Source organism: Bos taurus, chromosome 3 (genome assembly GCF_002263795.3).
Source record: "Bos taurus isolate L1 Dominette 01449 registration number 42190680 breed Hereford chromosome 3, ARS-UCD2.0, whole genome shotgun sequence".
Classification (NCBI taxonomy): domain Eukaryota; kingdom Metazoa; phylum Chordata; class Mammalia; order Artiodactyla; family Bovidae; genus Bos; species Bos taurus.
Window position 1 is genome coordinate 28,812,221 of NC_037330.1, and position 288,358 is coordinate 29,100,578.

At 40.2% G+C, this 288,358-nt stretch overlaps 1 protein-coding gene, 1 long non-coding RNA gene and 1 pseudogene across 4 annotated transcripts; 1 reads left to right on the forward strand and 2 right to left on the reverse strand.

Moving 5' to 3' along the window:
- Positions 1 to 25,517: 25,517 nt before the first annotated feature.
- On the forward strand, positions 25,518 to 169,578 carry TRIM33 (tripartite motif containing 33). 3 transcript variants are annotated; one of them, NM_001206018.1, is made up of 20 exons: positions 25,632 to 26,157; positions 87,476 to 87,594; positions 88,014 to 88,158; positions 88,322 to 88,454; positions 126,324 to 126,440; positions 129,176 to 129,290; positions 131,308 to 131,454; positions 131,920 to 132,037; positions 133,430 to 133,701; positions 134,435 to 134,599; positions 141,155 to 141,355; positions 150,204 to 150,336; positions 152,941 to 153,004; positions 155,250 to 155,409; positions 156,777 to 157,126; positions 159,708 to 159,831; positions 160,921 to 160,995; positions 162,970 to 163,122; positions 164,505 to 164,555; positions 164,635 to 165,172. In NM_001206018.1, the coding sequence occupies exons 1-20, from the start codon at positions 25,632 to 25,634 to the stop codon at positions 164,845 to 164,847; spliced, it is 3,381 nt and encodes a 1,126-aa protein (NP_001192947.1). In that variant the 3' UTR covers positions 164,848 to 165,172. The 3 variants fall into 3 exon arrangements, with proteins under 3 accessions (XP_005204097.1, XP_059740653.1, NP_001192947.1); XM_005204040.5 differs by lacking the exon at positions 164,505 to 164,555 and having other exon boundaries at positions 25,518 to 26,157; positions 164,635 to 169,578; XM_059884670.1 differs by lacking the exon at positions 160,921 to 160,995 and having other exon boundaries at positions 25,518 to 26,157; positions 164,635 to 169,578.
- LOC132344855 (small nuclear ribonucleoprotein G-like) lies at positions 55,575 to 56,038 on the reverse strand (annotated as a pseudogene).
- LOC112445969 (uncharacterized) lies at positions 88,287 to 100,710 on the reverse strand. Its single transcript, XR_003033986.2, has 3 exons — positions 100,567 to 100,710; positions 92,314 to 92,481; positions 88,287 to 88,360 (listed from the first exon to the last, which is right to left on the reverse strand). It is a non-coding gene; the product is annotated as an uncharacterized lncRNA (long non-coding RNA).
- Positions 169,579 to 288,358: the final 118,780 nt, after the last annotated feature.

Below are 288,358 nucleotides of genomic sequence, written 5' to 3' on the forward strand. Positions count from 1 at the left end.
GAGGCAGGAGGAAGAGGGGATGACAGAGGATGAGATGGCTGGATGGCATCTCCGACTCGATGGCCATGAGTTTGAGTGAATTCCGGGAGATGGTGATGGACAGGGAGGCCTGGCGTGCTGCAATTCATGGGGTCACAAAGAATCGGACATGACTGAGGGACTGAACTGAACTGAACTGAACTAATAACAACTTGTACCTCTTGACTTATACATGGGAATACATATATTTTTTCACATCTACAACACTGAATAATATCTTCTTGAACTATCTGATCTGTGACAAATAATGTCACTTTTTATTTGTATAGTTGTTTTCTTTTTTTTGATTACCAGTGCATCTTAAACATTTTTCATGTACTTAATATACATTTATTTTTGTTTTTAAATAATTGGTTACTCATGCTTTTTGTCTATTCTACATTGAATGCTTATTCCTTCTTGATTTTTTTCTTGAGGGGGGAGTCTCAGTAGCTTTTTAAAAAAAATTTTAGACTTCTTTTTTTCTGTTCATACTCTTTTTCTTTATGATTTATCACAGGATATTGAATATAGTTCCCTGTGATATACAGTAGTGTTAAAGGAAGGGGGAGCCCCGCCAGGGCCCAAGAGTGGGCTCTTCTCTAACACTCAGAAATGAACCGTCCAAGCAGACACATGTGCTGACAAAACAAGAAACTTAGTAGTGTAGGGGCATCTGAGTGGAGAGCAGCAGGGTAAAGGAACCCAGGAGAACAGCTCTGCCACATGGCTCATGGACTCGGGATTTACGATGGTGGAGTTAGTTCCTGGGTGGTCTCTGGCCAATCAGTCTGACTCAGGGTCCTTCCTGGTGGTGTGTGCATCACTCAGCCTAGATGGAATCAGCAAGAAGGATTCTGGGAGGTTGATAGGACATACGGACTAGCGTCTCCTCTCGCCTTTAGACCTTTCCCGAGTTCCTCTGGTTGGTAGTAGCTTGTTTGTTCTGCTTTCCTTCCCAGTACCTTCTGTTGTAAAGATAACTCATGCAAGTGGTTTCTATCTTGCCTGGCCAGGACAGGTGGTTTCAGTCAGTGTTTCCCTAACAATAGGACCTTTCGTCTTGATTTTTAAGAGTTCTTTCTATATTAGTGTAAATAGTATGATCTGCTCCACAAACTCAAGATACAAGTGTGGTCACTTACATGCATAAAATTTCTCTGTTGTTGTTAAGGTCTTCCACACGCTCTATTAGGGCTTCCCTGGTGACTCAGCAGTAAAGAATCTGCCATCAATTGAGGAGCTGCAGGAGACATGGATTCAATCTCTGGGTTGAGAAGATCTAATGGAGAAGGGAATGGCTACTCACTCCAGTATTCCTGCCTGGGAAATCCCATGGACAGAGAAGCCCAGCAGGCTACAGTACATGTGTTGGGGCCAGTGTGAGAGAAGCAAGAGAGACTCCATCTTGAAGCCTGTCATCCATCTTAAAGACAAGGTGTGAACTGGGCATGAACTCTGCCCAAGAGTTAGGAAACTGTTGCTAATGAAAACCAGGTCACCTGGAGACTTCCCTCCCTGCAGATGACAAACGGAGATTGTATTGAGGTCAGGCTGCCCCTGTTAGATCAACCATGGAGACATCTCCCCTTGATGAATAATCGTTGTTCCCCCCACTTTAACCTTAATTGTTTGTTCTCCTAGCACCTATTTGTTGTAAAACTCAGTCATATACAACAAAGGGCTTGCTAACATGTAACCAGTCACATAGCTGCTGCTGCTAAGTCGCTTCAGTCATGTCCGACTCCGTGCAACCCCACAGATGGCAGCCCATCTGGCTCTGCCATCCCTGGGATTCTCCAGGCAAGAACACTGGAGTTGGTTGCCATGTCCTTCTCCAAGACATGAAAGTGAAAAGTGAAAATGAAAGTGAAGTTGCTCAGTCGTGTCCTACTCTTCGAGACCCCATGGACTGGAGCCTACCAGGCTCCTCCGTCCATGGGATTTTCCAGGTAAGAGTGCTGGAGTGGGTTGCCATATTGGCTTCTCTGAGAAAGACATCTGTTTCTGCTTTATTGACTATGTCAAAGCCTTTGACTGTGTGGACCACAACAAACTGTGGAAAATTCTGAAAGAGATGGGAATACCAGACCACCTAACCAGCCTCCTGAGAAATCTGTATGGAGGTCAAGAAGCAACAGTTAAAACTGGACATGAAACAACAGACTGGTTCCAAATCAGGAAAGGTGTACTTAAAGGCTGTATATTGTCACCCTGTTTATTTAACTTCTATGCAGAGTACATCATGAGAAATGCTAGAATGGATGAAGCACAAGCTGGAATCAAGATTGTAGGGAGAAATATCAACAACCTCAGATATGCAGATGACACCACCCTTATGGCAGAAAGTGAAGAACTAAAGAGCTTCTTGATAAAAATGAAAGAAGAGAGTGAAAAAGTTGGCTTAAAGCTTAAATTTCAGAAAACTAAGATCATGGCATCTGGTCCCATCACTTTATGGCAAACAGATGGGTAAACAGTGGAAACTTTGACAGACTTTATTTTGGGGGGCTCCAAAATCACTACAGATGGGATTGAAGCCATAAAATTAAAAGATGCTTGCTCTGTAGAAGAAAAGCTATGACCTACCTAGACACTTATCAAAAAGCAGAGACATTAGTTTGCCAACAAAGGTCCACATGTCAAAGCTATGGTTTTCCCAGTGGTCATATATGGATGCGAGATTTGGACTATAAAGAAAGCTGAGCGCTAAAGAATTGATGCCTTGACTGTGGTGTTGGAGAAGACTCTTGAGAGTTCCTTGGACAGCAAGGAGATCCAACCAGTCCATCCAAAGGAAATCAGTCCTGAATATTCATTGGAAGGACTGATGCTGAGGCTGAAACTCCAATACTTTGGCCACCTGATGCGAAGAACTGACTCATTGGAAAAGACCCTGATGCTGGGAAAGATTGAAGGTGGGAGGAGAAGGGGACGACAGAGGATGAGATGGTTGGGTGGCATCACTGACTCAATGGACATGAGTTTGAGTAAACTCCACAAGTTGGTGACAGACAGGGAGGCCTGGCATGCTACGGTCAATGGTGTAGCAAAGAGTCAAACATGACTGAGCGACTGAACTGAACTGAATGCGGGGTTTTATATAAAAAGTTTAACTTTTTTTTTTTTTAGGAGTAACATTTTCCTTAATTGAGGGCTCAGATCAGTTCATCCATTAAATATTCACCCATTAAAATTATTTTTACCTTCTGGGAACATGCAAAAACAGGCTAGATTTGGTCCTGACCTTTGATATCTTACCTCTGCACATTAAAGAGCTGCCTCAGAATATTTACCCACCAGGGCCATTTCAGGATCTCAGTTCTTCCCTGCTTCTTCCATGACATTATGCATCAATCTACGTAACAACTCTATTTCAATCCCAAGTGAACTTCCTGGACCATTCCTTTCAGTGATTAATTTGTTTGTTTACATAATAAAAGACAGTCATTGAGTGTTTTTAAGGCCAAATAAAATGTGAAAGTAATTTAAAATAGGTAGGTTGCACTTTCTGTTTGAAGACAGCATATTTACAACTAAGGAAAGTTATTTGTAACCAACTTCCTGTAGTAAATTCACACATTTCAATGACAAATATAACGCAAAATAACAAAAAAGTTAAAAATCACTGGTAATTAGATTTAGAATGCAGACAGAATTTTTGGTACATCAGCCTTGCTTTCCTATTTCCATTGTCTTTTCCTTATTATTAACTTATGACTATCTAGAATAAAGGACAGAAATGGTGTGGACCTAACAGAAGCAGAAGATATTAGGAAGAGGTGGCAAGAATACACAGAAGAACTGTACAAAAAAGATCTTCACGACCCAGATAATCACGATGGTGTGGTCACTCATCTAGAGCCAGACATCCTGGAATGTGAAGTCAAGGGGGCCTTAGAAAGCGTCACTATGAACAAAGCTAGTGGAGGTGATGGAATTCCAGTTGAGCTATTTCAAATCCTGAAAGATGATGCTGTGAAAGTGTTGCACTCAATATGCAGCAAATTTGGAAAACTCAGCAGTGGCCACAGAACTGGAAAAGGTCAGTTTTCATTCCAATTCCTAAGAAAGGCAATGCCAAAGAATGCTCAAACTACTGCACAATTGCACTCATCTCACACGCTAGTAAAGTAATGCTCAAAATTCTCCAAGCCAGGCTTCAGCAATACGTGAACGGTGAACTTCCAGATGTTCAAGCTGGTTTTAGAAAAGGCAGAGGAATCAGAGATCAAATTGCCAACATCTGCTGGATCATGGAAAAAGCAAGAGAGTTCCAGAAAAACATCTATTTCTGGTTTATTGACTATGCTAAAGCCTTTGACTGTGTGGATCACAATGAACTGTGGAAAATTCTGAAAAAGATAGGAATGCCAGACCACCTGACCTGCCTCTTGAGAAACCTATATGCAGGTCAGGAAGCATCAGTTAAAACTGAACATGGAACGACAGACTGGTTCCATGTAGGAAAAGGAGTATGTCAAGGCTGTATATTGTCACCCTGCTTATTTAACTTCTATGCAGAGTACATCATGAGAAACGCTGGGGTGGAAGAAGCACAAGCTAGAATCAAGATTGCTGGGAGAAATGTTAATAACCTCAGATATGCAGATGACATCATCCTTATGGCAGAAAGTGAAGAGGAACTCAACAGCCTCTTGATGAAAGTGAAAGAGGAGAGTGAAAAAGTTTAAAGCTCAACATTCAGAAAACTAAGATCATGGCATCTGGTCCCATCACTTTGTTAGGGGAAGCACACTGATTGAAACCGCCCACCTTGGCCAGGCACCATAGTAACCATTTGCATGAGTTGTTTTATGACAGGAGATCCTGATAAGGAACACAGAACTAATAAGCCACCACCACCGGACGAATTTGGGAAAGGTCGAAAGGAGACACCGCATGTCCGTCCACTTTCCATAATCCCTCTCACCAGCATCCATCTTGGCTGAGTGATGCCTGCGCCACCAGGAAAGACTCTGAATTAGAATGATTGGCCAGTGACCACGTGAAAACTAATCCCATCACCATAAAACCCGAGACTGTGAGCCACGCGGCAGAGCGTTCTGGGTTCCCTTACCCTACTGTTCTCCACCCGGGTGCCCTTTCCCAATAAAATCTCTGGCTTTGTCAGCAGATGTGCCTCCTCGGACAATTCATTTCCGAGTGTTAGACAAGAGCCCAGTTGCAGGCCCTGGATGGGGTCTCCCTTCCTGCAACAACTTCATGGGTTATAGATGGGGAAACAGTGGAAACTTTGACAGACTTTATTTTGGGGGGCTCCAAAATCACTGCAGATGGGATTGAAGCCATAAAGTTAAAAGATGCTTGCACTGTGGAAGAAAAGCTATGACCTACCTAGACACTTATCAAAAAGCAGAGACATTAGTTTGCCAACAAAGGTCCACATGTCAAAGCTATGGTTTTCCCAGTGGTCATATATGGATGCGAGATTTGGACTATAAAGAAAGCTGAGCGCTAAAGAATTGATGCCTTGACTGTGGTGTTGGAGAAGACTCTTGAGAGTTCCTTGGACAGCAAGGAGATCCAACCAGTCCATCCAAAGGAAATCAGTCCTGAATATTCATTGGAAGGACTGATGCTGAGGCTGAAACTCCAATACTTTGGCCACCTGATGCGAAGAACTGACTCATTGGAAAAGACCCTGATGCTGGGAAAGATTGAAGGTGGGAGGAGAAGGGGACGACAGAGGATGAGATGGTTGGGTGGCATCACTGACTCAATGGACATGAGGTTGAATAAACTCCACAAGTTGGTGACAGACAGGGAGGCCTGGCATGCTACGGTCAATGGTGTAGCAAAGAGTCAAACATGACTGAGCGACTGAACTGAACTGAATGCGGGGTTTTATATAAAAAGTTTAACTTTTTTTTTTTTTTAGGAGTAACATTTTCCTTAATTGAGGGCTCAGATCAGTTCATCCATTAAATATTCACCCATTAAAATTATTTTTACCTTCTGGGAACATGCAAAAACAGGCTAGATTTGGTCCTGACCTTTGATATCTTACCTCTGCACATTAAAGAGCTGCCTCAGAATATTTACCCACCAGGGCCATTTCAGGATCTCAGTTCTTCCCTGCTTCTTCCATGACATTATGCATCAATCTACGTAACAACTCTATTTCAATCCCAAGTGAACTTCCTGGACCATTCCTTTCAGTGATTAATTTGTTTGTTTACATAATAAAAGACAGTCATTGAGTGTTTTTAAGGCCAAATAAAATGTGAAAGTAATTTAAAATAGGTAGGTTGCACTTTCTGTTTGAAGACAGCATATTTACAACTAAGGAAAGTTATTTGTAACCAACTTCCTGTAGTAAATTCACACATTTCAATGACAAATATAACGCAAAATAACAAAAAAGTTAAAAATCACTGGTAATTAGATTTAGAATGTAGACAGAATTTTTGGTACATCAGCCTTGCTTTCCTATTTCCATTGTCTTTTCCTTATTATTAACTTATGACTATCTAAAATAAAGGACAGAAATGGTGTGGACCTAACAGAAGCAGAAGATATTAGGAAGAGGTGGCAAGAATACACAGAAGAACTGTACAAAAAAGATCTTCACGACCCAGATAATCACGATGGTGTGGTCACTGACCTAGAGCCAGACATCCTGGAATGTGAAGTCAAGTGGGCCTTAGAAAGCGTCACTATGAACAAAGCTAGTGGAGGTGATGGAATTCCAGTTGAGCTATTTCAAATCCTGAAAGATGATGCTGTGAAAGTGTTGCACTCAATATGCAGCAAATTTGGAAAACTCAGCAGTGGCCACAGAACTGGAAAAGGTCAGTTTTCATTCCGATTCCTAAGAAAGGCAATGCCAAAGAATGCTCAAACTACTGCACAATTGCACTCATCTCACACGCTAGTAAAGTAATGCTCAAAATTCTCCAAGCCAGGCTTCAGCAATACGTGAACGGTGAACTTCCAGATGTTCAAGCTGGTTTTAGAAAAGGCAGAGGAATCAGAGATCAAATTGCCAACATCCGCTGGATCATGGAAAAAGCAAGAGAGTTCCAGAAAAACATCTATTTCTGGTTTACTGACTATGCCAAAGCCTTTGACTGTGTGGATCACAATAAACTGTGGAAAATCCTGAAAGAGATAGGAATGCCAGACCACCTGATCTGCCTCTTGAGAAACTTACATGCAGGTCAGGAAGCAACAGTTAGAACTGGACATGGAATGACAGACTGGTTCCATTTAGGAAAAGGAGTTCGTCAAGGCTGTATATTGTCACCCTGCTTATTTAACTTCTATGCAGAGTACATCATGAGAAACGCTGGGGTGGAAGAAGCACAAGCTAGAATCAAGATTGCTGGGAAAAATGTTAATAACCTCAGATATGCAGATGACATCACCCTTATGGCAGAAAGTGAAGAGGAACTCAAGAGCCTCTTGATGAAAGTGAAAGAGGAGAGTGAAAAAGTTGGCTTAAAGCTCAACATTCAGAAAACGAAGATCATGGCATCTGGTCCCATCACTTCATGGGAAACAGATGGTGAAACAGTGGAAACAGTGCCAAACTTTATTTTTTTAGGCTCCAAAATCACTGCAGATGGTGACTGCAGCCATGAAATTAAAAGACGCTTACTCCTTGGAAGGAAAGTTATGACCAACCTAGATAGCATATTCAAAAGCAGAGACATTACTTTGCCAACAAAGGTTCGTCTAGTCAAGGCTATGGTTTTTCCAGTGGTCACATATGGATGTGAGCGTTGGACTGTGAAGAAGGCTGAGCGCGGAAGCATTGATGCTTTTGAACTGTGGTGTTGGAGAAGAGTCTTGAGAGTCCCTTGGACTGCAAGGAGATCCAACCAGTTCATCCTAAAGGAGATCAGTCCTGGGTGTTCATTGGTAGGACTGATGCTGAAGCTGAAACTCCAATACTTTGGCCACCTCATGTGACGGGTTGACTCAATGGAAAAGACTCTGATGCTGGGAGGGATTGTGGGCAGGAGGAGAAGGGGATGACAGGATGAGATGGCTGGATGGCATCACCGACTCTATGGATGTGAGTTTGGGTAAACTCTGGGCGTTGGTGATGGACAGGGAGGCCTGGCGTGCTGCGATTCATGGGGTCGCAAAGAGTCGAACAGGACTGAGGGACTGAACTGAACTGAACTGAGTTGATCTTTCCTAAAGATATATTGTCTGGAGGATGGTGACTCATAAACCAATAAGGTGCCAAGTAGTTAGAAAAAGTGAACCTTTAACAAATAAAGCCCTGTATATATAAAAATACATACTTGAAGTCTTTATTATATTAACACTGTATTGACTATGTGCGAAAGTGCTCCAAGACTATAATCCAGGAGACCTGTGCTTAAATCCTGAAGTGAAAACTAACCCAGGATTCACTTTTCTCAACCGTATCACAGATCACTGCTCCATTTATATTTTACCTTTACATTTTTTAGAGAAATAATCTTTAATTTGTTGAAGAGTTCACAACACAAAAATGTTTTTTCCCTGGATCATTGAGAGCAAACAGAGATGCGTCTTCATTCTGAAACATTTTCATGTATTTCCTACAAAGAAGGATATTTTCATAAGTAGCCTTAGGACAACTGTCAAGACCTGGAAATTAATATTCGTGTATCACTGCTACCTCAGACCCATTCAAGTTTTACTGATCAGTAAACTTCCTCATAAAGTTCCCGAAATGTCTTTTGTATGAAAACAAATTTATCATTTTAACCATTTAAAAATATTTACATTTAGCCATTTTAAATATATGCAGTGGCATGAGTACCTTTACATTGTCATGCAGCCGTTGTTACCATCAGTCTCTAGAATTCCTTCATCTTTCCAAAATGAAGCTCCTTACCCATGAAGCAATAACTTCCCACGTTTTTCCTTCCCACACCATGACAACCACCATTCTTTCTGTCTCTATGAATTTGATTACTCTAGGTACTTCATATAAGTAGAATCATAGAGTATTTGTCTTTTTCTGTCTGGTTTTTTTCCACTTAGTATTATGTCTTCAAGGTCCATCTATGTTTTTGCATGTGTCAGTTTCCTTTCTTCTAAAGGCTAAATAATATTCCCTGATATGTATATACCACATTTTACTTATAATTCATTCATCAGTGGAGTTCTTTCCACCTTTTAGGTATTGTGAACAATGCTGCTGTGAAAATTAGTGCACAAATATCTATTAGTGTTCCTGCTTTCAGTTCTTTTGGATATACACCCAGAAGTGGTACTGCTGGATCACATGGTAATTCAAAGTACAATTTTTTGAGGAACTGCCATATTGTTTTCCAGAGCAGTTGCATCGTTTTACATCAGCAATGTACAAGGGTTCCAATTTCTCTACATAATAGCCAACACTTGTTCTTTTCTTTTCCTTTCTTTTGATAATAGATGTCCTAATGTAAGGGCCTTCTCTGGTGGCTCAAAAGGCAAAGAGTCTGCTGGCAGACTTTTAGCCTGGGAGACCGAGGTTAAATCCCTGGGTCCAGAAGATCCCCTGGAGAAGGACATGGCAACCTGTATGTGAAGTGACATCTCACTGCAGTTTTGATTTGCATTTTGTCACATCTAAGTCTCCTTCAATCTGGAATGGTTTTCAGTCTCTTCTTGATGTTCATGACCTTGATGCTTTTTCTTTTGTTCCTCCAAACGGATATTGGCTCAGGCAGAAATTTAATTATCACTCCCATAAATTCCAAAAACAATCTTCATAATCAGTAGATAGTGATTCAAAATCCCGGGTTTCTTCCATCTCGCAGTTTGCCATCTTCTTAATGTGGTTCCAAATGACTGTGAACATTTTGAAGACTGGAGACATACTATTTTGTAGACTGTCTGTCAGTTTGGGTTTATCTGATGTTTCCTCATGACTGGAGGCAGGTTATTCAATTTTAGCAGGAATGTGAAAGAATTGTTTTCTGTTTTCTCTTGCCTTCCTAATACAGTTTTGATTTGTCTCATTATTGGTGGCTTACGTTCAATTCCTGATTAGACACTACTCTCCTCTGCTAAAAAGTTATTCCTTTTTTCTTTGTAAAGAACAAATACTTTGTGAGTAATATTTTGGTACTTTGGAATTATATAAAAGAAAAATTATGCAAATATGTAAACTTGGAGGCTAGGTTAATAACATTTCCTCAACAAACTTTTGATCCATTTACTTATTTTCATCAGTTTGGATTCATGGTTTCCTATTTTATTGTTGCTACGGAGCCTCTCAGTGGACAGGTCTAAGGAATATATGTCCTACATACACACATATATTAACAAACACATGAATATATATAAAGGGCAGCAGAATGTGTCACCGCAAAGTGTGCTACTAAGGCCTAAGGATTACTTTGAACAAAGTATTTTTAAAAAACAGTAGGTGCAGGAAGGATTCTGACTTCCCCTTTTCTACCTGAAAGCAGATGAAATCCCCATGTGAAAGATGTCTTCTTCACACAAAGAGGAAGGAAACATTTTCATCACCAGAGATGGGGAGTTGAGGCTGAGAGAATTTTATACAAATAGATCTTGCTAAAATAACTCTTATCTGGGATTCCATGGCCGTCCAGTGGTTAGGACTCTGTTCTTCCAATGCAGGTGGCACAGGTCAATCCCTGGTAAGGGAACATAAATTCCACATGCCATGTGATACGGCCAGAAAAACAAACAAAAGACTCTTATCTTCCTTTAGTCTCCCTCATATTTTGTAGTTACTTTTTCATAATTGCCTCTCTTTGTTGTACCTAATATATAAGCCCTTTCATTGCTATGGGTCTTCATTTGTTCATTAGGGCTCCCATTTCATGTAAAACTTACATTAGATAAATCTGTATGCTTTTCTCCTCTTAATCTGTTTTACATCAATTTAATTCTCAGGCCCAGTCAGAGATCTTAAGAGGGTGAAAGTAAATTTTTTTATTTCCTTGTAGATACATGGGCTTCCCTGATAGCTCAGTTGGTAAAGAATCCACCTGCAATGCAGGAGACCCTGGTTTGATTCCTGGGTCGGGAAGATCCCCTGGAGGAGGGATAGGCTACCCACTCCAGTATTCTGGCCTGGAGAATTCCATGGACTGCAGAGTCCACGGGGTCGCAAAGAGTCGGACACGACTGAGCGGCTTTCACTTTCACTTACAGATACATACATATACATTTAAGTCTGCATTTATTTCTGCAAGTGTATTTATTATTCTCTATCCATTGACACCCACTGGGACACATAGATACCACAATTCCAACCCAGCACAGCAAAATTCAGTCTAATTTTCTCTTTCCATATTTGCAACTGAGAAGAATGCCCTCACCCCACCAAGGCTCTGACACATTATGACAGGCTCCTTTCCTGCACCGATGCCCTCCGTAACCCTCCTAGGCTACCCCATGTTGGGCTAACCCCTGCCCATGCAAGGTGGTTCTCCCATTAGACGTCTTCCTTCCCCCACTCAGGTTCAGAGTTCAGTACCCTGCACTGGGTCTTCTTTCTACACAGATGCCTTCCTCATCCATCTTGAGCTCTGATACCAGAGACAGGCCATCCCTCTGTGCTGGCCACCCTCCTCACACTGTGGGCTCTGAGTCCATGCCAGCTGCCCCCATTCTGGCTTTGACTGTCTGTGGCTGGTAATTCCCTGCATGGACACCCTTGTCATGCTGCTTGTTCTCCAAACTCCTGATTCCCACCCCCGACTCCACCATGTAGAAGCCTTTCTCTCCATCCTGCAGAGGCTGACCCCTCTCCCCATGCGGAAACCCTGCTCAGTCTTGACTCTGCTCTGGAGCACAGCTGTTCTCTGTCTCAGGCACAGAACTGTGGTTTTGATCCCACTTAATGGCTTCTGGGCACAATTGCTAGGGAAGGGAAAGGGGAAAGCTAAGAAGAGCCCCGTGACTGTTTTTAATATTTATCATTTGTAACACACAATGCTGATTGCCTTCTCAATAACCATTCTTTCCATCATCTTTTGTTACTTACAGCCAAAAGAATTCTAACTGCCCAGCTAAACTTACTGATGCCCCTCTCTCAGCACGCAGCTTTGCTTCTTCCTCAGAGGATACATAGGCTTTTCCAACCCTTGTATCCACACCCCCAAAGGGACAAAATTACCTACATCTCCACAGTTCTCTATATTCTTTCCCATAATTTCCAGGCAATGATATTCTTTCTGTTGCGTGTGTGCGTGCTTGCTAAGTTGCTTTAGTTGTGTCCAACTCTATGACCCACTGTAGCCCGCCAGGCTCCTCTGTCCATGGGATTTTCCAGGTAAGAATACTGGAGTGGGTTGCCGTGCCCTCCTCCAGGGAATCTTCTGAACCCAGGGATTGAACTTGCATCTCTTATGTTTGCTGCTCAGCTGTGTTCTACATCCTATTTTCTCCCAGATTCTTAGGGAGTCAGCTTCATTAAAAGTTTTCATTCTACCCTTTTTTTTGAAAATTCTGAACGCTTATTAGTTGTTTCCTTTAAGCAGAAACATGGTCAAGTCTCTCTTATCAGATCACATCAGTCGCTCAGTTGTGTCCGACTCTTTGCGACCCCATGAATCGCAGCACGCCAGGCCTCCCTGTCCATCACCAACTCCCGGAGTTCACACAGACTCACGTCCATCGAGTCAGTGATGCCATCCAGCCATCTCGTCCTCTGTCGTCCCCTTCTCCTCCTGCCCCCAATCCCTCCCAGCATCAGAGTCTTTTCCAATGATTCAACTCTTCACATGAGGTGGCCAAAGTACTGGAGTTTCAGCTTTAGCATCATTCCTTCCAAAGAAATCCCAGGGCTGATCTCCTTCAGAATGGACTGGTTGGATCTCCTTGCAGTCCAAGGGACTCTCAAGACTCTTCTCCAACACCACAGTTCAAAAGCATCAATTCTTCGGCGCTCAGCCTTCTTTACAGTCCAACTTTCACATCCACATGTGACCACTGGAAAAACCATAGCCTTGACTAGACGAACCTTTGTTGGCAAAGTAATGTCTCTGCTTTTGAATATGCTATCTAGGTTGGTCATAACTTTCCTTCCAAGGAGTAAGCGTCTTTTAATTTCATGGCTGTGGTCACCATCTGCAGTGATTTTGGAGCCCAGAAAAATAAAGTCTGACACTGTTTCCACTGTTTCCCCATCTATTTCCCATGAAGTGATGGGACCAGATGCCATGATCTTCGTTTTCTGAATGTTGAGCTTTAAGCCAACTTTTTCACTCTCCTCTTTCACCTTCATCAAGAGGCTTTTGAGTTCCTCTTCACTTTCTGCCATAAGGGTTGTGTCATCTGCATATCTGAGGTTATTGATATTTCTCCTGGCAATCTTGATTCCAGCTTGTGTTTCTTCCAGTCCAGCGTTTCTCATGATGTACTCTGCATAGAAGTTAAATAAACAGGGTGACAATATACAGCCTTGACATACTCCTTTTCCTGTTTGGAACCAGTCTGTTGTTCCATGTCCAGTTCTAACTGTTGCTTCCTGACCTGCATACAAATTTCTCAAGAGGCAGATCAGGTGGTCTGGTATTCCTATCTCTTTCAGAATTTTCCACAGTTTATTGTGATCCACACAGTCAAAGGCTTTGGTATAGTCAATAAACCAGAAATAGATGTTTTTCTGGAACTCTCTTGCTTTTTCCATGATCCAGCGGATGTTGGCAATTTGATCTCTGGTTCCTCTGCCTTTTCTAAAACCAGCTTGAACATCAGGAAGTTCACGGTTCACATATTGCTGAAGCCTGGCTTGGAGAATTTTGAGCATTACTTTACTAGCGTGTGAGATGAGTGCAATTGTGCAGTAGTTTGAGCATTCTTTGGCATTGCCTTTCTTTGGGATTGGAATGAAAACTGACCTTTTCCAGTCCTGTGGCCACTGCTGAGTTTTCCAAATTTGCTGGCATATTGAGTGCAGTACTTTCACAGCATCATCTTTCAGGATTTGGAATAGCTCAACTGGAATTCTATCACCTCCACTAGCTTTGTTCGTAGTGATGCTTTCTAAGGCCCACTTGGCTTCACATTCCAGGATGTCTGGCTTTAGGTCAGTGATCACACCATCGTGATTATCTGGGTCGTGAAGATCTTTTTTGTACAGTTCTTCTGTGTATTCTTGCCATCTCTTCTTAATATCTTCTGCTTCTTTAGGTCCATACCATTTCTGTCCTTTATCAAGCCCATCTTTGCATGAAATGTTCCTTTGATATCTCTGATTTTCTTGAAGAGATCTCTAGTCTTTCCCATTGTGTTGTTTTCCTCTATTTCTTTACATTGATGGCTGAAGAAGGCTTTCTTATCTCTTCTTGCTATTCTTTGAAACTCTGCATTCAGATGTTTATATCTTTCCTTTTCTCCTTTGCTTTTTGCTTCTCTTCTTTTCACAGCTATTTATAAGGCCTCCCCAGACAGCCATTTTGCTTTTTTGCATTTCTTTTCTGTGGGAATGGTCTTGATCCCTGTCTCCTGTAGAGTGTCACGAACCTCGTTCCATAGTGCATCAGGCACTCTATCTATCAGATCTAGGCCCTTAAATCTATTTCTCACTTCCACTGTATAATCATAAGGGATTTGATTTAGGTCATACCTGAATGGTCTAGTGGTTTTCCCTACTTTCTTCAATTTAAGTCTGAATTTGGCAATAAGGAGTTCATGGTCTGAGCCACAGTCAGCTCCTGGTCTTGTTGTTGCTGACTGTATAGAGCTTCTCCATCTTTGGCTGCAAAGAATATAATCAATCTGATTTCAGTGTTGACCATCCGGTGATGTCCATATATAGAGTCTTCTCTTGTGTTGTTGGAAGAGGGTGTTTGCTATGACCAGTGCATTTTCTTGGCAAAACTCTATTAGTCTTTGCCCTGCTTCATCCCATATTCCAAGGCCAAATTTGCCTGTTACTCCAGGTGTTTCTTGACTTCCTACTTTTGCATTCCAGTCCCCTAAACAAAGGTAAATCTTCCTCTATCAGAAAACATTTACTATATACAATTTTTTGGATCCAATATAATTCTACTTCTTGGAATCACTTATTAATTTATCAAATATTTATGAGTACCTATGTGCCAGGCACGATGAATAAAATAAGCAGAAATAGCTATCATCCCTTCTTTCACGGAGCTTAATGAGAGAGACAAGTATCAATCAGATAATCACACAAATGAATGCATCATTGCAAATTGAAACCTTAATGATAAAATGAAAACTTATGTACTTATGTTCACTGGAACCCATTCTAAACTCTTTCCGTGCTTTAATTTATGCTACTACACACATACATGCTACACATGTGCCATCATACCCAACTCTTTGCAGCCCTTTGGGCCCACTAGGTTCCTCTGTCCATGAAATTTCCCAGGCAAGAATACTAGAGTGGGTTATCATTTCCTCCTCCAGGAGATCTTCTTGACCCAGGGATCAAACCCACATCATCTGTGTCTCTTTGCAGGCAGCTTCTTTACCTCCTGAGCCATCAGGGAAGCCCAAAATGTACTTATATATATATATATATATATATATATATATATATATATATATATATAAAATATATATATACATGAAAGTTGCTCAGTCATGTCTGACTCCTGGCTGGCTCCTCTGTCCATGGGGATTCTCCAGGCAAGAATACTGGAGTAGCTTGCCATGCCCTCCTCCAGGGAATCTTTCCAACCCAGGGATCAAACCCAGGTATCCTGCATTGCAGGCAGATTCTTTACCGCCTAAGCCACCATAGAGGCTCAAGAATACTGGAATGGGTAGCCTATCCCTTCTCTAGGGTATCTTCCTAACCCAGGAATCAAACTGGGGTCTCCTGCATTGAAGGTGGATTCTTTACCAGATGAGTTACCAGGGAAGCATATGTATATGTATATATATATATATGTAATTTTATTATCCCCACCACTATTATACACATTTGCAGACAATGAAAGTGAGTCAGAGAGAGGTTAAGTGACTTGTCCAATGTTGCACAGTCAATAAGTGATAGAGCTGGAATTCAAACCTGGATAACCTGGGCCCTGCTTTTAACCATTATGCTATACTGGTTCTCACAAGTAGCTGTGAAGGAAAGAAAGAGAGATCAATGAGAATATCCAGCAAAGAAAACTGATCTAGACAGGAGCTCTCTGAGAAAGCAATACATTCACAAAACAATCATTTCACCTAGAGAGCAGTATGTGCAAAGGCCCTGAGGCGAGAGGGGGCACAGAACAGTGAACAAAGTGAAAGGCCAGTGTAGCTAGAACGCAGAAAGCAAGGGGGAAGTGGGGTATTATGTAGTTGGTGAAGTAGTCCAGGCCATATTAGACATATGAAACAAGCATTCTTTTACCTTAAGGATTTTGTTTTTAATCCTAAGAGCAAGAAAAAGTCATGAAGATAAGGATTGGGGAAGAAAGGATCAGTTTCCTTTGGAAAGATTAACTGCAGTTTAAATATTTATTTTATTTTTATTTATTTACTTACTTGGCTGCACCGGGTTGTAGTTGCAGCATGTGAACTCTTAAGTTGCAGCACGTGGAATCTAGTTCCCCAAGCAGGGATCAAATCTGGGCCACTTCATTGGGAGCTTAGAGTCTTAGCCTCTAAGCCAATGGACCAGCAGGGCAGTCCCTAACTGCAGTTTGGACAGTGGATTACGGGGGAGTCACAGTGCATGCAGAAAGGAGGATTGTGGTGACAATGGAAATGGAGAACAGTGGAGTGATTTGGGGAAATACTTAGAGTCAAATTGACAGGACTGGCTAACAGAATGAATATGAATGTAAGAAGTTGTGTTTTAAGGATGATCCTCTTCTGTATCTAATCTGTCAGTATCTACTAAATATCTTCCTTTCTAGTGCAAAACACCATTTATTGAGATAGGGAATGTGGAAGAAGAAAAGGAGGTTTGGAGAAAAGAGGACTGAGTCTTGGACAGGCTGACATTGAGGTGCCTTTGAGACATTCTTCTGGAGATGTTAATTGATCTGGGCTATGGTTTTAGAAAAGGTAAACGAACCGGAGATCAAATTACCAACATCCGCTGGATCATCAAAAAAGCAAGAGAGTTCCAGAAAAACATCTATTTCTGGTTTATTGACTATGCCAAAGCCTTTGACTGTGTGGATCACAATAAACTGTGGAAAATTCTGAAAGAGATGGGAATACCAGACCACCTGACCTGCCTCTTGAGAAACCTGTATGCAGGTCAGGAAGCAATAGTTAGAACTGGACATGGAACAACAGACTGGTTCCAAACAGGAAAAGGATTGCGTGAAGGCTGTATATTGTCACCCTGCTTATTTAACTTATATGCAGAGTACATCATGAGAAACGCTGGGCTGGACGAAGCACAAGCTGGAATCAAGATTGCCAGGAGAAATATCAATAACCTCAGATATGCAGATGACACCACCCTATGGCAGAAAGTGAAGACGAACTAAAGAGCCTCTTGATGAAAGTGAAAGAGGAGAGTGAAAAAGTTGGCTTAAAGCTCAACATTCAGAAAACGAAGATCATGGCATCTGGTCCCATCACTTCATGGGAAATAGATGGGGAAACAGTGTCAGACTTTATTTTTCTGGGCTCCAAAATCACTGCAGATGGTGACTGCAGCCATGAAATTAAAAGACGCTTACTCCTTGGAAGGAAAGTTATGACCAACCTAGATAGCATATTCAAAAGCAGAGACATTACTTTGCCAACAAAGGTTCGTCTAGTCAAGGCTATGGTTTTTCCAGTGGTCATGTATGGATGTGAGAGTTGGACTGTGAAGAAAGCTGAGTGCCGAAGAATTGATGCTTTTGAGCTGTGGTATTGGAGAAGACTCTTGAGAGTCCCTTGGACTGCAAGGAGATCCAACCAGTCCATCCTAAAGGAGATCAGTCCTGGGTGTTCATTGGTAGGACTGATGCTGAAGTTGAAACACCAATATTTTGGCCACCTCATGTGAAGAGTTGACTCATTGGAAAAGACTCTGATGCTGGGAGGGATTGGCACCAGGAGAAGAAGGGGACGAGAGAGGATGAGATGGCTCTATGGCATCACCGACTTGATGAACATGAGTTTGAGTGAACTCGGGGAGTTGGTGATGGACAGGGAGGCCTGGCGTGCTGTGATTCATGGGGTCGCAAAGAGTTGGATACAACTGAGTGACTGAAATGAACTGAATTGAAAGTCTCACACGCTAGTAAAGTAATGCTCAAAATTCTCCAAGCCAGGCTTCAGCAGTACGTGAATAGTGAACTTCCAGATGTTGAAGCTGGTTTTAGAAAAGGCAGAGGAACGAGAGATCAAATTGCCAACATCCACTGGATCATCGAAAAAGCAAGAGAGTTCCAGAAAAACATCTATTTCTGCTTTATTGACTATGCCAAAGCCTTTGACTGTGTGGATCACAATAAACTGTGGAAAATTCTGAAAGAGATGGGAATACCAGACCACCTGACCTGCCTCCTGAGAAACCTATATGCAGGTCAGGAAGCAACAGTTAGAACTGGACATGGAACAACAGACTGGTTCCAAACAGGAAAAGGAGTGCGTGAAGGCTGTATATTGTCACCCTGCTTATTTAAATTATATGCAGAGTACATCATGAGAAACTCTGGGCTGGACGAAGCACAGGCTGGGATCAAGATTGCAGGGAGAAATATCAATAACCTCAGATATGCAGATGACACCACCCTTATGGCAGAAAGTGAAGAACTAAAAAGCCTCTTGTTGAAAGTGAAAGAGGAGAGTGAAAAAGTTGGCTTAAAGCTCAACATTCAGAAAACGAAGATCATGGCATCTGGTCCCATCACTTCATGGGAAATAGATGGGGAAACAGTGGAAACAGTGTCAGACTTTATTTTTGGGGGCTCCAAAATCACTGCAGATGGTGATTGCAGCCATAAAATTAAAAGACGCTTACTCCTTGGAAGGAAAGTTATGACCAACCTAGATAGCATATTCAAAAGCAGAGACATTACTTTGCCAACAAAGGTTCGTCTAGTCAAGGCTATGGTTTTTCCCGTGGTCATGTATGGATGTGCGAGTTGGACTGTGAAGAAAGCTGAGCACCGAAGAATTGATGCTTTTGAGCTGTGGTGTTGGAGAAGACTCTTGAGAGTCCCCTGGACTGCAAGGAGATCCAACCAGTCCATTCTAAAGGAGATCAGTCCTGGGTGTTCATTGGTAGGACTGATGCTGAAGCTGAAAGTCCAATACTTTGGCCACCTCATGTGAAGAATTGACTCGTTGGAAAAGACCCTGATGCTGGGAGGGATTGGGGGCAGGAGGAGAAGGGGACGACAGAGGATGACATGGCTGGATGGCATCACTGACTCTATGGACATGAGTTTGAGTGAACTCGGGGAGTTGGTGATGGACAGGGAGGCCTGGTGTGCTGTGATTTATGGGGTTGCAAAGAATCGGACATGACTGAGCAACTGAACTGAACTGAAAGTCATATACTTGGGAGTTATCATTGTGTGGATGGCACATGAAGGTGCACATGATGAGTTTGCCCAGGGGAACAAAACCTTATTGAGAAGGGGGTCTAGAGCATATTTCAGAAAGCCCAACTTTGAGTAAGTCTGAGTGCAGCAAAGGGCTAACTTAGTAGACGTGTATTACTCAAACCCTGCTCAGTCAAAAGAAGGGCTTGTTTTTAGAACTAGTCCTTGATTGATTCCTGGGAGATAACCTCTGAGCCCTTGGACTACTCTGCCTAGCAAGAGTCCTAGGTATACATGAGGCCTTGGGCCACACTCTATTACTTTGGCTGAATCAGTGTGATTTATGCTGAATGCCTGTTTTAGCATGCTTGAGGCCTTGGGCTATGATGTATCAGTTTGACCTCTGCCGGTTGGAATTCAAACAGCTGAGGTCAGTTATGTGGGTGATCCCATACCTTATGGGACAAACTCTCCCCCACAGTAAAAACCCTGTATACCAAGGCTTGGGTGAACTTGTCTGTTTGGTAACACTTCACAAAATGTCACAAATCATTGCTGGGAGAATTAGTGCATGCAACTTCATTGGGAGGAGACACCTGGAATTTGTGCTTGTTTTCTTGTGGACTTTTCTCCATGCACCTTTTACCTTTGCTGATTTTAATTTGTTCATTTCACTGTAATATACCATAACCATGAGTATACCAGCTTTTTTGAGTCCTGTGAGTTCTTCTAGTCTGTTCTTAGGGACCCCAACACAGTTTGTAAAAGAAAAACAGCAGTAGAAGAGGTAGAAGAGTGTGGTATCATGAAAACTACGGGAGAAAGTGATTCTAGAAGACAGAATGGTTGAAGATATGAAATCCCACTGAGAAGACAAATAAGGTTAGGAAAAAATACATCTACTGGATTTAAAAAAACATGGAGGTCCTTGATGACCTTAGCAAGAGCTGTTGGAAATGGAAGCCATGCCAGAGATTGAGGAGTAAGTGGGATGTGAGGAAACAGAACTTTAGAAACAAATCTGAAAAACAGATTGCACATTAACTTATCTTCATTTGTAGTGGCAAAAACATCAAGCACAATCTAGTTATTTAATAACCTAATAACTTTTATTTACATCTTAATTTTTTTACAATGGCTATACTTGTTGAATCAGCAATTCTATCTTTAGGAATATTCAGAAAAAATAACTATAGACATGCAAAGTATTATTCATTGCAATGCTTATCACAATATTATTTATAATAGCAAAAATGGAAAATAACCTTATTGTGTGACAGCAGACAGCTAATACGCTACAGTACACTCACATTATGAAGTCTGTTTATTATCTAAATTGGAATGTATCTTACTGGTTGCAAGAAATAATGTGTGTGAAATCACTTTACAAATTGTAAATTGCTGTTTAGATGTTATTTTTATTATTGGGATTAACCATGTGCCTTGAAAGGCTTTAGAAATATAGAAAAGCCAAACAGCTAGAACTTAGAATTCTGTCATTTGTCCCTCTTTTCTTGGTACTCTGTGCACGAGGGCTAAGTCACTTGTCGTATCAGAGTTTTTGCGACCATATGGACTACAGCCAACCTCTGTCCTTGGAATTCTCCAGGTAAGAATACTGGAATGGAATGCTATGCTGCTCTCCAGGGGATCTTCCAAACCCAGGAATCAAATTTACGTCTCTTATGTCTCCTGCATTGGCAGGCAGGTACTTTACCACTAGCACCGCCTGGGAAGACTTTTCTTGGTACTAGCGGTTTTCAAACTCAGAAAACAGAGCACCAGGAAATCAAAGTGCACTTTGCCCAACATCATGAAATGCTGAGAAATAAATTTTATTTTTTCTAAGATTTTTTTTTTTTTTAAGATTTTGTTTTTAATTAAGTCTTATGATGACATAAGTTACAAATGTGTGCTGATGGCATACCTCCTGTACTTTGATCCTTCTAATGAGTTTGCAAAAATATTACAAATCACAATGTACAGGAGTTTCACAGTTTCATGTGTTTTTGAATAGTCGTTTAAAGACCACCCTGAATTATAATTCAGTCTAAGACTGAAAGGATTTACAAGCAAAGTTTAACTTGCTCATATCCTGTCACATCGACTTTTAAAAGCATTTGCTATTATAGGTCATCAATAAAATGTGAAGTGTTAAATATTCTTTGATATCTTACATAAACCACACTAAAATGCCTTTCATTAAGTAAAAGGCAACATTTTATTTTCTTTTTGACTGTACTGCATGGCTTGTGGGATCTTATTAACAGTTCCCTGACCAGGGATTGAATCCAGGCTCTCATCAGTGAGACTGCACAATCCTAGTCACTGGACCACCAGGGAATTCCCAAAAGGCAAAATTTTAGATACAGGGAATTTTGGATTGGCATAGTTAAGACCAAAATGATAAAGAGGACATTGCTACCTATCTCCAGCCCTTTACAGTCTAATGAACAAAAATTGAAATGCAGGTGAATCTTGCTCAATTCTATGAGACACTAAAGGGATTTCCCAGTATTTAAATATTGATTTTATGTTCATATAATCAGTTCTATAAATCTAAATTAAAACCAGTCTCCTATAGGTTTTGAAATGGCATTCAGCATTTCTTTGAAAAGCTGGACATTACCAGTCAAACCTTTAGAAGAGGGAAACAGTGATAGTACTTGTTGAATTGGAATTACTATCAAAATTCAAATTATTATCAAAATTCAGCTGAATATATTAATTTAACCACAGCCAGTCTTATTTAAATCAGGACTGTCCAACAGAAATATTCTAACAGCCATTCACAATCTGAATTCTGGTATATGCGATCGATTTAAATGTTACATGTAAGAGTTGAGATTTGGGTTTTGAAGAAATAAGGCAGTGGGGCAACTACTACTCATTAGAAGCTCTGAGATAGGCTATCAAGTCTGCCCTTTCTGATTTCTTAACTAGCCAAGATTATGTTTGTTCCAGGGATGTACTTCTTGGGATCCTCCAAATACCCTTCTCCGAGGTGATGCCTTTGTTCTTGTTGGCATCAGTGTAAGAGAATCCAGGGGCCTGACCTGTCTTCCATCCAGACCATTCCTGTACTTCCTTTGCTTTTCCATGGTGGAGCACTGGGCATTATTTCTGGACAAAAATTGCCCTTCTCAGCATCACCCATTTAAATTTTGGTCTTTTGACACGTGCATTAGGAAGGTCCTTGTTATGAAACTGAACTTTCTGATAAGTCCAAAGACGTGCTAAACCAAGGTACCTGTGCTTATGCCCCTGTGTTTAGAGAAGTGAACTTTAAATCACAAAATGTCACCTTTATATCCTCTAGTCTCACCCACTCATGATTGTAAGCATGGTGCATTAACAGAAATGCCCCAAATCTTAACTGCAGTTCAGCATTCCTCTGCTGGTCTTTGTGAATTGCTTCCAATCCTGCTGACAACCAAGGCTGCTCTGTCCAAGAGTGGTAGAACCGGCCATTGCAAACCTTCATGGTACTCTTGGGCTACTCTGTCTCATTGCTGCCAACCTCTTGTACCCAGCTCATGAATTATGCCCTCACCATGGCTCACTCCCAGTGCTCTTTCTCTTTTCTGGATAGCTGGAAAGTTCTTTGCTCTTCTGGTTACCAGCAACATCGCAGTTTCCTCCACAGCCAGAGCTACTAGGCACTGATTGAATCTCTCATTTCAGAACTGTGTTTTTCTTACAATGTTCTTGCAAGGCAGTTGGAGTAAAAGATAGCCAAAGTCAGGGAAATGGTAGGATCCTTATACCCACTGCTCAGTTCAGTCCACGTATGGTTTCTTTTGAGATTTTTCTCTCTGGTACCTTTGTTTCTACCTCCAGTTGCGTTCCCTTCATGAACCTTTGGGTCTACTTTTACATTAATGTTTACCATGTACCAGGTACTGTTGTTCGTTGTTCAGTCACTAAATTGTGTCCCATCTCTTTGCTACCCTATAAACTGCAGCACGCCAGGCTTCCTTGTCCTCCACTATCTCTCGGAGTTTGCTCAAACTGTCCATTGAGTCGGTGATGTCACCCAACCATCTTATCGTCTGTCACCCATTTTTCCTCCTGCCCTCAATCTTGGAGCTTCAGCGTCAGTCCTTGCAGTGAATATTCAGGACTGATTTCCTTTAGGATTGACTGGTTTGGTCTCCTTGCAGTTCAAGGGACTCTCAAGAGTCTTCTCCACTACCACAGTTTGAAAGCATCAATTCTTCAGCACTCAGCCCTCTTTATGATCTGACTCTCATTTATATATGTATATATGTATACATACACATATACACACTTTTTTTTTAATGTAGTGACTTAAGTCAATAAAATGTGATACAGGACTATATCTCTTCCTAGTAATGTTATATACATCTATGTCTATACAAACTAAAAAAAAACCCACTACCAGTCATCTCATTAAGAGACATTCCCAATTAACATTTTACTTTTCATGTTTATTATTATTTAATGAAGTGGAACACTTTTGATTATGTACTTTTTAAATGGATGATGCTTGTTAAACCACCTGTTTACCTTTCCACTGGGTAGATTTAAAATTAATGTGACAACTGAAAAACGTTAGTAATGCAAAATGTCAGAAATGGCAGTCTCTGCAACTACTTACACTCTTGATGAAAATTTAAGGATCATCTTAAATTGTTTGAGGTGAGAAAGCAGTTTTTCCAAGTTCTTTTCCAAGACACAAAAGTTTAGCATGTTGAAAGCCATCATCTCTGTATGTGACCGGCTCCTTTAATTTTTTAATCTCTTCAACTTCTCTTTGTCTCTGTCAAGTCACTCCAGTCACACAGACTGTAACAAGCCAAGAATCTGTCTATCTCAGGCCCTTTGTACTTACTGCTTTTCCTGATTAGAACACTCTTCTGCAAGAGAACCAAAGCTTGATCAACAGAGGACTTCCCCAATCATCTCTAATCTGAAATCTTTTTTCCCCTTCATAGCTTTTATCATTCCCTGTATATATTTACGTCACTCTTCCCACAGACTGCAAACTCCTTGAAAGTCAAGGGTCTCCTTTGTTTCCTGCTGCAATCCTAGCATCTCTAAAACATTACCTGTCACACAGTAAGAGGTCACTGTTTTGAACAAATAAATGAAAAATGTTTCGAGGTGGCTTATTTTAAGAACTTAAACCAGCTCAAGAATAACATTTCTTGGGAACACTGTCTGAAGAGGAAAGTACTTCATGATCTGAACATTAAAACAGCCATAGTACTTGTTTCCCAAATAAAGACAACCCTTCCTGAAAGCTGCTATTACCTACACTTGTTAGGGCATTTGCGACTCAACTCACGCCCGGACACTAAGTGGGACTCTGGAGACATAATATTGGTTAGAGCGTGACTTCTCAAACTGACGCCCATCAGTCAGTCAAAGCGCTTTCAACATTCATCAGCTCTCCCCCACTTCCTGATGCAGGTCTGGGGTGTGGTCCTGGCACATCTCCGCTCTGAAAAAGCCTCAGTTGATTGGTTTCCTGATGCGTAGCAACGGCAGAGAAACAATCACCTTAAAAAGCTAAAAATAGCGGTTAAAGAGTTTTTTTTTTTCTTCACCGAGTTTTTTCAGCCTATTTCTGGTGCGCCGCCAGTTAAAAACAAAAATCCTCCCTTTACTGCTCCCGAGAGATACAATCATCCAAAGGAACGCGGCCAATTAAAGCACAGAGACCCAGGAGGCCTGGGAGTCTAACCCCGCGCGGAGGGGGGTTTCCGCGGAGATGCGCCCACCCTGGGAACCGCGCCACCCGAGAGTCGCTCGCTCCGCGGGAAACAGTCCCGGCCTTCCACCCTTTCCCACTTTTCCCCGTATAGTGGCCGCGTCCGAGCTCTTAACCACCCGCGACTAAAGGTAGTTCAACGTCAACAGTCTCTGGCTTTAAAAGCTCACTGTGAACGGAACTGCAGCGGGGCGGAATCTTACGTGCGGGCCCCAGAGGTCGGGAGGGGCAACCTGGACGGCTGCGCGCCCGCGCCCGGAGTTCCCGCCTCCCTCCGGAGGACGTCCGTGCGTACGTGCGCGCGCCGTGCCCGCCCTCCAGCAACCGCGCGACGCGAGGCTGGGGTGCCGCGTGCGCGCGCGCTCTCGTTCGTTCTCTAGCCTGCTCGTTCTCGGCGGCCGCTCTCGCTGCGGCTGCGGCTGGGGCTGGGGGCGGCGGCGGCGGCGGGCGGCGCGGGGCGGTCCGGCGGGTTCAAAGAGGAAAACATGGCGGAAAACAAAGGCGGCGGCGAGGCTGAGAGCGGCGGCGGGGGCAGCAGTAGCGCGCCGGTAACTGCCGGAGCCGCCGGGCTCGCGGCGCAGGAGGCGGAGCCGCCTCTCGCGGCGGTGCTGGTGGAGGAGGAGGAGGAGGAAGGCGGCAGGGCCGGCGCGGAGAGCGGCGCGGCCGGGCCCGACGACGGGGGGGTGGCCGCGGCCTCCTCGGGCTCGGCCCCGGCTGCCTCAGCCCCTGCAGCCTCAATGGGCCCTGGAGTTCCCGGGGGGGCGGTATCGACGCCAGCCCCAGCTCCGGCCTCGGCTCCTGCTCCGGGTCCCTCGGCGGGGCCGCCTCCTGGACCGCCAGCCTCGCTCCTGGACACCTGCGCCGTGTGTCAGCAGAGCCTGCAGAGCCGGCGTGAGGCGGAGCCCAAGCTGTTGCCCTGTCTTCACTCCTTCTGCCTGCGCTGCCTGCCTGAGCCCGAGCGCCAACTCAACGTGCCCATCCCGGGGGGCAGCAACGGCGACATCCAGCAAGGTGAGCGGGAGGCCCGGCCCGAGGTCTGGGCCGAAGGGGTTTGCTGTGCTGAGGGGGATCTGGGGTCCTCTGAGAGTACTTGGGCGCGGGGCTGCTCGGACCGGCGTGATCCTGAGGAGTCTCAGAGGTGAAAGACACGGCTCCTGGGACAGTTTTCAGAGAAGCTGAACCTCCAGAGAGACGCGGAGGGTGAAGGGAGGGGTGCCGGCTGCGAGAGGCTGGGGGAGGGGACGCCGGCTGCAGGGGAGGTTCGTGGTGTGCAGATACGGGCCAGGAAGGCGTGGACTCAAGCCGAGCGCAGGTTCGGGAGCTGATGGAACGGATTGTGAACGAAGAGGGTGTCTGGGAATCCGCCTGTGAGAAGCGTTTTCAAGGGAGGGCCCAGCCCCGAGAGGTGTTGAGGAGGGAGTAGGTAAGAGAGAAGGGCAGTGGGGATGAATTGCCTTGAGGGGAGACCTGTTCTAAGCTAGGGGAAAGAAGAACTGGGAAGGTTAAAGGGCATTGGAGAATTTGGGGCTAAGAAAAGGCGTCTGGTAGAAAGTAACTTTAGGATGACATTGAGAAGAAGGAACTCTAGAGACAAAGTCGTTGTGTGGGGCCTGTATGGCTAGGGAAAAGACCTTAGGTTTAGGGGTAAAGGAGAACTGACCTTTGAAGGGAATTGGGTGTTAGGGAGAGTTGGGATGAATTTTAATTCTTGGACATTAATGGACCTTTACTGTTTCGGATACCGTGCTACGATTGGATAAAATACTCAGTGAGGAGCCGGTTCACTGACCACCATAGGGGAAACAGACGTATGAGATACAGCAGTGGAGGTGGATACAGTGGTTGTGGCATAGTCAAGAGAAGGTCAGGAAAACTTCACTGAAGAGCAGTCCTTGAGTAGGTTTCTTGAAGGGTGAGTAGGTCACTGAGTTGTAGAGTTTTCAGAACACAGGGCACCTTATACATTCCTGGGACGGATCAGGTCATCCCTGGAGATTAAGTTGGTTTGATGGGCTGAGTAGGTAAGAGGTCACAATCCCTTACCTGAAGCTCTTGGGACCAGGTGTATTTTAGAGGTCAGAATACTTTGAAAAATTTTTTTTTCCTGCTGAGGTCTTCAATACTCCAGCGGGGTCTGGGTTAACAATTCATTATTAAGTATTAATGTTTCTGTAGTGAGGCATATGAATATCACTAATGGGATAGAGAAATAACCCCCTACAGTTCAGGGTGGGTTTTGTTGCAGACTCATGGAAAAAACTTTAAAATTTCAAAGCTTTTGAAGTTTGGGGCTGAAGGTAAGGGATTGTCGACCTGTACTAAAGGGTTTTGGATTCATCCTGTAGACTGTATCCTGGTACATTGTAGATAGACTAAAGGGAGTCCCTCACAGACTTTTATTTTTTAATATTTATTTATCCTGCAGGGGTCTTCCTTGCAGCATGCGGGGTCTTTTAGTTGTGGCATGTGGGATCTAGTTCCCTGACCAGGGATCAAACCTGGGCCTCCTGCATTGGGAGTGCCTTGTCTTAGCCACTGGACCACCAGGGAAGTCTCCTCACAGATGTTTGTATTAGGATAAAAGGATGACATTTGTGATCTAGAAAGATTGCTTGGGGGCACATTGAAAGGTAAGGGAAGAAAAAACCTGAGGCTGGACTAGTTAGGAAAATTCTGGCAGTAATCTAGGAGAGAAACTAGCCCGTAAAGGACTGTTGTCAGGTATTGAAGAAGAAAGTGTTTTGTTATGGGGGAAAGGTATGGACTTCTGGAGAAAACGTTTTTCTTGGATGCCTACTTGGTCACTTCTTGCTTGTGAGTTGGACAGATTAATTTTACAAGGACAAAAATGATCTACCTGATAAAGTTATTGATAGAATGAAGTGACTTAACAAAATGACTAGTACATAGTGCTAGTACATATAACAAAGTGACTAGTACATGGTAGTTATTAGTGAAGTGGCAGCTAGTTTATCATTGATGGTAACTAATTGTAAGTAGCACTGAGAATGGAGATGAGGGGCCAATTGAGATTGATGTGAGAGAGACACAGGTGTCTAGGCCATGTTCCAGGTTTCTTGTTTGGTGGGTGGCAGTGCTGTTAATGCAAAATCAGATAATTCAGGCACAGAAACAGGTGTGTGTATGTGTGTGTGTGTTGTGTGTTTTGGAGGGAGGAAGTAATGATCGCAGTTTTGGATTTGAAGTATTATTGAGACCTGCAGGTAAGAATGTTAAAAGTGAGGGTTTAATTGATGGAGAAGATACTAAATGATACTGGGTATAGGGAGGGTGGATAATGGGTGTGTAACTAACTGCTGAGGGCCTCATGAGTATAGTTAAGACTTGTGAGATTCAGTGTTCTTGTGGGAACCTGGATTAGGTGAGAGATTTAGAGGGGATACAAGATGAAAATTGTGTGTGATTGATGTGGCTGAGGGACTGAGGTTATGAAATTAGTTCTGTTTTATTTATGCAGGACAGAGACTCATTGTGTGTAAATATCCTCTTCACTTCGTCATCCTTTGTTTTTGAACTAGGAGAAGTAAGTAGACGAGACTAAATACTGTCAGTCTTTAGATAGTGTTGCTTTCTAACCAGTATCTGGAACAAATTAAGTCTGGAAGCCACCATGTTTTTAGGCAGCAGAGTCTAGAAAATAACTTAATATTACCTCCTGTGTGTATCTTTTTGTGTGTGTGTGTGTGTGTGTAATAAAGTTTTATTAAAGTATAAATAGAGATAGAGATAGAGAAAGCTTCTGACATAGGCATCAGAAGGGGGCAGAAAGAGTACCCCCCTGCTAGTCTTCAGCTGGATGTTATATAGTCACTGCTGCTGCTAAGTCGCTTCAGTCGTGTCCGACTCTCTGCGACCCCAGAGACGGCAGCCCACCAGGCTCCCCCATCCCTGGGATTCTCCAAGCAAGAACACTGGAGTGGGTTGCCATTTCCTTCTCCACTGTGTGTATCTTTTGCTTTGCCTTTTTAAAAAAATCAAACTTGCTGTCTGGAAGGAACACTGGATTGAAGTTGGGGAACATAGTTCTGCCCTTTGTTTTCTGGTTCCCTCAGGTTCATCATGTTTCTGTCCTTCAGTTTCTCTATCTCTAAAATTTAGCTTATAGTTCTTCACTTATATCTCATTAAATCAAATTAAGTAATGAAAGTGAAAATACTTTCTTAATCTGTGAAATGCTTTGCAATTGTATTATTGAACAGCCTGTGATTCTGTCTCTGGTCTGGATAGGCATGGTTGGTAGTTTGATTTACTGTCTTAAGTGGTTCCGAAGCAATGACATTACCCTCCCTTCTAATGGCCTTGTTTTCCTCCTTTTCTAACACACCAAAGTTATTCAAACCCTTTAGCTGTTCCTTTTTAGATCCATCATTCTCCAAGTGTGGTTTCTGGACTAGCAGCATCAACATTATTTGCACTCTTGTTAGGAATGGGCCCCTCTCAAGACCATCTAACCAGAAATAATTTTCAGTAAGTCCACTGTTCTTAGGTGAAGGGCTACTCACTTCAAATTTTGCCTGTGCAGAAAGACCTCCTGACTTTTATTTTTTTTAAGGCTTTATTTTTAAAGAGCAATTTTAGGTTTACAGCAATATTAAGTGAGATACAGAAAGATAAGGAAATTTCCCATATAACTCTACCCTCCCAGACCTAAATAGTATCTCCCATTATCAACATCCTCCACTAGAGTGGTACATTTTTGAGAGTTGACTGCCCTACATTGTAATCACTCAGAGTCCACAGTTTGTGGTAGGGTTTCACTCTTGTTGTACATTCTGAGGGTTTGAGCAAATGTAGTATAATAACATGGATTTGTCATAATATCATACATAGTATTTTCAGTGCCCTGAAAACTCTGTGTCTGGTTGCTCTTTAAAGTACTGTTAATTGGCTGTCCCATATCTGATGGGGGTTTTGGAACCAATCCCTTGAGATTACTAAGGGAAAATTGTAGTCTTCCAGGTCGCTCTTTGACATATTACCTTTATTTCTTCATTGCACAGATAAAATCCAAAATGTTTTCTTGTTTTTGTTTACTTGTTTGTTCCTTGTTTCCCACTGGAATGTTGTAGAGTGAATGCTCAATAAGTAGATTTTGGATGAATAAGAATCATATGGAGAGCTTTTTAAAATACCATTTTGGGAGTTTAAGAGATTGTTTCAGTTTAATTGGGGATGACACTGGGAATGTGAATTTTTAATAAGTATCTTATTAATTCTGATTCTGGAACCTTTCACACTTTGAGAGGCATGGATTTAAATATTTTGAGGAGAAAAACTGATTTATGTGCTTTTGGAGTATTTGGAAAATCAAAATAGATAATATTTGTTGAATCTCAATAGTGAGCTTTTTAAAGTGCTTTTGTGTTTATTTTTTTTAGGTTTCTTTCAGGTTGAGTCAGAATAGGTATCAATAGTGGGTATGTCAGTAGTGGGAGAAATATCAATAACCTCAGATATGCAGATGACACCACCCTTATGGCAGAAAGTGAGGAGGAACTAAAAAGTCTCTTGATGAAAGTGAAAGAGGAGAGTGAAAAAGTTGACTTAAAGCTCAACATTCAGAAAACTAAGATCATGGCATCTGGTCCCATCACTTTATGGGAAATAGATGGGGAAACAGTGGAAACAGTGTCAGATTTTTTTGGGCTCCAAAATCACTGCAGATGGTGACTGCAGCCATGAAATTAAAAGACGCTTACTCCTTGGAAGGAAAGTTATGACCAACCTAGATAGCATATTCAAAAGCAGAGACATTACTTTGCCAATGAAGGTCTATCTAGTCAAGGCTATGGTTTTTCCAGTGGTCATGTATGGATGTGAGAGTTGGACTGTGAAGAAAGCTGAGCGCCGAAGAATTGATGCTGTGGTGTTGGAGAAGACTCTTGAGAGTCCCTTGGACTGCAAGGAGATCCAACCAGTCCATTCTAAAGGAGATCAGTCCTGAGTGTTCTTTGGAAGGAAAGATGCTAAAGCTGAAACTCCAGTACTTTGGCCACATCATGTGAGGAGTTGACTCGTTGGAAAAGACTCTGATGCTGGGAGGGATTGGGGGCAGGAGGAGAAAGGGACGACAGAGGATGAGATGGCTGGATAGCGTCACCAACTCGATGGACATGAGTATGAGTGAACTTGGGGAGTTGGTGATGGACAGGGAGGCCTGGCGTACTGCAATTCATGGGGTCGCAAAGAGTCAGACACGACTGAGTGACTGAACTGAACTATGTGCAAATCTAATAATGTATCAATAAAAGTACAAATATGTATTGATGCATCTGAATAGCCTCTCAGATGAACTCTTGAAGGAGTTGAGACTTTTGTAGTAGGGCATAGACAGCATGGTGATGTGGATGAAGATCTGATTTGGGAGTAACCTGGATTAGGTGCTGCTATTAGTTTACTGTGTAGCTTTGGGCGGGTCAGCTAGACAGCCTCTCCAGGTCTGCAATATGAAGTTGAGTTCTTATCCAGTAAAATTCTGATTCTGTTATTGTTTTTAATGCTAACTTTTCACGTCTACATAAGTTTAATATACTTACCTTTTGTGGGGAATAATGGAAGAATCAACATGGGAAAATGATTCTGTTTACGAATCTTCAACTTTTTGTGAAGTCTGAGATGGCAACATCCATGTTGTAAGTGAGAGAGAATACCTCTGGATATAGTGTGAAGAGCTCTTCCTGAAAATGGTTTTATCACTGAGCATGGGCTTCCCAGGGGGTTCTAGTGGTAAAGAACCCTCCTGCCAATGCAGGAGACATAAGAGACATGGATTTGATCCCTGGGTCAGTAACATCCCCTGGAGGAGGAAATGGCAACCCACTCCAGTATTCGTTCTTGCCTGGAGAATCCCATGAACACAGGAGCCTGGCGGGCTGTAGTCCATAGGGTCGCAGAGTTGGACACCACTGGAGTGACCTAGCACAGCAGGTGGTGGACCACTAGGGGAGCCTTCCATTAGAGCTCTTGGAAGTTCTTTCCCCAGCAGTATGTGTAATAAATGACAGTTGGCTAGTTATGGGTGTGGCTTATCTGGGAATTTTTTTTAGGCCCTACTTGAGTTTTTGAATGATAATATAGTCATCAGCAATCAGTCATTAAAGATGTACCAAACAAAAGCACTTTAACAACTTCTAGCATTGTGGTTGGTTAAATGTACACAATTCAGGAGTCAGAATGCAGTCAGAATGCCGGCATTTATTTTTGAGCTCTATTATTTACTACTTGAATGACTGTGGGTTTGTTACTTAGCATCTGTAAATTGAGAAGAATAATAATACCTGTTTCATAGTATTATTGTGAGGCTTAAATGGATTAATACACTGTAAATTGCTTCATATAGTGCCCAGCACCTGGTAAGCCCCCAATTAATTGTACTGCTCTTATTTCTGTTGACTTCCAGTTGTCCCCCATTGCTTTTGTGATTACTTCTGTCTCACGATAAGCAGAAAGAAGAGGCAGGAAGGCAAATTGTTGGTGTTTTTCTGACATTTGATGAAATAGACCACGCCTGACAGTGATTTGCATTCCAGATTTCTCCAGCTGCCTAAAACTTGGGTAAATTGATATTCTAAATCCGGAGTCTTTACCATGTCTAATATCTCTACACCAAAAGTTTTAGTTAGGAAAGTCTAATTGCTTTTCATTTCCTTATATATACTCCTCAAAACAGACACTAAATAAGAATAATAACTTAAAAAGTTTCTCAGAGTTGGTCTACGAAACTGAGTTGGGGGGAGGTGACAGTGGGGAGAGGATTGTCTCTGACACACTTTTAGCTGTTGGCAAAGTTGAAACTGTTTTCCTTATAACACTGATTCATTATTTGCCTTATTCACTGTTCTGATGTTTGTATTAATAATAGGATATCAGTGATGGATAAAATTGCTTGGCACCTTAGCAGGAATTAAGATAGTACCTCCATACCCCTCTTAAAAGTTATTCTATCTCTACCATCACATACTTAGAGTAAAACTACCGCCACCAACAAAAAAAAATCACGTTAGTTTTATGTCCTTGAAGTAGTAAAAATTTAAAAATCTTGATCCTTAATATTGTGTGTGATAAAATGTGATAATGTAGAGTGCTTCTGCAGACTGAAGTGCGGTAAGACAAATATTCATGCAGTTGTTTGAATTCCAAGCTGGATTAGCTGCTTTTTTCCTTGGAAAATAATTTTTACTTGAAAGAATGATTAACAAACTATGGTGTGGATATTTGGCAGCCATTTTCTTAAAAATGAATGAACTGAGCTCTGTCACTTTCAGGAAAACAACTGTTGTTTTATGTTCCCAGTGATAAAAATTGAGCTTTTAAATGAAAATTAGGATTTTGGGAAACTTGTATATTATCAATATTTAAAGGCTTTTCTGATAAGGCTGGTAGTGATACTAACTTTTTTTTTTTCGATACTGTACAATGAAATGTCAACATTTGGAAGATCTACATAGTGAGCCAACATTTTCCAAATGACCAATGCATGATATTACAAAATCATACATAGAAGAAAGTTTCAAAAGTGCAAAATAGACCAATAGATTTTAACTTAAGGGAGCAGTAAAAGTTCGTCACTGTGGTAAATTTCACATTGCAACTGATGTTTAAGAAATAAATAAAAACTCTGCGATTTTCGAATATATTAAAGAAGAGTATCCACAGATTGTCTGAAAAGACTATTAAAATATTCTTCCCTTTTCTTAAAATGGTTGTATGAGGCCAACTTTTCCTTATATTCTTCAAACAAAACAACCTCTCACAACAGGTTAAATGCAAAAACTGTATTCAGACATCTATTAAACTGGATATTCAAGAGATTTTAAAAAATATGAATCAGTGTCACTCTTTACTAAACTTTTTGTTTTGTTTTGGAAATTATTTCTGATAAATATTTTACTTCAGCATTCTGTATGTTTATTTTTAAATGAATTAATAAAATATTTTAATGAAACATTATTATTAACAATCATTTATTGTTAGTCAGCTATACCCTGATACAAAATGTTTTTGGTGTTAAAAATAAATGAAGATTTTAACTGGAAATAGAACTGCCATATGACCCAGTGCATGCCACTGCTGGGCATACCACACTGAGAAAACCAGAATTAAAAGAGACACGTGTACCCCAATGTTCATTGCAGCACTGTTTACAATAGCTAGGACATGGAAGCAAGCTAGATGTCCAGTGGCAGATGAATGGATGATAAAGCTGTAGTACATAAACACAATGCAGTGTTACTCAGCTAGTAAAAAGAACGGATTTGAGTCCGTTCTAATGAGGTGGATGAAACTGGAGCCTATTATACAGAGTGAAGTAAGTCAGAAAGAAAAACACCAATACAGTAGATTAATGCATATATATGGAATTTAGAAAGATGGTAACGACTGCCCTATATGCAAGACAGCAAAAGAGACACATATAAAGAACAGACTTTTGGACTCTGTGGGAGAAGATGAGGGTGGAATGATTTGAGAGAATAGCATTGAAACATGTGTATTACCATATGTGAAATAGAGGACTAGTCCAAGTTTAATGTATGAAACAGGGCACTCAAAGCCAGTGTACTGGGAAAACCCAGAGGGATGGGATGGGGAGGAAGGTGGGAGGGAGGTTGGGGGCGGGTGGGGAAACATGTGCAACTGTGGCTGATTCATGTCAATGTATGGCAAAAACCACCAGAATATTGTAATTAGCCACCTATTTAAAAAAATTAAAAAATAAATAAAAATTAAAAAATGATATTAAATAAGATATTTAAAAATCCCCAGTTTTTCTAACAATACAGTACATATTGATGGATAAAACCCATCTAAACATTTTTAATTTCTCAATGATTTGAGCGTAAGAGGGATTCTGAGAACAAAAAGTTTGAGACTTGCTTCTTTAAAGGCACTATAACAAAGTGATAATGTAGCGTCATTAGAAAGAGTGTCAGACCGTGGAATAGTGGAAGACAGCAGATTCATATGTTTATAGGCCTTCATTTTGGGGTACCCATCACAGTTCATAAAGAGCTTCTCCCCAAAAGAATATAAAGAGGAAAAGAGTAATGAGTTATTAAGTAAATAGCTTTTGTAAATAGCTTGCTATGGATCTATTAATTTTGTTTTTTCCTATTTATGACTGGTCAACTGAGTTCTATCATTTTATTTTTCAGAGGACAAGTTCTGAGGTTGGGCTCATGGTGTTGAATACATTAATTTTGTCTTCTCTGTGGTCACAGATTATATCACCTTCTTCCCTACCCTGCTTCTATAATGAACATCAGTCCCAAGGGGGAGTGGGAAAAAACAAGGATGAATGAACATAAATGCACCATTTTTAGAAAAATATTTAAAATCTATATCTTAATGATGTGTAAATAGCATAAATTATGTGGTACCAGGGAAAAATACTTTTTGAATGCTTGTTACGTGCAGTTTGTTATTGCTTCTGTGAATAACATGTCCATATGTCTATTTCTCTTTAGTTTGCTAACATTTTAGAAAAATTTTTGATTCATAAGAATTCTTGGTGAGTTCTATATACTGATACTTTGTTGGTTATGTAAATTGAAGGTTTATGGCTTGGTGTGATAGGCAACCTCTAAGATGGCCCCAGTGTTCTCTTTAGTATCTATACCCTTCTTTAGTCTTTGCTCACAGTGCTTGTTTGGGTGACCAACAGAATATAGCAGAATTAACAGTGACTTCTGAGGCTTCATTAAAGGTATACAGCTTTTCCCTTATCCTTTGGATTCCTTGTTCTCAGTGAAAACAAGCTGTCACTCTAACAGTTCTGAAAAGAACTGGGGTCTGCTAGCATCCAGGACCAACTTGCCAGCCATGTAAATGAGCCACTTTGGAGGTGGATCTTCCAACGTGATCAGGCTTTAGATAACTGCATCCCGGCTGACATCTGACTGCAGTCTCATTAGAGCATAGAGAGAACCACTTGCCATATCACTCCCAGATTCCTGACTCAAAGAAAGTGAAAGATAATGAAATTGTTTTACTCCGCTAAGTTTTGGGATAATTTGTTACACAACAATAAACTAGTATACCAGACTTTTTCTTTTTAGAAAGCTGTGGAGAGGGAAATGGCAACCCACTCCAGTATTCTTGCCTGGAGATTTCCATGGACAGAGAAGCCTGGCGAGCTACAGTCCAGAGGGTCACAAAGAGTCGAACTCGACTGAGCGACTAACACTTAGAAAGCTGTCTTTGGATAGATGAGAGGTTTTTGAAAAGTCAGTTTCCCCCCTTTTTTCTACCTTTAGTGCTTTTCATAAAGCTACAGTAAACCTTGCTATACATTAATTTCATCCCCTCCATATATACCTTGTTCATCTTAAAGATTATCTTGACTGATCTAGACTTTCAGCTCTTACGTTAGAATCATCTTATGAAAGTTCATTTTAAAAACTTGTCTGTATTTATGTTGGAATTGCTTTGAATATATAGATTAATTTGGGAAAAAATGCTATCTTTACAGTATGGTGTCTGCCTGTTCAGAAATATTATATGCTTTTCAATTTGCTTAAATCTTTTGTTTTTGAATATTAATATAGTTTTTTCCCCTAGAAAAGTCTTAAACATCCTTTATGAGTTGTTCTTATATACTTACTTTGTTTTTACTATAAATGTTTCCCTTGAATTATATTTAACTGTGTTTGCTTTGTTTTTCTTGTTTTTCATTTTACTTTTTAAATATCTGAAGTGTACTGATTTCATGTTTATATTGAAATAATTCCATCTGATAATTCCATTATCTGAAGTTCCTGAAGTCCTGTTTTACTATTACTTGCTTCTGCTTGTTGGAGATTATGGTAGAGGGTGTCTTCCAGTGTTTCATAGTTTTGGATTTTGAGCATAGATATACTAGGGTTTTAATTATGAATCCTGCCAGACCTGGTTTTTGGTAGAAAGTCTCCAAACAGTAAAAAAGAGCCTTTGCTTCTGTCTGGTGCCACCATTGAAAAGTCACTGAAGTGAATTTTTAGTTTGGTGTTTATTAGAACCTGCAAATGTTGATTTAGAGTTTTTATAGGCTGACTTGTATTTGGAACTTCTCAGAAGAAAACGTATTCCGTCACTCTGAAGTCAGAGAGTGGCAGTTTTTCCCTGTGCCGTTGGTCTGATTTGAAGTTTGACTCTTGATTATTTGTTAGGTGCTCTTCTGAGGATGTGATGCTTCAGGCCTCCCTTATGCAGAGGCTTGGTTCTCATTACGTAGGCTTCCCTATTCTTTGTTTACTCCCTTGTTTGTACATCCCAAGAAAGAATAAGAATAAAGTTTCTGAGCCTTTGCATTTTTCAAGTTCTCTTTATTCTTCTATTTCAATGATAGCTTTGATATAGAATTCTAGGTTAAATTTTTTTCCTCAGAATTTTAAGTTGTCTCTTCCAGTATTTTCAAGTAGACAGTGTTGCTGATGCTAGTTTGATTTTGCTCCTTTGTATGACCCCTATTAGATTTCGTTTTATTTATTTCCTCTTGGCACTTTTCAGTATTTCTTCATCTTTTTCTGAAATACAGTGATGTGTCTCTTTTTTTCCTTTCATTGATTTTAAAAGTTCACTGTGCTTTCCCTGTTTTGTACTATTCATTTATAGTGAAAATAGGTTTAAACTCAAAAAAAGTTTTTTTGTAAGGACTCTCTCCATGCATTTCCCCTTAAAGCTCCCCTCCCCTCACTTTTTTTGGAGCTGTTACTATTTGAATGTTTGCATTACTGGGTTCAGGCCGTCACCTACCGCTTTCCTTCTCCTTTTTTTTTTGGCCACTCTCCATAGGTTGTGGAATCTTAGTTTTCCAACCAGGAATTGAACCCAGGCTCTGCACAGTAAAAGCATTGAGTCTTAACCACTGGTTACTCAGTTGACATTTTGAAAGCTTTCCTTGACTTTATTTTTAATCTTCTTTTTTCCTTTTTATATTGATCTCTTTTTGTCTCAGAGGGGCTTCCTCATACAGTGAATAGTCCTTGGTTCTCTTCTACTGGATTGGCCAAAAAGTTCCTTTAGTTTTTTAAAGTAAAAATTTAAGACATATTTTTCATTTTTACCAAGAACTTCATTGAACAGCATATTGCCCGTTTTGCTCCAGTACATTGTATTTTTCAGGCAACTTCATAATTCCATCTTCCCAAAACTTTTATCTTTCTGAGCAAAGAACTGTTCCAGGTACCTTTTACAGTCTTCCAGAGAATTGAAATTTTTTCCATTAAGAGAATTTTGTAAAGACCAAAATAAATGGACATCTGATGGTGGAGTGTCTGGTAAATACAGCAGATGAATCAGAACTTCCCAGTCAAGCTGTAACAGTTTTTGCCTGGTCATCAAAGAAGCATGTGGTCTTGCATTATTCTGATGAAAGAGTATGTGTTTTCTGTTAACTAATTCTGGATGGATGCCTTTTGTTACGTGCTGCCTTGAGTTGGTCTAAATAGGAGCAGTACCAGTTGGAATTAATTGTTTGGCTTTTCAGAAGGAGTTCATCATAGAGAACTGTTTTCCAATTCCACCATATACACATAATCACCTTCTTTGGATGAAGAGCAGCTTTGTTGTGGTTGGTGGTAGCTTGTTTCATTTGTCCCACAGTCTCTTCCATTGCACATTGTCGTACAGTATCCACTTGTCATCACCTATCACAATTGGTTTTAAAAATGGAACATTTTTATTACCTTTAAGCAGACAATTGCATGTGGAAATACGGTCAAGAAGGTTTTTTTTTTTCACTTAACTTACGTGGAATCCTAGCATCAAAACAATTTAACATAACCAAGCTGGTACAGATGATTTTTCAGTGCTTGATTTGGCTATTTTGAGTATGTTGGTTAGCTCCTGTGTGGTATAATGTTGATTGTTCTCAGTTAATGTCTTGATTTAATCTCTGTCAACTTCAACTGGTCTACCTGACCATGGAGCGTGGTCCAGCAAGAAATCTCCAGCACAAAACTTTATAAACTACTTTGACACATTCAATTCTCATAGTACCTTCTCCATACACTGCACAAATCTTTTCTTACACTTCAGTTGTGTTTTTACTTTTCTTGAAATAGTAAAGCATTATATGCTGAAAATGTTGCTTTTATCTTCCGTTTTCAATATTAAAATGGCTACACAAAAATTCACCATTTTAATAAGCTTTTTTTAATGCACATTAATAAGACAGCTGTCGCGACACAATCTGACAAAATTATTTTAAATGAAATTAAAGACAACTAAGCATGCTCCCAGAACCATCTTACAGAAAAAAAACAAACGGACTTTTTGGGCCACTCAATATTTGAGTGAGGCAATAAAATTCTGATTGGAAGTTCAGTGCTTATTAATTATTTGGTCTCACTGTAGATAAAGGATTGACAAAACACTACCCATGGACCACATCTAGACTGCTGGCTGGTATTTAACGACTTGTGATTTTTTATATTTTTAAATCATTGAACAAAAATCAAAAGAATATTTTGTGATGTGAAAATTTTATGTCTTTGTGAGTTACACTTTTGGAGTACAGTTATGCCCATTTGTTAATGCGTATGACTGCTTTCATGCTGCAGTGGCAGAATGAGTAGTTGTGACAGGTTGGTGTGGTTTTCATTACTTTGTGCTGCTTTTTGGTGTACTACAAATTGCAGTGATGCAGTTATAACTTGATAGGCACATGTGTAAGTGTAGCATGATATTTGCAAAAGTTTCAGTTATCCATGCATACCTGTCTTTTCAAACAAGAAAAAAGTGGATTTCAAATGTCACACTTTTAAGGGACACACTTTAAGGGACTTTCAAGGGAATGTGGGTTATTTTGTTTTGAATTAGATGGCAAGGTATTTATTATGCATTTTTACTATAGCTCTGCTAAAAGAGTACAACATATGTGTATAATACCAAACTTAAGTACTGGACACGATATTCCCAATTCCTAGGAAAGCAATGGGCAGAGAATTAGAAACTTTAGAATGAAATATTTCATCATGGCAGAATTTCTTAAAATAACGAAACCAAAATTTTTAAACTTTCAAATATAGTTCAGAAGTAGACATTAATCATGGCTAAAATTCACAGCTTTCACTTTTGTTGGTTGGGGGTGATGATCTCCCTTCTCATGTGTATGAGATGACTGACTTTGGCTCTTAATGCTTTTGACTGTAATCCAGGCTGTCTTAATATTGATCCAGTTTTCTCTTTCTCTGTTTTCTAGCCCCTATTTTGTCATATGGTTTGAAGGTAGGATATCTGAATTAGTAACAGCAGGATAGAATTAGATATGGGTAAGTTTATTTGAATCTGACTAAACTTCATGTACCTTATCTGTAAAATAACATCAGCTTCAGGTTAAATTTTTTCATGTTATTTGCTTATAAGAAATCTCTCAAATACTATTCTCAATTTTTTTTTAAAATAAACAAACCCACTGAGGTAGAAAGATAAAATTTTACCTAACTGTGGCTCTCCCAAAAGGAGGTTAATAGACCAGCTTCGAATAGGTGCCTTTAGAGGCCAGGCAGGTAACAAGTGTAAGACTTATGGAGTATCAAAGGTTGCCTTACCTAAAAGCAGTAAAATTTAGACTTAAAAAATACTCCTTCCTGGCCAGATAATATCTGATTATCAGTTTTCTCCCTTTGCCCTTATTCAGAATCTGATTAGTCACTTTTATTTGAGTTGGGCATATTAACAATTTATAAGTAGTTTGATATCATAGTTTTAAAAGCTTAACCACTTATGTAAACTTTTTCTTTTAGAGTGTCTCAGTAAGTGATATTGTAATATTTTAATAAGAATTAAGCATTATTAGAATGATTAGTATTATTTTTACTGTTTAGTTAGATAAGAAAATGCGAGAAAAATTTCAAAGTATGAATAGTCAAATTGGTAGATTGATTGAAATGCAAGTTCAGTTGATTAGCAAGTTCACAGAAGTCTAACTGGTGGTATAGATGCCTTCAGAACTTCACTAATTCTGTACCAAGCCATGTTGTAATATACATCTGAAATTTACCTACCTGTTCTTCCTACTTCTGAAAACACTCAAGATTTTACATGTTAAAAAGGGAGTTAAATGAATGGGTTCTCAGCTGATGTGTAATAGCAGTATATTACACTCGAGCAATTCACAGGTCTACTGCCAAATTCTGAACAGCATGAAATTAATTTTAATTACAGTGGCACATTTGATGTCTGTTTGATCTACTGTTGAGTCCAATGGGTCATTTAATGTGGCATGATGAAACTTGGGAAAAAGGCAATCTCATGTTGAAAAGTTGTTTGAAAACTTTGTCTTTTAGTAGAGAGCATTGTCAAGTAGTAATCAGTTTTGCTTATAGAGTAGTTTGTGATGGGGACTAAAATAATTGGTTTATTTTTAATGATATGTAGTTTTTAAGTAAATGTTCTATTGAAATATATATAAAGGTGTAAAGATCTAAAGCATGTAGTTTAGTCAGTATGCATAAAGTAAACACACTTGTAAATTCAACAACCAGAATGAGAAAGTACGTTATTACCCTATAGGCCTGTACTCTTTGAGTCTCCTTCCAGTTATTATATACAACCTGTGAACCTGACTTCTGACAACATAGGTTAATATGCCTGTTTTAAATTTTTATTTATTTATTTATTTGGCTGTGCTGGGTCTTCATTGCTGGAGGGGCTGTTTTCTACTTGTAGTGCAAGGGCTTGTCTTGTTACAGAGCGTGGACTGCAGGGCTTCAGCAGTTATGGCACATGAGCTCAGCAGTTGCAGCTCCTGGTTTCCAGAGTACAGACTCAGTAGTTGTGGAGTAGTAGTAGTAGTAGGCCTAGTTGCTCCTCAGCCTGTGGGATCCTCCTGCGCCAGGGATCGAACCTGTCTTTCCTGCATTGGCAGACAGATTCTTTACCACTGAGTCACCAGGGGAACCCCCAAGTTTTATTTAAACGGAACCGTACAATATGTACTGGTCTGTGACTGACTGCTTTTGTTCAGCATTATGAGATTATTCACATTGCTTTTGATTGTAGTTTGTTCATTGTCTCCACAGCATTCATTGTATTAATGTACTAAAATTTATCCATTCATGTATTGGTGGACATTTGAGTTGTTTATAGTGTGTTTTACTATTATGAATATGTTTATTTAACATGTCTCTTGGGGAAAATATGCACACATTCTGTTGTTTACATCCTTATTTTAGAGTGGACTTGCCGATAAGTTGCGCGTGAGTTCAGCTTTGCTGGATAATGCCAAATAGTTTTCTTAAATGGTTATATCAAGTTATACTTCTACCAGTAGTGTTTGAGATTTTTAATTGCTTTGTATTCTTACTAATACTTGATATTATCTGTCTTTGACATTTTAGCCGGTAACCACATCTTGGGGTTTCACATCTGTGGATTCAACCAACTACAGACAGAAAATACTCAGAAAAAAATTTTCAGAGTTATAAAGAGCAGAGCCACCCTGGCAACTATTTACATAGCATTTACGTCGTGTTAGGTATTATATGTAATCTAAAGATGATTTTAAAGTGTATAGAAGAAAAAAGTTATAGAAGGTTGTATGTAAGTTATATATAAATATTATTTCATTTTATGTAAGGATTTTGCTATCTACAGGGATCCTGGAACCATTCCCCCATGAATACTGGGCAGTGACTGTTTATGTGCATCCTTATGCCTGTACCAAATTGTCTTGCTTATTATAGTTTTGTAGTAAGATTTAAAGTTGGTAGTAAGTCTCCATCTTTGTTCTTTTTTGAGATTATTTTAGTTATTCTATTATAGGTCCCTTGATTTTCTATGTGAGTTTTAGTGTTGGCCTGTTGATGTCTACAAAAAAGCCAGCTGGGAATTTGATAGAAATTATGTTGAATTTGTAAGCCAGTTCTCAGGAGTATTGCCATCTTAACATGATTCATGAACTTAGGATATCTTTATATTTATAGGCATACCTTGCTTTGTTGTGCTTTGCAGGTGCTGTGTTTTTCACAAATGCAAGTTTTATGGTAACTGCATCAAGCAAATCAGCGCCATTTTTCGAACAGCATTTGCTCACTACATGTATCTGTCACATTTTGGTAACTCTTGCAATATTTCAAACCCTCCATCAGCAAAAAGATTACATCTTGTTGAAGGCTCAGATGATGATTAACATTTTTTAATTGTAAAGTAGTTTTAAGTTAAGGTATGTGTATATATATTGGAGAAGGCAATGGCAACCGACTCCAGAACTCTTACCTGGAAAATCCCATGGGTGGAGGAGCCTGGTAGGCTGCAGTCCTTGGGGTCGCTAAGAGTCGGACACGACTGAGCAACTTCACTTTCATGCATTGGAGAAGGAAATGACAGCCCACTCCAGTGTTCTTGCCTGGAGAATCCCAGGGACGGGGGAGCCTGGTGGGCTGCCGTCTGTGGGGTCGCACAGAGTTGGACACGACTGAAGCGACTTAACAGCAGCATATATATCTTTTTGTACACAATGCTGTTGCACACTTACCAGATTACAGTATTGTATAAGTGTAACTTACATGCACTGGGAAACCAAAAAATTTGTGTGACTTGCTTTATTGTGAAACTCAATTTATTGTGATGGTCTGGAACCAAACCCACAGTATCTCCAAGGTATGCCTGTATTTAGGAATTCTCTAATTTCTTTCAACAGTATTTTACGGGTTTCGGAATATAGGTTTTACATGTTAAGAAATTTATTTCTAAGTAGTTTGCCCTTGAACATTGTCGTGGTTGGAATGCCAACCTTCTGAGCAGGCAAAGCAAAAATCTGTGTATAATTTACAGTCATTTCTCTGTATATACAGTTTGGTTCTTCCATACCTATGATTCTGCATCCACAGATAAAACCAGCCATGAATTGTGTGATACTATAATATTAAAAAGTGAAGTTGCTCAGTTGTGTCCTACTCTTTGCAACCCTATGGACTGTAGGCTGCCAGGCTCCTCCATCCGTGGGATTTTCCGGCAAGAATACTGGAGTGGGTTGCCATTTCCTTCTCCAGGGGATCTTCCCAACCTAGGGATTGAATCTGGGACTCCCGCACTTCAGGTAGACTCTCTACCGTCTGAACCACCAGGGAAGCCCACTGTAGTATGTACTATTGGAAACTATCGATGTATAGGTATACCTGTGCCGTTCAAACCCATGCTGTTCAGGGTCAACTGTATTGTATTCTTTCTAATGCTATTATAAATGAAAATATCTTCTTAATTTCATTTTTTTGAGTTGTCTATTACTTCATATTCATTATTTACTGCATAAAAATACAATTGAGTTTTATACATTAGTCTTTCATTCTTCATTATATTCTGGGGACTAGGAAGTACTTTAATTAGTATAGCCATTATCTTACTGTTGCTGTTTGTATGATATCTTTTCTTACCTTCCATTGTTGTTCCATTGCTTAGTCCTGTCTGACTCTTTGAATCTATTTGTGTATTTGAATATAAATTGTATCTTTTGTAGACAGTATGTAGTTGGGTCTTATTTTTGGTTTTATTTTTAATCCAGCCTAACAATTGCTGTCTTTTGGTTGGCTTGTTTATACTATTTACACTTAATGTTACTGTTGATATAGTTGGACTTGTGTCTGCCATTTTGCTTTTTCTTTTCTTTATATATCACATAACCTTTGTTCTTTCATTTTTTCATTTCTGCCTTCTTTTGTAATGCTTATCGCCCCAACCCCCAGGACTGCCAATTGTTTGTTTGTTTAGTGACTTGACTGGATCATTTTAACGAAGTCAAGTTTATATTCCACTTCAAAAGAGCTGGACTTATCACGGGAACATTTCATGGAAGGATGGGCACAATAAAGGACAGAAACAGTAAGGACCTAACAGAAGCAAAAGAGTTTAAGAAGAGGTGGCAAGAAAACACAGAACTATACAAAAAAGGTCTTAGTGACTTGGATAACCAAGATGGTGTCCTCTTTCACCTAGAGCTAGATATCCTGGAGTGTGAAATCAAGTGGGTTATAGGAAGCATTACTTTGAACAAAACTAGTAGAGGTGACCAAGGCTAGTGGAGGTGACAGAATTCCAGTTGAGCTATTTAAAATTGTACAAGATGATGCTGTTAAAGTGCTGCACTCAGTGTGTCAGCAAATTTGGAAAACTCAGCAGTGGCTACAGGACTGGAAAAGGTCAGTTTTCATTCCAATCCCAAAGAAGGGCAATGCCAAAGAAAGTTTAAACTACTCTACAGTTGCACTCGTTTCACAAAGCAAGGTTATGCCAAAAATCCTTCAAGTTAGGCTTCAGCAGTATGTGAACTGAGAACTTTCAGATGTACAAGTTGGGTTTTGAAGAGGCAGAGGAACCAGAGATCAAATTGCCAACATTTGTTGGATCATAGAGAAAGCAAGGGAATTCCAGAAAAACATCTACTTCTGTTTCATTAACTCTGCTAAAGCCTTTGACTGTGTGGATCACAACAAACTGGAAAATTCTTAAAAGAGATGAGAATACCAGACCACCTTACTTGTCTCCTGAGAAACCTGTATGTGGGTCAAGAAGCAACAGTTAGAACCAGACTTGAAACAACTGACTAGTTGTAAATTGGGAAAGGAGTACGTCAAGGCTGTAGATTGTTAACCTATTTAACTTTTATACATGGTACCTCATGCAAAATACCATGCTGGATGAAAGATAAACTGAAATTAAGATTGCCAGGAGAAATATCAACAACCTCACATGTGCAGATGATATTACTCTAATGGCAGAAAGTGAAGAGGAACTATTGAGCCTCTTGATGAGGGTGAAGGAGGAAAGTGAAAAAGCTGACTTGAAACTTGCTGCTGCTAAGTTGCTTCAGTCGTGTCTGACTCTGTGCGACCCCATAGATGGCAGCCCACCAGGCTTCTCCGTCCTTGGGATTCTCCAGGCAAGAACACTGGAGTGGGTTGCCATTTCCTTCTCCAACGCATGCAAGTGAAAAGTGAAGTCACTCAGTCATGTCCGACTCTTAGTGACCCCGTGGACTGCAGCCTGCCAGGCTCCTCTGTCCATGGGATTTTCCAGGCAAGAGTACTGGATTAGGTTGCCATTGCCTTCTCCATGAAACTCGTTAGAAAAACTAAGACCATGGCATCTGGTCCCATCACTTCATGGCAAATAGATGGGGAAAAAGTGGAAACAGTGACAGATTTTATTTTCATGGGCTCCTAAATCACTGTGGACAGTGACTGCAGCCATGAAATTAAAGACACTTGCTCCTTGGAAGGAAAGCTATGACAAACCTACACAGCATATTAAAAAGCAGAAACATCACTTTGCTGACAAAGATCCATATAGTAGAAGCTGTATGGTTTTTTCCATTAGTCATGTATGTTTGTGATAGTTGGGCCACAAAGAGGAATGAGTGCCCAAGAATTGATGCTTTTGAATTGTGATGCTGGAGAAGACTCTTGAGAGTCCCTTGGACTGCTGTGAGATCAAACTAGTCAATCCTAAAGGAAATCAGCTCTGAATATTCTTTGGAAGACTGTTGCTGAAGCTCTAATTCCACAGCCACCTGAAGAGCTAACTCGTTAGAAAAGACCCTGATGCTGGGAAGGATTGAGGGCAAGGGGAGAAGGGGCAACAGAGGATAAGATGGTTAGATAGCATCTCCAACTCAGTGGGCAAGAATTTGAACAAACCCTGGGAGCTAGAAGACGGAGGAGCCTGGCATGCTGCAGTCCATGAGGTTGCAGAGTTGGATACAACTTAGTGACTGAACAATATGAAGCCTCTGATATTTCTTTAACAGAGGGCTTAATCTTGGACATATGTAGTCATCCTGGCATATCATGATTTTATGTGGGTTCTGTTTATATTTTTGATCTGTTATGATATCTACCTCTTTTGATGACTTCCCTGGTGGCTCAGATGATAAAGCGTCTGTCTGCAATGTGGGAGACCCGGGTTCGATCTCTGGGTTGGGAAGATCCCCTGGAGAAGGAAATGGCAGTCCACTCCAGAACTATTGCCTGGAAAATCCCTTGGACAGAGGAGCCTGGTAGGCTACAGCCCATGGGGTCGCAGAGTTGGACACGACTTCACTTTCACTTTCACCTCTTTTGATATATCAGGCTATGCCTTGGGATATAACTTTTTCCACAGTCTTTTGTAATGTAATTCAGACCTTGTTCCAAGGTAGTTTTTGAGATTGTCTTTGAGATTTGTCATGATCCCAGGTGGGTTCCTTTTTAGGTTCCTTGGGTCTCTGATAAACAGTTGACTTGTAGTTTAGCTTATTGTTCTTGCCAAGGTATCAACTTCCTCTTGTTTACCATGAAAATTTCTGTTTCAGGTAGTGCTCTTAGTTTTGAACTTTTGCATATTCTGTTCCATGTAAAGTCAGTTGTTTTGGAAAGTACTTCAGAGCTCTCTGTTCTTACAGTCTACCTCTTCCCTTGGGTAAATTCTCTGAGCCACTGCTCTGGAGCTGTCAGTCAGTTCAGTCCCTCAGTCGTTTCTTACTCATTTCAACGCCATGGACTGCAGCACGCCAGGCCTCCCTGTCCATCACCAACTCCCGGAGTTTACTCATTCATGTCCATCGAGTTGGTGATGCCATCCAACCATCTCATCCTCTGTCGTCCCCTTCTCCTCCTGCCTTCAATCTTTTCCAGCATCAGGGTCTTTTCCAGTGAATTGGCTCTTTGTATCAGGTGGCCAAAGTATTGGAGTTACAGCTTCAGATTCAGTCCTTCCAATGACTGTTCAGGACTGATTTCCTTTAGGATTGACTGTTGTGATCTCCTTGCAGTCCAAGGGGCTCTCAAGAGTCTTCTCCAACACCACAGTTCAAAAGCATCAATTCTTCGGTGCTCAGCTTTCTTTCTGGTCCAACTCTCACATCCATATGGAAAAACCATAGCTTTGACTAGACTGACCTTTGTCAGCAAAGTAATGTCTCTGCCTTTTAATATGCTGTCTAGGTTAATCATAGCATTCTTCCAAGGAGCAAGCGTCTTTTAATTTCATGGCTGCAGTCACCATCTCCAGTGATTTCTGGAGTCCAAGAAAATAAAGTCTGTTATTATTTCCATTGTTTCCCCATCTATTTGCTTTGAAGTTATGGGACTGGATGCCTTGATCTTTGTTTTTTGAATGTTGAGTTTTAAGCCAGCCTTTTCACTCTCCTTTTTCACTTTCAAGAGGCTCTTCAGTTCCTCTTTGCTTTCTGCCATAAGGGTGGTGTTATTTGCATATCTGAGGTTATTGATATTTCTCCCAGCAATTTTGATTCCAGCTTGTGCTTCATGCAGCCCAGCATTTCATGTGATGTACTCCACATATAAGTTAAATAAGTAGGGTGACAATAAGCAGGATGTCTGGATCTAGGTGGGTGATCACACCATCGTGGTTATATGGGTCATTAAGATCTTTTTGGTATAGTTCTTCTCTGTATTCTTGCCACCTCTAAATATCTTCTGATTCTGTTAGGTCCATACTGTTTCTGTCTTTCATTGTGCCTGTCTTTGCATGAAATGTTCCCTTGGTATCTCTAATTTTCTTGACGAGTTCTCTAATCTTTCCCATTCTATTGTTTTCCTCTATTTTTTTGCATTGATCATTAGGAAGGCTTTCTTATCTCTCCTTGCTAGTCTTTGGAACTCTGCATTCAGATGGGTATTGCTTTCTTTTTCTCCTCTGCCTTTCGCTTCTCTTCTTTTCTCAGCTATTTGTAAGGCCTCCTCAGACAACCGTTTTGCCTTTTTGCATTTTTTTTTCTTGGGGATGGTCTTGATCACTGCCTCCTGTACAATGTTAAAATCCTCCATCCATAGCTCTTCAGGCACTCTGTCAGATCTAATCCCTTGAATCTGTTTGTTACTTCCACTGTATAATCATTAGGGATTTGATTTAGGTCATACCTGAATGGTCTAGTGGTTTTCCCCACTTTCTTCAACTTAAGTCTGAATTTGGCAATAAGGAGTTCATGATCTGAGCCACAGTCAGCTCCCGGTCTTGATTTTCCTGACTGTATAGAGTTTCTCCATCTTCGGCTACAAAGCATATAATCAATTTCAATTCAGTATTGACCATCTGGTGATGTCCATGTGTAGAGTGTCTCTTGTGTTGTTGGGAGAGCTGTAGGTGGGGCTAATGGCTCACTTCTTGGGGTGACTTCCCTCTTGTATGAGCAGGATACTAGATGGAGTACAGTTGTCTTACTGGCTTTCCTCCTCTTAGGTATGCAACCTGTGCATTACAAGCAAATGATCCAGTTGGCCCGAGAATTTTTGTCCTACTGTGTCTAGGATAGAGTTGTGTCTTATATTTTGGGGCTGTGTGGAGGAAGGGAATTCCTGATCTCTTGGTTGCGCTTCCTTGAATTTAGCATCTGCAGTCCAGAGCTGTGCAGGATGAGAAATGCTGATGGCCTGCCCCTTGACTTGGAGCCTGTGGGAAAGGTCTTTTTCGTCCTCTCTTCCTGGAGTTGGGGGAGGTGGAGAGTGGGTTGTAGCTTCAGTGCCACAGACTTGCTGTTTTTTCCACCAAGATTTAGTAACTTTCCTTAAATGTTTGTTTCTTTTTTTTTTAAAAAACTGTATGGTCTGAGGACAATTGCCAGAAATTTCAAGTGGTTATTAAAATAAAAAATCCCCCAGTTATGGTTATTTCCCCATGAAGGCATCTGCAGAGCTCTTTCCACTACATTTTCAAAAATTGTTCCTGTTCTGTTTTTTTAAGAAAATCAGTATCTTCATGATGTATCTTCTTTTCCTGTCTTTTTGCCTTAAACAAAAGGCACTTCTGTTTGAAGTGGGTTTCTTTTAGAGAATGTATTGTTGGAGCATGTTTTAATTTTATCCATTCTGCCAACTTTTGTCTTTTAGTATGTGTATTTAGACCATTTATATTTTAAGGCAGTTATTAATATGCTAGGTATTAAATCTCTTACTGTTTGATTCCTCTGTTTTTATCTTCTTGCCTTCATGTATGTTATGTAAATATTAAAAAAATTCTATCTTTTCTTAATATTTACTTTTATTTATTATTTGGCTGCACTGGGTCTTACTTGTGACATGTAGCATCTTTAGTTGCAGCATGTGCGATCTAGTTCCCACACCAGGGATGGACCTGGGCCCCTTGCATTGGGACAGCGAGTCTTAGCTGCTGGACTATCAGCAAGTTCTAAGATTCCATCTTTATAGTGTTTTTATATAGTTATATATATAATATATATGTAAAATAAATAAATATATGTAAATATATATAAATTGTATATAAATATATAAGATATATAAATTTATATATAACCTAGAGCCAGACATCCTGGAATGTGAAGTCAAGTGGGCCTTAGAAAGCATCACTACGAACAAAGCTAGTGGAGGTGATGGAATTCTAGTTGAGCTATTTCAAATCCTGAAAGATGATGCTGTGAAAGTGCTGCACTCAATATGCCAGCAAATTTGGAAAACTCAGCAGTGGCCACAGGACTGGAAAAGGTCGGTTTTCATTCCAATCCCAAAGAACGGCAATGCCAAAGAATGCTCAAACTACCACACAATTGCACTCATCTCACACGCTAGTAAAGTAATGCTCAAAATTCTCCAAGCCAGGCTTCAGCAATATGTGAACGGTGAACTTCCAGATGTTCAAGCTGGTTTTAGAAAAGGCAGAGGAACCAGAGATCAAATTGCCAACATCCGCTGGATCATGGAAAAAGCAAGAGAGTTCCAGAAAAACATCTATTTCTGGTTTATTACTATGCCAAAGCCTTTGACTGTGTGGATCACAATAAACTGTGGGAAATTCTGAAAGAGATGGGAATACCAGCCCACCTGACCTGCCTCTTGACAAATTTGTATGCAGGTCAGGAAGCAACAGTTAGAACTGGACATGGAACAACAGACTGGTTCCAAATAGGAAAAGGAGTACGTCAAGGCTGTATATTTCACCCTGCTTATTTAACTTCTATGCAGAGTACATCATGAGAAACACTGGGCTGGAGGAAGCACAAGCTGGAATCAAGATTGCCAGGAGAAATATCAATAACCTCAGATATGCTGATGACACCAGCTTTATGGCAGAAAATGAAGAGGAGCTAAAGAGCCTCTTGATGAAGGTGAAAGAGGAGAGTGAAAAAGTTGGCTTAAAACTCAACATTCAGAAAATGAAGATCATGGCAACTGGTCCCATCACTTCATGGGAAATAGATGGGGAAACAGTGGAAACAGTGTTAGACTTTATTCTTTTGGGGCTCCAAAATCACTGCAGATGGTGACTGCAGCCATGAAATTAAAAGACGCTTACTCCTTGGAAGGAAAGTTATGACCAACCTAGATAGCATATTCAAAAGTGGAGACATTACTTTGACAACAAAGGTCCGTCTAGTCAAGGCTATGGTTTTTCCAGTGGTCATGTATGGATGTGAGAGTTGGACTGTGAAGTAAGCTGAGCACTGAAGAATTGATGCTTTTGAACTGTGGTGTTGGAGAAGACTCTTGAGAGTCCCTTGGACTGCAAGGAGATCCAACCAGTCCATTCTGAAGATCAGCCCTGGAATTTCTTTGGAAGGAATGATGCTAAAGCTGAAACTCCAGTACTTTGGCCACCTCATGTGAAGAGTTGACTCATTGGAAAAGACTCTGATGCTGGGAGGGATTGGGGGCAGGAGGAGAAGGGGACGACAGAGGATGAGATGACTGGATGGCATCACCAACTTGATGGACGTGAGTTTGAGTGAACCCCGGGAGTTGGTGATGGACAGGGAGGCCTGGCGTGCTGTGATTCACGGGGTCGCAAAGAGTCAGACATGACTGAGCGACTGAACTGAACTGAATAGTTTCTTAGTGATTGTTTTAGATCTTGTATTATTCATTTTTAACTTATAGTCTATACTGATTTTTTATTTGGAGTTGAGTATAGAAACTTCTATTCAGATCCTTTTACCCTTTCCTGTTGTAAACTAGGATTATCTTTAAGTATTTCCTCTATATATAGCACCTTATGAGATATTGTTATAATTTTTACATCAGCCATCACGTAAGATTTAAGGTGCCCATGAAGAAACGAATTGTTTACCCTCATTCTTAGCCATTAGTGTTCTTTTCTGAAGATTGAAGTTCATTCTATTAACACATCTTCTCTGTTTAGCAAACTTCCTTTAATCATTCATTTAAGGGTAGATTTGCCAGTGACAAATTTTTGTTTGCTTTGTGAGAATATCTTTTTGATTGGCTTTCATGCCTGAAGGATATTTCTTTTTGAGTACAGGGCTTGTTGATTTTTTTCTTTTTCTTCTTTGAATAACTTTGTTCCACTTCCTTATGTCCCTCATTGAGAAATCCACTGTTGTTGGAATTGATGTTCCTTGTAACACAATTACATGGGCTCCTTTCAAGGTTTTTCTGTGTCTGTAAGCTTTCAGAACTCAATGATGGGTCTTGGTGTGGATTTCTTTGGATTCATTCTGTAAGTCCTTTAGATTTATCCCTCTAATTCCATTCTTAAGGGTTTTGAATCTGTATGTTTATATCTTGGCAAGTTTGGGAGATTTTTTAGTCATTATTTGTTGAAATGCTTTTTGAGTTCCACTGTTCCTCCTAGGATGGTAGTGGTATGAATGTTAGCCATTTTCTTATTGTCCCACAGATTCTTGTGACTATTAAATATTTTTTCATCTATTTTGGGTATATTATATTGATTTGGTCTGAAGTTCAATGATTCTCTTCTCTGTCATTTTCACTTTATTATTGAGGTAATTTATCAAGTTTTTTAGTTATTTTAGTTTGGCTGTTGTATAGGCTTCCAGAGAGCTGTGTGGTAAAGAATCCACCTGCCAGTGCAGGAGATGCAAGAAATTCGGGTTCAATCTATGGGGTCAGAAAGATCCCCTGGAGTAGGAAATGGCAACCCACTCCATGTTCTTGCCTGGGAAATTCCCTGGACAGAGGAACCTGGTGGGCCACAGTCTATGAGGTCACAAAGAGTCAGACACGACTGTGTACCCATGTATGTATGTTAATTTCTTTAAATTTTTTGTCACATCCTTCTAAGATCTGATTCTCTTGAACATATGTCAGTTGTTTTTTCTCATTTAATTAGAATGATCCTGGTTGTTAGTTTGACTGATTTTTGAGTGTTTTGTGATATTGTGGGTATTATATTCTGATACTCAGGGTTGTATTTAATCCTTTTTAGCAAGCAGTTTTCCTGTGGAACGACGTGACAGCTAAATGGGTTTTGGCTTGTCCTTGGGCCCTAATGTCACCATTTCAGCAGAAGCTGACTCTTAACTGCCTTGTAAATGCTGCTGCTGCTGCTGCTGCTAAGTCGCTTCAGTTGTGTCCGACTCTGTGCGACCCCATAGACGGCAGCCCACCAGGCTTCTCCGTCCCTGGGATTCTCCAGGCAAGAATATTGGAGTGGGTTGCCATTTCCTTCTTCAATGCATGGAAGTGAAAAGTGAAAGTGAAGTAGCCCAGTTGTGTCTGACTCTTCGAGACCCCATGGACTATAGTCGACCAGGCTCCTTCGTCCATGGGATGTTCCAGTCAAGAGTACTGGAGTGGGTTGCCACCTCCTTCTCCATGTTGCAAATGAATGAGCTGAAATTTCAGTTCCCACTTGCTCTTTCCATACAAAAGTGGGATATACTAACTCATAAATTTGTTGCCGACTCATTGGAAAAGATCCTGGTGCTGGGAAAGATTGAGGGCAGGAGGAGAAGGGGTCAACAGAGGGTTAGATGGTTGGATGACATCACCAACTCAGTGGACATAAGTTTGAGCAACCTCTGGGAGATAGTGAAGGACAGGGAATCCTGCCATGCTGCAGTCCATATGGTCACAGAGTCAGACACGACTTAGCGACTGGACAACAACAGCATGTACTGGTGGCTCAGTGGTAAAGAATGTGCCTACAATGCAGGAGACAGGCGTTGGGCTCGGATGATCCCTTGGAGAAAGAAATGACAACCCATTTCAGTATTCTTGCCTGGGAAAAGCAAGAGTCAGGCTGGACTTAGCAACTAAACAACAATGCTCAGTTCCACTGAGTGTCACTGACACAAGGGGAGAGAAAGCGTAGGGCTGACTCCCTCTACTTTTTTGTTGTAGGGTAAGGGTGGAATCTCAGCTTCCCCTGAACTTCAGCATACCAGAGACTGGAAGTAGAGTGATGACTTGCCTCACTTTCCCCCATGTTATTCTGTCTTGTTATTATCTAGTGGGGGTAGAAGTTCAGCTCCCTGTTACTACCCTCTGACATGGAGGGCAAGATTTACTTTTAGTGGTTTAAATAAGAAAGAATATTGGCTTCAATTAAAATGTCCTTTATTTAAGATCACAACAGTGGAGATACTGAGGATTTTTTCCTTTTTTTTCAGCTTTGTTGAGATATCCTCGTGAATTCGCTCAGTTGTGTCTGACTTTTTGCAATTCCATGGACTGGAGCCTGCCAGGCTTCTCTGTCATGGAATTCTCCAAGCCAGAATACTGAGGCGGGTAGCCGTCCCCAGGTCTCCTGCATTGCAGGTGAATTCTTTACCATCTGAGCCACCAGGGAAGCCCTGGTGAAGTATAGTTGACAAAATTGTAAGGTATTTGAAATGTACATCATAATGATTTGGCACATAGTGTGAAAGGATTCCTCCATGTCTATTCAGTTAACCCATCTATCACTTTGTGTTTTTGTATGTATGGGTGAGAATATTTAAGTTCTAATCCCTAAGGAAATTTCAACTGTATAATACAATGTTATCAACTATGGTCACCATGTTGTACATCAGATTTTTCAGTCCTTATTCATCTTAAGAGCAGAGAATTTTTATCCTTTTATTAGCTTCTCTCTATTCTTCTATTCTTCCTGCTCCCCCAAACCCCTTGGCATCCACATCTACTGTTTCTTTGAGTTTTTGACTTTTAAGGTTTTTTTTTCCCCCCAGCTTCCACATGTGACACCATGCAGTATTTGTCTTTGTCTGGCTTATTTCCTTTAGGTCCATCTGTGTTGTCACAAATGGCAGGGTTTCCTTCTTCCTCGTGGGTGAATACTGTCCCATTTTTGGTCTGTGTGAGTGCTTGTATGCATGTGTGCATTACGCATACACACTGCATCTTCTTTAAGCACGTATCTGTTGATGGACACTTAGGTTGTTTCCCTGTCTGGTTATTGTGAATAATCCTGACATGAACACAGGAGTGCAGGTATCTCTTTGACATCTTGTTTGCTTTTCTTTTTTTGGATATATACCCAGAAGTGGAATTGCTGGGTCATATGGCAGTTCTCATTTTTTTAGAAACCTTTGTACTGTTTTTCATAATGGCTATACCAGTTTACATCCTCACCATCAGGACACAACTGTTTGCTTTTTCCACATCCTCACTACTTGTTATCTTTTTTTTGTTTTTTTCCGACCAGGGACAGGTCATGATAGAAAAAAATCAGAATAAGAGCAAATATTCTATTTTGAGAACAGCTGAGAAAGCATTTTTGACTATTACAATTATTTAACAAAAAAGTTCAGTAAGAAAATGTACACAACCCAATTTTTCTCGTAAAATGTGGAAAGGGGATGCATGGAAGCAGTTGATTTCTTCGGTGAGCACAGCCGTTGTTCATACTCGTTCCAAGGCTTCTAACATGATGAAGCTATTTCCTTGTATTACCACCATTCCAGTATTGTTCTGTTGCCACTAGTTGCCATCTCCACACATTCATCTACCACAAGATTTGTAAAGGGATCAAATCCCCACAATATTCCTTGGACATATCTGCCACCATTTAATTTCAATAACTTCTTGTCCATAAATATCTTCAACTCAGGACAGTGAGCTTTGCTCATGATGTCTCCTCAGCTGATATGTGTCTTTTTGATGAAAGCCTTTCTTACAGATTTCAGACAATATCTCATTGTGGTTTTGGTTTCTGTTTCCTGATGGGTAGTGATGTTGAGCACCTTTGCATGTACCTGTTGGCCAGTTGTATTTCTTCTTTGCAAAAATGTCTGTTCCATTTCTTTGTCCATTTTTAAATTGGATTATTTATATTTTATTAAGTTACATGAGTTCTTTGTGTATTTTGGTTGTTAACTTCTTACCAGATAACGACTTGCAAATATTTTCTTCCATTCTGTAGATTGCCTTTTCATTTTGTTGATATTTTCCTTTACTGTGCAAAAGCTTTTTAGTTTGATGTTTCCCATTTGTTTATTTTTGTTACTTTTGCTCATGGCATCAAACTAAAAAAAACTGTTGTCAAGACTGATGTCCAAGCGCGTATCCCCTTTGTATCCTTCTAGGAGTTTTATAGTTTCTGGTCTTTGATTTTTGTGTATGGTGTAAGACAGGGGTTCGGTTTCATTCTTTCATTCCACATTGCATGTGGCAATCCAGTTTTCCCAACATTATTTGTTGAAGTGGATATAGTGAGGATTTCTTTAAGTCCTGACATTTGACACTTCATAAGTGTGAAATTATAGAATCATGGTTCATTGAATCCTTGCTTCAATTCCTGTTCTATGGAAGGCAGTATTAGGATGATTTCTGCTCTCAGGATATCATGTGGTGGTTTGAAAGACCTAAAAAGCACTTTAACAATTGAAGGGATGATCAGTATAATTTATTATTTAGTTATCTGTATATTTGTATTTTTTTTTTTTTGGTCATTCCGTGCACCTTGTGGGATTTTAGTTCCTTGATGAGGCATTGAACTTGTGGCTCTCGGCAGGAGAGCCCAGAGTCCTAACCCTGGATACACAGGGAATTTCCAATATGATTTATTTTTTGCAGATTAGAAAATTTACGGGCCAGAGGGTCTTGGTCAAGGTTATTTAGCTCTGTTTTCCCACTATTTCATGTTTTATAGTTATTCGTGTTTTATAGTTATTTTGAAAAAGTAAAACATGGAGATGGTTAAAATTTTGAACAAGATAAATGATTATATAATAACTCATTGAAACCCAGAAATCACTAACATGTAAAATGCTACTTATATAATTTTTACCAGAAAATGTAAAACAACTAAGAAGCTATTAAGAGTAAAGTCTTACCTGGTAGGACATTACCTCAGAGTAAAACATATTATCATTATGCAGTCTCACTCAAGTACAGTTTTAACACAACTGCCTCTTTAATATTTCTTCTTGAATGACCCAGATGCATCTCAAACTTACCATGTCTAAAATTGAACTTGTCTCAAAAATTTCAAAATGTCCTCTTTGTAAGCTCTTATTCTTCTTATTCCTAAGCAAGAAACTTGGGAATGATCCTTGTCTCTCTATTCCCCAATATAATTTTCTTAGAATATTTCGTCTGTGATGCCTTTGGCGTCTTATGTCTTTGGTAATATTGGCCTCTTAAAATGAGTTGTTAATTGTTCTCTTTTCCTTTTTAATTTTTTAAAAGACGTTATTTTTTATGTTTTGATTGCATTGGGTCTTCCTTGCTGCACATGGGGTTTCTCCAGTTGTGGCGAGCAGCATCTGTTCTCCGTTGTGGTGCGTGGGCTTCTTACCGCAGTGGCTTCTCTTGGTGCAGAGCATGGGCTTTAGGTGCTCGGGCTTCAGTGGTTACTGCCCCTGGGGTCAGGAGTTGTGGCCCCTGGGCCCAGTTGCTCCGAGGCATGTGGAATTCTCCCGATAAACTCTGATCCAGTCACTGTACCATTGGGCAAGTTCTTCCTCCTCTGTTTTTTAAAGTTTGTGTGAGGTTTGTATTATTTTTTTCCTTGAGAGAATTTATCATTGAAAAAACCCAGCAGGCCTGGACTTCCTTTTGTAGAAGAATTTAATTACAAATTTAGTTGCTTTACTTCATATTAGTGTGTTCAGTTTCTCTTGTTTCCTTGAGCCAGTATTTGGTAGTTTGTATTTTCTAGGAACTTTCTAGGAGTTTGTATTTTCTAGGAATTTGACTTATTTGTTTGTTTGCTTATGACTGCACCACTTGGCTTGTGGGAAGTTAGTTTCCCAACCAGGGATCAAATCTGTGCCCCCTGCAGTGGGAGCATGAAGTCTAAACTACTGGACGGCTGAGGAAGTTCCTTTGACTCATTTAAATTGTCTGTCTTGTTGGTATAAAACTTTTATAAGTCCCTTTGCTGTTCATCTGAAATTATCACAACATTGTTAATCAGCTATACCCCCAATACAAAATAAAAGGGTTAAAAAAAAAAAAGATGAACATTTTAAATTAAGATCTTTGTTATCAGGAAAAAAGCCTTTCATAATATTCCCTTAATTCTTTCGATTTCTGTAGGGTTTGTTGTTAAGTCTTCTGTTTCTTATATTACTGATTTTCGTATTCTTTGTTTTCTTTTTTAACCTCTAAATCAATCTCAGTGTATGTTTCCGCATACCCCTAGCCCCATCTCTTCCCTTCCACCTGCACCTTATCTCCCATCCTGCTAATTATCAATTCTGTTGATCTTTTCAAAGAATCATCTTTGAGTTTTATTCCCCTTCCCTCCATTGATACCTACTCTGATCTTTATATTATTCTATTTAATTTGGGTTTGATTTGCAGAATCTGAATTACATGATCAGATTATTGGTTAAAAATTTTTTTGTTGTGGTTTTCTAGTATATTTTTAAAGCTACAAATTTCTAAGCCTGTGCTGTCAGATGTGTTAGGTAACTCCCATATGTGGCAGTTAATGCTAAAGTGAAATAGTAGATTGAGTTCCTCAGTCATCCTAGTCACATTTCACGTGTTCACTGGTCTCATGTGCCTAATGGCTACCCCATTTGACTTTGCAGATATAGAACATTTTATGGCAGAATTTCTTTTGGACTCTTAGGTATTGCTTTAACTGTATCTGGTGAATTTGTATATATTAACTTTAACTTATATTCAGTTCAAGGTATTTTCTGTTTGTCCTCAAGGTTTCTTCTTTTACCCATTGGTTAATTAGAATTTGGTTTTTAAACTTTCCAAAATTTGGGCTTTTCAGATTTCTTTCTGTTATTACCTTCTAATTTAATTGTGGTAGGAGAACATACCATGAGTGGTCTAAACCCTTTCAAATTATTGAGATTTGTTTTATTAACTAGCACTGCTGCTGCTGTTTACTCACTAAGTCGTGTCCGACTCTGCGACCCCAGGGACTGTAGCCCGCCAGACCTCCTCTGTCCATGGGATTTCCCAGGCAAGTGGGTTGCCATCTCCTTCTCCAGGAGATCTTCCTGACCCAGGGATTGAACCAACATCTCCTGCTTGGTAGGCAGATCCTTTACCACTGAGCCACCTGGGAAGCCCATTAATTAGCAAAGGGATTGGCAAACTACTTCTTTAAAGGGCCAGGTAATACTATTGGAAAAGACTCTGATGCTGGGAGGGATTGGGGGCAGGAGGAAAAGGGGATGACAGAGGATGAGATGGCTGGATGGCATCACTGACTCTATGGTGAACTCCAGGAGTTGGTGATGGACAGGGAGGCCTGGCTTGCTGCAATTCATGGGGTCACAAAGTGTCAGACACGACTGAGCAACTGAACTGAACTGGATACTATTTTAGGCTCTGTACATGGCACAAGGTCTCTGAAATGGCTTATTTCCTCTTCCTCACAGACACTGTAAATTATGTATTTTATCCTTGTCCCTGGTTCTGGACAGAACTTGTAAGACTGAGAGATAGGGATGATAAGTGCATCTTTTCATTATTAATAAGAGATCCCTTTTAATCACACCTGGGTTCGATCCCTGGGTTGGGAAGAGCCACTGGAGAAGGGTGTGGCAACCCATTCCAGTATTCTTGCCTGGAGAATTCCATGGACAGAGAAGCCTGGCAGGCTACAGTCCATGGGGTTGCAAAGAGTCGAACACAGCTGAGCAACTGAACTGAACTGATCTTTGTATGGAACGTTCTGTATAGATCAGTTACATCAAGTTGGTTACTATGTTGTTTAAGGCTTTTATATTTTATAAAGACTGTTTTTATCAACTTTTGCAAAATGAGTATTGAAATCTCCATCTGCAGTTGTTTAATTATCCTTTTCTTCATTCTGTTAGTTTTGCTTCACGTATTTTTTTAGGTACATATGCATTTATAGTAAAGTAAAAGTAAAAAGTCGCTCAGTCGTGTCCAACTCTTTGCAACCTCGTGGACTATAGCCTATCAGGCTCCTCCGTCCATGGGATTCTCCAGGCAAGGATACTGGAGTGGGTTGCCATTTCCTTCTCCAGGGGAGAAGTTACTGCTGCTGCTAAGTCACTTCAGTCGTGTCCGACTCTGTGCCAACCCATAGACGGCAGCCCACCAGGCTCCCCCGTCCCTAGGATTCTCCAGGCAAGAACACTGGTGTGGGTTGCCGTTTCCTTCTCCAATGCGTGAAAGTGAAGTTGCTCAGTCGTGTCTGACTCTTATCGACCCCCAGCCTACTAGGCTCCTCCATCCATGGGATTTTCCAGGCAAGAGTACTGGAGTGGGGTGCCATTGCCTTCTCCTACGCATTTATAATTGTTAGCTATTTTTGATGTATTGGTTCTTTAGCATATAAAATGTTTACCTTTATGTCTAGTAAGTAATCTGTTTCATCTAAGAGTCTTTTCCCTCCACCTTTCATGATTATTTTCATGGTATATCTTTTTCCTTTTTTTTTTTTCACTTTCAGTCTGTTGTGTTTTTAGAAATGTTTCATTTAGACCCCATATAGTTGGATTTTGTCTTTTATCCAGGTTGACAATCTCTGCCTTTTCACTGGAGTACATTTCCATTTTTTCCCCATCACTTCATGGCAAATTGATAGGGAAAAGTGGAAACAGTGACAGATTTTATTTTCTTGAGCTCCAAAATCACTGCAGATAGTGACTGCAGCCATGAAATTAAAAGATATTTGCTCCTTGGAAGGAAAGCTATGACAAATCTAGACAGCATATTGAAAAGCAGAGATCAATTTTCTGACAAAGGTCCATATAGTCAAAGCTATGGTTTTTCCAGCAGTCATATATGGATGTGAGAGTTGGACCATAAAGAATGCTGAGCACCGAAGCTTTCAAACTGGTGTAAGAGAATACTCTTGAAAGTCCTTTGGACAGGAAGGAGATCAAAGCAGTCAATCCTAAAGGAAATCAGTCCTGAATATTTATTGGAAGGATTGATGCTGAAGCTGAAACTCTTAATACTTTGGCCACCTGATGCAAAGAGTCGACTCATTTGAAAAGACCCTGATGTTGGGAAAGATAGAATGTGGGAGGAGAAGGGGACAACAGAGGATGAGATGGTTGGATAGCATCACTGACTCAATGGACATGAGTTTGAGCAAGCTCTGGGAGATGGTGAAGGACAGGGAAGCCTGGGGTGCTGCAGTCCATGGTGTCTCAAAGAGTTGGACACGACTTAGGGACTGAACAACAGCAGCAATCATGTGGTTGGATTTAGGATGTTTGTTTTCTCTTTGTCATGTCAGGTTTTGGTTCCTTTCTTTTACTAAGCCTTTTGTGTCCAGTATTTTTAATGTTCTTTAAAATTTTCTCTCTTTTTGTTTTTACTTTGTTTTTGTCTTAGTTTTTCCTCTAGCAATTATATGTCTAATTTAATACAAGCCATGTCAAGGTAATATTGTATTGATTTTGTTAAAATCTAGCAACTTCGCTATAGATCCATTTTTCTCCTTTGTAACTGGGGCTTCCCTGATGGCTCAGATGGTAAAGAATACGCCTGCAATGTGGGAGACCTGGGTTGGGAAAATCCCCTGGAGAAGGGAATACCTACTCCAATATTCTGGCCTGGACAATTCCATGGACAGAGGAGCCTGGCATTCTACAGTCCATGGAGTTGCAAAGAGTTGGACACAACTGAACGACTTTCCCTCCTCTTCTCACTTCTTCTCCTTTGTAACTATTGTATTATTCTGTTTCTATGTTTAAAACACTTGATTCTGATTATCACTTTAAACCATCTTATGTTTTGTTTTGTTTTAAAGAAATCAAGAGGAAAACAGTCTTTTTTATGTCTTCCATATGTTTACCCTTTCTAATGCTTCTCTTTTTCCATTCAGTGGATCCAGGGTATTGTCTGATTGCAGTTTTTTTCAGCCTGAATGAACTTCATTTAGTATTTCTTTTGTGGTACAAATATGCTCATGACATTCTATTAATTTTTGTTTATCTGGGGATTGCCTTACTTTGCTTTCAGATTGAAGAATATTTTTGTTTTATAAAGAATTCTTGGTTTTACAGTCTTTCAATTACTTTAAATACGTCACTTGATTGCTTTCTGACCTCCATGGTCTCTGATGAAAAGTCAGATGTTAATGTTGTTCCCCTGTGGATGATGAATTGTTTTTCTGTTGCTGTTTTCAGGATTTTCTTTGAAAAATCTTTGTCTTGCAGTAGTTTGAGTATGATAAATCAAGGTTTGATTCTCTTTGTTTTATTATAGTTGAATTTTTCCAGCTTTTTGACTTTTCAGATTATTTATTTCATTGAGTTTGGGACATTTTTGGCTATTATTTTCTCAAAATATTTTTCCTGCTCCTTGCTCTCATCTTCTGAGACTTCCACTGCATTCGTTTTGAGATCTTGATGTCTCTCTGGCTGTTCCTCCTCCTCCCCCTGTTGTTTTGATCTTTCTGCCTTTTAAGGATTGAATACTTAGACTTATCTACAGATCCACTAAGTCTGCTATTGAGCCTAGATGTATGATTAAATTTTTAATTTTGGATGTTCTACTTTTCATCTTACAGGTTGTTACTATAATTCCTAGTTCTCTCTTCAGACTTCCTATATGTTGAGTCCTGCCATCGTATTTTACTTTATTCTTAGGAGTATTTTATAATAGCTGCTTTGAAATCTGTTTATTAACTTCAGTGTTTGGACTCCGTTGATTAGTTGACTGATTCCCCCCCAACCCCAGGTTAAGGCACACTTGTCTGTTTCTTTATCATTTCCTATATTATAGCAACTCTGACTTCTGGTTTATTTTTCTGCAGGTTGTTGCTATTTTGTAGTAACTTGCTTAGTCTTAAAGTATGAAATTTGTACAGCTTACAGTCATTGATACCTCTTTTCAGTTATTTTTATTTTTATTGCTTAGCCTGGCTTTCTAGGGTTCGCTTCTGTTAGTATGTCTGCATAGCTTTGTGGTCAACCAGTGCTTTAGGGTGGAAGTTTCGATCAAATATCTTGAGTTTATCAGCCTCACACCATTAGTAATCTGTCTTTGTTTAGGAAACACACTAAAAGTTGCAGCCAGGTTTTAGTCTCATTTGGCCTTTTATTTTTGCTGGGCTTTCTTGAGTATCCCTTTTAGTTAGCCAGGTGTGTGTAGAGTTTTATCTTAATTGTGTGACTCTCATTTTAAGTGTCTTATGTTTTTCCAGTGGCCTGCTACCTGCATTAGCTGTGACCCAAACTTAAGTGTGTACAAGGTGTTCTTTCCAAACTGGAATACCTACTTGTAGCTGGCAGATGTGTTCACATTTGCTCTCCTGACCTAACTGATCCTGCTTCATATGGTGCCAAAGCTGCTTTTTTGTTTTTTACATTGAAATATAAGATTGTCAAGGCTGTATATTGTCACCCTGTTTATTTAACTTTTATGCAGAGTACATCATGACAAACGCTGGACTCAAGAAACACAAGCTGGAATCAAGATTGCCGGGAGAAATATCAATAACCTCAGATATGCAGAATACACCACCCTTATGGCAGAAAGTGAAGAGGAATTCAAAAGCCTCTTGATGAAAGTGAAAGTGGAGAGTGAAAAAGTTGGCTTAAAGCTCAACATTCAGAAAACGAAGATCATGGCATCCGGTCCCACCACTTCATGGGAAATAGATGGGGAAACAGTGGAAACAGTATCAGACTTTATTTTTCTGGGTCCAAAATCACTGCAGATGGTGACTGCAGCCATGAAATTAAAAGACGCTTACTCCTTGGAAGAAAAGTTATGACCAACCTAGATAGCATATTCAAAAGCAGAGACATTACTTTGCCAACAAAGGTTCATCTAGTCAAGGCTATGGTTTTTCCTGTGGTCATGTATGGATGTGAGGATGGACTGTGAAGAAGGCTGAGCGCTGAAGAATTGATGCTTTTGAACTGTGGTGTTGGAGGAGACTCTTGAGAGTCCCTTGGACTGCAAGGAGATCCAACCAGTCCATTCTGAAGGAGATCAGCCCTGGGATTTCTTTGGAAGGAATGATGCTAAAGCTGAAACTCCAGTACTTTGGCCACCTCATGCGAAGAGTTGACTCATTGGAAAAGACTCTGATGCTGGGAGGGATTGGGGGCAGGAGGAGAAGGGGAAGACAGAGGATGAGATGGCTGGATGGCATCACTGACTCGATGGATGTGAGTCTGAGTGAACTCAGGGGGTTTGTGATGGACAGGGAGGCCTGGCATGCTATGATTCATGGGGTCGCAAAGAGTCGGACACGACTGAGCGACTGATCTGATCTGATCTGATAGTTGATTTAGAGTGTTACATTAGTTTCAGGTGTACATCAGAGTGAGCCAATATTTTTATATATTATACTCCATTTAAAGTTATTATATGAAGAAAACCAAGGAACAAAAAATAAACACAAAAAATTATTATGTAACATTGGCTATATTCTCTGTGCTGTAACGCTATCCTTGTAGCTTATTTATCTTATGCTTATGAGTTTGTGCCTCATAATCACCTACCTTTTTATTGTGCCTTCTCTTTCCCTCGGCCTGTTGATGTTTCTGTATTTGTATTGGTTTCTGTTTTGTTATATTCATTCACTTGTTTTAGTTTTTAGATTCTGCATGAAAATTTACGATATAGTATTTGTCTTTCTCTGTTTGACTTATTTCATTAAGCATAATACCCTCCAGGTCCGTCCGTATTGTTTTAAATGGCAGAATTTCATTCTTTTTTTTTTAATGGCTTAATAATAATCTCTATGTATATATACACTTCTTTATCCATCTGTTGATGGTCACTTAGGTTGCTTCCATATCCTGGCCATTGTAAATAATGCTGCTATGAACATTGGGGTGCATATATCTTTTTGAGTCAGCGTTTTCACTTTCTTTGATTTTATTCCCAGAAGTAGAATTGCTGGATGATGATATGGCAGTTCTATTTTTAGTTGTTTTTTTTAAGGAACCTCCATATTGTTCTCCAAAGTGGCTGCAGTGGTTTGCGTTCCCACTAGCAGTGTAGGAGTGTTCCCTTTTCTCCACATCCTCCCCAGCATTTGGCATTTGTGGTCTTTTGGTAGTAGCCATTCGGGTGGATGTGAGGTGATAATCTCAGGGTTTTTTAAAAATAATATTTATTTATCTGACTTTGTCAGGTCTTAGTTGGGACACTCGGAATCTTTGTTGTGTCCTACAGAATCCTTTGTCGCAGTGCACAGACGCTAGCCGAGGCACATGGACTCTCTAGTTGTGGTGCACGACCTTAGTTGCTCCACAGCATGTGGGATATTAGTTCCTTGACCGGGGATTGAACCTGAGTGCCTCAAATTTCAAGGCAGATTTTTAACCACTGGACCACCAGGAAAGTCCTTCAGTGTGGTTTTGATATGGGTTTCTCTTATGATTAGCAGTGATGAGCACTGTCAGTCATCTGTATATCCTGTTTGGGAACATGTCTGTTCAGGTCCTCTGCCTAGTTTTCATTTGTTTTTTTTCTTTAATATTGAGTTACATGAGCTTTATGGGACTTCCCTGGTGGCTCAGTGGTAAAGAATCCGCCTGCCATACAGGAGACTCAGGTTCAGTCCCTGGGTTGGGAAGATCCCCTGGAGAAGGAAATGGCTACCCACTCCAGTATTCTTAACTGGGAAATCCCGTGGACAGAGGAGCCTGGCAGGCTATAGTCCATGGAGTCACAAAAGAGTTGGACACAACGACTTAGTGACTAAACAACAATATATATTTTGGGTATTATTGGTCATATCATGCAAATATTTTCTCCCACTCAGTAGGTTGTCTTTTTGTTTGTTGCTGGTTTCCTTAGTGGTGCAGAAGCTTTTGAGTTAAATTAGATCCCATTTTTTAATTAAAATTTCTATTTGTTTAGTTTTGGCCGCACTGGATCTTCACTGCTGTGTGTGGCCTTTCTCTGTTGCGATGAGCAGGGGCTACTTTCTGGCTGCAGTGCATGGACTTCTCATTGAAGTGGCTTCTCTTATTACGGAGCATGGACTCGAGGCACTCGGGCTTCAGTAGTTGCAGCCTAGAGGCTCATTTGCAGCTCTTGGGTTCGATAGCGCAGGCTCAGCAGTTGTAGCTTAGTTGTCGTATCTTCCTGGACCAGGGATAAGTGGTGTCTCCTGCACTGATCACCAGAGAAGCCCAACATTTGTTTATTTTTGGTTTTGTTTCATTTACCTTAGGAGATAGATCCAGAAATATTGCTACCATTTATGTCAAGAGGGTTCTGTCTACGTTTTTTTTGTTTTAGGAGTTTTATGGTTTCTGGTCTTATATTCAGGTCTTTAATCCATCTTGAGTTTACTTTTGTATATGGCATGAGAACAGAACTGCTGTTTTTTATGGTCACCCTCTAGTAAAACTACTGATGGTGCATACTAGAATTTTCGAGTGGGAGTAGGGATTGTAGAATCATGCTCAGGCAAGAAGGCCAATGCCTTCCACTGTTTTTACCATAGCAGATTTTTGGAGAATAAGCATTTCTCATTTTGTCTGATAATGATTGTTTCCCAGTGCTTTGAAATGAATGGGTTCTTTTGTTTGTGACAATTTTGTCAAGTTTTATATCTGCACTTTGAGGGGATGGTTCACTTTTCATTCTTCCATTCAGTTCTGTTCAGTTGCTCAGTCGTCTCCGACTCTTTGCGACCCCATGAATCGCAGCACACCAGGCCTCCCTGTCCATCACAAACTCCTGGAGTTCACTCAAACTCACGTCCATCGAGTCGGTGAGGCCATCCAGCCATCTCATCCTCTGTCGTCCCCTTCTCCTCCTGCCCCCAGTCCCTCCCAGCGTCAGAGTCTTTTCCAATGAGTCAACTCTTCGCATGAGGTGGCCAAAGTATTGGAGTTTCAGCTTTAGCATCATTCCCTCGAAAGATATCCCAGGGTTAATCTCCTTTAGAATGGACTCGTTGGATCTCCTTGCAGTCCAAGGGACTCTCAAGAGTCTCCTCCAACACCACAGTTCAAAAGCATCAATTCTTCAGCGCTCAGCTTTCTTCGCAGTCCAACTCTCACATCCATACATGACCACTGGAAAAACCATAGCCTTGACTAGATGGACCTTTGTTGGCAAAGTAATGTCTCTGCTTTTGAATATGCTATCTAGGTTGGTCATAACTTTTCTTCCAAGGAGTAAGCGTCTTTTAATTTCATGGCTGCAGTCACCATCTGCAGTGATTTTGGAGCCCCCCAAAATAAACACTGTTCCCACTGTTTCCCCATCTATTTCCCATGAAGTGACGGGACCAGATGCCATGATCTTTGTTTTCTGAATGTTGAGCTTTAAGCCAGCTTTTTCACTCTGCACTTTCACTTTCATCAAGAGGCTTTTGAGTTCCTCTTCACTTTCTGCCATAAGGGTGGTGTCATCTGCATATCTGAGGTGATTGATATTTCTCCCAGCAATCTTGATTCCAGCTTGTGCTTCTTCCAGTCCAGCATTTGTCATGATGTACTCTGCATAGAAGTTAAATAAGCAGGGTGACAATATACAACCTTGACGTACTCCTTTTCCTATTTGGAACCAGTCTGTTGTTCCATGTCCAGTTCTAACTGTTGCTTCCTGGCCTGCATACAGGTTTCTCAAGAGGCAGGTCAGGTGGTCTGGTATTCCCATGTCTTCCAGGATTTTCCACAGTTTATTGTGATCCACACAGTCAAAGGCTTTGGCATAATCGATAAAACAGAAATAGATGTTTTTCTGGAACTCTGTTGCTTTTTCGATGATCCAGCGGATGTTGGCAATTTGATCTCTGGTTCCTCTGCCTTTTCTAAAACCAACTTGAACATCTGAAAGTTCGTTTCCAAGGCAAACCATTCAATATCACAGTAATCTAAGTCTGTGCCCCAGCTAGTAACACTGAAGAAGCTAAAGTTGAACAGTTCTATGAAGACCTACAAGACCTTTTAGAACTAACACCCAAGAAAGATGTCCTTTTCATTATAGGGGACTGGAATGCAAAAGTAGGAAGTCAAAAAACACCTGGAGTAACAGGCAAATTTGTCCTTGGAATACGGAACGAAGCAGGGCAAAGGCTAATAGAGTTTTGCCAAGAGAACGCACTGGTCATAGCAAACAACCTCTTCGAACAGTACAGTAGAAGACTCTATATATGGACTTCACCAGATGGTCAACACCAAAATCAGATTGATTATATTCTTTGCAGCCAAAGATGGAGAAGCTCTATACAGTCAGCAAAAACAAGACCAGGAGCTGACTGTGGCTCAGATCATGAACTCCTTATTCTTCTATTAGTGGAAGTTAGCTAGCTGTTGATTTTTTTGTTGTGTGTAATTCCATTTTCCCAAAAAATTAAAAACTTAATGTATTTTCTTAAAGTACTGTCTCAAATATTTTCCGAGGTCTGAAGTTCTGGGAACTTCGTAGGTCTTGTACCATTGCACTAGTTAGTTGTGGCTATCTAAATTTTAGTTAACTAAAATTCCCTGGGTATCCATTTGTTCAGACTCCCTGCTTCTACTGCAGGGGTCACAGGTTTGACCCCTGGTCAGGGAACTAAGATCCCCCATGCTGTGTGGCAGGGGCCAGAAAATAAATCTCCCTCAAAAAATTTCTTGAAGCTCTTTTTTTTTGTTCCATTCAGAAGTGTACTGAAAAGTTACATTATACTTTTGTCTTTGTTATGGTCTCCATTTATTTTAAATTTATTACTTAGCTGTTTTTGTTTCTAGGTTTTTGTTCTTTTTAAAATCTGTTCTTGTATTTTCCTTTGGTCATAGTTAATGCTATTCTATTTTGATTACATTAAACATTCATTTTATATTTATGCACTAATTCTGCATCGGTAATCTCTGCTGTTCGTTTTCTCCCCTGTAGTTTGTCATTTCATTTAGTTTGTTAATTCATGTGTCTGTTTTTGCTTTTACTGCTTTAACGATGGCATTCCATTAACAACTTCTGGCTTTAAAAATTATATATTTTGGCTGCACTGTGTCTTAGTTGTAGCATGCAGAATATTTCAGTTGTGGCATGTAGGATCTAGTTCCCTGGTCAGGGATAGAACCTGGCATTGGGAACATGGAATCTTAGCCACTGGACCACAGGGGAAGTCCCCTGGATTTATAGTTTCTGATGAAAAGTCTGCTGTCATTGTTATCTTTGTATGTAATGTGTTCATACCTGCCTCTCCCACTGCTGTTAAGGTTTACTCTTTATTATTAGTTTAAGCAGTTGATTTTATGATGTGCTTTCGTATGGTTTTATTTAGAGGTGTAATCCTCAGAGATTATTGAGATTCTTGAATTTTGGATTATTGTTGTTCAAGTTGGAGAAGATTTGGCCATTTTCTCTTAAAATATTTTTCTCATTTTTTAGAATATCCTTTCTGAAATACCAATTACACATATATTTAGCCACTTGATAATGTCTCACATTTAGTGAGCCTGTGTATTTTATTCCCCTACTCATTCATTCATCTTCATGCTTCAATTTGTCTACTTTGAGTTTTACCAGGTTTTTCTTTTATATTTTGAAGCAGTCTTGTTAGGTGCACAGTTCAGTTCAGTCGCTCAGTTGTGTCTGACTCTGCGACCCCATGAATCGCAGCACGCCAGGCCTCCCTGTCCATCACCAACTCCTGGAGTTTACCCAAACTCATGTCCATCAAGTCGGTGATGCCAGCCAGCCATCTCATCCTCTGTCTTCCCCTTCTCCTCCTGCCCCCAATCCCTCCCAGCATCAGGGTCTTTTCCAGTGAAGTCAACTCTTCACATGAGGTGGCCAAAGTACTGGAGTTTCAGCTTCAGCATCATTCCTTCCAAAGAAATCCCAGGGCTGATCTCCTTCAGAATGGACTGGTTGGATCTCCTTGCAGTCCAAGGGACTCTCAAGAGTCTTCTCCAAGAAGACTAGGGCTGTAGGTTCGTACATTTTAGTTTCAGACCTTGGTCTCCTCTCCCCTCCACTTACATTGTCCCATGACTTGAGAACATTATCTAATCTCTCTGAACCTGTTTCCTCACTTTTGAAATGGATATAGAAATTGATCCTACTTTACAGAGCTGTTACAAGGAAAGCTTTTACTTTAATTGACATAATTTTAATCATATCTTAATTTTCCTTTCATATTAGAATAATTTTTAAAGTTTAATTATAATAGAACAGATCATTATATTTTAGTAGTTTATGTTTTTTAATCTCTTTCATAGTTATATTTACTTTTAGCCCATGCATGTTTAGGTATCAATGTTTTATTGATGCCTTTGCTAATTACTTCTTGCATCTCACTTCTAAATATTTTTCCATGTTCTCAGATATCAGATTGAACTATATAAAATTCTAAGTGGTTGGTCCTAAGTGGTTGAATACTTACAGTTTTATATGGTTCAGCCCAATGCTTTATTAGTTCTTATAGCAATGAATAGTACTGTTTTATGTCTGGTAATTTGATTTGCTCTTATTGTAGAATAATAGCTTTATCAGGGTATAGATTGCCAGTTGACTTTTATTTTCTCCAGCAGCTTTGAAGATAATTATTCCTGTTATTGTTTGGCAGTTGTTTTTTTTTTTAACTGACGAGATAAGCTCTAAGTCTGATTTTCTTCTACTACTAGTAGTTATTAAGAGTTTTTTGAGGGGTTTCCTAGTGGCCTAGTGGTTAGGATTGTGGGCTTTCACTGAGGTGGCCTGGGTTTAATCCCTGGTGAGAGAACTGAGATCCCACAAGCCACATGACGTAGCCAAAAAAACCAAAAATTTTTTCTTCATGTTTGCTGATGTTTAGGTGCAGAGGTATTTTTATCTTGCTTAAGAGTTGGATTGCAATCTGAGGGCTCATTTCTTTAGGTCTGAAATTTCCAGCCTTTATCTCTTTAGCATCTCTACTTCATTTCCTTAATGAACTTCTTTTTGACATATGCTGGAATTTCTCATTTAGTTCCTTTGGTTTTTTTTAGATGTCCAGAATGTGTTTATTGGGACGGGTTCCCACTCATCTTGATTCAGGGTGCTTTTAATGCTGCTTCTGTCTAAGGAACATTCTCTGTAAGGCTTGCTTTTCCTCTTGTAGGTTGACAGAGGATAGTAGAGCAGCCAGCTCACAAAACTATTTGTGCATGGCCAAAGATGGTGGTGATTTTTAGCATCTTGAGCATTTCACATCCATGAAAATTGGGGAATTTAAGGCTCCGCACCAGGCACTTCTTATGTTTCCTCTTCTTTTATGGAGAGGGATGAAGGAGATCCTTTGTGAGAGGCTTGTTCTTGTGGGGAGGTTGTCACTGCCAGAAAGGCTCACTGAGTTCTTTAGCTTGCTTCTTCTCTTTTGTATTCTATCTCTCCTTATCTCTATGTTGAATTCTATATAATTCCTTCATATCTGTTCTATCTTAATAGTTTTCTTAACAGTTACCACTTGCTTATTAATTAGTGTTTTAAGTTTATTCAGTTTCATTTTCTTTTTTATATCTACCCATTTTCACAGATTCCGTTTGTCCTCTATCTCTGTGAACATTTTATACATATTTGAAGTCTATCCAACTGTTTTTTTTTCTGTGGTTTTAGGTTTTTACTTCTTGGTTTATTGTGTTTTTCTACTCATTCCAGCAGTATTGGGTTTCTTCATGTGCGTTGTAGTTTTATTTATGAGCTTATCTTCACTGGGAGTTCCATTTGTGCCTTGGGTTGGAAGGAGTTCTAATGAGATGTTTTTGTGTTTATAAGGGTTCAGAAAAGTTTCTTTTGGTTGTTGTTGAATGAATATGTGAATTTACCTAAGTAGGAATTCCAGGAAAAGAAGTAGCTATTGGGCAAAAAGAATGACTTCAACTTTGTGAACATTTTGCTTGGGGTTATGAGTTGATTAAAGATAAGATTTTAAATAAGAACTTGAGCTTAGGATAGAGGACAGAAGAGGAATGTTGACTTCACCCTTGGAGAAGATGACTAGTGTGATGGACTGGGTTCCTTCTGGTTCATAATAGATTTACTTCTAATTTTCCATTCAGTGTTTCTGACATTGCGGAAAAACTGGTGCCAGGACATGAAGCTTCAGTACTAGAGGTCGCATCACTACGTGGTCTTCCCTTAAGTCATCCAGCATTACCTCCCAGTTTATTATAAAAGGCCATAGCTCAGGGATAGTCAGATAGAAGCGATGCACAGGGCGAGGTTTGTGGGAAGAGGTATGGAGCGTCCATGCTCGCCCGTGTCACTCTTCGCGAATCTCTACCAGTTCACCAACCCGGAAGCTACTAGTCTACTAGGCAAGCTTCTTAGGTTCTTGACTTGGCCTGTCTGTGTACTGTGCAAAATAGAACATACTTTGTTTACACATCTATGCATCAAGCTTATTTAGTGTTGAGATTGCTTGTGGGTGACTCCAGGACTGGTGAGGGTTTTTGTCTGTGGAGTGCTTAAAAGATTGCCCCATGGCTTTATTGAGGCAGTTCAGTTTGACCTTTTGACCTTTATCTTCCTATTCCCAACAGTGGTAAGGTAACCTCTGTGGCTCACTTATATCACTGCCTCACTACTTAGGCTTTGAGTGCTGTTTTGTTTCTGGCACTTCAAAATTTTGCGTTCTTGGGTGTAGACTTAGGTATTTTGGGGTTTACACTTTAATTTGTTGTATGTTAGCTATTTCTGTATTTGAGTTGGGGTTCATGTGGTCTTTTCACATCTGCTTAATGATCCATCTTGAAGTCCATCAGTCAGTTTACTGAAACTAAATTCCACTTAACAACACTGTGGAGATAAACTAGTTTGTAGAGTTGTCTATTTTAGCCTTTAACCCCCTCCCATCCTCCACCCCAGTGATCATACATTTTAGTAAATTAACACTTAAAGGAAATTAGTGAGTATGAACGAGTGTCTCAGAACTTGAGCTTTGAAGTAATGAAATCAGTTCTAGGAACATTATGTGTAAAACTGGTCACTAGCTTTGGCTTTGAAGTTTGGGTTTCAGTTTTGTGTAATACTGAAAACAACATGGCAACTGGTACTGAGTGATAGAGTCAGGAGCACACTCATTTGATCACTAGTTACAGGGGCATACTTACAAACTCAAAAGATTCTCATTTTCAACAAAAATGTTTATATAATCTAAACATTTATTTATAAATATAGAATACCAAAAAGATCCCTAAAGAAACTTCAGCTCTTTTTGTTTTGGTGATAAGATACTTTGCTGGGTAATCTGACAGGAATAAGTAGTCAGAATAGGAATGGGGTTTGTTGATGTCTGCCAACTTAAATTTTCTTGTGTCTCTTTGGGAGTTCTTTCATGCTTCAAATTCTGAATTTCAAGCTTCTCTGAAAATCTTTATGACAGAAGTCTTCCTCAAATGTATCCCTCTATGCTTTGTGTACTTTGGGTTGTGTTTCTTCTGCAGTATTCAGTATCCTTTTGCTGTCTACATTTTTTGAAAAGATGAAAAGTCATGAATTGTGATGTCAGCTTGCTAGGTAGAAGTAGAAATTTTACGAATCTGAGCTTATTCAGAAATCAAAAGCTAGTATGATTTGCATCAAATCATTCTTTTACACAGATATAATGGATACTTTTATAATATTTAGTGTTTCTTGATCAGAACAGTATGGCTTTTGAAAGATACTCCTTTAGATATCACAAATTTCTTAACTTTCTCAATATTTTAGTTATATGACTATATATATACTCATACAGATAGTTTTCTCTCTGTAGGCTCCTATTCTTTTTTTGTTTGTGAACTTTGCATCTGCTGTTCTTGATTTGCACGCTGTTTCTTTCTTTCCTAGTTTTTTATGGGGTCCCCAAGACCACACTCAGATTCGTGATTTGCTGGAAGGACTTAGAATTAAGAAAAATCTTTATACTCATGGTGCATGGTGTGAAATCCAGGAGGAAGCAGGTGCACACTTTCAAGTGTCTTCCTTCAGTAGAGTTAAACAGGGAGATGCTTTATGCTCCCAGTTAGTGTGTAATAGTATGCAGAAAGAGTGTTACCAACCAGGGAAGCTCACCTGAGCCTCTGTCTGTGGTTTTTATTGGGGAATCAGTCATACAGGTGTAGAACCTCTGCAGAACTGATACCACCTACTTGACCTCCAGTCAGATCCAGAGGTCAAACTGAATGCAGATGGCCTCAGGCAAACAGAAACTTTTTTTTTTTTTGAGGGGGAGGCACTTTTATCAGGCATAATTAATATTACAAGAGTTCAGAAGTCATCTCCCATATGCCCATCAAGGGCTAGTATTGAAGGCTTTCCTTAGAAATGTGCAGGGTTTGATGAACCCAGACCAACCAAGTATACAATTTCTTGCACATTAGTGAGTGCAATTGATTCTTCAAGATCATGTGTAACTGTCACCTTCTCAGTGAAGACTTACTGTAAGAAATTATTGCTCCCTACTTACACTTTTCTCCTTTGTAGTTACGCTATATGTTTCTTGAATGACTTTTAACTCATGCCATCTTCGATGTAAAAATATTTATATTCATTTTTCCCTTTCTTCTAACCATACTGTTTCTTCCTTTGCTTTCATGAATTGTTTTATGCCTTTCTGTTGAGGGGGATGTCTGTATGCATTTTGTAGTATAAACACAATATTTTGTTTCATATATATAATTGTAAAATTATGTGTAGCAAAGTATATATGTTTGCTGAGAGACTGATATTCCTACTTTGATTTATTTTTTAACTTGAAGTGTAGCATGGTTGCTTTACAATGTTGTGTTAGTTTCTACTGTATAGCAAGATGAGTCAGCTGTATGTATATACACATGGCCCCTGCTTATTGCACTTTTTCCCCATTCACATTACTGCAATGCTGATATTCCTTTTAGCATGACATCCCATTACAATTACTATATAGGCTTCTGTAGTTTGTATATGTACAACTCTTTGCAGTCAAATGTTCTACCATTGAGCTATACTTCTTGTATGTACAGCTCTTTGTTTATATCCTTGTCTTTGTAAGTTGTGCATGGTATAAACAATAACAATTAAATACTAGTCTTAAACCCATTTTAAAATACATACTGCAGTTTTATTTTAGTCGCACATATGAAGTTAGTGTGTAGGAAATTTAAATGAAACAGTATGGTAAAAATAGAGAACCAAAAAACCTAAAGAGGAAGTATACCTAAAGCCTGAGAACTCAGCATTTGTTAGTGTTTCATCTTCAGTTTTGATTGACACTCGATGCTTACAAATGTGGAAACAAACCTGGATATCATGGTGACTGTTCTGAAGAGATTTCAGCACCAGCACTAAGATTTGTACATTCAGTTGGTTTATAATAGACTTGTTAACAATGTGCATACACATTTGTTACAGGTCAGATCACAGTGTTGAAAGAAGTAATTAGGATCCTCTAAATTGCACTCAGCTTAAGACATTCCGTGTTCAAGAGCACGAAAGCCATCGTAATAATGTGGCTCCAAGGAACATAGTTTTGAGAAGGAAAATAACCTAAGCTTCTGTTTCCCACTTTAATCACTGAATCTCTAACAGTGACAAAAGTGTCACGTAGGACAGTAAATGAACACAATAATAAGTCAGATTTCTTGGAAAGCACACGTTTAGCAACGTGGGATAATGCTGAATGTCAGGAAATATAACATGATTCAACACTGGTTATTTTTGTCATTCTACACAGACATCATTTTTCAATGACAGGACTTTTGTTTTTTAAGTTTTTGACAACGTGGGGGAGCTTGAGTGATCTCAGTTCTCCCACCAGGGATCAAACTGTGCCCCCTTCTGTGGAAGTGTGGACTCTGAACCACTGGACTGCCAGGGAATTTGTGACATCATGTTAATGTTTGACCAAGGCACAAAACTTTAAATTCATAAACCAGTTTCTTTTTTTTTTTTAATTATTGGAGGATAATTACTTTACAATATTGTGATGGTTTTTGGCATACACTGACATAAATCAGCTACGGGTGCACATGTGTCCCCCACCCTGAACTCATCACCCACCTCCTTCCCACCCCCAGTTTCTTTTTTAAGATCTAGCATTCTTACTGTAGGCTTCTGTCTTACTTTGGACCACTTGTACGCAGTACTCCGTCTGCCTATAGTCTGTTTAACTTAACAAAATAAAAATTGATTTCTGACCAGATTTATGGGGGACATAAACATTTCTGTTATCAAAGTGTTTGCATAACCAAAAGTACAATATTAAGATAAAGATGCCTCCTATTTCTTTCAGAAAATAGTACTTTATAAGCTTGCTATATCTTTAATGTCTTTATTGTTGAATGACAATGAGTAGTTGATAGGAAAAAAAAACAACTATATACTTGCATTATGATAGCGCATCTATCACAGATTTAAAAATGAAATTTCTACAGAAATAGGAACTAATTTAACAAGGGAAAATTTTTTCCTCATTCAGACTTCTTTGAAGTGGTAATAGCTGCAACCTGCAGCATTTAAAAAATTGCGATAAAAGAGCTCTGTCTTAATGAATTTACATTCAGTAACGTAAAAAGCTATTAAGATATTAAGAAGAGGTGGCAAGAATACACAGAAGAACTGTACAAAAAGAGCTTCACGACCCAGATAATCACGATGGTGTGATCACTGACCTAGAGCCAGATATCCTGGAATGTGAAGTCAAGTGGGCCTTAGAAAGCATCACTACGAACAAAGCTAGTGGAGGTGATGGAATTCCAGTTGAGATATTTGAAATCCTGAAAGATGATGCTGTGAAAGTGCTGCGCTCAACATGCCAGCAAATTTGGAAAACTCAGCAGTGGCCACAGGACTGGAAAAGGTCAGTTTTCATTCCCATTCCAAAGAAAGGCAATGCCAAAGAATGCTCCAACTACCACACAATTGCACTCATCTCACATGCTAGTAAAGTGATGCTCAAAATTCTCCAGGCCAGGCTTCAGTAATATGTGAACGGTGAACTTCCAGATGTTCAAGCTGGTTTTAGAAAAGGCAGAAGAACCAGAGATCAAATTGCCAACATCCTCTCGATCATCAAAAAAGCAAGAAAGCTCCAGAAAAACATCTATTTCTTTTTTTTTTATTTATTTTTTCGCTTTTAATTGAAGTATAACTAATTTCTTTTTGTACAGCAAAGCGACACAGTTATATACATATACACATTGTTTTTAATATTATTTTCCATTATGGTTTATCCCAGGAGACTGAATGTAGTTCCCTGTGCTATACAGTAGGATTTTACTCTGTCCATTCAATTGCATTTATCAACTCCAAACTCCCAATCATTCCTTCTCTAGCCCCACTCGCCCTTGGCAACCTCAAGTCTGATCTCTATGTCTGTGAGTCTGTTTTCTAGATAAGTTAATTGGTGCCATATTGTGGATTCCATATATAAGTACAGTACTTGCCTTTCTTTTTCTGACTTACTTCACTTAATATGAGGATCTCCAGTTGTATCTATGCTGCTGCAAATGACATTATTTCATTCTTTTTATGGCTGAGTAGTATTCCATTGTGGGACTTCCTTGACAGCAGCTTTTTTTTTTGTTGTTGTTCATTATTTCTTTTTTTTTTTTTTCCATTACATAGTAGCAGACTCATTCACTTAAATATAAACTTTTTTGATTTCACAGTCATAAGTCAAGTATATCACACCACTGGCACAATTAATATACTATAGGAAATAGTTATACAGAAATATATACGTTGTCAATGCTCTTTGGAAAACTACATAGTACAATACATATGGTCTTTTTTTTTTTTTTTTTTCCTCCCAAATCTTCCCACCCTCTCCCTCTCCCACAGAGTCCATAAGCCTGTTCTATACATCAGTGTCTCTTTTGCTGTCTCGTATACAGGGTTATCGTTACCATCTTTCTAAATTCCATATATATGCGTTAGTATACTGTATTGGTGTTTTTCCTTCTGGCTTACTTCACTCTGTATAATAGGCTCAAGTTTCATCCACCTCATTAGAACTGTCAAATGTATTCTTTTTAATGGCTGAGTAATACTCCATTGTGTATATGTACCACAGCTTTCTTATCCATTCATCTGCTGATGGACATCTAGGTTGCTTCCATGTCCTGGCTATTATAAACAGTGCTGCGATGAACATTGGGGTACACGTGTCTCTTTCCCTTCTGGTTTCCTCAGTGTGTATGCCCAGCAGTGGGATTGCTGGATCATAAGGCAGTTCTATTTCCAGTTTTTTAAGGAATCTCCACACTGTTCTCCATAGTGGCTGTACTAGTTTGCATTCCCACCAACAGTGTAAGAGGGTTCCCTTTTCTCCACACCCTCTCCAGTATTTATTATTTGTAGACTTTTGGATTGCAGCCATTCTGACTGGTGTGAAATGGTATCTCATAGTGGTTTTGATTTGCATTTCTCTGATAATGAGTGATGTTGAGCATCTTTTCATGTGTTTGTTAGCCATCTGTATGTCTTCTTTGGAGAAATGTCTATTTAGATCTTTGGCCCATTTTTTGATTGGGTCATTTATTTTTCTGGAGTTGAGCTGTAGGGGTTGCTTGTATATTTTTGAGATTAGTTGTTTGTCGGTTGCTTCATTTGCTATTATTTTCTCCCATTCTGAAGGCTGTCTTTTCACCTTGCTAATAGTTTCCTTTGATGTGCAGAAGCTTTTAAGTTTAATTAGGTCCCATTTGTTTATTTTTGCTTTTATTTCCAATATTCTGGGAGGTGGGTCATAGAGGATCCTGCTGTGATGTATGTCAGAGAGTGTTTTGCCTATGTTCTCCTCTAGGAGTTTTATAGTTTCTGGTCTTACGTTGAGATCTTTAATCCATTTTGAGTTTATTTTTGTATATGGTGTTAGAAAGTGTTCTAGTTTCATTCTTTTACAAGTGGTTGACCAGATTTCCCAGCACCACTTGTTAAAGAGATTGTCTTTAATCCATTGTATATTCTTGCCTCCTTTGTCAAAGATAAGGTGTCCATATGTGCGTGGATTTATCTCTGGGCTTTCTATTTTGTTCCATTGATCTATATTTCTGTCTTTGTGCCAGTACCATACTGTCTTGATAACTGTGGCTTTGTAGTAGAGCCTGAAGTCAGGTAGGTTGATTCCTCCAGTTCCATTTTTCTTTCTCAAGATCGCTTTGGCTATTCGAGGTTTTTTGTATTTCCATACAAATTGTGAAATTATTTGTTCTAGCTCTGTGAAGAATACGGTTGGTAGCTTGATAGGGATTGCGTTGAATCTATAAATTGCTTTGGGTAGTATACTCATTTTCGCTATATTGATTCTTCCAATCCATGAACATGGTATATTTCTCCATCTATTAGTGTCCTCTTTGATTTCTTTCACCAGTGTTTTATAGTTTTCTATATATAGGTCTTTAGTTTCTTTAGGTAGATACATTCCTAAGTATTTTATTCTTTTCGTTGCAATGGTGAATGGAATTGTTTCCTTAATTTCTCTTTCTGTTTTCTCATTATTAGTGTATAGGAATGCAAGGGATTTCTGTGTGTTGATTTTATATCCTGCAGCTTTACTATAATCATTGATTAAACTGCTCAAACTCTTCCAGAAAATTGCAGAGGAAGGTAAACTTCCAAACTCATTCTATGAGGCCACCATCACCCTAATACCAAAACCTGACAAAGATCCCACAAAAAAAGAAAACTACAGGCCAATATCACTGATGAATATAGATGCAAAAATCCTAAACAAAATTCTAGCAATCAGAATCCAACAACATATTAAAAAGATCATACACCATGACCAAGTGGGCTTTATCCCAGGGATGCAAGGATTCTTCAATATCCGCAAATCAATCAATGTAATACACCATTAACAAATTGAAAAACATCTATTTCTGCTTTATTGACTAGACCAAAACCTTTGACTGTGTGGATCACAATAAACTGTGGAAAATCCTGAAAGACATGGGAATACCAGACCACCTGACCTGCCTCTTGAGAAACCTGTATGCAGGCCAGGAAGCAACAGTTAGAACTGGACATGGAACGACAGACTGGTTCCAAATAGGAAAAGGAGTATGTGAAGGCTGTATATTGTCACCCTGCTTATTTAACTTCTATGCAGAGTACATCATGAGAAACGTTGGGCTGGAAGAAACACAAGCTGGAATCGAGATTGCTGGGAGAAATATCAGTAACCTCAGATATGCAGATGACACCACCCTAATGGCAGAAAGTGAAGAGGAACTAAAAAGCCTCTTGATGAAGATGAAAGAGGAGAGTGAAAAGGTTGGCTTAAAGCTCACATTCAGAAAACTAAGATCATGGCATCAGATCCCATCACTTCATGGCAGATAGATGGGGAAACAGTGGAAACAGTGTCAGACTTTATTTTTGGGAGCTCCAAAATCACTACAGATATTGATTGCAGCCATGAAATTAAAGGACAGTTACTCCTTGGAAGGAAAGTTATGACCAACCTAGATAGCATATTCAAAAGCAGAGACATTACTTTGCCAACAAAGGTCCATCTAGTCGAGGCTATGGTTTTTCCAGTGGTCATGTATGGATGTGAGAGTTGGACTGTGAAGAAAGCTGAGCGCCAAAGAATTGATGCTTTTGAACTGTGGTGTTGGAGAAGACTCTTGAGAGTCCCTTGGACTACAAGGAGATCCAACCAGTCCATCCTAAAGGAGGTCAGTCCTGGGTGTTCACTGGAAGGACTGATGCTAAAGCTGAAACTCCAATACTTTGGCCACCTCATGCGAAGAGTTGACTCATTGGAAAAGCCCCTGATGCTGGGAGGGATTGGGGGCAGGATAAGAAGGGGATGACAGAGGATGAGATGACTGGATGGCCTCACAGACTCGATGGACATGAGTTTGAGTAAACTCCGGGAGTTGGTGATGGACAGGGAGGCCTGTGATTCATGAGGTGATTCATTGGGTGATTAGTGCTGTGATTCATGGAGTCGCAAAGAGTGGGACGTGACTGAGCAACTGAACTGAACTGAACATAAAAAGCAGATGAAAAGTGGATTATTAAACAAATTAGGAAAACTACTGATAATCAAAGATTTTAAAGCAACTGTGGCACATAACTGAAGCATAAATCAAGATGGAGGGCTCAAAGACTTTTTAATTTCCTAAAAAAAAAAAAAAAAAGTTATTGTTGCAACATACAGGATTTCTTCCCTTATTTTAATCTTAGGAATTTTAAAGAATAGGCAGTGGATTACATACACACATTTGAGTCCACGCACAAACATGCAAACATGGACAGACATAGTGGTAAGTAGAGTGTCTAGTTCCTTCTTCCTACCTCCTAACCCTCACTACCACTGAGCTATACCTCCTATACGTACCACCCTTTGGACTCTTTATATCCTTGTCTTTGTGTGGTGCTTCCTACAATTGTACATGGTATAAACTGTAAGATACTAGTCTTCAGCCCTTTCTTAAAAGCAAGGATTGTGTCATTCTATGTTTTTCAGTTTTGTGGCTGATATATAGTAGTCACTCTGTTGTGTTGACTATGCTGCTGTTTTCTAATTTTTAACTAACTTTAACTTCCATTTTACCTTGGCAGGTTTGTTTCTTCTGATAGATGCTAGAACACTGGCATGTTAAGTCTCAATATATTTCTTCCCACATTTTACATTAGGATGAATTCAGGTCGCTCTTAATCAACTCAGAATTTATAAGATGAAGATTGTGTATTTCTATTTCTACTATAACAGAATTGCCATAAACTTGTCTTTAGAACAACATACATTTTATTCTCTTACTGTTCTTAAAGGCTAAAGTTTGCAGTTAGTTTTACTGGACTAGAGTCAAAGTGTCGGCATGTCTTGATCCTTGTGGAGGCTCTGAGGAGAGAATCCATTTTCTTTTTTCAGCTTATATAAGCATCCTATATTCCTTGGCTTATGTCTGTGTCTCCAAAGCACATTAATCTCTGTTTTTATTATCAGTTGCCTTCTCCTCTTCTTGTAGTCTAATCTTCCCTGCCTGCTTCTTGTTAGACCACTTGTGATTATAAGACCTTTTAGAACTAACACCCAAGAAAGATGTACTTTCCATTATACGGGACTGGAATGCAAAAGTGGGAAGTCAAGAAACACCTGAAGTAACAGGCAAATTTGGCCTTGGAGTACAGAATGAAGCAGGGCAAAGGCTAACAAGAATTTTGCCAAGCGAATGCACTGGTCATAGCAAACACCCTCTTCCAACAACACAAGAGAAGACTACACATGGACATCACCAGATGGCCATGAAATCAGATTGATTATATTCTCTGCAGCCAAATATGAAGAGCTCTATACAGTCAGCAAAAAGAAGACCAGGAGCTGACTGTGGCTCAGATTATGAACTCCTTATTGCCAAATTCAGACTTAAATTGAAGAAAGTGGGGAAAACCAATAGACCATTCAGGTATGACCTAAATCAATTTCCTTACGATTATACAGTGGAAGTGACAAATAGATTCAAGGGATTAAATCTGATAGAGTGCCTGATGAACTGTAGACGGAGGTTCGTGACATTGTACAGGAGACAGGGCTGAAGACCATCCCCAAGAAAAAGAAATGCAAAAAAGCAAAATGGCTGTCTGAGGAGGCCTTAAAAATAGCTGTGAAGAGAAGAGAAAAGCAAAGGAGAAAAGGAAAGATATACCCATCTGAATGCATAGTTCCCAAGAATAGCAAGGAGAGAGAAAAAAGCCTTCCTCAGTGATCAGTGCAAAGAAATAGAGGAAAACAATAGAGGGGGAAAAGACTAGAGATCTCTTCAAGAATAGTAGAGATATAAAGGGACCATTTCATGCAAAGATGGACTCAATAAAGGACAGAAATGGTATGGACCTAAAGAAGCCTAAGATACTAAGAAGAGGTGGCAAGAATACACAGAAGAACAGTATAAAAAAGATCTTTACGACCCAGATAATCATGATGGCGTGATCACTCACCTAGAGCCAGACATCCTGGAATGTGAAGCCAAGTGGGCCTTAGGAAGCATCACTACGAAAAAAGCTAGTGGAGGTGATGGAATTCCAGTTGAGCTATTTCAAATCCTAAAAGAAGATACTGTGAAAGTGCTGCACTCAATATGCCAGCAAATCTGGAAACTCAGCAGTGGTCAAAGGACTGGAAAAGATCAGTTTTCATTCCAATTCCAAAGGAAGGCAATGCCAAAGAATGCTCAAACCACCACACAAGTGCACTCATCTCAATGCTAGCAAAGTATTGCTGAAATTTCTTCAAGCAGGCTTCAGTAATACGTGAACCGTGAACTTCCAGATGTTCAAGCTGGTTTTAGAAAAGGCAGAGGAACCAGAGATCAAATTGCCAACATCTGCTGGATCATGGAAAAAGCAAGAGAGTTCCAGAAAAACATCTATTTCTGCTTTATTGACTGTGCCAAACCTTTGACTGTGTGGATCACAATAAACTGTGGAAAATTCTGAAAGAGATGGGAATACCAGACCACCTGACCTTCCTCTTGAGAAACCTGTACGCAGGTGAGGAAGCAACAGTTAGAACTGGACGTGGAACAACAGACTGGTTCTAAATAGGAAAAGGAGTACGCCAAGGCTGTATACTGTCACCCTGCTTATTTAACTTCTATGCAGAGTACATCATGAGAAACGTTGGGCTGGAAGAAGAACAAGCTGGAATCAAGATTGCCAGGAGAAATATCAGTAACCTCAGATATGCAGATGACACCACACTTATGGCAGAAAGTGAAGAAGAACTAAAAAGCCTCTTGATGAAGGTGAAAGAGGAGACTGAAAAAATTGGCTTAAAGCTCAGCATTCAGAAAGCAAAGATCATGGCCTCTAGTCCCATCACTTCATGACAAATAGATGGGGAAAGAGTGGAAACAGTGGCTGACTTTATTTTTGGGGCTCCAAAATCACTGCAGATGGTGACTTCAGCCATGAAATTAAAAGACGCTTACTCCTTGGAAGGAAAGTTATGACCAACCTAGATAGCATATTCAAAAGCAGAGACATTACTTTGCCAACAAAGTTCTATCTAGTCAAGGCTATGGTTTTTGCAGTAGTCATGTATGGATGTGAGAGTTGGACTATAAAGAAAGCCTAGTGCCAAAGAATTGATGCTTTTGAACTGTGGTGTTGGAGAAGATTCTTGAGAGTCCCTTAGACTGCAAGGAGAGCCAAGCAGTCCATCTTCAGTTCAGTTGAGTTCAGTCACTCATTCGTGTCCGACTCTTTGCGACCCCATGAACCGCAGCACCCCAGGCCTCCATGTCTATCACCAACTCCTGGATTTCACCCAAACTCATGTCCATCGATTTGGTGATGCCATCCAGCCATCTCATCCTCTGTCGTCCCCTTTTTCTCCTGCCCCCAGTCCCTCCCAGCATCAGGGTCTTTTCCAATGAGTCAACTCTTCGCATGAGATGGCCAAAGTATTGGAGTTTCAACTTTAGTCCTTCCAATGAACACCCAGGCAGGACTGATCTCCTTCAGAATGGACTGGTTGGATCTCCTTGCAGACCAAGGGACTCTCAAGAATCTTCTCTAACACCACAGTTCAAAAGCATCAATTCTTCGGCGCTCAGCCTTCTTCACAGTCCAACTCTCACATCCATACATGACCACTGGAAAAACCATAGCCTTGACTAGACGGACCTTTGTTGGCAAAGTAACATCTCTACTTTTGAATATGCTGTCTAGGTTGGTCATAACTTTCCTTCCAAGGAGTTAGCGTCTTTTAATTTCATGGCTGCAGTCACCGTCTGTAGTGATTTTGGAGCCCCCCAAAATAAAGTCTAACACTGTTTCCATTGTTTCCCCATCTATTTCCCATGAAGTGTGATGGGACCAGATGCCATGATCTTAGTTTTCTGAATGTTGAGTTTTAAGCCAACTTTTTCACTCTCCTCTTTCACCTTCATCAAGAGGCTTTTTAGTTCCTCTTCACTTTCTGCCATAAGGGTGGTGTCATCTGCATATCTGAGGTTATTGATATTTCTCCCGGCAATCTTGATTCCAGCTTGTGCTTCTTCCAGCCCAACGTTTCTTCTGCATAGAAGTTAAATAAGCAGGGTGACAATATACAGCCTTCACATACTCCTTTTCCTATTTGGAACCAGTCTGTCGTTCCATGTCCAGTTCTAATTGTTGCTTCCTCACCTGCATATAGGTTTCTCAAGAGGTAGGTCAGGTGGTCTGGTATTCCCATCTCTTTCAGAATTTTCCACAGTTTATTGTGATCCACGCAGTCAAAAGTTTGGCATAGTCAATAAAGCAGAAATAGGTGTTTTTCTGGAACTGTCTTCCTTTTTCGATGATCCAGCAAATGTTGGCAGTTTGATCTCTGGTTCCTCTGCCTTTTCTAAAACCGGCTTGAACATTTGGAAATTCACTGTTCATGTATTGGCTGAAGCCTGGTTTGGAGAATTTTGAGCATTACTTTGCTAGCATTGAGATGAGTGCCATCGTGCGGTATTTTGATCATTGTTTGGCATTGCTTTTCTTTGGGATTGGAATGAAAACTGATCTTTTGCAGTCCTGGGACCACTGCTGAATTGACTGCTGAATTTTCCAAATTTGGGGACATATTAAGTGCAGCACTCACAGCCTCATCTTCTTTTAGGATTTCAAATAGCTCAATTGGAATTCCATCACCTTCAGTAGCTTTGTTTATAGTGATGCTTTCTAAGGCCCACTTGACTTCACATTCCAGGATGTCTGGCTCTAGGTCAGTGATCACACCATCGTGATTATCTGGGTCATGAAGATCTTTTTTGTACAGTTCTTCTGTGTATTCTTGCCACCTCTACTTAATATCGTCTGCTTCTGTTAGGTCCATACCACTTCTGTCCTTTATCGAGCCCATCTTTGCATGAAATGTTCCCTTGGTATCTCTAATTTTCTTGAAGAGATCTCTAGTCTTTCCCATTCTGTTGTTTTCCTCTATTTCCTTGCATTGATCGCTGAGGAAGGCTTTCTTATCTCCTTGCTATTCTTTGGAACTCTGCATTCAGATGCTTATTTCTTTCCTTTTTTCCTTTGCTTTTTGCTTTTTTTTTTTTTACAGCAATTTGTAAGGCCTCCTTAAACAGCCATCTTGCTTTTTTTGCATTTATTTTCCATGGGGATGGTCTTGATCCCTGTCTCCTGTACAGTGTCACGAACCTCCGTCCATAGTTCATCAAGCACTCTATCAGATGTAGTCACTTAAATCTATTTTCACTTCCACTGTATAATCATAGGGATTTGATTTAGGTCATACCTGAATGGTCTAGTGGTTTTCCCTACTTTCTCCAATTTAAGTCTGAATTTGGTAATAAGCAGTTCATGATCTGAGCCACAGTCAGTTCCCTGTCTTGTTTTTGCTGACTGTATAGAGCTTCTCCATCTTTGGCTGCAAAGAATATAATCAGTCTGATTTCGGTGTTGACCATCTGGTGATGTCCATGTGTAGAGTCTTCTCTTGTGTTGTTGGAAGAGGGTGTTTGCTATGACCAGTGTGTTTTCTTGGCAAAACTCTATTAGCCTTTGCTGTGCTTTATTCCGTATTCCAAGGCCAAATTTGCTTGTTACTCCAGGTGTTTCTTGACTTCCTACTTTTGCATTCCAGTCCCCTATAATGAAAAAGACATCTTTTTTGGGTGTTAGTTCCAAAAGATCTTGTAGGTCTTCATAGAACTGTTCAAGTTAACCTTTTTCAGCGTTACTGGTACAGTCCATCTTAAAGGAGATCAATCCTGAGTCTTCAGTGGAAGGACTGATGTTGAAGCTGAAACTCCAGTACTTTGGCCACGTGATGCAAAGAGCTGACTGACTGGAAAAGACCATGATGCTGGGAAAGACTGAAGGCAGGAGCAGAAGGGGCGATGGAGGATGAGATGGTTGGATGATATCACCTACTCAATAGACATGAATTGGGTAAACCTCAGGAGTTGGTGATGGACAGGAGGCCTGGCCTGCTGTGGTCCAAGGGGTTGCAAAGAGTCAGACATGACTGAACGATTGAACTGAAACTGATGACATTTTAGAGCCTATCAGAGAATCCAGGACAGTGTTGCCATCGCAGGAGCTTTAATTTAGTTACACTCGCAAAATCTCCTTTGCCATATAAAGGCATACAGTTTTCCAGTGATTAGGATCTGGATATCTTTCGGTGCCATTAGTACCAACCACATGTTGTAATGAAGAAGCAGCTTAAAGCTTTTTTATTTGCATATTAATGCTTATTTTATCCTCCCTAATGGGTGTTATTTTCCCCCAATGAAATAACTCAGTGGAATAACATTTTACCCAGCTCTTTTTCTTTTTTCTTATCTATGACATATGAATGAGTAGTTCACATATAGGCATTGTGTATAATTTCCTTATTTTTTCCTGAAAATATTTCTTAATGTTGTTGTTTTGTGTTGTAGTTGGTGTAATACGGTGCCCAGTATGCCGCCAAGAATGCAGACAAATAGACCTTGTGGATAATTATTTTGTGAAAGATACATCTGAAACCCCTAGCAGTTCTGATGAGAAGTCAGAACAGGTATGCTTCTCAATTTTTCTTTATATTACTTTCTTCATTATCAGAATGTACATTGTAAGAAAACATGCCTGAATTGTTACATAAATTAGGATAGTTATGCCCTAGTTTCGTCTTTAAATTTGAAAATGAAGAGTATCTTTATTCTGCACCCTCAGACCTGGCTAAAAGAGATTAAAAGTTATCACTTAAAAATTCAAAGCTTGTGTCGATTTTATGTTCTGAGACTTAGATTTTTACCCACTTGAATGTTTGATCTGGAAGGGAAGGATTTTGTTAAAGAGAAATGGATAGCAAGATGATTTTATTCTAGGTACAGTGAATTAGTATATTTGAGAGTAAGGTAGAAAAGTTTACTTGTTTATTTTGTGGATCTATTGTTTGTAAATTTAATGTAGGTTAGCATTTCTTTCCTCTTTTAGGTATGTACTAGTTGTGAAGACAATGCGAGTGCAGTTGGCTTTTGTGTCGAGTGTGGAGAATGGCTATGTAAGACATGCATTGAAGCACATCAAAGAGTAAAATTCACTAAGGATCACTTGATCAGGAAGAAAGAAGATGTCTCAGGTAAGAGAGAAGCGGTTTTAATGATTACTATTCATCTCTCTCTTTTGCCCCTGTAGCATTTGTACTTAACTTTACAAGCTTTTGATACCATTATCGGTAAGAATTTATGAAGTCAGACAAAAATGGTGTTTAGTTTTAAAATATATGTTTTATTTTACTGCAGAGTCTGTTGGAGCATCTGGTCAGCGCCCTGTTTTCTGCCCTGTTCACAAACAAGAACAGTTGAAACTTTTCTGTGAAACGTGTGATAGACTGACATGTAGAGACTGTCAGCTATTGGAACACAAAGAACATAGGTACAGAAGTCATTATTGCTTATCAAGAAATATTATTAAAAGTTCTTATAGAATTATTTTTCCTAAAACAGATATTTTTTGTGTGTTTTATGTCTTAGAGCAAGATACATTTTTTGGTAAAATATTTAATGGTTTCTATATTCATATCTAATTGTCTTATGGATATTTATTGAAAATGTATTAATTAGTACGTGGATTTGGGTTGCAATAGTAAGAGTTATATTATTTCTTCATATACAATCCCTCTGGTTCAAACTCACTTTTTTTTTTCAAGTGTTCTGTGGTATTTATCACAGGGTTATGGGCTTTGGCCTGTCATGTTAAAAGGTAGTATTTTCATGTGTATGACTGATAGCCATTTTAGCATCAAAGCATGTAAATATACTGATTTCATGTCAGATTTAGTTTGTAGAAAAACTGGGGATTTATAAACATCCAAGTAGCATAGTTACTAATTCATTAAAATATAGCTTTGTATTTCAACCCTTTTACCCTCAGAATGCAATAATGTTCACTTATCACCAGCCTGTCACATCAGAACTGTTCTGGAAACTACTGAAATTTCTAGTTAGTTGTTAAGTTCAATTAACCACACTTAAATGTTTAACTCTAGGATGTTTTAGAGCTTTTAATTTGTTAGAGCCATTGGAATTTTTAAAGTTCTCTTAAAGAGAGGATACATGAATCCTATTCGCTAACAAGTATTGCATCCATAGTTTGTGCTGGGCACTTTTCTGAATGCCACATGTTTAATTCATACCAACCGCCCATGAAGTGTTGGTACTGACATCTCGGCTATTTCAAAGTGAGCAAGTCTACTCACAGAAAGCTTTAATAATGTATACAGCGTGTCCCTGTAAGTGGTAGAGCTAAGACTTGAACATAGTCAGTTGGAGTCCAGATCTGTTTTAGCTCATTTGCTCACTTTCTCCCATGTGATATTCAGAATATAGAATACAGTGTGTGGAATCTTTCAAACTTGATCTCATACAGGTAATGCTCTGTGTCCTTTTTCAAGACACCTTTCACTGTTCTACAGCCCATTTGGGTAGAAATGCTACTTTAAACTTTCATATCCTTTGTTACAAAGTGTTTCATCTTACCTACAAATTAGCTATTGTTTTATTGGAGGTGACTAATTTTGTAGATGCCTTCACTTTGGGTCCAGATCTAATCCTTGTTTTGTAATAAATCTAAGTAAGACATTAAATTACTTTCTCATAGCTGCTGTCAGGTTTTTGAGCTTTTAGACTTCTTTTGACTTTTTAAATTGATGGTGTAAAGCAAAAATAATAGGAACACAGCATTCTTTTTCCTGTGAAAGAATAGCTTCATCGACACCTCAAAGTTTCACGGTAATTCATCCTTCCTTTTCCGTCACCACTTTCCTTTACCATTATATCGAAGTCCCAGTTGCCTCTTGAATGTTCCTGCCTTTTCTTTAGTTCTTTCACACTTTGGATTTCCTGGGTGAACTGTGGCAGAGCCAATGGCATTGGGCTTGAAGCCTTGGCTCCTGTCGCAGCTCGTTCACAGCCAGCGTCCTTGCTTTGAGTTTTCCCGTCAGATTCGCTCTGTCTGTACTGCTGCCAGTACCATTTGGCTGACATGTGCCTCACCTACCCCAGCCACTTTAAAAACACCCTTCCGTGTACCTCACAGAGCCTAAAGTGTTCAGGATACAGCACTTATCAATGGCACCCCACTCCAGTACTCTTGCTTGGAAAATCCCATGGACGGAGGAGCCTGGTGAGCTGCAGTCCATGGGGTCGCTAAGAGTCGGATACGACTGAGCGACTTCACTTTCACTTTTCACTTTCATGCATTGGAGAAGGAAATGGCAACCCACTCCAGTGTTCTTGCCTGGAGAATCCCAGGGATGGGGGAGCCTGGTGGGCTGCCGTCTATGGGGTCGCACAGAGTCGGACATGACTGAAGTGACTTAGCAGCAGCGAGTCTTACCAGACTGTTTCCTTATCATCTGCACAAAGTTCAGAAACAGTCCTCAAGACCACCTCTTTTGTCATACCAACTTCAGGGTTCAGTAAAAACGCATACACAGGGGATAACAGCATGCAGGCCAGCTCATTGATATGATTCATTATTACATTCTTCAGTTAAAGTGGTACCCTTCTAAACAGATTGCTTTCTGTACACTTTGGAACCACCATCCATAAACCACACAGCTCTTTGTTAGCTAATAGCTGTTTTTAGAGTACCACCTATGTGATCATAGCATTCAGCAGTTCCTTTGGTAGTTCCAAAGTCATGTTTAGAGGGAAAGAGAGTATAGTGACTCAGACAATAAATAATCTGCCTAAAATGCAGGAGACCTTGGTTCGATCCCTGGGTCAGGAAGCTCCCCTGGAGAAAGAAATGGCAATCCACTCCAGTATTATTGCCTGGAGAATCCCATGGACAGAGGAGCCTGGCAGGCTACAGTTCCATGGGGTATCAAGAGAGTCGAACACAACTGAGTGACTTAACACTTTCACTTTCACCTGCTCATAAATATGATAGAATATTTCTTTGCATCCTCTTGGTTGCATGTTCCTGCACAAACCATCTCTGTTTTTGTGGAACACTTCTGGACTCTGCCTTCCTTATTCGTTTTCTCCTGTCACTCAAGACATAAGGGGTATTTCAGGTTTCATGGTTATGTTATGCCCTTCAGTCACAGTGTCAACCTCAGTGCCCAGTGGCAAACTAGTTATTTTCTCTTAAATAGCATGTGTTTTACCATGGCATCCAGAAATTTTCTGGTCCAAAATCCTGGATCTCTGCTGAGTGGCACTCAGAGGTTTTTGCCGTGTGTTTCGATCTTCGTATGTGTTGCTAACACTTCCAAAATCACGTCTAGTTGTGGATCACAGGGTCCGTAAGCATCAAGAGAAAGACTGCTTTTTGCTGTTCACACATGGTTCAGGCCCTCATTCAAATATAATTTTCTTTTGGGTGGTTGTATTGGTAAAATTCCCAGATGTGGAGTATATATTCTTTAAAATTCAAATATACCAACCAAATATTGGCGCTACTTGTTTAGTTCTAGGAATGTAGGTGGCAGAAGCTATTTATTTATTTTTTTGCCTGTGGAATGATAAAGGTGGCTCTTACCTAGCTTATCCCTAAGAATAAACATAAATTAGGGTCTTTCCACATGAAAAACTGCATTTGGCTTTTCTTCAGAGTTAGAGGGAAAATTTTTTTTGCATGTTCAGTCCCTGAATGCCACTTATTATTAAGTCTGCTGTGTATATTTTTTCTGTTGTTCAAACCATATCAAGGACTGCTGATGCTGTGGTGGCATTATTGAGTTCAAGCTTTAAATAGTCTACTGTTAACTGGATGAACCATTTATTTTTTCACAGGGTGCACATGGTTATTGTACAAAGAATTCATTGGTACAAATGAGAGCATAGCAGCTTCTCATTTGTCATTAAAGTCATAAATTCTTTTTATCCATTAGGTATCCTCTACTGTCACAAGTCGACAACTTCTGTGGACTTGGACAGTTTTAATTGTTCCCATTTAGCATGTCTAATCAAGACTTGCCTTAAGGTGAAAATGTATGTCTTGTGTTTTACTATATTAGACAGTATCAGTAATACCCATTCTACTAATCATATAAAGGAGAGATAAAACTATTTCACATAGTTTGTTCATATCAGTATGTTCCAGCTTTCACACAGACTTTCACTTTAATGCTGTCAACCATCCCTCTCTTTCCAGTCTAACCTTAACATCCATTATGACTTCAGCAGGTTTTAGAATCATAGCACATTAGGCTCCTATGTCAGGGAGTCCCAGAAATGTCTTTTATCCAACGCCAGGCTATTTTACCCACACAAATGCATATTACCTTGTGTTTTCCAGCTGGACTTTGAGCCAGAAGACCCTGGCCTCTCCTTCAGTTCTCAATTTGATTAGTCCATGGAATAGTTGCTCCAGGGAGTACAAGGTCAGGTTCTCATTGTCATCTTTTCCAGCTTTTAACATTTCTTCCTCCAGCTTTTAACATTTCTTCATACTAGGGTGAATATAACAGAGTTGTTTAATGCCTTTTAACATTGAGGACCAGCAGTAGCTCCCATTGGTCCTCCTAACCCCCTAGAGTGCTGCATTTAAGTCCTTTGTTTCAACCCCGTCATTGTTTGCTTTATTCATATCTTCCCCCCTCCCCATTTTTAAACAGCCATCTAAAATTTTTCATCCTTTTGGGATAAATCCCTTGACTCTCTTGTTTGTCTTTTCCTGTGTTCTTGTGAATCACCCGTTTTCTCAGCATCTGTAAGGCCCATAAAGCTGAGACAATAAATCTGATAAGGCATCTCAGATTATTGCTAGGTTTTGCAGCAGAAAAATTACATGGGGGTACCCATGTATAAGGGTCCCCCTCAACTGTATTATTTACCTTGACTTTAGTAAGAGGCATACTCAGTAGACGAATATCCTGATCTTCATAATGCTAATCTCACATGGCTTGAATAAGAGGCATGTCAATCAGTTCTGAGAAGTTCTAGTTGGCATTTATAGGAGAAGGACAATGACCTGTCTGAGGGTAAAAATACTTGACAGTCCACTAAGCTAGCTGTCCCCTTGGGAATGACCTGCTGTGTAATAGAGATTTTGGATAACCATCTGTGGTGGTTCAGCAATGAGTGGTGGGTCCCACATCAGCTCAGACATTGCTCTTCTATTCTGCAGCATTCAAAATCAACAATACTGCCTCTAAGTGTTGTCACTCTCACAGTATTTTCATAAAGGTATTTTCAGGAAGCATACAATGTCTACCCACAAAATGAAATAATTCCTTAGCATTTTACACTCTGATTTCATTAGTTTCTTGATTTTGTCTTTCCTCAACCTGGACTACATTGTTATTGGAAGTCGTAGAGGTGCTGCCTGTTTTCCCAGTGTAATTTTTCCATTTGGAATGGCCCTTAGGCTAGTGGCTGTAGCTCAGCCTGGCTGCAATCTAAGCTTTGCCCAGTGAGTGTCAGAATCTGTCCCAACACACTCTTCATTTTAGCTAGTACAGATGACAATATCCAAGGAATTGTTTAATTACCTTATTTCTTATTAGTTTGCATTTCCTTGTTTATCCAGTGAGTTAGCTCCTAGGGAGTTGGATCTAGTTTCTAAGTTCTGTTGGTAACTTTTACCTCTGATAACCACAGCTGCAGTTACATAGTATCATTGAGTAGATAGTCATCCAAGAATCAAAGGTTCATAACCCTTGTCATCTTTTCCTCCTTCTTCCCTACCACAAGTTTCAGTGAGTCAGTGTCATTCTAGTGAATCCCACTTTTGATGTTAACTATGAAGTTAGATGACAATTAACAGATCCTCTCTTACTTCTGATACCAACTGTAGAATTTGGGGTGATCCCCCCAAACCATTTACAGTTCTAAATAAAATTTATCTTATTCATTCTCACTCTGGCACCAGTTCCAAGTTCAGAATTTCCCAAGACTACCCTCAGATTTAATAATTTGTTACAACTCACTGAAAGCTATATATTTACAGCTAACATTTATTACAGTGAAAGGATATAGATTAAAATCATCCAAGGAAAAGGCATGGGGCAGAGTCTAGGAGAGTTCTAAATGTAGGATTTCCATTGTCTTTTCTCAGTGAAATTCTTAATGTAATTAACTCCTAGCAATGATGTGTGACAGCATGAAGGGAATATTGCCAACCAAGGAGGCTTGCATGAGTCTTGGCGTCCAGGATTTTTATTGGAATTCTGTCATGTAGATACAGATGGAGTTTACTGTCCATGTAATTGACCTGTCTCCAGCCCTTCCTGGGGTTGAGCTGAAGACCCTACAATAAATCATATCATTAGCATGTGGCCTTAAGGCCCCAAATTGAAACAAAAGTACTTTTGTCAGGCAGTACATTTCAAGGGCTTAGAGATGCCCTTCCAGCTGCTGAGGGCAAAGGCCAGACCTCTCTTTGGGCAAAGTTAAATTCTTAGAATCTGTTATCTCCTATTTATACTCTTAATGGTTTGCTTTTCTTAACGTACAGAACACTGTCAGTAGAACTATTTCTTTTATTGATGTTTCTTTTTATTTCTTTAAATTATGAAAGTATATGATAACACATTTGCAAAAGACTTGGAAAATACAGAACAAAGTTACATGTGAAAGTGAAAGTGAAGTTGCTCAGTCGTGTCTGACTCTTTGCGGCCCTATGGACTGTAGCCTACTAGTCTCTACCATCCATGGGATTTTTCCAGGCAGGAATACTGGAGTGGGTTGCCATTTCCTCCTCCAGGGGATCTTCCTGACCCAGGGATCGACCTTGGGTCTCCCGCATTGCAGGCAGACTCTTTACCATCTGAGCCACAAGGGAAAAACTGTATGTAAAAAGTTACATATAGTTCCACTATATATAATTATTTTTTCAGGTAGATAAATTAAGATTTTTAGTTGGAGTTTTAATATCAAACTCTCAAAAATTAGAATGAATAGACAGAAAAGTAGAAGGGTGTAGTAGACCTGAAAAGCACCATGAACCAATTCAACATAATTAAAATTTATACAGTTTTCACACAACAGCAGGATACAAATTCTATTCAAGTTCCCATAGACTGTAAACCAGAAGACACTGAAACATATCTAGGGATGTAAAGCATGGTGCAGAAATTCCATAGTCTAAAGGTATTGAAATCATACAGAGTCTGTTTCAAGAACTATTTCTTAAAGCCAGTTCACTTTGGTATCTTGCCTTTTTTAACACTTTCATTCCAACTTATCTACTCCGTTTCCATGTCTGGACTTAAGGCCTTTGGGCTAGTTCAAGGGGCTCAGTTTCTCAGATGCTTATTAATCAAATTGGGTTTCCCATCTCTTCTTGATTCACTGATGTAATTGTGATGGTACATATTTTCTTAGAAAATCCCACCATCTAGTAGAGATTTAAAAATGTATTTCCTTAGAAATAGACCATAAAAGATTTTATTAGCATAGCCATAGATTTGAGTCATTGGTCATTTTAGCGATCTAATTTTTTAAATAATTTATTATATTTTAAAAGAAATACTCTAATTCTTACAGTTCTCTTTTGTTTTTGTTCTTTACTAAGCTTGAGTCGGACATGACTGAAGTGACTTAGCATGATGAATCTTGATTTTATAAGAAAGATGTGAATTTTTTCTTGATCAAACTTGAGCCTCATTCCAAGAATCATGACTGACTTACATATGTACTCAGTCACGTCCAATTGTTTCTGGCCTTATGGACTGTAGCCTGCAAGGCTCCTCTGTCCCTGGAATTCTCCAAGCAAGAACACTGGTGTGGGTTGCCATTTTCTCCTCCAGGGAATCTTCCTGACTCAGGGATTGAACCCGTGTCACTTACATCTCCTGCATTGACAGGCAGATTCTTTACCACACTGACTTACATATTCTATATTTATATTTTTTAGTCCCCTCTTACCCGCCCATTCTTTTAAAGGTGACTGCTACATAGTATAGTGATACAGATGGTGAACTCTGGTATGTATGTGCACGAGTGTGAATCTTTCACATGGAGAAAATTTAGTAGTACCACCCTAAAGTGGGTGTGAGGTTTGAATTGAGAATTGTACCCATGAAGTGCTTAACACAGTAAGGGCTCAGTAGCAGTCTGACCATTGTTATATTTTGTTTTTGGTCATGCTGCCAGGCTTTTTGGAGTTCCCTAACCAGAGGTTGAACCTGGGCCCTCGGCAGTGAAAGCACAGAGTTCTAACCACCAGACCAGCATGGAATTCCTTATTTTTTCTAAAAGCACTTTCTTGAGATTTTTGGTTTTCTTAACAGTCTCATTGTTTCAAAAAAGGAAAGCATCTATAGAATTTTTTTAAATTATTGTTTATATTTATTTGTTTTTGACTGTGCTGGGTTTTTGTTGCTGCAGTGGCTTTTCTCTAGTTGTGGCAAATGGGGACTACTCTGTAGGTACAGGGCACGGGTTTCTCATTGTGTTGGCTTCTCGTTTCAGAGTAAGATGCAAAGGTGTCACTAGTTGTGATTCCCAGACAGCACAGGCTCAATAGTTGTGGCTCATGGGCTTAGTTGTTCTGTGGCATGTAGGATCTTCCTGGATCAGGGATCAAACCCATGTCTCCTGCATTGGCAGGTGGATTTTTTTTTTTTTAATCACTGAGCCACAAGGGAAACCCTGCATCTATAGAATTTTATGAAATTTTTTTTATTTCAAAGTACTGCATAGTTTCTAGCTAAACCGTGGGGTTATTTCTCCTCTCTCTAGTAATTCTGTTCACAGTATACGAGTATGAAAAATGTCTAGGGCTTCCCTGGCGGTTCACTGTTTAAGAATTCACCTTGCAATGCAGGAAACACTGGTTTGATCCCTGATGTGGGAAGATTCCACATGCCGGAGCAACTGGGCCCATGTGCCATAAATACTGAGCCAATGCACTCTACATCCTGTGGTCTGCAACAAGAGAAGCCTGAGCACTGCAACCAGAGAAAACCCAAGTGCAGCAACAAAAATCCTGCACAGCTAAAAGTTTAAAACAAGAAAAAAAGATTCTAATTCATTAAAAAAAAGTATAGACTTATATAAAAGACAAGAATGAAATAAGAGACACCATTGAACATTTCAGTTAATTTTTCAAAACAAGGGAAATGGATTGAATATTTTTGGATCTGATAATTGACCTAGTAGAGTTGAGTGAAATACAACCCAGGATCATGCAAATAAGGTATAAAGGAAGCCGCTTGATTTATTTCCCAGAAGTCTATGGTGGCTCAGAATCTGGAGGTGATAGGCATCACAAAAGTTAGGCTTATTCTCTGGATAAGTAAAATCAGAGGCTCTGGACTTGGGGATGATAGGTGTAGATGGAGGGTCTGGATGACGTACTTGGCTATAATTGAGGAAATTAAAGTGTAAATCTGCATACTAAACTATGGGATGTTCACGTACCCAACTTGATTCCAGATTGCCAGTAGTGAACTTTTACATTTCACTATTCTTCACTACGCTTCCCAGGTGGCTCAGTGGTAAAGAATTTGCGTGCAAAGCAGGAGACACGGGTTCGATCCCTGGGATGGGAAAATTCCCTGGAGAAAGAAATGGCAATCCACTCCAGTATTCTTGCCTGGGAAATCGCATGGACAGAGGAGCCTGACAGGCTGCAGTCCATGGGATCACAAAAGAGTCAGATGCAACTTAGCAACTGAGCAATGACATGACAATAGACTAAGAAACTGAACATGGAACAGCGATGGGTTCAAAATTGGGAAAGGAGTACAGCAAGGCTGTACGTTGTTACCTTGCTTATTTAACTTACATGCAGAGTTCATCATTTCAAATGCTGGACTGTATCACAAGCTGAAATCAAGTTTGATGGGAGAAATATCAACAATCTCAGATATGCAGGTGATACCACTCTAATGGCAGAAAGTGAAGAGGAACTATTGAGCCTCTTGATGAGGGTGAAAGAGGAGAGTGAAAAAGCTGGCTTAAACCTCAACATTCAAAAAAAACTAAGATCATAGCATCCAGTCCCATTCAGATCAGATCAGATCAGATTAGTCACTCAGTCGTGTCCTACTCTTTGTGACCCCACGAATCGCAGCATGCCAGGACTCCCTGCCCATCACCAACTCCCAGAGTTCACTCAGACTCACGTCCATCGAGTCAGTGATGCCATCCAGCCATCTCATCCTCTGTCGTCCCCTTCTCCTCTTGCCCCCAATCCCTCCCAGCATCAGAGTCTTTTCCAATGAGTCAACCCTTCGCATGAGGTGGCCAAAGTACTGGAGTTTCAGCTTTAGCATCATTCCTTCCAAAGAAATCCCAGGGCTGATCTCCTTCAGAATGGACTGGTTGGATCTCCTTGCAGTCCAAGGGACTCTCAAGACTCTTCTCCAACACCACATTTCAAAAGCATCAATTCTTCGGCGCTCAGCCTTCTTCACAGTCTAACTCCCACATCCATACGTGACCACAGGAAAAACCATAGCCTTGACTAGACGAACCTTTGTTGGCAAAGTAATGTCTCTGCTTTTGAATATGCTATCTAGGTTGGTCATAACTTTCCTTCCAAGGAGTAAGCGTCTTTTAATTTCATGGCTGCAGTCACCATCTGCAGTGATTTTGGAGCCCAGAAAAATAAAGTCTGACACTGTTTCCACTGTTTCCGCATCTATTTCCCATGAAGTGATGGGACCAGATGCCATGATCTTCGTTTTCTTAATGTTGAGCTTTAAGCCAACTTTTTCACTCTCCTCTTTCACTTTCATCAAGAGGCTTTTGAGTTCCTCTTCACTTTCTGCCATAAGTGTGGTGTCATCTGCATATCTGAAGTTATTGATATTTCTCCCGGCAATCTTGATTCCAGCTTGTGTTTCTTCCAGTCCAGCGTTTCTCATGATGTACTCTGCATATAAGTTAAATAAACAGGGTGACAATATACAGCCTTGATGTACTCCTTTTCCTATTTGGAACCAGTTTGTTGTTCCCTGTCCAGTTCTAACTGTTGCTTCCTGACCTGCATACAAATTTCTCAAGAGGCAGATCAGACAGTCTGGTATTCCCATCTCTTTCAGAATTTTCCACAGTTTATTGTGATCCACACAGTCAAAGGCTTTGGCATAGTCAATAAAGCAGAAATGGATGTTTTTCTGGAACTCTCTTGCTTTTTCCATGATCCTGCGGATCCCATTACTTCCTGGCAAATAGAAGGGGAAAAAGTGAAGCAGTGACAGATTTTATTTTCTTGGGCTCCAAAATCACTGTGGACGGTGACTCCAGCCATGAAATTCAAAGACACTTGCCCCTTGGAAGAAAAGCGGTGACAACCCTAGACAGCGTATTTAAAAGCAGAGATGTCTTTGCTGACAAAGGTCCATCTAGTCAAAGCTTTGGTTTTTCCAGTAGTCATGTATGGATGTGAGAGTTGGACCATAAGGAAGGCTGAGTGCTGAAGAATTAATGCTTTTAAACTGTGGTGCTGGAGAAGACTCTTGAGAGTCCTTGGACTACAAGGAGATCAAACCAGTCGATACTAAATGAATTCAACAATGAATATTCACTGGAAGGACTGTTGCTGAAGCTCCAATTCTTTGACTACCTGTTGCAAAGAGCTGACTCATTGGAAAAGACCCCAATGGTGGGAAAGATTGAAGGCAAAAGGAGAAGAGGGTGACAGAGGACAAGATAGTTAAATAGCATCATCAACTCAGTGACGTGAATTTGAGCAAACTCCAAGAGATAGTGGAGGACAGAGGAGCCTGATGTACTATATATAGTTTGTGGGGTGGCAAAGAGTAGGACTGGATTCAGCTCAGCGACTGAACAACAATAAAAGCAACAAAAGACTTCACTCTGCTTGCTGTAATTAGAGGTTTTTTCACTCTCTGGAGAAAGTAGATATTTAGAAGAGGCCTTCTAATGTTGCTATTTGGTGTTCATTTCTTATTAAAAAGATTGCCTTGCAGTGAAGCCCATCAGTTCATAGATTCTACTGTCTCTCACAGATGATTATAAACATTTTTATTTTTATTTATTTATTTTTTATATTGTTCTTTCAACTTTATTGTAGGTTTAAAAACTTCAAAACAAAAAAGAAAAACTTCAAAAAAGAATCTTTCAAAACTTCAAAAAACTTCCCTGGCAGTCCAGTGGTTAAAATTCCCTGCTCCCAATGAAGGGCGCACAGCTTTGATCCCTGGTCAGTGAACTAGGATCCTGCATGCCATGCTGCTGCTGCTAAGTCACTTTAGTCGTATCCTACTCTGTGCAACCCCATAGATGGTAGCCCACTAGGCTCCCCTGTCCATGGGATTTTCCAGGCAAGAGTACTGGAGTGGGGTGCCATTGCCTTCTCCATTATAAGCAGTTTTAAAGTATATTTAAATATAAATGGGTCATCTGACTTCTGATGAGAGCCAGTGTCATATGCCATGCATTTTGACATAGTTAAGAATTCTCAACTTGTATCTCTCGTCTGACTTCAAATATAGGGACTAGAAAAGCTAAGTATTCCCTTTCTCAACATTTCTGGCATTAAGGTAGTTCTCATTTACAGTTTATGCCCCTAAAATACAAGCAGAAATCTGTTTAGAGCATGATTTTCAGAAAGTATTTACCTTCTTGATAAAAGGGACAGAAGTTGCTGGTGTCACCCATCTTCCTCCTTTTTCCTTCCTTAAATTTGGATGATTCTTAGAACTCTGACATCATTATATGTTCATGAGGGTAAAGGCAAGAGCATCTCAGAGGTTCTATCTTTGATGTTGTTAAACTAACACCGTCAGCTGCCCGAGTTTGTTCTTGTTTTATGACCCACTGTTAGTCACCACAGCTGTACATGTCTCTGATTGATACAGGTATCCACATGAAAGAGCATGAAAGGACATAACATAGGAACAAAAGGAAATGTAAAATAAAACTTATGACGTTCTGAATTAATGACAAGCTATTGGTTACAAATTAATGACAGAGTCTCTACAAAAGAAGCAGTTTAAAGGCAGTCTGGCAGTTAAGACTCCGCACTTTGATTTCTACTGCTTTGTACTGTAGGGGGTGCAAGTTCCTCCATCCCTGGTAGAGGAAATAAGATCTTAGCACATGCTAGTGACACAGGCCCCACCCCACCCCCCACCCCCCAAGTGATTAAAATACAAAAGAACTCTTGGAAGTATGATAGGTAAAAAGAAAACTCAATTGGTCTTTTCTTTTTTAAAAATCATATATTTATTTATGGCTGCGCTGAGTCTTCACTGCTGCATCCGGGCTTTCTCTAGTTGTGGTGAGCAGAGGGTGCTTTGCTTGTGGTGCACAAACTTCTTGTTGCCATGGCTTGTCTTGTGGAGCTTGGGCTGTAGGCATGCTCCCTTCAGTAGTTGTGGCAGGTGGGCTCAGTAGTTGTGACCTACTGGCTTAGTTGCTCCATGGCATGTGGGATCTTCCCACACGGGATCTAACCTGGGTCTCCTGCAATGGCAGATGGATTCTTAACCACTGGATCACCAGGGAAATCCTATCGATAGGTTCGATAAATTCTATTTAGCCTCCTAGAAAACAAAACAAAAAGATTTTTAAAAAGATTTAAAAGGTATAAGAGGTCCTTTGCTTACCAGTATGAATTATAGAAAAATAAATGAAATTATCAAGTAATATAAGAAATTCTTCTATAAACCCAGAATTGCCAATCTGAAATGACCCATTTAATGCCCATTACACTAACAGTAAAGGATTCCTATCAGAGTTGTATATCATCATAAAGGGATGATACTTGATGGGTTAGAGTGGAGATAAGCAGAGTTGCCAAAGAATCGAGTAGGTAACCTACAGAGAAATGGGAATCTAAATATGATCTTTAAAAGTAGCAGTACTAGGAGGTAGAAGACACTGAAACTAACTGCAACAGTTGGGAGATTGACAGGGAAAGATTTTCAACCTAGAAGTCTATATCCAAACTGTTAATCGATGTGAGAGTAAGATGTAGACATTTTGCAGCATGCAAGGATTCAGAAACTGCCTCCCATACACCACTTTCTGGAGAGCTGTTAAAGAATGTGACCCATAGAAATGTTAGTAAACCAAGAAAGTGAATGGGAATGCCTAGAATGACAGGTGTATCCTAGCTAGTTTAGACTGAAACATCAGGACTGAGGACCACATGAAGGATGCCTCAAGAAAAAAAATTGAACTACTTCTACTGAATTTGTTATCTTAGGTCTTTTCAGTTCAGTTCAGTTCAGTCGCTGAGTCGTGTCCGACTCTTTGCGACCCCATGAATTGCAGCATGCCAGGCCTCCCTGTCCATCGCCAACTCCCAGAGTTCACCCAAACTCATGTCCATCGAGTCGGTGATGCCATCCAGCCGTCTCATCCTCTGTCATCCCCTTCTCCTCCTGCCCCCAATCCCTCCCAGCATCAGAGTCTTTTCTAATGAGTCAGCTCTTCACATGAGGTGGCCAAAGTGTTGGAGTTTCAGCCTCAGGATCAGTCCTTCCAATGAACACCCAGGATTGATCTCCTTCAGAATGGACTGGTTGGATCTCCTTGCAGTCCAAGGGACTCTCAAGAGTCTTCTCCAACACCACAGTTCAAAAGCATCAATTCTTCGGCGCTCAGCTTTCTTCACAGTCCAACTCTCACATCCATACATGACCACTAGAAAAACCATAGCCTTGACTAGATGGACCTTTGTTGTCAAAGTAATGTCTCTGCTTTTGAATATGCTATCTAGGTTGGTCATAACTTTCCTTCCAAGGAGTAAGCGTCTTTTAATTTCATGGCTGCATTCACCATCTGCAGTGATTTTGGAGCCCCCCAAAATAAAGTCTGACACTGTTTCCCCATCTGTTTCCCATGAAGTGATGGGACCAGATGCCATGATCTTAAAAAATATTATTGACAAGTGTTTGACATATCTGATGGAACATTAGAAATGTTTGGGATCAGTACATTGATAGTTAAGCAAATGAGAACAAAGGATATTTATCAATTCCAAAAGAAAAAATGTTCAAGAAAGTATTACACTCCTTGGCTCAATATTGGACAGTGTTTACAATCACTTAGTAATTCAACAAGCAGTTGTATGCTTATTGAGTGCTTGGTATGGTATATTTCTGTGAACAAAGTAAAGTCACTGTCCCCGTGACTTAATTTTTCATGGTAGAGTAAAACAAATAGTAAATAAATCGTATGGTGATCATCATAGAGAAAAATGCTCTGAAGTTGGGACAGAGCACGTGAGCGTACAGGTTTGCGGGGTTTTATTTTAAATAGGGTGGTTTTTAAAAGGCTTTCATGATGAAGTGGCATTTGAGTAGAGACTGAAGGAAGAAAGGGATCAGGCGTTGCTTAAATTTGGCAAGGAGCATGTTTCAGATAAAGCAAGTGCAACAGGCCGAGATAGTAGCATATTTAACATCTCTAAGTAACTGTATGGTCTGAGTGCAGATACCAAGGGGTAGATGGTTACCAGATGAGGTAAGGACAGAAAGGGCCAAATTATTTAGTGCTTTGTAGGTTTTTTTAAGAATGTTGCCTTCTACTGAGTCAGATGCTCAAGCTTTTGAGCAGTGGAATGGTTTGACTGATGATTGTTTTAAAAATATCACAGTAGCTCTAGTGAAGAGAGATTAAAGACTGAGCAAGGACAGAATCATGAGATTAGCTTGGAGATTGTTATCAATAATTTTGGCAAGACATAATGGTGGTTTAGACTAACATTGGAGATAGTAAGATAGAGTCAAGTTCTGTATATGTTTTGAACTTGGATTTGATGCATGAAACTTATATGTGGATTTGTTGATATATGGTTTATATGAGATACCAGTGACACCAAGATTTTTCGCTTTCATTCTTAACCAAAAGTAGCAGAATTAGGCTTGAATTTACTAAGGTGTGGAAGACTGTGTGAAGACATACTTTGTTAGGTGTATGTCGGGAGTTGATAGTTAAGTTTTGGCCATGTTAAATAAATTTGATATCTTAAACATTTTATGATAAAATTAGATTGAGCAGGATAGAAGTAGGGAGGATGGTGATGTAAATGTTGAATTCTTAACTGTGAAATTGATAAAGCTATTTAATAGAGGCCTCTCATTTTGGAAGGCATCTCATAGACCTTCTGTCCCCATTATCATAGGTGGAGAGGTCCTCACACTCACTGTGCCTTCTCAGAACCTCTCAGCTCCCTTCACTCTGTCATTCTGAGGCAAGATGTCACATGCACATTTGGAGTGAGTTTGCTTCTCTCGAAATAAGGGTCGCAACTAAACCTTCATGTTCTAAGATCACGCAGTTCTGACTCTTCTATCCTCATCTGGAGTGAAGATGCTGTTGACTCGCTGGAGCTAGGATTTCTTCTCCACAGATTAAAAGAGAAAGCCCCAGGCCCCATTCTTCTTTACCACCAGTATTTACACCCTCTCTACCATTATCTGCTTTAAATCTGCTAGGACTAATACTATAGTCTTTACCCCTGTTTGTCATCTAAGAAACGCCCCACACTCCCAGGTCTCCCCTCATTTGCTCTGCTTTAATTCCCATAAAGCTTTCCATGCGACAGTATCTGATACTTGTTCTCTGTAAATCATGGTTTGTCATCAGCAGGGTCTCTGTATTCTCAGGCTCATTTTTGACCCCTTTCTGTACCTCCTTTGCTCTATGGAAACAGAGCTCCTGGACGCTGCTTCCACCGCGTCTTCTTAACTGGTGCTGTTTTCCTTTGATATCTCATGTGTTACTGGGCCTAGAGATACCAAGTAGGTCTTGTACTTGCTATTTTTTGGACCATTCTTCCTCTTACCTTCCTGAAAAATCTCCAGATGTTAATCTCAAATGCCACTGTTTGTATTGCTCATTGATACTTTCACATACAACCCTTGGGTCACTCCACTTTCTCTCTTACAGATTTTAGTTCCTAACTCAGTGGTAATCTGTGAAATTCTACAGTTCTTAGAAATTCTAAGAATTTCTGGCAGTTGTAATACGCACAGATCTGGTCCTTCTGACACTCTGGTCTTTATGTTTTTGAACTCTTCTGTAAGGTTTACGTCTTCTGTGTTTGCCACTCACATCTGTGATCATGTGCTAGACCTTGGCATTTTCAATAATTATGTTCCATTTTAAGCATTCCTCTTTGTAAACACTTACCCATCATTCTAGCTCATTCTGCTTAGTACCAGACTTCCACAGTTACTCACCATACAGTGACTTATTTTAATCCATTGATTGTACGACTCTTTCACTTTACCTCATTTCTTTATGTTCTCACTTAACCCATTTTCTCTTTAATTTTATGGCTAATCATTTTCATTCCCTGGCATTTAGCCTTGACTCCCATATCCCACTTGGTTGAACTTCCTTGGCAGAACCACCATCCTGATGCTTTGCTTATGTAGTTACATACATATCACAGGAGAAAAAATACTGACACCAAATAGTTGCTTTCCCAGTCCATGACCACTTAACCTCAGAGACACCCTAGTGTTGCCTGCAATTGTACTGTGCAGTCACACCTTCTCTGTCTTAAATGTCCAACATGTCACCCTCTATCCTCACTCCCAGATACTGGTTTTGCTTCCTACTTCATTGAGAAAAATGAAGCAATCAAAAGAGTACTTCTGCAGGCTCCCTCTACCACATTTACATATCTACAAACACTTGCACCCACAGCTCTCCATTTCTGTTATCTTATTTAAACCCTCTTCCTCTATAGTGCCAGTTGCTCCAATTAATATACACTTAGATTCCATCTTATTTTACGTAGCTGGGGACATTGGTAGTTTGGCCATCTCTGCCAATTTCAGTTTTTTCAGTCTCTAGCAGTTATTTCTATCCGTATTTCAGTATTCTGAAACTTTTCTTCTATCTTTAAAAATGAAAGAAAACACCAGACTCTCTCTCTTTAACCTGCTTTTTCTACCAACAACTGTCTCTGTTCTTTTTTTATTTCTTGCAACAGAAGTTTTGAAAGAATTGCTTATAAGAATGATCTCCATTTTATCCTGTCATAGCCTTCTTTTCAAAGTTACCGGTAACCTTTGCATTATTAAGACTAGAAGTCATTTCTCAGTCATTGTCTTAATACCTTATATATCAGCAGCATTTGACAGTTGTTCATTTTCTCAGTACATTTTATCTGTTGAATACTTGGCTTCTTTTTAGTTTTCCTTTTACCACACTGATTGCTTCTCTAACGTTGGATGTGCCAGGCCTTACTCCATGATCTACAATTACAGTTTATGACTTTAAATACCATCCATATGCCTGCAATGTCCAAATTCATATCTCTGGCTCAGTACACTCCTGAAATTTCAGTTTTGTCTGTTCTACAGACTGTAGCATCTCTGCTTGAGTGCTTTCTCATATAGTACAGTGAACCCTTTAACAGCATGGGTTTGAACTGTGTCAGTCCACTTATATGTGGATTTTTTTTGTTTTTTCACTAAATACATACTGCAGTGCTACACAATCCAAGATTGGTTGAATCTGCAGATGTGGAATCAAGTATTTCAAGATCAGCTATAAAGTCATACTGGGATTTTTGACTGATTGATCAGTTGGAGTCCCTAACTTCTGCGTTATTCAAGAGTCAACTGTATATCCAAAATTGAGTTGATACCTACCTACTCCAAGCTGTTTCCCCTGGAAGCCTTCCCCATCTCAGTTTGTTGCAATTTTTCTGTTGCATAGGCCAGAAATCTTGGGATCATCTTTGACTTCACTGTTTTTTCATACCCAAAGCCAAACTTATCAGAACATCTTTTTGGTTCCACTTTTAAAATATATCCCCCAGTCCCACAACTTCTACCTCATTATTGTTAGTTCCATGATACTAACATGGAACTAACCATGTTAGTCTCAACCACCATCATTTCTTGTGTGATTTGCTGCAGTAGTCTCATAAATCTTCCTCATGCTTCTAATAGTGTCATTCAGTTTATTCTTAGCACAACTGCTAGAGTGAATCTCAAAGTGTGTCACTTCCCTGCTCAAAATGTGCTGTGTTCAGAGTAAAAGATTTCTGTAGAGTCATATAAATACGCATTTCATCTATTACTATTCTTACTTCTGACTCTGCTACAGCTATACTTACTGTTTCTAAAACATGCTAGGGATGCTGCTGCCTGCCTGTTTTCTCTAACTAGAACTTTCTTGCTCTACTCGTTTGCATAGCTGACTTTCATATATCCATCAAGTCTCTGATTAAATGTAGCTTTGCCAATGAGATCTACTCTGATCACTGTGTTTAAAATTGCAATTTGAATACAACATTGTAAAGCAGCTGTATTCCAATAAAGATTAATTTAAAAATTGCAGTTAACCGTTTTACTCCTTATGGTGCTGTTTTTTAAATATATAAATATATTTTTTAATATATAAAACATCACTTTCCAAACATATTCTGTAATTTATAGCTTGTTTTTTGTGTTCTTCCCATTGCAATGTAAGTTTTATGAGGATAAGTGTTTTATTCATTAAATCCCAATATTTTACACAAATTTAGACCTTTCATCTGTTGAATAAATATTTGTTAATTTAGGTATAGGGGAAGAAAGAAAGAGTAGAGCTGCCTGAATATAGGAATTATCCTTTTTTTCCCTTTTTTTTTTAATTGGTGAAAAATTGCTTTACAGTGTTATGTTGGTTTCTGTACAACAATGCAAATCATATGTATATATACATTATATACACACACACACACGGAGGCTCTTTACATGTACCCTCCCTCTAGAGCCTTCCTCTCCCATTCCCACACCTCTGTGTCATCACAGAGCTCCAGGCTGGGCTCTCCATGTTAAATAGTAGCTTCCCACTACGTACCTATTTTATACATGGTAATATATATATATATATATGGGCTTCCCAGGTGGCGATAGTGGTAAAGAACCTGCCTTCCAGTTCAGGAGACTTGAGAGATGGGGGTTTGATCCCTGGGTCAAGAAGAACCCCTGGAAGAGGGCATGGCAACCCACTTCAGTATTCTTGCCTGGAGAATCCAATGGACAAAAGAGCCTGGTGGGCTATGGTCCATAGGGTTGCACAGAGCTGGACACAAGTGAAGCGACAGCATGCGTGGGTGCAAGCCATTAAACTGTGCTAGAGTTGTCTAGTCTAGCCCCATACTATTAATAGGGGCTTCCCTGGTGGCTCAGATAGTAAAGAATCTGCCTGCCAAGTGGGAGATCTGGGTTCGATCCCTGGGTCGGGAAGATCCCCTGGAGGAGGGCATGGTAATCCACTCCAGTATTCTTGCCTGGACAATCCCATGGACAGAGGAGCCTGGCGGACCACGGGGTGGCAAAGAGTCGGACCCGACTGAGCAACTAGGTGACATGATACGTGTATGTAGTGTCAGTTCTGCTTTCTCAGTCTGTTCCGTCCTTACCTTCTCCCACTGTGTCAACAGGTCCGTTCTCTACTAGGTGATCAATACCATTTTCTAGATTCCATATATGTGTGTGTGTGTTACTGATAATATATGATACTTTTCTCTTTCTGACTTTACCCTGTAAGAGGCTCTAGGTTCATCCACCTCACTACAGTTGACTCAGATTTGTTCCTTTTTATGGCTGAGCAACATTCCACTGTATATATGTACCGTATCTTGTTTATCCATTCATTTGTTAGTGAACACTTAGGTTGCTTCCATGTCCTGATTATTGTGAATGTTTCTGCAGTGAGCATTGGAGTACATGTGTCTTTGGATTTGTGGTTTTCTCAGGATATATCCCCAGTAGTGGGATTGTCAGGTCATATGGAAGACTTATTACTAGTTTTTTTTTTTTTTTTAAGGAATCTCCGTATTGTATTCTGTAATGTCTGTATCAGTTCACATTGTCAACAGTGCAGAAGGGTTCCTGGAATTATCAATTAAATGTTGAAGGCTTCTTACCTTCTCTTTTAATTGGAGGCTCTTGCTCTTTTAATTGGAATATTTAAAGCTATTCCCTACACATGAACCTTCAACTTGAAAACTTTCAAAGATGCGAACGTGTGTTCTATCTGTGTCAGGCATGAGTGAAGTTGCACCTTGCCGTGTCTCCTGTTGCTGACAGTCCTTCAGCTCTACCATCTCCTCCCTCCTCTCCTTCTTCCCCTTCCTCTCCTGTTCACTTGATGCCAGCACCTGTATGCCAGCTTTTGTACTGTACGGTGACGTAGTGGTAAGGAATCCACCTGCCAATGCAGGAGACTGGGGTTCAGTTCCTGGGTTGGGAAGATTCCTTGGAGAAGGTAGTAGCAGCCCAGTCCAGTATTCTTATCTGGAAAATCCCATGGCCAGAGGAGCCTGGTGGGCTACAGTCTACAGGGTTGCAAAAGAGTTGGACATAACTTAGTGACTAAACAGCAGCTGTTCTTTTCAAGGTACTGTACTGTAAGATTACAAATGTTTTCTTAATTTTTTTGTGTTTGTTTTTTATGTATTACTTGTGTGAAAAGTATTATAAACCTGTTACAGTACTATATCACAGATTGTTTTAGTTGGATACCTATGCTAACTTTGTTGGACTTATGAAAAAATTGGACTTACAAATGTTCTCTTGGAATGGAACTTGTTTGTGTGTAGGAGGCTTATTGGATTTAGTGATGAGGTTAGGTTTAACTTTCTATTTTGTGCTTTAAAAATTAATTTTATTTTTGGCTGTTATTTATGGCTGTGCTGGGTCTTTGTTGCTACATGGGCTTTCTCTAGTTGTGGCGGGGCGGGGTGTTGGAGGCGCTTCTCTAGTTGTGGTGCGCCAGCTTCTCATTGCAGTGGCTTCTCTTGTTTTGGAGCACGGGCTTCAGTAGTTGTGGCACATGGATTTAGTTGCTCCGCAGCATATGGGATCTTTGAGGATCAGGGATGGAATCCATATCTCCTGCACTAATAGGTGAATTCTTTTTCACTGACCCACCAGGAAAGCCCCTCTTGTGCTTTATTATTTTGTTTCTTTCCTGCCATCTTTTAAGTTAAACTTTTTGGTAATTTATTTTATATCCACTTTTGGCTTTTTAAGGTATTGCTATTTAGTTGCTAAGTCGTGTCTTACTCTCTTGCGACTCTGTCCATGGGATTTTCCTGGCAAGAAGACTGGAGTGGATTGCCATTTCCTTCTCCAGGGGATCTTCCTGACCCAGGGATTGAACCTGCATCTCCTGCATTGGCAGGCGGATTTTTTACCACTGAGCCACCAGGGAAGCCCAGTCTTAACATATTACAGGTTTTATAAAAGGTAGATCATGTTGTTCTAAACTACAAATGTCTAGTTACAACTGAGCTTCTCTCCAGTTGTGGCACAGGGACTCTACAACTACTGTGGGCTCAGTACTTGGAACACAAGGGCTCTCTAGTTGTAAGCCCAGTCTTCATATTAACCCATTTATTACTGTTACTGTTTCTCTACATCTCTTATGTTCCTTTGCCCTGAAAGCTGTTCTTCAGCATTTCTTGTTTTGCAGGTCTGCTGGCAATGAATATTGTCAGTTTCTTTGGAATAGATGTTTGGAAATGTGTTTCCACTATTTATAAAATTTTGGACTGCCAGTTTCTTCTTTCCACATTTAAAGTAATTAAAGTCATTACTTTGTATTCTGGCCTTCTTTGTTTTTAATTATATCATTCATACTATTCTTGACTGAATGTTGTTCGGCAGCTCTCTGGCTGCATTCAAGATTTTCTTTGGTTTTTACCATTTGAACCATGTTGTTTTTATGTTTGTATTTTGTTTATCCTGTGTGTGGTTCACTGAACTTACACCTGTAAGTTGATGGTTTTCATCAGTTTTGGAAAGTTGGCCATTAAAAAGATTTTTCTCTCTCCACATTCTACTGTCTTCTGGGAGTCCAGTCATACATTTGTTAGACACTTGATTTTGTTACACAGATCCCTGAGGCTTTGTTCATTTTCCTTCAGTCTGTTTTCTCACTTATTCAGTTGTTAAAACTTCTCATTTGTGTTCATTTTCGCTCACCCTTTTCTTCAGTCATCTCCCATTTGCTGCCAGACACATCCAGTGAATTATTTCAGTTATTGTACTTTTCTAGAATTTTAGCTTTTAAAAAATAGTTTCTATTTCTTTGCTGAGACTTCATTTAAATTTTGAGTAAATATACAGTAGCCTATTCGAAGTAGTTGCTTAATACAGCAGTTGGATTATCTTGGTGACAGTTTGTATTGAATAGGTTTTTCTTTACTTTGAGTCATACTTTCCTATTTCTTCGAATACCTAGTGATTTCTAATTGTGATTTGGATGTTATGGATGATATAGAAATTCTCGTTTCTTTTATCTTCTTCTGTAGAGTGTTAATTGTTCTAGCAAGCAGTTGAATTATTGGCTGATCACCTTGATCTTGTTGTGTAAGCTTGGTTTTACTCTTTGTAAGGATCTATGGAAATCCAAGGTATTTCCCAAGCCTCTCAGCTTCTGAACTCTGTTTTTTGGAAGATCTTGTAAAGACTTGATTTTAGACTTCGTTAGGACAGAATAGGCCTATGGTAGAATTTATTCCAAGTAGTAATTCAGGTTAGTCACTCAGTCATGTCTGACTCTTTGTGACCTCATGGACTGCAACACGCCAGGCTTCCCTGTCCCATCACCACCTCCCAGAGCTTGCTCAAACTCGTGTCCGTTGTGTCGGTGATGCCATCGAACCATCTCATCCTCTGTTGTCTCCTCCTCCTGCCTTCAGTCTTTCCCAGCATCAGGGTCTTTTCCAACAGCATCAGGGTCTTTTCCAATGAGTCAGTTCTTCACATCAGGTGGCCAGAGTATTGGAGCTTCAGCATCAGTCGTTCCAGTGACTATCCCAGACTGATTTCCTTAGAATTAACTGGTTGGATCTCTTTGCAGTCCAAGGGACTCTCAAGAGTCTTCTCCAACACCACAGTTTAAACGCATCAATTCTTCAAAAGCATCAGTTCCAAGTATAGTTCTTTGTTTCTTTTAATGTGTAGCCTTTCTGGTTTCTCAGATGGATGCCTGGGGAAATAAACAAAATCTCTTCTTCTACTGGCTCAGCTGGAATTCTATCTCCTAGAACTGCTTCTATCTCCTAGAAACTCCTAAAGAGTTTCTCTCTTTACAGTGTCAACTTTATAACAGCTGCTCTTTGTTAATCCCTGCATAATCTCATCCTGTGTATTACTGCCCAGAGTTTGGTTAAGGATTTGTGAGGAATTCATTTTTTCTTCTCTTTGACCCCCCACTCCCCAATCTCACCCTACACAGCTCCTTCCATTCTAGTGCCCTACTCCATGAATTTCACTGGCTCATGGAGTCCCAAATCCTGATTTCTGCATCCTCAGCTCAGAGAGACTTCTGTGTTCTGCTTAGTTTCCAGCCCTCTGTGCTGTTATCATGTAATTGTCTTCAGACAGAGTGATATTCTCTAATATTCTCTAAAGAATTACAAGATTTTTCTGCTTACAGTCTAGTGACTGAATATAGTTGTATATTTCTGACTTGCTTAATAATCTTTGGTTGCAGGGCTATTCTGGTACTAGTTATTCTGTGATAGTTTAAGAGTGGAAGTCATCTTTGCTCCACCTTAATATTTTTTATCCCTGATTACAGTTTTCTGTATAGTGAGAGAATGGTGTTTATGGATTGTTTTTGAGGATCAGTATGGTTTAACAGAGAGTAGTTGCTTAGAATCTATGTCAGACATTTTTGTTAAAGAGTAACAAAAGAGTATATAGTGATGGTCCCTTGACTGGAACTGTATAAGTGAAATTTCTCAAAAATGTTTTCCTAAAGAAATAGCTTTCCTTGGAATTAGGCTTTAAAAAAAAAAAGCAAGGATGGATGTTTTGGAAATTTTGAGAAGCAGGCATCAGTTGTCAAAGTCGGGAAAGCAGGAGCACAGTGGGTAAGACGTGTATCTCAGACCAGGATCCATAGCGTCACCCACCTTCCCTCCTGATTGGGGGAAGGGATGACGCAAAGGAACTCCAGTTATGCTCCATCCAGATGCACAAGAGGGCTTTAGGGATAACCCTCCCTGCATGCTTTATCTGAGCCTCCACTTCCAGAATCTCCAGTTTTTGAAAGTAGCCTGGAGAGGGAAGTTGTTTTACTCTTAAAGAAGGGTATGAAATAAAATTTCCAATGCCAGAATGTACAGATTAAGTATGAGACCAGATTGATGGACACAAAGCACAAGCTACTACATTCTTAGGGAGGGGGTATCTCAAGGGAAGGCAGGGTCTTCCACATCTTGTCTCCTTATAATCCCATGTTGGGAAGGGTGCTGAAAACTGTGCCAAGCAGTGGGTTGTGAAGATAGGCGAAAGGGGTGGTTGAGGGAACAGCTGCAGACCTGCTGCTTCTAAGCTCACTCGCACCCCTTTTGGGGCAAAGACAGTTTTATTTATTTGCTCCCTTGGGTGACTGTTCCTTGGGTCCCACTTTCTCTAGGATGCCAACCACACTGGCTGTGTGCAAATGACTTACCTTGTGCATTTTAACTTTCTTTTTCATAATATAAATATTCAGGTTTTGTATTTTTGTGAATTTTAATCAGAGGCCCTTATTCCTGCACTGTGTTCTCAGGTGTATGAGCAATCTCAAGCATAAGTTGGCAGGAGCTCTGGGTCTGCACAGTTTGAATACTTTTTGTTGCTGTATCACCAGAAAGAAAAACTATTTGGGGTCTATATAGCCTATTGAACTACCTTATATTTGCATGTTAGAGCTGGCTTTTCTAATGGTGTCCTCTTAAAACCCATTCATCTTCAGTGTTTCATGGGAGGCTAGGTTTTAACTGGGTTGCCCCCGTGACTTGGTTGCCTTCTACTAAAAGGTTGGAAATTAGTCTGAAGCAAAAAAGGTGGTGCAGAGAGGTTAGAAGAGGCTTGGGCCAGGTAAAAGATGCAGAGAGGGGAAGCCAAGATAGGACGAATCTCTATGTGTGATCAAAGTTTCCTGTTACAAACCTCTAATCCCAGGGCATGGGACTCGATTTACATACCAGATCCATCCTTTGCTTGATTGGGCTAGGTCTACTGTGCACAGCAGGGTGTATATATGTATGTGTTTTTGTAAAAAAAATATGAGTGGATAAGGGTAGGTGTTAGGAACAATGCCTCTGTACCCACCTTGAGCTGCCCAGGGATGGATATATGAAGCAAGGACAAGATCCTTAATTTTAACATTTCTGGGCGTTTGCCCCTTGACTTCGAGAGACCATCATTGGTGGCTTCTTCGTAGTTCCCAGAGCCAGTGTCCTATCCTGCTGTAGCAGTGATTAGTGTCATGGAGTTAAAGAAGAAAAAGGGGTTACTTTTACATGCTGTGAGATCACCGCAATCTGCCTCACTGTGTTGTAACAGAGCAAATGCAGTAGTACACATCTGATCCTGGGTTCTAGTCTCCCTCAGTTGCTGCCCCCTTCTAGTTACTGTATTTGTCTGCACTTTGTAGGACTTCATGGGATTCCCTGGTGGCTCAGATGTAAAGTGTTTGCCCGCAATGTGGGAGACCCGGGTTCATTCCCTGGGTCAGACAGATCCCCCCTGGAGAAGGAAATGGCAACCCACTCCAGTACTCTTGCCTGAAAAATCCTATGGATGGAGGAGCCTGGTAGGCTGTGGTCCATGGGTTGCAAAGAGTCAGACACAACTGAGTGACTGCACTGTCACTTTTCTAGTTATGGTATTTGTCTGTGCTGTGTAGGACTTCACAAGTCACTGATCTGGCGATTGCTTGGTGGCCTAGTTTGTGTAAATGTGTGTGGTCTTCTCCATGTTCTTTTGGGGCTTAATTGTTTACAAACTTCTTTTTATATTGAGAAAAATAGCCAAACCATCTTTAGCAAAAATGTTCTGTACCAGGCAAAAAGATCTGAAACATAAGCTTGGGGGCCCTCATCTTGAAGTGGCGGGGGGGGGGGGGGTGGGTCTTGAACCATACTTTCTTTTATGTTCCCTTTTGCCTGTTTCCTATTTAGAATAAGATCTTCTGTCCTAAATCTAGATTCCTGCCCATTCCTCTGTTTCACCCTGACATCCCCCACCTCAAATAATCCATGTATCTATATGTATGGATTGTAGAATATCTACAATTAAATGATTTGTGCAAAAATTTGTGATCCAGATAGCTGGTAGAAATGACATACAAATTCGTATCTACCATCAGTCTTCTCAGGAAGGGGTATGGCAACAAATCAGATTTTCCAATCAGACAAATTGTTTTCCTGAAGTGCATTTATTGTCAGAAAAGCAGCTTGTTTACTGTTCAATGTTCATTCAGCTCATTTGTTCAGTAGGTATTTGAGTACTCACCATGTACCAAGTACCAGGCTGGGTGATGATTATGCATATAATATACAAAAACAGAGATGGTCGTTGATGTTTTGGGAGCCTCACCATCTTTACGAGGCTCAGGATAGAGTAATGGTTCAGTAGTAGTTCATGATAATCTCCAAAAATAGTTCGTTTATTTTGGTTTTGCTGAAAAAGCCTTGTTAATTTTAGTATCGTAGTTTGTGAATCTATCCAACTGTCTGAGGAACTCATAGGCTCAATGAGTCAGTTACCTTGCAGAATGTTTGCTATGACTAGAAGTGGGCATGGCTGAGAGTTAGCTTGAAATAGAGGAATTTCAGAAGATTTGAGAAAGAAACATTCTTCAGAGTCATCAGGTACCATTTGGGAAAGGGACAGATTGGTTGAGATGTATGTTGCTAAAATTCTGTAAAGTGAAATCTGTATTGGTTGAAAATGGTTGATCATTTTTCCTTTGCAGCAGTGTAAGCCTGCCTGTCACCATTTATAGTTGATCTCTGATTTCTGTATGGCTGGTACTTAGCTTTGAGATCTTAGCATAAATGTCACTCTAAAAGAATCTTTTTCTGTATATCCAATCTATAGTTTTTAACCGTCCATGTCCTCTCTGTCACATCACTATTTAAATTGTTTTCTCATTAATTAGAATATAAGGAAAGGAAGAATAGGACCCTGTTTTGTCTTGTTTACTGTTGTATTTTTAGCCTTTGAATGCTTCTGGCAAATAGAAGAATTCACTGACTGGATACTTTGAAGTCCTATTAATGACATATATAAGTCACTATGACATATATTACATATACATATTTTGTGATTTCATATGTATATCTTGTGACTTATATATGAGTGTGTGTATAGACATACACAGAAAAGTATTTAAAAGTGCAGTTTAGAGAATGACTAAAATGGAAATGAAATAAAATCTGGATTCTTGTCTTTTACTTAGCTACTTGATAAATGGAAATATTAGGTACTTTAGTTCTGTGGAAAAGAAAAAAAAAAAAAAAAACTGCTGAGATGCCAAATGGCATCATCAGCCAAGGAAGTTTGGAAACCTCTTGGCTATAGTTAATTCATTCTTTTTTTGATAGTAATTTGGGTTGTTTCTAATTTTGGCTAGTATAAAAAATAATAATAATTTTGGAGTCCGAGAAAATAAGATCTATCACCACTTCCACTTTTTCCTCTTCTATTTGCCATGAAGTGATAATTCCGGATGCCATGATCTTAGGTTTTTGAAGTTGAGTTTGAGTTTTAAGCCAGCTTTTTCACTGTCCTCTTTCACCCTCATCAAGAGGCTCTTTAGTTCCTCTTCACTTTCTACCATTAGAATGTTACCATCCCTGTGTGTGAGATTGTTGATATTTCTCCCAGCAGTCTTGATTGAAGCTTGAGCTTCATCCAGCCTGGCATTTTGCATGATGTACTCTGCATGTAAGTTAAATAAACAGGGTGACAATATACAGTCTTGTACTCCTTTCCTCGTTTTGAACCAGTCAGTTGTTCCATGTGAGGTTCTAATGGTTGCTTTTTGACTCCACATACAGGTTTCTCAGGAGACAGGTAAGATGGTCTGATATTCTCACGTCTTTAAGAATTTTTCACAGTTGCTATGATCCGCACAAAGGCTTTCTTTCACATAGTCAGTGAAGCAGAAGTAGAAGGTTTTCTGGAATTCCTTGTTTTCTCTGATCCAACAAATGTTGGCAGTTTGATCTCTGGTTCATCTGCCTCTTCGAAAGCCAGCTTGTACATTTGGAAGTTCTCAGTTCACATACTGCTGAAGCCTAGGTTTAAGGATTTTTGGCATAACCTTACTAGTGTGTAAAATGAGTGCAGTTGTATGGTAGTTTGAGCGTTCTTTGGCACTGCCCTTCTTTGGAAGGAGGAATGAAAACTGACCTTTTCCAGTCCTGTGGCCACTGCTGAGCTTTCCAAATTTACTAATGTATTGTGTGCAGCGCTTTAACAGCATCATCTATCACAGCCTTGTTGTAGTGAATGGGCTTGCTTAATTCAAATATGCCATTATATATATATATATATATATATGTATGTGTGTGTATATATATATGTATATATATCTGTTTTAAAACTATGAACTCATTTTCCTTTAAAATTATTTATGCAAATACTTTGTCTAGAATTATGATGCTTTCTTCAGTAAAGGTTTGAATTTCCTTTTGCCAGTTCATTTAAGCACTACCAGGTTGAGGCTATTAAATACCCAAAATGAAATTGTTTTAGACCATCAGATGATGTGTACTTGGTCTAAAAATTCGTATAGTGTACTTTGTGACTACTACTTCTAAGGATTCATCTCTCTTCCACAGCATTATAGTAACTTTCCTTTAGTCCTGTAGAGGTGGTAGAGGAGCAAATGACTATTGGTGGCAAAGGTAACACACTTGTGAAACCATCATCACAGTCAGAATAGTGAACGTATTTTTATCATTCCCAAAAGTTTCACTTTCATATTTGAAAGCTGTTTCTGCTATATCTCTAATTCTAAGTTGACAGTTTTCTTTCACTACTTTAAGACGTAGCTCTACTCTGTTATGGCTTGAATTGTTTCTAGTGAGAAGTCTGTTGTCCTTTTTAAAAAAGTTAATTTATTTTAATTGTATTTCATTACAATATTGGGATGGTTTTTGCCATACATCAGCATGAATTGGCTACAGGTATACATGTGTTCCTCCCATCCTGAACCCACCTCCCTCACTACCCTATTGCTCTGGTTGTCCCAGAGTACCCGCTTTGGGTGCCCTGCTTCATTCATTGAACTTGTGCTGGTCATCTATTTTAAATATGGTAATGTATATGTTTCAGTGCTGTTCTCTCAAATCATCCCACATTCACCTTCCCCTCTTGAGTCTTAAAGTCTGCTCTTTACATCTGTCGCCTTTGCTGCACTGCATGTAAGATCGTTGGTACTGTCTTTCTAAATTCATGTATATGTTGATATACAGTATTTATCTTTCTCTTTCTGACTTACTTCACTCTGTGTAATAGGCTCCAGGTTCATCCCACCTCCTTGAAACTGACTCAAATACATTCCTTTATAGCGGAGTAATATTCCATTGTGTATAAGTACCACTACTTCCTTATACATTCATTTGCTGATGGACATCCAGGTTGCTTTCATGTTCTCCCTATTATAAATAGTGCTGCAGTGAACATTGGGGTACATGTGTCTTTTCCAATTCTGGTTTCCTTGGTGGAGGGTGTATGCACAGCAGTGGGGTTGCTGGGTCTCATGACAGTCCTTTTCTCAGTTTTTTAAGGAATCTCCAAACTGTTCTCCATAGTGACTGTACCAGTTTTCATTCCCACTAGCAGTGTAAGAGGGTCGCCTTTGCTCCACACCCTCTCCAGCATTTCTTGTTTGTAGACTTTTTGATGATGGCCATTCTGACTGGTGTGAGATGATACCTCGTTGTGGTTTTGATTTGCATTTCTCTAATAGTGAAGTTGGGCATCTTCTCATGTGTTTATTAGCCATCTGTATGTCCTCTTTGGAGAAATGTCTAAGTCTTTTGCCCACTTTTTGATTGGGTCATTCATTTTTCTGGTATTGAGCTGCATGAACTGTTTGTATATTTTGGAGCTCAACTCTTTGTCAGTTAATTCATTTGCTATTATTTTCTCCCATTTTGAGGGCTGTCTTTTCAGTTTGCTTATAGTTTCCTTCATTTTGCAAAAGCTTTTAAGTTTAATTGGGTCCCGTTTGTTTATTTTTGTTTTTATTTCCATTACTCTGAGAGGTGGGTCATAGAGGATCTTGCTGTGATTTATGTTGCAGAGTGTTCTGCCTTTGTTTTCCTCTAAAAGTTTTATAGTTTCTGGTCTTACATTTAGGTCTTTAATCCATTTGAAGTTTATTTTTGTGTATGGTGTTAGAAACTGTTCTAGTTTCATTCTTTACACATGCAAAACTATAATAAAAAATCTTCCAACAAACAAAAGCCCAGAACCAGGTAGCTTCACAGGTGAATTCTTCCAAAAATTCAGATAAGAGCTAACACCTATCCTACTCAAACTCTTCCAGAAAAATGCAGAGGAAGAAAAACTCCCAAACTCATTCTACAAGGCTATGATCACCCTGACACCAAAACCACAAAGATGCCACACACAAAAAAAACAACAGTCCAGTATCACTGATGAATATAGATGCAAAAATCCTCAACAAAACTCTAGCAAAAAGAATCCAACATATTAGAAAGATCATACATTATGATCAAGTGGGCTTTATGCTAGGAAGCAAGGATTCTTCAGTATTTGCAAATCAATCAGTATGATATGCCAAACTGAAAGATAAAAACCATATGATTATTTCATTAGATACTGTTCTGTCTTTATTCCTCTGTACATAATATATCTTTTCTCCTCTTGGTACTTAAAATTTTTCTTTATTATCAACTTTAAGCAGATTGAACACAATATATCTTTGTGTAATTTTTAAAATGTTTCTTGTGCTTGGAGGGTGTTGAGCTACTTAGATCTATGTACATTTTATAGTTTTTGTCAAATTCGGGAAATTTTATTCCACTGTTACAATTTCTTCCAATATTTATTGCCTCTTCCCTCTCCCTCCCCATTTGGGGATGCCAGTCATACATGTATTAATTTTATTACAGTTGTCCTAAAACTCACTGTTCCTCTATTGGTCTCTCCTCCAGTTTTTTTCTGTTTGATTTCAGATGGAATTAAGAGCAGGTTGGATGTTACAAAAGAAAAGATTAGGAAATTTGAAGAAAGGTAGCAATGTAAAGTAACAGCTTGTTCTACTAATGAAGTTTTCAGTAACTGAAACATGAGTTGATGTCATTGTGTTCCTTTCGTGACTTAGTTTTTCTTCTGTTCCTTTTCTATTTAATGAGAATCGTAATGTCTTCCCCAAGCTTTCTTGAGATTTCTATCCTTTTGGTTCTCATCATGTGTGCTCAGAGTGCATGCTCTCTGCAGCTGTTCAGTTCAGTCGCTCAGTCGTCTCTGACTTTTTGTGACCCCATGAACCGCAGCACGCCAGGCCTCCCTGTCCATCACCAACTCCTGGAATCCACCCAAACCCGTGTCCATCGAGTTGGTGATGCCATCCAACCATCTCATCCTCTTTCATCCCCTTCTCCTCCTGCCCTCAATCTTTCCCAGCATCAGGGTCTTTTCCAATGAGTCAGCTCTTTGCATGAGGTGGCCAAAGTATTGGAGTTTCAGCTTCAACATCAGTCCTTCCAATGAACACCCAGGACTGATCTCCTTAGGATAGACTGGTTGGATCTCCTTGCAGTCCAAGGGACTCTCAAAAATCTTCTCCAACACCACAGTTCAAAAGCATCAATTCTTCGGTGCTCAGCCTTCTTCACAGTCCAACTCTCACATCCATACATGACCACTGGAAAAACCATAGCCTTGACTAGACGGACCTTTGTTGGCAAAGTAATGTCTCTGCTCTTTAATATGCTATCTAGATTGGTCATAACTTTCCTTCCAAGGAGCAAGCATCTTTTAATTTCATGGCTCCAATCACTATCTGCAGTGATTTTGGAGCCCAGAAAAATAAAGTCAGCCACTGTGTCCACTGTTTTCCCATCTATTTCCCATGAAGTGATGGGACCAGATGCCATGATCTTAGTTTTCTGAATGTTGAGCTTTAAGCCAGCTTTTTCACTCTCCTCTTTCACTTTCATCAAGAGGTTCTTTAGTTCTTCTTCACTTTCTGCCATAAGGGTGATGTCATCTGCATATCTGAGCTTATTGATATTCCTCCTGGCAATCTTGATTCCAGCATGTGCTTCCTCCAGCCCAGCATTTCTCATGATGTACTCTGCATATAAGTTAAATAAGCAGGGTGACACTCTACAGCCTTGATGTACTCCTTTTCCTATTTGGAACCAGTCTGTTGTTCCCTGTCCAGTCCTAACTGTTGCTTCCTGACCTGCATACAGGTTTCTCAAGAGGCAGGTCAGGTGGTCTGGTATTCCCATCTCTTTCAGAATTTTCCACAGTTAATTGTGATCCACACAGTCAAAGGCTTTGGCATAGTCAATAAACCAGAAATAGATGTTTTTCTGGAACTCTCTTGCTTTTTCGATGATCCAGCAGATGTTGACAATTTGATCTCTGGTTCCTCTGCCTTTTCTAAAACCAGCTTGAACATCTGGAAGTTCATGGTTCACATATTGCTGAAGCCTGGTTTGGAGAATTTTGAGCATTACTTTACTAGCGTGAGAGATGAGTACAATTGTGCGGTAGTTGGAGCATTCTTTGGCATTGCCTTTCTTTGGGATTGGAATGAAAACTGACCTTTTCCAGTCCTGTGGCCGCTGCTGAGTTTTCCAAATTTGCCTGCATATTGAGTGCAGGACTTTCACAGCATCATCTTTCAGGATTTGAAAGAGCTCAACTGGAATTCCATCACCTCCACTAGCTTTGTTCGTAGTGATGCTTCCTAAGGCCCACTTGACTTCACATTCCAGGATGTCTGGCTCTAGGTGAGTGATCTCACCATCATGATTATCTGAGTTGTGAAGATCTTTTTTGTACAGTTCTTCTGTGTATTTTTGCTACTTCTTAATATCTTCTGCTTTTGTTAGGTCCACACCATTTCTGTTCTTTATTGAGCCCATCTTTGCATGAAATGTTCCCTTGGTATCTCTAATTTTCTTGAAGAGATCTCTAGTATTTCCCATTCTGTTGTTTTCCTCTTATTTCTTTGCATTGATTGCTGAGGAAGGCTTTCTTATCTCTCCTTGCTATTCTTTGGAACTCTGCACTCAAATAGGTATATCTTTCCTTTTCTCCTTTGCTTTTTGCTTCTCTTCTTTTCACAGCTATTTGTAAGCCCTCCTCAGACAGCCATTTAGCTTTTCTTCACTTCTGTATCTTGGAGATGGTCTTGATTCCTGTCTCCTGTGCAGTGTCACGAACCTCCATCCATAGTTCATCAGGCACTCTATCAGATCTAGGCCCTTAAATCTGTTTCTCACTTTGACGGTATAGTATAAGGGATTTGATTTAGGTCATACCTGAATGGTCTAGTGGTTTTCTCCACTTTCTTCAATTTCAGTCTGATTTTGGCAATAAGGAGTTCATGATCTGAACCACAGTCAGCTCCCGGTCTTGTTTTTGCTGACTGTATAGAGCTTTTCCATCTTTGGCTGCAAAGAATATAATCAGTCTGATTTCAGTGTCAACCATCTGGTGATGTCCATGTGTAGAGTCTTCTCTTGTGTTGTTGGAAGAGGGTATTTGCTATGACCGGTGGTGCGTTCTCTTGGCAGAACTCTATTAGCCTTTGCCCTGCTTCATTTTGTACTCCAAGGCCAAATTTGCCTATTACTACAGGTATCTCTTGACTTCCTACTTTTGCATTCCAGTCCCCTATAATGAAAAGGACATCTTTTTTGGGTGTTAGTTCTAGAAGGTGTTGTAGGTCTTCATAGAGCTGTTGTTGAATCCTTATGGCATTATCATCTCCCTTTTGCATATTGCCTTGAGTAAGGAACATAACCTCAGTTTAAAATTCTCCCGAGTACTATTATGAAGTCTTTATGTATGCTGTAGGTCTTTTGTTGTTGTTGTTGGATTGAGGTATTTTATTTTAAACAATGCAAATCATTTTAAAATATTGCTAAAAATATCAGTGATAAACAGCTTTAAGCCTTTACTGTGCTTTAATAAGCAAAATAGTATATTTATTTAAGTGTTTTATATTTTTTTGATCAATTTAATTCTTGGACTAATCCTGTAAGATATGATTATTCTGTATTTTTCTGAAGAAGACCTGAGACATAGAAAGTTGTCCAAATCATGTTACTGTGATGACTGTAATATTACTTAGTTATTAAGTCTTTCTAAAGATTTAATGAGAATCCATGTAAGATACTTAGCAAAATGCCTGAAAACATTGTAAGTTCTCAAAATGAGCTAATTGTTATTTCTAGATTGGTAAATGCTTAGATAAATTATGTTTGGACTATTTTTCAGAGTAATCTTGAGGATAGAATAGGTGAGTATACTGAAAAAATTAGCTATAAATGGATACTTTTTGTAAGTGGATGATTGGTTCTGTGGGATTGAATCTGTGCTTTAATCTATGCTTGAAAATTTATATAATTTGTATTTATGAAATTTTATAGATAACTGATTTAAGGAAGAAACTGAATCGGAATTGCTACATATCAGGTTTAAAGGATGTTTACCTAGACAATCAGTTTGCATACAAACCAAGATGATATATTTCCCTGGAAGTAGCCAGAGTAAAATCTTATCAACTGTTAAACACTCTGACAGTTACTAAGAATAATTACTTGGCAAATAGAGTGGCATCCTTTTACAACTCAGGGTCTGATAAGACTTTAAATGTGCATTCAGAAGTTACAGTTTGCAGTTTTAGCTAAGTGATTCTCAGCCTTCGGAAAAATCCTTTATTCACTTCCCATACTTATGAGAGCCCTCTTTTCAAAAACTTAGCAAATAGCTTTAAATAATAGTTTATTTCTCAATAAATTGATATATATGTATAAGCATAATGATTCTGTTCAAAACATGATAATTGGTAGTATACATGTTATACTGAGTTTCTGTAATTCTAGCCAAAAGGAGAAACAGTCTTAACTTGTAAGCCCATCATTACTAAGTTTGCGTGCGTAATTTTTATATAGACATGTTGAAATACACAAAATAAGTCACTGTGGTGAAGAATTCCATGTTAAGAATCACTGCTTCATATGCAAGATTAAAATCTAAGAAACTGCATATTACATATTAAAAAAATTGTGCTTGATCCATTTATTAGTTGTTCTTCCCCCTCATTTCTGAAGTATTTCAACTATTAACATTGATTCGTTCAAAAAGAAAACTCAGTGTTAGTTTATTCTGTTAGCTAAGAGAATCAGAAGGAGCTTGTAGCCAAAACTACTGTATTGTTCATTTGGTTTTCAAGCTCGTTAGTATTTTTCTTCTAGTAATACAGTAGACATTCATTCAAGTGAATGGAAGCAAATCTGATTATCAGTGTTTTACCAATCTTGATGGTTAACTGTTATTTATTATCTGAGTCCACCTTCAGCAAAATGTACAGTTGTGTTTAACACCTGGTACCTCCCTGTTTTTCTAGCTTTGTCTTTTCCTTAGCCCTGAAACTTACAGATGACTTCAGAACTGTGTGCTTTTGTACATTCAGATTGTTTACCCCAGTGAAAGCTCTTAACCTTTCTCCCAGGTTTGTTTACCTAGAAAGGTCTTACTCACCCTTTAACATCCAGTGTAGATGTCAACACCTATATGAAGGCAGAAAAGGGAATATACTGTCTCCTAGGTGTATCATGGTGTATTTGCTTCCTGCTTGTTCATATGAATGCAGTAAGACATTTCTAGAAGTAGGATTCTGAAACATTATTTTGAGTTGAGAAAAGAAATAAAATTGTACAGATATAAATTTAATGAATTAAAATTTTGTAAGTTATGGTACTAGTTGACCTTTCTGCCCAATGCCTTCTTATTTGCTGACATATTTAAACTCTGGGTCAAAAGATCTTTCTTCTTTACAATGTAAAGCTTAAGTCAAAAGGGTTAGCGTGGAAATCTCATATTCCTGCTTTGTCCATACAGATTAAACAAAGTAAAATTTCATTTTGGCCTTTGAGAAATAAATGGTATAGGAAATGAATCAAATCTTGTTCCTTTAATGTTTCTTCAATGAAGGAATAGTCTGGCTCACCTTTGTAACAGAACCTCTTTTAAAAGCCTTTTAAATTAAAATACTCACATGCTTTTGTGCTGTTTAGTTAATATATCATACAAGTTATCATGTGCTAGATTTTACATTGTAGATAGGTTCTTTTTTTTTGCTTTAAAATTTTTCTCCTTGAAAATCATAAAATGATATGCCTGTTATGTATATTTCACTATAATAAAAAATTTTTAATGCACAAAATAAAAACCTCATTTGCCAGCTATTTTGTGTAACCGCACTCACCCTATTGTTCTAAACTTGGCATTCTAATTCTCTCAATTTTTCCTTTACATCTTAAACCCCATCACTCAGCAAACTTTCCTTTTGTTAACAACTTCATAGCCTTTCCTCCTGTATTTACCACAATGGAGACCTTTACTAAAGGTACAAACATTTAGGTGCTCATAGCCTTCCTCTGCATCTCAATTTCTGCTTTTACTTTAATGATCTGTGTCCACATAGACAATGAAAACTTCTTCAGTGCCTTGAGCTTCTCTTTTCTGGCAATCTTTTCTTGATTCTGCCTTAGCTAGGCGTTCAGTTTTTAGGTTATATCATGGATGTTATGGCTCCAGTTAAACTTTCAAATTACCAAAAATGTTGATCACTGCGACAAAGTCAGAGACCATTGTTCAAGCTTGTTTATTCAGCTATACCCATTAGTACTGTACCCTGATCATCTGAACTACTGTCTTTAGAGTTCTAGCTGATCTTCCCCTTCTCTCTTCTTCAGATCTTTTATATTATATTTCTGTATGATTTTCCTGGTGGCTCAGATGGTAAAGAATCTGCCTGCGATGCAGGAGACATGGATTTGATCCCTGGGTCGGGAAGATCCCCTGGAGAAGGAAGTGGCAACCCACTCCAGTATTCTTGCCTGATGAATTCCATGGACAGAGGAGCCTGGTGGGCTATAGTCCATGGAGTTGCAAAGAGTTGGACATGACTGAGCAACTAACACACACATATATTACAATAGTAGCAGTGATTTTATGATTTTGAAATTGTGGGAAGTTTTCCCACCTTTGAAAGTATTTTGTGCAATGTGATTATATTTTCTGATTTAAAATGTATATAACTCATGCCAGTATTTGGATTTTTAAAAAATGCAATCCTGAATCAAAACTCTAATGTAAGAACACTTGAGCAGTTTTGAGTGATTTTGTTTGTTTTATAGTGGATTCACTGGGTCAGGTTAAGAGTGAAGGGGAATTGATAGTTAAAAGTTGCTGGTGATGTAAGGGGTGTGTGTCCTTCTTAGAATGTTGATCATTTAAGGTTTCAAGATTGACTCATCCAGCAGTTTTCATTCCCAAATCACAGTCATAAATTTTCTGTTTTAAATGTAATTTTTTTTTGTTTGTTTGTTTTGAAGGTATCAGTTTTTGGAAGAAGCTTTTCAAAACCAGAAAGGTGCAATTGAGAATCTACTGGCTAAGCTTCTTGAGAAGAAGAATTATGTTCATTTTGCAGCTACTCAGGTGCAGAATAGGTAAGTGTGGTTCCTTAAAACCAAAATTTCACATTAAGGATTATTAAACACAGTGGGTCCAGTTTAAATTTGTTTTCCTTCTATATTAAGCATATATAGAAAAGATTTTTTTTTTTGAGGAGTAAATGATTTGAGGTTGGATTATGATGTTTATTAAAGAAAATTTAATTCACTAAAATTTTGGATACTCATTTAGGATACCTCATTGACTGTTATATAGTTAATATCACTCTAGTCTTCATAAGGCTTAGTTAAGTGTAGAAAAAGCAATTATTGTATAAAGAGTTAAATTATAAAATTTTGACTAGAGACTGTGGAAGACAGAGGAGAGAATATGAAGAACGGTGGGCAAATTTTCCATCTGTAAAACAAACATTAAAAACAGTACTTATCAAAAAAAAATAAATAAAATAAAATAAAAACAGTACTTATCTTAGTTGTATTATTATGAGAACACAGTTTCTGGCACATAGTAAACCCTCAAATTTTAGCTTTTTAAAATCACCAACACTAGTTTTTAGAACAACAACAATAGTTTTTAGAAATCCTATTTTTGTTAATTTCTAAATTAACTAAATTTGTTGATAAAGCACGTGGGACTGAGACTTTTCTGGTGGTCCAATGGTTAAGACTCCATACTTCTACTCCAGGGGCCATGGGTTTGATTCCTAGTTAGGGGACTTGGATCATGCAGTGTGGCCACAGAAAAACAAACAAAAACAGACACAAAAAACCCACAATGGCTGTTGGGACTAAGTTCATAAGTGAGTAGGTTAAGAAGATTAGGACTCTTAAAGGAGTCCTTGCAGACAAACACTTGGAGCTGGCATAATTAAAACCCCTATGTTCCTAGAGGTATGAATAAGGGTTCATATGTTTTTATTCTTTAGACTCACAAAATTAAGACTTCTAGGATCTCTAGAATATTAAAATTAATTTTTGATGATTTAAAAAGACCCATTAAATACTTAAAATATTGAAGATGAATGAATGGTGATTATATAGTATATTAGGTAATAATATGTTAGACATTAAGAGATGTTATAACTTTCATCCTAAAAGGTTATACCAAAGGAAAATAGAGGCTCCTCAGAGAGTGTAGACAATATGTAAATGTATATACACATATACTAGTCAGGAACCACTAGTTCTTGTGGTTATGTCAGGATGTTTTTTATGCTGTTATATTGTAGATGATATTGGAGAGGATAACTGTCTTCTCATAAATTACAGATGGTTATCCTTTTCAGACAAAGGATAGAGAATTCATATGCAGTCCTGTATTTTTATACCATGTATGTTATGCATATTTTGTATAAATGTTCCTCAGTCTGTATAGACAAGTGAGGCTTATGTGTCGTATGATTACAGATGGTTGGAGAAAGAATTTCATCTCCAGAAAGCTTTAAAATAAAGCATTTAAGATTAAAATCTATAATTATACTTCTTTTAAATTCTTCGATGACTTTTCTCCATTTTTTAATGTACATTCATTTATTTTTCTCTTCCTTTACAATCGAATGTAAATTATCCATGCTTAAACCTAGGGGTGTTTGACTCTACTGTCAGCATGCTTAATGATTTCAACCTTTGGCTGAATCTTTTTTTTTTTTTTTTTTTAAATTTATTTATTTTTAATGGGAGGATAATTGCTTTACAATGTTGTGTTGGTTCTGCCATGCATCAGCATGAATCAGCCATAGGTATGTGTATGTTCCCTCCCTCTTGAACCTCCCCTTCCTTTCCGAATCATTTTGAGTCATGTATTTCTTAGCACTAGTAATTAGCACTCTGATTTAAAAAAACTTGTCCTGTACTCACTTTAATAAGATAAGGACAGCACTGAGTAAAACTTTCAAACCAGTGCCTGATGTACAAAGGAGGGAAAACTACATTCTTGATCCAGTGTATTCAAGTTATTCAAATTTGTACTTGATAAATGAAAGGCAATTTTAGTGGTTGAAAGTGTTAGTTATAGTTTGTATAAAAGTAGAATGTGTAAAAGTTGAAGGTTACCATCTTATGATTGTTTGTTAACATTTTATGTATTTATATTTGTGGGATTTTTCTCTTCCTATTTTATAAATAGCAAGGTATTGGCTATTTCATATTTGCAACCAAAATTTTTATAACTTAATGGCAGCTTGTATTTATTTCTAAAACATTTAACAGCTATTTTTATAAAAGGAATGAAAGTGTTTTATTCCCTTAAAACATTTTGAGAAGTAAGTCATTTTGAGAAAAACCCATGCAATGAGTATATATGAATTCACATTTGAAGTAGTTATAAGTGAACCTAAATGCTTCTACGCTTCCTGCTATTTCAAAAGATAATAGTATTGGTTGCAACATTGGTTCTTTGCTCATTGTTCTTGAAAAGCACTATGATTAAATAGAACCAATGTGCCATATTTAACACTAACCAGCAATCATTGATGGCAGATGTTTGTATATCACTTTCATGTCATAGAAACTAAAGGAGATTGCCATGTAGTGTAATAAACTGTCCTTTATGAACTTAATTTAAAATTACTAAATATTTAATTCATTCTTTGTCTATATACATAACTTGTTTGGGCCAAATTGAGTGGTCAGGCCTGCCAAAACATAAGTTGTACATTTGACATAAATTTAATTACTCGTTTAAGTGCCCAGTTGGATGAATTTCTGTTACAGTTGGTAATTCAGAGACGTAGGATAAGTCGATAACCTAATGATGCATTTCTCTTATTCAGGATAAAAGAAGTAAATGAGACTAACAAACGAGTAGAACAGGAAATTAAAGTGGCCATTTTCACCCTTATCAATGAAATTAATAAGAAAGGAAAATCTCTCTTACAGCAGCTAGAGGTATGGTTCAAAGCCAAAATAAAACAAAAACTGCTTCTCTTGCTCTTTAGCTGTTTTTAATGTTTATTGAAAGCTCTTTTAGATTGGTTGTGGGGGGTATGAAAGTAAAGTCAGTTAAAATTTTTTTCGTGTGTTTTTTTAATTGGAAAATCCTCTTTTCAAGTTAGTTACTTTATAGCCCAATTTAATTAATAATACTTTAGCTATATCAGTTAGGAGATAGTGTTGGCCTCTTAGAAATGAAAGAATTATTACTAAAATGTGATATAAATGAAGACAAAGCTGACCTGCCACACTCCCTCTTCTCCCCTCAGATGGGCCCTCAGTTTAACTTTTACGTGTGAATGTATATTGGGAGTCTTACTGACTCATGCGGGTGCTTCATTTTATTTTTTAATGTTCCATAGTTTTCCTAAAAATGCTATTCATTTTGAAATTTATAAACTTTAAATTTACTGGTAATTTTGTTGTATTATGTCTTTATGTTGCATATTTTGAGGTTAATATATGATTTAAATTTCTAGATGAGAAGCCAGTCAATTTGTGAAATCCAGATTGTTTTAATCAGAGACTCTACTGACCATAGTTGATTGTTCTTAAAATTTTGTGGTTTTAAATTGGCTTAGGTAATATGGGGTTACATTTAAAGCAGAATTGAAAAGTAATAAATTACATGGATATTTGATTAACTTTTAGTTACTATTAACCTCAAATTTTTCATAGATTTTTTTTCTGTTGCTATTGCTTTCTTCAAAATTGTGAAATATTAGGCATAATTACATATAAATATATGTCAGCAGAGTAGGATTTCTGAATTTCTGTCTTTTGAAATACATGTTGCCATTGTTCCACTATTGTGAGATTAAAAGTACTCTCACACATATTGTTAGTTTGAGGTTTCTTGTGACTGTTGTATATCCAGCCTAGTTGCATTTAACCTTAATAGATTTTTATTTTAAAAAGGACCTTGTAAAGGGAGAGCATGAGCAGGCAATTATTTTTGATACCTTTTAACTTACAGTAAATACATTTTAATTATAAGTCTAAAGTAATGTTCTGAAACCATTTCAAGAACTTTTGAATTAAAAGTTTTGAATTAAAGTGCCTTTTATTGCTAAAATATACACTAATACCTAATGATAAATCTGCCACATATTTCTAACATGCTGATAATTTAAGCAATAGATATTTTCTAGTGTACTATGTTTCTAAACTTTGTAAAATAGAGGTTTTCCTAAACTTTATAAAAGGGATGATTTTCTGGGAAGTTGTAAATAAAACTCCCATCAGTTGAATATTTTTATCTACTAATTTACATTATAAAGTGAGCAAGTTATTTCCTTAGGAGAAATATTGTTCAGTAAACTCAGTTGAATCACTTGTAAGAAAGTGGTTAAGACCGAAGAGGCAAGTTGTTTAGCATGCTGAAAGTCAAAGGACATAGAGCATCCTCTATTCCTTCTGCGAAGTTTCATCCCCAGAAAGCAGTTTATTTTTCCTTTGCAGCATTTTCCTCAAATTGGTCTTTGCTTCCACTCTGCAATTCATCTTTCTCCTTTTGTCTTAATATTTAAAATAATAGGTTTTTTCAGCCTCATTGCCACACCAGTAGATGGCACTGGTAACACAAAATTTTGTTTGGCCTGAGAAGTGTACTGAGTTAAGATAATAAAATTATTTCTAAAGGTCAGCTCATAAGTCATAAGCTCTGTATATTAGATTAGCCTAATAGAAGGACACTATTTTTAACAAAGACTTTTCATCTTCTGAAGGAGAAGGAAGACATAATTAACATTAGTTTCTGTATATACAATGTCTATTTTAGCCCAGAGAACTAAGAACTAAATTTTAGTCCCTCTTTTGTTAGTAACTTTGTCCTTGAACATAGACTCATTAAATAATGAGGAGCTTAAGTTATCCCATATTTAAAGATAAATATAAGTACTATGTTCATTTGTGATAGAAATTGAACTGATATATATAGTAATTCCTCAGTGAACCTCTTGTTCTGTTTCAGAATGTTACAAAAGAAAGACAGATGAAGTTACTACAGCAACAGAATGACATCACAGGCCTTTCCCGGCAGGTGAAACACGTTATGAACTTTACTAACTGGGCAATTGCAAGTGGTAGCAGCACGGCACTACTGTACAGCAAGCGACTGGTGAGACCCCAGTACCTTCTTTTTCTTTAAGTTGACCTTATTAAGGTGTTACTTACACCTATTTAAATTTACATTTTGAATTTCAGTAGAAGTAATGACCATCACACCAAAATATAGGAAGTTTCCATTACCTGCAAAAGTTTTTTTGTTTTTCTCTACCCCTAGCATTTTGCAGCCACTAGTCTGATTTTTGTCATTTTCTAGAATTTCATATAAATGAAATCATACACTAAGGTTTGAGTCAATCATAGGTTTTGGAAATACTTGTATAATGTAGTTTAGCACCAGAAATGGCAGAAATTCAAGCATGTGTGTTTGATTGTTAATATAGTTTTTTTAAACACTGATTCTGTCTCATCTGAGATGGACACTCTGGGGCTACATGAGGTTTTATTATGTCTTTATCTTGTTTGTTTTCTCAAGTGGTATTTAATTTTAAGACTAATGTGATTTTTTCCCTTTAAGATTACTTTTCAGTTGCGCCATATTTTGAAAGCACGGTGTGATCCTGTCCCTGCTGCTAATGGAGCAATACGTTTCCATTGTGATCCTACCTTTTGGGCAAAGAATGTAGTCAATTTAGGTAAGAAATAATTAGTTGTATGGCTATAATTTGGAACACTGAATTAGGAGAAAGCAGCTAAAACAAATCTTAGGTACTTCAAGATTTTAAGTGACTTTCTAGCATGTAAACTTTTGAAAGATAAGTTCTTCATTGGAAACTCATTTCAGCTTTGTTCATTACATCTTTAAGAATGTTGAGAGTCTCCTCTGTATAGTTTTCAATAGTAGGGATCATTTCTAACTTTTTCTCCCACATCTTTTAAAATTGCTATGGACTGTTACATGTCAAAAACTTAGCAAATGAGTTTTTTCTCTAAATAATTTCTTACATGCTTAGTAGCTTATATATTAACGGTACAAAATTGTCCACTTGAGGAAGCCTTTCAACATGCTAATGTGTCCAGATCCCATGTTCTGAGGCATGGTTGAAAGATAAGAGTAGCTCTTTAGACATGGAAGCCAAATGGACTTTGCTTTTGTTACTCCACAATGTGGATCTAAGGACTGTAGGTGAAAATTATAGATAAATGTATAAACAGCTCAGTTTACAATAAAACATTGCCTTCCCCAATCAACAGTTAGAGCTGTCTACAGATGGATTAAACTTATTTTCAGAATAGTCAAGTGCTCACCATTGGAAGCTGTAAAAGCATAGATGAATGGCTTTTTGTAAAAATAGTAATAATCTTTGTGTATATTCAGGTTTGGCTATAGCTTTAGATCAGGCATCAGCAAACTGTTTTTGTGTGATGTGGTAGCTAAGTTTGGCTTTTATGTTTTAAAGAGTTGTTAAAAAGTATATGACAGATCTTATGTGGCCTGCAAAGCCTAAAAATCTGGCTTATTACATGAAAAAGGTTTGCCAACTCTACTTTAGATCAAACCTTCCTAAAATATGCATTCTATTCCTAGAAAGTACTTGACTCTGGAAAAAGGAAGGAGAATTTGTCATTTCCAAGGATATAAATAGTAATAGTTTTAAAACATTCAACATGTCCATAGAAAACAGTGTAGTACTCTTCCCTGCACATTTTGACAGTTCAAAGGCAGATGGAATCGGTATTAGCAATCTCGGATATCCTTGAATCTCCTCGGGAGAGAATTTATTTAGACTGACTAGGTGGGCCTCTTCTCATAGTGTATCTTTCAGCTGTTTAATTTTCTGTACATTTGTGTAAATAATAAGGGCAGATAATATATCATTCTGAGTAATCAGAAATCAATTAATTGGCTTTGGACTATATTAGGTTTCTGACCGTTACCATCTTTGACCCTAGCTCCCTTTGTTGTTGTGCTATTGGGAGCTTTGAGTGGTGGTAGTTGTCAGAGGAAAGAGGAAAATATAATGATTAGTCCATGATGTAGATGTTGATTATATGCAAATTACTCTCATTTTTTTTAAATCCTTCAGGTAATCTAGTAATAGAGAGTAAACCAGCTCCTGGTTATACTCCTAATGTTGTAGTTGGGCAAGTTCCTCCAGGGACAAACCACATTAGTAAAACCCCTGGACAGATTAACTTAGCACAGCTTCGCCTTCAACATATGCAACAGCAAGTGTATGCACAGAAACAGCAGTTGCAGCAGATGAGGATGCAGCAGCCACCTGCACCCGTACCAACAACAACAACAACAACACAGCAGCACTCCAGACAGGCAGCCCCTCAGATGTTACAGCAACAGGTGAGCGTTGTATCACATTACTGAGACAAATTATGAAGACCTCAAGTCTGTATATACTCTGTCCTATATAGGTGAGTTACACATTTCAAAGTTACTAATGGGGACAGAGATCAAGGGACAGAGCTCAAAGGTCAGTTTAAACATTTTCTTTGGATATGGCAGGGATGTGGGGGACGTGTGAGGAAGGACAAGAGTTAAATACTATGATGGGAAACAATTAACTCACTAGTACTATGGAGGTATGCAGGAAACACAAATTCTATCACTGGGTCAGGAAGATCCCCTGAAGTAGGAAATTGCATCCCACTCCAGTATTCTTGGCAAAGAGTCTGACACTAAGCGACTGAGCACACACACTGTGGAGGTATACATACTTTTATCCCTCTATACCACATCTTTTTTATTCTGCACCTGTGGTTTTGGGTCAAAGAACCGTGTTCTATCTGATATCTGATACGTTCTTTAGGCTTTTGGTCAAATCATTTCCTTTCCTGTATCTTCCCTGCTCTCTTCTCTCTCATCCAAATCAAAACTGTTCATCCGGGGTTCATTAAGTTAATGCTGATAGGCTTTGAAACACACTTAGACTAAGAGAAGGAGATTGGGGCAAGACACGAGCAGAATGACTTACACTTTTTACTATCCTGAGAAAATTATTTTTACTGTAACATTTTATAATTGAAAGATAAATTTATAAATATTATTACATAAATGCAATATATACCTTTTGCAGCCTCCAAGATTGATCAGTGTTCAAGCAATGCAAAGAGGCAACATGAATTGTGGAGCTTTCCAAGCCCATCAAATGAGATTGGCTCAGAATGCTACCCGAATACCAGGGATACCCAGGCACAGCGGCCCTCAGTATTCCATGATGCAGCCACATCTCCAAAGACAAGTATGCCTAGAGTTACATTTGTAAGAATCATACAATTTTAAAACTAAAAGACAGCAATTTTTTAAAATCAGTTGTGGGAGGGAGGAAGGGTGGTCATTGATACCTTTGAGAATTTGACTAATGCTGTGTTATCTTCCTGTCCCAGGAAAATACACATAGAATTTGTATTAAATTTTAAGAGCTTCTTTGATGTCTTTAAACCCAATGTATACTTTGTGTTGAGCATCCCTTATTTAGTCCAACCAATTCATTTTACAGAAGTGAAAAATAAAGGAGCTTATTATTTACCCAGAGTTCCTAGAGGTAATGGTAAAATTAAGAATAAAACTTTAGTTTCTTGAAATTATTCTTCTGATCTTTTAATATGACATTTTGACTTTTTTATTCCTCTCTTTACTCAGTGTTGTTTATTTTAAGATGGGTATGCCTACTCTTGTGTTTAGAGTGGCATGTTTTCTAATCTTTGCTTGAATAGTAGATTGTATAGGAAGGTGTGATTACTTTTACATAGGATTTCTGGTGGTATATAAAAAAAAGGTCATTTTATCATTGTTAGAGTGATGTTTCTCAAAGTATGATATAAAGGCCATGAGAATTACTGGGGCATCTTGTCATAAATACATTCTGAACTATATCCATTGAATCAGAATTTACAGGAGGGGAATACTCAGAAATATGTGAACTTGTACTGATTTAGATGGACCTGCATACTAAAGTTGCACAAATACCATCCTAGAGAAGTGGTCCTCCAACTTTTTGGCTCATTTACCTCTGAAAGACTTTTGGAAAATACATACCGTAATACCTCACATTTGAAGGTTGACATTTAAAACTTCCATTACAAGTTTAAGTTTAAATAGTAAGCCCTTTGCAGGGCTTACTGTCTACCATATTATAAATACTAACATTATAAAGTAAAACCCTTGCATTATTTTTTAAGTGGATTCACTGGAGTCCCAAATACAGTAGCAGATTGTTTTTGTTGTTGTTGTTGTTTTCTTAAACTTTTTTATTTTCTCTTGGATTATAGCCGATTTACAGTGCTGTGATAGTTTTGGGTGGACAGCAAAGGGACTCAGCCATAAATATACATGTCTCCATTCTCCCATAAATTCTCTCCCATCAAGCTAGCACGTAACACTGACAGTTCCCTGTGCTATTCCTTGTTGGTTATTCATTTTAAATAAAGCAGTGTGTACATATCGATCCAAAACTCCCTGACTGTCCCTTGCCCCCATTGTTCCCTCATGGTAACCATAAGTTTGTTTTCTAAGTCTATGAATCTGTTTCTGTTTTATAAATAAGTTCATTTGTACTATTTCTTTTTAGATTCCACATATAGGGGATATCATACAATATTTCTTTATCTTCGCAAGTTATTTTTTGAAAGTCAAAATTACATACTTTTTTCTCCTTGGACTTAAATTTATTTTCTACTTTTATAGAATTTTATCTTAATATATTTATGTTTGATAGAATTGTGAATCAGTTTGTTGCAGTTTTCTGCTGGAAAGAAGTCTTTCTATTTTAAAATTCTGAATGCTGTTATCAAGCATTAATACTTTTTCTTTAGACCAGATTTTCACTACAATTATTCCTATACAGTTTAAGATATATATTTACATGGTTTAAGAATATTAGGGAACAAAAATTAAATTCTTTGAGATATACATTTCTTTATGTGATAGAGCCTTTTTCCTTTCCTATTCATTTATGCATATTTGTATGTTTGTTACCTTTTACTGTTGAGAGTAAGTCAGAATTCAGCATTGATTTACCAGTTGACAACTTCTTTAGGCCTTTCGTCATTTTTGTTGATCATTAAGTATCATCAGAGCTCAATCCAAAGATTTGTTACCCAGGTTTTAGAGCCAGACACTCTGTCTGCTGATTGATTGATGCCTTTATTTTCAACTGTACATTTGCCTATCTCTTCAGCATTGTTTTTGTGTGTGTGTGTGTGTGTGTGTGTGTGTTTTATGCTGGGGCGATATGTTGGATTAGATTAGAGATGAGTTAGAGATGTCCTGTGTTATTTCTTATTTTTGGAGAAGGGCAGTTTTGAAAGAAATAGTTGGGAAAAACTCACAGACCATGGTACATTCTTAGGTAAATTGGGTTTTCTTCAGAAAAAAGTATATATGAAGGTTGACTATCTAGATTTTAATTTCCTTAGAAGTATTCACATACACAATGACCCCTTAGTTCTTGGAAAGCCTTCAAATAGTACCAGGAGGCAGGTACACCCTTTAGAATGGTGCAGAAGCTACAAAATCAGACCAACCATCTTAGGACCTTGTCCTTAGACTTTGGGTCCTACAGAAATCACTGACTGTTAAAATTCTAAGTTTTAAAATATTTCAGATGGTTTATATGTGTATACTAAGTTATTTCCCAGAGATTTTAATCTCTTTTTTACATAGCACATATATATGTATGTTTATCACGTATAATTAAATTTATCTTGAGAAAACAAGAACATTAAACAACTCTTAGTTTAAATCACCACATTAAGGATCATCTCAATGGATACAGAAAGGTATCTGATAAAAGTAATGATTCATGGTAATCTTGTAAACTGAATAGAAGAAATTTTCTTTATCCTGAGAAAATATATCAGAAACCTACTGCAGATATTTTGTTTTCTTTTTTAATTGAGATATAGTTGATTTTCAATAGTGTTTCAGGTGTGCAACATAGTGATTCACAATTTTCAAAGATTATACTTCATTTATAGTTATAAAATATTGGTTATATTCTCTGTGCTATACAGTATATCCTTGTAGCTTGTTTATTTTGTATGTCAGTTCAGTTCAGTTCAATCAGTCGTGTTTGACTCTTTGCGATCCCATGGACGCCAGGCTTCCCTGTCCATTACCCAACTCCCGAAACTTGCTCAAACTCTTGTCCATCAAGTTGGTGATGCCATCCAACCTGCTCATCCTCTGTTTTCTCCTTCTCCTGCCTTCAGTCTTTCCCAGCATCAGGGTCTTTTCCAATGAGTCAATTCTGTGCATCGGGTGGCCAAAGTATTGGAGTTTCAGCTTCAGCATCAGTCCTTCCAATGAATATTCAGGACTGATTTTCCTTTAGGATGGACTGGTTTGATGTCCTTGCAGTCCAAGGGACTCTCAAGAGTCTTCTCCAACACCACAGTTCAAAAGCATCAATTCTTTGGTGCTCAGCTTTCTTTATAGTCCAACTCTCACATCCATATATGACTACTGGAAAAACCATAGCTTTTTTTTTTTAAGTTAATTTATTTATTTTAATTGGAGCTAATTACGTTACAGTATTGTAGTGGTTTTTGCCATTCATTGACATGAATCAGCCATGGGTGTACATGTGTCCCCCATCCTGAACCACCCTCCCCGCCTCGCTTCCCATCCCATCCCTCAGGGTCATCCCAGTGCACCGGCCCTGAGTGCCCTGTCTCGTGCATCAAACCTGGACTGGCGATCTATTTCACATATGATAATATACGTGTTTCAGTGCTCTTCTCTCAAATCACCCCACCTTCGCCTTCTCCCACAGAGTCCAAAAGTCTGTTCTTTACATCTGTGTCTCTTTTGCTGTCTTGCATATAGAGTCATCGTTAGCATCTTTCTAAATTCCATACATATGCGTTAATATACTGTATTGGTGTTTTTCTTTCTGACTTACTTCACTCTTTATAATAGGCTCCAGTTTCATCCACCTCATTAGAACTGATTCGAATGCATTCTTTTTAATAGCTGAGTAATATTCCATTGTGTATATGTACCGCAACTTCCTTATCTATTTGTCTGCCCTTGGACATCTAGGTTGCTTCCATGCCCTAGCGCTGTAAAAAGTGGTGTGATGTGATTGCTAAAAAGTACATGTGTCTCTTTCAATTCTGGTTTCCTCAGTGTGTATGCCCAGCAGTGGGATTGCTGGGTCGTATGGCAGTTCTATTTCCAGTTTTTAAAGGAATCTCCACACTGTTCTGTATAGTGGCTGTACTAGTTTGCATTCCCACAAACAGTGTAAGAGGGTTCCCTTTTCTCTGCACCCTCTCCAGCATTTATTGTTTGTATACTTTTGGATAGCAGCCATTCTGACCGGCGTGAGATGGTACCTCATTGTGGTTTTAATTTGCATTTCTCTGATACTGAATGATGTTTAGCATCTTTTCATGTGTTTGTTAGCCATCTGTATGTCTTTGGAGAAATGTCTGTTTAATTCTTTGGCCCATTTTTTGATTGGGTCGTTCATTTTCTGGAATTGAGCTGCATGAGCTGCTTGTATATTTTTGAGATGAATCCTTTGCCAGTTGCTTCGTTTGCTATTATTTTCTCCCATTCTCAAGGCTGTCTTTTTGCCTTGCTTATAGTTTCCTTTGTTGTGCAAAAGCTTTTAAGTTTAATTAGGTCCCATTTGTTTATTTTTGCTTTTATTTCCATTACTGTGGGAGGTGGGTCATAGAGGATCGTGCTGTGATTTATGTCGGAGAGTGTTTTGCCTATGTTGTCCTCTAGGAGTTTTATAGTTTTTGGTCTTATGTTTAGATCTTTAATCCATTTTGAGTTTATTTTTGTGTATGGTGTTAGAAAGTCTTCTAGTTTCATTCTTTTACAAGTAGTTGACCAGTTTTCCTAGCACCACTTGTTAAAGAGATTGTCTTTTCTCCATTGTATATTCTTGCCTCCTTTGTCAAAGATAAGGTGTCCATAGGTGCGTGGATTTATCTCTGGACTTTCTATTTTGTCCCATTGATCTATATTTCTTTGTGCCAGTACCATACTGTCTTAATGACTGTAGCTTTGTAGCATAGTCTGTGAAGTCAGGTAGGTTGAGTCCTCCAGTTCCATTCTTCATTCTCAATATGGCTTTGGCTATTCAAGGTTTTTTGCATTTCCATACAAATTGTGAAATTATTTATTCTAGTTCTGTGAAAAATACCATTGGTAGCTTGATAGGGATTGCATTGAATCTGTAGGTTGCTTTGGGTAGTATACTCATTTTCACTATATTGATTCTTCTGATCCATGAACATGGTATATTGCTCCATCTATTGTTGTTATCTTTGATTTCTTTGATCAGTGTTTTATAGTTTTCCATATATAGGTGTTTTGTTTCTTTAGATAGATTTATTCCTAAGTATTTTATTCTTTTTGACGCAATGGTGAATGGAATTATTTCCTTAATTACTCTTTCTGTTTTCTCATTGTTAGTGTATAGGAATGCAAGGGATTTCTGTGTATTAATTTTATATCCTGCAGCTTTACTATATTCATTGATTAGTTCTAGTAATTTTCTGGTGGTGTCCTTAGGGTTTTGTATGTCAAGGATCATGTTCTCTGCATACAGTGAGAGTTTTACTTCTTCTTTTCCAGTCTGGATTCCTTTTATTTCTTTTTCTTTTCTGATTGCTGTGGCTAAAACTTCTAAAACTATGTTGAATAGTAGTGGTGAGAGTGGGCACCCTTGTCTTGTTCTTGACTTTAGGGGAAATGCTTTCAGTTTTTCACCATTGAGGATAATGTTTGCTGTGGTTTTATCATCTATGGCTTTTATTATATTGAGGTATGTTCCTTCCATACCTGCTTTCTGGAGCGTTTTGATCATAAATGGATGTTGAATTTTGTCAAAGGCTTTTTCTGCATCTATTGAGAATATCATATGGTTTTTATCTTTCAATTTGGTTGATTTGCAAATATTGAAGAATCCTTGCATCCCTGGGATAAAGCCCACTTGGTTGTGATGTGTGATCTTTTTAATATGTTGTTGAATTCTGTTTGCTAGAATTTTGTTAAGGATTTTTGCAACTATGTTCATCAGCGATATTGGCCTGTAGTTTTCTTTTTTTGTGGGATCTTTGTTTGATTTTGGTATTAGGGTGATGGTGGCCTCATAGAATGAGTTTGGCAGTTGACCTTCCTCTACAATTTTCTGGAAGAATTTGAGTAGGATAGGTGTTAGCTCTTCTCTAAATTCTATATGTTATCTTAAATGATCCTCATAAAAACCCTCAGAAAGACGGGTGTCCATTTTCATTTGTCATTTTCCACATTTCTAAATTACCAAGATTGTGATTTTGCCTAAAGTCACACAGAATTAAGAGTTAGGAATTGATAACCATGTTTCCATTTGTAAATTTGTCATTCTTTCTACCATATTAGTTACACAATACACAATTATTTTTATTAAGACAAAAGTGTCAAAGTGGAATATAGATAGAACAGAGGTTCTCTGTGTCTGATGATTGAAAACTTTAGGGATTTCCAGATCATCTATTTTTATATATCTTTGTTCTCAAGTAAAATCATATCACCAGATTGACAGGGTACAATTATTGGCAAGTATTTTTTTTTCCTAAATACTATACAAAAATGGACAGAAAATGAAATGGCTAACTTGGAATTTTATTTTTCCTGCATAAGTTTGAAAGGGCCCATTTCTTTGTCTCTCAGCCACAGGTATCAAACACTGAATTTTTGTATCCTTACTTAACTGAAAATTGTCATCAAGATACCATTCATATTAGGCTATCCTGGCAGATCAAGTAATGATAACATCTTCTTTTCCTAACAGCATTCAAACCCAGGGCATGCTGGACCCTTTCCTGTTGTGTCAGTACATAACAACCCAGTCAATCCAACCAGCCCTACTACAGCTACTATGGCGAATGCAAATCGAGGTCCCACCAGCCCATCTGTTACTGCAATAGAATTAATTCCTTCGGTTACCAATCCAGAAAACCTGCCATCGCTGCCAGATATTCCACCTATACAGGTTTGTATTTAAGTTGAATGAGAGATTTAAAACCTATTGTTAATTAGGGAGTTGCATATATATTTCTGGTTGCTTTTGTATTTTTTTTTAATGCAGCTGCAATATTTGTTTTGAAATTTCAAAAAAAATTGGTCTAAATATTTGAATTTTAAAAATTTACACGTGCTAGACCTAGTACTTCTCAATATTTTAAAGCTACAGGGCGTCAGCTTTGCTTATGTGTCATCTGTCAACAGGCAAACCTAGTGTTTAATGCAGCACTTTTGCTTCATTAGATCCAGAGAGAAGGTTTAGATCCAGAGAGAAGACCCAGGACCAAAATAAATTAAATTTTTGTGAATCTTCTGTTAGGTGCAAAAAAAACTTGTGCAAATAGGTTTGACTGAGAAAGGAGGAGGTTGGAAGGTGTAGATATCAGGCATGTACAGGGGCAGTACTGAGAGAGAAGTAATAGTGAGGAGTAAAAGATGGGCAGGATGGGTCTCTGAGCTGTTGTGTCCCTTTCACCTGTAGCATTATTTCTGAAGAAAAATATTATTTGGTGCCTTCTAAAATTTTATAAATGTATTTGAATTAAAATCATTTTAAAAAATTAAATATAAAACTTGAAGGTTGTATTGAGTCATCTCATGTATAGTATGAGTTATTCAGAATCAAGGGTCACTGTGGGAGCAAGGAGCAGTGAAATCACTAAAACATTAGGACCTGTGAGACTTCGTGGCTGCAGTTTAGTAATTATGTATTTAGTGGATTTATAGTATAGTTTTAAAGGATGTTTCTATAACTTCAGAATTGTTTCAGAATCATTAACTCATGAATTCTCTTAATCTGATTGTTTCCCTAGTAATAGGAGAAATCTTTTGGCTAAGTGATTGGTAGGTGTAGTGGTGTTAAGAGTACTGGACTATACAGTGTAGAATTTTGGAATAAATCAATAAAAAATAAAATTTGTAAGTTGTAAGCTTGTAATTTATAAAATGTTGGTTTAATGCTTGAAATCATCTCATACGATATCTAGTATCCCTATTTCATGAAAGAGAGTGAGAGAGGTTAGTGACTTTCTTAGTCACCCAATAAATGGTAAGTTGCATTTCAAAGCCTAGCACCTGATTACAAATCCATTTCTCTCCCACTGCTATCCATAGAGATAGCGGGGAGACGGTTTGGGATTGTAGGTGTGGAAAAGTAGAGTATTGAGGGGCTCTAGGCAACCAGGGATAGTTAGATGCAGTGTTAAAGGAGTCATTCAAGCACTCATTGCATGCTGAAGTGGACACTGAAGATAAAACGAAACAAGACTTGTTTCCAATTCTTAAGAAGCTTTCAAAGGTTAGCAACTTTAGAAAGGTTGCTAATGTCAAACTTTACATAATTTTCTAGGGCCACTCTAACAGAGAACAGATGAAGGAAGGAAGGATGCTCCACATTTTTGAAAAGCCTGGGTATCATAAGGCAAATGAGCCCTTACTAGACTTTTCTTGTCACCTTGCGCAAGAGCTTTGAAATCAAGACAAAAGGTTCCAGAATATATCCCCTCCCATCTTTAGTTTTTCTAAGTGGGATAGAAAGAACAGGATCCATGTTTTCTGTCATGAACCTTTTCTTCCTTGCAGACATATGGCGTAACTTCAGGTTATTAAAGTATTGTCTGCTCTAAAAAATTGAGATATAATTCTCGTACCATGAGACCCAACTTTTAAGAAATGGACAGTACAGTCTGTAGTTCTTAGTATATTCACAAGATTGTGCAACCATCACCACTATCTAATTCCAGAACATTTTTGTCACCCTAAAAAAAACTACCCATTTGCAGTCACTCTCCATTTTCCTTTTTCCAGTCCCTGGAAACCACAAATTTATTTTGTTTTTATGAATTTGCCTATTCTGGAGATTTTGTATGTATGAAATTATGCAATATGTGGCCTTTTGTTTCTGGCTTGTTTCACTTGGCATAATGTTTACCAGGTCCATCTATGTTGTAGCATATATCAGTACTTAATTCCTTCTTTTGTCTGAATATTCTGTTCTCTGAATATACCAAATTTGTTCATCTATCCATCAGTTGATGGACATTTGAGTTTCTACTTCTTGACTCTTGGGAGTAATGTTGCTGTGAGCATGTGTGTGTAAGTTTTTGTGAACATAGATTATCAGTTTTCTAAATTTCTGGGAGTAGAATTCAGGGTCATAGAAGTTTCTGAGGAACTACCCAACTCTTCACAGTGGCTGCACCATTTTATATTCTCACCAGTGTCCGTGTGTGAGGATTTTAGTTATTCCACATCTGTGCCGATACTCTGGGCTTCCCTTGTGGCTCAGATGGTAAAGAATCTGCCTGTAATGCAGAAGCCCCGGGTTTGATCCCTGGGTCAGGAAAATCCAGGAAATGGCAACCCAATCCAGTATTCTTGCCTGGAGAATTCTATGGACAGAGGAGCCTGGTGGGCTACAGTCCATAGGGTTGCAGAGAGTCGGACGTGACTGAGCAGCTAACATGCTTCCTTTGCAAATACTCATTGAGGCCTGTTTTTAAAGCAGTTTGAGGTGGTTACCACAGAAGTACAACCAAAAATAGAAGGGGAAGTAAACCTATAGTCTCTTGAAGAATTGCATACTTTTTCTCCTAGCCTGTAGTTTTCTATGGTATAGTGAAAAAGAAATGTGGGGGGAGGTTACACAGGAAGCAGACAAGGGAGCATTAACTATGCAATGCAGACAGGAAATAAATACAAAGCAATTTCAGGTATTCGTTGATATATCTTAATACTGGTCATTCCAGCTATCCAGTATAGAGTAGAAGTTGATTTAAATAGACTTCTCTCAAGTTGAATTATTTTTTTATTTGACTTTACTGTTCATCTCCAGAAGAATTGTAATATGTGTTAGTAATTTTGACTTTGAGGGAATATATGATGAACCTGGATTCTTTTTGAATAGTTAAGTGAATATTAGATTGTGTTCAGATTAGATTTATTAAACAATAGATGTGTTAAATTATTTATTATTAGGTTATTAAACAATAGTGTTAAATTCTTTGTAAACAGTTTTCCATACTTGACATAGTAACTTAATTTATTTGGATACTACACTGGATAATATGAAGTCTTGGGAAAACCATATGTGTCTTTCTGATATTTATATGTAAATTTAAATGTTATAGAATACCCATTCTGTACTGTGTTCCTGATAGTGGCTGTCTTCCATCTTTACCAGTGTGATAGGTAAAAATGATGTTTGTTGATTTCATGTATAGTTCTTTAATTTGTGTGAGTTTTTATCTTTTTTTAGGTTCATTGATGCTTAAAAAATGTTTATTGATTCATTAATGGCTGCACTGGGTCTTCTTTGCTGCATGGGCTTTGTCTGGTTGTGGAGAGCGGGGGCTACTCTCTAGTTGTGGTGCTTGGGCTTCTCATTGCAGTGGCTTCTCACTGAAGAGCACAGGCTCTAGGGCACGAGGGCACACAGGGTATAGAGCGTGGGCTCAGTAGTTATGGCACATGGGCTTAGTTGCCCTCTGGCATGTGGTATCTCCTTGGATCAAGAATCAAACCCTTGTCCATTGCATTGGCAGGCAGATTCTCACCAGCGAGGTCCAGTTCATTGATTATTTACATTCCTTTGTAGATTGTCTTTTTCCTTTGAATTCTTAGAAACTATTTATATAGCACATACCTGTTCCATGCCGTTATTCAAGGACACTTAACTAACATTGGTTTAATAAATATGTGAATTAATATTTTTCCAGTTAGACTTCTGACTATAGTTATAGTGATTCAATCCATGCTTGATGAAACATCGAGATAAATACTTGCACTGGCTGGTGGCATCAGAGAAGCCCTTTTATGTACTTGCAGTTTGCCTCTTCCTAATATTTTCACTCTTCTCTAGGGTGACTCTAGGGTTGTCACTTGGGCCAGAGATACAGACTGTAGGTGGGAGAGTATAAAAGGAGTGGCAATAGAAATAGGTAACATGGAACTTTCATGTCTGTTTTGAATCATCCTATCTGCTCCTTTATGTTTAGGTGAGATATATATAGCTCAACTTCTGTCTGTGGCCCTTGTTGGGAACTGTTCTTCCTCACAATTCTCTAGGTAACTTTAGTTACAGCTAGGGATTTTCCTGTAGTTACAGCTTAACAAGTGAATCCTTGGCCAATAGCTGTGACCATTGAGCAGGCACAACTCTTCATATCTCTTAATCATCCCTCTAGCTAGCCCACAGCATGCTCTCACTTTCTGCCTTTTATGTCTGTGACATTTGGTTTTTAAAGGGCTTTATGAGAAAGGCCTGTTTACCTTTTTTTTTAATTAAGGTATGATTGACTTAGTTTCAGTTGTACAACATAGTAATTTAATATTTGTATACATTGCAAAATGATTACCGCAGTATTTCTAGTTAACATCAGTCACTATACATAAAAATTGTGTGTGTGTGAGAGGAGGACTTTGAAAGTTGCTAAGAAAGTAAATCTTCAGATATATGCTGCTGCTAAGTCGCTTCAGTCGTGTCCGACTCTGTGCGACCCCATAGACGGCAGCCCACCAGGCTCCCCCGTCCCTGGGATTCTCCAGGCAAGAACACTGGAGTGGGTTGCCATTTCCTTCTCCAATGCATGAAAGTGAAAAGTGAAAGTCAAGTCGCTCAGTTGTGTCCGACTCCTAGCGACCCCATGGACTGCAGCCTACCAGGCTCCTCTGTCCATGGGATTTTCCAGGCAAGAGTACTGGAGTGGGTCGCCATTGCCTTCTCCTCAGATATATAATAAAGTGTTAATAATAGTCACCATGCTGTACATTACCTCCCCATGATTTGTTTTATAAGCGGAAGTTTGTACTTTTTGATCCTTTTCACCCACTTACCACCACCTCTGCCAACCACAAATCTATCTGTATTTATAAGCTTGATTCTGGTTTTGTTTGTTTTTAAATTCCACATATTACTGAGACCATATGGTATTTGTCTGATTTATTTCACTTAGCTTAATGCCTTCAGGTCCATTCATATTGTCACATGTGACAAGATTTCCTTTTTATGGCTAATATTTATTCCATTGTGTATATGCATATGTCACACAATTTTATTCATTTATCTATAGCTTTATTTCTTCATCTATTGATGGACACTTAGGTTGTTTTTATATCTTAGTTATAAGTAACGTTGCAGTGAACATGGGGGCACATTTATATTTTCAAATTTGTGTTTTGGGTGACTTCCATGGTGGTCCAGAGTTTAAGACTCCATGTTTCTACAGAGGGCACAGATTTGGTCCTGTTTGGGGAACTAAGATCCTGCATGCCCTGATGTGGCCAAAAAATTAAATTAGAAAAATATTAGTGTTTTTTGTTTTCCTCATGTAAATACCCAGAAGTGGAATTGCTGAATCATGTGATAGTTCTGTTTTTAACTTTTAAAGAAACTTTATAGTGTTTTCCATAGTGGATGTACCAATTTACACTCTCACGACAGTTCACAAGGGTTCCCTTTTCTCTACATCCTTACCAGCACTTGTTATCTCTTTTCTTTTTGATAATAGTCGTTCTAACTAGGGTGAAGTGATAGCTCATTGTGGTTTTGATTTGCATTTCCCTGAGGATTGGTGATGTTGAGCACCTTTGCATGTACCTGTTGGCTGTCTCTGTGTCTTCTTTGGGAAAATGTCTATTCAGATTCTCTGCCCAATTTTTAATTGGATTTGGGGGAGTTGCATGTAGGATCTTAGTTCCCTGATCAATAATCAAATCCACATCCCCTTGCCGTGGAAGCACAGAGTCTTAATCATTGGACTGCCAGGGAAGTCCCTAGATTGTTTAGTTTTTTTACTGTTCAGTTGTGTGAGTTCTTTATGTAGTTTGGATATGAACCCTTATCAGATATATGATTTATGGATATTTTCTTCCTTCAGTATGTTTCTTTTTCATTTTGTTGATGATTTCCTCCGTTGTGCAGGACCTATTTAGTTTGAATGTAGTCCCACTTGTTTCATTTTGCTTTTGGAATGAGATCCAAAAAATCATTGCCACAATCAGTGTCCAGGAGCTTATTACTGCCTGTGTTTTCTTCTAGGTCTTACATTCAGGTCTTTGAGTGATCCACTTTGAGTTGGTTTCTGTGTATGGTATAAGATAGTAGTCTAGTTTTATTCTTTTGCATGTGGCTGTCCAGTTTTCCCAGCACTGTTTATTGAAGAGACTATCCTTTCCTTGTTGTATATTCTTGGTTCCTTTGTCTTATATTAATTGATCATATATGTAGAAGTTTATTTCTGGCATCTTTATTCTTTTCCATTGATCTGTATGTCTGGTTTTATGCCAGTATCATACTGTTTTAATTACTGTGGCTTTGAAATTCTGGCCTATGATGCCTCCAACTTTCTTCTTTCCCAAGATTGCTTTGGCTATTCGTGTTTTTTTGTGGTTCCAAAGAAGTTGTAGGATTGTTTGTTCTGTTTCTGTGAAAACTGCCATTGGAATTTTGATAGGGATTGCATTGCATTTGAAGATTGCTTTAGTTATTGTGAACATTTTAACAGTATTAATCTTCCAGTCCACAAGCCCAGAGTATCTTTCCATTTATTTGTGTCTTACAGTTTCTTTTATCAATGTTGTACAGTTTTCAGTGTATATATCTTTGACCTCCTGGTTAAATTTATTCCTAGGTGGTTATTCTTTTTCATGTGATTTTATTTTTTAAGTACTCTTAAAAATTATATTTATTCATTTTTTCATTTTTGGTTGTGCTTAGGTTTTAGTTGCAGTGGGTGGGGTGCTACTCTCTGTTGCAGTGAATGGGCTTCTCGTTAAAGGTGGCTTCTCTTTGTGGAGCACAGACTCTTATTTATTTGGCCATGCTGCACGGCTTGCAGGGTCTTATTTCTCTGACAGGAAATTGATCTTGGGCCTGACAGTGAAAGCCTGGCATCCTAACCACTAGCCAATCCAAGGAACTCCCCTGGGATTGTTTTCTTAAATTCTTATTCTGATAGAACATCATTAGTGTACAGAAACGCAACAGATTTTCATATATTGATTTTTGTGTCTTGCAACTTTACTGAATTCATTTATTGTTACAGGTTTTGGGTGAAGTCTTTAGGATTTTCTATATATAATGCCATGTCATCTGCAGATAGTGACAGTTTTACTTCTTCTTTTTCTTGCCTAATTACTCTGGCTAGGACTTCTAATACTGTGTTGAATAGTAGTGGTGAGAGTAGTCATCCTTGTCTGTTCCTGATCTTACAGGAGAAGCTTTCACTTCAGCTTTTCACTGTTATGTATGATGTTAACTGTGAGCTTATCATAAATGGCCTTTCTTGTCTTGAGGTACCTTCCTTCCACTTTGTTGATAGGTTCAGCTTGTTTTTATGATGAAAGCTATTTACTTTAGGAGAGTCCTTTCTTGCCTGTAGTATGTTGTGAGCTGCTTTATTCTGATCATTGTTATGTCAGTCCAATTCTACCTTGGTTTATATTTGTAGTTTTTCTTCAAGATTTGATGCTACTCTTTCCTATTTTATAGCCTTGAAAATCAGTGTGATTTTGAGGGGGAAAGGAGAGTGAGAAGTAAATGTACCAATATGTCTTCAGTTTTCGGGGTTTTTTTTTTTTTTTTTTTTGGAAGACTTATTTTTTGGCCATGGTGGGTCCTCGTTGCTGCACATGGGCTATCTCTAGTTGTGGTGGAGGGAACTACTCTCTGGTGTGCGTGGGCCTCTATTGCAGTGGCTTCTCTTGTTGTGGAGCACGGGTTCCAGGTGCACAGGCTTCAGTCATTGTGTTGCGTGGGCTCAGTATTTGCAGCTTAGGAGCTCTGGAGCACTGGCTCAGTAGTTGTGGGACATGGTCTTAGGTACTCCACAACATGTGGGATCTTCCTGGACCAGGGTTTGAACTGTCGTTCCTTACATTGCAAGGCGACTTCTTAACCACCAGGCCCCAGTTTCCTGTTTTGAATGAGAAGTAGATTTGCCTAAAAAGTAGATCTGCCTCTAGTAAGAGAGTAGATTAAAAGAGGCAGGTGTAGGTAAAAGTAGATCAGTAGATAAGAAGATCAAGAAGGTGAGCAATTATTTAATTAAGAATAATTTGACCGTTTCTGATATGGAATAGTATAAAATTTTTCTTAAGATAATTTCCATAGTTAAATATTTTTTGCTACTGTTTATTTTTCTACATGAATATTTTTCCATCTCATCAGCACAGTTCTCCCCTGTGAGTGGGATGTTTAAAGACAGGGAGCTGATGTTCAGATTGGGAGCTAGCCCACAGTCACAGCGCCAGGTCCTCTGGCTTTTAACTTCCTACATCTGGTGTGCTAAAAGGGCTTAGTTTTTCTGTTGAGTGCCTCCTTTTTTGTGTGTAATAAGGGACCTTATACCTCAAGATAAAGGCTTTCTGTTGAGTAATAGACTTTTCAGAACTTTAAAATTAGATACGGATGTGGTTAGGTATCTGTTTAAGTTCAATTATTTTGGCACGACCATGGATGTTGAAATAAAGTTAGGGGGATGTTAGGGACAAAGATGCTGAAAACAGGATCCTACATCAGCCTTGAGAAAAGGCAAAAGAGTAAGGGTGTGTCAGAACTATTTTCATAGTAAAACACAAGGGATATATAGTGGGTTATTGGGCTTTGTCTGGACCTGCCAGGTATTTATTGAATCATTTTAATTATAGCTATATTTGCATAAACTATATTGTGTGGGTCCTCAGGAGGATAAGGAAGCAACAATTAAGCTGAGTTTGATATAGCATAATCTGTTTTAGTAAACTGAGTATAAATGATTATATTAATAAGTTATCTGCTTTAATCAAAGCAAATTTATCTTTTTGTTCTTTTTCTTTAGTTGGAAGATGCTGGTTCAAGTAGTTTAGATAATCTACTAAGTAGATACATCTCAGGCAGTCACCTACCCCCACAGCCCACAAGCACCATGAATCCCTCCCCAGGACCCTCTGCCCTATCTCCAGGATCATCAGGTAAAGTCAGTTGAGGTACCGCCTCATTTCTGTAACATCTTAAAAAAGTATCTCTCAGTGTATGTATTAGGATTCTCCAGAGAAACAGAACCAATAGTAGAAGGGTGTATGTGTCGGGGGAGAGAGGAGACAGAGGTTAAGGAATTAATTGGCTTATGTGATTGTCGGGGCTGGCAAGTCTAAAATCTGCTGGGCTTGTCAGGAGAGTGGAAACCCAGGGAAGAGTTGATGCCAGTCTTGAGTTGAGGCAAAATTCCTTCTTGCTCTAGGGAACTCAATCTTTTAAGGTCTTCAACTGATTAGAGACCCACCTTCATTATGTTTTACTCAATATCTACTGATTTAAATGTCAGTAACATCTATCATGTTGATGCAAAAGTAATTGCGGTTTTGGACCTTGACTTTAAATCATAGCTAGGCTCAAATGCATCTTTATTAATCAAAATAGGAACCATTACAATCAGCACATTTTTGCCAATAAGAAATAAGTTTGTTTATTCCTGTAGCATAAAAATACTGCTTCAGGATTCGACGAACTCTTGGAAAGCATTTTCTGCATCCTACTGGTTGTGGAAGCATTTTTCCTGCAAAAAGTTGTTGAGATGCCTGAAGAAGTGGTAGTTGGTTGGTGAAAAGTCACTTAAATATGGTGGATAAAGCAAAACTTTGTAGCCCAATTTGTTCCAACTTTTGAAGCAGTGGTTGTCTGACATGCGGTCAGGTTTATGGAGAAGAATTGGGCTCTTTTTGTTGACCGATGCTGGCTGAGGTATGGCAGTTTTTGGTGAGTATACTTCTGAGATGTAATGGTTTTGCCTGTAGTGGATCAGACAGGCAGCAGACCACCAAACAGAGACCATAACCTTTTTTTTGGCTCAAGTTTGGCTTTGGGAAGTGCTTTTGAGCTTCAGTTACTGACCTGGTCATCACCAGTTGTTGTCTAAAATCCACTTTTCATCGACATCACAATCCAATGGAGAAATGATTGGTGGTGTTGCGTAGAATAAGAGGAAACGACACTTCAAAATGATGATTTTTTTTGATTTCTGGTCAGCTCATGAAGCACCTACTTATCAAGCTTATTCACCTTTCCAACTTGCTTCAAATGCTGAATGACTGTAGAATGGTCGATGTTGAGTTCTTTGGCAACTTCTTGTGTAGTTGGAAGAGGATCAGCTTCTATGATGACTCTCAGCTGGTCGTTATCAACTTCCAGTGGCCAGCCGCTATACTCCTCATGTTCAAGGTTCTTGTCTCCTTTGCAAAACTTCTTGAACCACCACTGCACTGTGTGTGTTAGCAATTCCTGGGCCAGGTGTGTTGCTGATGTTGCGAGTTGTCCCTGCTGCTTTACGACCCATTTTGAACTTAAATAAGAAAATCAAAGATGAGATTGCTTTTTGTCTAACATCATTTCCCTAGTCTAAAATATAAAATAAACAGCAAGTAATAAGTCATTAGCAAAAAAAAGTGAGAAATGTGCATTAAAATGATGTATAACATAACCACATTTATTTAGAATGTATTCCAGTATCAAATGGCAAATCTAAACAATGCAAAAACCAAAATTACATTTGCACCAACCTAATAAATACCTTTCCACAAAGAACGGGGTACCATATTCTAGCCAAGTTGAGACATAAACTTAATCATTATAATAATATTTTTCCTTGATTGCTCTAATTATTTTTCTTCAAATGTTGTTGGCAGTCTAAAGTGAATTGAAATAATATTATGTATCTGTGGTGTACACTCTTCAGAACTCTGATGTTCCCCTCCTTCAACCTCCAGCTGTATTTATGTTTTTTGCTGGATTTGTAGATGTATTTACTCTCCATGTCTTCTATTTTACAACACAGGTTGTCAATTGAAGAATTCTTTGGTTTCAACTCAAGTTTAAAACACTTTGTTAAATAATGAAAAAATTGAAAATTTGTTCAAAAAGCAAGAAATGAGAAAGGGCAAGTGAATTTTCAATTTGAAGTTCAATTTTCAGTGGCCAGTCAAGTCCATGAGATAGAGACCTCTTCCAAAGTCCCAGTTTTATTAACCCTATGACATGAATGAATTATTAAAGCAGCTCGAAATAGATGGACACTGTGGAAGTGGTTATGGAATGTATTTTTCATGTTTCTTACTGAAACATACCACCTCATTATTTCTAGAGTTAGAACAGTTCAGACTTAATGATGCATCTCATGAAAAATCCACATTTAATACATTTTTTGATTAATACTATTTTTGAGGTTTAATGAATGCATTCCAGGACTTTTAAAGAATAATTAATAGGCATCTAAGTAGGGTATTTATCAAATGACTTTGGGTGGGATGGCAAATAGCTTTCTCTTGATATGGTAGTTTCCACTGATTGAATAGTGTTGCTCTGAGAGGATTCTGAGAATGCTTTCTGGGCTCAGCTGAGAGAATCTGATTGACAGTTGCCAATGATTAGACATGAAATCCTTGACTTAGAGACTAAGACTAGGTCTGATTTCCAAGAATTGCTGAATTGCTTTATAATAATACTTGAATTCTGTAGTGGGTAGGTAGAATTCTGAATTTTCTTACCTGCATAGATATTCATTTTGACTTATTAATTTTCAGGTTTATCCAATTCTCACACACCTGTGAGACCCCCTAGTACTTCTAGTACTGGTAGTCGAGGCAGGTGAGTATTACATTAATAGCTTTTTTATTTTTATTAAGAAAAATCAAATATGTACTTTGAAAAATAGACTATTGTAATGAACTCCCATATACTTTTCAGCCATCTTCAACAATGATCAAGTTATGGCCAGTCTTTATTTATTCTATACTCCCACCCATTCCCCAGTCTAAATTTATTTTAAATAAATTTCAGAGATTTTGTCATTTTATTTGAAACTGTTTCTCTATATATCACTTACAAGGTAAGGATTTAAAAGTTTTATAACCATTGAACCATTATACACCTAAAAAATATTTGGTAGCTAATTTTAATCAGTAGAGCTCTAGTTAATGTTCATATTTCCCAGTTTTTCTCATAAATGTTTTAAAAAATGATTTTTATTTAATCAGATTCGGATAGGCCCTATACATTGCCATCAACATGTATGTTGAGGTCAAACTCATTGTATTTATTGAAGAAAACTGTATTGTTTTTCTTACAGAGTTTTCCTCATTTTCCCATCTTTTCATGTAAAAACTACCTTTTGTTTTTTTCTCTGTATTGCTATTTAGGTCAGGAGGTTTGATTAGATTCAGGTTTGATTTGAGGTGAAGGGATGGGGATAATACTTCACCGTGGTAATGTGTACTGTCAGGGTCACAAAATGTAGATTTTTTTATGACAGCAACCAGTGATTGTCAGTGCTTTTTTTTCCCCTGGCTTGAAAATGATATTTTAGTTACTGTATACCACCTTCTTTGAATACTTCTGTAAAGAAAAATTTTCTGCCAACTATTTGATTATTGGAAAAGCAGAATAAATTGATTCTCTTTATTTGCCTATTTTAGTAATAATGAGTTGATTCCCAGCACCCTCCAACAGTGACCAATGAATATTAACTTTATGAGTTCATATATTTAAACATATTTTATATATTTTAATATTTTAGGTGTTATTTTTATTGATGATTACATTGTTCCATTTGGCCTGTCCGAACTTTTTCTTAGTTATTTTGCTATAATCCCAGTAGTCATTTAAACATTCTTGTTTCCTGTTGTGAAATGATGTCACATGTTCATCAGACAAATAGCTGATCTCAGGCCTGAGGCAAGAAATGTATAAGGAATCCTGGTCATATTAGTGGGGAAATAGTGCTTTGAGACAAACTTGTGGGTTCTAGGGGCTACTGAATTCACTGCTACTGAATTATTCATGGTTTCTTCTACTTTTTTGGTGAATGGAGAGCTAAGATATTATAGTGTGGGAAGAGAGAGAATGTATTGTGCTGAAGGTTAACATAATAAATGTTGACTGATTTTTCTGTTTTTAATTTGAATAATTTAGTGCAAAGTAAGGATTTTATTTAAGGTACATTGAATCTTTTATTTATATGTAAATGCATTTGGAAGACTAATTCTTTGTTTTTAAATTACACTTTAAATAATCAGTACTTTTAGTAGAAAAGTACAAATTGAGTGAAAAGGGTTTTCATTTTTGTCAGTGATACAGTCTTAAAGTTTATTCACTTCTCTTGCCCGTGGTTTGCTTTATGATCTAGATAGAGCCGATTAGTCACGTATCTGTCCCTCTTAGCCTTTGGTTGTTGTTCAGTCACTAAGTCGTGTCTGACTCTTTGCAACCTCATGGACTGTAGCATGCTAGGCTCCTCTGTTCTCCACTATCTCCTGGAGTTTGCTCAAATTCATATCCATTGAATTGGTGATGCTATTGAACTGTCTCATCCTCTTCTGTCCTCTTCTCCTTTTGCCTTCAGTCTTTCCCAGCATCAGGGTCTTTTCCAGTGAGTCTGCTCTTCACATTAATTCACATTAGGACTCAAAAGCTGAAATAGTGATTCCCTTGAAGGGCATTTCATGGACCACTGTTACTGATGTTTTTAGATCTTTGGAGATAGAGAACAATTTAAACTTCTATTATATTTAGAGAAGCAGTCCCTATACTAGTAGCCTAGGGAAATGATCATTTACTAGATCCCCTAAATGATGTAGTGTAGGTTCCTCAGACGATAAAATGTTTAGGGTCTTCCAAAAGATTGATAAACATTTTTTAAAATTTGAAGCTATGAGTTTATAATACACTCCTCTTAACCATATTATTATGTATCCTTATCTGCTGTGAGCTTAACAAATTGTTTTTACTTTAATGAACATTTCATATAACTTAATGAACTTTTCATATAATTGTTTCATATAAATGTACACCATGCAGTCACACATATGTGACCTTTATTTGTTGTTTTTGTTAGCTGTGGGTCATCAGGAAGAACTGCTGAGAAGACCAATCTTAGTTTTAAGTCTGATCAAGTGAAGGTCAAGCAAGAACCTGGCACTGAAGATGAAATATGTAGCTTTTCAGGAGCTGTGAAACAGGAAAAGACTGAGGATGGCAGACGGAGTGCCTGCATGGTAAGGTTCCAGTGGAACCGTTCAGTGATGTAAGGAGGTCACTTCACTAATTATTTCATCTCTGCGTGTGTAAGTCTGGATACTGATCCCGTGGACCTGTATTCATTTCTAAATTTTTTTGCCTGGTATAAGCCAAATATCTCTTTCTCTAACTGATCTTTTTCCATCTAAGTGTCAACTGTAATTGATCAGAAAAGACTTGTATTAAGGACTCCTTTCAAGCTATCTTTTGGTTTGTAATTTGTTATGTAATTTTGCCATGATTCTAAATTGGGCTCTAGTTTTTTCTAAATTTATTAATCATTTCATTAGTCACATTGAGTCTCAAGCCACAAAAATCCTTGGCCATTTTCCTGGACCAGTGAGTTCAGGGTTAAGACTGCTGACATGAAAGAAGTTTAATGCTCAAAGAGTTTTGTAATGAGAAGATTGCCTTTGGCCTATGAATTATAACGATTAATAATTTTTAATCAATTTTTAACCAGTTTAACAATTATTAACCAATTCCTCAGCTGGAACATTTTATAAAATTTATAATACAGAATGAAGGCAGGCCCAAGTCTCTCTTCATTTAGAAATTTTGATCTTGGTTCTTTTCTTCCTACTTACAATTTATGTGTAATTTTCTACATGGTTGGCACATAGAAATTTCAACTCTGTAGATTTAGAGAGTACTGTTATCTCTTCATTCAGAATTTGGTTTGGAAAGTTCCCCTGAAAAACAGTGCAAAAAGGTGGTGAAAGATTTTACATTGTCACAGTCTTTCTATATTAGTAGGATGATAAGTGGGCAGAAGAATAGTTCAAAATTCTTTTCAAAAGCTATGTGACAAGGAAGGACCTATCATGTAGGAAGCACAGTGAACTGTATTCAGTATCTTGTAATAACCCATTAAAAAAACTCTGAAAAAAAGTACATATATAACTGAATCACTTTGCTGTATACCTGAAACCAACAACATTGTAGATTAACTATACTTTAATTAAAAGTAATGGTTAAAAAAAATAAAGCCAATAGAAAGGGGGGAAAATCTGTGCAACAGAGTTCATATAGCCAGCTGTCTATAGGAGAATACCCCTATACTTACTTCCCAATTGACATGCTTAACAGTTTAATTCCTTTATTATCAAGTGAACCAATAGTATAGAGACTGCTCCCTAAAATCATTTATGAACATGCCAAAGTAATTTTGGGGTTATTTTCATTTTTCATATTACTGATATGATTTCAAGCAATTTTACAATAAATTCCAAAATAATTAAGCTATGTCAGTATATCATGTTGTAAATACACCCACAGTAGCACACACAATGCATGCCATAAGGATTAAATGATTCTTCAAGAATTTGTCCTTGCTTTGTTTTAGTTGAGCAGTCCTGAGAGTAGCTTGACACCACCTCTTTCAACCAACCTGCATCTAGAGAGTGAGTTGGATACATTAACAAGCCTGGAAAACCACGTGAAAACTGAACCTGCAGATATGAATGAAAGCTGCAAACAGTCAGGGCTCAACAGCCTTGTTAATGGAAAGTCCCCAGTTCGAAGCCTCATGCACAGGTCCGCAAGGATTGGAGGAGATGGCAGCAGCAAAGATGATGACCCAAATGAAGATTGGTGTGCTGTCTGCCAAAATGGAGGAGATCTCTTGTGCTGTGAAAAATGTCCAAAGGTCTTTCATCTAACTTGTCATGTTCCAACACTTCTTAGCTTTCCAAGGTACAAGTGATAACTGATTTTTTTGTTGTTGTTGTTTTTTATGAGCTAAAAAAATAAAGTTATTCTGGACAGATGGCCTCCTTAACCAATGCCTAGTATTTATATAAAACAGGGAGCCTGTTACTCCATTGTGTGAAGTGAAGTGAAAGTTGTTCAGTTGTGTCCAACTCTTTGCCACCCCATGGACTGTAGCCTGCCAGGCTCCTGTGTCAGTGAATTCTCCAGGCAAGAATTCTGGAGTGGGTAGCAATTCCCTTCTCTAGGGGATCTTCCCAACCCAGGGATTGGACCCAGGTCTCCTATATTGCACACGGATTCTTTACCACCTGAGTCAACAGGGAAGCCCATTACTCCATTACATTCTAGAGAAATTAACAGGTGAATGAAGAAATGTCCAAGATCTAAGTTATGCATTAGTGATAAAAAATAGACTATTTACTCACCTTCAGTTATACTTCATATAAGCAAATTAGATGAACCTCTAAATTATGAGGAGCGGTGGACTAGAGTATTGAGAAACTTAGTTGAAGATAATTTCTTAATCTGTTGCCATCATTTTTGATAAGGTCTATAATAATGAATAGTATTCAGTTTTAGGCAACTCTATTGGCTCTTACCAAAACCTACTTTTTTAATGTTTGAAAGCTCTTAGAAGACATTTTAAAGAAAAAAATACTTTGTGAAAACACCTTTAATGTCAAGTTTTTTTTGAAGAATAGCTTCATCTTTTCATTAGTAGTGCCTGCCTGAGGCACCACGTGCAAAGTTCTCAGATTTTTTCCTTGATCCTCTAGTTGAAATGTCTTTTAGTCATTAACTTTAGAGTGGAGAGTTACTGAGATCCTTATTCAGAAGAGAATAGCATGGGGGTAAAGATAAATAAAGATTTGGGCAGCATATGAGCACTGTCCCTGCATTGTATGACCCCATGGCAGGTAAATCTGGTTTCAAACATTAAAATATTAATTGATGAGCATTCAGTACAAACTTGGAGAAGGCGATGGCACCCCACTCCAGCACTCTTGCCTGGAAAATCCCATGGACGGAGGAGTCTAGTAGGCTGCAGTCCTTGGGGTCTCTAAGAGTCGGACACGACTGAACGACTTCACTTTCACTTTTCACTTTCATGCATTGGAGAAGGAAATGGCAACCCACTCCAGTGTTCTTGCCTGGAGAATCCCAGGGACGGGGGAGCCTGATGGGCTGCTGTCTTTGGGGTCACACAGTCGGACACGACTGAAGCGACTTAGCAGCAGCACCAGCAGCAGCAGTACAAACTGATGATACCAGCTAACACAGTAGAACACATGTGCTGGGCTTGGTGATGACGCCTGTAGTCTCGTCATAATTCTGTAGTGAACTAACTAACTTGGACAGTTCACTGATTTTCAGGGATTAGTTTCTTCATCTACAAGTAGTAGAATTTGGAGCTGTTTTTCTCCCCTTCCATTTAACATATTTATGTTTATGCTATTTCATCTCCAGTTGATTTCAGAGACCATAAAATAATAGAATCATACTTAATTCTTTGAGCCTTCCCTCTTCTCCATCTCTAACCCCAAAATTTTTTAAGTGTCCTTTGGAAAGCTCAGCTTCTTTTTGCCTCTAGATAAAGATTCACATTTTCTCTCAGATTCCTAAGAAGCAATGGTTTTAGTTGAATAGTGCTACCCTTTTTGAAAAATTCAACGTTTAGGATTAGAAAAGTACTGGGTATATATGAACAATGCCAGAATATTTTTCTGAAGAATTGTAATTTTACCTAAATTTTAGAAGGTATAGTCACTTGCCATAGCTGTAATAAGAGCCTTCTTTTTGTTTACTCTTTCAGAAAAGAAAGGCATTGACATTTTGGTCTTGAAATTAAAGCTTTTTATACTTTTGTTTCCTTTGGATAGTAACATCTGCTGGAACGTTAGAATTTTGCCACTGAAAACTTTCTCTCAAAGGCAGATGCTTTGGGAGGAATTGAAAAGGTGACATAGTGTTAGTATAATCCTTAGAATATGTATATATATATGTGTGTGTGTGAGATGAGGGGAGGGAAAGGAGAAAATGCATACGAAGTAATCAAATTGGAGTTTATAGCTTGACAGAAATCATGATGTAAACAAAACTATTAACTGAGCAGATTTAAAAGACTAGCTATGAAAATATAATTGTTTTATTTTTGGCATTGCATGCCAAAAGAAGATACCTGAGGACCTCTGTATCCTGTATTCCTTTCTTCTTCATGTGTATGAAGTCACCATGGTGATAATACTGGGGTTTTGAAAAAATTGGTCTTACGCTGCAAGTGCTGATCATCAGCTTTGTGCTATGAAGAGACCCATTTTTAATGGAGGTAGTGGTTTTATATTGCTTTCCAGAAGGTAATCAGTTGAAGAATGGAGACATTTTGGGACGTTTTTAATCATATAACTTCACTTTATGAGATTTGGCAAAAATAGTACCTCTTTGGTTCCACAAAAACTGGAAAGAAAAGAAAACAAGGAAACTGAAGACAACCTCTAGAGAGCTAGCTTTCCTAGAGTGAGTTTTGTTATAATTACAAAGACTGACTGCCTGTTTCCTTCTTTAGTGGGGACTGGATATGCACATTTTGCAGAGATATTGGGAAGCCAGAAGTTGAATACGATTGTGATAATTTGCAACATAGTAAGAAGGGGAAAACTGCACAGGGCTTAAGCCCCGTGGACCAAAGGGTAAGTGGCAAGTTGATTTGTTATTAGGGATTCTGTAGTTGTCTGTCTATACATTTTTTTTTCCTTCAGTGTAACATACATATAACCTGGTAATTTTTCATTTTTTAATCACATTATCTGATGGTATATACGTTCATGACTTCTGAAATCTTTGTGTATAGACCTTACAGAGCCTTTAGGTCTAGGCTCTTAAATTTAGCTTTCTCACACTTAACATTTCCCGGCCTAATCTTGGTTTCTTATCCTCTCCTTCAAAAAACGAAGGCAAGAAAATAATGACATAAAAACTGCTTTCCTGTCTCAGTAATTTCCATCAAATAGTACCACCAGTCATCTCTTGCTCAAGCCAGAAATTAGAAGATCTCTTCACCAAACCTGATTCTACTCCTGACCCTCGCAGTCCATTTTCTGTGCAGTATATTGTGTTCTTTTTAAAATAGGTAAACAGGTCTGTCGCTTCCATGCTTAAAATCCTCTAAGCACCCATCATATTAAGAATGAAATCCAAAATCCTCATCTGATTTCACTCGGATTTCTGCTGAACTGTTCTGTACTCTGATCTCCAAAGACAGAGAATATCTTTCACAGACTTCTGTGGCTGTTACGATTTGTTTGACTTTGATCTAATGCATAAATCCATCTTCCACTATCTTTGAGGAGAAAGTATGTGTTTAGAGTGTTACAAAAACATTTCTGATTGTATAACAAAATTCTTGAATTGGATTGAGAAGACACAGTTTTTATTTCATTTTGAACCTGAGCGGAATCCTTTCAAAGAGAAAGGGAATAGCATGTGTCTCGCCTGTCTTGGGGAATTAAAATGAGTAGCAATAAGAGGTAATAGTAGGTAAATAAGTTATATACAGTAGGATAGAAGGTAGTTGCAGTCTGAGAACTAAGTGGGAAACAGGTAGTTTTATTTTGTATTTACAGCTAGTATAAGCTATATGTAGGAGGATAGCTAGTATGTAGAGAGCTTATCTTCAGTTTATTGTAGTAATACTTTATACTGATAAAGTCCTCATTTTCAAGAATATCTTTTTAGGGGGGAAAACAGTTCATGGGTTTTCTTTTCTTTTCTTGGGCCAGAAATGTGAACGTCTTCTGCTTTACCTCTATTGCCATGAATTAAGTATTGAATTCCAGGAACCAGTTCCTGCTTCGGTGAGTTGTTTACCTTAGTACTTTCTTGGTGAATAAGTTTAGTATAATATTTAAGACTACGGGGTCTGGCTTTAGTCTGCTGATGTTAAAACTCAGGCTTGAATAATCTCTTCATCCAGTCTCTTTTCTAAAATGGTTTCTTCCCTCATTGAATTATTTTCAGGATTCTATACAGTAACCTGTGTAAAATAATTTTAGCATAGTATTTGATAAAATTTTTGAGTAATAAGAAGTACTTACTGTGTTATTAGGGCTAAATGGATATGAGTTTCACTGTTGAAATTGCAGTTTGTTTTTAAAGACTGTTGCTCTGATCAAAACTTAATTTCTACATCCTCTTTTACTTTTAAAATAGACATAAGGGTTACAGCTACAGGTATAATTGAAAGAGTCTTGAACTAGGAATTAGAACACTTGACTTATCCAAGTTCTGCCATTAACCAGCCTTATAGCTGGGGAGATGTACATAATTTTCTGCCTCTACTTTTAACTATAGAGGAGGCATTTGAATGAAATTATTTCTAAAATTCAGTTGTATGATTTCTACATCCTCTTTACTTTTAAAATGGACATAAGGGTTACAGCTACAGGTATAATTGAAAGAGTCTTGAACTAGGAATTAGAACACTTGACTTTTCCTAGTTCTGCCATTAACCAGCCTTATAGCTGGGGAGATTGACATAATTTTCTGCCTCTACTTTTAACTACAGAGAGGGAATTTGAACAAAATTATTTCTAAAATTCATTTGTATGATTGATTCTAAGATCTGTACCTTGGGGAGAAAAATCTCTATGCAAGTATTAATTTGATTAAAAGTATAACGTTGAACCTTTTATAATGGTTTTGCCTTCATAAGCCCTCTTTTATGAACAATCAAGATTAATAGAAGACTGTGGGGAGAATTTCCAAGCCTTTGCGCTTTGTTTTTCTTAAAGCAGGTTTTTGTAAGCAGGTTTTTGTAAGGAATAAAGACTCTAAAATCCTATAGTAAAAGGAATACCAGGGATACATTATAAATGTGATAAGAATATGCTACACATATTGTATTTGCTTGCTGTTGATTGTTGAATTAAGATATTATTGAATACCAGACCTGTTATATAGGGTATTGAATAGTAATTTGTTTACTTAGGGAGGCTTAGAAATGGGAAGAGTAAAAGGTTCTAGATACAAGGAAGACATTTTGTTCAGATAGTAATCATCTGACACCAGGAAGTCTGTCTGGTCTTCAAGTTCAGGGACTTTACGGTAGAAAATTACTTTCCAACATTTTCTTTTAATGAACTTTTAAAATTGTTTCTCTGTGTTCAGTTATTTTTGCAAAAATACAGATTTCTGCCCAGGAGTTGGGGCCAGAACGCCCAAGCATGACCACTAAGTGGATAATAGGGGCTTTCTTGGTGGCTGAAGATGGTAAAGAATCTGCCTGCAATGCAGGAGACCCAGGTTTAATTCTTGGGTTAGGAAGATTCCCCTAGAGAAAGGCATGGCAACTAAATGGTTAATAAAATTTTTTCTTGTGTCACTACAGTCTCACCTCTGTTGCTATGTTCAGAGTTCTGTGATATAAGGTTTTATCCTCTATAAAGGATACTATATTCTATAGCAATACATTTTGTAATCTTCTTTCCTTATTTTAAAGTCATACAATTCTGATGGGCAAGGTGTGTCCCTAACACTAGTGGTTGGCTTTCCTTGCTGATTGATTTTTTTTCCCCCTTAATTTCCTTATTAAACATGGAACTTTGGGTCCTTCATGGAAGACCAAGGAGACTACCACATATTCTGAATGTGATTTGATTTTCATGTAATTGTGACAGAAGATTTCAAGTACAATTCACTATACTCCACATTTGCACACAGCTGGCTTAATCAACACATACTTTTCTCTAACATTAATATACATCGCATTTTCAAATTAAACACTTTGGCATTTTTGGAGAATCCTTATCTATCCTTATTTGTTTCTTTAGATACCAAACTACTATAAAATTATAAAGAAACCAATGGATTTATCCACCGTGAAAAAGAAGCTTCAGAAAAAACATTCCCAACACTACCAAATCCCAGATGATTTTGTGGCTGATGTTCGTTTGATCTTCAAGAACTGTGAAAGGTTTAATGAAGTATGTTAGCTTCCAAACTATAGAGTCTTGGATTATTAGTTTTTGTTTGTTTGCTTATTTTGTTACTGGATTTTGTTTTCCCTGCCAAGAGATTTTTTCTGTTGATTTGAAAAAATTATTCTACTCCAGGTCTGTCAAAAGTAAAATTTGATTGCATCCACAGTTCCAAAGAAGAAAGTTTACTGTATATAATTTGAAATATATACTTAAATATAATGTAATAAATTAAGAATATTATTGGATATCCCTTCCTGAATATGTTGAGGGTTGAGATAAGCATAGAAAATAGTCTGTAGTTAAGTACATTTTGTAGGAAATGATTACATACAAGCCTACATTTTGGATACATTTAGGAAAGGGATTTGTACCAGTGTCTTTGATTTCATTTGTGACCATATAAATATAGAACCTTAAAAGTATAAACTCAAGTGGCTCATCTTGACTAGTAACCCAGAGTGTACAACGTTGAGTTTTCTCAACATTTCAGCAATATGACTTTCATTAACTTTGGTTATGTATTTTTTTTGAGAATAAAGATGAGCTATCCATGCCTTTAGTAGAAATGTGATGTATATCACCTTCAGGGATGTTTTTGTTATCTTTGGGAAGGTCAAATTTCTTTTTTGTGAAGGAATATTTTAATTATTATAAGAGAAGAAAATGGATGAGAATCCACAAAATCTTCAGATTACTAGAAGTTTCTTTATTGCTGATAAAATTTGAATGCCGTATGAATATTACTAAAAAATTCACATTGAATCATGTGAAATGTACTCAGAGTTGCCTCTAGGAGCATCTAGGTGGCTTTTTAATTTCATATTAAAAATATTAGTGATAAGTTTTGTTGCCTTTATAGCAGTGTGTCACAGAGAATGTAGGAAAACCTCATTCTCTTGAAGTTAAATTAATACAGTCCCAAATTTCTTGTCTTATTTTCTAATTCAGATATTTTCAAATAAGTATGCTTTCATGAGCCATAGCTAATAACATTTGCCAGGAAGAAGACCTATTTTAATGATAGTTAAACAATTTATGATTAACAAATTACCACACAGATGGAATTCTGATTGATTGTTGAAAGCTTGTTGGTTAGAAAAAAAACAAAACGTTTCTTATATTTGTTTCAAATAATTTTTTGCAACTCCTGTTCAGGTTGACCTCACTAATTCAGAATTTTGAGAAAATTTCACAGTAGCTTTAATAATAGCTTTGTAAAGAAAGTGGGTCCATGTTCTGTATAATTTTAGGAAGCTCTTGAACTGGTCATAGCAGTTTGTTCCCCCTATTATGGCTGACTTTCGTCGCCAATCCTATGCAGTCTTATAACTTTAGAAAGGATTATAATTTCCCTTTTTTTTTTTTGACTCTGGTATCCTTTTTAGATGATGAAAGTTGTTCAAGTTTATGCAGAAACACAAGAGATTAATTTGAAGGTAAGCTTTTCAGACCATGCAAACTTGGTGAAGGAATATGCATTACCAATAGGTGAATATTCCTATCTTTTGCTTGCAGGCTGATTCAGAAGTAGCTCAGGCAGGGAAAGCAGTTGCATTGTACTTTGAAGATAAACTCACAGAGATCTACTCAGACAGGACCTTCGCACCTTTGCCAGAGTTTGAGCAGGAAGAGGATGATGGTGAGGTAACTGAGGACTCTGATGAAGACTTTATTCAGCCCCGCAGAAAACGCCTAAAGTCAGATGAGAGACCAGTACATATAAAGTAAAATGACATGAACTTAAACCAGTTGTTCAAAAAAGAAAGAAAAACTTCTATTTAAGTGTTGCTGGAATATCCTGCCTACAGTGGGCTCCTTCTTGAAGAAGATGATAGCTTTTACACAGTATTAGATTGAAATAATGGACAGAAAACACATTCTGGTCAAGAAAGGGGGAAAGGACTCTATTTGCAACTTTAAAAGTGAAAACAAAAGTCAAAGTGAAATGATTTGAAGATTTCTGTTACTTCAGAGAATGGTTCTGATTGCTAGAATGGGCTGATGTTGATGATCATTTGGTATTGATTGGTGCAAATACTGAGTGTTCAAGTACTTAAGGATCATGTCACTGGTTAAGTTGTCTCTTTGGACTAGAGTGCACATTTACTAAAATGACTTTCATGTCTCTCCCTTCACACATATACAATACTGGGTTATTTTCTAGTCAAAAATCAAAGTTCTCAGATTCCACTTTGATATCAATCAGTGCAGATGTACATTAGATCATGCCATTATATTTTATCTCGTTTTGATGCTGTTGGGCCTTAGTTTTTATATTGGTTAAAATAATTCAACAGTAGATTTTCTGTTCATACTTAAAGACTTTGGGAAACATGCCTATTGAACTTCATTTAATCAACTCTAGTGTTGTACTGAAATAAATATGGTAACTTTTCAGTAGCAGATCATTTATAATAATCATTTCCAGAAAATACTTCCACAGAATTGTACTTCCCAATCAAATCATCTGATCACACATTTATTCCCATGAAAGGTAGAATGGTTGTTTGAAAATTAATCTAGTTTTCTGTACATTTAAAATTTGATTGAGGTGACAGCTGGCTCTTACCCCGTCTTCCTTCATATCGGTTTTCTGATAGACCACTATTGGCAAACAGTTATCTGTCAACTACCAAATGTGTAAAATTTTCTGTATTTCACTTTGTCTTATTTGTAAATAGTGAACTAAAACTTCTGGCAGATCAGCAACATTTGCTGAGCCTGTTTTTTAAGCTAATATGTATTCTTACTAATGTTCCTATCAAGAATGGATTTGTAATATATGCTGTCTATTTCTAATGTTCACATTCATATTTTGAGGTTCTATCTTATTTTAATAGAGAACAGACTTCTCAGAAAATCTTCAGAAGCAGCTTATTATTAAAATATCAAAATATTGAAATAAACCCGGTGGGGTTAGATTACTCATCCGTCCACCAAGTGGGACATTTGCATGGACTGGGGGCTTTAAGGACTTAGAACAGACCTGTAAGTATATCCTGAAGATGAGCCAATCAATCCCCACTTGAATGGTTACTGGAATAGACCCACCTTTACGACCCTGATTTTAGCACCCGAGGCAGATAAACTCACCTTGGCTCTGTTTCATTTTTCTTCTCTTCATTTGTGATGCTCAGATCCAAGATGTGTGTTCTAGACTGTGTACAGGCTTCTCTTTTGTTGAGTTAAAAATTTTAGTCCTACTTTTGTATGGACATACTAGAATGTAAAGTGACCAAAATAGAAGACTTGCCATTAGATATTTTTCAGATGTCAGCATATTTGTGGCAAATCATTTGCCTTTTTACAAATTCAGCTTAAACAGTTCAGACAGTAGACTACTCAGAAAAACTTATTTGACATAATTGTCTAAGAGGTAAATATTTTTTAGTGCGTATTGAATCAAATAAAGTGCTCTAAAGAAGTTATTACACAAATTTCTTTGGGTTGTTTTTCTTTAACATGTGGTGGAGGTAAACATGAATATGATTCAAGCCTTCTAATGGTGTATTAGTTTTATTATTGCTGTTGACTTCATTCTGTGGCTTTCTTTTAGCTTTTTCAGTTGTTACAAGTTAAACTTTAAAACATATACCAAAACTTATCAATTTACTCAAATCTCAAATTCTTTAGAACAGATATCTTATAAAAAGGAAAAATTATTTTAAAATACTTTTATCTATGTGCATTTTCCTCTTTCCTACAACATTCATGATTTCTGTTTATCAGGAGACTTACCTAAGGGTACATTTTGGTAAGTGATGAGTAGCAGTGTAACTTCATTTTGCCAAGCCATTGAGTGCTGATAGTTTGTGCTTGCTCTTCATGTGAATCCTTTTCATGGTCTTAGATAACACATTCTACCAGAAACAAATTGTAAGTAAAATATTTGATATTTGGGGCCTTAAAAGCTAATGTGTTCCCTTAAAGACATTTACATGTCAGATGGAGATTTTGGTTTTTATTTTCTTTTAATATTGGTTCTTAAAAAGCCAGTTATTGCCAGCATTTAATAGGTTCCATTTCTGTTAACAGAAGGTAGGTTCATACTGATGAGGAATTACTGTTAAATTATATAACTTATCAACAAACCACCATTATATAAAGGTATTCACTGTAGATTTCATTAAACTTTTTTTTCTTTCACATTCATCATTCACTGTGTTTCTAAGCTGATTTATTCACTAAACATGCCTGTTAAAGTATAAAAAATTTATATTCAGATATCTTACATTTTCCTGTTCATTAATGTTTTAAAAAGACAAACATTGAATATCAATCCCTGAAGTCCGTTTGTTTTAATACTCCCTTAAAATTGTATTCTTTGTTAAAAGGTAGTATTTTTGATTTGAAGATTTAAATATTTCCTTAAACTTTCACCACACTTGATTTTTCATTTCCACTAAGAACAAAGTGTTCCTCGGTCTGTTCCTCTGGCCTAAATTTGTATTTTTTAGCACTTGGGTCAGCTGATACAGTGAATGAGAGAACTGCTTTGCAAGGTGAAGCATGTATGTGTTCCAAAGTATGGTTAAGTTGTAGGTCAAGTTCTACTGAAACATAAAATCATTACTAGAGAAAGGTTAAGGCATTGAATCCACCGTCAAAATTATTCTTTTTGGAATCAACAAGGTACTTTCTGACTTCTATTCTTATATAAGGAAATTTTAAATAAATTTTAAAGTTAGTTAATTCTAATTTTTTTGTTACAACATTGAGATTTTTAGTTACTCCAAAGAAATAACACTTTTAAATAGAAGCAAAAGGTTTATAGTCTGCAAATTGTGGATTTATCAATTACCTCAGCAGGTATCCTGCCATGTAACTATTAATGATTAGTTTTAATAAGCCAGTAGTCTTAGGTTTATTGGACTATGCTCTTGGGTTGTGGCCTACCATCCATTATTCTCTTAGTATTTAAAATGGAGTAAATGCTGTGGCCCCATCTCCCTTGGCCTTTTAAAATCCCTTATCCATGCCCACTAATATACAACATATGAAGTATAAAAAATGCCATTTCTTGAGGTCAGCACTGCTTATTTGCATACTCAACATTGGATCAGTGAGTAGTTTTATAGTAGTCTACCCTCCCCAACTTCCCTAATTCAAACAATCAGGTTCTTAAGTCATGCCACGAATTCTTAACTCATACTGTCTATATTAATAATCTGCTTGAGGTGATCCAAGGTGTTAGGTGAATCACAACTTGATCATCATATACCAGACCTGGATGTTTATTTCCCACAGTTACCTTCTCCTTGATAAAGCAATAACACTGCTTTAAGTCTGTTGCCTAATAGCATGTCATAATCCTCTCGTGGATGGTGATTTTATAGGAAAGTTTGTATGCATATCACCCAATCTATCTTTTAAAAATTAAGGAATTTAAATGTATGCTGGACCTAATGACAATATATTGTGGCATTTTATTTTAAAAATTGGGGAAAGTTGCATATTTTTTTAAAAGTAGGCATTTGAGTAAAAAAATCGAAGGTACTTTTTTAAGAAAATTTATATGCCACAGTTTACATAGACATTTCAGATTTCAACATATACTCTTGATATAATGGTTTCTTTTACTTGGTCAAAATGCACGTATAGTATTTCTTCCATCTTAGTTCCTTGTGTTTGCCTTTGTGGTCTTTTATATATTTTTATTGTATCTGAGAAAGAAAATTATCTTCAAAAATAAGTCAATTTGGAAATATTTATTATAATCAAACTACAAAATGTACAAAATTAAGTTTAGCCCTTTTCTAGCAAGTGATCTTTAAAGTTAAAAATGCTGTTCTTTTAAATTCTCCAGATTTGTATGTGGGAGGGCACTGGAATGATCTTGCAAGTGCCACTGCAATATTCCCTTTCAAGTGTGGCCTAAATTTCAATCTTAAGGACGAAATGCATGTCTGCTCCTGGTCTGAAAATGTAGGCATTAATTATATTTTAAATCACAGTGAAACATGTATATAAGCCTATAACAAGATTTGTGCAATTTGAAAGCCTTTTGATTTTCTTTGTAGACGTACCTACACACGAAAGGGTTAAACTCACAGCCTTACTAGTTCCTTGTTTCCCCTCATTATTGTTCCCCTCTTCTCTCTCCTCATTATTATTACTAATACTACAGTTAATTTTTTTTGCACATAGTTAACTACCCTTCAATATGATTCTGAAAGAGAAAGTGCTGTTTCTGTGGTATTGTATTCTCTAAATAATCATATTTAATTTTTTTGAAACAAGGTTGCAGTTTCTAATTGTTCTATTCCTGTGTTTTTTGCTGGTGTGTAATAAAAGCAAGGTTTTCTTTTCATGGTTATTTAATACATTAGCTGCCTGTAAATATTTCTTGTTATAATGCTCTGGAATGTGTTGTAGAAGTTGTATTAGATTAGTTTAAAACCTTGTTTGAAAGCCACGTTGTTTTGGTTATTTCTATTAAATTAGAAAATTGAAAAAGTTTTCAAATGAATCTTTTTTCTTCCTCCTCTTTGAGACTTAATCACTTAGATTTTAAAAATTTATACTCTGTGAGGCACCGGAGATACTTTCATGAACAAGATAAAATACAGTCCATGCCCTCCCAAATTGTTATACTCCATTTGAGAATGATAGGGATTAACACAGAATATAGTTAAGTAACACAGGGAAGGATCTAACCCCAAATTTTGTTCATCAGGAAAATGATCTCTCTCACTCATAAAAGACAGGACCAGGTAAAAGAGAAAATGAAGAGAATAAATATACAGAAGCCTAAAAGTAAAAGGAGAACATTTTTGTATTCCAGGACTGAAGGGGTCAGTTTAACTGGAATAGAATGTAAATTGGAGTAGTAAAATATTAAGCTGAAGAACAGAGCAGGATCCTTTTCATGCAGAAAGTTATAATAAAAGGGGCTTGGGGCTTTTTCACTGAGGTCAACAAGGAGTCCCTGAAGAATTTTAAGCAGGATGGGGCTTAGTGAGTTGACATAATTAAAATGATCTTTCTGATCTGATTAAGAAGAATGAGTTATGGAAGAGATTGGTACTGGAAAGGCAATTTTAGGCTGTTCGTAATCTAGGTGAGCCCTAAGTTATCTAACAGTGGAGATGGAAAATGGCAGTCAAATTTTAGAGAACTTTAAAAAGTGAGCTATCTCAGTAACTATCCCAATGGCCCAGTAACTGACTCCATGTGGTTGCCTAAGATATTTTATGTGGTACCTATTAAAATAAGGGGAGAAAGGAATAGATCTGAGGATTTGTTGAGTTTAAAGTTCCTCTGGAAAGTTAAGGAGAAGGTAGGTGTCCTAGGATAGTTCTGGTGCTTATCCTGGGCTGCAGATAGAATCTGTAAGATACATCAGGAATCATGTCTGTTGTATTCACTGAATATGCCTAGCACATGGTAGGCATTCACCAACAAGTGTCAGAGTTGAGCCACTTGCTAATAGTAACAATGTGTAAGAGTATATTATTGCCTAGGAGATTTATAGAATGAGAAGGGTAGAATCCTTAAAGCCAGGAGACATTTAAGGAGTAGGAAAAAAATAAAGACTTCAGAAGTACAGTATGGTTAGTCATGAAAGAAAGCCAGGAGAGCCATAATGGAAAAAGGCTGCAAGAAGGGATGTGAAAAAATCAGTGATAAAGTGTTGGAACAAGAGATGAAGTAATGTTAAACTGGCCATTAACTGTAGGAATTTAGAAGCCATAGATGACCTTTTGATAAGACCTGCTCCAGTTTAGACAGCAGCAAGAGTTCAGCGGGTTAGATTAATGACTGAGTGTAGGCTGTTCTTTAAAGAAATACGACTTTGGTTTTTCTTCAGGTTATTCAGAGCGAATGGTCATGAATAATTAAGTAAAGCATCACAATGAAATTTCCAAATTGTTAAGCTTTCTATATGCATTGTATAGTGGGAAAAGAATGGATTTTGACCATTGGGCAGTCTTTGGTTGAAACCTTTTGATTTGAAGTGGTAAACTTAGATTTACTGATCTGTGTATACTTCGATTATTTATGTTGAGAAATGGGGATATTCATATCCAGGTAATGGAATTGACAGGACACTATGTGTCATCCCTGTGGCTACAAAGGAAGTTCTCAACAACCATTTAGCTTCCTTTTTCCTGTTTCTCCTGCCTGTTATTGCCATGAAAAGGGGCGGGTTAGAAATGTCAGTTTCTCCCTTTTTACTGATGAGATAAAAGACTTCAGTACAGATCCGTAAGAGTTGTAAATCTATCCTCTTTGAAGTAGTTAACTTGTCAGCCAGTAATTTAGTTGATAGTTAGACTTCTAAATCCCAGCAGATACTCATATTTTGCCCTAGATTTTTAGGGAGTAATAAATGCAAAAATTAACAGGTAGGATACATATCTAGTGCCAGCTTTTGTCTCAAGCTTCCTTTTCGTATTACTTGAGCCTCAGGTAGTGGTAAATACAGCATTGTTCTTTTGTTTACACATATGTTGGTGATTTGGAAAGGCAATATACAGGACATCAGTTTCTGCAATATGGCAGACTGCATGCCCTGAGGAACCCTGATGGTTCAAACATCTGAAATGCTGAATAAGACTCAGTTAAAAACAAAAACCTTGTTTAAGTGTATTGCTGAGCTAAGAAGGAAGATGCTCAAAGCTCTACCCTGTCTGTCACCTGTAGCATTTTTGCCAAAAGTATTTGGCCTGAATCTAATCATGTGGAATAGACATAAGTGGAATATGTTTTTTACAGAGATGCTTGATATGAATTCTTAAAGTAACTTGTAAAACAAATGTAGAGGCTATTCTAGATCAGTTACATGTAGTGCATGACCTTAGATTTGATATTGAATTAAATCATCCCAGCCATTAAAACATTTTAGGCACATCTGTGAAAATCTATATATGAACTCTTAAATGATATGGAATGTTTAATTTCCTTAGGTGTGATAATAGATTTGTGCTTATATATAAAATCCCTTTTTTTTCTTAGGACATGGCATGCTCTAATATCTAGGGATGAAGTATTATCATAAATGGTTAGGCAAAATGTATGATAGTGCATATGTGCCAGGAAAACTGGTAAGTCAGGTAAAGGCAGATGAGTGCATATTGTTTGGAACTTCTGGAGACTTGAAAATTTTCAAAATAAAATTAATGAAAGGTGGGACAAAAAGCATGAATCCAGAGAAGAGTTAAGAGGACCATTGCTCCAGGTGTACTCAGGACTTTGGAATGAGATCAAAGTATAAGGCCAGTCTAAGTGTGAAGTCAGAATGAGGTGTTTTTCTAAAACCTGGGACCTCAAAATATGATACACTCAATGAAAGAATGAACCAGAATAGCCTACTTCAGAGAGGAAACTAAGTACAGGGAAGAAAAAAAATCTTCCCTAAGAATTTGTACCCACTAGCCAACACTGACTCACATTATTTATCTAGTCATAGAAATTAAAGTGGGTTCAGGTTAGAGGTGATTACAGCCACTTAACAGAATTAATGTTAATACTCTTACAGAAAGCACTTGAGACCCAATCTCCAATAATGTTCGTAGGTAATATGCCAATAGTCTTGGATTCATTCAGAATGGCAAAAATGAGAAGTTTTCTTAAAATTGGGAGAGAAAGCAGATTTTGACCCATAATGACTATATTGGATGAGTGTTCAAATTAACATGTCTAAAGTTGGGATGGCATTGTAGTATATTTTGGTTATGTTCATGGTAAAAAAAAAAATGGCGTAGCCTTCAATATTTGATGGCTTGGGTTCATTGAAATACAATACCGGGAATAGAGCATCAACAATTTGAGAAGGAATAAAGAGTATTAAAAATGGTGGAGGTGCAGGATAACAAGAGTTCATGGAAAGAAAAATAACCAGTTGGACCTAAAATATTTAGAAATAAAAAACAGATGAAAGACCAAGATGAAATGATACAGAATGCAGTATATTACAGAGTATATGAAGGACAGGTTAAAGGACAGACATCAAGAATATATGGAGAAGGTCAAGGAACATCTAATTAAAGTATGAGATGGAGATGATAGAATACATATGGATGATACTTGAGGGTATTTTGCTAAGAATTTGCCAAATTTGAAGTAAAAACATCTTCAAATTGGTGGCGTCTGGGGAAAAAATCATTGTCTAGATCTACTGAGCTAAGTTGTGGAAGACAAAAAGTGAGAAGTCAAAGTAATACTCTTACAAAGCAAAACCACCAAACTAGAATGTCTTAAAAGAGTAAGAGAAGAGCTCTCCTGAAAGTAACAGTAGTCTTAACAGCTGTTTAAGAATAGCAATGAAAACCAGAAGACAATGGAATAATATTTTAGATATTGAGAGGAAGCTGTTAGGCCAGAATTTTGTACCCAAAACTATCCAAAAAGGCAAGCACATTTTGCCTAATAAGGGTTTACTACCAATATATCTGTCTACATTAAATGAATGTGAGGGTTTTACTCCAAGAAAAGCAGAAACAAAAATCTAAGACATAGTAAGGAATGGTGACCAAAGAAAATGGTTAATGAGGGTAAACTTTATAATGTCAGTTTTTGCAAGTTAAAAAAAAGGCTGAATGATTTATGGCAATAGCATTTCTGCTTCCTGGAAACTGGAAAAAACACATAAAGCCCCTGAAGGTGGTCCTGTGTGCAAACAGCAGATGAAGAACCATCTCTTCAAGAAAATATGTGAAAATTCTGTTGGTTCAACTGTTAACAGGTTCTAAACATTCCAAGACTCCCTCCTCTCCCTTGTAATCTCTAACATAGACACTTCAGACTGCTGTTAGCCCAAAACACAGGCTTCCTCTCAACTCCTAGTTGGAAGGCTCTTCTCCTAGGAAAAGCAGGACATGTCTCATCCTGCCCTCAGCTACCTGTTGCTGGTGCCAAGTCTTGAGTGTGGTTAGAAGTGGGAGCACTCTTCAGCCTCCACTCAGAAAGGAGCCTCCACCTTGAATGTGGCATGCTTAATACACTGGGACACTGATCACCTTTGCCCTGTCTCATGAAGTGGTGGTTCCATGCCAGGAGAGGCAAACTGAGACCTCAAGCTGCTTTCCCAACCTCCTCCACTTCTAGGGGTGTCACACTCAGAAATTTGACATTGTCTAAGCTTGGGCTTAAAGAGATTTTGCCTTGAAGGAGAAGCAGTTAATGAAACCAATATCTCCTTTTCTTTTGTGAAGGAAGTGACTTCATTTTTCAACAGAGCATTGATAACTTCATACCTGAGGGCACAACACTAGCTGTTCAGTCGCCAAGTTGTGTCTAACTCTTTATGACCCTGTGCGCTACAGCACACAAGGCTTCCCTGTCCCTCACAGTCTCCTGGAGTATGTCCCAAGTTCACGTCCATTGGATCGGTGATGCCTTCTAAGTGTCTCATCCTCTGCTGTCCTCTTCTGCCTTCAGTCATTCCCGGCATCAGGGTCTTTTCCAGTGAGTCAGCTGTTCTCATCAGGTGGCCAAAATATTAGAGCTTCAGCGTCAGTCCTTTCAATGAATATTATATTCAGGGTTGATTTCCTTTAAAATTGTCTTGTTTGACCTCCTTGCTTTCCAAGGGACTCTCAAGATTCTTCTCCATCATCACAATTTGGAAGCACCAGTTCTTTTGTGCTCTGCCTTCTTTATTGTCCAGCTTTCATATCCATATATGACTACTGGAAAGACTAAACGGACCTTTGTTGGTAAGGTGATGTGTTTGCTTTTAAACACAGTCTAGGTTTGTCATAGCTTTCCTGCCAAGAAGTAACCGTCTTCCAATTTAATGGCTGCAGTCACCATCCACAGTGATTGTAGAGGCCAAGAAGAGGACACACTAGAGGTTGTGACGAGACAACTGAGATGAAATTCAAGATACAGTCTTAAACTGTAGGTCACTAGTTTATAAGGGCTTCCCTGATAGCTCAGTTGGTAAAGAATCTGCCTGCAGTGCAGGAGACCCTGGTTCAGTTGCTAGGCTGGGAAAATTTGCAGGAGAATGGAAAGGCTACCCACTCCAGTATTTTGGCCTAGAGAATTCCATGGACTGTTTAGTCCATGGGATCACAAAGAGTTGGACACAATTGAGCAACTTGCACTTTGAACCAGTTTATAGGGAATGAGGTAGCTTGAAGGAGCCAATCCCTAGGATTGTAAGTTTCAAACAGATTGCTACCTTTAAAGGCTCCAGAATACGCCAACATGATTGGAGTATTTCTCTGCCTTTAAAGGAGCCAGAATACTCCAATATGATTGGAGTAGTTTATAGAGCACTTCTATGCCCCACAACATTGTTGAAAACAGTACATGAGTGTAACAGCTGAGCATAGTCAAACAAGGGAGCCCTACTAAACCCCAAGAATTTGTGATTATACCTAAAGCTGTACCTCTTGAGGTACATCGGAAGCTTAATACTAGGAGAGGGGAGGAGGTAACATTTCACTAAATTTCAGTTCAGTCACTCAGTCATGTCTGACTTGTGGCCCCATGGACTGCAGCATGCCAGACCTCTCTGTCCATTACCAACTCCCAGAATTTGCTCGAAACTCATGTACATCGAGTTGGTGATGCCATCCAACCATCTCGTCCTCTGTCATCCCCTTCTCCTCCTGCCTTCAATCTTTTCCCAGCATCAGGGTCTTTTCCACTGAGTCAGTTCTTCACATCAGGTAGCCAAAGTATTGGAGGTTCAGCTTCAGCATCAGTCCTTCCAATGAATATTCAGGACTGACTGCCTTTAGGATTGACTGGTTTGATCTTGCAGTCCAAGGAACTCCAGAGTCTTCAACACTACAGTTGAAAAGCATCAATTCTTCAGTGCTCAGCTTTCTTTATAGTCCAACTCACATCCATACATGACTACTGGAAAAACCATCGCTTTGACTAGATGGACCTTTGTTGACAAAGTAATGTCTCTGCTTTTTAATATTCTGTCTAGGTTGGTCATAGCTTTACTTCCAAGGAGCAAGCATCTTTTAAATCCATGGCTGCAATCACCATCTGCAGTGACTTTGGAGCCCAAGAAAAGTCCGTCAGTGTTTCCATTGTTTCCCCATCTATTTGCCATGAAGTGATGGGACCAGATGCCATGATCTTAGTTTTTTGAATGTTGAGTTTTAAGCCAGTTTTAAGACACTAAGTTTCAGACAGTCACAAATACCAATCCTTGGAGGTGAAGGAGGGGAAGCACCCATTGCTACAATGCATTATCTAAAATCTTCAGTTCCTGACAAATAGTCATGCAAAGAAACGGGAGTGTAAGTCACACTGGAAATAAAGTATTCAGCAGAAACTGCCTGTGAGAGTGACAAGAGACACTTGAAAATAAAACTAAAGGAAACCATGGTTAAAAAGTAAATGAAGATATGATGACCATGTTACATCACATGGAGAATATCAATAGAGAGATATTCAAAAGAAATGGAGGGACTTTGCTGGTGGTCCAGTGGTTAAGATGCCACACTTCCACTGCAGGGGACACGGGTTTGATCCCTGGTCAGGGAAGTTTTGAAAGCTGTGTAGTGCAGCAAAAAAAAAAAAAAAGAACCAAATGGAAATTTTGGAGTTGAAAAGTACAATTTTAAAAATTCACTAGAGAGGCCCCAACATCAAGTGAACTTGAAGAAGAACGAATAGATGAACGTGAAGATGGATCAGTAGAAATTAAAAATGAATACAGCTTCAGCAAAATGTGGGACACGATTGAAGACTCTTAACATAAGCAGGATGGGAATACCAGGAGAGGAGAGAAGTAAAAATACACAAGGAATTTCCACAAAGTACTGCAAATCAATAACTATATTCCAGGAAATTTAGTGAACCCAAATATGATAAAAGCAAATCTTCAGAGATATAAAATTTTTAAGTGTCAAAGACAGAATATCTTGAAAGAAGCAGGAGAAAAATAACCTACTTTCAAAGGAGTGAGGAGAAGGGGACGACGGAGGATGAGATGGCTGGATGGCATCACTGACTCAATGGACGTGAGTCTGAGTGAACTCTGGGAGTTGGTGATGGATAGGGAGGCCTGGCATGCTGCGATTCATGGGGTCGCAGAATTGGACACGACTGAGCGACTGAACTGAACTGAACTGAAGGTTAAAAATTGACTTTGCAACAGTTTAACATTGGAGACGAGAAGGCTGTAGATAAAATTCAAAATGCTCAGAGGAAAAGAATGTCAACCAAGACTGCTATATCCAGCAAAGGTCCCCTTCAGAAGTAAAGGTAAATTAAAGACTTTTTCAGATAAAGCAAGATGTGACAGAATTTGTTGCTAGGAGATCTGACTTACAAAAAATTTAAGGAGGAGTTAAAGTTGAAAGCAAATGACACCATGTGGTAATCTGAATCTGTTTCAGTAAAGATAATTGTGTAAGATATTATGTAACTATATAAACATAAATGCATATTTTCCTTCACTTAATTGTAATAGCAACTGTATGGAACAATATGTATATTATATGTCATTGGACCCAGACTGAAATACAAGATATGTATATTGTATTTCCTAATAACAGCATAAAGGAGGTGGGTGGGAGTTATATTGGCATAAGGAAATTACTATACAGTTGACCCTTGAACAACATGGGGTTGGGGCACTGCATTTGAAAATCCATGTGTAACATTATAGTTGGCCCTCCCTATCTGTCGCTCTGTATCCAGGGATTCAGCCAACTGTGGGTTGTGTAGTACTATAGAATGTATTTATTGAAGAAATTCCATGTATAGTGGACCCATGCTGTTCAAACCCATGTTGTCAACATTTAAATTGGTTAAATAATTATAATAGTCTATTGTTGAAATTTTATGTATAATATTACAAAAAGGAGGAAACTGGAATAGAGCTATAAGGATAATATTCCTATAAGGAATTAGCTTGGAAACCTGTATCTGATCATGTTAAGATGTGTATGGTAACGCCTAGAAAAACTTAAAAACCCTCAAAATGTACAGTGAAAATTCAAAGACATTAAAATACTACTTTGGAAAATATTTACTTAAAGCAAAAGAAGGCATTAAAAGAGGACTAAAAAAAAAAAGACATGAGACACAGAAAGCAAAAATTAAAAATTTAGGCAGTAATCCAATGATGTTAATAAAAAAAAAACAGTAAATGTGATGATTAAGCAATCCAACTAAATGACTGAGATGGTCAGACTGGATGGATAAATATATGTTGTCTTCAGGAAATGAATAGAAGGGAGTAAAATGTGTCCTGCAAACAGCAACCCCAAGAAACTTGGAGTGCTTACACTTTGAGAGAGAATAACTTTAGAACAAGACATAGTATGAGGAACATTTTATAAAGTGATTAAGTGTCAGTCCACATCAGGAAGATTTAACAATTACACATTTGGAGAAGGAAATGGCAACCTACTCCAGTGTTCTTGCCTGGAGAATCCCATGGACGGAGAAGCCTGGTAGGCTGCAGTCCATGGGGTCGCACAGAGTTGGACACAACTGAAGCGACTTAGCAGTAGCAGCACAAAAATACAAGACAGCGAAAAACTGATAGACATGAAGGGAGAAATAGTACAACAATAATGGTTGGAAATTTCAATATCCCACTTTGAATAATGGGTGATACAACCAGAAAGAACAATGAGACAAGATGAACAAAACTCTAAACCAACTGATCTAATAAGTCTAAGAGGATAGAAATAATGCAAAATGTTTTTCATCAACAATGGAATGAAATAAAAAAAAAGTTTGAGAAAAATCACAAATAAGTAAATTATTAAGTGTAACACTCAAATAACCAGTGGTTCAAAGAAGAAATCAAGGGAAATCAGGATATACTTTGAGACGAATAAAAGTAACACAAAATATAAGAACTTATGAAATTCAGTTAACATTGCTTAGAGGGAAATTTATAGCTATAAATGCCTATGGTAAGAAAAAAATTGAATCAATAGCTTAACCTTCCAGTGGGCTTCCCTGATAGCTCAAATGGTAAAGAATCTGCCTGGGTTGCAGGAGGTGGTTTATTTGCTAAGTTATATCCAACTCTGCAACCCCATGGGCTGTAGCCTGCCAGGCTCCTCTGTCCATGGGATTTTCCAGGCAAGAATATTGGAGTGGGTTGCCATTTTCTCCAGACCCATTCCTGGGTCAGGAAGATACCCTGGAGAAGGGTTAGGCTACCTGCTCCAGTATTCTTGGGCTTCCCTGGTGGCTCAGATGGTAAAGAATCTACCTGCAATACAGGAGACCCTGGTTCAATCCCTGGGTGGGGAAGATTCCCCTGGAGAAGGGAATGGAAACCTGCTCCAGTATTCTTGACTGGAGAGAGGAGCCTGGCAGGCCACAGTCCATCAGGTCGCAGAGAGTCAGACACAACTGAGTGACTAAGCACAGCATAGCAACCTTCCAACTTAAGACACTGAAAATGTATAGCAAACTGCACCTAAAGCAAACAAAGGAGAGACCAGAGCTGAAATTTAGAAATACCTAAAGACAATAGGGGAAAAAAATCAATAAAACCAAAAGCTGATTCTTTGGAAAGATCAACGGAATTGACAAACTTTTAGCTAGATTAACCCAGGAAAAAAAAAGATTCTGATTAATAGAATCCAGTGAAGGATGGAATGTTACCACTGATCTTTTTTGCTTTGGTTTGTTTTAATTGAAGTACAGTTGATTTACAATACTGTGTTAGTTTCAGGTGTATAGCACAGCTATTCAGTTTCATGTATATTTCATACATGTATTTTATGTTCAGATTTTTTAATAGGTTATTACAAAATACTGAGTCTAGTTCTCTGCTATACAGTAGGTCCCTGTTGGTTACCCATTTTATATATAGTAGTATATATTTCCTTCCTACCACTGATCTTATTAGAAACAAAAGGACTATGGGACTTCCCTGGTGGTCCAGTGGTTAAGACTGTTCGTCCATTGCAGGGAGCACAGTATCCACCTCTGGTGGGGGAACTGGGATCCTGAATGCTGCAAGAGATCACTCTCTCACTCTCCACCCAAAAAAAAGGATAAGAGAATAAAATAAATGATTGTGTGACAACAAATTAGATAAACCTAGATGAATAAATTCCTAGGAAAACAAACTACTAAAACTAAAGAAAAAAATAGATAAGCTGAATAGGCCTCTACTCAGTGAAGAGTCTGAAGTAGTAATTTTAAAAACAAAACACTACCCACGAAGAAAAGCCTGGCTCATTTGGCTTCACTACTGAATTTAAAGAATTTATATCAATTTTTCATGAAATGGTCCCAAAAATAGATAAGAAATACTTTCCAATTTTATAAGGCATTACCCTGATACCAAAACTAGACATCATAAGAAAGGACTACAGACAAATATGACAAATATCTATTACTATGGATGTACAGGTCAACAAAACACTAGCTAACTAACTGAAGCAACATAAAAATGAATTATACACCATGACCAAGTAGGATTTATCTGAGGGATGTAAAGTTAGTTCAACATCTGAAAGTCAACATGATATCAATTGAATCAATACAATAAAAAACAAATTTCATCATCTCAATAGGTGGAAGAAACACTTGACAGAATCTAGAACCCCTTCATGATAAAAAAAAAAAAAAAAAAGATAACAAACTAGGAGTAGAAAGGAACTTTCTCAACCTAACCGAGGACATCTGTGAAAAGTCTGTGATATTGAATATCACATCATGGTAATCCAAGTCTATGCCCCGACCAGTAACACTGAAGAAGCTGAAGTTGAACAGTTCTATGAAGACCTACAAGAACTTCTAGAACTAACACCCAAAAGAGATGTCCTTTTCATTATACGGGACTGGAATGCAAAAGTAGGAAGTCAAGAAACACCTGGAGTAACAGGCAAATTTGGCCTTGAATTACAGAATGAAGCAGGGCAAAGGCTAAAAGAGTTCTGCCAAGAGAATGCACTGGTCATAGCAAACACCCTCTTCCAACAACACAAGAGAAGACTCTACACATGGACACCACCAGATGGTCAACACCGAAATCAGATTGATTATATTCTTGCAGCCAAAGATGGAGAAGCTCTCTACAGTCAGCAAAAACAAGACCGGGAGCTGACTGTGGCTCAGATCATGAACTCCTTGCCAAATTCAGACTTAAACTGAAGAAAGTAGGGAAAACCACTAGACCATTCAGGTATAACCTAAATAAACAGTGGAAGTGAGAAACAGATTTAAGGGACTAGATCCAATATTCAGAGTGCCTGATGAACTATGGACAGAGATTCGTGACATTGAACAGGAGACAGGGATCAAGACCATCCCCAAGAGAAAGAAATGTGAAAAAGGAAAATGGCTGTCTGAAGAGGCCTTACAAATAGCTGTAAAAAGAGAAGCAAAAAGCAAAGGAGAAAAGGAAAGATACACATTTGAATGCAGAGTTCCAAAGAATAGCAAGGGGAGATAAGAAAGCCTTCCTCAGTGATCAGTGCAAAGAAATAGAGGAAAATAATAGAATGGGAAAGACTAGAGATCTCTTCAAGAAAATTAGAGATGTCAAGGGAACATTTCATGCAAAGATGGACTCAATAAAGGACAGAAATGGTATGGACTTAACAGAAGCAGAAAAACATCTATTTCTGCTTTGTTGACTATGCCAAAGCCTTTGACTGCATGGATCACAATAAACTGTGGAAAATTCTGAAAGAGATGGGAATACCAGACCACCTGACCTGCCTCTTGAGAAACCTGTATGCAAGTCAGGAAGCAACAGTTAGAACTGGACGTAGAACAACAGACTGGTTCCAAATAGGAAAAGGAGTACATCAAGGCTGTATGTTGTCACTCTACTTATTCAACTTCTATGCAGAGTACATCGTGAGAAATGCTGGGCTGGAGAAAGCATCAGCTGAAATCAAGTTACTGGGAGAAATATCAATAACCTCAGATATGCAGACGACACCACCCTTATAGCAGAAAGTGAGGAAGAACTAAAGAGCTTCTTGATGAAAGTGAAAGAGGAGAGTGAAAAAGCTGGCTTAAAGCTCAACATTCAGAAAACTAAGATTATGGCATCTGGTCCCATCACTTCATGACAAATAGATGGGGAAACAGTGGAAACACTAAGAGATTTTATTTTGGGGGGCTCCAAAATCACTGCAGATGGTGATTGCAGCCATGAAATTAAAAGATGCTTGCTCCTTGGAAGGAAAGTTATGACCAACCTAGACAGCATATTAAAAAGCAGAGAGACATTACTTTGCCAACAAAGGTCAATCTAGTCAAAGCTATGGTTTTTCCAGTCATATATGTATGTGAGAGTTGGACCATAAAGAAAGCTGAGTGCTGGAGAACTGATACTTTTGAACTGAGGTGTTGGAGAAGACTCTTGAGAGTCCCTTGGACTGCAAGGAGATCCAACCAGTCAATCCTAAAGGAAATCAGTCCTTGACTATTCATGGGAAGGACTGATGCTAAGGCTGAAACTCCAGTACTTTGGCCACCTGATGTGAAGAACTGACTCATTGGAAAAGACCCTGATGCTGGGAAAGTTGGAAGGCTGGAGGAGAAGGGGATGACGGAGGATGAGATGGTTGGATGGCATCACCAACTCCATGGACATGAGTTCTGAGTAAACTCTGGGAGTTGGTGATGGACAGGGAGCCCTGGCATGCTGCAGTCGATGTGGTCACAAAGATTAGGACATGACTGAGCAATTAAGTATATAACACAGGAATTAAATTTAACCAAATGAGTGCAAAACTTAAATTCTGAAAAGTATAAAACAGAATTAAAAGATCTGAGTACTTAGAAAAGCATCTCATTCTTGGATCAGAAGACTTAACATTGTTAATAATGCAATACTCCAACTGACATATGTCAATAGATTTGGTGTAATCCCTATTAAAATCCAAGATGACTTCTCTGTAGAAATTAATGAGGTAATTCTAAAGCTCACATGGAAATGCAAGGGACAGGATAGTTAAAACAAGCTTGAAAGGGAATAAAGAGGTTTCACGCTTCTCATGTCAAAACTTATCAGAAAGCAAAGATAATCAAGACATTATGGTATGGGCACAAAAACAGAAGTGGATCAATGGAATAGAACGAACTCCAGAAATAAATCCATAAATCTCTGGTCAGCTAATTTGTTAACAAGAGTGCCAAGGCAATTCAGTTGGCAAAAGAATAGTCTTTTCAACAAATGTGAGTGGTTCAACCAGATAGTCATGGACAAAATAATGTAGTTGGACCGTTACCTCATAACAAACAAATTAAGATGTATCAGAAATGTAACTATAAGAGTGAAAGAACCCACCTGCCAGTGCAGGAGATGTAAGAGACGTGGACTTAATCTCTGGGTCGGGAAAATCCCCTGGAGGATGGCATGGCAATCCACTCCAGTATTCTTGCCTGAAAAAATCCTATGGACAGAGGAGACTGGCAAGCTGCAGTCCATGGGGTCGCAGAGTCAGACACAAACTTAAGTGACTTAACACACACATGCATAAAAGTTTTAGAAGACACGACGGGGAAAAATCTTCATTGTCTTGTATTTGGCAAAGAATTCTTAGACGTGACACCAAAAGCATAGCAACAACAGAAAGATAAACGACTTCATATGAATATCAGATTTCATATTCATCAATGGATACCATCAAGAAAGTAAAAACCCACAGAATGGGAGAAAATATTTGCAAATCATACATCTGAAAAGGGACCATATCCAGAATTTACTCGCCTCTTAAAATTCAATAAAAAGACAAATAACCTAATTAAGAAACGGGTAAAGGATCTGAACAGACATTTCTCCAAAGAAGATATACAAATGGCCAATAAGCACAAGAAGAGAGGCTCAAAATCATCAGGGAAATGCAGAGCCATCTAGCCTAGGATGGCTAGAAGTAAAAAGTCAGATAATAACAAGTGTGAGCTTGTGGAGATATCAGAACCCTCATACTGCTGGTGAGACTAATGTGGTACAGCTGCTTTCGAAAACAGTCTAGCACTTCCTGAAACTTAAGCATAGCTTTACCATATGATCCAGAATCACACTCCTAGTGTATAAACGGAGAAGGCAATGGCACCCCACTCCAGTACTCTTGCCTGGGAAATCCCATGGATGGAAGAGCCTGGTAGGCTGCAGTCTATGGGGTCGCTCAGAGTAGGACATGACTGAGCGACTTCACTTTCACTTTTCACTTTCATGCATTGGAGAAGGAAATGGCAACCCACTCCAGTGTTCTTGCCTGGAGAATCCCAGGGACAGGGGAGCCTGGTGGGCTGCCATCTCAGGGGTCGCACAGAGTCGGACACAACTGAAGCAACTTAGCAGCAGCAGCAGCAGCAGCAGTGTATAAACAAACAAAAACCTAGTTCCACACAGAAACTTGCACACAATTGTTTTTAGCAATATTATTCCTAATAGCCAAAAGGTGGAAATAACCTAATGTTCATCAATGACTAAACAGTATGTGGTATGTTTATACAGGGAAACCTACAGGAGACAGAAGATAGATTTGTAGTTGCTTAGGGTTAGGGATGGAGAAGGCAGTGGCACCCCACTCCAGTACTCTTGCCTGGAAAATCCCATGGATGGAGGAGCCTGGTAGGCTGCAGTCCATGGGGTCGCTAAGAGTCAGACACGGCTGGGCGACTTCACTTTCACTTTCATACATTGGAGAAGGAAATGGCAACCCACTCCAGTGTTCTTGCCTGGAGAATCCCAGGGACAGGGGAGCCTGGTGGGCTGCCGTCTATGGGCTCGCACAGAGTCGGACAGGACTGAAGCGACTTAGCAGCAGCAGCAGGGTTAGGGATTGACAGCTAAAGGGCATGGAGTTTCTTTTGGAAGTGAAGAAAAATATTCTAAAATTGACTGTAGTAATGATCGTGCATATCTGTGACTATGCTAAAAACCTTGGAATTGTATCTTTTAAGTGGGTGAATTGTGTAGTATTTGAAATAGCTTAATAAATATTGAGGGACTTCCCTGCCAGTCCAGCATTTAAGACTGCTTCCAATGCAGGGGTCAAGGGTTCCATCTTTGGTCAGGGAACTAAGACGCCACTCGGTAAAAACGAAAAAAAAAAAAAATTGGAAAAATGAAGAAGCCTACTCATAAACAATAAGAACTAAAATACTGAACAAAAGTAGCATATAAGCAGGAAAGAGAAACTCAAAAGCATTTTAAGGGCCTTGAATTGTTTGACAGCAGAGTCAAGATACTGGTCACTGTTAGATAGTAATATGCATAATAATAACTTAAAAATAATAGTGTAATAAACATGCAAGGAAAGAGGGAAACTTAAGGAAGGAAGAGGGGAATAAAAAGATGAATAGAAAGCACAAACTAATATGGAAATAAATCCAAATATTAATAATCAGTAAATATAAACAAACCAAACTGCCTAGTAAAAAGGAACTTTGTCAAACTATATTTGAAAATTTATAAACTTAATTTTTTTACAAGGAATATACCCTAAAACGAGCATACGGAAACATAAATTTCAACAAGGATTTATAGAACATAATATCCAATAATTGGAAAGTATACATTTCTTTTGAATGGGTTAAACCAACCTATGGTAATAGAATTTAGATGAGTGGTTATTTCCTGTGGGGGGACTAGATTTACTGAAAAAGACCGTAACATTTTTGGTAGTGAAAATGTTTTACACTTTGGCTGGGGTGGTGGTTACAAAAATGTATGAATTTTTAAAAATTCATCTAGCTATATACTTTAAATTGATGTATTTTATCTAAATTATCTCATTTTTAAAAGAATAATTTTTAGTTTATTTTGCTTTCCTAACTGTTCCACAGAAGAAGTCATTATATTCAAGCTAGCTTATGGTCCTGAAATATTATCCCCACCAAAATTAATCAGATTTTTTTGTGAAGTGACTGATTCTAATTTTGGTGTGAGAAATGTATAAGCCTGGAGCATCTTATCATATGAAAAAGAAGGAAGTTAATCACTACTATTATCATATCATCAGGACTCAGGAGCCAGTGTGAAGAGGTTTCCACTTTCCAATAATGATACAATTTTAATTTCAAAAAGAATAATTGCAATTGATTGAAACCCATAAAATACATTTATATTTGAGTTCTTTAAATAATATAAAAATCAGTCACCTTTAGAAGATGGGAACCAATTCATTAACTGGAAACATGGTAGATGCATGGAGAGAATCAAATACCATATCCTTCTTTCCTATATGAACTGAGTCATTGAGTAACCAAGTAGCAGATGAGGGAAGCATTCCTTTATAAAGTTGAATGGAAATCAAATTATGGAATCAAAATATCATTTTGCAACCTTCAGTGAACTGGTGGATCTTCCCAATGAGCAATCCACAGTAGGGGGAAAAGCGTTGTAAGCTTCCTGATGAAAGAATGCAACCCAACCTACAGTCCTGTCAAAAGAATCAAACCTGAATCTGATGAAGCCTCTGGATTCAACTGCCAATTTGTTGAAATTACAGAGCAGAGAAGAACATGTTGAATTGCACCATGACTATGCAGTCAGCAAAATCCAGATTGTATGGAACTGTGAGAGAACTGCCTTTGTTCTTCAGCAGATATATTGTGAGGAAAAGAGAGAGATGAAAGTTGAAATTTGTGTGTTAAAGGGGTTTTAAAAGACATGTCAGTTTAAAAAGAAAACATCGGGAAAGCTAAATTAGATTGTGTCAGAATGCATTCTTGGATTATTAAAAACTTGATTCCAATGATTTAGGATGGTGGTTACATTTAGAGGGAGGAAGTGGGCAGTGATAGGAAGAGGCATATGGAGGCACTCCTCGGGTGACTATTGTTCCAATTAGTAGCTGCAAAGGTGGTGTTGACCTTGTCAAAGTTTACTAAACTAAAAAAAAAAAAAAATTCACTATACTTGTGTGATTTTTCTGTATTTTTATAATTAGTAAGTTAAAATTAATTTTAAGAATAGGTATTATGGACAACTTTCTGCCAGTAAATTGGAAAATTTAAATAAAGTTTCTAGACATAAAACCGGATACAAATTCTTAAAACTTTTAAAGAAAGTCTATAATTTAAAATTTTTCATTAAAGAAAATTCCAGGGACAAATTACTTTATAAACTTGTTCTAACCATATGAGGAAGAAGTAATTTTACCCAAGTCCTTCCAAAGAATAGTAAGAAATGGATTACTCACCAATTCATTTTTTATTCACTTTCTTCTTCCAAGAGAAAAAAACCTAGCTGAAGGAGTGTGTTATATAACATTTCTTTCAACACATTTTCTTTGTTATCTCCATATATACACAGAGCTTTCATACGGATTATCCATTTAGCAGACCTCATTATCCAGTGCCTCATCACAGTTCCATTCCCATTCCTTTACTTTCCATATGCACATTTCCTTTCAAGTCAGACCAGACTAAGTCAGTCAGTATGTGACTATTCCTATGCTGATATGTGCAAGAGCTCAGCTAACTTGTGATCCTCAGTTGTCCCACAGGGTATCTGTTTTAGGTAAGGATATACAGACTGGAATTCCAAAACTGCGTGTCATGACTGGAAGACTCCTGATTCTTTTTCATTCCACCATATAAACTGCTACTTGCATTTCAAGAAACAGCAGAGTCTGGTCTTTGAAGATGAATTTTTGTCTCTTGGCATCTTCCATTCCTAGTCATCAATAGTCTTTGTCACCCTGGCTATCTAATCTCTCTAACCTGTCCACTAAACTCCTCTCCAGCTGGCCTCTAACAGGAGAATTTCAGGAAGATCTTAAAGCTTAAATTTCCTGGAGGAATGTTTCAGTTGATCAGGAGGCCAAAATGTTTTCAGAGAGATGTGCTGGAGACTTGAAGGGCGAAGGAGAAGGCAAGGTAAGTGAGAGGGTGGATTCAGTGGAACAAAAGGAATAGCCAGGGCCTTGGTAGAAGCAAGAGGAGAGAGTCTTCCAAAACCAAGTCGTGATGTACTTTATGAGAGATTCCTCACTCTTGCAGGAGATTGGCCACCCCTATGATGCCACTGAGTGCTTCCCAAGTGGTGCAGCAATAAAGAATCCACTTGCAATGCAGGAGATGTGGGTTCAATCCCTGGGTCAGGAAGATCCCCTGGAGAGGGAAATGGAAACCCACTTTTTTCTGTGCATTATGTTGGGGGTCATCAGTTGGGAGTAAGGGGCTGTAGAGAGGGATGAGGCAGCAGATTAGATATTTGAGAAGAATAAAAGTTTGAAATAGTTGTAGTGGAGAGTAACATAGCTGTAGCTCAGATATTCATGAAGCATTACTTGAAATTAGTGACCATGAATTTATAAGTTGATTTTTTGGTGAGACTTTATGTAAGGGGCAATTTAATGTCATGACCAGAGTTCAGGCTTCTGAGCCAGAAAAGCCTGGACTGTGTGACTTTGAATGGGTTACTTAATGTCTCTGAACTTCATCTGTACAATGAAAAGAATAGTAATCTCATAGGAACATTGGAAGAAGTGAATGAGTTGTTATGTGAGAAGCACTTAGGAAAGTACCTGATATAGTTTTCTAAGTATATCAGGTCTTTATTTTCTCTAATATTGCTCAACTGGCTGAGGGCAAGTAGAGGGATAGCAGAATCGTTCAGGGTTAGGATGGAGTTTGCCTGAATGGTACATAGAGAGTACAGAAGGCAAAGGAGTTGACTAAAATTAATGATGTGATGAATCAGATTAAGATGAACCGTAAGTCAAGCGAGAGGTAATGACAGAAGTAGGGTCAAGATGTAGAAAATTAACCCATGGTTACCAGGGGTAAAGGGGTGAGGAGGGATAAACTGGAAGACTGAGACTGACATATACACACTGCTGTGTATGCAATAGATAAATAAGGATCTTACAGGGAACTCTACTTACTACTCTGTAGTGACCTATATGGGAAAAGAATCTCAAAGAGTGGATATATGTTTAACTGATTCACTTTGCTGTATACCTGAAATTAACACGATATAAATCAACTGTATTTCAATAAAAATTATTTTAAGAAAACCAGAGGTAATGAGAAGAAGTGATGGATAAGGAGAACACTATCTGGATGAGCAGGATATTTTAACGATGTTGAAGATCTGTTATAGCTGGGGTCGCAATTAGACAAGCTGGAAGGATTGAAGGTTGTCCTCAGATAATGGGACACTGGAGTTAGTGGTTTTTCGGGGTGAGGAAAATTGGAATGACACTATCCCCACTATGAATATGGGAGGATGTAGAAAGGGAGAAGAGGTCAAGGTGGTAAGAAGCCAGTGACTGGATGGCTCATCCACCAGGACACTGACGTCCCCCAGGACTATGGTGGCAAGATGGGATGGAGAGGAAGGAAGTGCCAAGGTTTCTGAACCTCGTGGAACTGATATGTGGGAGCTCATCGCTGGAGTGTCTTTTCACAGAGCCATACATTGTTATTATCCATTAGTAAAATCCAGAGGCCTCTAGAAGGCCAATAGCCAATATTTCTCAAATGCTTTGTGATAGGCACAGTTTGGGGCTTTCCTGGTGGTTCAGTGGTAAAGAATCCACCTGCCAATGTAGGAGACGTGGATTCGATCCCTGGGTTGGGAATATCCCCTGGAGGGGGAAATGGCAACCCATTCTGGTATTCTTGCCTAGAGAATTCCCATGGACAGAGGAGCCTGGCAGGTACAGTCCATGGGGTCCAAAGACTTGGACACGACTTAGAGACTAAACAACAAGGCACAGTTTTAAGCACTTATTTAACGTAAGCTTTTTCATCCTCTCTGTGAAGACTACGAAGTGGGTTCCCATTATTAGTCCTATTTTATAAATGAAAGAGCTGAGGCTCAGAGTAGTTAGGTCATGTGCTCAAGGCCCCAGAGCTAATAAGTGGCAGATCTTAGATTTAAGTTGTTAGTCTGGCTTCAGGTCTGTGTGCACAACCACTATGCCACCCTGCCTCTCAGCACATGAAGTTACTATTACTTTAGTACGCATTCGTTTCTAGGGGTGCATTCCTCCACGTGAACTTACAAGCAAGTGCTGGCGCGGGAGGTGTCTGTCTATAATCATTGTGGGTGTGGCCCATTGTGTCCGCCAGTTCTCTGGGCTTGACATGAGTCAGAAGAGTGTCCATCACATCAGGTGATGCAGGGGCTGCCTGGGCCTGGGGACCAGTGCCTGACGGTCCTCCAGGGATGCGGGCTGTGGAGGACTGCATGGGTTGGGGCTGGCACGTGGGTATGTGCTTGAGGTGCCTGGACGCCTCCTGTCTTCTGCTGCTTGCTCTGGACACTGAAGACACCTGCCTCCCCAGTGTGGCTGGTCACTGAGCCAAGAGTGTTGCACAGATGGGCGGGCAGTAAGGGGGCTGAGCAAAGGCCAGCACAGCCTCAATGCCCTGTGACCCCACACCTTTTGGCCTGTGGGAGGCAGAAGAGAACAGGCTGTTTGGAGGAGGCTGGGAAAAGCCCTGGAGGCAGGACTGGCCTCAAGATGCTCCGGTGTTGCCGGCAGTGGGTTGGAGAAGGGGGTCTGGGGCAGTGACTACTCCACCCACCAAAATACACTGGAAGGAAGAGGGCGGGGGGCGGGGGGCAGGCATACAGGGATGGTGAGTGGGCAAGGGGGCTGAGTGGTGGGGGACACTGCAGAAGGATAGGTGAAGCAGGCCTTCATCGCCATCAGCAGTGAGACCCCTGCCAGGATCCGCAGCCCCCTCACCATTTGGGTGCAGGAAGGCTCCAGTGTTAGGATCCCTGAGACGGGACAGAAGAGGGAAGGAAGCTCTGTGCCTGGGAGTTGCAGAGGCTGGCCTGACATGGTCGCCGTCACTGAGTGTTGAGGGCTGTCTGCTCCCCGCTTTCTCACATAGGAGAGGCTCACCTGGGCATGTGGCCATGAAGCCAAGGACATTTCCCAGCTTTCCTCGCATGAGCCCAACCCTGCCAACAAGATGGGAGCTGAAATAACGTGTCCTGCCCAGGCTCACACTTAACAGGACTGAGTGTGTGCTCCTCGCTTCTTCCCTCACTGTTGGCTGGGGCCTTGGCAAGAATCGCATTCTGCACTTGGACTATAAGTGGAAGCCATGAGGGCAGCAGAGCTGCCCGCCTGGACACCTGTTTCTGGACTGTTACCTGAGAGACAAGAAGCTTCAATCTTGTTTAAGCCCTCCTGTTTTCAGATGTGTGTTGTAGCAGTTTATCCTATGGGGCTTCCCAGGTGGCGCTAGGAGCAAAGAATCCACCTGCCAAATGCAAGTAGACATGAGACACAGGTTCAATCTCTGGGTCAAGAAGACCCCCTGGAGAAGGCCAACGCAACCCACTCCAGAATTCTTACCTGGAGAATGCCATGGACAGAGGAGCCTGGCGGGCTACGGTCCATGGGTCACAGAGTCAGACACGAGTGAAGTGTCTTTGCACTATACTCTAAGATATGGCCTTCTACTTGGAAAGGTGCAGTAGACACGTTCTGATGCTTTGAAGCCAAGCCAGGCTGTCGGCATGAGGGACTTTGCTCAGCTCTGGAGCTGGAGCCCCCGTTCTCATGTGCAGGATTTACTTGCCCCACACCAGGCACACAAGGGTGACTTTGGGAGCACCCAAAGCCCCTGCGAGAGGGCAACCCTAAATGGGCCTCTGGCTCCCAGCTCCACCTCGGGGGACTCAGTCAAGCTGGGCTGATCCCAACGTGATGCCCAGTGCCTGAGCTGGGCCCCAGCCATCGACTGGGTCCATCCAATCCTCCCTCTTGGACTGAAAAAAACAACAATCTCTTTGGTTATTTATGCAGGAATAACAGACATGGATAAATCAAGATGCAAAGTTGATGGGAAACAATATCTCCCAAGGGTCTGCTGCAGCTGAAAAATGTCACCATAACTTCCTTTTTAGAATGACCATTTTCACTCACTGAGAAACGTTGTTCTCTGAAATCATAGATGATCAGAAATGTCACTGTTTGAAATTTTTCAATGTGAATGAAACATCACCTCTTGCCTGGAGGGTCTTAGTCACCCTGACACAGGGGGGCAGCCTGGGTTTACAGCCCAGAGGCAGAGCTGCAGTTAAGGGCTTTCTGGACACAACTGTCCACTGCTGCCCTGGCTCTGATTCTGAGGAAAGAAGAGGCCCTTGATTCTCTCTGCAGCCTAGACCTGATCCAACCTCTTCCCACTCAGCTTGGCTTTCCTGTGAACCTAACAAAATCCTGCCCATTTAAATGTCACCTACACTCTTACAGCATTTTCAACTTAAGTCAATAACCCAGTTTCTCTTGCATTTGGCGAGATGCCTCTGGGCTCCTCTCCTGTGAGCTTTCTCTCTCACTGCTCACGGGTCAGGAAACCTGCTTTGTCAGGTTAAGACCCAGGTTTCTCCCTTGTGGTCTTAGGCTGATTGGTGTAAGAGGCATTTGAATTTGGGAATATGGATAAAATCAAAGCTCATGGGGTTGGGCAAGATCAAGAAGTCTAGTTAGGGCTTTGAGGGGTCTTGGCAGGCTGAAGTGATGAGGAAACAGAAAGTACAATGTGGCCGGAGCTATAGGAGGTATTAATAAATAAAGCCTAGAATTGATAAGTGAAGGAAAGAGCAGCTGCAGGGAGTGAGTTTGACGGAGAACAGGGCAGATATTCAGAGTGAGCCCTGCCCATGAATTGAGGGTGGTGGTGCTTGGCTAGCTCCTTCCTGATTCAGCACCAGGGCTCTCAGGGGTGTGGTTCTAGGTCACCTGTGAGGCTCTTTGTTCTCAAGACTCAACCAGCTTGCTGAAACCAGTTACCTCTCCCGTGCTACCAATACGCAGATGTGAGGCAGTCCAGACCCTAAACAGGGGTAAGGCTCTTTCTGGAAGAGCCCCTTCATTCATTCCTCATTCTCTCTATCTAGGTATATATTAAGCAGTCTCATAGATATTCCCTGGTAGCTCAGCTGGTAGAGAATCTGCCTGCAATGCAGGAAACCCTGGTTTGATTCCTGGGTCAGGAAGATCTGCTGGAGAAGGGATAGGCTACACAGTACTGTATTTTTGGGCTTTCCTAGTGGCTCAGCTGGTAAAAAATCTGCCTGCAATGTGGGAGACCTGGGTTTGATCCCTGGATTGGGAAGGTCCCCTAGAGAAGGAAATGGCTTACCCACTCCAGTATCCTCCCTGGAGAATTCCATGGACTGCATAGTCCATGGGGACGCAAAGAGTTTGACACGATTGAACAACTTTCGGAGAAGGCAATGGCACCCCACTCCAGTACTGTTGCCCGGAAAATCCCATGGATGGAGGAGCCTGGTAGGTTGCAGTCCATGGGGTCGCTAAGAGTCAGACACGACTGAGCAACTTCACTTTCACTTTCCACTTTCATGCATTGGAGAAGGAAATGGCAACCCACTCCAGTGTTCTTGCCTAGAGAATCCCATGGACGGAAAAGCCTGGTAGGCTGCAGTCCATGGGGTCGCACAGAGTCGGACATGACTGAAGCGACTTAGCAGCAGTAGCAGCAGCAGAACAACTTTCACTAGATAAAAGCTTTCTTAGCACAGACCTTTTAAAATTCACCACGGGAGAAATAGCCACTTTATCAGTAAATCCACTTCTTACCTGTCACTTTGTCTCTCACTGAGTTATTTTCTAATGAGATATAAAGAACCTGAGCTTCACTAAGTCCTGAGGCGAGGTGTGCAGTCTCAAGAGACAGTGGGTTCAAGTTTTGGCTGGGTTTGAATCCCGTCTGAGTTGTGTGGTTTCAGTTGTAACTCTCAGATGTATTCCTTTCTTTTTTTGGTGACACATCTTCAGAAGTATAATAGTTAAGAGTGTGAGCTCAGAGCCAGACTGCAGGGTTTGAACCCTAGTTGTGAGGCAAGTTACTTATCATTCTACATGTGACCAAGACCAAGTTTGGTTTGTAAGGCCAAGTGAACTACAACATTGGAGTTGGGAGAAGAGAAAGGTTTATTGCAGGGCTGAGCAAGAACAGGCCACTCATGTGCAAAAGTCCCAGACTCCCTGATGGCTTTCAGGGAAGGGTTTTTAAAGGCAACATTTGGGGTGAGGATGACAGGGGGTATGACTTTTGAGATTAGTTGGTGGTGAGATAACAGGGTGGTGGTCCAGGAATCTCAATCAGCTTCTGGTTCCAACCAGTCTGGGGTCCACATACTTGTGCTCAGCTTGACCTCCACCTGGGTGGGGATCTTGATATGATCTCCAGTGACCTCAGCCTGCAATGGCTTAGGCTCCCAGGCAGAGATTGAGACCAGGTCACGGCTCTGAGAACACCAGATCGTAGCCACTAGACCAGTGGTCAGTGACAAAGGCCTTGGCCATTCAACTTTTCAGAAAAGAATTTCCACAGAAAGTAATGAAGCAAGTATTTATTAAGAGGTAAAGAGTACAGTATTTGTGAATAGACACAAAGATGGACTCAGAGAGAGAATCATGCCCTTGTGGCAGTTTAAATCACTTACATGGGGTATTTCTTCCAGGTTTCCTTTGGCCAAATCATTTTGATTTGCCTGATTCACAGTCCATATTTGTTAAATCTCAGGACCCTCTCATATGAGTCCTGAGACACATCTCTTAGCCAAGATGGATTCTACTAAAGTGTCCTAAGGGTAGTTATCACTCCTCTTGATCTCCAAGGAGCTTTTCTGCATGCATGTGTGGTCAGGGGAATCTCCTAACTTCAAGAATGAGAAATATGTAGTCTGGGCAGGGCCCAGCTCCCTCCCCTACGTGTCCTGTTGTTCCCATCTTGGAGTTTTGGTCCACAGGGAATGAATCTTCAAATGCTTTACCCTGGAGAGGGAGGGGTGGGCATTTACCTCCTGCCTCAAATCCTCCCTGAGAGATACAAACTCCCCCAAAACCTTTATTGGGAAGATGAGGGTGAAGATCTTCCGTAACTTCAGGCTGGCAAGGGGCTTGTACACCCTACCTGGCTGGGGTCATAGAACTCTTGCCCTGTCATTAAAGGGCCCCCAAGGGGACTTTGTTGTTTCAGCAGGATCTGCTGTGGGGAGTGGCTAGAGTCCCTGGATCACCATTGTTCTGTGATGCCTCAGAGAAAACCAGAGAAGCAGGAGCTAAAGATCAGCAAAAGACTATTATAATCAGAGCCTCATGCAGGGGTAGGAATCTGGTTGTACAAGACCAGCATATTTTTGTTAATCTCCAGTTTAAAATTTAGTATCTATTTCTAAAACAGAAGGTTCAAACCTGCTGATCCCTCCCCTTCTTGGACTGAAAGGTCTTAGTTGCAGATTTGCAACTGTATGGAAGCACTAGGTGAAATAAAAATCACTATGGCTGAGAAGAGGAGATTATAAGAAAATGGAAACCTCCCATCGCTATGGCCCATGATGGACTTTGGAGTTGTTCAGTTGCTAAATTGTGTCCGACTCTGCGATTCCATGGATTGCAGCATTACCAGACTCCTCTGTCTTCCACTGTCTCCCAGAGCTTGCTCAACTTCATATCCATTGAGTGGGTGATGCTATCTAACCATCTCATCCTCTGCCACCCCCTTCTCCTTTTGCCTTCAATCTTTCCCAGTATCAGGATCTTTTCTAATGAATTGGCTCTTCACATCAGGTGGCTGAAGTATTGGAGCTTCAGCTTCAGCATCAGTCCTTCCAATGAATATTCAGGACTGATTTCCTTTAGGATTCACTGGTTGGATCTCCTTGCAGTCCAAGGGACTCTCAAGAGGCTTCTCCAACACTACAATTCGAAAGCATCAATTCTTTGGCACTCAGGCTTCTTTATGGTTCAACTCTCACATTGTACATGACTACTGGAAAAACCATAATTTTGACTATATGGATTTTTGTCTGCAAAGTGATGTCTTTGCTTTTTAATACGTTGTCTAGGTTTGTCATAACTTTCCTTCTTTTAATTTCATGACTGCAGTCACTATCCACAATGGATCTTTAGGTTCTTGGATATATGAACCCAGCTGGTGACCCCCTGGAATTTGACTGCTATCAGGGTGCTCAACCAGACTGGTTAAGGACCCTTCCATTTCAGGAGTAGCTGGTCACTGGGGGACTCATTCTTCTAGGTTTTTAAAAGTACCCAGTCTTCAGGTTTTACAACAGGGTAACTGGGACTGTCATCTGGAGAGGGCTCTACTGCTGCCATGTTCTTACATACCCTTCTGGACTTGGCCCAGATTTATATTGTATTTAAGATGCGCCTGTGTTTTTGGGTTAGCTAGTGTGTGCAGAGTAAGGAATGGCCTTCTCTATGTCATTTCAAAAGGGCTTAACTTAGTGGTTGTTTTAGGATCTGCCCTGACCCTTAAAAGGGCTGTTGGCAGCAGGCAATACCATGGCCCTGACGTTTCCTGACGTTTGACTAAAGTTTTTCTTTAGAGTATGATTAGCCTGGTTCCACTTTTCCTGAGGACTGAGGTCTCCAGGATGAATGGAGGTGCTATTTGATTCCCAAAGCCCACGAAAGCTGTTGTGTGACCTTTGCTACAAACCAAGGTCTTGGGACAATCCAAATCTAGGAATAGTTTCCTTTAGGAGTGCCTTAGCTACGCTACTTCAGTTGCCTTCTCTGTTCTATTAGAGAAGGCCTCTATCCATCCAGTAAAGCTATCTATGAAGATCAATATGTATTTGAAGCCCTGGAAAGAGGGAATCTGAGTGAAACCTATGTGCCAGTCCTCTCCTGGGTAAGTCCCACATTGCTGGGCTGGACTAGCAAGAGGCGGAAGCTTGACATTGCCTCCTGGATTATGGGTGATGTGAAGGGCACAGGCTCCAGTGACTCTTGTCTCCAGGGGCCCTTTCCCTGTAAAAAGCAGGAAAGCAATCATAGACATTGCACCTCTCCCCAGATGGAGAGAATCATGAAGCCCTTTGATAGTTTTCCATTGGTCAGAGAGAGATGAGCAAGTTCTGGTCTGTGTGCCATCAGCCAACTGTTCCCTTTGTTCCCCCTCTGTCTCACACCCTGTTCTCCTTGGAAGTCGAGTATCTGGGTATAACGTTAGAAGGGGTGAGGGATGGGATTAGAGCCATTTCGTTTATGGGCATCAGGGTCTCTGTCTTTGCTTCCCTATCTGCCCTATCGTTTCCTTGGAAAATTTGAGGAGTTCCCTTTTGCTGCCCATGGCTGTGGATGACTGCCACCTGTTTCGGTTTTCGGACAGCTTCTGCGAGGTGTAACATCTCAGCCCCATACTTTATAGGGGAGTTTTCTGCATTTAGAAGTCATCTCTCTTTCCAGATAGCTGGGTGGGCAGGTAAAACAAGTCTGTGTGTATGTACACAATCGTTCCTTCACCTAGGATTAAAGACTCAGGTTAGAGCTATTAGTTCAGCCTTTCGGACTGAGGTGTTAGGTGGCAAAGGCTTTGCTACTATGGTGCTATGAGGGCTCACAGTAGTACTTCCTGCAGAACTCAAAGACAGGTATCAGATTGTTAGTACATATCCCTAGGACTGTTTTATGGCTGAACTATTGTTTGACTGCTTTTCCTTTGTTTGCATCCCCTCAGTCCATGATTAGTCTCCTAGGCCTGAAGTCCAAAGAGCAGATTTAAGAAGGTGCCAAAGCCTTTTTCTAAAAATAAGAAATGGGGGTCATGGAGGGGCTTTGGTACCCAGGACAGCCCCACAGTGTTTTGCTTGTTTCATGCCTCAGCCTCCTCATCTGTAAAATAAGAATAATGGTAAGATTACCTGCCTCACAGGGTCCTTATGGGAGTCACTAAGTAAAGACGATAGCTGGCATATAGGAATCAGCAACTGTTATGTGTTGTTCTTAGATAAATTGTGCTCATTTTGTAGCCTCAGATGTAGATGAGTTACAAATGTAGTTTAGGTGTCCCTAAAAGCTATTTTTAAAAATAATTTTAAATTCCAGGAAAATAAACGACCCAATCAAAAAATGGGCCAAAGAACTAAATAGACATTTCTCCAAAGACGACATACAGATGACTAACAAACACATGAAAAGATGCTCAACATCACTCATTATCAGAGAAATGCAAATCAAAACCACTATGAGGTACCATTTCACGCCAGTCAGAATGGCTGCTATCCAAAAGTCTACAAGCAATAAATGCTGGAGAGGGTGTGGAGAAAAGGGAACCCTCTTACACTGTTGGTGGGAATGCAAACTAGTACAGCCACTATGGAGAACAGTGTGGAGATTCCTTAAAAAACTGGAAATAGAACTGCCTTATGACCCAGCAATCCCACTGCTGGGCATACACACCGAGGAAACCAGAATTGAAAGAGACACATGTACCCCAATGTTCATTGCAGCACTGTTTATAATAGCCAGGACATGGAAGCAACCTAGATGTCCATCAGCAGAAGAATGGATAAGAAAGCCGTGGTACATATACACAATGAAGTGTTAGCCATTAAAAAGAATACATTTGAATCCGTTCTAATGAGGTGGATGAAACTTGAGCCTATTATACAGAGTGAAGTAAGCCAGAAGGAAAAACACCAATACAGTATACTAATGCATATATATGGAATTTAGAAAGATGGTAACGACAACCCTGTATGCAAGACAGCAAAAGAGACACAGATGTATAGAACAGTCTTTTGGACTCTGTGGGAGAGGTGGGGGGGATGATTTGGGAGAATGGCATTAAAACATGTATAATATAAGAAACGAATCGCCAGTCCAGGTTTGATGCAGGATACTGGAAGCTTGGGGCTGGTGCACTGGGATGACCCAGAGGGATGGTATAGGGAGGGAGGTGGGAGGGGGGTTCAAGATGGGGAACACGTGTACACCCGTGGCAGATGCATGTTGATGTATGGCAAAACCAATACAATATTGTAAAGTAAACAAAAGCAAAAACACATAAAGTAAAATAAATAAATAAAAGTAAAAAAATAAAATAAAAATAATTTTATTTATCTTTGGCCGTGCTGGGTCTTTGTTGCTGGGCACGGGTTTTCTCTAGTTGCAGTGCGCGGGCTTCTCCTTGCCATGGCTTCTCTTGTTGCGGAGCACGGCCTCTAGGACGTGAGGGCTCAGTAATTGTGGCTTCCCGGCTTCAGAGCTCAGGCTCAACAGCTGTGGCACACGGGCTTAGTTGCTCCACGGCATGTGGGATCGTCCATGACCAGGGATCGAACCTATGTCTCCTGCACTGGCAGGCGGATTCTCTCCCACTGAGTCACCAAGGCCCCCTCTAAAAGCTATTTCTTTTCAAATAAAGCACATATTACAGTAACTGAGGGTTAGGTGTCTTGTGTGAATAGGAGTTTCTCACCATTGTGTATGCCCCACCTGCACTGGGGCTTTAGCCACTCTCCAGATTGAATGGCCTCAGCTAGCCCCACCGGGATGGTTCACCCAGGCCCTCTTGACCAAGGATGGCCCTCAGGGCCCCTCTGAGGGGCAAGCCTGGGAGAGTGTTACTGAACCAAACTTGGGTCCACTCTCTTGCCCTCAGTAAAGTGAATCTACCCTACTAACACTGTGTTGTGGTCAAGGAAAGTGCAGCATGGATCACAGGACGCCAAGCAAGGAGTCCCAACTAGTGCTCAAAGTACCTTCCCTGATGGGTTTCAGGAAAGCATTTTAAAAGATCATCTGAGGGAGGAACATCCCAAGGTGTGTGATCAGCTGGTGCACAATTCTGATTGGTTGATGGTAACGAAGGTAAAGGGCTGGGTCACAGGGGTTAACGTTATCAATCCTTAGGTGTTACTAGTAGGTCTGAGGGCTACTGTGCTCATGGTCATCATGTAGTTAATTTCTTCTATTTAGTGGGGGGTCTTAGCATCTGTCAATAACCTCAGATATGCAGATGACACCACCCTTATGGCAGAAAGTGAAGAGGAACTCAAAAGCCTCTTGATGAAAGTGAAAGTGGAAAGTGAAAAAGTTGGCTTAAAGCTCAACGTTCAGAATATGAACATCATGGCATCCGGTCCCACCACTTCATGGGAAATAGATGTGGAAACAGTGTCAGACTTTATTTTTCTGGGCTCCAAAATCACTGCAGATGGTGACTGCAGCCATGAAATTAAAAGACGCTTACTCCTTGGAAGGAAAGTTATGACCAACCTAGATAGCATATTCAAAAGCAGAGACATTACTTTGCCAACAAAGGTTCGTCTAGTCAAGGCTATGGTTTTTCCTGTGGTCATGTATGGATGTGAGAGTTGACTGTGAAGAAGGCTGAACGCCAAAGAATTGATGCTTTTGAACTGTGGTGTTGGAGAAGACTCTTGAGAGTCCCTTGGACTGCAAGGAGATCCAACCAGTCCATTCTGAAGGAGATCAGCCCTGGTATTTCTTTGGAAGGAATGATGCTAAAGCTGAAACTCCAGTACTTTGGCCACCTCATGAGAAGAGTTGACTCATTGGAAAAGACTCTGATGCTGGGAGGGATTGGGGGCAGGAGGAGAAGGGGATGACAGAGGATGAGATGGCTGGATGGCATCACTGACTCGATGGATGTGAGTCTGAGTGAACTCCGGGAGTTGGTGAGGGACAGGGAGGCCTGGCGTGCTGCGATTCATGGGGTCGCAAAGAGTCGGACACGACTGAGCAACTGATCTGATCTGATCTAGCATCTGTAACACAGCTCAGGAAATGGCACCAGATATTGTTATCTAGGTATTTCAGAGAGGAGCTGAGGTGGAGGATATAGGGAAGGGTCTGTCCTGGGAAGGCCCCCCAGAGGGTCCTGCTTGGTTACAAGAGAAGAGAGGCAGCAACTGTGGGCTTCCTGGCCTTCAAGTGAGGAAGTGAGTCTGCAGGCTTCTGGCTGTGTAAGCTCAGACCTAAGCCATGGATCTCTTATGTGTACAGGGCACAGTGGGCACAGGCTTACCGAGTTCACAGGAAAGTCCTGAGGATGAAGACAGAAACCATATGAGCATGCTGAGACAGAAATTGGAAGTTCAGCACGCTGTAATCTCAGCTCTTAACACAGCTGGTTTCCCTGGTTGCCCTGGGCTCCCAGGAGAGGTGGGGCTGTGAGCTGGGGCTCTGAAGTGCCCTGGAGACCAGAATCCTGGGGGTAAAGGGAGGCGGGGAGGACGCTCTGGCTCCTGCAGACCAAGGACACCAGAAGGCTGGGAGGCTTTTGGCCTTGCCCAGGGCAAGCATCCTGCAGAATGTGGGAGGAGCCTGGGGGGTAGGATGTCTGCCCCACAGAGAAGACCCCTCAGGGGAGGCCAGGGGTGAGAGGCTGGAAATTGTTGCTACAAGTTAGCAGCTTGCTGCTCCAGGAGAGCTGGGCCCAGGGGGCCTGAGTGCTGGGAGCTGCCTTGGTCTGCAGTGCCTCAGGAATGAAGCCCCACAGCCCCCTGCTCAGCCTGTTCTGGCCCAGTCTGGAGGGGACACGAGGTGCCCAGCCTACAGGTGGGCCGCCCCCTCGGGGTGGTCAGGCATGGCCTGGAGAACATAGAGTGTGTCTGGCAGGAGCCCCTGGGAAACCTGCCTTGGGCCTGACACCCTGGGGCCTGGCCACCGGCCCCATGGTTCCCAAGCTCCTCCTCAAAGCCCAGCTCCCCTCCTGAGTTTGAGACACAAGTCAGGCCCAGGTGCAGGAAAACCCTGTCTTGAGGACGAAGAGACCAAAGCAACTTGGACGGAGAGCTGTGAGGGAAACCGCAGAGCTGGCACTTGATGAAAGGCACCCTGTAAATGCAGCATATTTCAGTGATTGTCCTTGTCAGAAAAACAGAAGCGAGCAAAATGTTTTGAAAGCCACCTGATTTAAGTCTTTGAACCACACTCACACGTGACAGCAAAATGCAAATGGCACTGGTTCTTGGAATCGGCTTTCCTTTCCTTGTGAGACTGTTATTATGAAAGGCTGCCAGAGCTGCCACTTCCCCTAGAGAAAAAACAACTTTTGTGACTAATCTGATCATTACATTGGATTACCCTCAGGTGTGGCATCTGGGAGAACTAAAACAGGAAGCTCAGAGCTCCCCCAGAGGACTGAGGATTGAGAGATGGGGCGGGGGTGGGGAGTTAATGTAATAAAGAGTAAACAGCAGAGAACTATTAGCTATGCAGGTGTGCAGGCTAAGTCACTTCAGTCGTGTCTGACTCTTACGACACCATGGACTGTAGCCCACCAGGCTCCTCTGTCCGTGGGAATCTCCAGACAAGACGACTGGAGAGGGTTGCCATTTCTTCCTCCAGGAGATCTTCCCCACCCAAGGATTAAATCCACATCTCTTGCATCTCCTGCACTGGCAGGTGCGTTCTCTACCACTAGCGCCACTTCAGTTCAGTTCAGCCGCTCAGTCGTGTCCGACTCTGCGAGCCCGTGGACTGCAGCACACCAGGCTTTCCTGTCCATCACCAACTCCCGAAACTTGCTCAAACTCATGTCCATCGAGTTGGTGATGCCTTCCAACCATCTCAGCCTCTATTGTCCCCTTTTCCTCCTGCCTTCAGTCTTTTCCAGCATCAGGGTCTTTTCCAATGAGTTTGTTCTTCATATCAGGTGGCCAAAGTATTGGAGTTTCAGCTTCAGCATCAGTCCTTCCAATGAATATTTAGGACTGATTTCCTTTGGGATTGACTGGTTGGATCTCCTTGCAGTCCAAGGGACTCTCAAGAGTTTTCTCCAACACCACAGTTCAAAAGTATCAATTCTTTGGTGCTCAGCTTTCTTTATAGTCCAACTCTCACATCCATACATGACTACTGGAAAAACCATAGCCTTGACTAGACAGACCTTTGTCAGTAATGTCTCTGCTTTTTAATATGCTGTCTAGGTTGGTCATAGCTTTTCTTCCCAGAAGCAAGAGTCTTTTAATTTCATGGCTGCAGTCACCATCTGCAGTGATGTTGGAGCCCAAGAAAATAAAATCTGTCAATGTTTCCATTGTTTCCCCATCTATTTGCCATGAAGTGATGGGGCCGGATGCCATGATCTTCGTTTTCTGAATGTTGAGCTTTAATCCAGCTTTTTCACTCTCCTCTTTCACTTTTATTAAGAGGCTCTTTATAGTTCCTCTTCACTTTCTGCCATAAGGGTGGTGTCATCTGCGTATCTGAGGTTATTGACCTTTCTCCCAGCAATCTTGATTCCAGGTTGCACTTCATCTAGCCCAGCGTTTTGCATGATGTACTCTGCATAGACATTAAATAAGCAGGGTGACAATACACAGCTTTGATGTACTCCTTTCCCAATTTGGAAGCAGTCCATTGTTCCATGTCCGGTTCTAACTGTTGCTTCCTGACCTGCATACAGATTTCTCAGGAGGTAGGTCAGGTGGTCTGGTATTCCCGTCTCTTTGAGGATTTTCCACAGTTCATTGTGATCCACAAGTCAAAGGCTTTGGCATAGTCAATAAAGCAGAAGTAGATGTTTTTCTGGAATTCTCTTGCTTTTTCCATGATCCAGCGGATGTTGGAAATCTGATCTCTGGTTCCTCTGCCTTTTCTAAAACCAGCTTGAACATATGGAAGTTCATGGTTCACGTACTGTTGAAGCCTGGCTTGGAGAATTTTGAGCATTACTTTACTAGAGTGTGAGATGAGTGCAATTGTGCGGTAGTTTGAACATTCTTTGGCATTGCCCTTCTTGGAAAGCCCTTATTCAATACCCTGTGATAAACCATAATGAAAAATATGAAAAAAGTTTTAACTGAATCACTGCTATATAGCAGAAATCATTGTAACCATCTGAAGCCACCAGGGAAGCCCGTAAATCAACTATACTTCAATAATTGAAGCACATGGCAGACGTGGGGGCAGCACTCGGAGTGTGTCCACCACCACAAAGGCCACCCCCCACTCCTGCTGCACAGGGACACCGTCCCGTGGGTCTGACCATTCAGTTATCCGTTTTCCCAAGTAATTGTTAGATCCAACCACCCAATCTTGGCCGTGGAAAACCTGGCTCCCAATGATCTCAGGTGGCCTAGGCCTGCAGCGGCTTGAAGGACTTCGGTTCCCTGGACAGAAATTGAGGTCAGGCTGCTGCAGTGAGAGTGCTGAATCCTCATCACTAGACCAGGGACGGTGGCCAGTGACAAGGCCCCTGACACGTTGACTTTGCAGAAATGAATTCCACTAAGAAAAGGGAAATAGTGAAACAAGTGTTAATGAGGAGGAAAAGAATGCGTGTGGATAGACACTCTCAGCAGACTCAGAATTGAGCGCCTGTGGTGGTTTGGATCTTACACAGGGCACTTCCTCCAGGTTTCCTCTGGCCAGTCATCCTGGTTTGCCTGGTTTGGAGCCTGAATTCAGTTTATCTCAGGATGCTCCCACGTGTGCACACTCCTCTTAGTCAAGATGGATTCACCTGAAGAGGCCTATCGGTAGGTTGACATCACTCCCTTTTGGCATCTCAGGAGCCTTTCCATGCATGTATAGTCAGGAAGTTCTCCTTGAGAATGAGAAATATGAGGTCTCTATCTGGACAGGACTCAGCTCCTCTGAGTATCTGTCCACAGAGGGCAAATTCCAGCTGTTCAGCCTGGGGTCCATCTATCTCCTGCCTCACTGAGAAGGGGTTTGTTGGCATGGAAAAAGGATGGGGCAGGGCTCTAAGCTGGCTTTGGTGAGAAGGTGTGTGCTCTCTGACTTGACTGATAAGTGGAAATGTTACCAAATTGGTCGACTGGAACTGTACCAGGGTCCTAGCCCAAGTCAAGATCTCTCGTCTCAGGCCAGGGAGGTTCTTTTTCTGATTGGACTTGAGTGGCCAATAATAAAACCAGCGTTGGGACTGGAACAGCACAAGTTTTATTCAATGGTCAAAGAACCGAGAAGCAGGAAACTGGTTCATAAATCAATTTTAACCCAATTCAGACAGAGATACCAAATATATAGGAGGGGGCTTCCCAGGGGGCTCAGTGGTAAAGAATCTGCCTGCCAAGCAGGAGATGTAGGTTTGATCCCTAGGTTGAGAAAATCCTCTGGAGAAGGAAATGGCAACCCACTCCAGTACTCTTGCCTGGGAAATCCCATGGACAGAGGAGCCTGGTGGGCTACAGTCCATGGGGTCGCAAAGGAGTCAACATGACTTAGCAGCTAAACAAAGTAATAGAGAGGGAAATGGAAAGAGTGTGAGGAATATTCATGACTTATCTGAGAACAGGGGTGTGGTTGGACTCCAAACTGGTGCAGTTCTCCTTTCTAGTCTTTACAGGAATCTTACTGGTTGTTGTCATGGCAACCATCAAACACTCATAGTGCTGGTGGGTGTGTCATTTAGCATGTTAATGAGTTACAGCTACAGGGCATGTATAATAAGGCTCAAGGTCTCCTGCAAGTCAAATCTTCCACTGTCTTGGGCCTTGTTCAGTTGCTCAGTCATGTCTGACTTTGAGACCTCGTGGACTGCAGCATGCCAGGCTTCCCTGTCCTTCACTATCTCCTAGAGTTTGCTCAAACTCAGGTCCATCCAACCATCTCACATCTTCTGTCACCCTCTTCTCCTGCCCTCAATCTTCAACAGCATCAGGGTCTTTACCAATGAGTTGGCTTTTCACATCAGGTGGCCAAAGTATTGGAGCTTCAGCATCAGTCCTTCCAATGAATATTCAGGACTGATTTCCTTTAGGATTGACTGGTTTGATCTCCTTGCAGTCCAAGAGACTCTCAAGAGTCTTCTCCAACACCACGGTTCGAAAGCATCAGTTCTTTGGCACACAGCCTTCTTTATGGTCCAATTCTCGCATTGTGCATGACTACTGGAGAGACCACAGCTCTGACTATACGGACCTTTGTCAGCAGGGTGACGTCTCTTTTTTAACACACTGCTAGGTTTGTCAGCTTTCCAAGGAGCAAACGCCTTTTAATTTCATGGCTGCGGTCACCATCCACAGTGGATGGATTTATGAGCCCAAGAGAATCATCTGTCATTGTTACCATTTTTTCCCCTATTTTGAATGTTGAGTTTTAAGCCAGCTTTTTCACTCTCCTCTTTCACCTTCATCAAGAGGCTCTTTAGTTCCTCTTCACTTTCTGCCATTGGGCCTAGTTGGTTCTAACTGGTTCTTATTTCTCTGTGCAGTTTCTTTCTGAAACTTCAAAAAGAATAATGGTTTCCTTTTGAGGGCAGGGCAGGGCAGGGCAATGATTCTGAGGCAGTAGCCTTGGTGAGACAGTAAGGAAAGGGGCAGGACACAAACACTAGATAAAAAGAGGTACAGGGACTTATCAGTGGCCCAGTGACTAAGACTTCACACTCCCAGTGCAGGGTATGCAGGTTTCATCCCTGGTCAGGGAACTAGATCCCACATGCTGTAACTAAAAGATCCTGCATGCCTCAGCTAAGACCCAGTACAGGCAAACAAATACTGAAAAAAATTGTTAAGAGGTACCATTGCTGGCAAGTGATAAAGACTGGCTGGGATTGAGGTAGCTTTGACAATAGACTGGTCATTGACCTTTAAAGCTCATTATACCTTCATTGTAATACTAACAATCACTTTCCCTTCCACCATGACAGACTCAAGGAAGACGGTAAAAAGCCAAAAAATGGGCAGTGGCTCAACTCCTGGGAAACTTCCACCCTATCCCAAAGTAGCAAGAATATTCGTCCCAATCGTTAGCCTATGAGATCACTTAATCCATAAAAACCTGTGACCATGAGACATCTGCATTCTGCCTGTGGAAGGTGTTCTCTCTAAATAAACTCGCTCTCCCTTTACTCTGGCTCCATCTTCTTTCCTCAGGAAGCCAGGGCGCCTCCCTTGGCAGCTGGTCCCAAGGACGCCTGCAAGTCCCGGGAAGTGACACCTCTCTCTCTTGTAGCACTGGTAACAGGAACTCTGTTCACCCAACACAATCCAGAGCACTCTCGCCCCAGCTTCTGCCTTCCTGACAACCACTGGCGAGAACGAGAGCACGTCACACTGTCTCCTCAGAGGTTATGGTCAGCCCATCTCTGCAGTGCACAGCCCAGGAACTGGGGTTATCATGGTGTCCAGGGCCCCCCAGGTGTGGGCAGGATGAGGACCAGAGCCTGCATCTCCAGATGCCAGTCTGGAGAGCTCATCACCGCACAGCCCCATTTCTACACCGGCTCTCAGCCCCTTGCTTCGGGGAAAGAGTCTGGGGCTCTCATCCACGCTCGCCCTGGTGTCCATGTCTATGCGACAGAAAATGTCAAAGAAAGGATGTGTGATAAAGCACAGCAAGTGGGTACACATAGGATTTGGGGAGGCAGAAGGCCAGGGATTGGAGATGGAGCACCTAGGTTCAGGCGAGGTTTATTGGCTGGAGGTGTCTTTCCAACAACAGTAATAGCAACCTCTGCAGACTTGTCTGTTCATTCAAAAAGCGGGGAGGGGAACAAAAGATTCGTGAAGCCTAAATGAGATGTTTTTTGAAGAGTACTTTAAAATCTAGACAGGTATGCAAATATAAACCAGAATTTTGCAAAACATCTGAGGGAGGGGTTTAGTCCCCCAAAGGTAGTAACACTTTAACATGAACAGCCAAGGAAAGATTCTTCTGGGCTGGAAAACTCCCTGGGCAAGGTACCTATCAACATCATCATCACTATTATCTGAGAGGGACTGCCACAGGGGATGTAAAATAGTTTCAGTCTAAAAAATCCCTGGGCTTCATGTTCAGGTAAGCGTATGGCGGTGGCCTTCTGTATTGTCAATACAACGCCATGCTGGCTTCAGTGAAGTCTGGAGTCGTCTGAAGGGTACTGGCGCCCTCTGGTGGACACTATGGAGAGAAACATTACGGCACCGCAGAGGCGCGATGGCTGCGAGGTCGCTAGAGGGCGCTGGAGATGAACCGGACAGCTGGAGCCAAGTGAGTGGCTTCCAGACATTTGGGCAGGTGTCAGAGACTGGCAGTTATGTTTTCGTCTTTTCATGTGCGTAGAATGGGGTCTAGAGGTTTATAAATAGAGGAAAAGCTTACTGGTTCGTTCGTGATCATTTAAGATTTGCAATAATCCCTGTTTGTCGAGGCACAACTTTGTTCCAGGAGTAGACAAAGCATTTGCTAAACAAATTAAGCCTAGGATTTCTTCACACTTGAGTGTCTGTCTGCTGTTAAAGCGTCTCCCTCACTGATGGGAGGTAAGGGCATGGAGGCCATCACAGGGAGGATCTGGTCACATGTTCCCCTGGCAGGAAAGGTGACTTGTGAGCTTCAGGCAGAACTGTGATCCCTGCTGCAGGTCGAATGCACTCGGTGCCGCTAGGGGAGGGGTCTCTTTGGGGAGGGCCTGGCTCACCTGCCTCATGGATGCTCCTGGTGCTCGCAGAAGTCCCTTGATCTACTCACCTGGCTTCTCCAGCAAAAAAGGAGGTGCTTTCTTGGGCAACTTTCTGTGAGTCAGAATCTAGGAATGGGATCCTGTACAAGTACCTCATTCAGTACCCGTCCTCTGCTTCCAGCCCTTCAATTCCCTCCCCTCATCCTTCCACCTGAACCCTCACTCAGGGCTCTGATCCCCCTTTCCTGCACAGTAGGCCTTGATGGTCCAGAAAACAGAGCTCAAGTCTATGGCATCCACAAATTGGTCCTTTCTTTCAGGTGAAGGCAGAACTGGGTCATTCCTTCCTGCCACTAGAGTAGGTTGAATCCTAAGGCATTTAGGAAAAGAAATGAAAAGGCAACTGATTTCCACATAAAACCAGATTGAAATTCTTACTATTAATAATAATTTTAAAAAGCCATTGTTTGAGTGTCTACTATATACTAGGTCCTTTGTTCAGTATTTTTAGTGTTTATAACAGTCCGGCAAGTATTTTTTTCTGTTTTCTATTTGGGAAAGCTGGCAATCAGGGCTGTTAAATGTCTTGCCACAAGCCACACAGCTACAGATAATCAAAATAGACAGGTTAGGCCAAGGTAATAAATGACCCCTGCATCCCAGTGGCTTAAGTTAAGCCATTTATTTACTTCTCACAAACATTTCGAGTCCATTGTTTCCCTCTGCATTGTCCTGGCTCTGAGGGCCAGTCTCATGGAGCTGCCAGCCTGGGGGTCCTGCTGGGCGCTAGGTCAGAGGCAGGAGAGCTCCGGAGGGTCCTTGCCAATTGCATGAGGGGCACAGCTCCCTGGCCCAGCACATGACTTAGCCCCACCAACCACAGTCTGCACTGCGCTCAGGAGTCAGAGGCCGGCAGTGCTGGGCAGCAACCTTAGAGACAGGGAGCTGCCCCTGTCTTTGTCTCCTTTACCGTCCAGGGCTCGCTCTCTCCTCCTTCCTTCCTGTTTCTCTGCTCCTCTCTGCATCCTAACACTGCTCACATTTTCTCGTGGGTTAGCCTAGAAATAAATACAAGTTCTCAGGGTGTATCCAATTCATTCCAAACGTTACTAAACACAGCTGACAGTGGTGTACTTGATAGAATTTGTCACTGACTGAAAACTCACAGGACAACAAATTCTACTTGGCAAGCGTTACCAAGTTTGATTAGAACAAATGGTCATAAAAGAAAATTCACAACTGTGGGTGCTCTACATGGGTAGACTATATAGATCAGAAGCTGATGCTGAATCAATTTTGATGTAAGTGGGAAAGAATTACTGCCAATGAATTTCAATATTGTAGAAGTGAAAAATGGAAAAAAGGTACTGCTCACCAGCACAATAGGGAAAATACATTAAGAAATTAAATTGGATTAGAGGAATTTGCTCTGAAAAATGCTTGCTGAGTGAAAATGCACTGTGTTTTCATCTTCTGTGACCTCTGTGTCCAGGTCAGTGACTCGCAGCCCCTGGTGGCTTCTGTGAATGTCACCAAGCCTCTTTGTACCTTATTTCCATACAGAACGACTCCAGTCTCAAGTATTGAACCTGAAACTCCATCTCTTTGCACACAATCTCTCAATTTTCCACTGCTCCATTAGCCATCACTCCTCCTGTTCCCACGGGCCCATCTCCAGCTCACTTCTGTTCTACACGCTCTCCCTGGGCAATTTCAAACCATCTCATATATTTACTACTACTTTGTGCTGATGACTTCAAGAATTGATATCCTTAACTACAAGTCATGCTTCTTAGCTTTAAATAACAAAGAAGACAGATTAACTTGAGCAGAAACAAAGGAATTTATTGGAAAGACAGTAAGTTTCTCAAGAATTCACCAGAAAGCTGAGGAGATTAGGCTTAGAAAAGGAGCAGGAATCAGAGGCCAGAACCTCTGCCAGGGGGTCAGGCCATTGGGATCATTGATTTAGGACCTCTAGTCCCCTAGGCCCCGGCACCACCGGTCCTGGACCTGGGGATGCCGCTGAGTCACCTGAGGGAGTTCTAACTGCCCTGCCTCTGTGTCACTTGCCCAGGGTAGGGCCACGCTTAGGCGAACTGCCCGTGTTCTGGCTGCCAGGGTGAGGGAAGAGCGACATCCGGTCTTGGTGGGGGCAGGGGAGGCGCCCTTCCTCTCACCAGAAAATTTACACTGTGGCAGCTTCTGCAAACATAGGAAGTCGAATCAGGGCCAGAGAGCACATAAAGCCTCAGTAGTTACCAGATGGCCCTTTATGTAAGGTTTGTGGACCTCTCTCTGAGGTTGATCAGTCAGACTTGAAGGTTGACCAATCATGAGAATTTTCAGGCCAGACTTGTGTTATCCTCGGCCTCCTGTCTATTTGCTTCTGGTTGATTGCAGGTGAAAGTACCAATGGCCACCTTTCTTGTCGAGGCAGAGATTTTTAAGTCTGAAGGCTTACTGACCTTTGTGCCCAGTTTATTCCTCAGCCTCCTTCCAGTTTAATGGTGGTTATCTTGAGGCCATTGGGAACAACTGGTTTGTAGAGGAAATCCATGCCCCTACATTCTGGGCCACTGGGTGATTCTCTTGTCTAGGAGAGAGATCCCAAAGGGAGATGCTTGAGAAAGGTTAGGGCCATGCCACAGACTTATTTCTTGCTCACAAGCTGTCTCCTAATTTAGAAATGCTCTGCTTCAGTGATTCAAATCAGTTAGCTTTGCTTTTTGATCCACAAAAGCCCCACATTCTGTAAGTTGAGTGCAGGCTGCCGACAGAATTGTACTGCCTTCTGCCCCGCACTGCAGACTAAGTTTCTCCTATGTTATTCTAAAAAGGGACAGAGTACCCCAAATCAATGACCTCAGATATGCAAATGACACCACCCTTATGGCAGAGAGTGAAGAAGAACTAAAGAGCCTCTTGATGAACGTTAAAGGGGAGAGTGAAAAAGTTAGCTTAAAACTCAACATTCAGAAAACTAAGATCATGGCATCCGGTCCCATCACTTCATGGCAAAGATGGGGAAACAGTGGCTGACTTTATTTTTTGGGGTTCCAAAATCACTGCAGATGGTGACTGCAGCCATGAAATTAAAAGACACTTGCTCCTTGGAAGAAAAGCTATGACCAACCTAGACCGCATATTAAAAAACAGAGATATTAGTTTGCCAACAAAGGTCCATCTAGTCAAAGTGATGGTTTTTCCAGTAGTCACATATGGATGTGAGAGTTGGACTATAAAGAAAGCTGAGCACCAAAGAATTGATGCTTTTGACCTGTGGTGTTGGCGAAGACTCTTGAGAGTCCCTTGGACTGCAAGGAGATCCAACCAGTCAATCCTAAAGGAAATCTGTCTTGAATGTTCACTGGGAGGACTGATGCTGAAGCTGAAACTTCAATACCTTGGCCACCTGATGCAAAGAACTGACTCATTGGGAAAGACCGATGCTGGGAAACATTGAAGGCAGGAGGAGAAGGGGACGATAGAGGATGAGATGGTTGGATAGCATCACCAACATGAGTTTGAGTAAGCTTCAGGAGTTGGTGATGGACAGAGAAGCCTGGCGTGCTGCAATCCATGGGGTCACAAAGAGTTGGACATGACTGAGCAACTGAAATCAAAGCCAAATATTTTGATTGTTTCTAGAACCACAGGCTGGATTCACACCTCTCAAGGTGTTGTAGGTGACAATTTGACCAAATGTTTTGGTGGCATAACACACATCCCTGGTTTTTGGCATGAAATGATTCTTTCTGGCTACTTCTAAATCAGTGCCACACTTTTAGGTACCAGCATCTAGACAGCATAGATGGTGGTGGTTTAGTCTGACTCTTGTGACCCCATGGGCTGTGGTCTGCCAGGCTCCTCTGCCCATGGGAGTCTTCAGGGAATAATGGAGTGGGTTGCCATTTCCTCCTCCAGGGGATCTTCCCGACCCAGGGATTGAAGCCAGGTCTCCTGTGCTGCAGGCAGATTCTTTACTGACTGAGCTACTAGGGAAGTTGCATAGGATACAGATATCCTATCCTAGACAGCATACAGATTTTTCTGGGTATTAGAGAGACCCCAAACAGAGATTTATCTAGAATTTACCCATTTCTCATGCCATTGTCTAAAGGTGAGCAGTCTAGGGTTGGTATGGAAACTCTGCTTTAACAGGCTGTCCATGGATTTCCCTGGTGGTCCAGTGGCTGAGAGGGTTTGATCCCTGGTCCGGGAAAATCCTACATGCTTGGAGCAACTAAGCCTGTGGGCCACAACTACTGAAGCCGGTGCACCGCAGCAGAGAGTAACCTCCACTCTCTGCAACTAGAGAAAGTCTATGAGCAGCAACAAAGTCCCAGCATGGTCACAAAATAAAGAGGTTGTCCAGAGATCCAGACTCTTACCTTGTTGCTCTACCCTGCCTCAGGTGTTGCCCCACCCCAGACCATGTTTCATGCCATAGGATGGAGTGAGTATGGCATCTTCCCCACCCCCCACTCCCCTTTAATATGGGTTTGATCCTTGGCTGGGGAACTAAGATCTCACATACTGTGTGGCATAGCCAAAAAAAAGAAAAAAGCTTTCCCTGAAAGTGGCCTACCTATCTTTCTTTGCACATCTCATTGGCCATGAGCTAGTCATATAATGACACAGAGCTGAGAGGAGGCTGAAGATGCAGCCTACAGAGAAAGCTGATGATGGAGGACAACATAGTCAATTAGTCCCCACCAATTCAGGTCAGACTCCAGGCCTGCAGTCTACTGTAACTACCATGATTATCTTGCTTTTGGCAGCTGAGTGCCTGAAATCAACTGCTTCCACTCTGTAGCTTTCCTTTTCCGTTAAAATCAAGGATCCTGTTTCCTCTGCATCTAAATGTATCATTGGTTTATGGAAATCGGTCATGAAATTGCTTTTTGGAGATGCTGGTAATCTACTCAGCAATGCCTTTTGATCTTCTGGGGATAGGATAGGTGTATGGGTGCATCATACATGATACATCCTCTACAACATTTCTATATCACTAAGTTTTCGAATTCTTTTCCCCATCATTCCATAGAATTTCATCTTGCATGAAGCACTGTTGAATCCAGATTAAGTCAACAACTGACATGGCCATTAGGACCACTTACAGCGACTGGAGCTGGGACACTGACTCCTGATTTCTGGTGAGCATACTCCTGATTAAGTAATGATGTGAAATTATGTGCTCCCAGAATGCAGTGCCCTCCCCTCTTAGGAATGAAGGACTTGCTTCCTCAGCAGCTGGGAGAGTTGCTGGCAGTGGGCCTCAGCTGGCAACCCCCTCAGGGCTGAAGAAAACATTGCTGCCCTGGGTCACCCTGCTTCCTGGAGCAACCACAGCCAAGGTTAGTCAAAGTTAGACACTTGGCCCCAACTTTTGTGCAATTCCAAATGGCCATCTCAGTTCCGAAGCCTGCAGTGGAGCTGGCTGAAGCCTCTGCTGGGGGTGTGCCCAGCTCAGCCTCTCTGCCCACCTCTGCTTCTGTCCCTTCTATTCCACAGACGTGGTCCCCAGTGAGAGTCACTCAGTCGTGTCCAACTCTTTATGGACTGCAGCCCGCCAGGCTCCTCTGTCCATGGGATTCTCCAGGCAAGAATACTAGAGTGGGTAATATTTCTTTCTCCAGGGGATCTTCCAGACTCAGGGGTTGAACCTGGGTCTCCCGCACTGCAGGCAGATTCTTTACTGTCTGAGCCACCAGGGTCTCCAGAGCACTCCCTAGTTAAAGCTCTGAGTCTAATAATCCCCATCTAAGTCTGAAATTCTTTTGATGAAGGTTTAACTTTATAAGTACAATTGACCCTTGAACAGCCCTTGGGTAGGGGACTGACCCTCTGCACAGTTGAAAATCCACGTATATATTTGGCCCTCCATGTAGACAGTTTCTCTCTGTGTTCTTCCCTATCTGTAGATTCCACCAGCTGCTGAGTTGCAACACTGTGGTATATACTACTGAAAAAAATCTGCATATAAGTGGATCCATGTAGTTCAAATCTGTGTTGTTCATGGGTCAACTGTAATTATTCCCAACCCTCCCCACCTGCCCCCTACTTCCAGGCTGTGCTGGGGTCTGACTTTAGCTATAGAGCGAGGGAGGGAATTCCGTGGTGGTTTAGTGGTTAGGACTCTGAGCTTCCACTGCACGGGGTGTGGGTTCAATCTCTGGATGGGAAACAGATCCTACGTGCCATAATAAAGAAAAAGAAATGATGGAGCAAGGAAAGGCATGAGTAGAGCTGGCTTCCTTCTGGGCTAAAAGGTGTGAAGGGAGTTATACATCTTCAAGTTAGGCGTCAGACAGGGTGGGGATGTGTTTCAGTTGACAAGGGAGAGATGGAGGGGGTTCAGTGCTCAGGGTTCTATGAGTCCAGATTTCCCCAAACATCTTTATTATAATTTTTTTGTGGGGGTCAATCTTTCCTGAAAGATATCCTAGCCTTCCCATAATATACCTAGGGAACTTAGTCAATTCAATAGATACTGAAGTTTGTCAGTGCAACTCTGTGCTTGATTTTCAGCTATTTTGGCCTCAAAGCAGTGTAGATAAGAGCACAGTATTAGACAGCCTATGGGTTGAAAATTTAGCGATTTAAGCATGTCATTTTTAAAAAACTGCCCAATCCTCTTAGGAAAAAACCATGCTTCCTAAGCCCGTATGACTCATGTCCCTCATTTTGTTCTATGCAAGTAACAATATGGTCTTCAAAGTTTTGCTTTAATGAGTTCATCCTTCCAGGTGACTAAAAGTGATAACAATTTTAGTGATTTACCACTGTGGGTCAGGGGCTGCTAGATTCCCTCTCCTAAGCATTTACTGCTCTCTCCTCTGACTAGCCAGAGAACCAGTCCCCCAGTCAACTCTCCAAATTCCTTGCATCTCCCCTATTGCTGGTTTCTTTACTAGTCAGGGCTCTTGACTCTAAACAACAGAAACCCACTCTGGTTGACTTCAGAAAAGGAGTTGATTTAGGGAGGATATTGGACTTTCCAGGTGGCACCAGTGGTAAAGACTCTTGTCTGCCAATGTAGGAGATTCAAGAGATGTGGGTTCAATCCCTGGGTTGGGAAGATCCCTGAAATAGGAAATGGCAACCCATTTCAGTATTCTTGCTTGGGAAATCCCATGGACAGAGGAGCCTGGAGGGCTACAGTCCGTAGGGTCGCAAAATGTTGGACACGACTGAAGCTACTTAGCATGCACGCAGGCCACATCCAATTACTTACCCCATTGTTTAGATTCTGCCTCCTAGGGACTTCATGAGTTCACCTCTTTCTTGTTTTTACTGCCACTACCCTAATTTAAGCCTTCATTATCTTCTTACTGAGCAATTTCCATAGTTTAACTGGTATATCCATTAGCTATTGAAGCAATAATTCTTACAGCAAACTACCCAAGACTCAGTGGCTCACAACCAGCATTTACTCCTTACTCAGGCACCTACACATTGACTATGGTTCAGTGATCTAGGATAGGCTTGAGCGGACTTGCTTCAGCCGCAGGTTGGGTTTAGGTCTGTTTCACTGGTCTGTCATCCTTCCGGCAATATAGATTACCAGAGGAATGCAGAGTGCGGGCAGGAGCACCAGGGGGTTAGCTCAACCACACAAGTATTTCAAAACTCTGCTTGTGCCATGTCTCCTAGCATCCCATTGGCCAAATCAAGTCCAAGGTCAAAGAGTGTAGTGCCCCCACTGTGCCATGGGAAAGGCATGGGTGTGTAATACTATTACATATCCAATAATTAAATCACAGTATTAAATCACAGCTGATTTCCCTGCCACCAGTCTTGTCTCAGATTCATCTTCTAAATTACTTCCAGAAGTAACTATCCAAAATGTCAATCTGACTTTGTAATCTCCCTGCTTAAAACCCTTGTGTTTATATTTTCTTGTAAAATATAATGCACACTTTTCTGTCCAAGGATATATGAATAGGTTCTTAATACTTTTGGCTGCTGGCTGCCTCCATTAGTTTCACCTCTTGCCACCTTCACATCCCCATATACTCCCTGACTTGGTTTTTAAGGTCCAGAAATGCAAGCCACCAAGGTCTTGTCTTCATACCTTTGCACACATTGTTTTTTCATGCCTCTCTGCCTCCTTTCAGCAGGCTAATTCCTACTCTGCCTTAGCCAAGCATCACTTCCTTTAGGTTGCTCTCTGCAATGCCCTCCTCTAGATTTTGTTGCAGAGCTCCAGTGATGAGCTGAATGTTTGTGTTCCTCTAAAACTCATAAGTTGAAATGCAACCCCCAGTGTGATGGTGTTTTGAGGTGGGGCATTGGGAGGAAGATAGGTCATGAGGGTAGAGACACCATGAATGGGCCTGGTGCTCTTACAAGGTAGTGAAGGGTCTAGAGCTTTCTCCACCATGGGAGGAGGCAACAAGGAGGTGCTGTCTGCAGTGTGGAAGCGGGCCCTCATCAGAACCCAGCCATGCTAGCACTTTGATCTCAGGCTTCCAGCCTCCAGACTGTGAGAAATAAGTATTTGTTTTTTAAGCCACCTAGTTTGTGGTTCTTCATTATAGCAGCCTAAAATAGCATCACAATGACACTCCACATGTATTTGTTTTCCTGTCATTTTCTCCCATGAGTTCTTTGGATCTTCATGCTGGTGTGGTGTCTGGTTCATAGGAGGTGTTCAGTAAATATGATCTGAACTGAACTAGCTCACACCTGTGGGATCTTAGTTTCCTGACCAGGGACTGACTCTGTGTCCCCTACAGTGGAAGCATGGAGTCTTTTTTTAGTAATTATTTTTAAAAGTTTTATTCCATATACAAAATTTAAGATTTTTCTTCTTTTATAGTAGGTCTTGGAACTGTTGATCTGAAACAGAAGAGTAAGCCAACATTTCATAATTTTCAAGCTGTCCTCTCCACTGATGTGTTGCATTTCATTCACTAGCCAATTTCTTTACAATTTTTATTAAATTTTTAAATGAAACATTTTTAATGATAAAAGGTACAATTCAGAGATAGATGTCATAAACCATTAGACACTGAACAAAGAAACAAAGATACACAAAGCAAAAATAAGAACTATAAGGGAAAAGAAAAAATATATATAATCACTGTGAGACATATTAATATTTATCTGAGAATATTTTATCAAGTGCAGAAAATAGGAGCATCTTGAATGTCATTAATAATTTAAATATAATAGATTTCTACTTATATTAATTTATATTAATCTTATATCCTACACAAATATATTTAAACTTTTATATCTCATATATTGTTATTAGACATTAGGACATTTAGAAAAACTGGCAAAAAGATAAACATTACTAAATTTTAAAAAGTAGGATTTTTTTTGTGTGATTCAGTTACATATATACACACATTATTTTTGAAGTTATTTTCCATTATAGGTTGTTACAAGATATTGACTATAGTTCCCAGTGCTACACAGTAAACCTTTATCACTTGTGTGTATATCTATTTTTTTAATTAGAAATCTAGCATTCATATTAAGTCAAACAAGTGGAATCAAAAAGTCGTAAATTTTTAGTTAAGCAAAAATTCATAAGTTTTCTAAAATATGCATTATACACATTATTTATATATAGGTATACAAGGGTTTTTATACTATGCTTGATAAAGGCTTGAGAAAGGCTATAAAAAAGGAAGAGATGGAGAAATTGAAAAAACAAACTAAATGAAATGGGAGCACTGAATATGAAATAGAAGAAGTAAAGCAAACTAGATAAAAAGATGCTCATATAGTTCAGTTGTTTTTGAACATGGTTGCTCATTAGAAACTTATCTGGAGCTCTGGCAAAAATATCTGAATCTCCAGCAAAAAAAGCTCTGGACATTTGTATTTTTCAAAAAAATTCCAAGATAATTCTATATGCATCTGGATTTTAAAAAGTGACTATAGGTTTTTCTATTATTTGGTGACTTCCCTGGTGGCTCAGACAGTAATAGCGTCTGCCTACAATGCAGGAGACCCGGGTATGATCCCTGTGTCAGGAAGATTCCCTGGAGAAGGAAATGGCAACCCACTCCAGTACTCTTGCCTGGAAAATCCCATAGACAGAGGAGCCTGGTAGGCTACAGTCCATGGGGTTGCAGAGAGTCAGACAGGACTGAGTGACTTCACTTTCACTTTGGTGATATAGAATTCTATTATTTTTCTGTTGACCAATCATGATACAGTGGTATTAAGTAATAGTTGCATAATCATAATAGTGAAAGATGTTAATCAGTTTTCACAATCGATAGGAGACAAAAAATAAAAGATAATTACAATTGCAAGCCATAATGGGAACATGATTAACCTAACAATATGAAATAATTACATACAATTTGTGGGGGGAGGGGGGTCAAGCAGAGTGATGTAGTAAGTGGAAGTGCGAAGATGAACATGTTTTCATCTGTTCAGCCAGTCTGTCTTTTGGCTGGTGCATTTAATCCACTTATGTTTAAGGTAATTATCAATATGTATGATTCTATTACCATTTTCTTAATTGTTTTGGGTTTATTTTCTGTAGGTAGGTCTTTCCTTCTCTTGTTTCTTGCCTAGAGAATTTCCTTTCGCATTTGTTGTAAAGCTGGTTTGGTGGTGCTGAATTCTCTTAACTTTTGCTTGTCTGGAAAGCTTTTGATTTCGCCATCAAATCTGAAGGAGAGTCTTGCTGGGTTGAGTATTCTTGGTTGTAGATTCCTCCCTTTCAAATATGTCATGCCATTCCCTTCTGGCTTATAGAGTTTGTTGAGAATGCGTCTGATCGCCTGATGGGAGTCCCCTTGTATGTTATTTATCGTTTTTCCCTTGTTGCTTTTAGTATTTTGTCTTTAACTTTTGTCAGTTTGATTCCTATATGTCTTGCTGTGTTTCTCCTTGGGTTTATCCTGCTTGGGACTCTCTGTGAAAGCAGGAGTCTTAACTACTGGAAAGGGAAAGTCGTGTCTGACTCTTTGCAACCCATGGACTGTAGCCTGCCAGGCTCTTCTGTCCATGGAATTCTCCAGGCAAGAATACTGGAGTGGGTAGCCATTCACTTCTCCAGGGGATCTTCCCAACCCAGGGATCAAACCCAGGTCTCCTGCATTGCAGGTGAATTCTTTACCAGCTGAGCCACAAGGGAAGCCCAAGAATACCGGAGTGGGTAGCCTATCCCTTCTCCAGTGGATCTTCCCAACCCAGGAATCAAACCGGGGTCTCCTGCATTGCAGAGGGATTCTTTACCAACCGAGCTATGAGGGAAGCCCTCCAATCTTGCTTTATGGGCCATGAAATGTTTTTCTTTTAATACATTATTGAAAGCCCAAGTTTAATACAGTTGAAGGCATAAAAATGCAGGAAAGGAGTAGAGCTGCGTTTCGTGATCTAATAGAGAAACTTACGAGCAAAGCATGTGGAGCAGGGAGAGTGTTACATCAGGGATGAAGGCGGGGGATGGGCCAGCCTCTTGGTCACACCTCTCCTTTCTGCATTAGGAGGAGGAATCGTTTTGGTTCATGCTGTTTTCAGTTTTATACTGAGATTGAAGAGATAATATGAGCTAGAAAGTTGGGGTTTAAGCTATTTCACTTCAGTTTAAGTAGAACAAATCAGATACAGACTTCAAGACCAAAAGCAGAGACAGGAGGGATGTTTCATAATACCAACTCATTAGGAAAACATAATTGTAAATGCTTATGTGTCTAGTAACAAAACACATGAAGCATAAATCTCTTCTAGTGATTTATTAAACCACCAGACAAAAATCAGTAAAGACAAATGATCTGAACACTGTCAACCACCTTAACTTAGTTGATATTATTAAATCAACATCTTACAGTCGCAGGATGCTCATTATTTTCAAATGTGCATGAAGTGTTTACAAAGACAGATCGGATGAGGCCATAAAACAAGACAATGAAAAGGATTCAAATCATACGATGTTCTCTGACTACCATGTATTTATAATAGAAATCAGTAGGACGATTAGGAAAACAAGATATTTGAAGTAAACCACATGCTTCTAAACTACCTATCACTGAAGAGTGAAGTTAGAATAATACTTTTAACTGAAATAAAAATGCAGCTTTCAAATTTTATGGGATGCAGCTAAAGCAGAACTTAGAGGGAGATTTACACATTTGTATGTAACACCACTGGAGTGGCGACCAGTGGCTGCACAGCGCTGGAGCAGCCGAGAGGAGATACCCTATGTCCAAGGTAAGAGAAACCCCAGTAAGATGGTTGGTGCTGAGAGACGGCATCAGAGGGCAGACAGAAGGAAAACCACAGTCACAGAAAACTAACCAATCACATGGGCCACAGCCTTGTCTAACTCAATGAAACTGAGCCATGCTGTGTAGGGCCATCCAAGACAGATGGGTCATGGTGGAGAGTTCTGACAAAATGTGGTCCACTGGAGAAGGGAATGGGAAATGACTTCAGTATTCATGCCTTGAGAACCTCATGAACACTATGGAAAGGTAAAAATATAGGACACTGAAAGAGGAACTCCCTAGGTCAGTAGGTACCCAATATGCTACTGGAGATCAGTGGAGAAATAACTCCAGAAAGAATGAAGAGATGGAGCCAAAGCAAAAACACCACCCAATTATGGATGTGACTGGTGATAGAAGCAAGGTCCAATGCTGTAAAGAGTAATAATTGCATAGGAACCTGGAATGTTAGGTCCATGAATCAAGGCATATTGGAAGTGGTCAGACAAGAGATGGCAAACTGAATGTCGACATTCTAGGAATCAGCGAACTAAAATGGACTGGAATGGGTGAATTTAACTCAGATGACCACTATATCTACTACTGTGGGCAAGAATCCCTTAGAAGAAACGGAGTAGCCATCATAGTTAACAAAAGGGTCCAAAATGCAGTACTTGGATGCAATCTCAAAAATGACAGAATGATCTCTGTTTCCAAGGCAAACCATTCAAGATAACGGGAATCCAAGTCTATGCCCCAACCAGTAATGCTGAAGAAGCTGAGGTTGAATGGTTCTATGAAGACCTACAAGACCTTTTAGAACTAACACCCAAAAAAGATGTCCTTTTCATTATAGGGCACTGGAATGCAAAAGTAGGAAGTCAAGAAACATCTGGCTGCTGCTAAGTCGCCTCAGTCATGTCTGACTCTGGGCAACCCCATAGACGGCAGCCCACCAGGCTCCTCTATCCCAGGAATTTTCCAGGCAACAATACTGGAGTGGGTTGCCATTTCCTTCTCCAATGCATGCATGCATGCTAAGTTGCTTCAGTCGTGTTCAACCCTGTGCAACCCCATAGATGGCAGCCCACCAGGCTCCTCTGTCCCTGGGATTTTCCAGGCAAGAATACTGGAGTGGGTTGCCATTTCCTTCTCCAGAAACACCTAGAGTAACAGGCAAATTTGGCCTTGGAGTACAGAATGAAGCAGGGCAAAGGCTAATAGAGTTTTGCCAAGAGAACGCACTGGTCATAGCAAACATCCTCTTCCAACAACACAAGATAAGACTCTACACATGGACATCACCAGATGGTCAGCACTGAAATCCGATTGATTATATTCTTTGCAGCTAAAGATGGAGAAGCTCTATACAGTCAGCAAAAACAAGACCGGGAGCTGACTGTGGCTCAGATCATGAACTCCTTATTGCCAAATTCAGACTGAAATTGAAGAAAGTAGGGAAAACCAGTAGACCATTCAGGTATGACCTAAATCAAATCCCTTATAATTATATACAGTGAAGTGAGAAATAGATTTAAGGGACTAGGTCTGATAGACAGAGTGCCTGATGAACTATGGATGGAGGTACGTGACATTGTACAGGAGACAGGGATCAAGACCATCTCCAAGAAAAAGAAATGCATAAAAGCAAAATGGCTATCTGAAGAGGCCTTACAAATAGCTGTGAAAAGAAGAGAAGTGAAAAGCAAAGGAGAAAAGGAAAGATATACCCATTTGAATGCAGAGTTCCAAAGAATTGCAAGGAGAGATAAGAAAGCCTTCCTCAGTGATCAGTGCAAAGAAATAGAGGAAAACAATAGAATGGGAAAGACTAGAGATCTCTTCAAGAATTTAGAGATACCAAGGGAACATTTCATGCAAAGATGGGCTCATAAAGGATAGAATTGGTATGGACCTAACAGAAGCAGAAGATATTAAGAAGAGGTGGCAAGAATACACAGAAAAACTGTACAAAAAAGATCTTCATGACCCAGATAATCATGATGGTGTGATCACTCACCTAGAGCCAGACATCCTGGAATGTGAAGTCAAGTGGGCCTTAGGAAGCATCACTACAAACAAAGCTAGTGGAGGTGATGGAATTCCAGTTGAGCTATTTCAAATCCTGAAAGATGATGCTGTGAAAGTGCTACACTCAATATGCCAGCAAATATGGAAAACTCAGCAGTGGCCACAGGACTGGAAAAGGTCAGTATTCATTCCAATCCCAAAGAAAGACAATGCCAAAGAATGCCCAAACTACCACACAATTGCACTCATCTCACATGCTAGTAAAATAATGCTCAAAATTCTCCAAGCCAAGCTTCAACAGTATGTGAGCCATGAACTTCCAGATGTTCAAGCTGGTTTTAGAAAAGGCAGAGGAACCAGAGATCATATTGCCAACATCCACTGGATCATCAAAAAAGCAAGAGAGTTCCAGAAAAACATCTATTTCTTCTTCATTGACTATGCCAAAGCCTTTGACTGTATGGATCACAATAAACTGTGGAAAATTCTGAAAGAGATAGGAATACCAGACCACCTGACCTGCCTCTTGAGAAACCTGTATGCAGGCCAGGAAGCAATAGTTAGAACTGCACATGGAACAACAGACTGGTTCCAAATAGGAAAAGGAGTACGTCAAGGCTGTATATTGTCACCCTGCTTATTTAACTTCTATGCAGTGTACCTCATGAGAAATGCTGGGCTGGATGAAGGACCAGCTGGAATCAAGATTGCTGGGAGAAATATCAATAACCTCAGACATGCAGATGACACCACCCTTATGGCAGAAAGTGAAGAAGAACTAAAGGGCCTCTTGATGAAACTGAAAGAGGAGAGTGAAAAAGTTGGCTTAAAGCTCAACATTCAGAAAACTAAGATCATGGCACCCAGTCCCATCACTTCATGGCAAATAGATGGGGAAACAGTGGAAACAGTAAGAGATTTTATTTTGGGGGGCTCCAAAATCATTGCAGATGGTGATTGCAGCCATGAAAGTAAAAGACACTTATTCCTTGGAAGGAAATTTGTGATCAACCTAGACAGCATATTAAAAAGCAGAGAGACATTACTTGCCAACAAAGATCCGCCTAGTTGAGGCTGTGGTTTTTCCAGTCATCATGTGTGGATATGAGAGTTGAACTGTGAAGAAAGCTGAGCACCGAAGAATTGATGCTTTTGAACTGTGGTGTTGGAGAAGACTCTTGAGAGTCCCTTGGATTGCATGGAGATCCAACCAGTCAATCCTAAAGATCAGTCCAGAGTGTTCATGGGAAAAACTGATGTTGAAGCTGAAACTCCAATACTTAGGCTACCTAATGTGAAGAGCTGACTCATTTGAAAAGACCCTGATGCTGAGAAAGGTTGAAGGCAGGAGGAGATGGGGATGATGGAGGATGAGTTGGTTGGATGGCATCACTGACTCAATGGATGTGAGCTTGAGTAAACTCTGGGAGTTGGTGATGGACAGGGCGGCCTGGCATGCTGCAGTCCATGGGGTCACAAAGAGCTGGACGTGACTGAGTGACTGAACTGAACTGATGAATACACTAGAAAAAAGTCTAAAGAGTAATAGGTGTAGTCCTAACCTCATTACTTTAGTAGATAAATTAATATCAAGTACTTAATTGGGTATAGAGAACTAAGCAGAACAGACATGGTTCTTTACTTCCTGGTGGCCACAGTCTAATGAGACAAGGTAAATAAATGCAGATAAAGGTTAACGTTATGATAAATGCTTTGAAGGGTCCCTGGACAGCGGCCCAGGGTCAGAGATCAAAGGCACTAGTCCGCCTGGGGATGCACTACAACATCCCCTTGAGGTGAGGCTGGTTTGGTCCCAGATGGGGAAGGGGGTGCAGGCAGTTGCCCATGTGGGACAGGGGGTGTGGGGGAGCACGCATGGGATGGGGCTAGGGCACTGGCCAGGGACCAGAAAGACAAGAGGGTGAGATGGTTGGATGGAATCACTGACTCTATGGACATGAGTTTGAGCAAGCTCCAGGAGTTGGTGATGGACAGGGAAGCCTGGCGTGCTGCAGTCCATGGTGTCACAAAGAGTTGGACACGACTGAGCAACTGAACTGAAGAAGGGAAAGAATGGACACTTGGAGGGAGAGGTGGCTTAAATTAAACTGAAGTAAGTCCTTTGGGAAAGCAACATTTCAGTTCAGCAGGACATGAGTGAAAAGCAGGAGACAGTCAACTTTGAATGAGGGTAGTGTCCCTGCTGGAAGGAGCTGTGTGTGGAACAGGTGGCTCTATATATGGGTTAGGGTCTCAGAGGAGACTCCATCAATCATCTCAACAGGGTTTTGGATTGTAAGAGTGGATAAAAATTATGTTGCTCAGTCGTGTCTGACTCTTTGCAGTCCTATGGACTGTAGCCCTCCAGTCTCCTCTGTCCATGGGATTTTCGAGGTAAGAATACTGGAGTGGGTTGCCATTATATCTAAGGGATCTTCCTGACCTGGGGATTGAACCTGCCATCTCCTGCATTGGCAAACATATTCTTTATATCACTGAGTCACCTGGGAAGCCCATGAATTATATGGAGTGTTAATCTATTTTCTACTCATTTTCCCATCTTTTGCTTTGGGTACTCAAGAGGATGGCTTTTCTTCTCTAGCTTTTGAGAATTGATGCTTTTGGACTGTGGTGTTGGAGAAGACTCTTGCCAGTCCCTTGGACTGCAAGGAGATCCAATCAGTCCATCCTAAAGGAGATCAGCACAAGCACAGGCAACGACTCAAGGGTGCAGCAGGTAAAGGCCAGGCGAAAATGTCTGGTGAGTGTGTGTAGATTGAAGCTTTCTGCCCTTGAGGACTAGTTAGGACTAGAGTTGGAGGAAGGTAGTCGGAAGGTAGTCAGAAGTTAAAAAAAATCAACTTGGACAGGAGAGAGGGGCGTAGAGACCAAAGTTCTCTGGTTGAGAAAGCTTTTGTCTTGTCTTATAACAAGGCAAGATCCTAGGGGCCCTTCCTATCCTTTGCTTTAGCTCTTGACATGAGTTCGATCCCTGGGTGGAAGATTCCTTGGAGAAGGAAATGGCAACCCACTCCAGTATTCTTGCTTGGAGAATCCTATGGACAGAGGAGCCTGGTGGGCTACAGTCCATGGGGTTGCAAAGGGTTGCACATGATTGAAGTGATTGAGCACACACACACATTTAAATACTTTCTCCAGATTTTTGGTAAGTTGAGTTTTGCATAGATGAGACTTTATTGAACATCCAAGTCATTTCAAATAGATGTTATGGAATATGTCAATCACTTCTAGTCTGAAGTGCTGGTATGGCAGGCAATCCAAAATTTCTTGCTTCTTGGTATTTGCTAGAGATTAAGGCTTTTAGGGGTTAAAATTATAACATTGTTATAATTTGCTGTTATTAGTTGTGTCTGACTCTTTGTGACTCCTTGGACTGTAGCCTTCAAGGCTCCTCTGTCCATAGGATTTCTCAGGCAAGAATACTGGAGTGGATTGCCATTTCCTTCTCCAGGGGATCTTCCCGACCTAGGGATTGAACCCAAGACTCCTGCATTGCAGGCAGATTCTTTACCACTGACCCACCTGAGAAATGACTAAAATTATAACTGTAATTACTAAAATAAGGGAAACATTTCAGTATGCCAGGAAGGTAAGATGTATGTTTTTAGTAAAATGTGAAAAATGAAACTACATAATTTTGTCAAAGGAAAAAAAAAAAAAGTAATTTGTTTCCTAGAGGTGGTTTACTGAAAGATAAGGGACGAACTAAATATGGATACAGAAAGTTATGAAAGGTTTGTTTAAAAAAAAGGGAGCCCTGAAAAAGGAGTTTTACCCATGGTCAGGCTGGAATTAGATTAAATTTAATCAGGTAGATGGATTTTTAAAAATCAAAAGTGGGCTGGTACAGGATTAGATTTGGTTTCTTTCTGTTAAAAGAACAAAGTTTTCTTGGAATGCGGCTTTTTATTACAGATATGTGAACTTCCTTACTTTTAAGTAACTTGTATTTGCTTTTGAAATCTTTTGTTACTTTGATGAAGTGAATAAATTTTCATAATGAACCTATGATCCTATTTGACCAAGTATTTTGCAACTTTGATTTTTTGACAAACTTTTATATTTTGACAAATGTGCTATCGGATCCTAATTAAAGTTCTTTTGACGTCTAGCTAGCTTTGATGTGCTTGAGGGCCCCTACGGCATCTCAGGGAGAAATAAGCTAGAATTGTTTGGTATGTTAAATTACATGGGAAGCATTGTCAAGTGAGTGATAAGCCTTCTCAGATTATATCTCCGGGGAAATGTTTTTAATATAGACATCCTTGAAATTAAAGTTTCTGAAATTTGGGTATGTCCTGGTATGTTGTTGGTCAAAATTCTAGCTGTTATCTTGAAGTGAATATCACAGCAACTTGGTTGAGCTTCTTTGTCAAAAACATCGTAATCAGATTTTTAATCTTGCCTTCAAGTCTCTTGTCATTCATAGACAGTTGAGCTGATGCTTTGCAAAAATGTTTCATCTTCAGGAAGACTCATAGAAAGGACTTTGACAAGCACAGGTTTCTGTTACCCAGTTCAGTAGTTTGATCTATAAGAAATTTAAGTATTAATTGGCTGTGGCAGATCTGAGTTGTGGCGCTCAGGATCTTTAGTTCCGGCATGCAAACTCTTAGTTGTGGTGTGAGGGATCTAGCTCCCTGACCAGAGATCAAACCCAGGCCCTCTGCATTGGGAGCACAGAAACTTAGACACTGGACCACCAGGGGAGTCCCTGAAAGCTAGGAAATTTAAAAAGTCTAATGAAGAATGATTTCATAAAGCTTACCAAAAAGGATTAGTCACCTGGGATTGGGTAACTGATGAATGTGGCTATAATTTTTGGTTTTGTCTGAAATGACAGTGGCTTTTAAATGAATGTGTGTTTAGTTTTGGCTGCACTGGGTCTTCGTTGCTGCACACAGGCTTTCCCTAGTTGCAGTGCTCGGGCTGCTCATTTTGGTGGCTTCTCTTGCTGTAGAGCACAGGCTCTAGGGTGTGCAGGCTTCAGCAGTTGTGGTGCACGGGCTTAGCTGCTGTGCAGCATGTGGGGTCCTCCTGGACCAGGAATTGAACCCATGTCCCCTGAATTTCAAGCAGATTCTTAACCACTAGACCACAAGGAAGTCCTGAAATATTACAGGCTTTTAATCTGTGTTTTCCAGATGTAGAAAGACTTTCCCCATTAAAGTAATTATTATTTGTAGCACCTTGGTAAACCATGCCTTTGTAAGTAGAATTAAACACGTATCTTCTATCTGATCCCTCCAGAAATTGGAAACTCTGGTTCTAGGCAGTTTGATCAGGTGAATAAATAAGGCTGCCTCCTAACAGGTGCAAGAATCTCAGTGTTTTAGGATCTTGGAAAGAGGAATTCATCCAAATCTGTAAGGTGAATCTGTAACAAGTCTTTGGTGTGGCATTCCTGGTCTTGAAGGGCCTTTAAGAGTTCAGTCTGAGACTTATAAAATGTCCCACCACAGCCAATTTCCAAGAGCCTATGTGGTCAATTAACCAGACTTATTTTGCATAGAAATTAGTCTTAACTTTGGCCATATTGGTAAAAATGAGGGTAATTTCAGAGAAAAGGACTGTTTCAATGGACATTAAATACTAGTGTTAGTTGTAATGTGGAATCTGAATCTATATCAATGAACTTTCACACTCAGTTACACTAAAATCTGTTATCATGCACTTTGAATAGATCTTTTACTTATGAATGATTTTATTTCACATATTTGTCTTTTGGAAAATATTGGTTTCATGAATTAAGCAGATTTTCTAAATGTTAGTACATTTCATTTTACAGTATTGAAAAGTCATGTTTGATACTACAACAAATTTCATTTGAGAGCTTCTGATACTTTAAGACTTTTCTAACACAAAATTGAGGAAATACATTTTCCAAAATTCTAATTTGCTTGAAAGCTCAAATTTTGTCTTTGGCTACAAATTCTTTGAAAGGATAGTTTTTATTGAAAAGACAGTTTTACTTGTCCAGTTTTAAAAACTTGTCTTCCAGCTACCCAATTCTGAGTTAACTATAGCTTGTCAATCAGTCTTTCAAGTAAAGATGATTCCATGAAAAGTGGCTAGTTCAGCTTGCAACTCAATAACCACACAAATGTTTTGCCTGGAGACAATCTTCTCATTTCAGGAGGCTGTAGAAGTGCTTTTTGAATATTTCCTATTTTGACAAATAGAATTTTAAGAAGTACATATGAGTCAAGATTTATTCATTCTTACTCTTTCAAAAAGGATATTTTTTTAAAGAAGTGAGTCATAATAGTTTGTTTCACATATACAAAGTGATTGTTATATATATTTTCAGATTTTCCAATATGGGTTACAAGGTATTAGCTGTATTTTCCTGGGTTATATGGTAAATCCTTGTTTATCTATTTTCTGTGTTGTAGTAGTAGTAGTGACATGCAGTATGTACCTGTTAATGCCGTATTTCTAATTTATCCTCTCTCCCTCCTCCCTTTCCCACTTTGGTAACCATGAGTTTGTTTTCTGTGAGTTTGTTTTGTATATAGATTCATTTGTATTATTTAGATTTCACATAATGTCATATTTGTGTATGCACTTAGTCTGCTGCACTGCTCTGTCTACTGCTGCTGCTGCTGCTAAGTTGCTTCAGTCGTGTCCGACTCTGTGCGACCCCATAGACGGCAGCCCACCAGGCTTCCCCGTCCCTGGAATTCTCCAGGCAAGAACACTGGAGTGGGTTGCTATTTCTTTCTCCAATGCATGAAAGTGAAAAGTGAAAGTGAAGACTCTAGCGACCCCATGGACTGCAGCCTACCAGGCTCCTCCGTCCATGGGATTTTCCAGGCAAAAGTACTGGAGTGGGTTGCCATTGCCTTCTCTACTGCACTTAGTATGATATTCTCTGGGCCCATCCATGTTGCCCCAAATGGCAACATTTCATTTTTTCTGGCTGAGTAATATTCCATTGTGTATATACCACATCTTCTTAAACCAATTGTTGATGGACACTTGGGTTGTTTCCATGTCTTGGCTATTGTAAATATGCTGCCAGAAACATTGGGGTGAAAGTGTCTTTTTGAATTAGTTTCTTTTCTGTATATGTGCCCAGGTGTGGGATTGCTGGATCATGTGGTTATTAGTTTAAGAAAACTCTATACTGTTTTCCATGGTGGCTTCATCGTTTACATTCCAACCAATAATGTAAGGAAGGTTCTCTTTTCTCCACATCCTCTCCAGAATTTGTTACTTGTAGACTTTCTGATGATAGTCATTCTGATGATAGTGTAAGGTGATGTCTCATAGTTTTGATTTACATTTCTCTAATAATTAGTGATGTTGAGCATCTCTTCATCTGCCTCTTGGCCATCTATATGTCTTCTTTGGAGAAGTGTCTGTTTAGGTCTTCTGCTCATTTTGTTTTGTTGCTGTTAAATTGTATGAATTCTAAGTTTGATTAAGTTCTATTTTTTTTTAAGTGGGCCAATTTTATTTATTTATGACTGTGCTGTGTGGCTTGTGGAATTTTAGTTGCCTGACCAGAGATTGAAACTGGGTTGGCCCTCAGCAGTGAGAGCACAGAGTCCTAACCACTGGACTGTCAGTTCCCTCCAATTGTTTGCTTTTATTTATTTTTTGCTTTTATTTCTTTTGGCTTGGGAGACTGATCTAAGGAAATATTGCTACAATTTATATCTGAGACTATTTGCCTATGTTATTTTCTAGGAGTTTAATGGTGTCAAGTCTTATATTTAGCTCTTTAAACCATTGTGTTATTTTGTTTTTAATTTTTTAACTGAAGGATAATTGCTTTACAGAATTGTGTTGATTTCTGCCAAACATCAACATGAATCAGCCATAGGTATATATGCCCCCCTCCCTCTTGAGCCTCCCTTCCACCTCCCTCCCCATTGAGTTTAGTTTTGTATATGATATGAGGAGTGTTATAATTTACATGTAGTTGTCCAGCTTTCCAATAGCACTCAGATTGTCTTCTCTCCTGTATATTTTTACCTTCTTTGTCAAAGATTGACCATAAGTCTGTGGGTTTATTCTGGGCTCTCTATTCTGATTAGATCAGGTACATTCAGGCTATGACCATAGACGAGGCACTCTATTCTCTTCCATTGATCTGTATCTGTCTGTGACAATACCATGCTGTTTTGATTACTGTAGCTTTGTATTATTGTCTGAAGTCTGGGATGGTTATGTCTCCAGCTTTGTTCTTTTTCCCTGGTGGTTCAGCAGTAAAGAATCTGCCTGCCAATGCAGAAGATGAGAGATGCACTTTCAATCCCTTGGGTAAAGAAGATCCCTTAGAGCAGAAAATGGCAACTCATTCCAGTATTCTTGGGAAATTGTAAATATGCTGCCAGAAAAAAATTTCTTGGGAAATTCCATGGACAGAGGATCCTGGGGTGTTACAGTCCATGGGGTTGCAAAGAGTCAGGCACGACTGAGCACATACACATGGCTTTAGTAGTTTCGGGTCCTGTGATTCCAGACAAATTTTAGGATTATTTGTTGTAGTTCTGTGACATTTGTCATGGGCATTTTGACAAGGATCACAATAAATCTATATATTGCTTTGGGTAGTATGGTCATTTTAACAATACTAATTCTTCCAATCCAAGAGCACAGGATATCTTTCTATGTCTTTCAATCCTCAATTTCCCTTATCAATATTTAATAGTTTATAGCATGTAGGTCTTCCATCTCTTTGGTTAGGTTTATTCCTAAGTAGTTTATTCAAAAAGAATATCTTAAGTGAACCTGGCTTTGTTTCTTCTGTGAGGGCATGATGATAAAGACATTGCTTCTATTGCAGTTTGGTGCCATTGCCTTGATTTGTGCCAAAGCAGCAGCTATTTCAATCATTGCTTATGTGTCAGTGAAAATGTAACACCATGAAAAAGACAAATAATGTCTCAGTAATTTTTTGAAAATAACTCATGTTGCAGACCTCCTGAAAGCGTCTCAGCAACTTCCAGGTGTCTGACGATCACACCTCAAAGCCAGTGATATCTGGTGACTAAAAGCCCTTGGTGCCTGACCAAGGTGAAACACAGCAGAGCTGGTCGGAATCTTCCATCTGAGTAGGGCCAGTGATGGACAGGCTGCTGTCAGAATGGAAACAAACCCTGGCTTATGTGGAAAAGTGACTTACTGAACAGACACTGGGTAGCTCACGGGACCAACCAGAGGCCGAGAGCCAGGCTTGTAAACTGGGCAGAAAGAATCAAAATGAGGCTCAATGTCCAAAACTCGGTCCAGCATCTCACCAGCAGACATACGAGGAGAAGACGCCGTGCCGCTGCAGCTGCTATGACACGGCACGTTGCACCTTGTATCTGACGCTCCAGCCCTGGTCCTGGCAGGGTGCTGCCATAGTGTCACCACCTTTGTCACCTGGGAAGATGTGGACTGAGTCCCTGAGTGAACCTCTGATTGGCTGAACTGGCTCACTGGCCTCAGTCCTAGCTCTTCAGTAAGTTGAAGAAGCCTTATGACCCAATATCTCTATAGCTTCTCTGGAAGACTGCAACTGTGCTTCCTAACAAGACTTATAAGAGGAAGTCTCCATAAGTAAAAGGGTTTGGATGCTACAAATCAGCCAAAAAAATAACACTGAGCTCACTTCAACTGGAGTCAGAATGGGAGTAATCAGTCAAGTGTTGGCCATTGACGACACGGCACCGAAGACATTTTCTAGAAAGAGACCATTTAAAAATATTTAAGTATATTTGATTTACAATATTATATAAGCTTCAAGTTTACAACAGTGATTCAATTTTAAAGATTAAACTCCATTTATAAATATTTGTTATATTCCCTGTGCTATACAGTATATTCTTACAGCTTATTTTATGCATGGTGGTTTGTACCTCTTAATTCCCTGCTAGGTGCTTCTTTTCCACTCCCCTGACTAGCAGCCACTAGTTTGGTCTGCATCTGAGTATGTTTGTTTTCTTATATTCACTAGCTTTACTTTTTGGATTCCACATATAAGTGATATCATACAGCACTTGTCTTTCTGACCTATTTCACTAAGCACAATATCCAAGTCAATCCATGTGGTTGCAAATAGCAAAATTTCATTTTTTTAATGGCTGAGTAGTATTACCTTGTATATATGCATATATATACACACATACTTGTCCACTGATGTAACTGGGGTGTTATAAAGTCCCCTACTATTGTGTTACTGTCAACTTCTTCCCTTTTTGTCTTAATATTTGTTTTATTAAACAAATAATACTTAGGGTACTTAGGTGCCCCTATGCTGAGTGTAGATCTATAAACTGTATACACAGTTATCTTCTTGGACTGATCCCTTTATTATGTAGTGTCCTTGTCTCTTGTAACAGTAAAATATTTTGTCTAATATATGTATTGCTCCTCCAGCTTTTGATTTGCTTTGAATCTCTTTCCATCTCCTCACTTTGTATGTATCTTTAGATCTGAGGTAAGTTTCTTGTAGACAGCTTATATACAGGTCTTGCTTTTGTATCCACTCAGACACTATGTATCTTGCAGCATTTAGTTCATTTAAAGAAACTATTAACTGTGTGTTTTTGTTGCCATTTTGTTAATTGTTTTGGGGTCATTTGTGTGTTTTTTGTTCCCTTATTCTGTTATCTTCTGATTCAATGACTATCTTTACTGTTATGTTTGGATTCCTTTTTTTGTTTTCCAATATTTTTTCCCCTGAATTACTTGTATTAACATTTGGAAAACATTTACTTTTGGCTGTACTGGGTCCTCGCTGCCGCACGTGGGCTCTCTCTAGCTGCGGTGCACGGGCTTCTCATTGCGGGGGCTTCTCCTGCTGTGGACACAGGCGCTCAGGCATGTGTGGCCTCAGGAGTGCCAGCTCCTGGGCTCTAGAGCAGATTCAGTAGTTGTGATGCATGGGCTTAGTTGCCCCATGGTATGTGGGATCCTCTCAGACCAAGGATGGAAACCAGTGTCCCCTGCATTCCAAGGCAGATTCTCAGCCACTTGACCACCAGAAAACCTGGATTCTTTTCTCTTTTGTGTTTGTTGTAGATTTTAGGTTTGTGGTTACCATGAGTTACGTATATGTACATGTATATATGCTTTAACTTGCCAATCTGTTAATTTCAAACACATTAACACTGTGTTTTTACTCTTTAAAAGGCTCTTTTCCTTTGTTTATTTTTGGCTGTGCTGGGTCTTTGTTGCTGCTCAGTCTTTCTCAAGGTGAGTAAGGGCTTACTCTAGTTGTGGTGGTTTCTCTGGCTGCGGAGCAAGGGCTTTATGGCATGTGGGCTTCAGTAGTTGTGGCTCCTGGGCTCCAGAGCACAGGCCCAATAGTTGTGGCAAACAGGATTAGCTGCTCTGTGGCAGCTAAGCAGGATATGGGATCCTCCTGGATCAGGGATCGAACTTGTGTCTCCTGCATTGGCAGGTGGATTTTTTTTTTCAGCACCACTGAGACACCAGGGAAGCCCCTATTCTGGTTTTTGACCCTTTACATCTAATTGTTTTGTGCATCTCTTAACTGTTTATTGTGGATATAGATGATTTTACTCCTTTTACTACTTTGGTCTCTTGCCTTTACCTGTGAGCTTTTTCCCTTTGTAATTTTTATGTTTCTAGTTGTGGCCTTTTTTTATTGCTTAGAGAAACCCATCTGACTTTTCCTGTAAAGCTGCTTTGGTGTGCTGAACTCTTAGCTTCTGCTTGTCTGTAAAACTTTTGATCTCTCTGTCAAATCTGGATGGGAGCTTTTCTGGGTAGAGTATTCTTGGTTGTCGTTTTTCCCTTTTATCATTTTAAATATATTGTGCCACAGGAAGTGAGCACTGAGTGAGACAAGGAAAGGGGCTTGGAATCCTCCTTGAGTCCTCCCAGTTACCAAAAGGCCAAGTGGAAGAAGATGAACCTACCAAGACAACTGAGAAGGAATAACAAGAAAGCAAGTAGAAGAGTGTTGTGTTTCAGAAGCCAAGTGAGAAAGGTGCTTTCAGAAGGGTGGCGTGGTTACAGGCATTGAATCCTTCCCGGAGGCCCAGAGAGCTGAGACCTGAGACATGTCCACTGAAGGATTAGAAGATCTTAAGTCTGCCCTTTTCCTCCCTTCTGTTGCACTGGAAGGTGAATTATTGTTCCCTCTCAAAGTCTGGGAGATGGGATGTCATTTATTAGTCACCAGATGTACTTATTTTAGAGAAAAAAAAAAAGAATCGGGTACTATTTGGCCATCGTTCTCTAGCACTAAGCAATCCCTTCTGCACCCAGTGCCCAGGCTGTCTTACTGACAGGAAGGCTGACAGGCAGCATATGGGAGCTACGGAAAGATCTCTTCTTTAGCACATTTGCGAGGAGTTGTCATCTGTTTGATAGCACTTTATAGAGCATTGCACTGCTCGTGCCTACTAAGCTCTGTCAATGATTGGGTACTTCAGAGAAGACAATAGTACATGAGGCAGAACACAGATATGAATTTAAAAGCACACAGAAAGCAAAATAAAAATGGCACAGATGACTATAGTCCCGCTTCCTCTCTGGTACTTGTTTCAGTTCTCTGGGATGCAGTGCCTGGAAACCCCCAGGCATCTTCGCAGGGCTCCTCCTGCACCCACCCTCTCACTACCCTGGACCTGCCCAACACCCACTAGGTTTCAGTGAGGGATCAGTCAGCCCTTGACGACTCTGTCTCCCAAGTCTGCCAATCATCTTGTGTGCTCCTGTAACACCTCGACTTCTGTCTTCTCACTTATCTACTTGTTTGCCGATCTTCCCGACTAGATGGAAAGTAGGAACGTAGGACCTTGTTTCTCTTGTTTACTAATTCAGGGCTTTCTCACAACTGTATCCCCAGCACCCAGCATGTGGCATGTGCTCTATGAATATTTATGGAATGAATAAGTGAATCAGTGACAATGAATAAGTCAAGAGCCTTTAAGTACTGACAAGATTCTGTGTAGAGGGATAACTGGAACTGTGTGGAGGAACCAGAAGGACTTGTTGGAAGGTGAGGTTCTGTGCAGGCTTATGGAGGCAGACGGACCCAGATTAGCAGGGGCCAGAGATGCCAGATTAGAGAGTGTTGATACCTTTTGAGTGGGCTGGGAAGGATTTGCATTGCTGGAGGGAGGTATCTATTTTGGGTTGTAACTAAGTTTTCTAAATATTCTAGGTGCCACTGGGAGAGCATGCTCCTTCCAAGCCCGCCATAGTGTGCTATGGGAAGTGGAGGCGTGCAACTAACTCCTACCTCACTCTGCCACCGTGTCTGCAGCCCTGCGTGGTGGTGGTGGTGGCCGGAGTGGGGTGCAGGTGCTGAACAAGTAGGGCCCAGCTCCCTTGGCTGAAGGGCTCTGTGATGCGAGGGATCCAGCCAACCCTTGGCCATGCGACAGGAGCACCATCTGCACTCTGGGGCGCCTTGATTTTGCAGCTGCCACAGCCTACTCAGGCAGATTTGACACAAGCTTAGCAAATAGCTTTTCCAGGAGGTTCGTAAATTTCCAATCTGCCGTGCTACGTTTTTCCTCTACAACTGCCACCAACCAAATGTCAGTTTGGATCCAAGACCTGAAGGGCAATCAGTAAATGTATGGGCTCATCACAGATTTGGAAAGGAGACTGAGGCTCAGGTGGCCCTCTGAATGGACCATTCCTAGAGTATGTGTAATTGTCAAATCTTTACTAGCATGTCTGTCTTATGTAGACGTATTCCTCAGATTACATGTAAATTGAATTTATGTTCAATTTTAAGCACCAAGTTAATGCAATTTTAAATGTTATTTTAAGGAATTTTGTGCCGAGTATTCCACTTACCAAAGCAAGTGACTCTCAATTTGTCTTTTGTATTAATTGTATATAAGTGTAGATATATTTATATTTGTGCTTATATCTTCTGTATACTTAAGAATCATCTCTTTTGAAAAATACAGAAAATGTTGGCTCCATACTAGCTTTAAGAGTTTCATACTTAACTTGCAAGGCTGGAGAAAATGTTGAGTTGTATACACTAAGATGGCACTAAGATGGTCTTCATTGCTTTCCATGCAACTTCATCCTCACAAGAGACATAATAAATGCAGAATTGTACAGCATACTGGGATAAATACATTACAGCTAGGAGCCACATTTCAAATACAGCTTTTTGATATCTTACTACCCAGGGAGATTAAAAGTATTTATGAACTGAATAACTAGGGGACTTTGTTGCTATTCCTGAACACAATAGAAAAAGACAAGTTTATAAGATAGAAATTTTCTGGAATGATTGTAGTGTCCCCAATCCCTACCCTGCTTGACTGCAATAACCATTCCTCCCAACATGTCTGTACTAGTTAACAAGCAACTTCTGCTGGAATTAAAGTTTCAAGTGATGTTGAGTAACTTTGGAAGCCAGGGTAATATCTTAGAAAAAACTAAATATCCAAGTTCGTGAGAAACCAGTTATTTGGTCTCTAGAGAATTAGAGGGAATCACAATCTAAAGCTGTGAGCCAAGAGAAAAGCAAGCGTATTTTAAGGTTCTTGGAAGAATTTATTCACGTGAATTTTTTCTTTAGGATTCATCTCCACACTAGTGTTTCTGATGGTCCCATGGAAGTGCCTCTAATGGTAGAGGTTCCTTTAACTGTAGAAGGGTCCTGTAGTTCAGCAGCTAATGGCAGGGACCATGTTTAATCTAGTATGCTCAGCTCCCAGTGCAGGGCATGGCACATGGCAGGCTTCTTGTTGAAGAAATGAAAGAACAAATGACCAAGTGAAGACTAGTTGAGACTTGATAGCACAGTGCAGTACTCTATAAGGAGGGGGAGGCAATGGGCATACACAATTCTATTCATTTAACATGAAGATTCCATTGGTAGAGTATTTTTCATACCCCTGGCAGAAAGGGGTCAAATCACGTGACTTGGGCAGGATCATTAAGCTCTTGGCCTGATTGGGAAAGATATAGAGCTGACAGTGGAAGATGAACCTGGGCTTGTCACTGGAGCCTTGGATCCAGCTCTTCTTAGGGTCATAATGATTCAGGATGAGCTGGTTAGGTGGCCCTTTTTTAAAGCAGTGTCTTTTAAAAACAGTTTTAAATTTTATTTTATCTGTACTGTGAGGCATGTGGGATCTTAGTTCACTGACAAGGGATCAAACCCATGCCTCCTGCAGTGGAAGCATGGAGTCCTAACCACTGGATTGCCAGGGAAGTCCCAAACAACTTTTAAAAACTTCGTATTTTATGTTGGGGTATAGCCTTTAACAGTGTTGTGATAAGTTTCAAGTGGACACAGAGGGACTCAGACATACATGTACATGTATACATTCTCCCCCAAACCCCTGTCCCATCCCAGCTGCCAAACTTGAGCAGACTTCCCTGTGCAACACAGTAGGACCTTGTCCAGTCTTTTGCCTTAAATTTTCTCACTCTTTTCCCTCTCTTTCTCCTACTCTTCCTCCCCTGCTTCATTTCTGTATTATTTTTTGGCTGCACTGGGTCTTTGTAGCTTTGCAGGACTTTCTCTAGTTGTGGCAAATGGGGTCTGCTCTTCACTGAGGTAACTTCTTGTGGAGCACAGGCTCTGGGCACGCAGGCTTCAGTAGCTGCAGTTCTGGGGCTCAGTAGCTGCTGCTTGCGGGCTCTAGAGCACATGGGGCTCAGTAGTTGTGGCACACGGGCTTAGTTGCTCCCTACACGTGTGGAATCTTCCTGGTCCAGGGATCAAATCCATGTCCCCTGCATTGGCAGGTGGATTCTTATCCACTGCGCCACCAGGTAAGTCCCAACAACCTTTTCATTTAGCTATTTAAACTGAGTTTCTGCCACTTGCAACCAATACGTTTTGGATAATTAAATTTTCCCTTTCTGATTAAAAATGAACATACATGTGCTTTTATAAAAAGAACAAAGGAACACACATACTCACAGGCTCACACTTAGGTCAAGGGCTCCATTTCTGATTTGAGACAAAGTGAGCTCAGTGGTTATTCTCCCTGAACTTCGTTACCCAGCTGTATAAAATCCAGTTTGGGCAGTGGGCAGGAATCAAATACTGATGCTAAATGCCACTCTACTTTTGTAGCACCAATTTCAGCAAAATCCAAATCTAACGCAGTCAGGGAAAAATACCAGGATGCTATCAAACAACATCTTCCATTGGATGGGAAAGCTTTGAGTCAGTGGCCTTAGTAAACTTTACCTTTGGAATCTTCCCACTCTAGACAGTGTGCATCTTTTGTTTCTTAGGAGTCTTGAGAAGCTGAAGTTTTAGACTTGATCAAGTCCAGTTTATTTTATGACTAGTGCCTTTGTTTCCTAACCAATCTTTGCTTACCCTAAGGTGGAGAAAATTTCTCCTGTGGTTATCTTTAGACATTTGTTTCAAACTGTTTAGATTTAGGTCTAGGATCCATTTCAACTTTTTTTGTATGGTGTGACCTAAGAGTCAAGATTTACTTACCCTCCATATGTATACCCATTAGTTTCAGCACCACTTGTTGAAAAGACTGTCCTTTCCCCCATTGAATTACCTTGCCAAATTGGCTGAAATTCTATTTTTAGATCCTGTTATATTCCATCATTCTATATATTTCACCTAATGTCAATAGCACATATTCTTCATCACTGCAGGCCTTGAAATTAGATAGCACATGTCCTCCACCTTTGTTTTTTTCCCAAAACTCCTTTGGCTCTTACAGGCTCCTTGCATTTCTATATAGATTTTAGAATCAACTTGTCAATTTATAACAAAAGGTTTACTTAAATTTGTGTTTTTAAATCTATACAATTTAAGATGTGGCACCTCAACAGTATCAAGTCTTCTGGTTCATGGTACTTCTCTTGATTTATTTAGATCTTTAATTTCTCCCAGTGATATTTAGTGTACAGATAAATTTCAATATAAAATTTGTTAATTATATCCATTGGTATCTTATACTGTAGATACTGTTGTAAATGATATTTTAAGATTCCAATTTCCAGTTGTTCATTGCTATTTATAGAAATAGTTGATTTTCAAATATTTATCTTATCCTGTGACTCTGCTAAACTCATTAGCTCTGGAAAATTTTTGGTAGATATCTTAGGATTTTCCATGTACACGAATGTGTCATCTGTAAATAAAATTCATCTTTTCCTTTCTAAAGTCAATTTTTCTTTTATTGTATTGGTTTGGAATTCTAGTACAATGTTGAATAGAAAAGAATGGATGCTTGTCTTGCTCCTGATATTTGAAAGAAAGCATTCAGTCTTTCACAACTGTGTATGATGTTAACTGTAGGTTTTTCATAGATGTAAGCTTTTTTTTAAAATTATGGGTGGGTATTGAATTTTGCCAAATGCTTTCTTTGTATATATTGAGATGATCATATATGTTCTTAGTTCTGTTAATATGGTAAGTTACATTGTTTGATTTTTGAATATTAAACCTATCTTGCATTCCTGGGATAAGTTCCACTTGGTTATAGAAAAACCTTTAAAACACTGAATTAGATTTGTTAATGTTTTGCTAAGAATTTTTACCCTTATATTCACGAGGGACATTGGTCTATACTCTTGCCTGTTTTGACATCAAGGTAATGTTTGACTTCATAAAATAAGATGGCAATTGATTTTTCTTCTTTTCCTGAAGAAGTTTGTGTAGGATTAACATTATTTCATCCTTAAATTGTTTGAAAAGAATTCACCATTTGGAGAATTTCATTCCCCGGATTGAAAACTGGAGTTTTCATTTTGGTAAGGATTTTAATTAGGAGTTCCTTTTGATATTTTTGTCATTTTTACCTGTTCTATCTTTAAAAGTTTCGACTGGTGGTCAAATTGGCATGCAGCTGTTCATAATCTTATTTTTTAAATGTCTATAGGATCTGTAGTGATCTCTTTAATCTTCCATGATATTGGTAATTCTCTCTGGAGTTGGATTATTGGAGTGAATGATGTGGAAAGATAGGAAATGTGAGCACAGGATGAGGAATGCTTGCAATTACAAGCACGGAGGTGTGTTGTGGCTGTTCAGTCTCTAAGTTGCATCTGACTCTTTGTGACCTCATGGACTGCAATGTGCCAGGTACTCCTGTCCTTCACTATGTCCTGGAGTTTGCTCAGATTCATGTCCATTGAGTCAGTGATGCTATCCAACCACCTCATCCTCTGCCACCCGCTTCTCCGTTCACTTTCAATCTTTCCAGCATCAGGGCCTTTTTCAGTGAGTCTGCTCTTTGCATCAGGTGCCTAAAGTATTGGAGCTTCAACATCAGTCCTTCCAATGAATACTCAGGGTTGATTTCCTTTAGGATTGAATGGTTTGATCTCCTTACTGTCCAAGAGACTCTCAAGAGTCTTCTCCAGCACCATAACCTGAAACCATGAATTCTTCAATGCTCAGCCTTCTCTTTGGTCCAACTCTTACATCCATACATGACTGCTGGAAAAACCATAGCTTCAACTATATGGACCTTTGTTGGCAGACTGATGTCTGCTTTTTAACATACTGTCTAGGTTTGTCATAGCTTTCCTCCCAAGGAGCATCTTTTAATTTCATGGCAGCAGTCACCATCCAGGGATTTTGGAACTCAATAAAATGTCTCTGCTACCACTTTCCTACCTTCTATTCAGAGTGAAGGGTTCTGAAAAAATGTAGTCCGCTGGAAGAGAGAATGACAAACCACTCCAGTATTCTTGCCACAAGAACCCCATGAACAGTATGAAAAGGCAAACAGAGGGGTGTAGTTATTGGTGATGACAAGGAGTTCAGCCATGGAAGTGGATGGCTGAGGTCTGGCAGAGGACAAGGTCCTTGCAGAAGGGGAGGTCAGGGAGGCGAGAGGCCACAGCATTGGAAGGAAATCTCTGAGAATAATGATGGGAAGAGTGGTGGAACGACAATGAGCCTAGTGTTGAACTCTTCAAGAACAAAGGAAGCAAGTTGGAAGATATGAATGAGGAGCCCCTGGGTAGTTTATTGACATGATAAATAAAGGAGCTGGAGGCTTTAGGGTGGATGTAGGCAAAATGGCCTGTAAATAATGTCTGAGGAGAAATCTGCCCCTCCCCTAGGCTCAGTGGGAAGGTTTTAGGGGAGGTCATATTCTCAAGGGAGAGCCAGATATCCACCACTGCAGCAGCGTGACCCAGCTGATCAGAGAAGAGGGTGAGGGTCTGGGGTTGCTGGCTGAGGGCAGCTGGAGTCCCAGGAAACATAGAGGACTTAGGGAAGCCTGAGTGTCTCACTTCACACACTGTTGGCTGAAGCCAGGGTAGGCAAGGTGCGAGCAGGGAAGCTGGAAGAAAACTCGAGGAGCCATAGGAACTGCTGACATGTTTATTCTCTCTGGGCTGGTGCAGCTCTGTATTCTCTCATGGCTGACCCAGAGGACACAGCCATAATGCAGCCTCAAGTGCTTTCCAGGTGGAGCTTATAAATGCATACAGACCAAAAGTGGCCTGTGGCTGAGTGTAGTCATGTGCATGGGCAGTACTATGGATGCTCTCAGCTGTTACATAGCTTGCCATGCCATTATTTACAAAATGTGGGGCAAGAGCGAGAGGCCGTGGGGCGAGAAAGCCTGACTGATGCCATGTGCTATTTCCCCATACTAAGGAAAAGGAATGCAAGATCTACAGGGAACTGAGAGTCTGGGTGCCTAGTGGTGATCTGGGTTTAGCTTTGTGAGGTGAGCGAGACAACGAGGGATAGTGGCTTGGTGGGATCCTGTTGGGCACTTTTGAAACAGAGGACTTTCTTGGGCCCTCCTGGCCAGAAAAGCCTTACCATATCCCATTTCTTGTTTGTAAGAAAAAGGCTTTCAGCTTCTTACACCTTCCAAACAGTTACGGAGTAGGAGAGTGAAGGAACTCCAAAAGAAACAAAAGTTCAAGTGATGGGGTAGAGGCCTGGTTCCCCCCTGGGGATGTGTTAACAGTTTGCTACATATTCTGAGTTACTCCACAGGCACTAAGGCCCCATCCAGGTAGAGGATGGTAACTTCAGGCTGAATACTAGCACAAGGACCCCAGGCTCGTTGGAACCAGAAGGCCGACAATTGAGATTCCTGGAACGGCACCCTGTTACTTCAACACCAACCAGTCAGAGGCAGGTCAGATGCCCTGCTTCCCTCACCCCAAGTTTTATCTGTAAAGACTCTTCCCTGAAGCCTATCAGGGACTTTGGGTCTTTTGAGCATGAGACACCCATTCCCCTTACTTGGCCCTTGCAATTTAGCCTTTCTCTGATCCAAGCTCTAGTGTTAGTTTGGTCTCAGGCACAGAAACTTGGGTTCAACAACACTGGATTGGTGAGCCTCAGTGTTGAGGGGGACTCTTGGGCACACATGTTGGTGGAGTTAGCATCTGAGTTCCAGGCGCCGTGGTAGGAAATATTGTCCCTTCATCTCCACATTTGTTTCAATTTTGAGCAGATTAATGAGCGGAAGCTGTGGTTGGTTTTCTGCAGCCCTGGCTCCAGGGCCCACTGAGGATCCACAGCCTCCTGAGACTGGCCCAGTGCACTGGTGCCTCGCTGCTGCACCCTGGCACATGGCACCCTACACTGCCTCCACTGTGGGAAAGCCCCTAATACCTAGCACTCAGGCCCATCTCTGTCCCAGCATTTCTTTCTGCTGCAAGTTTTATAGAGGTCTGCTCTACTGTTGGTGTTTCTTTTGCTTTACTATTACCCTGCTCCTCTTAGGAAGGCTCAGTGAGTCTCTAACAGCTTACCCCTGAGTGGTCTGTTCTCTTAACCACTGCCTGCTGGAGTTAAATGCTGTCCTTTCTTTTTTGCATTCTGTCATTTAAAGAGAGATAGTGTTTTTCATTTTGGCTTTGAAACCTCCCAGGGAGAAAGAAACTTAGTGAGACCTGAGTGTGCTCAAGTCATGTAACCATTGATTACACAAATCATGACCACCCTCACCTTCCTGTCAGATCATCCCATCCAGCAGGGGTTCCCGCCAGGCCAGCATTCAATGTTAAGCCTGATCTGACTGTAACTAGCCTGTCTCACTCTCCTATGGTTAGTCTTACTTGTGCTGGCATCTTCCTTTTTGCATGCTAAGTCGATCAGTTGTGTCCAACTCTTTGTGACACTATGGACTGTAGCCTCCCAGTCTTCTCTGCCCGTGGGATTCTCCAGGCAAGACCATTGGAGTGGGTTGCCATTTCCTCCTTCAGGGGATCTTCCCAACCTGATTGAACCCTGCATCTCCTGTGTTGGCAGGCGGGTTCTTTACCACTAGTGCCTCTTAGAGAGCATCTTCCCTTCGTGTCCATTACACTGGTATAATTAGCCAATATGTGCATTCCCTCAGGACATAGACCCCCATCTTCTCTCCCCTCAAAATGACTGCATCATTTTATGTGAATTCCTGGTGTTCCTCCCTTAAGTTGGTCCAGCTTCCTTAGCTCTTTGGCCCAGCGGTCCTCCCAGTCTACAACTGTTAATGTATTACTCCCCCATCTGTTCTCACTACAGAGCTTAACAGATGTAGGTTTAGGAGAGCACCTCTCAGAGAGTTTCCCAGAGTCCAGCTACTTCTAGTGAAGTCATTCCCGTCTTCTCCCTCATTTTTATCTGTTAGATTTCACCAAATGCCAGCCCTGTTTTCTGACCTGACCTGCTGCTGCCGCTAAGTCACTTCAGTCATGTCCGACTCTGTGCGACCCCATAGACGGCAGCCCACCAGGCTCCTCCGTCCATGGGATTTTCCAGGCAAGAGTATTGGAGTGGGTTGCCATTGCCTTCTCAGGTTTTCTGACCTTGTAACAGGTAAAACTCCCACTTTCCCACTCCATTTCCTCCATTCTCTCATGTCAGCCTATCTGATCTTCTGAGATTTCAGCTTTCCTTCAAAGTATTACTGAGCAAGGACTCACTACCTAACCCACATATAGAGGCCAAAGTTTGAGCAAAAAAGAGAGCTTTATTGCGAGGTCAACTAACATCAGTGACAGGACTCCAAAGTCTGTCTCCTGGATCTGGGTCATGGGCTTAAATTTAAAGGGTTAGAGGGATTTCAAACCTGGAAGCTGATTGGCTAGTTTTGAATTAGTCCATATGAGTCACTGGTGCTGCTGGAAGCCAGATTTTCCTTGTTGAAGGACTTCTTAAAGGGCTCCAGTTCTAGTTTTTATTCCTTGGATTGAAGGTTCTTGGTTCTGAGACCATTCAGGAGCCTGGGGTTCCCTCTTACACATGTGCCATGTGGTTTCTGTAAAATAACTCCAGGTTTGATTAATCAACAACCAACTTAATGAGGGAAAACCAGTTTGAGTTTTATATGGTCAATGTTTTATATGCTGTTTTAAATGGAAATCTGTCTCCTTCTATTATTTAATTGGCCTTATTTTCATTTTTAATCTTCCAATACCCTGAGTGTGAGAATGAGGCTTGTTTTTGAAACTGCTCTTCTTCTTCCTTGATTTCTTGAGAAAAACCTCGTTCCTAAAAGTCAGAAGATTTCATGCACAGGACTTTTATGTTGCCTTCTTATTCTTTGGTTTTATAATAATTCCATTGAACTTTTTCTTTCTGTCTCACCCAAGAAGATGCTGTATTGTCTTTAAAATAAGGTCCCCCATTCTTCTTTGTTCCTTCATTAATAAACACTATTTTCTCTATCTCTTTTATACTGTAGTAAAACTTTATTACACAAAAGCTCTGAGCGATCAAGCCTCATCATTGGCCCCAGATTGAATTCTTTTCCTCCGGAGGCCGAGTCCCGGAATCTTTTGTGGTTCAGCAGCAACCTTTCATCCTGGGGGCTCATCCGGAATTCTTCAGGACAAGGTAAGGATGCTTGGAGCTCTAGTTCTTTGTTCTCCTAGCGAACATGTTTTCTGCTGTACTTTACTATCTCTACAGTGTGTTTATGTGAATGAATGACACTCCCTGTGCAAAGCAAGTAAGGAGCCCTGCTCTGTGGTTCCCCAGTAACCTCATACAGCTTATGGCAGAAACGCTGTCAGGGCTTTATACCGACCTGCCAATGGACTTCCCTGGTGGCTCAGATGGTAAATCGTCTGCCTACAATGCGGGAGACCCGGGTTCAATCCCTGGGTCAGAAAGCTATCCTGGAGGAGGAAATGGCAACCCACTCTAGTATTCTTGCCTGGAAAATCCCATGGATGGAGGATCCTGGTAGCAGAGAGTCAGATACGACTGAGCAACTTCACTTTCACTATCACTCATAGATGAGACCACAGTCTGGGTCCTTGAAACTCCAAACCACTGTTGGAGTTTATGTCTACAAATCAGAGCCTCTGTTGAGACTCTTGAGCCTGTGGTGACCCTACAAGAAGTTAAATTCGGTGATCACCACCTAATCTTTTGGCACCAAGGGCAATTTAAGACAGTCTAAGAGGAGAACTGAATGCAGGGCAGCTCATCTTGTCCTTGATCGTCTCTGTCTGGTGCAATAAGTTAAAACCAAAACCACGCTGCTGCTCTCCAGTGACATGAAACAAAGCCATGTCAGTGCATGTGGACTGGAAATGAGGACTCCTGGCCATGTGACTTCAGTATAAACTGGCAGGACCACCCTGTAGAGTGAAGTTGCAGTGTTTAGTGAAACTTAGTGTCCATCTGCCCTTCAACATAGTAGCTGCTGTCTAGACAAAATTCTCATGTAAGGAAACATGAAAGCATTGTTTCTGGAGAGGAGCTGGAAACAACCAAGACTCCTCCATTAAGAGATGGATAAATCAAGTGCAGCCCAAGAAATATGACACACAGCCAAATGTTACAAGCTAAAACTAGATGATTATCATGCAGCCTAGACATAATGTTGAATGAGAAAAGAAACAGGTACTGTCTATGCAAATTAAAATCAGGCACACAAAACTCACAAAAAAATCTTATAAGGATATTTATAATTCCAAGAATATATATCAAATACTTTAGAATAAGGTTGTAATGGAAGGGGGAGGGAGTGAGAGTGGAATTAGGGATTTGTTTTAAGCATTTTTTTTAATTCTGATGTTCATTTATTGCAGATCTTCTCAGAGTTTTTGGTACATTGTGCATCTCCAGGAGGACCACATGATATGAAACATTTCTGACACATACTTTGTTAGAAGGCTTTATTTTTGTGTAAATCTAGCATCCTGAGAATCATAGTTGGGGACTACTGTGATGGAAGAAAATAAGCTGGTACATGAAACAAGCAAGAAAATCTTGGCTCACAGAGGAGGGACTTCAGGAATTCATCTGGCCATTTCTCAATTTTCATTAAGGAAGGTGCTGGCAATGACACAATTCAAGACGCATATGGAGAACTGAAAATAGGACCTTGGTATTCTTTCGTGTAAGACAGCATTCTACTACATGGTGATCTTTTCTGTAAATGCTTAAATAAGCATTGTAAAAATTGTATTAACTATACTCTGTTAACTCTAGTATGTGATCTGTAGCACTACATTTTATGGCATTACATTTACTTTTTGATTTTTTTCTTTAAAAAGTTTCTGACTTTTTCTTTATAGAATAAATACAAGGTGGTTAGCTTTTATGGTTGGAAGTTAGCCTATTTTTATACAAATTTCCTAACTACGAGTTCCATCAGAGTTAAATAGTTACCTTTTGGTATACTTTTCTTTTTGTCATATCCCTACTGATGTTGATCCCCAAGTCATATTTTAAAGGTTAACTCTCTATTTTTCTTCATTTCTATCTGTTTGGGATAATTCTGAAGGACAAAAAGACTTAAATTGAAACATGAGTCCTATCTATAGTAATGACTCACTTACTTAAATTTGGGGGAAGAGAAATTATGAGGCAAATCTTACATAAGCATCATGAGGATTAATGGAGTTAATATACATAAATTGGTTGGAACATTGCTAGCATAAACACTATATATAAGAGTTTGTTAAATAAATGAAATAAAAAGTTTAAAAAGCAAGTTAGACATTGGTGAAGTGATGACCATTTCTTATCTACTCTCCAATAAATACAAATTCCACAGAGGACTCTGAAAGAATAAGCAGTTTTCTGTTTTTATAATAAAGATAGGAGAGTCTTTTGATGCTATTTTTATAGGCAAGGAAAAAACTCCCCCAAATCTCAAAGCTTTAAATAAAACTATTTTCTTTGAACAAGACTTGTTATTTCTTGGACAGAAAAACCAAGTGGCTTTCATTACTCACTAACAGAGAAACCACATGATTTGAGGGTAAAAATATTGCCTATTAATACTGAGTTGTCGGCCGGCTTTCTTATTTTGAAGGTGTTGGCTCAGTCAGCTTTACAAACCACATTATATTCCGTAAAACCTACATTTTCTTCATGTATCAGAAATGACATTAGGTGGAGAGCTTCTGGAATTTACTCTATTAAATCTTGTGAGTTACATCTTAAACTATCCTCTACAGTGAATTCTAGTTAATATTATGTGTTTGTGGCATAACTAGTAATTGAGGAGGAAGAAAGTTCCAGAGGTTATTTTCTGCACAAACAAAGATTTGTGGAATTTGAAAAATTGGACTGAGAATATAAAAATCATTATGTAAATCTATTATGTTTCCCATCACCTAGCAACATTTGTCATTGTAAGACTTTTGATAGCAAATTTTAAAAAATAGATATTGGGAAATCCAAAGGCAAGTTTTGATGAATATATTTTATTCTGTGTCTAAAAAAGGCATTCTTAAACCACCAATTCTTTCTGTGAGAAAAAATATTCTACCTTACCAAAGATCATATTTTAGAGAGAATAATTTAGGGATTCCAGGCACCTCAGAAACCATCAAGAGGCAAACAAAGTTATATAGTGACCACAAACCCTTCACTGCCTTGGAGAGAAAATAGCAAATGTATTTTATAAGGAAAATTAATTTTAATATATCAAGTTTCACTTCAGTGGATCTTACTTATTTTTTCATATTTAATGTTTTATGGAACTAGTCCTATGAAAATGCCCTTTTTATATGTATAATATTTCAAAAGTCTTTAAGGAGAATGATGTCCTCTGACCCATGAATCTAGACCCAGAATTCTATTTCTCATATGTTACTAAATGCACTTTGTAATTTAAAGGAGTTTATTGAACTTGGAAAGTTTGACAGATAACAGGAAGCAACAGTTAGAACTGGACATGGAACAACAGACTGGTTCCAAATAGGAAAAGGAGTACGTCAAGGCTGTATATTATCACTCTGCTTATTTAACTTCTATGCAGAGTACATCATGAGAAACGCTGGGCTGGAAGAAGCACAAGCTGGAATCAAGATTGCCAGGAGAAATATCAATAACTTCAGATATGCAGATGACACCACCCTTATGGCAGAAAGTGAAGAAGAACTGAAGAGCCTCTTGATGAAAGTGAAAGAGGAGAGTGAAAAAGTTGGCTTAAAGCTCAACATTCAGAAAACTAAGATCATGGCATCTGGTCCCATCACTTCATGACAAATAGATGGGGAAACAGTGGAAACAGCGTCAGACTTTATTTTTTTGGGCTCCAAAATCACTGCAGATGGTGACTGCAGCCATGAAATTAAAAGACGCTTACTCCTTGGAAGGAAAGTTATGACCAACCTAGACAGCATATTCAAAAGCAGAGACATTGCCAACAAAGGTCCGTCTAGTCAAGGCTATGGTTTTTACAGTAGTCATGTATGGATGTGAGAGTGGGACTGTGAAGAAAGCTGAGCACCGAAGAATTGGTGCTTTTGAACTGTGGTGTTGGAGAAGACTCTTGAGAGTGCCTTGGACTGCAAGGAGATCCAACCGGTCCATTCTAAAGGAGATCAGTCCTGGGTGTTCTTTGGAAGGAATGATGCTAAAGCTGAAACTCCAGTACTTTGGCCACCTCATGCGAAGAGTTGACTCATTGGAAAGGACTCTGATGCTGGGTGGGATTGAGCACAGGAGAAGGGGATGACAGAGGATGAGATGGCTGGATGGCATCACCAACTCGATGGACATGAGTTCGAGTGAACTCCAGGAGTTGGTGATGGACAGGGAGGCTTGGCGTGCTGCAATTAATGGGGTCGCAAAGAGTCAGATATGACTGAGCGACTGAACCGAACTGAACTGAAGATAAAGAGTTTAGTAGCTCTTCTTTAATAGGAATAAAATATGGCCTTAAAAATATAGATTCTCAATCTTTTTGGAGATGGTCCACCAAATTGTCCTGTAACAAGGAATGGCAACCCATTCCAGTATTCTTGCCTGGAAAATCCCACGGACAGAGAAGCCTGGCAGGCTACAGTCCATGGGGTCCAAAGAGTTAAACATGACTGAGCACACACCAAATTGATTGATTTTATATCTCTGTCTCATTCATGCCACTTTAATTCTTCATAGAAAGGCTCTGAATTTTTTTTTTCAAGTTTATTTTGTTTGGATAGACCTTGACAAAATATTTTTTAAAAATAATCATTTCAATTGTTGAATATATCCTGAGTAGATTCCAGAATTAAACCTGTATATAACCAGACTATTTAAGCCATGCTTTCCCTACTAATTTGCATTGGGGATCTCAGATTTCTTCAAGCCCTACCTCTTTTGACTATGAGTATTCTGCCCCTTTGGGGCTTCTCCGGTGGTTCAGACAGTAAAGAATCTGCCTGCAATGCCGGAGATCTGGGTATAATTCCTGAGCTGGGAAGATTCCCTGGAGAAGGGAATGGCTACCCACTCCGCTGTTCTTGCCTGGAGAATTCCATGGACAGAGGAGCCCAGTGGGCTACAGTCCATGGGGTAGCAAAGAGTCAAACATGACTGAGCAACTAATACCAGTGTTCTGCCCCTTCATTAGCAAAACTATTTCAATTTGAACTTCAAGTGAAGAGTTATCCTGTCTAAACATTTCAGCTATACCAGAGGATTTTTCTTATTCTTTAAAATCCTCTGGTGCTATTTTGGTTTTTAACAGCAACAGTAAGTTTTTATAACTTTGTAAAGCCCTAAAAAGTAAGAGTTGTGGTATTTCCTTGATTCTAAGATGCCCTGATCATTTAATGGAAACTTTTGGGGAACTATACCTCACTAATGAGATATCTCTCAACTTCAAAAAGCTAAATTGTGGGAAATAAAGTATAGCTTATAAGAAATTATAGTATATGTACTGACATGGAAAAACGTTATATATTTTTAAGTGAAAGAAGCAAGTTACAGAGTAACATGTTAGCTAGTATAACAAATAGGCCCCTAATGTACACAGTAGAAATATAATTCTTGTTCACGTCACAATCCTGAGCAGGTGAGCATGTTCTTGGGTTGACTCTCCTTCAAGCAGTCATGTAGAGCTCAGGCTGAAGAAAGTGTCATCATCTTCACCATGTGGCTGCCTCCTTCCCAACCAGCTAGAAGCATGTATGCATGAGAGGTTTCCATGGCCAGGCCTAGAGGAAGTGCACATCAATTTTGCTCCTGTTCCATTGGCTAGACTTGGTCATATGACCACATCTAACTGCAAGGCAGGCTGGGAAATGTATTCCAGATGTTTTCTCAGGAGGAACAGAAGAACACGAATTTTATCCTAGCAATCTCTTTTGTGTGTATACATGTATACATGTCTTACCTTCAGTAAAAATGGAGAAATGCTAGTTGTATTACTCAGGCTTTTCTGGAGAAACAGAACTAATAGGAGATCTCTGTCTCTATCATTTTTATCTCTAGCTCGACTCCCCTGGGAATTAAAATCACTGCTGTTGAGAACCACTGACTTAACCCCTATGAATTTCAATTTCCTCACTGGTAGATTAGGGATAATAATACTTTTCCGGTATAACAATAAGGAAGGCAACATTAGCTTTTATGATAAACAATCCCCAAATCTCAGTGGCTTGCATGCTAAGTCACTTCAGTCATGTCTGACTCTTTGTGACCCTATGGACTGCAGCCTGCCAAGCTCCTCTGTCCATGGGATTCTCCAGGCAAGAACATTGGAGTGGGTTACCACACCCTCCTCTAGGGGATCTTCCCTACCCAGGGATCAAACCCACGTCTCTTGTGTCTCCTGCATTGGCAGGTGAGTTCTTAACCACTAAGCCACCAGGGAGTAAAAGTTTATTTCTCACCTGTGCTCTGCCAAGGTGACTATTTGTGGTCTGGTAGCTTTCTTTGAGGAAAAATTCAGGAGCTGGGCTCCTTCCATTTCGTGAACTACATTGTATGGCCTCCTCTACCTAGGTCTTTGGAATCGTCACTATTCAGCTGAGAGGTGGAAACAGAGGCAGGACATAGCAAGTGGGAGATTATTATGGGCCGGGCCTAGAAGCAGCACATATTTCTCCGGCTTCCATTTCGTTTGCCAGGACCTGGTCACTGCTAGACACCTGACAGAATCGGCATAAAGGTTTGGATCGTTTGTCTACTGATTGTGGAATGTGTGTCTGAGTGTCTCTCATTTCTCTCTGTGGACAGAACAAAAGAAGTGATATTCACATTGACACTGGAACTTCTTTAGAAGAATGAAGGATTTCAACCCCACAACCATTTAAAGTCTCCTGCAGCTGTTTCTGTGAGTCTCCAGGGACAACTGACAGGTACTCAGCCAGAGTATCCTCGAGGTCTTCTACTTGATCGTCTCAGGGAAGCCCGTGGTGCACAAGTCCTCGAGGGAGGCTACTGGCCTCTGCTGATGCTGGTGCCTCTCGTGAGAGCAGGTCTTATGCCAGGAGGATGGCCACTGCAGTTGTTCCCTGCAGCTTTAGTCCCTGCCAGGTCCCGCTGGTATGTTGTGGTTACAGAAACAGGAGTGATGAGCCCTCTTTCCCAGCTTGGCTGTGCTTGGCTGCCACAGTCTCAGTGGTGTCAAGAATTTCACCAGAACTTTCACTGAAGCTGCTCCTTTGGCTTTCTGTCCTAACCCTTCTCTCCACAGAAGGTAAAAGTCTCCTGCACCATTACCCTGCACAATTGGGAGGCGCTGGGCAAGGTGAGGAGACTGGCAGGGACAGTCTTCCCATTTCCTTCCTTTTCTCTGCTACCTTAGTACCTCTGGCCCTTCAAAAACTCCTCCCACGATCAGCGCATGCAAATGCCACAGGGGTCACCAGCCCACCAGTTCTGCATCCTGGGTTGGCTCCACCACCACTGATATGTATATATTAGATTTATGTATATATTAGATTTAGCACCATCTTTCCTGAGATGGTGCTCAGAGTGCACTCAAAAGGGATGACGCTGCCATAAAGAGCATCTAAATGAAGTGGAAGACATTACAGGGTAAGAACGCGGCATCTATTGTGTCTGCCCAGTGACACAGACTTGCTGCTGATTTAGTTCATGGGAACTTCAGGGCTCCTTGAACTCAATAATACTTTGGTTACAGTATATGAGGCACACGTGATAAATCAGATGCTATTCACACTTAACTAAAGCTGTGGCTTTCTACAATGCATCACCACCAGCAGCAATTTTGGGAAAATTAAGCCACCCACTTGACTTGTCTGCTCACTCACCCGTCCTCCAACTTAGAATGGGTACTTAAGTTCAGTCACCTAATTAGGTTAACAAGTGTTTTTAGCGAACTCAGCTTCTTACCACCTGTGGTAAAGTTCATATTTGAGATTTTTAAAACTCAAGTAGAAAACTTGGGGTTTGGCTTTATATTGTATTCAAGTCTATTTAGTGGACTGTAAATTTAGTCTTTTGGTAAGAAGGATGAAGGCTTCTGTTACTCTCCTGCTCCCACCCAGGCTGGTTTCTTTTGACCCCTGGAGTTAATTGTCTCTACATTTTAATTGAGTTGGCTACCTTCCAGGCCACTGAGATAACAACTACGATAACATTTTGGAGTATTTCTGTGACTGAGGAAATACTGTTTTTTGATGTCCAAGAGCAGATTTTTTTTCTTTTAATAAGGAGAAGAGTTTAAGAGAAATGTATGTGTGAGTAAGTGAGGGTGAACATATGTGTGTATGTGCGTGTCTGCACATATGTGAAAGTGAGTGTGGATATATATGAGTGCATGTGTGTGTGAGTGCTCGTATGTGTGTGCATACTGGTGTGTGAATGTGTGTATACATGTAAAAATATGCATGTTTGCATGTGAATGTGTGCATGACCTTGAATGAGCGAGAAAGAGAGCGAATAAATGCGTAGAGAACTTTAAAAAAATCAAAGAGCTGACTGGCCTTACCTGGATCAGTCAAGCCTGCTTTTGGAATCCTCCTAATCAAGGGCTTTATCTTATCTTTCACATGCATTTGAGTCCGTTGGCTCATTTTCTTTGGAAGAGAATGGAGTTTGCTTACTCTTAGAGGGCTCCTGCTGCTGCTGCTGCTAAGTCCTTTCAGTCATGTCCAACTCTGTGCGACCCCATAGACGGCAGCCCACCAGGCTCCCCCATCCCTGGGATTCTCCAGGCAAGAACACTGGAGTGGGTTGCCATTTCCTTCTCCAATGCATGAACGTGAAAAGTGAAAGTGAAGGCGCTCAGTCGTGTCCGACTCTTAGCGACCCCATGCACTGCGGCCCACCAGGCTTCTCCGTCCACAGGATTTTCCAGGCAAGAGTGCTGGAGTAGGGTGCCATTGCCTTCTCCGACACTGAGAAAGTTTGAAAGAAAAAAAGTGAAAAAAGGTCTAACACTTCCTATTTATTATTTGACAGGCAACAAGTTAGCCACTTTACAGGTGAAGAAATGAGGCTGAATGAGGTTAAGTACTGCCCTAAGTCACACAGCTAGGAAATGGTAGGGCTGAGATTAAAATCCAGTCTATATCCTTTCCACTAACCACATTGCCTTGTGACATCCTGGGGGAGACTCAGGAATTTTTTAGTTTGTGCCCCAAAATCTTGGCTAACACTTTGGTTAGATCAAATGTAGCTCAAATGATCATAAAGATCTTCAAAAAAATAAAGGGAAGGAGAGAACTTTAAAAAAGCAAGCGCATAGACTCTTCCTCTGCAAAAATTGTGTAAAAACCAGCAAAAACTACAATAACAAAAACAACTCACCCATACCACGTAAACAATGATGTGGTTACAAATTCACGCCACAAACTTCAAAATTAAATGGCAAAAAGAAAGAAAGAAAGAAATGGGAGATTCTGGTGCAGCTCAGTGAGGCCTCAGTCAGAATTGTTACTGGGGAAAGAATGTGAGTCACAAAATCTTGAGGCTTGTCGGATCCCCCTCTGTCTGAAAAAAGTGGTCTGAGGGAGTGAAGAGAAGCACAGATGTGTCACAGAGAGAGTGGAGGAGACTCAGGAGCCTGAGAGACCAAGAAAGAAGAGTCAGAACAAATAACCACACACACTAGTTGTCCCAGCAACCAATAGAAACTTCAGGGCATGTGGGATCTTAGTTTCCTGACCAGGGGTTGAACCCACACCCCCTGCAGTGGAAGCATGAAATCTTAACCACTGGACCACCCGGGAAGCCCGAACTTAGCTTGCTTTATTTTATTTTTTGGCCATGCTGGGTCTTTGATGCTGCTCAGGGGCTACTCTCCAGTTGCCGTGTCCGGGCTTCTCATTGCGGTGGCTTCTCTTGTTGCCGAGCATGGGCCCTAGGGCTCGGGGGCTTCAGTAGCTGCGGCGCCTGGGCTCTAGAGCACAGGCTCAGTAGTTGCGGTGCACAGGCTTAGTTGCGCTGTGGTATGTGGGATCTTCCCAGATCAGGGATCGAACCTAGGTCTCCTGCATTGGCAGGCAGATTCACGACTGAGACACCAGGGAAGCCCCGAACTTAGCATTCTTGAAGACAAAAAAGAAAGTAAAGGAGGCAAGATGTTTAGGGGGATCAGGAAGCCAGTCAGAAGAGAACGGGGACCCTGAAGCAAAGCTCCTCTCCTGGTATGGGAACTGTTGACACAGGGCTGACTTCACAGACACCTTCCCTTTCCTCATCTGGCTTCTCACTTGGGAGGGGAAGTGGAAAGGAATTCTCAGGTAGGTAGATGGGTGAAGTGAGGAAATGAACAATCTGGGGGTGATGTTGAAGCATAAGCTCTGGGGCTTCCTCCACAAGGGAGAGAATACCATTGCTGGGTGAAACAGAGCCTAGGAACAGATTTTTAACAAAATTAACACAATAAAAGGAGTTAAGAATCTATATATATAAATTTTTTAACAGTATAGAAAAATTTTTTCCTAAAGGCCAAGCATTCATGTATCATAGACTAATTTTTTGCCCCATTCAGGTGCCATCTGTTCTATTATATACACAATATTTTCTTTAAATCAGCTCACTTTTTAAACCTAAGGAATTTATTTTAAAAGGGAACTTTATATCACCTAAGTTGAAAACCAATATAACTTGTCAAAATAGAATAAAATAAAATTATGGAAATAAATGAACATGATTAAATTCTGTCTCCACATCGTTGCCTATTAAAGGTGCTGAACCTTAAGGCCTACTCTCTCTTTGTTAAAAGGAAGAGTAGATATCTTTGGAATCATGTTGAAGATATATGAGAATTGATTGAGACTTTCTCCTTGATTTAAACAGAACTGAAAGACAGTGAAAAGGAAATAACTTTCCCACTATGTGATTTAGTATTATTTAATTCTATTTCCAGGTGCTAATTGAGAAAAGTTGACAGAAAGGAAAAGGCCTGAGATAACACTAAATACAAAGCAAAAAGGCTGGGAGACCAAAGCAATCAGGGAAATAATATTTGATAGTAACCAAAAAATCTCTCTTGCTCTCTTTTTTTCCAGTGGGGAGGATACATGAGGTTAAAATCCATCAACCAAGTGACAAAATTAGGAGTTGAGAGCATGTGGTAAAGAAATCTCATGGTACACATTTTACTATTTAAATATGTAGCTAAGACTAAATAATCTTGGGTTTTTTTTTTTTGAAATATCAACAGCTAGAGTCAATTCAGTTCAGTTCAGTTCAGTCACTCAGTCGTGTCCGACTCTTTGCCAATTAAGACGTTCTAAAGGTGAAATCATGATCATGAATTCCTTATTGCCAAATTCAGACTGAAATTGAAGAAAGTGAAGAAAACCACTAGACCATTCAGGTATGACCTAAATCAAATCCCTTACGATTATACAGTGGAAGTGAAATAGATTTAAGGGACTCGATCTGATAGACAGAGTGCTTGAAGAACTATGGATGGAGGTTCATGACATTGTACAGGAGACAGGGATCAAGACCATCCCCAAGAAAAAGAAAAGCAAATCAGCAAAATGGCTGTTTGAGGAAGGCTTACAAATACCTGTGAAAAGACAGGAAGCAAAAAGCAAAGGAGAAAAGGAAAGATATAAACATCTGAATGCAGAGTTCCAGAGAATAGCAAGGAGAGATAAGAAAGCCTTCCTCAGCAATCAATGCAAAGAAATAGAGGAAAACAACAGAATGGGAAAGACTAGAGATCTCTTCAAGAAAATTAGAGATACCAAGGGAACATTTCATGCAAAGATGGGCTCAATAAAGGACAGAAATGGTAGGGACCTAACATAAGTGGAAGATATTAAGAAGAAGTGGCAAGAATACACAGAAGAACTGTACAAAAAAGATCTTCACGACCCAGATAATCATGATAGTGTGATCACTCGCCTAGAGCCAGACATCCTGGAATGTGAAGTCAAATGGGCCTTAGGAAGCATCACTATGAACAAAGCTAGTGGAGGTGATGGAATTCCAGTTGAGCTATTTCAAATCCTGAAAGATGACTCCATGAAAGTGCTGCACTCAATATGCCAGCAAATTTGGAAAACTCAGCAGTGGCCACAGGACTGGAAAAGGTCAGTTTTCACTCCAATCCCAAAGAAAGGCAATGCCAAAGAATGCTCAAACTACCGCACAATTGCACTCATCTCACATGCTAGTAAAGTAATGCTCAAAATTCTCCAAGCCAGGCTTCAGCAATATGTGAACCATGAACTTCCAGATGTTCAAGCTGGTTTTAGAAAAGGCAGAGGAACCAGAAATCAAATTGCCAACATCTGTTGGATCATGGAAAAAGCAAGAGAGTTCCAGGAAAACATCTATTTCTGGTTTATTGACTATGCCAAAGCCTTTGACTGTGTGGATCACAATAAACTGTGGAAAATTCTGAGAGAGATGGGCATACCGGATCACCTGACCTGCCTCTTGAGAAACCTATAAGCAGGTCAGGAAGCAACAATTAGAACTGGACATGGAACAACAGACTGGTTCCAAATAAGAAAAGGAGTACGTCAAGGCTGTATATTGTCATCCTACTTATTTAACTTATATGCAGAGTACATCATGAGAAACGCTAGGCTGGAAGAAGCACAAGTTGGAATCAAGTTTGCCGGGAGAAATATCAATCACCTCAGATATGCAGATGACACCACCCTTATGGCAGAAAGTGAAGAGGAACTAAAGAGCCTCTTGATGAAAGTGAAAGAAGAGAGTGAAAAAGTTGGCTTAAAACTCAACATTCATAAAACTAAGATCATGGCATCTGGTCCCATCACTTCATGACAGATAGATGGGGAAACAGTGGCTGACTTTATTTTTCTGGGCTCCAAAATCACTGCAGATGGTGATTGCAGCCATGAAATTAAAAGACGCTTACTCTTTGGAGATGACTTCCCTGGTGACTCAGACGGTAAAGCGTCTACCTACAATGCGGGAGACCTGGGTTAAATCCCTGGGTCGGGAAGATCTCCTGGAGAAGGAAATGGCAACCCACTCCAGTACTCTTGCCTGGAAAATCCCATGGACAGTAGAACCCGGTAGGCTACTGTCCATGGAGTCTCAAAGAGTCGGACACGACTGAGTGACTTCACTTTCACTTTACTCCTTGGAAGGAAAGTCATGACCAACCTAGACAGCATATTAAAAAGCAGAGACATTACTTTGCCAACAAAGGTCCATCTAGTCAAGGCTATGGTTTTTCCAGTAGTCATGTATGGATGTGAGAGTTGGACTGTGAAGAAAGCGGAGCACCGAAGAATTGATGCTTTTGAACTGTGGTGTTGGAGAAGACTCTTGAGAGTCCCTTGGACCGCAAGGAGATCCAACCTGTCCATCCTAAAGGAGATCAGTCCTGGGTGTTCATTGGAAGGGCTGATGTTGAAGCTGAAACTCCAATAATTTGGCCACCTCATGTGAAGTGTTGACTCATTGGAAAAGACCCTGATGCTGGGAGGGATTGGGGGCAGGAGGAGAAGGGGACGACAGAGGATGAGATGGTTGGATGGCATCATTGACTCGATGGACATGGGTTTGGGTGGACTCTGGGAGTTGGTGATGGACAGGGAGGCCTGGCGTGCTGTGATTCATGGGGTCACAAAGAGTCAGACACGACTGAGCGACTGAACTGAACTGAAAAGTGAAATACATAATTGAGAAACTCTAATTCTTAAACTTTCCCTCCTTTTTTTTTCTTAACTATAAGGGGATTTTTTTCTGTGATCTATTGTTATATAAGAAACTATCTTAAAACTTAGTGGCTTAAAACACAACAATCATGTATTTGATCACAATTTGGCAATTTGGGCAGAGTTCAGAGTAGGGACAACTTATCTCTACTATGCCTGATATCAATGAGGGCTGGAGGAGTTGCTTCCAAGATGTCAACTAGAGCTGGAGGAGTTGCTTCCAAAGTGGCTCACTCGTTGGGCTGGCAAAATTGATGCTGGCTGTTGGCTGGGAATTCAGTTGCGGCTGTTGGCCAGGTGCCTCAGTATTCCTTCTTGTTGCCCTTTCTGTGTAGTTGCTTGGGCTTCCTTGAGGCATGGTGGGTGGACTCCAAGAGGAAGGAGGTAGAAACTGCTAGTTCTCTTAAGGACTAGACTCAGAATCGGAATAGCAACACTTCCACAGTACTCTATTGGTCAAAGCAGTCACATGCCAGGCTCAGATTCATGGCCGTGAAGAAATAGTGAGAAGAATGACAAAGAATTTGTGATCCCTGGCCACTGTATCTGCCACTGCATATTTCTTGTGATGGGGGCATTTCTAGTTTTACTTCAGTTTCTTTTTCATGTTAAATTAAAAAATATTAAATCGGATACTTTTACAAAAATGAACATACAGAAGTGACTATGTAGATTATACCATTTCTGAAAAATTTGCATTTACCTATCCACTCTTATATATGAATATATGCACAAATGATGTCTAGAATAATGCTTAACAATATTAATGAGACATAGCGAAATAATAATATTTAGGATGATTAAAAATTTTTTGGTGTGTATTGTTCTATTTTGTTTGAATTTCTTATATGTATTATTTTTTGGTTTCTGTTTGCTTTTTAAAGATTTTCTTTTTGAGAGCTATTTTAGGTAGGTTCACAGCAAAGTTCAGAGGAAGGTGCAGAGATTTCTATAAAGCCATAAAATTCTCACCTTAATAAAATCTAGAAGGAAGCAAGTTGTTGAAAAACAAACTTGCCCCTAGGCCACACTCACAGTGTCGGTGAGTTGGAGATGTCCTTGTGGGCCACTGAGTGCCACTGAATTGTGTAGAAGAAAATGAGGTCCAGAAAATGGTTTGCTCTGGCTCGCATGCCTAACATTCAGGGAGGTATGTGGTGGGCTAACTAAGTGACCATCATGGAGTTGTGTAAGACATCCCTTTCCAAAATGTGAAGGAGTAAATTGATCTGGATTTTATCTAACATGAATCCATGCATTTGGATGTAACACGTGGAGCAATAAACGTGTTGTGCTGATAAGAACACATGAAGAATTCAGTTACTAGTTTGATTTCTGGGCACCTTCCCGTAAACTTAGAAAGGATTTCAATTTAAGTTTCTTTTCTGAAGGTACCCCTAATGCAAGACCCATTCAGAGAGCTGGTTTACCTATGGCCTGAAAACCACCGTGACATACAGAAAGACCCTCGCAGGGGGAAGAACTTAAAAGTCCCTTTGAAAATGGAAGGTACTGAGATGGGAGGTCTGGCCAGGCACTGCTGTTGGCCCAGACAAATGGAAGGCACATTCCAGGGGCTTCACTGAAGGAGAAGAGAGTGTATCCATTTGGCTCCATGTTGCACATTGTGCTGCTCTTCTTCTGTCACTGACTGAATAGTACCCTGGGTTTTGCTGAACATTTTTGCAAATTAATGGTAAACAGATGTCTGGGGACTCCTGTAGATCCTGGGTGGCTGGTTGTACCACGATGGATTCCCACCCTCAAGGACCTCTTTCACTTGTTGGGGTTCCCAAGGAGGCTTTTCCTTGCCCACTAGGACTTGGCCTCCCAGGCCTGGTCTAGCCTGCCCTGGCCTTTGTGGCGCCACGCTGGGTTCCGTGTGTGTGGTCTCGGCCAGCTCTAGTCCGTACTGAGTGGCACAATGTAGAGTTCATTTCCACTAAATCTTCTCTGAAATTCTGCTGAAGTTACTATTTCTCAGCATCCAACAGTTCTCTGGTGACCTGAATGGGAAGGGAGCCAGCCTCCAGCAAATCTCTTCGTGAGGAGTGAGAAGCAGGACCATGAAGCCGGCAATAAATAAAGGCCCAGCACAGAGAGTGCAGTGAGGATGGAAACTGGCTGTTTTGTCCAGCTACATCAAGAAATAAAAATGTCTGTGAATCTATCATGTCCAATTTGCTTGCCATTTCATTTAGAAGACATTTCCCTGGAAAGGCTAATTCTGCTTTCATTCTTGCTTCTTTCTGCCACCACAAGAGGGCTGGAGCGGTTTGGCTCTGTAATCTCTCTCTCTCCCAGCCTTCTCCAATGAATGGCAGAGATTACTTCAGGAGCTAATATGATGTCTTTTTAAAAAGTTGTGTCTCATTCAGAACATGTTTGAGAAGCCTTACAAGGAAACATGATTAGCAAGCATATTGCATTGCTCGGGAAACAATGCATCCTTTCAATAACTAACATTCCAGACACTTTAATAGTATATTCTATGTGCCAGGCATTGTATTCCACAGCTCGAAGAGGGCAGGGAGGTGTGGAGATCTTATGGCACTGGGAGAATTATAAGTAGCTCTGAGTAGCTAGAAGAAGGTTGCATATGATTTTTTTTATTGTTTTCCAAGAGAAAAGGACAAAAACATTTTTCCTTATGGAGTTCCCATTTTAATGAAAGGGACAGAGAAGAAAACAGATAATATGCTACGTTATTTAATAAAAGTATGTGTGGTGTCTTGAGAGCTGAGATGAAAGGAGGACTAAATTAAATCAGCTGGAGGTGGGGGAGCTGGAGGTTGGAGGGGGAGGGCAGGGAGGTTCGGGGAGGGGCGGGAGGGTTCAGAGCTCAGAAGAACACTGAACTGAGTGTGGATGGGCGAGAGTTGATTTTTCCTCAAGAAAACCATGACTGAGAGGGAACTCTAGACAGTGGAAATAGTAATGTGCAGGTGCTGAAATGCCTGAGGAGACACTGCTGTGGGGAAATTGCAGATATAACACAATGTTTCTGAATAGCCAGCATGTAGATTATGGATCCCGAAAGATCTTGTGTGTCATTGAGCGGTAAAAGCCTTGGCTCTGGGGTCAGCACTGAGCTCACACCTGACCCACCAGCGAGGTAGCTGTATGATCTTGGGCAAGTGACCGTCTCAGGTTTTCGTTTCATTCTTTAGAAAATGGGGACTATAGTGTCCACGTCACAGATGGCCCCGTGCTAACCCAAAAGTGTGGTTTCCCTTCCCTCACTTTTTTCCCCTGGTTGTGGGGGGGGCCCAGGTGGCCCCTGATGAAGGGCTAGGCTGGGGCAGGCTTCCCCCCAGGGTCATGCTGGGTCCAGGACTTGAGGTGCAGTGGGGGACCCAGGAAAGCAGAAATGCATTTGGACTGACCTTCACCTTGGCTGACACCCACGGCCACTCCCAGCCAGGACATCTCGGAGCTCCCTGTGCTTATTTACTCTGGTGATATTCAGAGAACCCATATGGGAAAGCTGGGTTTCCCAGGTGGCGCTAGGGGTGAAGAATCCACCTGCTAATGCAGGTGACATAAAAGACACGGGTTTGACCCCTGGGGGGGGGAAGATCCCCTGGAGAAAGAAATGACAATCCACTCCAACATTCTTGCCTGGAGAATTCCATGGACAGAGGAGCCTGGCGTGCTATGGTCTATGGAATCACAGAGAGTCAGACATGACTGAAGCTCCTTAGCACACGGAGGGGAAGTTGCCAGCTCTTTAAGGCAAGGCCACATTTTGAGGGGCACAGACTTCTGGAAATCCCCCCAGACACATGCACACTCACACTAAAGCCTGCAGACAATTTCAGAGCCCTTGTGGACCCCTCTGAGGCCCACCCCTGGCCCCCAGGTAGCCTCTGATGACTTCACTAGCAGGTGAAGAGCCGTCCCCTGGGGGAGGCAGGCGTGTTTCCCTGACAGCGCCACACCTTGCTTTCCTGGGTAGCAAGCGCCCATCCAGTCTCGCATTTCCCCAGCCAGAGAGCACCCGTTTTCCACCAGAATCTCATCCTGCTGCCTCTTCGCTCCTTTATGCAGTTTTCTGAGTGGAAGCAGCACACATTAGGTCATTGGAAGTGATTTTATTCGTACGCAGCAAGTGGTGGCAGGAAGCCACTGAGCATCCGCAGCCCCACGCGGGCGTCTGCAGCCATCGATCCACAGCAGCTCCAGGACCTGACCTCGCTTCATGGGCTCAGGCGCTGCGCTGGAAGGAGTTTTAATTAGAACACTGAAGTGCATTTGTCTTCTAAAGCACATCAGGGATAAAATATTAAAAGGGCAAATACTCTTTTCCAAGAGAATGAGTTTTTCTGCCAGTGTATTTTATTGGAACAATAATCTTGACGAAATCAAAGGAACACCCAAGTTCCTGCCAGGGGAAGCTGATGAAAGGAGAGGCATTTTGTCATTACAACTACCCTTTGTTTAGCACTGAGTTTGTGCCAGCCATATTCTACATTTATTGGTTTACTTAACCCTCCTGACAACCCTGGGCTTCCCATGTGTCTCAGTGGTGAAGAATATGTCTGACAAGGCAGGAGACACAGGTTTGATCCCTGGGTCAGACAGATTCCCTGGAGGAGGATATGGCAACCCACTCCAGTATTCTTGCCTGCCATGGACAGAGGAACCTGGCAGGCTACAGTCCATAGGGTCGCAAAGAGTTGGACATGATTGAGTGTGCATACACTGCCTGATGACCCTAAGGTCATCTTAAGGATCCATCTTACACCTGGGGAAATGAGATTCAGAGAGATGTGTTCAAGGGCACACAGCCAGGAAGTGGCAGTGGTGGAATTTAAACCAGAGTTGCCTGATTGTAAAGCATATCAGCTTTTCCTTTTTAACCATTTAAAAATGTAATCCTGTTCCCTCAAGGTAACAAATGTACACAGTCTAAAAGATCAAGTGTCAACCAGGTTCGTAACGAAAACATCCATCTTTTGCTGGGTGCCTCACACCAGTCCCACTCCAGGTGACACCCACTGCATTGGTCAGGGTCCCTCAGAAAGACAGAACGGGTAGAATGTGTCTATATAGAGAAAGAGATTCATTTTTAGGAATTGGCTCATGCCGTTATGGAGGCTGGCAATTCCAAAATCTGCAGGGTAGGTGGGTGTACTGGAGACCCAGGGAAGAGCAAGTGATACAGTTCAAGTGTGAAGGCTGTCTGTTGGCAGAATTCCTTGTTGGGGGAAGTCAAGTCTTTGTTCTAGGAAGACCAGCTGATTGGATGAGGCCCACCTGCATTGTGGAAGGTAGCCTGCTTTACTCAAAGTCCACTTATTTAAATGTTGATCTCATCCAAAAACACCCCCATAGAAATAATCTTTGACTAAATGTCTGGGCACTAAGGCCAGTCAAGTTGACACATAACACTAACTATCACAACCACTTTCAACTCTATTAGGCGTTTAATCTGGTACTCACGTCCATATTTCTTAAAAACATGCTTTTTTTGTTATTCCTTTTTTTTTCCTGCCTAAAATGTTGCCTATTGGTTTTTTACCAATAGATTTACCTGTAGATTTAGCTCTCTCATGCTCTTCCCTAGAAGGCCTGTCCTTGCATCAACCTCTCGACACTGTTAAACAAGGCTTTACAGCAGAGGTCAGAGTTTACATTCTCTATTTTTAAAAAATATTTATTTATTTGGCTGCATCTAGTCTTAGTTGCGAAGAAGGCAATGGCACCCCACTCCAGTACTCCTGCCTGGAAAAGCCCATGGACGGAGGAGCCTGGTGGGCTGCAGCCCATGCGGTCGCTGAGGGTCGGACACGACTAAGCGACTTCACTTTCACTTTTCACTTTCATGCATTGGAGAAGGAAATGGCAACCCACTCCAGTGTTCTTGCCTGGAGAGTCCCAGGGATGGGGGAGCCTGATGGGCTGCCGTCTATGGGGTCGCACAGAGTCGGACACAACAGAAGCGACTTAGCAGCAGCAGCAGCAGTCTTAGTTGTGGCATTCGAGGTCTTTGCTGTGTGGTGTGTGGGCTCAGTGGTTGTAGCACAAGGGCTTAGTTGCTTCTTGTCATGTGGAATCTTAGTTCCCGGATCAGGGATTGAGCCCACGTTCCTTGCATTGGAAGGTGCCTTCTTAACCAGTGGACCATCAGGGAAGTACCAAAGTTTACATTCTTATGATTATTAGTCACAGCTGAAACAGATGGGCAATCCATTACAGTTTCTTTCTTGTTTATCTTTTTGGTCCCTTTTTGGTGTTAAAAATTCACCTCCTGTTTAGTTTGCTTAGTTGACTGCTTAGTATCCATCACTGATTAATCCCTGCACTGTCAGAACTGAGGATCCTCTCAGGACAGAAAGACTGAAGATTCTCTCCGTTCCTCAAAACCCACCACCCAGCCCTTGTCCTGTTCTTCCTTCCTCCCCACTGACAGTCCTGAGCTGCTCATCTCTGGATTGGTTTTTCTCTAGTCTACACAGCTTCAGTCCTGAAATTCTCAGCACCACATCCTGGGAATTCCCTCCTTTCTGTGTGTTAATTCCCCACTCCTGGAAAATGAGAATATTTTTCTTCTTTCTTGATTTTTCTCTTATTTTGGTGGAGCTCATTTTCTAGTAATTTCCTGAGAGGAAGTATATGGAAGTATATTTTTTTCAGGCCTTGCATGTCTGAAAATGTCTTTCTTCTGCCCTCCTACTTTACTGATAACTTGGATTCTATATTGAAAATAATTTTTGTTCAGAATTTTAAAATCTATGTTGTAATGTCTTCTAGTTCCCAGTATTGCTATTGAAGGAATCATTGTCATCCTGATTCCTGACCAGCTTTGGAAATTTGTATGTGATCTCTTTTCCAATTTCCCCTTTCTAGAAGCTTTTTAGTATCTTTTCTTGGTGCACTGAAATTCCATGATTATGAACTTTGGTGTGGGCTCTGTTTTTCATTCATTATGCACTTGAGGGGCTCTTTCAGACTGGAAGCCTATGTTCTTCTGTCCTATGAAATTTTCATGCACTGGTTCTTTGGTAATTTCTTCCCCTTTATCTTTGCTTTCTCTTTCTGGTAAGTCTATTATTCAAAAATTGATCCTCTGATTTATTCTCTCATTTTCTTATCTTTCACTTTCCATTTATTTATTCTTTTGATTCTAATTTTCCAGAAAACTTCCTCACTTTTATCTTTCAAAACTCTTATTATATTTAAATTTTTTGTATAGTTTTGACTTCCAAGAGCTCTTTATTATTTTCTGAATATTGATTTCAAAATCTCTTATTCTCAAATTCATGGATGCAATTATCTTACCTTACTCTGAGGGTAATATTTATAGATTTTAGAATTTCTTCTGTTCTCTTTACTGTCTCTTTCTCCTCTAAGTTTCTTTTATCTACTGATTTGTTTTGATCTCTTTTACTTTATAGATATTCCCTAAATGTCAGGTAATCCTTGACTGTCCATTTTTAAAATACCAGTGTTTTAAGGCACTACAATACAGCACTCTGTATACATACTAGCGGCTTATTGTCTGATGGGTTTTGCTGTGCAATGGTGGTCAGATGGGGTTAGGCTGTTTTGTTGGAGGTCTCCCAAAGTCATTACTGGGAGGCATTTTATCTTGTGCTGGTCAGTGTCCCTGGAGAGGAATATAAGCCTGCTTCTGGCATTCTGGAACAAGCAGGGTAAGTGGGCTGGGGTTTAGAGTATGCTGGCTTCATACAATCCCTGTTTTCAGTAGAGAGGGTGAAAGCCATCATCAGTTGGACCCAGTATCCCTAAGTTTGGAGACTGTCTGGTTTGACTTTCCAGGGGGTACATCCCCAGCCTTTGTTGGGGTGGGTTAGGAGTAATTGTCTACTTGGGCAAGGCAAAGGAGAGGATGGATAGGTCTAACTGCTTCTTTCAATCTCATAATCACTGGTCCTTTTTCCAGCCCCACTGGAACTGGGATGTCTTCAGGGCGTGAGCCTTTCTAGGGATCTGCAGTCCAGTTAGTCTCACTTCTTAACTTCCTCTCTCTCCCTGCTAGCTTTGTTCCTGGTTATCTCTGGTCCATCTGCTCCTCAGCTTTGGAAATATTATAGACATTTATTATCTGCTGAATTTCCTCACCTATTATCTTAGTTTTTGTAGGGTTTTTTTGTTTTTGTTTTTTTTTTGAAAAAAATACTATCATCTTAGTGGACTTCTGGTGGGAAACAGGGATGAAGGTATGCATTCTACTTGTTATGTTTAACCAGGAGTTCCCCAAAGCAGCCACTCTTCATTCCTGGTTTAGAAGAGGCAAAGGCGAGGGGGTGGTGGGGAAGCGTGGAATGCCTCCTAGTTGTAGAGCCTGAGCTCATCCTATCTCCAGGCTAGCCAACACTGCTTTGTTTCACAGTACACATGAAACACAGTAGACATGAGATTTGCTGTATTAACTAATCTTTTAGCAACGTTCTTTCTGGCTTGCTTTCTAGAGAGGTTCAAGAAGTCAGATTTTAAGCATAAGGTAGAACATCCTTAATGGAATAGGAGTCATTTGGCCTAGTTGGCTGTAAAGTGAATCCCTTTCCCCATTATTCTGTTTCCAGCTGGCTTGGCTCACTGAACATGTAGTTAAACAGCTGAAGTGGCCGGTCCACTGTCAGTGGGCAGCAGTCAGCCCCCTAGGACTTCTTGGCAGGTCTCAGAACTAGCATGTTGCTTCGGTCGTGGGGGGAATTCCAGGTTTTAGCTTGGCTGAGTACAGCTTTATCCCTGAGAGTGTAAAATCATCTTGGATCCTTGTCTAAATACCACTCTCTCTTTTTCCACTTGTTGTTTGACAAGCCTCCCATTTTCTAAGGTCCAGATGAAATGTCATCTTGTACAGCACACTTCCTCCAGCCCTTACCCCCATGTCCACAGGACGCTTTTTATAGAGGACTGGGATAAGCTTTTCTATAGGATTCATTCATCTGTTCACCGGTTGCTCTCTCTTGTTGGACAGTGAGCTCATCAAGGCCATGCACTCCATCTCTCCTTTTCTCCCAAGCTTATCAGGGCGTCTGACTTGTGCACCATGACCATCAATGCGTATTTGTGGACTGAATGAAGCCTCTTCTATCTGTAGAGTCTGGGTGTCCTTTTGCCAGGAATGGTGAGGTGCTTCTGTTGACTTACCTTTTGGCTCTACACTGTAACCTCAAGAGGCAACTCAAGGTTTTCCATGGCAACATCCCCTCCTTCAACAACTGCCCCCTCCCCACCCCACCCTGGGTAGGAGAAGGGGTTTGGGTATGAGTCAAGAACAAAATTAGAATACCAAGATGTCATTAGCCTCTGCATTGAGGGTGCACTTGGAAGGAAGGATAGGAGTCAGGGGTCCACACATTTTGTTCTCTCCTTAGATCCTCCTTCTTTGGAATGTGGCCTGCTTCCCTGCTGCTGGTGTGATGACATGGTCCTGGGTACCCCTAGCTTTCCTTGTTCTGCTCCTTCTTGTGCTTAGCAGTGCTGGACTATGATCTGCAAACATCCTGTGCCCAAAGGCGGTCATCAGTCCTATGTACCTACTCCAGCTGGAAAATTCCTTTATTTCATAAGACTTCAGGTGCTGGAAATGGATGATTTCCCTACTTCAGCATTTGGGTTTACCTCTAATGAGTTATGCCTGAGCACTGCACCATAGTTGACTCTTCGCTGTTACGTTGGAAGAGGCTGTCTTTTGAAGGGGGCCCTGTAGTATGTTGGAGAAGGAAATGGCAACCCACTCCAGTATGCTTGCCTGGGAAATCCCATGGACAGAGGAGCCTGGTGGGCTACAGTCCATGGGGTTGCAAAGAATTTGACATGATTGAGCATGCATGCCCTGCCATGCTATAATATGTGTTTCAAGGGGCCTAGCTCTTATTGGGGGAGAAGGCAATGGCACCCCACTCCAGTACTCTTGCCTGGAAAATCCCATGGACGGAGGAGCCTGGTGGGCTGCAGTCCATGGGGTCGCTGAGGGTCGGACACGACTGAGTGACTTCACTTTCGCTTTTCACTTTCATGCATTGGAGAAGGAAATGGCAACCCACTCCAGTGTTCTTGCCTGGAGAATCCCAGGGACGGGGGAGCCTGGTGGGCTGCTGTCTATGGGGTCACACAGAGTTGGACACGACTGAAGTGACTTAGCAGCAGCAGCAGCAGCTGTTATTGGAAAGGAATAATTCTGATAGAGATTAAGAAGGTCTTTAAAAATGAGATCAACCTCCTTTACCTGGAACTTTTTTTTTTTTTTAATGTCTAGAGACTTTTTTTTTTGCTTCACTGCAAGGCATGAGGATCTTAATTTCTTGACTGGGGACTGAACCCATACCCCCTACAGTAGAATTGTGGAGTCTTAACTAGTCAACCATCAGGAAGTCTCTACTTGGAATGTTTTTAAAAAGAGGTCACTAATGGGCTTCCCTGGTGGCTCAGTGGTAAAGAATCCACCCGCCAATGCAGCTTTGATCCAGGAAGATCCCACATACTGCCGAGCCACGGAGCAACTAGGCCTGTGTGCCGTAACTATTGAGCCTGTGCTCTAGAGCTCAGGAGCCACAACTCCTGAAGCCCAGGTGCACAGAGCCCCTGCTACAAAAGTAGCCACAGCAATGAGAAACCAGTATGCTGCAACTGGAGAAGTAGCCCTGTTCACCACAACTAGAGAAAAAGCCCGTACAGCAACAAAGACCCAGCATAGCCCAGAACAAACAAATAGATAAAATTATTAAAAAAAGAGGCCACTAACAATCCAAACGTTCATTGGTTGGTGAGTGGGTAAACACAGTGGGGTGTACCTGCATAATGCAACACTCCTTAGCAGGAAGGAGGAACCCCTACCCGTACATGCAATGACATGGCTGAATCTCAGAAACTATGTTCAGTGAAAGGAGCCGGAAAAGAAAGATTACGTAGAGTGTGGTTCCATTCACATAAAGCAGATCAGTGTTTGCTCAGGGATAGAGGTGGGAGTGCACAATGATTGCATATGGATACAACATTTCTATTGGAAGTGATGAAAGTGAAAGTGTTAATGGGTCAGTCGTGTCCGACTCTTTGCAACCCCATGGACTACAGCCTGCCAGGCTCCTCTGTCCATGGGATTTTCCAGGCAAGAATACTGGAGTGGGTTGCCATTCCCTTCTCCAGGGGATCTTCCCAATCCAGGGATCGAACACGGGTCTCCTGCATTGCAGGCAGATTCTTTAGCATCTGAGCCACCAGGGAGCCATTTGGAGTGACGGAACTCTCCTAAAACTAGATTGTGGTGATGGTTATGCCACTGTATAAAATTAACTGAAAATTGTTACCACTGTACACCTGTAATGGGGAATTATAGGATACGGAATTTATGTCTCAGTGAAGCTGTTAAGAGTGAGGGGAAAAAAAGAAGCCAGACCAAAAAGATTACTGAAAATCTGTTTTTCCAACTCAGGAAATGGATAAAAAAATACAGTTGGAAATCCGCAGCTCTCTATTGTCTTGATGTGAGGTGTGCATCAGGCTTAAAATCTTTTTCCTTTTCATTTAACTCCTTTGTCTTCTTGCCCTTGGAGAGGAGGAAATGGCATAGAATACTCCTTCTGCTAAAGACGGTGGAATCAGAAAGGCAAAGTGAGAGTTACATTTGGCTCCCCTGAGCTGCCTCCCCCACGCGTAACCTCTCAGCTCTCACGGGCCGACAGTGTCTTCAGCTCCTCTTTTAGCTGTGACTTTAGTCATCCAAGTGCCAAGCACAAAGACCTAAATTATCAGTGTGAGCAAGTTCAACCTACACATTTCAGCTCCAGTCTCTTAAAGACCCCTGTGCTTCCTTGAGAGACAGTCCTGAAGGGGCACCACTGAACGAGGACATGAGATGGGGGCCCAACCAGCCTGAGGGAGCACTTTGCTGACAGTCACTGCTGTGACTGGTGGGACAGTGGGTCAAGGATGTCCAGATCCCTGAGAAAAAGTCAGGTCCACCAGGATGGAGAGGTGAACAGAAATAAAGGAAGAACAGACTAGAAAATATTCTCATGATTCTAGATCACATCTACCTATACTTTTTAAGTACTTTGCAGAACTCTTTCCTACTATCTTACTTAACCCTCACAAGCCCCAGGCAAGATTGCCATTAATATGGCAATCCTCCTGGTGAATTAACTGAGGTGAAGAAGTAAAAGAATCAGTAATAGAGCTGGAGACTCAAAGTCAGTCCTTTTAGAAAAGGCCATATGATATTATTATATGTGGAATCTAAAATATAACACAAATGATGAACTTACCTACAAAACAGAAATGGACTCGCAGACATAGAGAATAGACTTCTGGTTGCCAAGGGGGAGAAGTGGAGCGGGAGGGACAGACTGAGAGTTTGGGATTAGCAGATGCCAACTCTTAGGACGGATAAGCAACAAGGTCCTACTATATAGCACAGGGAACTATACTCAGTATCTTGTGATAAACCATAATGGAAAAGAATATGTAAAAAAAAAATATATATATATATATTTACCTATCTATATATATACATACCTATCTATATATATATATGTGAGCTCATGTGTGCTAAGTTGCTTCAGTTGTGTCTGACCCTTTGTGACCCCATGGACTGTAACCAGCCAGGCTCCTCTGTCCACGGGATTCTCCAGGCAAGAATACTGGAGTGGGTTGCCATTTCCTCCTCCAGGGGGTCTTCTCAGGGATGGAACTCGTGTCTCATGTTTCCTGCATTGGCAGGCGGGTTCTTTACCACTAGCCCAACCTGCGAAGGATATATATATAACTGAATCACTTTGTTGTACAGTGAAAATTAACCCAACATTGTAAATCAACTATAATAAGTTTTAAAAATTCAGTCCTTTTGAGTTTAACTATGTATACTATGCCATACTGTATATGTGTGTGGCTTCTCAGGTGGCAGAGTGGTAAAGAACCTGCCTGCCAGTGCAGAAGATACAAGAGATGCGGGTTCCACTCCTGGGTCAGAAAGATCCCCTGGAGGAGGAAATGGCTACCCACTCCAGTATTCTTGCCTGGAGAACCCCATGGACAAAGGAGCGTGTTGGGCTATAGTCCATGGGGTGGCAGAGTTGGGCATGATTGAGCCTATATGGTATATGTACTATACCTGTATACATATAATGTATATACATATTTATGTGTGTGTATGTTTATGTATAGATTGATCTATCTGTATCTATTATTTATCATATATGTGTGTGTATTAGGCCTTGTATTAAACCTCTTACACTGAGTCCTCCTCATAACTCCGGGAAGCTAGTTCAGATAAGGAAACTGAGGCACAGAGAGGTAACATTGCCTAAGGTCACACAGTGCCCAGGTGGCAGAGCTGAGATCGGAACCTGCCCAGGTGGCAGAGCTGAGATCGGAACATGCTTTCCATGACACCACGCTGCCTGCCTCCAGGCCCGCCGTGTTGGTGAGTTTCGGATTTGACTTCTGAGTACAGACTGCGCTCAAATCCTGGCTCATGTAGCTCCAGCCTCTCTTCCTTGCACTGCCTTCTTCTGCAGGGACTTCACTTCCTGCTATCACGGCGGCTTTCCTACTGCCTCCTAAACACCTAACAGTTTGTCTCACCCCCAGGCTTGGCTTCTGTTTCCGTTGCTGCCATAGTGGGGTCCCTGGAGGAACTGGGAATGCATATGGATTTTATAAGCCTTTGGATTTTCGAAGAGAGATGAGTGTTGATTTACTAGCTTCTGTGCATGTTGATGTGGTCTTCTAAAAACTTTATGGACATATTTACATGGAAATCTTCCAACTAAAGAATATACTGTAATACAAAGAAATTTGCTGCCAATATTGTTTCATTGCAAAGTGACATTGAAACAGGTCTGAGTAAATATTTATGATTTCTCTTGAAATGTGACAGACTCATGACATGGTAATTAATTTTACTGTAGACTGAATTCAGAATGACTTTGGTAATAAAAAAGTAGGTGTGTAAAATGTTTATAGGGCTTTGAAAAATAAGCCCAAGGCTTAAATGAAACTTTAACCAGACAACCGAAGTAGAATAAAATTGCAATTCTAATTTTGCTGGTAGAATTTCTGCAGGAAGCAAGGCATTTTAGCAATTGGTATTCATTGCAGAGAATCATCATATATTTTATGTACTGTTAGACTATTTGGAAACTTCAAATATACTTACTTTTCAAGAAATGCATGCATTGAGCAATGGTTAAAAAAGAAAGGCTAAGTTTAGAAAATTGGCTTTGGTTTACGGCAAAGGCTGCAAGGAACACATATTTCCTAGCTCTCTGACAGGAGGCTAAAGGGTAGTGGCTCATCTGAGGCCTCCAATTTTGGGTGCTTCTTTCTTTCACCCCCGCATTGAATCTCTCAGTAAATCCTGTATTTTCTACCTTAAAAATATATCTAGAATCTGGCTACTTCTCGCCACCTCCACCTCTCCTTCCCACCTGGTAGAGGCCCCATCATTTTATCTGGCTTACTGTAACACCTGCTTCCCTGGTCTCCCCACTTCCTAACTCCCCCTTCCCCATGGACATGGCAGCAGCATGATTGAGTTAGAGCCTAAGTGAGTTCATGTTGTTCCTCTTACTCCATTGACTTCTGTCTCACTCAAACTATAGGCCAAAGAAATTCACAACCACCAGCCCCACTGTATCCGGCTCTTTCCTTGTTTCCTGTCATTTTTTCCCCTGGCGGTTCCCAGTCACGGCCACCCTCCCTGTCTCAGGTCTGCAGCTCTGGTCCCTCTATCTGGCAAGCTCTTCCTCCAGTATTCTCCTGGCTCCATCCTCTCCTCCTGCAGGTTATATACGCATGTTGCCTTCTCAGTGAAACCTCACCTGACTTTCCTTTTAACACGTGTAACCCACTTCCCACCCCCACCAAACTCCCTGTCTCCCTTGTCTGCTTTACTTTTTTCTTTAGCATTTATCACTATCTGCTGGGCTTCCCAGGTGGCGCTAATGGTAAAGAACCTGTCTGCCAATGCAGGAGACATAAGAGACACAGGTTCTATCCCTGGGTTGGAAAGATCCCCTGGAGGAGGGCACGGCCACCCATGCCAGTGGGTTCTTGGTTGGAGAATCTCACGGACAGAGGAGCCTGGAGGGCTACAGTCCATGGGGTCGAACACAACTGAAGCGACCGAGCACACTATCTCACATTATACATTTTACTTATTTGGTCTTGAATGTAAGCTCCATGAGGTCAGGAATTCGTGTCTGTTTTGTTCACTGTTGTATATCCCATATCTATTGATAGAATAATATCATGTACATCATGGACATAAGGGAAAACACATTATTATAGGATGGATGGAAAATAATTTTCATCACTGCTGTGTAAGGGATGTGCTAAGTCCCTTCAGTTGTGTCCAGCTCTTTGCGACTCCATGGACTGTAGCCTGCTCTGTCCATGTGATTCTTCAGGCAAGAATCCTGGAGTGGCTAGCCATTCCCTTCTCCAGGGGATCTTCCCAAACCAGGGATCAAACCCGGGTGTCCTATGTTGCAGGCCGATTCTTTACTGTCTAAGCCACTAGGGACGCCCTGTGTAAGGGATAGGGGTTCTGAAATAGGAGCTAGATGCTTAGTGAATGTTCCAGAAGGGACCATTGAAGGGGTATGGAAACCTCTGGAATCTCAGTGTATGATCTGCAGAATGATGGGTCACTGGTCAGACTACCTCTATGGAATAATAGCAGATGTAGCAGAATCAAAGGAGCTAACTAGGAATGACGTTATAAAGCTGATTCTAGAATCAGGGGTGCAAGAGTAGAGAGAACAAAACTATACATACATATTACACCTTACCTGGGTAACAGGCAATCTAATTTCAAAGTGGCCTTCTAAGTACAGAGAAGGCCACCCCAGAGTGTGGGGTGAGTGTGGGGTGAGTGGTAACAGGGCCAGGGCATGCTTAGGACTCTTGATTTTCTCAGGAGATTAGTTTCCACAATGGAAACTGAAGAGTTCAAAACCATAAATTAATGTACTGTTTTGCCATTTACAAAGTACGATTGAAAAATAGCGGAGTCAGGATGACCGAGTGGTCTAAGGCATTGCATTCAGGTTGCAGTCTTCCCTCAAGGCATGGGTTCGAATCTCACTTCTGATAGCACCTTGGTTTTAGGGCTTCCCAAGTGGTGCTAGTAAAGAACCAGCCTACCAATGCCAGAGACAGATGCAGTTTCAATCCCTGGGTCCGGATGATCCCTTGGAGGAAGGCACAGCAACCCACTCCTATGTTCTTGCCTGGAGAATGCTACGGACAGAGGAGCCTGGGGGGCGGGTTACAGTTCATGCAGTTGCAAAGACACGACTGAAGTGACTTAGCACATTGAAAAATATCAATAAAATTGCTCAGTGATTGAGCAGTTATATAATCTTACACAATAATATGCATATTTATTGAGAAATTACCCTGAGCTAAGTGCTTTAGTTACAGCATCAGATCCTTACAGGTTATTCTAATTATCCCCAAGAATGTATTCATTTAACAACATTTATTGAGCACCTCCTGCACCAGGCACCATGCTAGGCACTGAGACTGCAAAAATGTATTGGTTCTGCCTCAAGGAACCTACAATCTTGTGAAAGAGACAAACGAAAACACATCAACATTGCAGCCAATGATAATATGTGTTGTGGAGCAGGATGAGACATAACTCCATCACAAGATCTGTGGGAAAAAGGAACAGTAACATAAAAAAAAATCCCATTATCCCCTTCCTCAATCACATATGGTTATTTTTTAATTTCCTCTTTTGTCTTATGAATAGATTTTTCCAGAGAGGTCAGTTAGCCTACAACCACTATTTTTATTTTCAATGCTCAGAAATTGGAATGAATGGCTGTCCTGTGGCTAAAGGTGAGGGAGAGCTGATTCAAGACCTTGTGCATCGTGTCCTTTCCCTTCTAGAGATTTTTCCGAAGTCTTTGTTGCCATGATGCAACGTTTGAGGTCTCTGTAGGTGACCTGACTCAGAGGAGGGTCAAAACCCCACCAGCTGACCTATAGACGTGGCCCCCAGTGGCACCTCAGACTATGAGGACATGGCCCTGGTTCCCAGGGAGGGGACTGGGCAGCTCAGGAAGTGCAAAGTGATGCATCAAAAGGATGCATCAGGGATACAAGAAGGAAGTATTGGAATGTCTGCATGTATCTTAACTAAAAATTAGAAACGAGTCAAGCTTTGATTACATTTAACACAAAGAGTGATCCACACTTGCTTGTTAGGTCTGTATGTTTGTTGGTCCCGTGCATGTAGACCGTAAGTGGTCACCTAAGGCACACTGAGCGTCACAGGTACACACGTACACATGCACACGCACTCACACAGGCTGAGGATTATTCCTTCTTTCACTTGTCTGCTTTCAAAATACTATAATATTCTTATTTGTGCTCCTTGTGAGGATATATAGATTGCACGGTTTCATTTTAATTAAATGAACCCTCACCAAACGGCTTAAGAACCCTGCAAAGAAAAAAACATAATAACATAAGTCCAAGTGGACAGGTCAGCCTAGTGTGCTGCAGTCCATGGGGTCACAAAGAGTTGGACATGACTGACTGAGCTGAACTAAACAACAGGAAAACAGCACTGTCCCTACCCTGATATATGCTTATTGTCAAATATATTATGAAATTAGAAACAGAGACCGTCTAATCAGATCAGACTATCAAGTTGGGAGAAACAATGTTGAAGTTATCAAGAAGACATTGCCTTGTTCTCCACTGGCATTTATGATAAACCTCACTCGAAGTGTATATTAAGCCTTGTGATATTAGCTAGTGATAGAGGTATGTGTGCTAAGTCACTTCAGTCGTGTCCTATTCTTTGCTACCCCATGGACTGTAGCCTGCCAGGCTCCTCTGTCTGTGGGATTCTTCTGGCAAGAATACTGGAGTGGACAGCCATTCTCTTCTCCAGGGGATCTTCCTGACGCAGGGATTGTAGCCAGGTCTCCTGCATTGCAGGCAGATTCTTTACTGTCTGAGCCACCACTTACCTATAATTTATAGATAAATATAGTACTTATATTAGGTACATGTACAAATATTTTTACTGCTAAAGTTGTATGATTGAAAAAAATTGAAGGTCACTGTTTTAGGGAACTAGACTTGCTTTAAGAAATTCTGGCCCTTTGAGATAACATTCTCTGTCATGTGGGTAGAAGCAGATGGCTATTTTGTGTGGACCTGAGATCAAGGACTTGTTGCTTATTTACTTACAAGCTAGATTTTTTAAACAGCGTTATCTGTATGCTGGTGTTCCCTGAAGAAATTTCTTGTGTGCTATGAACCTTTAGAAAAATAATTCCATATTTTGCAACAAATAACCATTTTACACTTTACAGTAATGGGAAATACTGAAAATAGTTTTGTATAATTTTTTCTTCATCTTGTGAGATTTAATTTATATTTTTAAAGTCTCCTGTCTCCTATATGTGTTATTTTTGTTTGTGTCTTTTCTTAGTCTGACAATGATTTTTCTTTCTGGGGAAGAAAATTTACATAACTGCTCCACATGTAAAACAGTGTTGCTTGGTGAATCATGGTCACAAAAAGTTCTTCTAGAGTCTGTGAATAACTCTCTGCCTTAGCCATTTTTTTTTTTTTTTTTTTTGTGACAGGCCTCTTTGACATTTCAAACCCAGAAGTTCCCCTCTGGCCTGGCCTCTGTTCTCCGAAGGCCAAGTCAGGGGTTAGAGGCTTTTCCAGCTGTCTTCTGGCCCTTGAGGATGATAATTGAGAACAGACCTCTGGGAACAGGGCAACAGGTCACCTATGGGCCTTCCTTGAACCTTGTAAAGCAGGTGCTACTTAATTCTGTGTTGAAAGTTAGCATGGCACCAATCTCCTGCCTGGAATCCAAATCAGGGCATAATGCTTTGCTGCCAGTCTGCTCAAGTGTCTTTCCATGAGATGTGAGGATTTCAGTGGTGAGTCACTCAAATTAGGCTCTGCTGTGTGGGCATATGACTTATCCTCATTGTTTATCAGTTTTCTCATCTGTAAACTGGGGAGACTAATACCTACTTCATGGACTTGTTGTGAAAGATGAAATGAGAATCCATACAATGCATTTAGCATGATAGATATAAGTTGTCAAAAATGTTCATGATTGTTATCATTATCACGCATTAGATATCCAAACTCAGTCTCCGGCTGAATAAGTGTGGAATGGGGACTTAATGACTCAAGTAGAATTAAAATTTGACTATACCTATTTCGAGGGATGACCATCTCCCACCCTGAAAGTGGATAACAGGATCTCACACTATTTTCTCACTTAAAACAACCTAAATATAATTTATAAAAATGGGCTTATGGGAGCAGATAGACTTGCATTCATATAGCAACTCTGCCACTTACATGATCTTGGGCAAGTCACTTAGTCTCTGTGACAATCTGTACAGGGGTTTTCACCAGTAATATTGAATTCGATGGACTTCTTTGGTGGTCCAGTGGTTAAGAATCCACCTTGCAATGTCAGGAACACAGGTTAGATACCCAGTTGGGGAACTAAGATCCCACATGCCGCAGGGCAAGCCAGCATGCTGCAACTAGAAGAAGATCCTAGATGTCACAGCTAAGACCCGATGCAGTCAAATAAATAAATACATAAAATAAAAGTATATCGAAAAAATACTGAATTTTAGAACATGATATAAGCATGACATCTGGAAGAGTATCTGGCACTTGGTGGGATCCCCACACATTGTCCCTAGTCCCTTTCTTTTTTAAAAATGTATGTATCCCACTGCTGGACACACACACTGAGGAAACCAGAAGGGAAAGAGACACGTGTACCCCAATATTCATCGCAGCACTGTTTATAATAGCCAGGACATGGAAGCAACCTAGATGTCCATCAGCAGATGAATGGATAAGAAAGCTGTGGTACATATACACAATGGAGTATTACTCAGCCATTAAAAAGAAAACATTTGAATCAGTTCTAATGAGGTGGATGAAACTGGAGCCTATTATACAGAGTGAAGTAAGCCAGAAGGAAAAACACCAATACAGTATAATAACACATATATATGGAATTTAGAAAGATGGTAACAATAACCCTGTGTACGAGACAGCAAAAGAGACACTGATGTATAGATCAGTCTTATGGACTCTGTGGGAGAGGGAGAGGGTGGGGAGATTTGGGAGAATGGCATTGAAACATGTAAAATATCATGTATGAAACGAGATGCCAGTCCAGGTTCGATGCACGATACTGGGTGCTTGGGGCTGGTGCACTGGGACGACCCAGAGGGATGGTACGGGGAGGGAGGAGGGAGGAGGGTTCAGGATGGGGAACACATGTATACCTGTGGCGGATTCATTTTGATATTTGGCAAAACTAATACAATTATGTAAAGTTAAAAAAAAAAATGTATGTATTTGTTTGTGCCAGGTTTGGGGCTTCCCAGGTGGCACAGTGATAAAGAATCCGCCTACCAATGCAGGAGACAAAGGAGATGTAGGTTTGATCCCTAGGTTAGGAAGATACCCTGGAGTAGAAAACGGGGGCCCATTCCAGTTTTCCTGCGTGGAAAATCCCACGGACAGAGGAGCCTGGCAGGCGATAATCCATGGTTTCGCAAAGAGTCGGACACGACTGAGTGACTATGCCACACGCACGCACGTTCTAGGTCTTATTGCGGCATGTGGGATCTAGCTCCCTGACCAGGAATTGAACCTAGGCCACCTGCGCTGGGAGTGCAGAGTCTTTGCCACTGGACCACCAGGGAAGTCCCCTTACTCCCTCTCTTAATAGCTATTAAATAAATCAAGTGCTTGATTTAGGCTTGATTAAATAAATCAAGCCTAAATACTTAGGCTGTAAAAAATGAGGATATCTTTATTGTCTTAAGTAAGGCACACTGTGATACTGTGATATAAGAAGAAAGGTATATTTGGCTTTTGTCTTTGGAAAGTATTTCCTTGGGTTCTGTGAGTCATTATAGCAAATTATTAAATCCAAGGAAGGGGTAGTGGGAACCCCTGATTTGTAGCCACGTTGGACAGAAGTGTGGGTAACCTGGGGATCCACTACTTGCAATTGTCATCTGACATGAAGACAGTCTTGTGGGAGTGAGCCCTTAACCTGTGGGCTCTGTGCTAACTCTGGGTAGTTAGTATCAGAACTGCATTAAGTTGCTGGGACCCCAGTTGGTATCTGCAGAGAATTGGAGAATTTCTCGGTGTGGAAAATACTCATTTGGTGTCAGAAGCATTGTGAGTAGAGTAATAGTTTTCATTTACCTGTTAGGAAGTTCCAATTAGATGGAGACACCTGTAGACATGGATTAAAAAATAAACACTTACTGAATCCTATTATGGGGCCTCCCAGGTGGCACTAGTGGTAAAGAACTCACCTGCCAATGCAGGAGACATAGGAGACGCCGGTTCAATACCTGGGTTGGGAAGATCGCCTATGGAAGGGCATAACAACCCACTCCATTATTCTTGCCTGGAGAATCCCAAGGACAGAGGAGCCTGGCAGGCTACAGTCCATAGGGTCGCCAAGAGTCAGACATGACTGAAGCAACTTCGCATGCACGCACGCACCCTGCTGTGTGCCACGCACTGGTTAGGCAATTTGTAATTTCATGGATTATTTAAAACTGTGTGAAGAACATATTAATAACACAATTTTATAGATGAGAGAACTGAGTTTAGAGAATTTAAGACTTTGTCTCAAGTCAATCTAGTGATGGCAAGTCCACTGTTCTGACCTCCTGCTTCCTTGCACCAGCCCAGATCTCTGGACCAGTAGATCCTATATCTCTAAAAGAAAACACCTGATTTCCCCTCCAGTTACAGGCACTGGTAGTTAAACCAGAACCAGCAGGATAAAGTGGTCATTTGGAACTCTTCCACAAAGCCTGGAGGACACTTGGTGTCACCAGCAGAACCCTGGGGGCCTTTGGTAAGGGGAATGTGCTTTAGTTTCCCCAGCTCCCAACTACGATGAGTTCTAAGCCAGTCATCCAGCCAAAGCTTCTATCTAGCTCTCTTATTACCAACCCATCGACAGCCCTATTTGATCCTTTCGTGGTGGAATTCAGGGCCAATTCTCTTATTGGGGCACAGAATCTTACTGTCAGGACCACAAACAGCAGTTCTCTGGGATTTCATGGATGAAAATGCAGTTGGCAATCCAGGGCAGACTGTCAAGAAGAAAGATGGAGAGAGAAACCTCTGTAATGACCACTAGCTATTAAATCTGACCGCCATCTGAAATCAATACCCCCTCAGGTTAATCCCAGACTGCCTAAATCAGTTACAGTCTGCTACAATTTATATCACACAGGAGCCACTGGGAGGTACAGAGTAGAAGGGTGGGAAGGTGAAGAGCACGGGATCATGTTGGGACCCAGGCAGAACATCCCTACACTCCTGGGATTGTTGCAAGATGGAATTCTCAGCCTTCTTTTTCAAAATGAAAAAACCTTGTTCTTATGATTTTAAAATAATGCATAATAATAATGCATATGTGTTTAGTTGCTAAGTCATGTCCAACTCTTTGCGCCCCTACGGACTGTAGTCTGCCAGGCTCCTCTGTCCGTAGCATTTTCTAGGCAAGAATACTGGAGTGGGTTGCCATATTCTCCTCCAGGGGAACTTCCCAACCCAGGGACCAAACCCATATCTCCTGTGTCTCCTGCATTGGCAGGCAGATTCTTCACCACTGAACCACCTGGGAAACTCATACATATATATATGAGAATATATATATATATATATATATATATATATATATATACTTGATAAATTATGGCTATATATATTGGCTGTGTCATGCAGCCAATATATATTAGGGATCCTACTTCCCCCACCTAGGATCGAGTCTCGGCACCCTGTAGTGGAAGCACTGTCTTAACCACTGGACCACCAGGGAAATCCCAGCATTGTTATTCAGTCACTAAGTGAGTCCGACTCTTTGTGACCCCATGGACTGCAGCACACCAGGCTTCCCTGTCCTTCACTATCTCCCAGAGTTTGTTCAAATTCATATCTGCTAAGTCAGTGATGCTATTTAACCATCTCATCCTCTGCCACTCTCTTCTCCTTTTGCCTTCAGTCTTTCCCAGCATCAGGGTCTTTTCCAGTGAGTTGGCTGTTCACATCAGGTGGGCGAAGTGTTGGAGTTTCAGTGTCAGCATCATTCCTTCCAATGCATAATACTTCTATTGTTGTTTTAAAATCAGACATTAGGCAATGTTTAAACAAGCAAATGAAAATCTCATGCTTACTCCTGCCAATTTGTAATAACATTCTGGGTAAACCCTTCCAAATTCTTTTCTGTTCATATACCTATAGTCTCCAGCAGTTGTTTTAAAAACAGGACTATATTTTGTAATTTTATTTTATCACTTCTAATATCAAAGTATCATAAATATCTGTCCAAAAGAATATAGATTTATGTTGCTGTTTTAACGGATTTAGGATATCCATTATAGAGATGTACCATAATTTTCTTAGCCATTCCTCTCTTTTAAATGGTTTCCAATTGCCATCATTATACAGAAAGTTGCAACAAACACACTGGCACATTTTTTGTAAATACTTTATCCTGTGGTCGTTAACCCTGAACCTGAAATTCCACAAAACTCCAGGAACCTCAGTCTTACCTATGCGCACCTCTTTGATAAATTATGGCAAAACATTCACTCACTCAACAAATATTTTTTGGGTGACCTCGTTGTTCCAGGCACAGGCCTATGCTTGATGGATATGCAGTGAGTAAAACAGATGAAACCTCTGCCCTCAGAAAGCTCACATTTAGAGGGATGAAATTAATAATAAAATAAATGATATTGCATAAGAAGGTGGCAAGTGTGAAAGAGAAAAATTAGAAAAGGAGGTTTTCGTCTAGTAATTCAGCATTTATTCTCTCTATCATATGCTATTCAGTTTAATTCACTAAACATCCATTGAGCACCCACATTATGTTCTGGATAACTGTCCTAAATGAATGGGGCAGGTAGAAATGAAATATGACCCCTAGTGTAGAGAAGCTCACAATTATTTTCTTGCTTATGACTTAACCATCTCATGTGTATATATTTGGTCTTCATAACTAGATTAGAAAATCCTTGAGGGCAAGAGTCCATGTTTTATACTTTTCTTGTGTTCTCTTGAACTTTTAGTATAATGTTTTTGTTTATAGAATTAATGGTCAGTAAATGCTTGTTATGGACTTGTGAAATAGAAATGATGTTTGTGGCTTTGAGAGATGAGAAACTGGGTTCTTATGTGTCAAAAAGTATTCAAGGTGAACAAAAGGCACTAGTTAATAGCCAAGGTTAATGAGAAAGCTACCTATTCAGATCATGGTGTTGGCATTAAAAAAATAATTCCTCTAAATCGTGGATCATCTAATTAAATATAGTAATATAGATATTTTAATGTCACATAGAGTGACTCATTGGAAAAGACTCTGATGCTGGGAGGGATTGGGGGCAGGAGGAGAAGGGGACGACAGAGGATGAGATGGCTGGATGGCATCACCGACTCGATGGACATGAGTTTGAGTGAACTCCGGGAATTGGTGATGGACAGGGAGGCCTGGCGTGCTGCCATTTATGGGGTCTCAAAGAGTCAGACACGACTGAGCAACTGAACTGAACTGAAGAGTGATTTTAGCACTGTTTTGGAAAGCTGGTTGAACAAGTAATACTGTTTTTAAAGAAAAGCAAACCAAGTAGAGAAGTATGCTGGCTTTTCATCTGGCTCTTTGTGGAGTGTTTAAACTGCCCCTACATCCGACAAGGATAAAGAGGAGAGTGAAAAATCTGGCTTAAAACTCAACATTCAAAAAACTAAGATCATAGCATCTGGTCCCAGCACTTCGTAGAAAATAAAGGGGGAAACAATGGAAACAGTGAAAGACTATTTTCTTGGGCTCCAAAATCACTGCAGATGGTGACTGCAGCCATGAAATTAAAAGAGGCTTGCTCCTTGGAAGAAAAGCCATGACCAACCTAGACAGCATATTAAAAATCAGAGACATTATTTTGCCAACAAAGTTCCATATAGTCAAAGCTATGGCTTTTCCAGTAGTCATGTATGGATATGAGAGTTGGACCGTAAAAGCTAAATGCTGAAGAATTGATACTTTTGAAGTGTGGTGCTGGAGAAGACTTCTGAGAGTCCCTTGGACTGCAAGGAGATCAACCAGTCAATCCTAAAGGAAATCAACCTTGAATATTCATTGGAAGAACTGATGTTGAAGCTGAAGCTCCAACACTTTGGCCATCTGATGCGAAGAGCCAACTCACAGGATAAGACCCTGATGCTGGGAAAGATTGAGGGCAAGAGGAGAAGGGGACAACAGAGGATGAGGTACTGACTCAATGGACATGAGTTTGAGCAAGCTGCGGGAGATGGTCAAGGACAGGGAAGCCTGGGGTGCTATAAGTCGGTGGGATAGAAGAGTCGTACACAACTGAGCGACTGAACAACATCCGACAAATATACACCAAACTGCCTGAAGGGGGCGCTCCCTCATTTCTTCCAATAACCCTTGTTTTGGGCTCCTTCCCCCTTTCTGGCTATCTCCTGACTGTGCCATCTCTCATTAAAAAAAAAAATCTTGCCATACAAAGTAGGTAACTTTAAAAGTATTTATGAACTAGTGCAGGATTATATGTACTTTACATTTCTCACGATTGAATATCTAATATTTGTCAGGGATTGTATCCTGTACGGCATGCTACATATCTAATTCTCAAAGAAACCCTGCAAGAGGAGCAGTATTGTCTCCATTTTGCAGAAAAAGGCTCTGAAGCCAAAAGAGTTTGCAGTGTAAGTGGTGGAGGTGGTCTGCACACTGCTCTCTGTAGCTGCCTTTGTCTGCTGCTGCTGCTGCTAAGTCGCTTCAGTTGTGTCCGACTCTGTGCGACCCCATAGACGGCAGCCCACAAGGCCCCGCCGTCCCTGGGATTCTCCGGGCAAGAACACTGGAGTGGGTTGCCATTTCCTCCTCCAATGCATGAAAGTGAAAAGTGAAAGTCAAGTCGCTCAGTGGTGTCTGACTCCTAGCAACACCACGGACTGCAGCGTACCAGGCTCCTCCGTCCATGGGATTTTCCAGGCAAGAGTACTGGAGTGGTGTGCCATTGCCTTCTCCGTGCCTTTGTCTATTTACTTACTATTAGCTCCAGTACTCTTGCCTGGAAAATCCCATGGACAGAGGAGCCTGGTAGGCTGCAGTCCATGGGGTTGCTAAGAGTCCGACACCACTGAGCGACTTGACTTTCACTTTTCACTTTCATGCATTGGAGGAGGAAATGGCAACCCACTCCAGTGTTCTTGCCTGGAGAATCCCAGGGACGGCGGGGCCTGGTGGGCTGCCGTCTATAGGGTCGCACAGAGTCGGACACGACTGAAGCGACTTAGCAGCAGCAGCAGCAGCGTGGCTCAGCGGCAAAGAATCCACCTGCCGATACAGGAGACACAAGAGACGTGGGTTTGATACCTGGGTAGGGAAGATCCCCTGGAGAAGGAAATGGCAACCCACTCAGGTATTCTTGCCTGGAGAATTCCATACACCGAGGAGCCTGGGGGATCCATTGTGGGGGAGTCACAAGTCAGACACGACTTATAGACTAAACAACAACAGTATCATCATGTTATTGTTACAGTTAATGTCATTCTGGCAGAAATAGTACAATTTAAAGATATTTCTCTTTATATTTAACACTAATTTCTCCCCCATGATGTATCTCAACAAAGACTCCGCCTGTCAGATCTGGAGGGTTTTAGTGAGGACATGTGGGGTCTTTCTGGTATTTTCTGGCCCAGGGTCTTTTGAGTTGAGCAAGCCCTGCAACAGGTAAAGCTCCCATCTGGCAGATCCTAGCTGCCTGCAGGGTTTTGAAAACCAGGCAAGGTTTTGAATTCAATTCTTATCCTTTAAAAGTTTTTTCTGGCTTTAGGGAAATACAATTGATATTTAACATGTGAGTATAAGGCATAAAATGTGATCATTTGATACACACATATATATTGTGAAATCACTACCGCAATAAGGTTAGTTAACACCTCCATCATTTCACATAATTACCTTTTGTGTTTGGTGAGAACATTTAAGATCTACTCTCTTGGCAACTTTCAAGGGTATAAAACAAAGATACTATTATCAGTAATCATTATACTATGTGAAGGTCTTCAGAACTTACTCATCTCATAATTGGAAGTTTATATTCTTTGGCCAGTATCTTCCTATTTCCCTCAACTCCCAGCCCTAGCAACCACCATTCCACTCTGTTTCTGTGAGTCTGGCTTTTTTAGATTCCATGTATTAAGGAAGATCATACAGTATTTGTCTTTCTCTGACTTATTTCACACTTAGTATAATGCCCGCAGGGTCCATCCATGGTGTCACAAATGGCAGAATTGCCTTCTTTGTTGTTGAGCCTTCCTTTCTGCTTGCATTTCTCCTGGCACACCCCAGATGGTGGGAGGCCCTGGAGATAAGTAAATAGCTAACCTTTCAAACTCCCATCTGCAGAATGATATAAAAACCTCAGAACAACATGGGCCTTTTCCCAATCCCCACAGCATCTGGGGCCCAGTAGGTACATAATGATTTTTGGTGAACAAATGACACTATTTACAGAAGTGTTTTACTAACTTTTGAAGCCTTTCCTTCAGAAGACAAAGCTACGTTTCAGAGGGTTGACTGCCTGGAGTAACATGGAAAGCTGTGAAGACAAAACTATTGAGTCAAATCAGCAAAGTGGCTGACTACGCTAACTTTAGGACTAATTTAGGGAAGAATTCCTCAAAAAAAAAAAAATAGCAAAAATGGTTATTCTCTTTAATGTAAAAATTTTTTCTGCCATTTCCTTAGAGTCAATTGTGGCATCAGGGAGAAGTCAACTCTCTATATTTTTTTAAATTTTTATTGGAGTACAGTTGATTCAACTCCATATTTTTTATCTCTATGGTTCTATTATCAAATTCCTCTTTCTATCATAAAAATACTATATATAATATGTAATACATATGTATTATAAAAGTAATAGAAAATACTGACAAGTATGAAGAGGATTTGTACATTGAATTGTACACCACTAATAACTCTACCACCCATAAATAATTATAACTAACATTTTGGTGTATTTCCTTCTCACATTTTCCCATGCATGTAATGTATATGCATTACAAAGTGAAAATACACACACAATTTTCTACTTTTATCACATAAAACAGTATAGTATTTTCCCACATCATTAAATATGGTTAAAATCTTGATTTTGGTGGATGTAGAATATTCTATTTTATGACTGTACCATAGTTTATCACAGACATCTTCAGGCACTGTTCTGGCTCTTTGTATAAATGTCCCACAATAGATAGTTTAGTGTGTAGTTACTATATACATCCATGGTTATTGCCTTTTGATCTTCTCATTTATGAACTCCAGACTCAACTACTTCTAAGGCAATAATTTTTTTCTCAAGATAGACCTTTTACTTTTTCTTATAAAGTTACGTTTTAAACAATCAGCCTTGACATTATTAAAAACTATTTCTTGAAAAAATAAAGCTTTGTTAGAGGATTTAAGGCAATAATTTTTAACCAGTGAGACATGGCCCCTTGGAGGGGATGGCCAAGAGTAGGATGCATGTAATTTGAAAAGCCTTACTCAAAATTTCTATTGTATTAATTTTTTTGTTTTTATTGAATTTGTTACAATATTGCTTATGTTTTATGGTTTGGTTTTTTGGCCATGAGGCAAGTGGGATCTTAGTTCCCTAGCTAGGGGTTGAACCTACACCCCCTGCTTTGGAAGGCAAAGTCTTAACTACTAGACTGTCGGAGAAGTCCCATTATGTTAATTTTTTATTAAGATATTTAGCTGTTTGGAAATTGTGTCACAAAATGTGCGATTTTATTTTTCTAGTGGAGGAATGGGTTGAAATGTGCATTCATTCAAAAACATGGCATGTGAGGTCCTACGCTAGAGCCTAGGGATCCAGCCGTGAACAAGATAGACAGGCTGAGAATCACATACTAAGGTTTGCATAGAACACTTTTAAAGCCTCTAATGGTCTGGACAGATTTTCTTTTCATTTGCCAATCTTGTTTGGAGCAAATCAGATTTGTGCTGAGAGTAAAAGAGATTCTATATGTTAAGTGCCTGGCAGAGTTCCTGGAATACAGTGCCTAGGTCTTCAATAATTGCAACTGCTCTCCACCTTCTCATCCCCACCAAACGAAGGTTTCATTCATGTTGGTGGTTGTACTGAACCTCACAACTCACTCTGAGATCCAGTGTGCATGGGATGGCTGCTGGCCAGAGCTCTTCTCTACAAACACAGAATCTTGGCATTGTCAACACTAGACTTTCTTGAAGCTAAAACCATTATGATTTAGTTTAAAGGGTCAAAAATTTATAGGCTTTAGGGTTCACTATCCCGTGATCCTGGGTGATAGGTCTTATGTGAAATGTTCTCTTTGAAACCATGACAGGACTTCCCTGGTGGCTCAGTGGATAAGAATCTGCCTGCCAATGCAGGAGACACAGGTTCAGTCCTTGATCTGGGAAGATCTCACATGCCACGGAGCAACTAAAGCCTGAGTGTTGCAACTACTGAAGCCCTAGCACTCTAGAGCCTGCGCTCTGTGATGAGAAGCCACTGCAATAACCCCATGCACTGCAACTAGAGAGCAGCCCCTGCTCACAACTAGAGAAAGCCCACGCACAGCAATGAAGACCCAGTGCCACGAAAATAAATAAATAAATTTTAAAAAAGAAACCATAATGGAAACTGGGGGTCATTCAGTGTCACCTTCTCATTTTGCATCACTATTAA

What these genes read in the sequence shown, in the direction of transcription:
- TRIM33 (NM_001206018.1), top strand. Translation starts at nt 25,632, where the DNA reads ATGGCGGAAAACAAAGGCGGCGGCGAGGCTGAGAGCGGCGGCGGGGGC. An exon ending in TTGGAACACAAAGAACATAG is followed by an intron (nt 88,455 to 126,323) that starts GTACAGAAGTCA and finishes TTTGTTTTGAAG; the next exon opens with GTATCAGTTTTTGGAAGAAG. An exon ending in TAAGCCCCGTGGACCAAAGG is followed by an intron (nt 159,832 to 160,920) that starts GTAAGTGGCAAG and finishes TTCTTGGGCCAG; the next exon opens with AAATGTGAACGTCTTCTGCT.